At 37.7% G+C, this 210,515-nt stretch overlaps 3 protein-coding genes and 1 non-coding gene across 17 annotated transcripts; 3 read left to right on the plus strand and 1 right to left on the minus strand.

Annotated features, from left to right (window-relative positions):
- The first annotated feature begins 5,175 nt into the window (after positions 1-5,175).
- TBC1D12 (TBC1 domain family member 12) lies at positions 5,176-121,196 on the plus strand. 9 transcript variants are annotated; one of them, XM_086680419.1, is made up of 15 exons: positions 5,177-6,308; positions 40,938-41,061; positions 42,727-42,770; positions 62,228-62,243; positions 67,252-67,367; positions 78,442-78,524; positions 81,680-81,797; positions 82,990-83,096; positions 88,168-88,248; positions 91,373-91,461; positions 92,733-92,804; positions 99,901-100,029; positions 100,294-100,403; positions 102,827-103,085; positions 103,880-105,761. In XM_086680419.1, the coding sequence occupies exons 1-15, from the start codon at positions 5,383-5,385 to the stop codon at positions 103,946-103,948; spliced, it is 2,343 nt and encodes a 780-aa protein (XP_086536545.1). In that variant the 5' UTR covers positions 5,177-5,382; the 3' UTR covers positions 103,949-105,761. The 9 variants fall into 9 exon arrangements, 8 of the variants coding, with proteins under 8 accessions (XP_086536539.1, XP_086536545.1, XP_086536540.1 ...); XM_086680414.1 differs by lacking the exons at positions 42,727-42,770; positions 62,228-62,243; positions 102,827-103,085; positions 103,880-105,761 and adding exons at positions 107,867-107,948; positions 112,206-112,317; positions 120,285-121,196; XM_086680416.1 differs by lacking the exons at positions 42,727-42,770; positions 62,228-62,243 and adding an exon at positions 44,522-44,558 and having other exon boundaries at positions 6,290-6,308.
- A 1,489-nt stretch (positions 121,197-122,685) lies between these two features.
- On the plus strand, positions 122,686-160,667 carry HELLS (helicase, lymphoid specific). Its single transcript, XM_025918450.2, has 22 exons — positions 122,686-122,875; positions 123,304-123,425; positions 128,775-128,897; positions 131,686-131,742; positions 135,565-135,601; positions 135,688-135,752; positions 138,481-138,522; positions 142,130-142,354; positions 142,716-142,898; positions 143,706-143,849; positions 146,643-146,839; positions 147,032-147,128; positions 148,441-148,602; positions 149,577-149,716; positions 149,803-149,941; positions 151,268-151,351; positions 151,433-151,552; positions 153,256-153,372; positions 153,683-153,842; positions 156,313-156,409; positions 156,489-156,565; positions 160,099-160,667. The coding sequence occupies exons 1-22, from the start codon at positions 122,845-122,847 to the stop codon at positions 160,191-160,193; spliced, it is 2,514 nt and encodes an 837-aa protein (XP_025774235.1). The 5' UTR covers positions 122,686-122,844; the 3' UTR covers positions 160,194-160,667.
- Positions 160,668-167,977: 7,310 nt separating this feature from the next.
- On the plus strand, positions 167,978-208,067 carry LOC112854419 (cytochrome P450 2C41-like). 6 transcript variants are annotated; one of them, XM_086680423.1, is made up of 10 exons: positions 171,935-174,548; positions 174,798-175,902; positions 177,473-177,635; positions 177,793-177,942; positions 182,417-182,577; positions 186,037-186,213; positions 190,140-190,281; positions 196,328-196,515; positions 205,278-205,419; positions 207,704-208,067. In XM_086680423.1, the coding sequence occupies exons 2-10, from the start codon at positions 175,735-175,737 to the stop codon at positions 207,883-207,885; spliced, it is 1,473 nt and encodes a 490-aa protein (XP_086536549.1). In that variant the 5' UTR covers positions 171,935-174,548; positions 174,798-175,734; the 3' UTR covers positions 207,886-208,067. The 6 variants fall into 6 exon arrangements, with proteins under 6 accessions (XP_086536550.1, XP_086536552.1, XP_086536549.1 ...); XM_086680425.1 differs by lacking the exon at positions 171,935-174,548 and adding an exon at positions 176,293-176,327 and having other exon boundaries at positions 175,770-175,902; XM_086680424.1 differs by lacking the exons at positions 171,935-174,548; positions 174,798-175,902 and adding an exon at positions 167,978-168,434.
- LOC112854933 (U6 spliceosomal RNA) lies at positions 181,802-181,908 on the minus strand. Its single transcript, XR_003223005.2, has one exon. It is a non-coding gene; the product is annotated as a U6 spliceosomal RNA (small nuclear RNA).
- Positions 208,068-210,515: the final 2,448 nt, after the last annotated feature.

Raw genomic sequence — 210,515 nt, forward strand, 5'->3', positions numbered from 1 at the left:
ATAAGCCAGTATTTCTCAACCTTAGCTGTAAATTAGAAGTATTTGAATAGCAGTGTAAAGGCTCCTCCTCCAGAGATATTGCCTTAATTCATCTTGGGTGGTGCCCAGACATCAGCATTTTTAAAACTTCCTAAATGTTGCTAACATGCAGCTAAGTTTGAAAAACACTGCTCCAAGAGTATGTGGGTGGTGATGGTGGTAATTTAACATGATAGAAGTTAAAGCATGTTTGAAAACTTTTTGGAAATCCAGTACACAAGAAAAAGATTGAGGATTGAAGAACTGTATGAGGAGTTTTGAGACCTTTTGTTTGAGGCCTTCGTACTTGAGTACAATTGTAGCAAAATAATATTATGGGATAATAGGACCATATTAACTGTTCAATAATGAAGGGAGGATCATACAGGTAGAATATGACAAATTGTATTTTGAGAACTTCTGTGAAAGATTTTCTTAGAAAATATAAGAATCTATACTCATAGTTTTTCATATTTTAACGGTTAATTAGTATTTTATAGCAGAGTTTAAGAATATCCTTTTTCATGGTAATAGTTTCACCTGACTTATAGGAATGTACCAGGAATGTACCATAAATTTTATTTATGCCTACAGATGTAATAATATAGTATCAAAAGTTTTTATTTTTTATTTTTTTATTTTTTATTTATTTATTTATTTTTTTATTTATTTTTGGGACAGAGAGAGACAGAGCATGAACGGGGGAGGGGCAGAGAGAGAGGGAGACACAGAATCGGAAACAGGCTCCAGGCTCTGAGCCATCAGCCCAGAGCCTGACGCGGGGCTCAAACTCACGGACCGCGAGATCATGACCTGGCTGAAGTCGGACGCTTAACCGACTGCGCCACCCAGGCGCCCCAAAAGTTTTTAATGTCAGGGTGCTGACAGCCAGGCTGCTGGCTGGCTTAGTTGGAAGAGCATGTGACTGTTAATCTCTGGGTCGTGAGTTCAAGCCCCATGTAGGGTGTAGAGATTATTTAAATAAGTAAAACTTTAAAAATTTGTAAGATGGCATAAGATATTACTTATCAGATAAGACAGAAACTTTTACCATTCAAAGTGGAAAACATAATCACTAACCACTAACAAGAATGACTAATGTAATTTATTATGGAATACATATTATTATAGACAAAATTACAAAATATAAATGTGTTTAAATTTTGAGGTCTTTATTGGGAAAACAGTAGGGTTCTATGGGCTAGCTATTATGATTCATAAAACTTTTGCTGCTATTGACCAAGGGAGAGGAAGGAGATGTACTAAATAAACCATTTAGAAAAATTGGAGTTTAAAATACTATAATTTCATAATTTCATAGAGGGAGAAATAGAGAATAGCCAGAAAGGAGTAAGTTAACAAGTGAGTTAGGAAAGCTTTGAAAAGTTAGAAAGTTAGGAAAGTAAGAAAAAGAAAAAAGTTGAAACAAGATTGTGATTAGACTCTCTCTCAACTAACCTCACTTTATCATCATATATGTCCTTATGTCTAGGTATCTCCTATATTAACTTATATTTCTTTTATTGAGGTGAAAATTTACGTAAAATAAAGCTATTTAAAAATGTGCAGTTCGGGGCGCCTGGGTGGCGCAGTCGGTTAAGCGTCCGACTTCAGCCGGGTCACGATCTCGCGGTCCGTGAGTTCGAGCCCCGCGTCAGGCTCTGGGCTGATGGCTCAGAGCCTGGAGCCTGTTTCCGATTCTGTGTCTCCCTCTCTCTCTGCCCCTCCCCCGTTCATGCTCTGTCTCTCTCTGTCCCAAAAATAAATAAACGTTGAAAAAAAAATTAAAAAAAAATATGCAGTTCAGGGACGCCTGGGTGGCTCAGTCAGTTGAGTATCAGGTCATGATCTTCAGCTCAGGTCATGATCTCCTGGTTTGTGTGTTCAAGCCCTGCATGCATTGGGCTTTGTGCTGATAGCTCAGAGCCTGGAGCCTGCTTCAGATTCTGTGTCTCCCTCTCTCTCTGTTCCTCCTCTGCTCACACTCTCTCAAAAAATAAATAAACATTAAAAAAAAAAATGTTCAACTCAGTGCTATTTAGAACATTTGCAGTGTCATGCAACCACTACCTGTTTCTAGTTACAAAACATTTTCATCACCCTATATCCATTAGGTAGTCTGTCCCTATTCCTTTCCTCCCCCTCCACTCCCCAGTCATTGTCAATCACCAATCTGTTTTCTTTCTCTATGGATTTACCTATTCTGGATAGTTCATACAAATGAAATTATACAATATGGATCTTTTGTGTCTGGTTTCTTCAACTTAGCATAAAGTTTTTGAGATTTCATCTATTTTGTATCATGTATCCATACTTCATTTCTTCTTATGGCCAAATAATAGTCCCTCGTGTAAATATCACATTTTGTTTATTCATTCCTCTCTTGATGGACATTTGGGCTATTTCTGTCTTTTAGTTTTTATGAATCGTGCTGCTATGAATATCTATGTATAAGTGTTGCATGAAAATCTATTTTCACTTCTTTTGGGGTATATATCTAGGAATGGAATTACTGGGTCATAAGGTAATTCAGTGTTTAACTTTATGGGGGAACCACCAAACATTTTCCATACCAGCCATACCATTTACATTTCTACTAGCAAAGTTTGAGGATTCTACTTTTTCCACATCCTCTACAACAATTACATTCTACTTTTTTGAATATAGCCATTCTAGTCTGTTTGAGTGCTGTGCCATTGTGGGTTTTTTTTTTTTTTAAGAGTTTATTTATTTTGAGAGAGACATAGAGAGTAACCAGGGAGGGGCAGAGAGAGTTGGGGACAGAGGATCTGAAGCAGGTTCCTCCATGACAGCAGTGACCCCAATGCGGGTCTCAAACCCGTGAACTGTGAAATGATGACTCTCATTATCTGATGCTCAACCAACTGAGCCACCCAGGCACCCCTTAATAATTTTTAAAGTCATTGTGCTTTTGAATTTTTTTTTAATGTTTATTTATTTTTGAGAGAGACAGAGACAGAATGTGAGTGGGTTAGGGGCAGAGAGGGAGACACAGCATCCAAAGCAGGCTCCAGGCTATGAGCTGTCAGCACAGAGCCCAATGCGGGGTTCGAACCCATGAGCTGTGAGCTCATGACCTGAGCCGAAGTCGGATGCTCAACTGACTGAGCCACCCAGGTGCCCCAAGTCATTGTGGTTTTGATTTACATTTCCCTATTGACTAATGATATTGAGCATTACTTCATATGCATATTAATAGCTATTAGCATATCTTCTTTGGAGAAATGTCTGTTCAAGTCCTTTACCCAGTTTTATTTTTACTCAAAAAAAATATTTATTTTGAGAGAGAGAGAGTGCATAGGGAAGGGGCAGAGAGAGAGGGAGAGAGAGAATACCAAGCAGGCTCCATGCTGTCAGTGCAGAGCCTGAGTCGGGGCTTGATCCCAGTAACTGTGAGGTCATGACCTGAGCCAAAATCAAGAATCTGAGGCTTAACCAACTGAGCCACCAAGGTGCCCCCTTTTACCCTCTTTTAAATTGGGTTGTCTCATTGAATTGTAGGAGTTCTTTATATATTCTGGACACTAGATTTTTATCAGATATATGATTTACAAATATTTTCTCTTTCTGTATTAATTTTTCCAACTGTGTCCTAGAAGTAAGTTCTTCTGAAAGATCTTGACAATAAATACATTACTAACTATGCCTTTGCCACTTAGTCCTTCCTTAAGGCCTTCAAATATACTCATTATAAAAGACACCTGATGTTTCTTTTTTTTTAATTTTTTTTTTCAACTTTTTTCTTTTTATTTATTTTTGGGACAGAGAGAGACAGAGCATGAACGGGGGAGGGGCAGAGAGAGAGGGAGACACAGAATCGGAAACAGGCTCCAGGCTCCGAGCCATCAGCCCAGAGCCCGACGCAGGGCTCGACGCAGGGCTCGACGCAGGGCTCGACGCAGGGCTCGAACTCACGGACCGCGAGATCGTGACCTGGCTGAAGTCGGGCGCTTAACCGACTGCACCACCCAGGCGCCCCATAAGACACCTGATGTTTCTTAAACTGGTTGCTGGGTACAAGGGTGTCCATTTTATTTACGTATTTTACTACTACTCATATATAGGTTATACTCTCTCTCATATAAAGAAAAATATAAAGGCTTGACAATGCTGCTTCCTGTCATTACTACCCCATTCTCCTATTTCTGTCCTCTCTGTTCATTGACATACTTCTAGAATGAGTTGTCAATATTTTCCCCTTCATTTTATCTACAGCTAGTTCCTCTTTAATCCTTTGCAAAACAACTGTGTTGCCCATCTTGAAATAATGACACCTTTGAGCCTCTGCCCCACCTCCATCTTCATTCTTTCTTCCTAGGCCACGTCACTAATGACTCACCTTGTTGCAATATACAGATGACTCTTCAACCCGTGTCTCCAAACCCAAGCCCTTAACCCAAGTTTTATAATTCTATCCTGGATATTCCCGGCCTTTTACTTTACCAGATATATTTCCCCTATTAATCAAGTTTTGTTTTCCCCCCAATCCAAATCCCCATGTTTTCAAACCACATTAGTTTCAGTCTCAAGAGTTTTGTAGTAATTGCTGGTTCCTCCCTCTTCAATCCCTCCTTATAGCTGATCAGTTATCATGTCTTGTGACTTCTAAACGTCACCATTTCCACTCAGTGGCTGTCACTCCATTTTAATCCATTATCACAGGGTGCTGGAATTATTTCAATAGCCACTCTGTGCCCGACTCCATTTCCTCTCTCCTTGAGTGATACTGGAAGTCTTTAAGAAAAGCCATATGATGTAACATGGTGCTAGATAAGAAAGGTAACTTAATATTATGGAAGATGAAGTGGAGAAGGGAGAAGGGAGGGTGAAGCGCTGAAGCCCTAAATTATAGCAACGGCGATAGAGAAGATGCATGAAAAAGCGTAAAGTCGACTGAACAAGTGGAGCTGGGAGGGCTTACATCTAATATCCTGCATTCTACTCCCATAAATTAAGTACGTCAAGTGAATTTTTGTTAAGCGAGTCAAACCCGTGCCTCTGTAAGAGCTGTCACGCTCGGAGAGAGCCAACCAGCCTCCACCATCCAGATGGCGGATCCCAGATTGGCCGCCAGAGTGTCAGGGAGTGGGCCTCTCTAGCTACTGTCTCTATGGTTCGCAGAATATCCAGTTCGGGGGTTTGACCGGGCCGGCGTTAGTGCGTGCGCGAGCTCTGGCGCGTGCCCGCTCTCCCGCAACTGCCAGAAGCCCGGGGTGGGAGGGGTGGGTCTGGGAACGTTGCGGCGGCGGCCGCCGCGGCCCCAGCCCCCAGGGCTATTCCCGGTCCGAGTTTGCGCCGGGGACTCTTCCGTCGTCTCCTCAGGCGGCGCTCACCCGGCCCTAGATGGTGGGTCCGGAGGATGCAGGAGCCTGTTCGGGAAGAAACCCCAAGTTGCTCCCGCTGCCGGCGCCGGAGCCCGTGGGCCAGGACAGGAAGATGATCCGGGCCACGGGCGGCTTCGGCGGAGGCGTCGGCGCTGTGGAGCTGCCGGTGGAGGAGGAAGAGGAGAAGGAGACGCCGCCTCAGCAGCTCCTTAGGCGCTACCTCGCGGCGGCCGGGGGACAGCTGGAGCCGGGGCTGTGCTACTGTCCACTTCCCGCTGGCCAACCCCGCGCGCCGCCGACCCCGGCAGCCCCGCGCTCGGACGCCTGCCCGCGGGACTCAGGCTCCAAGCACCGAGGCGCGGAGGCGGCGGATGCCCGTGCGCCGCGGCACAGAGGCATGACCAACGGAGATTCGGGCTTTCTGCCGGGCCAGGACTGTCGCGACCTGGAGGAGCCTCGAGAGCTGGCCCGCGCGGGCGGCCGGGACCCGCGCCACCGCCGCCTTCCCCCGGAGGGGCCTGGCGACGAGGGCGCGGACGGTGAGGGCAGTCCGTCCGACTGGGCCGCGCCACTCGAGCACCCGCTGCGGAGCTGCTGCCTGGCGGCCGCGGACGCTGACAAGTCCCAAGGTGCGAGCAGCGGCTCGGGGGGCAGCCCGGCCAGCGACAGCAGCAGTAGCGAGGACTTGGAGCGGCCGGGAGCCGGCGCTGGGGGTCCACAGGAGGGCTCGTTGGCCGCCGCCTCCGCCGAAAGGACTAGCTCGGGCGCGGAGCCGCGCCCCGGCGTCTCGGACGTTCACGTGAACTCTCGGAACACGTTCGAGGTGAGCCGCGACCACCTGCCCCCAGCCGGGCCGCCGGTGCCCGCGCCCGCCGCGGAGCAGGGCGCCGCGGGGACCTCGGCCCGGGCTCGACGGAGCGGCGGTTTCGCCGACTTCTTCGCCAGGTACAGCGCAGGCTGCGCCGGGGCTCGGGGAGGGTTAGGGGTCGCGACGGGGACCGGGGCCAGGGCGGAGGTCGAGGCCAGGAACTGGCCGAGAGCGGCTTGGGGGCCGTCTCCGCGCGGGCTCTTGCTGGCGTCAGGACTTAGCTTTGATTTGTCACCGGCGAAGAGGAACTGGGTCTGCATTGTGTTGTGTGTAGGAGAAGTTGCCAACTTTGTGGGGAGCGAATCTCTCTCCCTGTGGGCTGGAGGCTATACCTGTTGTTGACACCTGGTTTCCGTGTATTCAGGCCTTGCCAGCGTGCTAAAGCCATAGCTGCAGTTTTGCTTCCTCCGGATAAGCAGACAACCTGCTCTGTTCTCGGTGTATTTTTACTGTACTACGAGGAGTAGGGTTGGGGAGTGGGGGTGAGCGCGGCGGTCTGTGTGTGCGGGTGTGGTTGTGAAAGAGAAAGGGAAGTCATTCTGCAGAGATGTCTAGTTGCGTGGAGTCTAAACCCATTCAACTAGCTTGGGAATTCCTGAAATTAGAAGTGGTTGTGTTTCATAGTGTTTATTCGTTTTAATGGCCTTTATTAAAATGCAGTCAGTTTGGAATTTAGAATTTGATTACAGCCCTTAAAAAGCCAAATGGCTATGGCGCTTTATCTAGAAAATCCCTCTTCTCTAGTGCCAGATAGGCCTACGCTTTTTTTCAGCAACCTTTTAGTTTTTGATGCTATTGTATTTGTGTTTTGACCTGCTATTCTTGAAATTGAGATATGGTGCTGGACATTGCAGATTTCAGAATAGGGCTTTGATAGGGATAAATAGTAAGAAATTACTCATCCTATTGCTCATTAACGAAATAGCAAATTTCCTGGAGTCAGATCTTGATATGCTTTTTTCCCCCCTTAATCTCTAGGCAAATAGGAAAGCATTCCCAACTTGTAAACTCTTCCAGAGTTCTCCTGTGTTTTGTTTCCTTTTCAGGGATCTTGATAGGAGTGAAAGAAACAAATTTTACAGCTCAAGTTTTAGAGGATTGTACAATTAGTGTGCATATTTGTAGACACAGGCACAATCTTCTCATTGTAATATTTTTTTCTACTTTATTATCCCTTATTTTTCCTGCTTATATAAATTCACAAATAATTTATAGTTTTTAAATCAAGATTGGGAAATCGTAATCTTGTGTTACTTATAGGATAAAATATATAGTAGTGAGATCTATGTGGGTATAGTTGCAAAAACATACTTAAAGCTTATAGTGGCAGTATTCTAAAAGCTCTCAAGGTGAACGAAGTTTATACATTTGTGAACTTGTGTGGCCTTTGGGTGGTTTAGTGGTCATGTTTTGATGTCAGGCAATTTTAGACTTGGGAGGGGCTTTGGAGATCACTAATTGAACCAGTATACCCAGAGTGCCTGCTTTGTGCCACCACTGGGAATAGAGATAATTTGGACACTGGTCCCTTATGTGGTGGTGGAGGGCAGTCTACTAGGGATTAAGTTTGAAGACAAATATGTATATATACATCACAATTTATGAATAATAGGGCAAATTTATTATAATAGGCTTTTTCATATTAACAGTAGGCAGGAATTTTGATATAATTAAAATTTTTCTTTAATCGGTTCATAGGACTTCACTAATAGTACTTCAGTTAATAAAGCTATTTGACATTCACGTAGCCACATTACTCATGTGCATCAGAGCACTGAATTTGAGTCAAAACAGGTACCATGAAGTTAATTTCTTTAAGCCCCAGGCTTTCTTCCTTCCTTCCTTCCTTCCTTTCTTTCTTTCTTTCTTTCTCTATCTATCTATCTATCTATCTATCTATCTATCTATCTATTTTGAGAGTGAGCTGAGGAGGGGCAGAGAGAGAAGGAGAGAGAATCCCAGGCAGGCTTTGTGCCATCACTGCAGAGCCAGACGAGGAGCTCCAACTCAAAAACAATAAGATCTTGACCCCAGCCGAAGTCAAGAGTCGGATGCTTAACAGACTGAGCCACCCAGGCGCCCCTAAGTCTCGGTTTTCTTAATTGAAATCTGAATGTCAAGATTCTAGATGTCATTACTTCTTTATATAACATTCTTGGAAAAGGGCACAGTCACGTTTAACCAAAACCTTAACTGAATTCTGAACACCCTAAAGGCAGAGACTATGATACTTTCTGAATCTACAATATCTAGCAGTGGTATGAAGAACTTTGCTCAAGTTGTGTTGAATTGGAAACTTTTATGGACTCTTTGTCTATTATTCTCTAGGTAATTTTGAAGAGATCTTCTATTCCTGGGCAGAATGATCAGAAATTTCCCTTGCCCTGACAACCTAAGAGGTTTTTTTCCCCCCCTTCGTGTGTATAATTGTCATTCTTAACTCGGAAGCTCTAGATAAGGGCTCCCTTTGGAGATATCTTGTTCTTGGATGTACTCTTGTTCTTGGGGGCAACCCCTACTGCAACTTCATTTTTTTGATGAGGAAGCGCACTATCTACATAAGGTGGTTTCGTTAGCTCATGGCAGAGATGGAATTAGAAGCCAAGATTCCTGATTTTCAGACCAGGTTTACATTTGATCATAATTTGTATTCACCTGTGGCTTTTTTTTTCCTCTCTCACCTGATTGTCCTCCATCTTTTCCTTCTTTCCACTTCCTCTCTTTTCTTGGCAAAAATCTGTCATAAATACTTTTAAGGAATAGTTTCACGTTTGCTTTAAGTAAAGAGGGGAGTATTTTACAGCAGCATATCTATTACTACAGAGTTATCTTAAAGTTTTCTAAATTGACAGAAGCTTCATTGAGTAGAGTAGAAATTATGTAGGAGCTAAAGGAATTTAGTCCAAGGTGAGACTGCTCTATCCTCATCTCCTGCTTTTTCTCCCCTCCCTTCCCTTCCAGGTGAGGTGAGTTGTATTTCAGTCCCTGTTGGGAACTTGCCTCAGCTTCACATGGGCATCTCTCTGTGAATTGTGACTTGACTATGGGAGCCCCACAAGTAATATTCCCTCAGATCCTTGGCCTTTTCCTGTCCGTAAATGTTTTAAAATGTTAGGTGACTACCACTATCTCTACTATCACCAACTTAACAGTGAGAAGGAGATGAAAACTTCAAAAAATCTCCTTTCCAGGTTAGCCTTCATTCTTCGAGGATCTCTTCATTACTCTTTTAAAAATAAATTTAAATTGTTTTATGGGTCCTTCAGGCAAATTCATGTCTTTTTTTTTTTTTCAAGCTAGAATGGTTTATTTTTCAGATAGATACAACCCTTTATAGATGTATTTTTTAAGCCATTTAATTCTCTTGCGTTTTCTTCAGATTGGCACAGTTATGGTTATTTAGAAACACACAGGTATCTGTGTCTCCAGGTAGTGCTGAGATATGTGTGTGTATATATATATATATATATTTTTTTTTTTTTCCACAAAGTCTTCATGTGAATTGTGAGAATTTGGTGGCCTTAAAGGGCATAGCTAATATTGAGAAGTATTGAAGACTCTTTCCTTCTTTTTAAAAAGAAAGTTGACTTTATAGATTATGAAACCTACAGATCCATGTAGCTTTTTCTAGAATTATTGACTTCTGAAACTTACTAAATGTTGTGGCAAAAAACTTTTCACAAAACTCTTTTTATTACACTTAGGCTGCACTTGATCTTAGCCAAAAGGCCAAGAAGCGATCACACTTAGGCTGAATAGTGAATACGAAAGGCTTTTTTAGTGATTTCTTTTTGTGTCTGTACAAACTCCATTCTCCACGATATGAAAATTATTCAGAATATATGTTTTTGTTAAATATGATATTGAGAATTTTAAATTCCTACAATTATAATTTTTCTTTACTTAACGTTCTCAGAAACAACAAGATGTACCACATTCATTTTTCACCTAGAATTTACACTCTTTGGCAAAATCATAATTCACCTAATTAACATAATTCACAAGCCATCATAGATTTCTGTCAGGTAGGACTCTCTTATTTGTTGCACGGTGTGTATTCCTCCCAGCCGACTAAAATAAAAACTACAGTGGGGCGCCTGGGTGGCTCAGTCGGTTAAGCGTCCGACTTCGGCTCAGGTCACCATCTTGCGGTCCCGTGAGTTCGAGCCCCGCGTCGGGCTCTGTGCTGACTGCTCAGAGCCTGGAGCCTGTTTCAGATTCTGTGCCTCCCTCTCTCTCTGACCCTCCCCTGTTCATGCTCTGTCTCTCTCTGTCTCGAAAATAAACGTTAAAAAAAATTTTTTTTAAATAAAATAAAATCTACAGTTTCAAAACCTATTTCTCAAAAAAACTAATTCAACATTTTAACAAAGAGGCAAAATACCAAACTTCTGATAAGTTTTAAAAGATTTTTATAGCTCCCTAAATCAAGCTTTTCTTTTCTTTTCCTTTTTCTTTTCTAATGTTTGTTTACTTATTTTGAGAAAGAAAGAGTGCCTGCAAGCCAGGAGCAGGGGAAGGGCAGAAAGAGAGAGGGAAAGAGAATCCCAAGCAGGCTCCACACCCAGTGCTGAGCTGGTTAACAGGGGCTCAATCTCACAACTGAGATCATGACCAGAACCAAAATCAAGGGTCAGGACTCTTAACTGACTGAGCTACCCAGGAGGTCCAGCATTTCTTTAATATAGGTGTGGTGTAATTCTGTGTAAGGAGAATGAAGGAATATCTGGATCTAAATATTACATTTTTGTTACTACACAGAGAGTATAAAAGTAAACATGAAAATAATCATTTCTGTGTCTGTAATGAAACTCCTTTGGACATTGCTTATATGTTAATATAAGTAAAATGTTTGAAATTTTTAGGAAAGCTGAAAAGAATATGTAATTAATTGCTCTAGAATAAAAATAAGAGTCTTTTAAGATTTTAGAGTGTCATGAAGCAACCAATTATATTAGACTTAGGAGCTAATGGCTCAGGAGTGTTTTTATTTGTTTCCTGTGTCTGATACCCAGCCCCTCAACTCTGTCAACTCCCCTCCCCCTCTCTAAACACAAAGCACTAAATCACTGGAAATCCAGCTCTGGTTTTCAAGGATTTTACCTTAGAAATTCATGGTTTTAAGGTGGATGCTTGAAAATGTGGTAATCTGAATATAAATCAGGTATAAAATAGTGGGAAACTACAATTTTTATGAGACTAAGATAATTTTAAGTACTCAAATATTATTTTGAAGTGTGAGATTAAATCAACATTTTTAACACAATATCCCAATAACAAAGCAGATTATTACTCTTTGGTAGAAATTTTATGAACTATTAAAAATGGGCATAGAGGGGCGCCTGGGTGGCGCAGTCGGTTAAGCGCCCGACTTCAGCCAGGTCACGATCTTGTGGTCCGTGGGTTCGAGCCCCGCGTCGGGCTCTGGGCTGATGGCTCAGAGCCTGGAGCCTGTTTCCGATTCTGTGTCTCCCTCTCTCTCTGCCCCTCCCCCGTTCATGCTCTGTCTCTCTCTGTCCCAAAAATAAATAAACGTTGAAAAAAAAAAATTAAAAAAAAAATGGGCATAGAGATTTACTTTATTTTTAAAATACTTTTTATTTTAGACTAGTGTTAGATTTACAAAAAAGTTGCAAAGATAGCACAGGGAGTTCTGGTATACTCCTCACCCAGTTCCCCTTTTGTTAACATCACATTGTGGTACATTTTTCACAACTAAGAAAGCAACATTTGTGTATTACTATTAATTAAACTTACATGTCATTCAGCATAGAGATACTGACTAAAAGATTTTTATTTGGTGCGTAGTTGTGTTTTACTGTATAATAAACCTTTAAATTCGAAGGGACTTCAGGGATCACTTCATTCATCACTTAATATCCTACATAAAATCAACAGTGCTGTTATCAGAGAAATCTTTTATTTGCTAGATATCACCTAGTAAGGTGGTATTAATTTAATATTGGAAATGAGTTAGGTATGGTAGTGAGTTGTTCTTTCAGGGGGGTCCTAGAGCATTGATTTTTTAAGCTTTCAGTTCAAACTATTTGGGGCATGGGGCACCTGGGTGGCTCAGTTGGTTAAGCGTCCAACTTCTGCTCAGGTCATGATCTTACAGCTCATGAGTTCAAGCCCCACATCGGGCTCTGTGCTGACAGCTCAGAACCTGGAGCCTGCTTCAGATTCTGTGTCTCCCTCTCTCTCTGCCCCTTCCCACTCATGCTCTGTCTCTCTGTCTTAAAAATAAATAAAACATCAAACTATTTGGGGCAGTATTTACAAGATTTAACAACCAGTACCTACCTATGTGCCTCTAGAAAAATATGAAATCATATTTTAATTCTACATAATTTCACATTTGTCCAAAATTATTTTTTTGTGTATTTTCTTTTCTAATTCTCTAAATATTCCTGTGACCTTTTAAGGAATTTTTTATTTTACAATTTTATTTTACAATTATTTGCCCACAGTGAATTAATAAAAGAATCAGAACTAGACCAAAGATCTGATTCCTAGGATTTGAAGCTAATGTACCAATTTCTGTGAATCATGAGAAGTTTATGAACAAAAACATAGCTTTTGGTGTAGTGAAAATACTATTTGAGAGATAAGAAACTTGGTTTTTGTCCTGGGTAGCTTTTGCCATTAAATAATTGTGTGACCTTGGGCAAAATAATTCTAGATTTTTTCCCTTATAATTTCTTTGGAGTAGGAGAGAGAATAGGGTAATGAAGTAAATTCTAGTTAATCAACATATTGGAATTTGAGACCTTAACTTCCTGACCATGAGTTATGTCTCAAAGGTTGCCAGTGTTCTACTTGGGCAAACTAATAGCTTAATGAATAATTCCTAACTTTTGTTATACTTCAAAATTACCTGAAAACACATTTAAAAAAATTGGATTCTCCAGAATCCACAACCCCTACCTTGTCAGATTCAGAGGACTTGCTTTTTGGCAGATGGCATATACAAACTACAGGATAGTGTAGTGATAAAAAATGCTGGTTCTGGAATTAGATCGCCTTGGTTTGAATTAGCTTACCTAGCTGTATAATTCTGAACAAGTTACTTGACCCCTCTGGACCTTCGCCAAGTCATCCATAAAGTAAAGATAATGGTGATACCTACCTCATGAGATTGTCCATGAGATAATGTTCTCAGTGCCTTGTACTTGTTGTGTGGTATAGGGGGAAGGTTCAGATGTTGTTACTTAAACTTCATCAAGACAGCCACAGTCCCTTCCCCAGCTTCATCACTGAAATCCATTGGTTGAAAGAAAGAAAGAGAGAGAGAGAGAGAGAGAGAAGGAAGGAAGGAAGGAAGGAAGGAAGGAAGGAAGGAAGGAAGGAAGGAAGAAATGAATGGATTTTTTTGTGTACTACCTGAAGAAACATTATACAATTTGTGTAGTAGATTTTTAAACATAATTTGTATTTGGTATTGGATGGGTGTTAAAATGGACTGTAATGTAATAATCTAAAATTTTCAGAAGTCTTGAAGCTTTGACTAAAAAGCAAATCTGAGAAGGAACTGAAAGGAAGGAATGTTGAGAAAGATTAAAATATTTGTATCTTTTATTGTTCTAAGGAACTTATAGACAGGCAAAGCCAGTTTTTAAGTTAAATTCATGAAATGTTTAGCTTGGCTCACTCATACATTTCATGCTTAGTATGTTGTGGTGGGAAAGCTTTGGGAAGAGTGGAAACATTTGGAGATTTTTGAGGTGACACATCTGTTACTCATCTCTATGTGTACTGAGAAGGGAAAGTCAGTCCTTTTTGAGGCTGCATATTTCTTCCTGGGAACTCCTTTTAGCTACGCTCAGTTGTCCCCAGGTAGTTTTCAGTGATAGTTGCTTGGACCCTACTACAGTAATTCTTAAACTTTCGTGTATTTTAAAATTACCTGGAGGGAGGAGGTTGTTAAGAATTCAGATTCCTTAAGTTCCCCCCCCCCCCCATCCTTTGATTCACTAGATCTTTTGTGGGGCCCAGCAGGAATCCAAATATTTAACTAGGACTCCCCAGAAGGATTCTGATGCAGGTGGTTCCCAGACATTATTACTGAAATAATTGTTGATAGGCAGGTCTCCTCAGATAATAATTGAAAGAAGGTGCAACATGCATTTATAGCTCACATTACCTTATTGTTTTAAACTTGGATCATATGTAGGTCCTCTGTAATTGGAGAGAGTAAGTACAGATACAGTAGAGAAGTATTTTGCTGACCTTCACTAGATTGAGAAGTTATCTCTGCCTGATTAAATCTTAGCTTCCTTTTTTTATTCCCCCCTTTAGTGGGAAGGGTCCTTTACTTTTATTTTATACTATGTGGAAAGCCTTGCTTGCCTGTTCTGTGAAAAGCTTTAACTTTCAAAACCTTACTCAGATCTTTTCAACATGGAGTCATAACTTTATCTCCCTTTATTTATAGCTCATCAAAAAAAAGTGTTAATTTTCCTCCTTCTGCTGCTAGTTGTAACTCTTTTCCATGCCTTTAAGAAAAACTACTGCAGATTGCACATGGCTTATTTCCCTCTAGAATTTGCTGTTTCAGCCTTTCTTGGACTTCTTATTTCTGTGGCCAAAAGAAGAAAGAGATGGAAACCCATGTGACTGTCTGGGTTTTCAGCAGGCTCTTTCCTGCAATTAAGAGAAGTTTACCTTAGGAAACCAAACTACAGGTTGTGCTCCTAGTTAGAGCTTGTTTGAGAGTGAGCTTGATAATGTGTTTAATTTACCTTTGAATTTGGCTTTTTGATTTCTTTTTAATTTGAATTTTATTTTGGGATACATTTCTTGGCTAAAAAATATTTCCATCTGTCTGTTTCTAACCCCACAGAGATTAAAACATCTTAAGTTTGGAACTGAACATGATAGTTTTGAAATCAAATTATGTGCTATTTTCTCATATTTTCCAAAATACTGTAATGTATACCTACCCATCATACATGGGGCATTATTTACAATTTCCAAATCTGGTTTTCATCAAGAATGTTTGTAGTTATCGTCTAGTCAAGGAGGGGAAATACTTTTGTTCCCCCAAGAGAAAGGTATTCACAAACTGTAAGTTTAATTGTTTTTTGTAAGAAAAACAGAAAATGCTCATTTTTTGGCTTAAAAAATAGAAATTTATTTTCTGCGAGTTCTGTAGGTTAGAAGTCCAACATCAGCCTCAATGGACTAAAATCATGATGTCAGCAGGGCCCCATTCTTCTCTAGAGGCTTAAGGGGGGAGGGTCCATTTCCTTCAGAAAATGCTCATATTATTTGCTTTTGAAAAACAGGATGGGTTATGAAATAAAACTGAGGATAAATACTTTGTTTCCATACTATTCCAGTTAAGGTGGTAAGAAAAAAGATAAAGAAGATTGGAAGTTGTGAAGGTGTAAGTTAGAGACAGAAGAAACTGTTAAGAGAATGAGTTTGAAGATGTATGTACAGAGAAAAATTGTCGAGGAACATACATGTTGTCGGTTGGAAGTTAGCTCTGCACTTTGGCCTCTAGGCTTAAGAGTATTACTACAGATTATGCTTATATTTATTTTTCTACTCTGCTTACCTCAATGCCTTTGTAGAAGTTTCTGGCAACTTCTTAAAGATATCTGCTATACCTCCCTCTTAACTTCCCTAGTGTTCCATCCTCTCATGGCCTCATAATAGGTCATATTGTGCAGCAGAAATATCTTTTAATGACAACTGATATATATAAAGTTTTAATTAAGGCTCTAAAAGTTTAGGTATTAATATGATAGATTCAGATATTAGTACAATTTGGGGCACCTGGGTGACTCAGTCAGTTGAGTGTCTGACTCTTGGTTTAGGCTCAGGTCATGATCCCAGAGTTGTGGGATCGAGCCCCACATCAGACTCTGCATGGATCCTGGAGCCTGCTTGAGATTCTCCCTCTCTCTCTCTCTCTCTCTCTCTCTCTCTTTTTCTATCCCTCTGCCACTCTTCCCCCACTCGCACGCTCTTTTTCTCTCCGTAAAAAGTTTAAAAAAAAAAAAAAAGAGAGAGCGAGAGGTGCCTGGATGGCTCAGTAGGTTACGGCTCTAACTTCGGCTCAGGTCATGATCTCACGGTTTCGTGACTTTGAGCCCCTCATTGGGCTGTGTGCTGATAGCATGGAGCGTGCTTGGGATTCTTTCTCTCTCCCTCTCTCACTGCCCCTCTCCTGCTCATGCTGTCTCTCTCTCAAAAATAAGTAAATAAAAAAACTTAGAAGAGACACTTACTTTGGTCACTAGAAGGTTACTATATTGCTGGAAGATAGGTTCTATGATGGGTACCATCAGTTCAAGAAGTACTTCTAGGTTGACCTGAGCAAAAGGTCAACAAAACAAACCAACAGTAACCACCACCTTAGAGCTAAGTGTGTTTGTCTCTTTATTCTTAGAGAGTTTAAGGCACCTGATGGATGTTGTTTAGCCTCTGCTTGATTTCTTTTACTAACAAGGTCAGTTTCCTCAAGGCAGCCTATTGAGGGTGGTATTAATTGTTAGAAGGTTCTTTATGTGGAATCACAGCGTATCTCTTTGTAATGTTTCTGGTCCTGATTTGCCCTTTAGAGCCACAAAGAATAAGTCAGGTTTTTTTGTTTTTGTTTTGTTGTTTTGTTTTGTTTTGTTTTTTTTACATAATCACCCTTCAGAAATTTAAAGATTATTTCTGAACCTCTTTTTTGTTTTTGGACCCTCTGGCCTAAGCATACATAGTTCTTACGAGTTAGTTTGCAGTTTTCTTACCATTTATTTATTTAACAAATGGTTTTCAGCCTTATTATGTGTATGAGGCACTAAGGAAATTAAGCAATATTAAACTTAAGGTGGGGGAGTCACATAAATCAGTAGTTACACAGTACTTGATTAGTGTTATAAAAGAAGGTACAGGATGAATCAGCAGCACTGAAGGAGTGATTAACTTTGGGGTAGGAAGTTAGGAAGCTTAGGGGTAGGTAGATGAAACAAGAATGCTTGGGAATGGCCGAGATTGGAATGAGGCCAACTGAAGACTGTACAGGCACACAACATGATGTGCGGAATTTATACATGAAATAGCACAGCACTTTTGGGACTGCAGATACTCAGTGTGACCGCCTTTAGTGCAGGTAAGGTAGAGTGTCAAAAACTGAGGCAAAAAGGTTGAAGCTACATTATGAGGAAGTTTATGACAGAAGTTAACAATTTGAACTTATTCCATGAAGGGTAGCAGTGCACAGGACCTTTGATGGACTTTTAAAATAAGGACAGCATGCTCAGAATTGCATTCTATTTTAAAAATTTTTTAACTTGATTTATTTTTGAGAGACAGTGCAAGTGGGGCAGGGTTGGGGGCAGAGAGAGAGGGAAAGAGAATCCTGAGCAAGCTCCCCATTGTCAGCGCAGAGCCCGAGGTGGGGCTTGAACTCACAAACCATGAGATCATGACCTGAGCTGAAACCAAGAGTCGGACATTTAACTGGCTGAGCCACCCAGGCACCTCCATTTTATTTTATTTTTTAAATGTTTATTTTTGAGTGAGTGAGAGAGAGGGCGAGAGAGCACACTTGAGCCTGAACTGGGGTGGGGCAGAGAGAGAGAGAGAAGGACTGATGGTCCGAATGGGCTCTCTTGCTGACAGCAGAGAGCCTGATGTGGGGCTCGAACTCACAGACTGTGAGATCATGACCTGACCCACAATCAAGAGTCAGAAGCTTAACTGACTGAGCCACCCAGGGGCCCCTCAGAATTGCATTTTAGAACACTGACTCTTGCAGCAGAGTGGCAGATGATTTGGGACTTGTGAAACCAGGGCTTGGATATACACTTGTGGTAGTTGATGTAAATAACAGTCAATCCTTGTCAGAAGGAATCACTAACAAATTGAATGACATATCTTACACACCAGTAGCCTTTTTGTGAAGCTTTAAGGGGGGAAAACTTTGAATCTGATTTTTGTTTTGAGGGAAGTGGGATGACATGAAAATGGAGAGTCATGTGAAAAATTATGTCTGTCATGTTTTATAAGGAATTTGATGAGGGGGAAAAGACCCCATAATAGCTCTTAGGCTTGTGGTTTTGCTGTCATGGATCAGAAAGGAAACAACTTCAGGGAAAACCCTGAGAGTGTAAAGTTGTAAAATGAAGACTACATCCAGTGTGCACACACGTTCTGTACATTGCTTCATAAAAGTGGATGCTGGCAGTATGCCTTTTGGCCATTTTTGAGGATTGAATGAGGTAGACGAAGTAGCGAGACTTCGTAATTACTTGTTGTGTATGTATCTCTTCTAGTAAGATACAGATTCCCTGGAGAAAGGGAACATGTCTTTCTTGCTCTTTTTTTTTTTTTTTTTTTTTTTTTTTTGTCTCTGCATGGAAACATGGAGCCTTGTATGTATAGGAACACAAGGATTTATTGGATTAAATACTGTTTAAAAGGTATAAGAATGTAATACAGTTAAACGTCTGGAACCTTTGAAGTGGTCACTCTGGGAGGCTCTCTACTTGTTACTTTAATAGGTATCATTTCTCAAAGTATTTTGGTGCCTGTCTTCGGGGAGATGTTTCTGTAGGAGAGAAACCAGTTGGGCAATGTAGGATGGGACTGAAGAACTGAATGTTGGAGGGGAGTCAAAGCTAAAATACATTAGGAAGCCAACCAAGCAAATTCAGTTGTACATTAACTGTACTGGAAGAAGTACTCTAACTAATATCCTAGTATAATAGATTTATCCCCAAGCAGATAGTTAGACATAATATGTGAATAGTTGAGGTTTGTACAAACAGGCATAAATGATTTCACTTTCATATTCTTTTCAAGGATTAAGTAAAGTCAGAGAGACTTGGGGTCTACCAACCCTTAAATTTGGTTATCTTGGGTAGATCTGGCTATATCAGTTTAATTTTGGTGGAGCCTAAAACTCTTGTTACTTACCACTGGGTTTGCAAAACAGTCCATATTTTAAAGGACTAACTTTTATATAGATTATGAAAAAATCTATACTACACCGGCTATAACTGACAGTGTTACAATGTAAAAGAAATGTGAAACTCTGATAAATGTTGCCTTTATGATGTTGCAAGTTTTGAAATATCCTTTATATTTTTTCCACTTGTGAGGTAAATCATTTTCTTTAGCTTTTCTTTTTTTTTTTTTTTTTTAACGTTTATTTATTATTGAGAGACAAAGACATAGAGTGTGAGCAGGGGAGGGGTGGAGAGAGGGAAGACACAGAATCTGAAGCTGGCTCCAGGCTCTGAGCTGTCAGCACAGAGCCCGACACGGGGCTCAAACTCACAAACCGCGAGATCATGACCTGAGCCGAAGTCGGTTGCCCAGCCAACTGAGCCACCCAGGCGCCCCTTCTTTAGCTTTTCTGACTAGCAAAACAAATTATTCTCAATTTCAGTAGAACTAGATGTATCACTCTTTTATATTTTTGATCTTTTATTGATAGCAAACACACTCATCTTTTATCATTTTATTCATTATTCATTCTTTATTCATTCTTAAGAAACCGTACCAAATAATATTTGTTTACTGTCACACATTTGTCTATTATTAGCCTGCATTTTAGATTTGCTAAAACTTAAAACCAGCTCATGTAAATAGCTTTCAATATAAACAGTTTTGTATTTTCTTTAAAAAGCTTTAAACAGTGAAATTTAGTTTTCTGTTTAATATTTTTAATTCCAGACACAGCCAGAAAAAAAATAAAAGTGAATCTCCTTGAAATAGTTCTTACTTTACAAAGTTGTGTGGTTTAGATACAGTTTTTGGTTTGGCATACTTATTAATACTGAAAGATGTGGGTTTAGTCTTAACAGACTGGTTAAACTGGTGACCATGTTTTAAGAACTGATAACTGGAAGTTTAGTTTTAGAAACCTGTTAAAATTTTATTATAGTGAAATACATATAAAATTTACCATCGGTAACATTTGATGTATTCATGCTGTTGTGCAGGCATCACAACTGTTTAGTTCCAAAACATTTCATTACTCAGAAAGGAAATTCCATGTCCATTAACAGTCACTCCACTCCCTTCTCCCCCCAAGTCCCTGGCAACCACTAATCTATGTCCTTAGTGGGTTTGTGTATTATGAATATTTTGTATAAATGAAATCATATATGGCCTTTTGTGTCTTCTTTCACTTAGCATAATGTTTTCAGGGCCCATCCATGTTGTAGTGTGTATCAGTACATAGTTTTGATGGCTGAATAGTATTCCACTATGTGGATATATCACATTTTGTTTATCCACTTATGCATTGACAGACATTTGGGTTGTTTTCACCTTTTGGTTTTTATGAATAGTGTGGACATTTGTGCGCAAGTTTTTTTGTTTTTGTTTGTTTTTAATACCTCTCAAGTTATTTTGGGTGTTACATCTAGGAGTGGAATTGTTGGGTCATATTCTAAATGTTTAACGTATTGAGGAACCGCCAGTTGTTTTCAACAGCAGCTGCACCATTTTACATTCCCACCAGCTGTGTACAAGGATTCCACTTAATCATCTCCTCTCCCAATGCCTATCATTTTCCTTTTTTTTTTTTTTCTTTTTCTAGTTGTAGCCATCCTAGTGAGTATGGAATAGTATCTTATGGTGGTTTTGCATTTCCCCAATGGCTAATGATGTTGAGCATATTTTCATGTGCTTGTTGAACATTTGTGTATCTTCTTTGGAGAAATGTTTATCAAATCTTTTGTCCATTAAAAAATTTTTTTTAATGGTTATTTATTTTTGAGAGGGAGGGGGAGGGGCAGAGAGAGAGGGAGACACAGAGTCTGAAGTAGACTCCAGGGTCTAAGCTGTCGGTACAGAGCCCGACATGGGGTCCCAACCCGTGAACCCGTGAGATCATGATCTGAGCCAAAGTCTGACACTTAACTGAATGAACCACCCAGGTGCCCCCCTTTTGCCCATTTTAATTGGGCTGTTTGTAGTTTTGTTGTTGAGCTATATGAGTTCTTTATATACTCTGGATACTAGCCCTTTATTACATATTGGTAATTTGGAAATGTGTCCTCCTGTGGCTTGTCTTTACACTTTCTTGATAGTATCATTTGATGTACAAAAGTAGAAACTTTTTAGATTGGCTATATTGCACTTCTAAGTATGTGTAACCAACTTAGTTTGTACTTAGGGGAAATAAAATATGTATATAAGCTATCTAGAGCATAGAGACAGGAAAGTACAGAATGTATGAAAAAGTATAGAGTTTGGCTCATATGTTAGGGTTATTTTCTGCAGTTTTAAGGAACAGAAGCCCACCTAAACTACCTTAAATGAAGGAAGGTTTATTATAGGCATGTAATAGGCATCTTGTGGATATTTTGGAAATACGAAATAAAATATATCTGGACTATATAGAGTGCCTGAAACAGTGGTTTCTCGGCTTTTCAACGGATGGTTTTTCTCATCTCTTTTCTGTCTCCTGGTTGTTCGATGCATGGTTTCCACCTGCAAAAACCCTATAAAGCTATCTCAGCTCTCTCTACCTGATTATCAGTTCATGCATCTTCCAGGCTTCGACTGACTCAATCTCTAAGTCTTCTATTTAAAAATCCTGGGAGGGGGCGCCTGGGTGGCTCAGTCAGTTAAGCTTCTGACTCTTGGTTTTGGCTCATGTCACTATCTCATAGTTTGTGGAATTGAGCCCTGCACTGGGCTCTGTGTTGGCAGCATGGAGCCTGCTTGGGATGCTCTGTCTTCCTGTCTCTCTGCCCCTCCACCACTCATGCTGTCTCTCTCTCTCTCTCTCTCCAAATAAATAAATAAATTAAAAAAAATTCCTGGGAATCTGATTGTCTCAGCCTATGAATGAATTTGTTCCTATTTTATCAGAGTGCAGTCTAATCAGCACTGAAGGGCAAGGCCATATGATACAAATGCAGTCACATTGGGCTACTGCTTCAGCAGGGATTGGTGCAAACGCACAAAGAAGTGGGAGCAGGTCGCAGGTATGCTGCAGCTACATATGTTTTTCTTAGTTGTGGAAATAATAGTGGGAACTAATGATGGAAAGATTATATGGGTACAAGTGGTGAATAGATTTTAATACTAGGGTGAAGAATTAAAATTTTTCCATAGATATTAGGGACTGTTGAGGATTTGGGGGCAAAGAAATAAAATGATCTGTTCTTTCCTATTCATACTTTGGAGTTTATCCTAGCCAGAATGAGTTGTCATTCTCCTCTCTAATTTCTGTTTGCCTGAATCCTCCCTTGTTCATTCAACAAGCATATTTGGACACCAACTCTATTCCAGGAAAGAAAGGAGCTAGAATAAGGCCTTTCTGGTAAAGTCAGTGATGATCATATTGTGGACATAAATTGAAAGGCTATGATGTGATACTAGCAGGGAGCATGAGATGGGGGAGACAAGATTTACTTCTCTTCACTGAGTCTGGCTTATAAGTCTATCTTGAGATTCATTCCAGTGCTTTACGTGACTGGAGCTGGAAAGTCAAAGATCAAGGCACTGGCAGAGAGAGGGTGACCACAAAGACATAACATGACAGAGTGTTTTGGGGTGATGGAACTGTTCTGTACCTCAATTGTGGTGGTAGTTGCACAAATCTGTATGTGTGGTGAAACTTACAGAACTGTACATCAAAAGAAAACCGGCCAATTTTCATTTTGTGTTAGTCTAAAAAATAAAGTATGTACTGACTATTTTAAATATCTTATATGCAGGGCATTGTCAGTGTTGCATAATCCTGTTCTCAGAACATTTATAGGTTCAAAAAGCACTCAGATCAGTATATAAGATAGATAGTGAAAAGTATCAAAAGGGAATGATGCAAGAAGAAAGGCTCATAGAGGAGAAAGGTTTATGGAAATAATAATGGCTCATTAGATTGCCATTAGACTAATGCTATAGACTGAATGTTTGTCCTCTACTCCCCCATCATATTTTGAAACCTAATCCCCAGTGTGATAGCATTTGGAGTTGGGGACTTTGGGAGGTGCTTAAGTCTTGAGAGTGGAGCCCCAATGATTAATGTCCTTATGAAAGAGCTCCCAGAGAGCTTTCTCACCCCTTTCACCCTGTGAGGACAGAGGCAAAAGACAGTAGTAGCCTATGAACTGGAGGGAGACCTTCACCAGATGCTGAATCTGCCAGTACCTTGATCTTTGACTTTCCAGCTCCAGAAATGTAGGAAATAAGCTTCTGTTGTTTGTAAGCCACCAAATTTGTAGTATTTTGTTATAGTACCCCAAGTGAACTAAGATAACTACAAACAGTTCTCTGTAGCCACTCAGATTTGCACACTTTCATGTGTGTAAACACAGCACTTGGGATACAGTGATGAACACAGAGCTCACAGTCTAATACAGTGATAACATCAGAGAGATTGTATTCTAATGAGATTGTATTCTAATAATGATTATTCTAATTTTCAAGTATTTTTTGGCTCTTTTACTTCCTTTACCTTTCCATATCAATTTTAGAATTGTCTGTATCTTACAGATAATCCTTACTAATTAACTTGGGGAGGAATTGGCATTTTTGCCAAATTGAATTTTCCATTCGTTGAATACAGCCGCTCTCTCCATTTATTTTGGTCTTTTTTGATTTCCCCCATCAGTGTTTTATAGTTTTCAGCATACACATCCTGCTCATGTTTTGTTAGATTTATACGTAACTACTTAATATTGGAGATATTATAGATGATATACTTCTTAAAATATTAGTTTCCAATTATTCATTGCTAATGTATACAAATATGATTGATGTTTGCCTTACATTCTATAACCAAGCTAAATGTATTTATTCTAGGAGCTTTTTTTATGGATTCCATGGGATTGTTTAGGTAGACAATAATGTTTTGTACAAATAGGGAAGCTTTTTTTTTCCTCCTTTCTAATCTATAAGACTTGTTTTTTCTTATGTTACTGCACTGGCTAGGACTTTCAGTGTAATTTTGAATGAGAGTGATGACAGCAGGCGTCTTTATATTATTCTAATATACAAAACATTTGATCTTTCACAGTTAAGTATGATGTTAGCTGTCGGGTTTATGTGTGTGTATTTAAAGGTACCCTTAACCAGGCTAAGGAACTTCCATTCTATTTCTGATTTCTGTGTATTTTTGTTTTTAATCAAGATTGGACTTCGGATATTGTCAAATGTATCATTTGATATGATCATAAGGTGTTTCTTCTTTAGATGGCTAATATGGTAGATTATTCTGATTGACTTTACAGTATTGAGTCTTTCATTCTTGGGATAAACTCTACTTTTCTTTTGCTCTTATTTCTGAATATTGTCACTTTTGATTTTTTTTTTTTTTTTTTTTTTTTTTTTACTTAACACTTTATTGAGGTATCATTGACATGCTATATAACCGATCCATTTAAAGTGTACAATTCAGGGGCGCCTGGGTGGCTCAGTCAGTTAAGCGTCCGACTCTTGGTTTCAGCTCAGGTCATGATCTCACAGTTTGTGGGTTTGAGCCCCACATCAGGCTCTGCACTGGACAGCTGCAGACTCTGCTTGGGATTCTCTGTCTCCCTCTCTCTCTACCCCTCCCCTGCTATCTCTCTATCTCAAAAATAAACATTAAAAAAATTGTACAATTCAGTGGTTTTTAGTATATTCACAGAATTGTGCAACCATCATCACAATTAGTTTTGAACATTTTTATCACCCCAAAAAGAAACCCTGTATCCATTATTGAAGGTTAAGTAACATAATTTCTTTTTTGTTTATGCAAGAGGTATAAATGGAAAAGTATCCACAAATGTGGATTTTTATTCATCATCATCAGTGGTTATCTTGCCTTTCTTTCCCAGCTGTCTTTTAGAAAAATAGCTTACCTCCTGGTGATTGCAGTACTTTGTTCATGTTTTGCTGATGTTGTTCCTTGTTACTCATGTTCTTGTTCTAAAACTTCTTTTCTGTACTCTTTCTCTTCTTCTGGTGGTTTCTATCTTCCCTCTGAATGTCTTAGGGTACTACATGGGGAATAGAGCGATGAAGATGTTCCTCATGAAGCATTTGATACATAGTGTAATTAGTATGTAACACAAAACAAAAATTATTTTTATAAGTTTTTCTTTCCCTTTAATTCTATTCTGTTTTGCTCTCTTCCTGCAGCAAAAGAATAAAAAGATTCCTATTAGTAAAATATTGCCCGAAACTTATATACTTTTTTTTTTTTTTTTTTTTTTTTAATTTTTTTTTTTTTTTTTTTCAACGTTTATTTATTTTTTGGGACAGAGAGAGACAGAGCATGAATGGGGGAGGGGCAGAGAGAGAGGGAGACACAGAATCGGAAACAGGCTCCAGGCTCTGAGCCATCAGCCCAGAGCCTGATGCGGGGCTCGAACTCACGGACTGTGAGATCGTGACCTGGCTGAAGTCGGACGCTTAACCGACTGCGCCACCCAGGTGCCCCCGAAACTTATATACTTTAAGATATAAGATAGGGACACCTGGCTGGCTCAGCTGATAGAGCATGTGACTTTTGATCTTGGGGTCATAAGTTCAGGCCCCACATTGGGTGTAGAGATTACTTACAAAGAAATAAATAAGATATTTAAAAAAAGAAAAGAAATAAGACCTACAATAAGGTGACTTGCTGACATGAACACAGAAGAAAGAATAAAAATAGTTTATGTTTTTGAACTTTAAATGAATAACAAGAAACATTTTTGCAAGGTCTAGAATGGAAGAGAATAGGGATGGTTGTGAAGCTCTTACAGGTCCCTAGTGATGTGACTTTGGCGAGTGATTTTGTAGGTTTTCCTGGGGTGTTAGGGTAGCACATTGAATCCTTGGGTAATTTGATGACAGCTGTAGACAGCTACCCAAGAAAAATTTACATAAGCACATCATTTACTTCAGGTTATACACAGAGGGGTGCCTGGGTGGCTCATTTGGTTAAGCACCCAACTCTTGATTTTGGCTCAGGTCTTGATGTCATGGTTTGTGAGATCACGCCCCATGTCGGGCTCTGCAATGACAGAGCTGCTTGGAATTCTCCCCCTATCTCTCTGCCCCTCCCCTGCGCGCGCGCGCTCTCTCTCTCTCTCTCTCTCTCTCTCTCAAAAGAAACTTAAAAAAAAAAAACAAACAATAAAAAACAAATTGTGCATACTAAGAAGACTTATGGACCTCCTCTAGCTCATTCATGTAGGGTCATTGTGATGAAGAACTTTTGACCTACTTAGTCTCTAAAGTCCCTAGCAGCTCTAAAATACTTAAAAAAAAAAAAAATTATAATCTTCACTTTCAGCCTTGAAATTCTGTGTGGGATTTTTTTTTTTTTTTGACAAAGAGTAAATAATACTGAATTCTTTTCTTTTTTTGATAGTTCTGATCTCTGAAAATATATAGGTTAGTCTAGCAGTGTATATTAAATAAAAATTCTGTATTTTTTGATTTATACAATTTGTAATAACAAAAACAATATCCAGAAACAGCCTGAAAAAGAAAATTCTTGAAATTAAAAAAAGCCTTAGTTATCTGGCAGAAACAGTACTTTTTTTTTTGCATATAGTCAGCTGAAAGTCTTTTTCAAGTGAAAAATGATTGAGGTTTGGAAAGAATGTAAGTAATCTTCATGCCAGATCTTTAATCCAAAATACTCAAGGGTAGCCAAAGTACTGAATTTTAAAGAGACAGTACTACTACTTCTTTGAATTAATTATGCAGTCAACTGTGGCATTCCATGATCACTAGATAATGTTTTCTTTTTGGCCTTTTATTATGCTTCAGGGAAAGTTAAGTACAAAGTCCAGGAAGTTGATGTGTTTTCAGCAGTCCAGCTTCTACTGAGACAGAGTTGGAATATAAGGTCAGGATTTCTAGTTGTTGTTGCTCTTGTTGTTGTTTTCTTTTTATTTTTTTAACATTTTATTCTTTTGATTAAAGTTGGATTCCTGTTTGGAAAAGCATTCTAACCCCTTTTTATGTACAATTCCATTTAAGTGATGATTAGAATTTAATCTAAAAAATTAAAATAGTCCTATAGATGTAAGTATTAGGCAAAACAGTCCCCCTTTTTTTTTTCCTGGAGCTGACATTGTGGGCAATAAGAAGATCGAGGACTTAGGTGTTCTCAGTTTTCTATAGTGTCAAATTCCATCGTCCCAGAAGCTATGGAATTTACATGGTTTTGTCTTGGGTATATAAGTGGGTTTGGCAGTTCTTGAAGACTGAAGCCCTGGAGATTTTGCTACTTTAGAAATCGTGGTGTAAGTTTTGCCCCTTAAAAAGGTTAGCTTTATCCTTTAATAAGGTGTAGCAGGCAAGGAGTCTGATTGTTTTATCATATGTTATTCTTTTTGTGTGATAAAAGAAATCTTGGAAACATGAAATACACAGGTATGTGAAGCAAATATTAATAAGTATTAATACACAAGAGTCATTCACCAACCTTTATTATGAAAGCGATGGAGAGACAAGAGCAGACCTTTTTTTCTCTTTCTCTTCTAAAACCCACATCAGTTTTTTTCTTGGTGTGTCTCTTTTTCTTTTTTATATTTTCAGCGATATGGAAACCCTGAACTGCTATTTCTCAACTGGTACTATTTCTTAACTGATGCAACAGATTTTCTCATTTTCTTTTTGCTAAAAAGAGCAGGCACAAATTTAGAGGAGAGAATGGAAAATAGTGTGTTTGTGTCTCTGTGTGTGTAGACAGTTGTGTGTGTGAACATAGTGTTGATTGGGGATAAGATGTCACAGACTGAAAAAAGAAAAAAAAAAAAAACCCACCCCAAACAGGAAACACATAGTTTTCTAGTGTATCTGAATAACACATGATATTTCTAGTATATCTGAAGCAATAAGATACTTTCAGGTTATAAAAACTTGACTGTCAGAATTTGCGGAGAACCAGTAAATAGCATCTCTTTATCATACTGTCTGAGTTTGGAATCAGTAGGAAAAAGAAAACACAGGACACAGACAAATGGGACCTAAAAACATCAGCTTCATGCTGATGTAATTTGTACTGAACGACGACGTGTCTTTGGCTGCAGTGTGCCTCCTAATACTTCACCTGATGGAATACTCCAGCTGGTCACTAGCACCGCAGGCCTTTCCTTTGAGGGTCAGAGGCAGGGAGCTACAGAGGAAACTTAACGTTGTGTTAGGAAAGCAGAACAAACTATCTTTGCTGTTAGCAATGTCTTTCACCAAAATTTAACCCTGCAGGTGGAAGAGTTACATAAGGGGGCAGAAAAAAGCCGGGAGTGTCCCTCCCCTTCCATCTCTCCCCTGAAACATGAAGAATACAAAATAGGAGTGACCTTTTCCTCCCAACACTGCCACATAAATATCACTCATACATTCAACCTCTATCTCTGGAATCCAGAGAGGAGAATTGTCCTCTTTTTTTTGCGTATGTGTGTGTACTTGAACACATTTGGTTTGTTTTGCTAAGAATCTTTAGTATTGATTTTAATTTAAGAAATTTGAATATGTTGGGGGATAGGAAAAAGGGAACTGTGCGCGCGCGTGCGTGCGTGCGTGCGTGTGTGTGTGTGTGTGTTTAGTTTGAAAAGGTGGTGAGGAGGAACGTAGTCCCACACATTTGTATGCATTGAGACCTCAACTTCACCAGTCCCCTAGTAGTGGATTGGGGGACTATGGATGGGGCATAAGAAGAATGACAGCATATGACATATTATTTGGACTATTAATGTACCTTTTCATTATGTTTTCCCTTAGGATTTAATAAAGTGGTATTCTTTTCCTAGACTAACCAGTAGAGCCCATTTGATCTGTAATGTGTTTTTTTTTTTTAAACGTTTATTTTATTTTTTTGAGACAGAGAGAGACAGAGCATGAACGGGGGAGGGTCAGAGAGAGGGAGACACAGAATCTGAAACAGGCTCCAGGCTCTGAGCTGTCAGCACAGAGCCCGACGCAGGGCTCGAACTCCTGGACCATGAGATCATGACCTGAGCTGAAGTCGGCCGCTTAACTGACTGAGCCACCCAGGCGCCCCTGATCTGTAATGTTTTAATACAATTTCATGTATTTGTAACAGTTTCTTAAAATTACTTTTCATTGCAAATGTATGCCTTTTATTTACAGTTTTTGTAGCAGGGGATAACCTGAAAACCTAATCCAAAATTTCTTAGTGGCATAAGATATTAATGTGGAACATTATCTGGTGGCCTTTCTTAGCAATTGGATACCTGTTGGCTCATCTTTCTTTTACAGAAATTTCTTACAGTAACCAGTGCTTATTGGATATGTAAACTTTGATTTGTTTTTATGATTTAATGAAAATTTAAACTTCATGCTGAACTTACTTTCATTGTAATATTATACCAGAATATATATTAAGCCAGGCTTTCTGTTGTGGAGGCTATAAATTTATTTTGCTTTTTTCCTTTTTTATCTTTTCCAGTCATATCAAGATTCTTCAGAAACTACATCCATAGAAAGGCCTACTGTTGTTTAAGAATTTAATATTCCTTGACTTTAATTTTGGAAGTCTAAAATATCCTTGTAAATTAATTTCACATGTAAACACACAACACATCTTAACAGATTTTTTTGTGATGCAGGATACTTTCTAATGGTCTTTACAGAAAGATTCATGTATATTTGGCATTTTGGTCGTGATTTATAAAGAGTTACAGAGTTCTAATGCATAATATTAGTATGTATAGACTAGTTTTTCATATGAGAATGTGTTTGGTAGCAATTACGATACATTAATTGTAGGTGCAAGTATAGAGACATGACCACCCCCAAGGGCTCTCTGTAAATCTCTGCGCTTGGAGAATTTTCTGGTCTGTGGTTATTACCCTCCTTTGGTAGAGCTACATCTTCATGTGAGGTTGTGGTCTCCTCATTCTGTTGCTCTGTCTGCATTCTCAGCCAGGTCACATTATTTGAAGCTATTTTTTACTGCATTTGAAAAAAATGCACAACCCCTCCTATTTTATGTTAGCCTGCTTTAATTATAAATGTAATTCTGCATTTCTAGTATAGAGAATGAAATGCTGTTTTTTTTTTTTCCCTTCATAAAGCTACCTTGTTTATGCATTGTGAGGAGAGAAGCGATTTATGGGTTTTTAGATTTGAAACAAGATTGTAGTGAAAGATCTGACACTTGACACTGGACAGTGATTAGAGTTGGTGGTAGTTGTAAAAGAACAAACAAAATTTGTTGTTCGTTGTATACTTCTTTCCCCCCACAAGAGCTAATTGTTAGCATGAAGTCTTCTGATCCAGTAACTATGTCAGTCTAATGACTGAGACAAAATTATATATATACGTGAATTGACCTTAAGACAAGTACTGGGGTACCTGGGTGGCTCAGTTGGTTAAGTGTCCGACTTTAGCTCAGGTCATGATCTCGCAGTTTGTGAGTTCAAGCCCCGTGTTGGGCTCTGTGCTGACAGCTCAGAGCCTGGAGCCTGCTTTGGATCCTGTGTCTCCCTGTCTCTCTGCTCCTCTCCTATTCACGCTCTCTCTCTCAAAAATAAATAAACATAAAAAGAAACTAAAAGAAAGAGGAGTACTTAAAATCTGAAATGTTTATCAGCTTCATCCCAAATAAGTGTACCTAAGTTTATGGAAAAAGTGGATGCCCAACACCATGCAGGAAAAGGCTAGTTTTATAGCTCCCCAAATGGTAGATTCAGAACATGCAGTCTTTTAACTGTTTTAGTTAGCACTCTCCAGTTACCAGGGAGTTCCAATCGAGATATTAGGTTTACATAACTTAATAAAAACTAGTATTTTTTTGACATATATGGAAGAAAATAGGTAACAGATGCATGAATTATGACGCCCAGTGTACATTGGTGAACCCTTTGCCCAGTCTCAGAAATAGAACATTATCAATACTGTTGAAAATATTCCTATGACTGTCTTACCATCCTGTTCACCTCTAAGAGGTAACAACTAACCTGAACTCATTTGGCAATATAAGCAACAGTTTTTGCCACAACATTTTTCTTATTATTTTATTATATAGATTTTTAGCTTCAGAAAAATGGTATACTGCCTATACTCTTCTGCATCTTGCTTTTTTGTTGCTTTTTTACTTTTAATTTTTGTTTATTTATTTTGAGAGACAGAGAAAGAAAGAGAGACTGAGAGAGCATGAGCAGGGGAGGGGCCGAGAGAGAGGTAGAGAATCTCAAGGAGGCTCTGTGCTGACAGAGCTGGATCTCCCAGAACTGCAAGATCATGACCTGAGCTGAAATCAAGAGTTGGACGATTGACTGACTGAGCCACCAGATGCCCCTTGTTTGTTTGTTTGTTTGTTTGTTTTAAACTTAGCATTGTTTTTAAATGTTTATTTATTGATGAAAGAGCGCGTGAGTGGGGAAAAGGCAGAGAGAAGGGGAGATAGAGAATCCCAAGCAGGCTCTGCACTGACAGGCTGGCAGGCCCTGCGGGTCTCGAACTCATTAACTGTGAGATCATGATCTGAGCCAAAATCACAAGCTAGACACACTCAACTGACTGAGCCAGTTGAGGCGCCCCTTAGTTTGCTAATATTTTGTTTAGGATTTTTCCTCTGTGTTCATGAGTTAGATTGGTCTGTTATTTTACTCTCTTAAGCTGTTCTTGCCTGGTTTTGTTACTGATTTCATATTGGCCTTACCTATATGATTAAGGATTTTTCTCTCTTTCAAGTCTCTAACGTAGTTTATACAATATTGGTATAATCTGTATCTTGAAAATTTGGTAGAACTCTCATGTAAAACTTCCATGTCTGATTTTGGGGGGGAGAAATTTTAACTTTTCAGTTTTTTGAGTGAATTTGAAACTATTGATATTTTCTCTTTCTCCCAAGTCTGTTTTGATAAGTTATATTTTTGCATAATTCTGTCCATTTTGAGAAATGTCCTCAATTATTGGCAAGGAGTTGTTTACAAATTTCCTTCCCTTTAAAAATTTTGCTGCATCTTCTCATTACTCCTAATTTATTTATTTCTATTCTTTTTCGCGTAAATCTGTTTTTTGCATAAATTTGTTTTACTAAACTTGACAAAAGACCAACTTTCGGCAGTATTAGTCCTCTATATTTGATTGTTAGTTAAATAGTCTTTTAATTAACAGCTTTGTTGAGGTATAGTTTACATACCATAAAATTCACTCATAAGAGTACAATTCAATGTTATTAAATTTATATAGTTGTACAGCCATCAGCAAAATCTAGTTGCAGAACATTTTTATCACACCAGAGATCCTTTGTACCCATTTACAGTCAATTCTTATTCCCACCCCCAGGCAACCACTAATCTACTTTGTCCCTATAGAGTAGCCTTTTTTGCAAAGTTCATATAAATAGAACTATACATGTGGTCTTATACATCTGACTTCTTTCATTGAGCATGTTTTTTAGTTCATCCATGTTGTAGCGTGTATCAATTGTCTCATTCCTTTTTATTGCTGAATAGTATTTCATTGCATGAAGGTACACATTTTGTTTTATACATTTAGTAGTTGCTGGATATTTAGCTTGTCTTCACATTTTGACTATTAGGAATAATACTGCTGTTAACATATCTGGGCAAGCCTTTGTTTGGACCTGTGTTTCATTTATCTTGGGTAGACATCTAGAAGTAGAATTGTTGGGTTGTATGGTAACTTTATGTTTTACTTATAAAAGAAACTGCCAAATTGGTTTCCAAAATGGCTGCACTGCTAAACATTCCTACCAGCAGTGTTTTCCAAGCTGTTGCACCATTTTACATGTCCATCCGTTCCAGTTTTTTCACATCCTTTTAAACTTGTTATTATTTCTTTTTTGTTGTTGTTTTTAAATAATAGCCATTCTTAGTGGGTGTGATTGGTAGCTAATTGTGGTTTATGATTTGCTCCTTCCTAATACTAGACTATGGACCATTGTTTGTGGTATTCCCATATACTCCTTTTTATTGGTAGTAATGTCCCACTTTTATTTCTGCTTTTAGTGATTTGAATCCTGCCTTTTTTTCCCCTTAGTCATCTAGCTAAAGGTTTGTCAATTTGTTGGTCTTTTCAACAAGAGCTTTTAAAATTTTTCTGTTTTCTATTCTCTTTCATTTATACCCACTTTAATCTTTATTATTTATTTCCTTATGCCAGCTTTGGGTTTAATTTGCTCTTCTTTTTGTGGTTTCTTCATGAGTGTAGTTAAGTAATTGATAAGAGATGGTTCTTTTTAAATTTTTTTTATTTATTTATTTTTTTATTTTTGGGTGGGGAGGAGCAGGAGGGCAAGAGAAGGAGAATCTTACGTAGGCTGCATGCTCAGCATGGAGCTGGACTTGGGGCTCTATCTCATGACCCTGGGATCATGACCTGAGCCGAAATCAAAAGTTGGACACTCAACTGACTGAGCCACTCAGGGACCCTGTGTGTTGTTTCTGTTTTTGTTTTTTTAATTTTTAAAAAAATGTTTATTTTTGAGAGAGACAGAATGAGAGTGGGTTAGGGGCAGAGAGAGAGGGAGACACCGAATCTGAAGCAGGCTCCAGGCTCTGAGCTGCCAGAACAGAGTCCCAACACTGAGCCTGAACTCACGAACTGTGAGACCATGACCTTAGCTGAAGTTGGATGCTCAACCAACTGAGCCACCCAGGCGCCCCCAGTTCTTTTTTAATGTACGTGTTTACTGTAAATTTCTCCCTTAGCCGTATCACATAAGCTTGGGTATGTTGTTTGTTTCAGTTCATCTCAAGGTGTTTTCTGATTAACCTTGTGATTTTATTTTCTTTGACCTACTAGTCATTTAAGACTGTTTTGTTTAATTCCCATGTATTTGGGAATTTTCCAGTTTGTTTTCTGTTATTGACTTCTGGTCTCATTGTGGTTGGAAAAGATACTTTGCACGATTTCAATCTTTTTAAGCTTATTAAGACTTGTGGTTAACATACATTTCATTCTAGAAGATGTCCTATGTGCCCTTGAGAATGTGTATTTGACTGTTTGGGTGGAGTGTGCTGTGTATGCCTTTTAGATTAATTGATTTATAATGTTTTAGTCTTTTCCTTTTTGATCTGTCTGGTTTGTTTTATGTATTATTGAAAGTAGGCTACTGATATATCCAGTACTCTAGAACTGTCTATTTCTCTGTTCAATGTTGTCAGTTTTTTGCTTCACATATTTTAGGGCTCTTGTTAGGTGAATATATAGTTATATATAGTTATAGTTACATCTTGGAGTGTCTGGATGGCTCAGTTGGTTAAGCGTCTGACTTTGGTTCAGGTCATGATCTCGTGGTTCATGAGTTCAAGCTCTGCCTCGGCTCTGTGCTGACAGCTCAGAGCCTGGAGCCTGCTTCAGATTCTGTGTCTCCCTCTCTCTCTGCCCCTCCCCCACTCATGCTCTGTCTGGTTGTCTCTTTCTCTGAAAAATAAACATTAAAAAAATAATAATATAGGGGCACCTGGGTGGCTCAGTCAGTTAAGCGTCTGACTTTAGCTCAGGCATGATCTCGAGGTTTGTAAGTTCGAGCCCCGCATTGGGCTCTTGTGCTGATGGCTGAAGCCTGAAGCTTACTTCTGATTCTGTGTCTCCCTGTCTCTGCCCCTCCCCTGTTCATACTCTGTGTCTCTCTCTCAAAAATTAATAAACATTAAAAATAATAATAGTAAAATAATGGTTATATCTTCTTACTGGATTAAGTATTTTTTCAACATATAATGTTCTCCTTTGTCTCTAGTAACCTTTTTTGACTTAATGACCATTTTGCCTGACAGTAATGTAGCCAGTCCAGCCCTTTCTTGGTTATTATGTGCTTTCAATATAATTTTCAGTTCTTTTATTTTCAACTTCTTTGTGTTTTTTTAAATGTAAAGTGAGTCTCTTGCTGTCAACTGTACTTCAGTTTTAAAAATAGTCTTTTAAAAATAAATAAAAAATAAAAATAAAAAGTAGTCTCTAAGACACATATGGATAGTTTTTAACTCAGTCTGCCAATATCTCTCTTTTGAAGGGTTTAATCGACTTAGCTTTAAAATAATTGTTGGTGAGGAAGGATTTACATCTGCCATTTAGCTATTTGTTTTCAGTACGTCTTTTATGGTTTTTGTTCATCAATTCCTCCGTTACCCCTTTTTGGCATTTAGTTGAATTTTTGTAGTGGACTATTTTGATTCCCTTTTTTCCTTTTCTGTATATTTTTAAGTTTAGTGGTAACTTTAGGGATTACACATAACATCTTAAAACAACTTATTTTCAATAATATCAAGTTAGTCTCATTAATATACATACCCACTGCTACTACATCTGTGTCCTTCTTTCTTTTTTTTTTTAATTTTTTTTTTCAACGTTTATTTATTTTTGGGACAGAGAGAGACAGAGCATGAACGGGGGAGGGGCAGAGAGAGAGGGAGACACAGAATCGGAAACAGGCTCCAGGCTCTGAGCCATCAGCCCAGAGCCCGACGCGGGGCTCGAACTCCCGGACCGCGAGATCGTGACCTGGCTGAAGTCGGACGCTCAACCGACTGCGCCACCCAGGCGCCCCTGTGTCCTTCTTTCTTTATATTGCTATTGTCAGAAAGTACATTTACATTGTGTGTCCGTTAACATAAATTTATAAATACTGTTTTATATATTTGCCTTTTGAATTACATAGGAAAAAAAGTAGTGTTATAAACCAAAAATACAATAATACTGGCTTTGACGTTTACCTACGTAGCTAATTTTACAAGTACTCTCTGTATTTCTTCTCATGGCTTCAGGTTGTTCTCTAGCTATTTTTCATTTCAGCCTGAAGAGTTTCCTTTTGCATATAATCTGTTGGTAATGAGCTCCTTCAACTTTTGTTCATCTAGAAATGTCTTCATTTCTCTTTCATTCTTGAATGATGGATTTGCCACATAGAATTTTTGGTTGCTAGTTTTGTTTTGTTTTGTTTTTTTTTCCTTTAGAATTTTAAATGTTATCCCATTACTTTTTGGCCCCCAGGTTTTCTGATGAGAAATCAGTTGTTAATCTTATTGAAGATCCCTTCTTTGTGTTATCTGCTTCTCTCTTGGTGCTTTTAAAATTTTCTCTTTGCCTTTGGGTTTTAGCAGTACGACTATAATTTGTCTCAGTGCATATCTCCGTGAGTTTATTCTGCTTGAAGTTTGTTGAGCTTCTTGGTTGTGTACATTCATGTCTTTCATCATATTTGAGACATTTTTAGCCTTTATTTCTTAAACAGTTTTTTCTGCCCCTCTGTTTTTCTCTTCTCCTTCTGGGACTCTTATGGTACGTGTGTATGTGTTTACATTTGATAATGTCCCATAGGTTACTCAGGGACTGCTCTTTGTTATTCTTTCTCTCTCTCTCTCTCTCTTTTTTTTTTTTTTTTTTTTTTTTGAGGGCACAAGTGAGGAAGGGACAGAGAGGGAGAATGAGAGAAAGGGAGAGAATCCCATGGAACCTGAAGCAGAGCTCAAGCTCCTCTGAAGTGGGGCTTGAGCTCACCCAAGGCAGGCCTCGAACTCAAGAACTATGAGATCATGGACTGAGGTACCCAGGGACTTGTCTTCTTTTCTTTTTTAAGTTCATTTATTTTTGAAAGAGAGAGAGCATGAGTGAGCACACATGGGCAGAGAGAAAGGGAGAGAAAGAATCCCAAGCAGGCTCCATGCTGTCAGTGTGGAGCTGGATGCGGGGCTCAATCCCATGAACCATGAGATCACAACCTGAACCAAAACCAAGAGTTGAATGCTCAACTGACTAAGCCACCCAAGCACCCCAACACTGGATAATTTCAGTTGTCTTATCTTCCCTTCCCATTTGTTCATTCTTTCTTCTGGTTGCCATAATCTGATGTTGAACTCCACTGTGAAACTTTTCATTTTAGTTATACAAATTTTCAGCTCCAGAATTTGTTTGGTTCTTTTTTATAATACTTTTTCCTTATTAATATTCTTATTTTGTTCATACATTCCCCACCCCACCCCCATTTCTTTGTGGTTTCCTTTAGCTTCTTGGGTATATTTAAGACAGTTAATTTAACATCTTTGAGTAGTAATTCCACTTTCTGGACTTTCTGTGGTATGTTTGTTACCAGATCCTCTCTTTTCTTAAATGGCTCTTTCTTTGTGTGTATTGTAATTTTTTGTTGAGAGCTGGACATTTTGATTATTGTAATGTAATTCTATAAATCTGTTACTCTTCAATGATTGCTGATTTTGCTTGTTGAGTGGTAGAGTCATCCAGTTATGATATTTCTAAACTATTTTGCTAAGTGTATAATCCTTTTTGTGTGTGGTCACAAATTTATGTTCTTATTATGTCTGCAGTCAGTTGGTAGCCTGACAAAGATGTATTCCTTAAATATCTAGCTCAAAAACAGGGACAAAGACAGTTTAATCTGTTTTAATGTTCCAGTGGACACCACCAGTAAAAGGTACTGCATACTGCAAGATGATTGAAACTGATACAGGTGTCTGTGCTGGTTCCTCAGGGTTCTGTCAGTCCAACCAAAATTCATGACCCCATATTTTAGAAGGCCATGATCCCAGCTATTCCTCCTGACACCAGTCAATCACTTCAGAATGATGGGCTCCTAATCCTCATTACTTTGGGAGGGAGGGGCTGAGAAATTGAGGGAAGGTGGTTGGTTTACCCATGCTGTTCACTTAGGAAAGATCAGCACCCTCTTCCTTCATGTACTTCCCTGTTTGTTACAAGTGTTTGATAAGGTTCTAAAGTAGTTGATTACAATTGCTCTTTCTAGCTCAGTTTTTACTTTGAGGAGGTACTGACCTCTGGGTCTTCCCCTTCCTCCATTTTGCAACAGTGATGCTTTTGAAGTGCAAATCTAATTTAAATTTGTTTTAAATTTGATTAAGGCCAATTTATTTTTTTAAATGTTTATTTATTTTGAGAGAGGGGGAGAGCATGAGCAGTGGAGACAGAGAGAGAGAGGAAGACAGAATTCCAAGCAGGCTCTGCGCCGACAGCACAGACATGGGACTTGATCTCATGAACCATGAACTCATGACCTGAATCAGAAATCAACAGTCAGACAACTAAGCCACCCAGGTTCCCCTGTTTTTATTTTATGTATAATGACTTTGTCATATTCAGTAATTTTTTGCATAAACCATGGTGACAAAGATTTTCTCCTGTTCTTTAGCATGGCTGTATGACAAACTTTTGGAGTGTAGGCAGGCCACATAAGGGCTGGTAGGGGGAGCATAGCATGGCTTGGTGAGAACTGGCCAGGGAGTACAGGTGAGTTGTGTGGGGCTTACCAAGGGAATTGGTATATCACTGCCCCCAGGAAGTCTTTGGGGTGCTAGTTTACACATTAAGAAAGCTGCGGGAAAGCCATTTTCAGGCTGAGTTTGTCAATGCCGTAGGTTTGCTGAGGGACTACATGTTCTGGGCACATGACTGAGCAGAGTTCTCCTGGATGTCCTCACACCCATAGCACTGACCTACTCTGCAGCAGCTGGAAACCATAAGAGAGCCTCTTTCTCATGCAGCATCTCTTCAGTGCCCTCTATCAAGAACACTTAACAGTTTCACGTTTATTTTGAAGGAGAAATGCTCATTCAAATTCAGTCTGTTACTACACATGAGATGTCAAATATTTAAATTTTTTTTTAACATTTATTCGTTTTTTGATAGAGACAGAGCGTGAGTGGGGGAGGGGTAGAGAGAGAGGGAGATACAGAATCTGAAGCAGGCTCCAGACTCTGAACTGACAGCACAGAGCCCGATGCAGGGCTCGAACTCATGGACCATGAGATCATGACCTGAGCTGAAGTCAGACACTTAACCGACTGAGCCAGCCGGGCGCCCCAAGATATCAAATATTTAAATTAATAGGCCATCCTTTGAGGCTTGAAATTGTATGTTATAAATATACCACTCCTCCAACCTAGATCTTATTTTTTTTTAACGTTTATTTTTGAGAGAAAAAAGCATGAGTGGGGGAGGAGCAGAAGGAGAGGCAGAGAGAATCCCAAGCAGGCTGCACACTGTCAGTGTGGAGCCTAATGCTGGGCTCGAACCCACAAACCATGAGATCATGACTTGAGCCAAAGTCAAATGTTTAACTGTCTGAGCCACCCAGACACCCCTCCAACCTAGATCTTATTAAGTGGAAAATTGAGTCACTCGATATTGTCCCTGAGATGAAACTTCCAGAGTACCCTAAGTAGAAATTACTCTACATATTTGTCAGTTCACCTCCATGGCACACCCAAGAAAATGAGAGTGTCTCTTTAACTTATTATGGATTAATTACCCTACATTCTTTTGTAGGAGCTCATTTTTACCTTTCTAAACTTGAAGAATAGCTTTAACATTATGCTTTAAAATCTAAACTTCTTCTTATTACAATATTGTTTTTTAAATAACATATATGATGGTTTGTACATAAACCAAGTTATTTAGGACTTCAGATAATCTGTAACTATTACTGTATGTAAATTAAAATTTTTCTTAATGACTATTTATATCACAGCTTATAAAAAGGGTTCCTATTCAGTTGGATTCATCAGTACCTTTCTGAGGGTGCCCTGGTCATGCTTTATTGATGGATACATATATTAAATATCAGTCCTGCTTACGTGTACAAAATATACTTAATTTGGTTGGTAAGTACCTGGAGATAGATAAAAATTTGATCCTTGTGCAGGTTTTCTTTAGACTTAAGTGAGAGATACACTTTCTTCCTTGGCTGTATATTGACTCTTTGGCAATAAGCTTTCTAGTACGTACCTGCCATAAGAAAACAATTTATATAAACCTGTATTATAGCAGTGGAGGATCATTAGATGACCTTTTATTGCAACAATAACAAATTGTTACTGAAAATAATTAGTATTTTCCCAACAATCTGTTTACAGGTTCTCTTTAACTTTTTTTTTTCTCAAATTCTTGACTTTTATTGTCAAGTACACATACAGTCAATTCTAGTATTCTTTGTAGTTGACTCAAAGCAGATGTTTCCATTTTATTTAAAGTTGTCATTTTCTACAGTTCCCAATTTGTTTATCTAGTATTTTTGTTGATGATTTTTCTAATATTTCTTTATAAGTCAGGTATTCTTAATTCAGCTTATTAGTCTAATAGTAGTGTAAGTAGTAGAGATACAGTAAAACCTTTGTTTACAAGCATAATTCATTCTGGAAACATGCTTGTAATGTAAAGCACTTGTATATCGATGTGAATTACAAGAACCATTGGCTCAGTGGTGATCATTTGACATTCGATGTCACATACCACTCCTGTTGCAAGCCATCGCTCATTTATCAAGTTAAAATTTATTAGAAATGTTTGCTTGTCTTGTGGAACACTTGTAGAACAAGTTACTTGCAATCCAAGGTTTTATGGTAATTTCATTTGGGGTGCCTGGCTGGCTCAGTCAACCGAGCACGCAATCAAGAGATCTCAGGGTTGTGAGTTTGAGCCCTGCATTGGATGTAGAGATTACTTAAAAATAGAAAATCTTAAAAAAATTTTTTTTTCATTTAAAAGTATTTTGTATTTGTCTTGGGAATAAATATACTTCAAAAAAATTATTAAAGGGTGCCTGGGTAACTCAGTTGGTTAAGCGTGACATCAGCTCAGGTCATGATCTCGCAGTTAGGGAGTTTGAGCCCTGCATTTGGCTGTGTGCTGACAGCTCAGAGCCTGGAGCCTGCTTTAGATTCTGTGTCTCCCTCTCTCTCTGCCCTTTCCCCCATCCCCTCAAAAATAAACATTAAAAAAAATAAAAAATAAAAAAACATTAAGTAGTACCCTGGTTACAAAAAACACAATTCATGTAACTTTTTCTGTTTCAGAAACCTTTTTCCAAAAAGGACAAAGGAACTCAAATCAGTTGTCCATAGTGCTCCTGGTTGGAAATTATTTGGTAAAGTCCCTCCCAGAGAGAATCTTCAGAAAACTTCCAAAATCATTCAACAGGTAAGTACTAATATTGCCATGTGGTTTGTCTTAGCCTTTCAAGTATTTTTTTCTTGATAATCATATTACATTTCATTCATATTTTCCTACATATAAAATTTGAGGATTATTGGCTATTTGTAGTAACCTTAAATCTTTTTACAAAACATGCACATATTTTCAGTTATGTTTTATGGTACAGTGATTTTTTTTTTTTCCTACTTATTCCTTGGATAGCTTTTTGGTTTTTTGTTTTGTTTTTCTTCTTAGCTAAGCACTCTTACCACATATTCTGACTTCTAATTGAACATTGTGGTGTTTGCCAGTGGCACAGATTTTATGGATATAGGGAGATGTCAATTGATAAAACCATAGAAAGCAAAAACTGAGTAGATTGTGAGGTTGAACTTTGTCTTTGGTCACTTTTCTGGTGTTCTACCTAAACCAAGGACTTTGTGAAATAAGTGGGTGTGTAATCTGTTTCTAGTAACTTAGGAGCCAGTTCTTCTAATAGCTGTACTAATATCCCTATTCTGAAGTTCTTAAGAATTTCAGATCTCAGGCTTCTGGGTGGCTCAGTCACTTAAGCATCCAACTCTTGATCTCAGCTCAGGTCTTGACCTCAGGGTGGTAAGTTCAAACCTGGTGTTGGGCTTCACGCTGGCCATGAAGCCTACTTAAAAAAAATTTTTTTTTTCAGATCTAATTTGTCTCCTGAACTAGTGTTTCATTAGTATTAGGAGATCAGTGAGGCTGGAAAGCAGTGAGACTGGATCAGTTGCAGACATTTTTAAGTTCCTAGAAGTTGTTGCTCAGAAGACAATATGTACGTAATACATTTCCTGTTTCCTCTTTCAGATTCAACACAACAAGTATGTATAAAAATTATTACATTAAGACAATAATCATCATTCAAATTGGAAAAAATATCTTCCATTAAGGATTTAATAGTATTCCTTTTATTGCTCAAAGAAAAACTGGTTTCCCAAGTAATATAAGAAAATAATTTTTAGATCTTTACAAACATTTGTTATAGTTAATTTTATTTACAGTTAAAATACTGACTAGTTTATATAGCTGCTGGGATTTGAAACCGTAGTTTGTGTTTTCCAAGCTGTGAGCCCAAGCACCCCATGTGCTGCAGCTTAGGCACAGCGAAACTGTGGCTGACTCCGTGATTACTCTACATCTGTTGGATACAGTGCAGACTGTTAGCTTGAGATTGTACACAGTTTCAACATTAAATGGCATCATATCTTTGTGAATCTGGTTTTTCTAAGACTGCTGTAATGAAAATCAGATACTGGGCAAAAATCAGTGTTTAACAGGAAATGAGCGTGATCATGTCCAATCTGATTTCAAAGTTTGTGAAATGATACAGTGCACAACAAGCATACATTTCCAATTAGTAATTAATTGTGGTTATTTAAGAATGAAAACCTTTTTTCCTTTAATTTATGTGTATTGTGTTTTCAAATGGCTACAAAGTGTTAGGACATAAATCCTTATTAAATTGTTAGACATACCTAGAATGATTTAAGTATTTCTGTTGGTTTAGGGGGAGCCATGAAAAAATTAATGGTACGCTAAGAGCACTGTTAACCAAGAAAGTTTGGAAATCTTTGCTATCTCGACATCTTAAATTTTAACTTTTTGTAAAGTCTGAAAGTAACTTCTCTTGTCTAGAGTTTTCCAGAAGACCAAGTTCGCCCTCTAGAGGCAAAACAGTGGTCTTGCTATTGAAGGTTTGTATTTTTGACTTTATGGTAGTTTACCTTAAATATGCATGTGCATACTACTTTTATCTTCATGTACGCAAACATTCTGCGATAGGTCTCTAAATAAATTACTGGTTGGATAATTATCTGTTTACTTATATGTTGTATACTTTTAGTCAGCTATTTTCATTTTGGAAAGCTAAGGTGTCATATTCTGTCTTTTTCATATATATTCTGTGAAAATTTGATGAGTGGTTAGGAAAAGAACAACTTTTCATATGGGAAGAGGGAGTCGAGTTGAAATGCAGTTGCTCTCCTCTCTAGTCCTTTGTCTGGCTTTTTACAGATGCTAGCTGCTCCTTTTAACTTTTGACCTTTCCAGCGATGAGTAGGTACTATTGTGTATTTTGGTACCTTTTTAATGATTGGTGGTTTTCTGGGAGGTATGGTGGGTCATGAAGTCTTTGTTCTTCATAATAAGAAAAATATGTGTCCACCCTCAAAATATGTGTCTCCCATGTGATTGAACCTGTTTCTGCCTCTCCCTTTTTGCTTTCTCTTTCTCTCTTTCTCTGTATGTCCTTTACTCCCCATCTGTCTGAGTTTGCTGTCCTCTTCCCTGCAGTTGTCGTTTTCAAGGTGGGCATGATTTTCTTTATTGGTAACAGCACATTTATAACTTTGTGTCTCTGTTCCTGCTTGAAAACGTGTTTCCTCAGCCGTGACTTTTAAACTCTGTAAAACATGAATATAAAAATATATTTGAGACCCTTTACCATGTACTCCTTTTGAATGGATATTATATGTTTGGAGCCAGAAATCAAAAATGAAGATATCAGTAAAGCCATGAAAAATGTTAGGACACATCTTTCATGTTTTAAGGTAGGGCCTTATGCTATTCAGGCTGTAGAAAATGAAGGTAGCTAGTAATTGCAGTGTAAAAGTGCCTGAAAAAGTGAGTCAATGCTAAAAATTCAAAGGAAAAATACATTCCTTTGGGCTTTTTAAGCATTCCTTACTTGCTTTTTGAATGTGGCAAAATAGTAAGATTTATTGGGAGATTAAAATAGTAGTATTTCATAGTATATATATTTTTTAAAGCAGATATTCAGAAGGGAGTTGCTGTATTCTTGAGTATGAATGTTATTGGGCCAGAATTTTCTTTCTGGTAGAAAGACATCTATAAGATTATAAAGAAACTATATAGAAAAAGTAAAGGTTTGATTTACAAAGTTTTTTTCTTCCTTAATAATTATACATGATTACATTCTTTATAAAACATAAATCATTATAGGAAGATATGTTTCATTTCCCTTCACATTTTTAGGCCTTTTAAAATTCTTTTTTTGTATGGAAGCACATATAATTATTTTTGTGTGTATATATTTATATATATATATGGTGTTATATATATTTTTATAACTCATTCCAAGAATAGAATGTCACTATATATATAATTTTTTTTGCCTTATTTAACTTCATATGTTTTGCACCTACAGCTTTTTAGAGATACATGAACTTCATAAGTGAAAGATATTTGTAGATTAAGTATTTTTTTTAAATTTTATTCTTCTAGTAAATTTATTAAAGGTCTAATCAATTTTAGTGCTTTTACTGTTAACATAAAGCAACATAAAAATCATTTTAGGATACTAGCAAAGTCAAACTGACCCAAGTTTGGCATTTAACTTGAATCAATTCCCAAATCACATGAATATTCATAATATTATTTTATGAGGATTATCACATGTGTTCTCTTGTAGGTGTGAAATTCCTGCTTGTGGCCTTTTGAACCTGTTGGTGAGCCATGTTAAAAATTGCATCTATTAATTATAAATAGTATTTCAGTTATATTGTAATTCAATTGACCTGTTTTTGGTTTTCCTAAATTAATAGGCCAAAGTTGGAATATAGCTACATAGCTTGTCTTATGACCTCCAAACTGCAAGTAAGAATGATTACAAATGAGCCATGTTATGTATAATTGTAACATGATTGCATAGTAAATTGAATATACCCCATTTATGTCAAACTGACAGTATTTTAGTAGAAAGTGACCTTTTGTTGCTAGACACTTTTATATTGGCATCTTTAAGGAGAAAATAAGATTGTAGTATTTAGATGATGATTCTAGTTTTTCATCACTCATGTCTTTTTCTGAGTGAAGTTTTAGTTGGATGGTTGAATCACTTTTATATAACTTTTGACAGGTCAGGGAAAAAGGTTTTAAGACACTAACGAATTTCTTAATCTGAGCATCTGAAAGTCTAAAAGAATAGGTTACTCTCCTCAGTTCAACCTTTGCCTTTGAAACGTTTTACTGCAGGAACAATAACATTATGGAAAGGACTAGAATATGTGAGCTTTGTGAGCAGTACTTAAATATATAACATTGTGAAAGTGTTAGAGCTTAATATTCTGGTTAATAATTTTATTGGTGTGTATAACATTAGAATATTTGAAAACAATTTGTTGGCTTTAATTATGCTTAAACATAGATACCTTTGGTGTATAATTTGAGTAGTTCATAAAGTACCTATCTCCTTTGTGGTTAAATTGTAGAGGAACTGGACTATATGCAGAATTTATTTTTGAAAAATCCTTGAAATTGTTACACCCTTGTGTTTTATTTTCACCTTTATTTACCTAATGTAATGTCACCTTGAGAAGGTAGTGAATAACTACCTTTCCAGCTGCATGTATTATTTTATAGTTAATGATAAATTATTAGGTCTTTTTTATGTATGAATAAATTGATTTTATAAAAGCTAATTTGTATGGTCTGAAAATTGAGAGAGGAATTCATAATAGCTCAGCCTCTGCTTCTTGGAGAGGAGAAAAGCATAAGCCCTAAGAGAGAAGCTTATGTTAGTTAAAGAAAATTAAAAGAATAAAAGCAGTAAGTTCTCACAAATTGAATAGGGTAGGATTTGGGGAAAATTTTTTTTCTATTATCAGAGAAATAGACTTGGGAAGAGGTTACAGTCTGTAAATACTGACTACCTGTTATTTGATTCCGTAAATACAGTTTGAATATCAAAGTTATATTAAAAGTTATACTCATTCTGTCTTTATGTCAGAATTGTATATTATGTTAGGCATCAAATTAGACTAAACAAAATTGTGCTAATAACTACCAAAATAAAGTTTACTGAGGCATTCCTGTATGCAAAAGGGCAATGAAATGTATTACCCCAAGGTTTCATTTAAGCTTGAATTATGGGGCAGATTTTATTTCTGCTAATTCACAGCTTCTGGAATAAAATTTAGAATCAGCCAAAACATCATAATTGGCTTTATCCTCTTTACTCCATGCATGATAGTTTCCCTAGCTCTTGGATCAAGTTGTTGTGTGAGAGAGCCTCTTTATCTTGGGTACACATGTAGAGATGTCCACATGGGGAGTTACTTCCATTTCTAAAGCATTATTTTGGCTGTCTATAAACTGTTCACAGCATACTGAAACATGAGGGTTTATTTGGCGATGCAGTTTTAACATTAACTCCTTTAGGAGAGGTGTTCTCACTGTCTACTGAAACTCAAAGTCAAGTCAGTTTATGTGTCAGGCTGTTTTGGTTTTCATGTTGTCTTTGGAAGAGAAGCTCCTATTTTATTCTTTCTTCTCCCCAGTTCCAGTATTTTTCTTCTTTAAGAAGCTATTCAGAGACTCCTGCCACCCTCCCTTTGAACCCATAGTCTGATCTTTTCTCACGTTTCCATCCTAGTACACCTTCCTTCTGGTAGAACCCTTTAGCTACAGAGCCCAAGGCATTAGAGTGTGGCAGAATACCATTCTGCTGCCAGCTCTCACCATGTGACCTCATGTTAGCAAACTCTAAGCATTTTCTCTAGCAGAAATTGAAGAACAAAATTCTTGAACTGATTCTAGATTCTTCTCTAAAATTGGCTTTTATTTCAATACATATATAATTTATTTGACTTACATTGACTGTGTATAATACAATAGGTTTGGTTCAGGCTCTTGGGATAGAAGTAAATATGAGTCCTAGCCTTTAAATTATTCCAGTATAACTGTGGGGGCGGGGGGAGGCAAAGCTTCCTCTGTAATTTTAATGATGTTGAGTGCTGTAGTAGAGTTGTGAACAAAGTATGAAGAGTATATATGAAAGAGTAATTAATTTTGCTCAGGGATGACCTAGGAATTGTGTTCTGAAGTGTAGTAGGTAGACAAGATGGGGAAAGCCATTCCAGAAAGAGGAAATTGGATGAGCAAGCAGGAATGCACAAGACTTGTTAATAGGCTAGTATATCCAGGATATAGGGTAGATTGTGAAAGGTCATTAGCCACCAGATTAGAGAGTTGGGTTTTATCCAAAATAATTTTAAATAAGGTACTGAGACATCAAACTCCTACATTAGGAAAGTAATTCTGGAGGCATTATAGAAGCTAAATTAGAAAAGAGTGAGTTGGCAAACAAGGGCTTTAAGATTTATTTTAATAGTCTATGATTCTGGTTCCTAAATACAGTGGATTACCTAGAGAATGTACCAAGAATATAGCCCCATACATTGAGTTCCTAATGTCAGATTTGTGTTTTTCATTTCTTGTGTTTCTGGTTGGTTCCTTTTCAAATCTGCTATATCACTTTTTACAGTTTACAGTTCCCTGCTGAAATTTCAAGCTTGGCCTTTATCTCCTTAAACATAGTAAGTATAGTTGTTTCATAGCCTGTGTCTGATAACTCCAGTGTCTGGAAATTCTATAGGTCTGTTTGTATTGAAAATCATTTCTGCTAGTTTTTGTTAGATGCTGTTTTATCTCTGTGTGTGCCTGGTTACCTTTGCTTGGGTCCTGGATATAATATTTGAAACACTGTATGTAAAAAACAATTTGAAGGCTAAGGTGGTATCATCCTTGAGAGATTTGAATTTATGTCTCTCAAGTACCTGATGGCACTAGCTATTTAGTTTTTTCATTCATCAAGACGAGGCAGAGTTCTGATCCAGTCTGTTTTGGACATTTTTCTTACTGAGTTGAAAAAGTTTTTTGATTGTTAAACCAACTTATTCCTGGGATTAACTCCCAATTAGCCACAGTTGTTACCCATTTGGTGTATTGCTGGATTTGGTTTACATATGTATTTCTTAAATTGATAAACTACTTTTTGAATAGTTTTGGATTCATAGCAAAATTGAGCAGAAAGTACAGAGAGTTCCTATATATGTCCTGTCCAGACACATGGCACAACCTCTCCCTCTGTTGACATCCTGTACCACAGTGTGGTACATTTGTTACATTCAGTGACTCTACACTGACCCATCATAATCACCCAAAGTTATAGTTTACATTAGGGTGTACTCTTGGTGTTGTATGTTCTATGGGTTTTGACAGATGTGTAATGACATTATAGTAGCATATGGAATATTTTCACTGCCCTAAATCCTCTCTGCTCTGCCTGTTCATCCTAACCAGCACCCCAACCCCTTGGCAACCAGTTATCTTTTTATTGTCTCCATAGTTTTTCCTTTTCCAGAATGTCTTATGATTGGCATCATTCAGTATGCAGCCTTTTCAGTTTGGCTTCTGTCACTTAGCAATATGCATTTTAGTTTCCTTCATGTCTTTTCATTGCTCAGTAGCTCATTTCTTTTTAGTGCTGAATAATACTCAGTTGTGTGCATGTGCCATAGTTCATTTATCTATTGTCTGGATGTACCATAGTTCGTTTACTTACTGAAGGACATTTGGGTTGCTCCCAAGTTTTGGCAATAATGAATAAAGCTGCTGTAAAACATCCATGAGCAGGTTTTTTTTTTTCTTTTTTTTTTTTTAATGGGTATAAGTTTTCATTTCATTTGGGTAAATGCCAAGGATTCTGATTGCTGGATCAATATGGTAAGAGTTATGTTTAGTTTTGTAATAAACAGCCAAACTGTCTTCCAAAGTGGTTATACCATTTTGCATTCCCATCAGCAGTGAGTAAGAGTTCCTTTTGCTGCACATCCTCACCAACATTTGGTGTTGTCGGTGTTTTGGATTTTGACCATTCTAGTAGGTGTGCGGTGGTATCTTACTGTTATTTTAACTTGTAATTCTCTAGTAGCATATGAGATGGAACATCTTTTCTTATGTTTACTTGTTATCTGTGTATCTTCTTTAGTGAGGTATCTCTTGAGATCTTTTGCCATTTTTTAATTTGGTTGTTCATTTTATAACAATAAGAACAACTCAATAGACAAATTTTAAGAGTTTTTTGTTTATTTTGGCTAAATTATGCTGTTCTTTATCAGAGGTATCTTTTGCAAGCATTTCCTGCCAGTTTGTGGCTTGTCTTCTCATTCTCTTACATCATCTTTTACAGAGCAAAAGTTTTCATTTTAATAAAGCTTGCTTCTCAATGATTTCTTTCATGGATTGTGCTTTTGGTGTTATAGCAAAATAAAATCATTACCATGACTAAAGTCATTTACATTTTCTTCTGCCTTCTAGGGAGTTTTATAACTTTTTGTTTTACATTTATGTCAAGTTACTTTTCGTGAATAGTGGAAGGTCTGTGTCGAGATTCATTTTTTTGCATGTGGATATCCGGTTATTCACTGTTTGTTAAGAAGACTTTGTTTGATTGTGTTGCCTTTGCTCCTTTATCAAAGATTAGTCGGGGCGCCTGGGTGGCGCAGTCGGTTAAGCGTCCGACTTCAGCCAGGTCACGATCTCGCGGTCCGGGAGTTCGAGCCCCGCGTCAGGCTCTGGGCTGATGGCTCAGAGCCTGGAGCCTGTTTCCGATTCTGTGTCTCCCTCTCTCTCTGCCCCTCCCCTGTTCATGCTCTGTCTCTCTCTGTCCCAAAAATAAATAAATGTTGAAAAAAAAAATTAAAAAAAAAAAAAAAAAAGATTAGTCAACTATTTTTGTGGCACAATTTCTAGACTGTTTCTTCTGTCTCCTTGATCTGTCTCTGTCAATACCACACTATCTTGATTATTGTCGCTTTCTTATAAGTCTTGAAGGCAGGTAGTATGAGTCTTCCAACTTTATTCTTCTTCAGTACTGAGTTTGCGATTCTGGGTCTTTTGCCTCTACATATAAACTTCAGAGTCACTTTGTTAATATCCACAAAATAACTTGCCAGGATTTTGAGTGAGATTGTGTTCAATCTGTAAATTTGGGAAGAATTGACATCTTGGCAATACTGACTCTTCCTAACTATAAACATGGCATATCTCCCCATTTACTTAGTTCTTCTTTGATATCTTTCATCAGAGTTTTGTAATTTTCCCCATGTACATCTTGTACATATTTTATTAGATTTATACCTAAGTATTTCATTTCCTTGGATACTAATGTGTTAATGTGTTTTAATTTTTAAATTCCATTTTTTTATTGCTAGAACATAGGGAAGCAATTGACTTTCATTGTATCCTACAACCTTGCTATAATCTCTTGTTCTAGGCATTGTCTATTCTTTCAGATTTTCTACAGTGATGATCTTTTAAAAATTTCATTAGTGGTTTCCCTAGAGTTTGCAATATGATTTTATTTTCTGCTAGTCCAAGTTCATTTTCAAGGAACACATACTGTTTCACAAATAGTGCCAAGTACTTTATCATATAATCAAATCCCTCCCTTCCATCCTTTGTATCCTTGCTGTAATTCATTTCATTTATATATGAGCATATATACTTAAAGATGTATGTGTATATACACACACAAATATACATATTTATAAATACAGATGTAATTGGATATGTCATTATTTTGAACAAGCTGTTATCTGTTAGATCAGTTAAGAATAATAAAAATAATAAATTTTTATAGTATTTTTTAATGTTTATTTTTAAGAGAGAGAGACACACAGAGCACAATCGGGGGAGTGGCAGTGAGAGAGGGAGACACAGAATCCGGAGCAGGCTCCAGGCTCTGAGCTGTCAGCACAGAGCCCAACGTGGGGCTCGAACCCGTCAACCATGAGATTACAACCTGAGCCAAAGTCAAACGCTTAACGGACTGAGCCATCCAGACACCCCTAAAAATAATAATTTTTATTTTACCATTATATATTCCTTCCTGATGCTCTTCCTTTCTTTGTATACAAACAAGTTTCTGACCTATATCATTTTCCTCCTCTCTAAAGAGCATCTTTTAACATTTCTTGCAAGACAGAGCTTATTGATAACAAATTCCTTTAATTTTTGTTTGAAAAAGTCTTTATTATGTCTCTATTTCTTTAATTTCCTTTTGAAAGATCATTTAGCAGAATACAAAATTTAGGTCGTTGCATTTTTTGTTCCAACACTTTAAATATTTCTTTCTTCTTGCATGATTTCTAAGAAGTTGAATATAATTCTTTCCTTCTTTATAGGGAAAGAGGCTCCCCCCCAACCCCCCCAGTGATTCTTTCAAGATTTTTTCTTTATGTTTGGTTTTCTGTTGTTTAAATATGATCTGCCTATGTATAGTTTCTTACGCATTTATTCTGCTTGGTGATCTGTAGTTTGGTGTTGACATTAATTTGGGGAAATTCCTAGTTATCATTGTTTCAAATATTGCTTCTCCTTTTTTCTCTTCTCTCTTCTTTTGATATTCCCATTATACATATATTATATACCTTTTGTAGTTCTGTAGTCCTTGGATATTCTGTTGAGTTTGTTTTTTCCAGTCTTTGTTTTTTTGTTTTTGTTTTTGTTTTTTGGTCAGTTTTGGAGGTTTCTATTAAGATATCCTCAGGCCCTGGGGCGTTTGGGTGGCTCAGTCGGTTGAGCATACGACTTTGGCTCGGGTCATGATTTCATGGTTTGTGAGTTCAAGCTCTGTATCGGGCTCTGTGCTGACAACTCAGAACCTGGAGCTTGCTTGCTTTAGATAATGTGTCTCCCTCTCTCTCTGTCCCTCCCCTGCTTGTGCTCTGTCTCTCTCTCTCTCAAAAATAAATAAACATAAAAAGCAAAATCCTCAAGCCCAGAGATTCTTTCCTCAGCTGAGTCCCATCTACTTATCAGCCTATTTAAAGCATTCTTCATTTCTGTTGTAGGGCTTTAAAAAATGTTTTTATCTCTAGCATTTCTTTTTCATTCTTTCTTAGAGTTTCCACTTCTCTTACATTGCCCATCTGTACTTGCATGTTGTCTACTTTTTTTCATTAATATCTTTACCATATTAATCATAGTATTTAAAAAGTCTTTGCCTACTGCCTCCAACATTCCTGCTATATCTGACTCTGGTTCTGATGCTGCTTCAGCTTCTTTAAATTTTTTTTTTGCCTTTTATTTTGCCTCATATTTTTTGTTGCACAGTGGACACAATGTTCTAAGTAAAAGGAACTGTAGTAAATAGATCTTTAGTAATGTAATAGTAATATGGTTTGGGGAGGGAAAGTTCTATACTCTTAAGATTAATTAGTAGTCTTTTGGTGATCTGGTGTGTTTTTGGATTGTGAACTTGACCAGTACGTCTTAGTATCTGTCCCTGCTTAGGTGAGAGAAGATGGCCAGAGTGGGCTGGAGTTGGGTGTTTCCTTTCCCTTAGGTAAGTTAGGCTGTGGTAAGATAGTTTCTCTTGAAAACAGGCCTTGTTAAGGAAAACAGATGCTCTAGAGTATTTCAGAATAGTTCCTTTTCCCTGCTACTGCTAGAAGCCTGAGGGCATTTTTCTCTGATATTGACAGTGAGGACTTGGTAGAGTTCCTTTAGAGGTAAAACTCACAAAAGTATGTGAGATTGGGTCCTCTTGGAGTTTTAGTTCTTGCCCTGTCCACATTGAGCTTCCAGGAATTTTTCAATGACAGAATTATAGTTTTCCAACTCTGGCATTTGTTCCCACAGAGGTTTTTGCTCATGGTTTTCTGTCACGTTTCTGTATATCCACCTATCTGTCTCCATATTTTGGTCACACTTTGCCCTGTGACCTGACTTCTCTGATGGCTCTAAGAAAAATCAATAATTTTTTTAGTTTGTTTGACTTTTTTATTTTTAGAATGGAGTGGCAGCTTCTAAGCCTCTTACATGCTGGACCAGAAACCACAAGTCAATTTGCTAATATGTTGTTATGGATTTTCATTTGAGATACTGGTCTATAATTTTTTTTTTATGTTTATTTTTGAGAGAGAGAGACAGAGCTGAAGTGGGGAAGGGGCAGAGAGAGAGAGACCTAGAATTCGAAGCGGGCTCCAGGCTCTGAGCTGTCAGTACAGAACTGACGTGGGGCTCCAACCCACGAGCTGCAAGATCATGACCTGAGCTGAAGTCAGATGCTTAACCAACTGAGCCCCCCCAGGTGCTCCTGTAATTTTCTTTTAACACTTTTGTTTGAATTTGGTTTTGGGATAATGTTGGCCATCATTGAATGCGTTGAGAATGATTTTCCCTCCTATTATGAAAGAATTTGTGCAGAACTGATGTTATTTCTTCCTTAAATGTTTGATAGAATTTGCCAGTGAAATTATCAAAGGCAAAGTTGCTCAACCTCAGTGCTATCGACATTTTAGGCCTTGTAATTGTTGTGGGGACTTCCCTCTGTAATGTAGGATATTTACCACCATTCCAGCCTCTACCCACTAGATGCCAATAGCCACACTCCACCCCCCCTCCCAAGTCGTGGCAACCAGAAGTGTCTAAATGTTGCCAGTGTTTGCTGGGGGCCAGAGTCGACTCTAGTTGAGAACCACTGACATAAACCAAACATGAAGGTTTGTTGTTGTTGAATAAATTTTTAGATACAAATTTTTATAGGGGCACCTGGGTGGCTCAGTCAGTTAAGTGGCCCATTCTTGATTTCGGCTCAGGTCATGATCTCATGGTTCATGAGAATGAGCCCCATTTTGGGCAGGCTTCACGCTGACAGAGCCTACTGGGATTCTCTCTCCCTCTCTCTCTGCCCCACTGCTGCTCATGCACGCATGTGCACTCTCTGTAAATAAATAAACTTAAAATATATATATGTATATATAAATTTTAATTGATATAGGGCTATGAAGTTTTTCTTTTTGAGTCAGTTTTGGTGCATGTCTTTCAAGAGATTTTTACATTTCATCTGTTGTTGAATTTGTTGGAATAAAATTGTTCATATTATTCTCTTATCCTTTTAATGTTTACTGGATATGTGATATGAATATGAATAGAGATTCTCTCTCTTACATTTCTGATTTTTGTAGTTTGTGTCTTCTCTTTTTTCTTGACTGGTTTTACCAGAAGTTTATCAATTGCGTGGATTTTTTTTTTTTTTTTTTTTTTTTAGTTTATTTATTTTGAGACAGAGACAGCACAAGCTGGGGAGAGGCAGAGAGAGAGGAAGAGAGAGAATCCCAAGCAGGCTTTGCACTGCCAGCACAGAGTTTAATGTGGGGCTCAAACTCATGAAACTGTGAGATCATGACCTAAGTTGAAACAAAGAGTTGGACGCTAAACTGACTGAGCCACCACCCAGGCTCTCCAATTGCACTGATTTTTTAAAAAAATGTATATTTATTTATTTTGAGAGAGAGAGGAAGAGAGAGAGAATGAGGGAGGACAGAGAGAGATACTTAAAATAAAGTTATTTACTTTAAAAAATCAGCGATGAGGCACCTGGGTGGCTAGGTTGAGTGTCTGACTCTTGATTTTGGCTCATATCATGATCTCAGGGTCGTGGGGTCCAGCCCCTCATTGGGCTGCACATGGGCTGCACGCTGAGCCTTAGAATCTGCTTCAGATTCCCTCTCTCTCCCTCTGCCCCCTCCCCGGCTCCCCGCTCATACATGCTCTAAAATAAAAGAAAATAAATACCTTTAGTTTCATAGATTTTTACCTCTTCTTTCTGTTTTTTATTTCATTTATTTCTGTTGTTCATTGTTTACTTCTTTGCTCTTGCTTTAGAGTTCTTTTTCTCTAGTTTTTTTAAGATGGATCATTGATTTTAGGGCTTTCATCCTTTTAATGTAAGTGTATGAAGCTATAAATTTTATTCTAGCCTTGCTTTAACTGTGTTCCACAGGTTTCATTATTTTCATTTTTCATTCCATTTAAAATGTTTTCTCTTTCTGTTATTTATTTTACTAATGATTATTTAGAAGTGTTTTTTTAATTTTCAGGTTTTTCAGAATTTGCCAGAAAAGTTTCTATAAATGATTTTTAATTTAATTCCATTATGGTCATAAAATATACATTATGCAATTACAGTCCTTTTCAATTAGAGACTTGTTTTGTTTTGTTTTTTACTTTTTTCCCCCAATGTTTATTTTTGAGAGACAGAGTATGAGTGGGGGAGGGGCAGAGAAGGAGACACAGAATCCAAAGCAGACTCCAGGCTCTGAGCTGTCAGCACAGAGCCCGATGCGGCGCTTGAAACTGCAAACCATGAGATCATGACCTGAGCCGAAGTCGGACACTCAACCCAACTGAGCCACCTAGGCACACTGAGACTTGTTTTATGCCCAGGACATAGCTTGTCTTAGTGAATATTCCTTGTGCACTTGAGAAGATTGTGTATTCTGAAGACACTGGGGGAGCATTCTATAAATGTCAGTTAGGTCATGTTGGAAGATAGTGTCGTTTGAGGGGCGCCTGGGTGGCTCAGTCGGTTAAGCACCCGACTTCAGCTCAGGATTTCGCCATCTGTGAGTTCGAGTCCCGCGTCGGGCTCTGTGCACACAGCTCAGAGCCTGGAGCCTGCTTCAGATTCTGTCTCCCTCTCTCTCTGACCCTCCCCCGTTCATGCTGTGTAGCTCTCTGTCTCAAAAATAAGTAAACGTTAAAAAAAAAAAAAAAGATAGTGTTGTTTGAGTCCTGTATAATTTTGCTGATTTTGTTTGTTCTATGAATTACTGAGACAGTAGTAATAAAATCTCCACCATAATCTACTTCTCTGTTTCTCCTTTTGCTCCATGTGGTTTGAAGCTTTGTTTTTGTCTTCTTGATGAATCAACCTATTAAATATTTGTCTGACTTTGGCCACTGCAGCTTGCTTTCAGTTAGTGTTTGCATGATATTTGTTTTTCTATCCTTTTTCTTTTTATTGATCTTTATATTTAAAGTGGGTTTCTTATATAACATATATTTAAATCTTTTGTATACTGTCTGGTAAGTTTTGTTTTTATAAATGAGTGTCATTTAATGTCATTATCGATGTGACTCTTTTTTGAATTTACCATTTTGCTATTTCTTTTCAAATTGTTCCATCTGGTCTTTGTTTCTTTTTTTCTTTTTTCCTGCCTTCTTTTGGATTAAGTGAGTATTTTTAGTACTCCAGTTTCTTTCCATTAGTTTATTACATATACTTTTGTTTTAGATTTTCAGTGGTTGACTTGACAGTTCTCAAATGTTTTAATTTCACAACTCCTTTGGATTTGTACTTATTAGTAAGACCTCAAAGACTTTTTGCTTCAGGTGATTATCAGTTCTTATACCCAAAATTAAAACTGAAATGAAGTATTTATTCATTTAAAATAATGATAATAAAGTCATTACATGGTAGTGTAAGTAACATGGTAACTCTGTTTTTCAAGTATGTTAAAACTAGTGGGAAGAGTGACATTATTTTACATTTTTTTCATATCTCTTCGAAGTCTGGTTTAATAAAGAAGGCTGGCTGCTTTCAATTTCTTGCTGTATGTTATTTTAGATTACATCTGTGAAGAAATCTGGCTTCAAACAGATAATGAGACAGTGTTAAAAAACAAAATTCAGGGGGCGCCTGGGTGGCGCAGTCGGTTAAGCGTCCGACTTCAGCCAGGTCACGATCTTGCCGTCCGCGAGTTCGAGCCCCGCGTCAGGCGCTGGGCTGATGGCTCAGAGCCTGGAGCCTGTTTCCGATTCTGTGTCTCCCTCTCTCTCTGCCCCTCCCCCGTTCATGCTCTGTCTCTCTCTGTCCCAAAAATAAATAAACGTTGAAAAAAAAAAATTAAAAAAAAAAAACAAAAAAAAACAAAATTCAGCCGATCTAATTGGCTTTATTTAAGTGATTTATGAATTGAATAGCATCCCATTCAGCAAGTAGAGGGGAACTCTGAGGAGTTGTATAAAAATGGAGGGTTTTTATAGGAAAGAGAGTAGTGGGTCAAGACGTTATTAGCAAAAGAAAAGAAAGGATTGTTTTAGGCCTGGTTGCCTTTCTATAGGGAAGACCCCTTGAGGGGTCTTATCATGCAGATTACTTCATCTTCCTTTAGGGGAATGGTGAGGGCCCATGTGACAGATTACCTCTCTGGTGCTGAGCAGAAAATTCCTGACCAATTATACTAAGTTTCTGGGGCAGGTGGAAACGGTAGTCAGGTTAGGTCAAGTCATTGAGTGGCCTGAGTGACTCCATTTTGGGCCTGTGGTTTTCTTTTTAACAACTGTAAAGGGAGGAGCATTTTAATAGCCTTTTCAGATAATTGTGGATATTCTTTGGTACATTCAGACGCATCAAGTGGTAGTTTCTTAAAGGTAAGTTATATTGTGGAACCTGAAACTTTATAACTCTGTTACATTAAAATCCATTGGTCTCTCTTGCACTTTGGATGTTTTTCTCTGTGTGTGGTTTCATAATATCACACATTGATCATTTGGAAGATACTGGTTTATTATATTGCAGATCATTTCAATGTTGTAACATTTTCTTATACAGTTTTTAACAATTACAGTAATATCACCACTGATTTCATCTGAAAATTTTATTGGAAACTGTCAAACAGATGGTAGCATTTACAGGTTTTGCAGAATTTTAGTTTGACTTGAAAGGTTGACTTATATTGTTGGCAATAATTACTTTCAGTTGCTTTCCTTGAAATCACTAGATCACTTTATCCTTTTTTGTTTGTTTTAATAAACTTTGTCGGAATTGCTTTAGATTTACAGAAGGTTGAAAAGAAAGTACAGAGAATTCCTATATAGTCATTAATTTTTCATTAATGCTAATATTACTTGCATTATTCTGGACTTTTGTCAAAACTAAGAAACTAACATTGGTATACTGCTGTTAACTAAACTCCAGACTTCATTTGGATTTCACCAGTTTTTCTACTTATGTCCTTTTACTGTTTCAGGATCCAATTCAGAATACTACATTGTATTTTGTTATAACGTTTCTATGTCTTTTTGCCCTTTGACAGTTTCTCAGTCTTTCCTTGTTTTTATGCCCCTGACGCTTTTGAGGAGGTCAGATATTTTCATGTATGTTGGCTAAAAGAAAAACTCCACTATTTTTTTTCTACCCTCAATATTTCTGACATCAGCTGTGTAGGATTTTTCCCCTATTCTGACCAATTTTTTGATGCCGGCTGGGTGTCTTACAATTCAGTTCAATTCTGACACTATTTACCTGGAGTGAGGGTCAGATTCCACAGGTTAAGAGCTCAGCCCTACAAGACAGCCTCTCACTTTTTTTTTAATTAAAAATTTTTTAATGTTTTCATTTATTTTAGAGAGAGAGAGAGACAGAGTGTGAGTGGGAGAGGGCAGAGAGAGACAGACACAGAATCTGAAGCAGGCTCCAGGCTCTGAGCTGTCAGCACAGAGCCCTACACAGGGCTTGAACTCACAGGTGGTGAGATCATAACCTGAGCTGAAGTTGGATGCTCAACTGACTGAGCCACCCAGGTGCCCCTTTTTAAAATTTTTTTTTAATGTTTATTTTTGAGAGAGAGACAGACAGCCGGAGTTGGGGGGGTGGGAGGGGGAACGGGACAGAGAGGGAAATACAGAATCCAAAGCAGGCTCCAGGCTCTGAGCTGACAGCACCAGAGCCTGACATGTTACAGAAACTGGTCTGGATCACCAAGCAGAAGAATCAAGAGACACTTGGAGATCTTGGAAGGCAGGAGATTTATTTTATACCGGTGGGCTCAGAGGAGATTACTCTCCAGAGGTCTGAGCCTCGAGCATAAGCAGAGGGGACAATTTACAGTCTGTTCTAGCCTGGCAAACAGGGTGGGAAGAAAAACCCAGTAGTAAGAAAAACCCGGAAGAGGAGTCTTCAGGCAGGGACTGGAATTCCCCTATCAGTCTTGTCGGCCATCTTATAACAGATTTTTCTCTATCAGTGTGGGGCTGAAACTCACGAACCTTGAGATCATGACCTGAGTCGAAGTCAGATGCTTAATTGACCGAGCCACCCAGGCATCCCGACCGCCTCCCAGTTCTGAAGCCAATTGCAAGTTCAGGCTTCTAGTACTTCTGACCAAACAACTATAAATTGCAGACTCCCAGGATTCCTTCCTTGGGTTTGATAATTTGCTAGAATGACTCACAGAACTCAGGAAAACAGATTACTTACTAAGATTGCCAGTTTATTATAAAAGGATACAACTCATGAATAATCATATGAAAGAGATACATAGAGCAAGGTATATAGAAGGGGCATGGAGCATCCATGACCTCTCCGGGTGCATCACTTCCCACATGCCCGTATGTTCACTAACACAGAAGTAGTCTGAGCCGTTTGTTAGAGTTTTGGGGGGAGTCTTCATTGTGTAGGCATAATGGATTGAATCATTGGTCATTAGTGATTGACTCAATCTCTAGCACCTCTCCCCTCTCCAGAGATGGGGGTTGGGGGGGGGGCGGTGGGGAGGGGGCTGAAAGTTCTAACCGAGTCAGTACTTGGTCTCCCTGACAACCAGCCCTGATCCTGAGGATATCCAGGAGACTTCAGCTATCACTCATTAGCATACTAAAAGCCACTTGTTTAGGAGATTTCAAGGGCTTTAGGAGCTGTGTGCCAGGAAACAGACCAAATATATGTGTTTATTATGTCACGTCTACAGTTTGGGTTTGTTTGATGATTTCCCCATGACTTGACTGGGGTTATGTTTTTTGTTTGTTTGTTTGTTTTGGAGGAATACCATGGAGATGAAGTGCCTACTTTATACAAATTTGAGGAAATGTCTACCAGATGCTCAATTCTGAATAACTATACTTGCTATCAGTTTTTCTTTTAATTAAAAATAGTGCCCATAATAAAAGAGGTTTGTCCAGTTTGTCACTCAAATAACTGGACAAATGCTTTTTCTCTAGACAACCATTGTACTTCGTGTGCAGCAGAAGTTCCTTATGTATATGTCTCCTTTTATCACATAGAATATTAAAGAGATGTTAATTATATTAAATCTTGACCTATAATAAGTGATATTTACTGTTTAATCATAGACATTCTTAAACTGGCCAGACCTACTCTATTCCCCTTTAGTTTTTTAACTTTGAGTGCATGCCACAAAGAATACAGTGATTAGTAGTACAGTTTCGTGCCATTGCCTTGATTTGTGCTAGTTATATTTAACATTGCTTTAGCACCATTAGAGCTCATGTTAATACATTGACAAACCACTAAGAATACAGATTTGATTTTACAGACTCTGTGGAAGCATCTCGGGGACATTGTTGAGAACTGATGAAGTTGGGTTTGTGATACTTTATCACAATCTACCCTCAATCTGAATACAATGTAATAACAGTATATTGCCATTCCTTCCCTTCTGATTTTTCTGCTGTAAACCCCTTAATAAATTGATAATATTTTTGCTCTAAGTAGTCATATATCCTTTAACATTTTTAAATTCTTCATGTCTTCCAAAATGTCTTATATTTTTCCATATTTACTATTTTGGTGCTTTTCATTTCTTTGTGTAAACTCATCTTTTCATATGATATATTCTTTCCCCCTTTTTAAAAAAAATGTTAGGGACGCCTGGGTGGTTCAGTCAGTAAAGCATCAGACTTCAGCTCAGGTCATGATCTCACGGTTCGTGAGTTCAAGCCCCACATCGGCCTCTGTGCTGACAGCTCAGAGCCTGGAGCCTGCTTTGGATTCTGTGTCTCCCTCTCTCTCTGCCCCTTCCGTGCTCAAGCTTTGTCTCTCTTTCCTTCAAAAATAAATAAACATTAAAAAATTTTTTTAAATGTTTGTTTATTTTGAGAGAGAGCAAGAGAGCATGAGCAGGGGAGGGGCAGAGAGAGAGGGAGAGCGAGAACCCCAAGCAGGCTCCTGCATTGTCAGCATGGAGCCCACCTTGGGGTTTGATTCCATAATCGTGAGATCATGACCTAAGGCAAAACCAAGAGTTGGATGTTTAACCCACTAAGTCACCACCCAGGCACCCCTGAAAAATGCCCTTTAAAATATCTTCTAGTTCAGGTCTACTGACCTCAGATTCTGGGGTTTTGTTTGTTTGAAAAAAATGTTAATATGCGCGTTCTCTCTCTCTCTCTCTCTCTCTCTCTTTTTTTTTTTTTTTTTTTAAAGTAAACTCTGCCCAGTGTGGGGCTTGAACTCAGGACACCAAGAATAAGAGTCACATGCTCTACCAGCTGAGCCTGCTGGGCACCCTATACTACACTTTCATTTTTGAAAGATCTTTTCTCTTGGTATAGAATTCTAAGTCAGCACGGTTCACCCCCCCCCCCCCCGTTGTTTTATTATTTTTTTTCTTTCAGCATTTAAAGATTTGTCTATTCTCTTCTGACTTGCATAGTTTCAGATGGGTGTGAATATTTAGGTCTCTCCTAAATGGCCTGTGTATTCAGTGATGACTTTACATTTTGGTTGGTGGGAATATGAATACTTCTCATCCCTGAATGAGCTCTGGGGGACTGTTTTGCTTACTGTTCCCAGGTAATTGTTCTTTCCCCAATAGTTGTTTTTTTCCCAGACTTGTGTTTGGCCTTACCATATGTACAGGTTAGTATTCAGGTGAAGACTCAACAGGACTCCTATACAGATTCCTAGAGTTCTTTCTCAGTGGAGTGTTTTCTTTTCTGCTACTCTGGCACACAGACTTTGGCCTCCTTCAGCTGTTCTAAACTAACAGCCAGTTTTTGTTTGAATTTTCCCTTTCTGTACTGATGTCCAGAATAGCCTTCATGCACAATGGGGTGATCATTAAGCTTGCCTTGTTTCCCCTTTGTCAGGGATTGTCACAAAGGTTGTTTTCACCAAGAAAGTTGGTATGAATTACCTAGTCCACCAAAGGGGAATCTACCTATGTTTCTGAAGAATTGGCCAACATGTGTGTTGGTATGTGTGTATAATTTTTAGGAATATAGATGTAAGTAAAATGCTTATTTAAATTTCTAATTACACATTCAAATCACATAGTATATAAAATAATGTATTAAGAAATAGTGCTTTGGGGTTACCTGGTGGCTCAGTTGGTTAAGCATGTGACTTTGGTTCCGGCTCAGGTCATGAGCTCCTGGTTTGTGAGACTGAGCCCGGCATTCTTTATTGTCACCACGGATTTGCTCTCTCCTCCTCCTGCACGCACATGCTCTCTTTCTCTCAAACTTAAAAGAAAGAAATAGTGCTTTTTTATTCCAAACTGTTGTATACATCTTTGACATCAATATGTTCAGCATCACTGTGACCAGTTTTGAAGTCTCTAACCCCAGAGCACATTACTTTCACTCTTGTTCAAGGTATAGAAGATACAGTGCTTTTTGATTCTATGTATTATCTTCTTATGAGAAATTTTGTCTCAAGTCTTAAATTTCCAAATGCATTACATTTTTTCTTTTATTTGTTCCATAGCTATAAAATTATCATCTCTGCAACAAAGTCTCTTAGTATGTTGCTTTTTAAGGTTATGTTTAAAGGCTCTTTACGGTAGTTTGCAGTTGGATGGTTATACCTCCAGAAATCCTTACTTTACATTCAGTTTCTTCTACTCCAGTTAACCAAACAACAAAACTCGCTAATCAACAAGTGACCTTCCAGATTAGCATCGATTGAGGTAACTTCAGGATAATGTGTCTTCTCCAAATTGTACTTTGCTGTTCAAAATTAATAGAAAGCGCCTATAATATGAGAGATGTTTATTAGCAAATATGCTACCTGTTTTCTGAGAGATTATTTTGTGGAAAAACATCTTTTCTCTTTATGTGTATAGAGTATCTCCATACCTTGGAATTGTAAGACAGTTTTTCTACTTTACATTCATGGAAATAACAACAATTAAGTACCATCTTTTGATCAGGCTTAGAATTTATTGCTTGTCTGATGCAACTTTTTGTAGTAGCAGAATAAATTATTCTACAGATATTTGCCTGCCTCCCCTAAGCATTAGTTCACCTACTATTCTAGTTACTGTAGTTAAACATATTGCATAGGACAGATTTTTTTGAGTGAAAAAGAACAAATTAAATGATAAAAATAATAAATAGGCTTCATTACAACATCCCATAGAAATACATTGCATATATTAAATATTTCTTTTCTTATATTTGGCAACTACTCATAAAATAGGTCAGTTAAAACTGATTTTTTTTTTTTGACAGAAAATGAGGCAGAGTCTTAACAGTATTTTCAGACAGTGGATGTACTGTAGATAGCATTATTTACTGATTTCCTTGGACTATGATATTTCCAGTTGCTCTTTAATATTGTAAAGTTCCTTTATAACCTATAAAATTACCAGTGCTTAGCTCATTATTAAACTTTTGTTGAAGAAACATATGGGGAATTTTTACGACATGATACACGTGGAATTAAAGTGAATTCCATCCATGATATATTGTTTCAACTATTTTTCCATCATGTGAGCACTGTGACTGCCTACTGCCCTGGACTCAAGAGTTACTTGAGAGTCATGTGATCTGCTTCAGCTACAGGCTCTGATGGACTCATTGATGAGGTTTATTTCTCAGGTCACTGATGCTTGTGGAGTGAGATATTTACTGAGAACTTCCAGGAAGTTCTCTTTTCTGAGAGTTACTAGAAGAGCAGCTGAGGGATCTTTGAAAGTTACATCATAAGGATGTGACAACTGGCATTGCTGCATTCATTTCTGTGAGCAGCAAGCCAGCCTCTCGATGAAGCCCACACTCAAGAGGACATGGCTGAGAGACTGGCAGAACCTCTTGGTCAAAGACCAAAGTTAGCTAAGTGTGTGGAGTATTCAGTCCTGTGATCTGATAAATTTGCCTACGTCTTTTTGAGTTGGGTTTTTGTTATATGTGATTGAAAAAAAAAAAACCTAACTAAAGGATATCATCATGTGATCAATTTTGAAAGTACTGATGCTTATTAATATTTTACTATTTCAAATATAATTTGTAACTTTAATCACATTAGAGTAGCATTTTTAGTTCAATTCAAATTAATATTTGAGTCATTCGGGTATATAAATCTATGCTGTTTTAATTTAGGGCTGGATTGATACTGTGTTTCTAAGGTTTTTTGGTTCATAACCCTCTAGAATCTTAAAGCATTTTTATGCTAAGGATGTCTGATGGGAAATGCAAGACCTACAACTTCTTTCTTGTGAAAAATTCTTGAATGACAATTGTGTATAAAGCTCATTTGTAAGGTAGAAACATAAATGATATTTAGGTACCTCTTTTTGTGTCACCTTTTATATTAAATGTGTACGTATTCGGTTAATTTTTAATGGCTTTAGGGGTACCTGACTGCCTCAGTCAGTGGAGCATGCAGCTCTTGGGCTTGGGGTTCTGAGTTCAGGCCCCACATTGGCCATAGAGCCTACTTTAAAAAAAAATAAGAAAGAAGGTAGGCTTTATCTAGACTTTCAGTGGCTCTCCATTTTGCTTATGAATTCCAAATATTTATATGAATGGAAAATTCCATAATTTAGCCTACATGTTTCCAGCCTTATTTCTCATCCTTTTCCATATTCAGTGAAATTAATGTGTTTCCCTGATCCATGCCTTTGCTTCCCCACCCCTTCCCTCTGACTTGTTCTTTCCAGTCCTTTCTGCCTGTGGAATTAATACCCATCATTTTTGCCCCAGTTCTGATCCTACCTCTTCAGTAAAATCTTTGTCCATTATCGACCATGACTGTAAATGATCTCTCTTACAAAATACTTTATTTCTTCTTGTAAGAAAATTCAGATAATACTGAATATGTTAAAGTAAAACAAATCTCCTTCATTCCTAGTCCCGTCCTCCATAGGAGAACCTCCTCATAGTTCAGATCCCTTGATGTTTTTTTAATGTATATTTAAGCATATGTGACATAGTTGGTTATCACTTCTTTTTTAAAAATTTTTTAAATTTATTTTTGAGAGAGAGAAAGAGAGAGCTGGGGAGGGGCATAGATGTGGAGGACAGGAGATTCAAAGCGGGCTCTTCACTGACAGCAGCGAGCCCAGTGTGGGACTGGAACCCACGAACCGTGAGATCATGACCTGAGCTGAAGTCGGATGTTCAACTGACTCAGCCACCCAAGCACCCCAATTATCACTTCTTTTGACTACCATATTGGAGAGCACAATTCTAGAGGCTTAATAATATTAAACTTTGATTTTTCTTTTGACAAGAATATTTCATATTGCATCATAACAGGAGCATCATATTGCATCATAACACCAACTGGTGTCTTCTTGTGATGTTTAGTTGAATCAGTGATACAGTGTCAGCTTGATCTATCCACTTTAAAAATCCCCATTATTCTCTCACTGAATGATTTTATCTAATTCTTTTAAATTGCTAGAGACAGCAACTTGACTGTTAATGTAGTAAGGTAATAGATTGTTAGAAAGCCAGGCTCTGGAGCTACGCAGTCTGCCATTTATGACCTTAAGCAAGTCTGTATGTCTTTGTGCCTTAGTTTCCTCTGTTGTGAGTTAAGTGCTTCACAGGTTTATTTCAAGGATCAAATGTGTTAAATGTTTAAAGCATTTATTTGGGAAATACTTCATTGGATGATATTCATTGTATTCTGTCTGGCAATGAGACCAGGTCACATTGTAGGAAAACAGAGTGCCATTTAAATGATTAAAGAAACCTCATGTATGTCTAGCATCTATGATTTTTAATAAGAAAAACATTAGCAGTAAGGGGGATTTGTTATATTTGAGTTTGTAATAAAGAAAAGAAACACTGATCATGGAGCGCCTGGGTGGCTCAGTCTGCTAAGCATCTGATTCTTGATTTCAGGTCATGTCATGATCTCACGGTTTGTGTGAGTTCCAGCCCCGAGTTGGACTCTGCACTGGTAGCACGGAGACCACTTTGGATTCTTTCTCTCTCTGCCCCTCCCCTGCTGGTGCGCGCACGCTCTCTCTCTCAAAAAAAAATCAACATTAAAAAAGATTTTTAAAGAAACATTTAAAATAAAAAAATATTGATCATAATTACATATATATATCCTAGATGTTAGGAAAGAAAATTTATGAAAAAGAAAAATGACGTTTTGACTCTGAAAGCTGTACAGTTCTTTGGGATGGGAGTTAATAAAAAGGGCATACAGAGTGTTAAATAACTTGAGAAAGAAGTCTCTAAAAATCCAGCATAATTATCCAAAGGAGCTCTCAGATTAACAGAGCATGGATTTATTAGATGGAAGGGGAGATGCAGAACTAAAGAATTATAAAATAATAATATAAACCTTTATAAACACTGGCAGTAACTGTAAACTGAAGTTTATAGAAAATGATTAAGACAACATAAATTTTTATAAATATCTCAAATTAGAAGATTAAGTTTCAATAAGACCATCACATTTTTAAGAAAGGTAGAACCATCAGTTTCTTATTTTACAACTGTTTGATTTGGTAGGGGAAAATAGAAGTTGGAAAAGATAATACAAAAAGAATTGTAGGCCATGGTAGGAAAACAGGCAGTAAGTGAAACACTTGATCACTTTAAGTGCATTTCATTTTCTTCATTTAAATTAATGTTTTCTGTAGCTGCCAGTAAAGACTTGCAGATCTACTCATGAAATTGTGTGTTATCTTTGAGAATTTCATTAAAATTGTATTTGTTATCTGGAGATGATCAAATCTAGATCGATTTGTTTTTATTTACTTATATTTTTAGAAAGGAGAAAGTGTGGGTTCTGGAAATTATAATCCTGTAAGCTTGTTATTGTTCTTAAATTTCTAGAAATAATTTCAGTATAAATCTGTGAACATTTATGAAAAAATGCTCAACTGTAGAAATATAAAGGTGTCCACCAAGAACATGTCAAATTAATTTCAGTTGTTTTTTGAATGATAGGATCATCAGTTCAGATGAATTAGAAAAATACCATAATAATAGTGTCTTAATTTTAATTATGTATTTGACAATCTTTTGCCATATTTTTAGATAATATATGATGGTAAATTGCTGTTTAAATTTAGAGTAGTAGGTAGATTTATAGTATTTAGATTCAAAGTAGGTCGAAATTGAAAACCAGTATTTGGTTACAGGTTCAGTGTTACTTTTGAGAGAGATCTTCAAAGCATTACAATAGGATTATCTATATCTTGTGTCAACATTTCCATTATTGATCTGGCTGAAGGTTTAGAAAGTAGGTTTATCTGATTGTAGATTATTCAAAGCTGGACTTGGGTAGCTGATACCATAGAAGGCACCCTAAAGCCTTCTCTCATTAACATAGTGCATTTGTATCTTCCCTCTCTCTTAACATACTTTGATACTTTATATGTAATATAAACTCATGATTTAGTTTGCTTCAGGGAAAAAAGTGACTTTTTTTTTTGTCTGCCTGATATTTTTACCAAATTAATGTATGAATTCAATATATTTTTTACGATAGTATAACATTCTTAATGATACAGATTTAATAATACAAACTGAAAATTGGAAAAGACTCTGCATAAAGTATATTTTAATCTCTTCTAGGAGTATGAAGCACGAACAGGGAGGACCTGTAAACCACCACCTCAGTCTTCAAGACGTAAGAATTTTGAATTTGAACCACTTTCTACCACCGCCCTGATTCTTGAGGATCGACCATCGTAAGTATTACGGTGGTCATCAGGCACACTGTTTATATTTTAAACTTCAATTTAATCTTGCTTACTATTTCACACAAAATGTAAGAATTGAATACAGAAATGGCTTTAAGAAAATTTTAAAAATCTCAGTCATGTATCCTAAAACTAATAAGGAAGAATATATTATTGATGTGCAAACTTTATACATATTTTCTAGAAGTATCTCTAAGCCAATGAATGAAACATAAATCTTAGATGGCTTTTTATATCTATTCTTACTTCAACCCTCCTGCCTTATCTTAACAAGATAAGGCATTTATTTTTCCTTTCTTGCCATTTAATAGGTACTTAAGATGTATTGGTCTTTGCCTTTTGGACAAATTTTGAAATTTGGGAGCTTGAAGTAATAACTACTGATTTGTCAACTAGTTAGTTTACTATTATTAAGAATATATTCTTGAAGCGCCTGGGTGGCTCACTTGGTTAAACGTCCGACTCTTGATTTCAGCTCAGGTCATGATCTTGCGGTTCATGGGATCGAGCCTCTCATCAAGCTTTGTGCTGACAGCGTGGAGCCTGCTTGGGATTCTCTCTGTCCCCCCTCAACCCCTCCTCTGTGCACGCGTGCACCTTCTCTCGCTCTCTCAAAATAAAGAAAAGCTTTAAAAAGAAGAATATGTTATTTTTTATTATTTTGTTTTTGAGAAAGAGACAGCTCAAGTGGGTAAGGGGCAGAGAGGGGGACAGAAGATCCAAAGTGGGCTCTGCACTGATAGGAGCAGGCTCCATGCGGGGCTCAAATGCACGAGCAATGAGATCATGACCTGAGCTGAACTCATATGCTCAACCGACTGAGCCACCCAGGCGCCCCAGAGAATAGAAATACCCAACAAAACCAATTTAAATTCTTCCCTTCCCTTTTTCTGCCCTTCCCATCTCAGCCTTCCACAAAGCTGCTGTTCTTTAAAACACTGTTTCTGATTTGTTATCATACAAAACACACCTTCCCTAAAGCAAGACCCCTTGGTTCTTCACTTCTTCCCCCTTCTTGGGCTCTCTGGATCTGCTCTTTTTCTTCTAGACTTCTCTCTCCTTCCAGTGTAAAAAATTCCTAACCTGTCTTGTCATTTTCCTGATCTGCACCTTTTTCCACCCATTATCATGGGGAGCATAATAAAAGAATCTGGGGCCAAACAGGCAGAGGTTGAATTGAATATTTTTTAGACATTCTGAGAGAAGAAAGGTTGGACGTAAGTACATTATTTTTTTTTTTTATTCTTGTTACATTCCTTCATACTAAAGAAAGTGTGATCATGACACTCCTTTTTAAGGATTTGCTGAATATGTTCATATTTCATTTTTCCATTGGTTTAAAAAAAAAAAAAGCTTTTTAGCGGCACCTGACTGGCTCAGTAAGAGGAGTATCCTACTCTTGATCTTAGGGTCATGAGTTCTAGCCCCATGTTGGGTGTGGAGCCTACTTTAAAAAAAATTAAGGGTTGCCTGGGTGGCTCAGTCAGTTAAGAGTCAAACTCTAGATTTCAGCTCAGGTCATGATCTCGTGATTCGTGAGTTTGAACCCCGCATCAGGCTCTGTGCTGACAGTGTGGAGCCTGCTTGGGATTTTCTCTCTCTCCCTCTCCCTGCCTCTCCCCGACGTGTGTTCACGCTCATATTCTCTCCCTCTCTCTTTTCTCTCTCTCAAATAAACTTTAAAAAAAATTTTAAAGAGTTTTTCAGAAATTCACTTATGAGAACATGTCAAAGTTTCATTTCAGTCTTGCTGCCAGGGAGGAGAATTAACCAGGCCAATTCAAAGAGTGGTCAGATAAGCAAGAAGAGAATACCTGGTTAAAGATCTTCAGACTCTTGACGCTGAGCAGGTAGATAACTGCATTCGGAAGAGTGTTCTTAAACTTGTTAAAATTCATCCAAAGTGGATTAAGCTCTTTACCAGGACTGTTCATTTCTTCCCAGAAGTTCATAAAAATACCATGCAAAAAGTTCCGTTCTAGTGTTCGGGCCATATTTTTCTTTACACCACACTTTATTTACAACCAAACCTATTTCTTTAAGTCCTGCCTTCATGCCTTTGCTCATTTATTGCCCTCACTTGGGATGCAAATATCTTATTTCCACTTCTCACCTACCTAATTCTTTAAGGACTAGGATTTATCTTTTTTTTTTTTTTTGTAAGTTTATTTATTTTGAGAGCTAGAGAGAGAATACAAGCAGAGGAGGGACAGAGAAAGGGAGACACTGAATCCCAAGCCAGCTCTGTGCTGTTAGCACAGAGCCTGATGCAGGGCTTGAACTCAAGAAGTATGAGATCATGACCTGAGCCAAGATCGAGTCAGACACTTAACCGACTGAGCCACCAGATGCCTCTAGGCTTTATCTTTTCCATTCAGTTAAGTCTTTGGCTTCAACCTTCAGTGATTTCAATATATAATAAATATATTTGAGCCAGTTCAACCTTGCCTTCACAAGCTGAGAATTTGGAGCAGAAACTTATGTAATCTGTAGTTTTGTTCTGTTTCGGAATGCAGCCAAGTTCTGTTAAGGTGGCATCTGCAAGGGGGTGGAGAGAGGGACAGAAGTTTTCCCTCAGCATGAAATTGATGTTGGAAACTTCCTCTTTCATAGATCACAGTGATAATGGGAGGAGAGGAGGAGTTTCCTCTTGCAAAGGGAATTTGTGAATTGGTGCCACTTTTTTTAGCTTCTGTAATTTTGCAGAAACATCCAGAATCATTGGCTGCATAGGTTTTTATAGTTGAAACTTCTTTATGTATGAAGCAGCTATAGTATTTAATCATCTGAAGTCCTCAGATTTCAAATACAGGAATTTTCTCTCTGCCTACTCCTCCCTTAACCCACCTCATAATAAAGCCAGCCTTGGACAGGAAGGTAAGAGTATCCATATGAGCTGTGTTGATAGGAACCTCTTTTATGTTACTATTTTTTTTATAAAATTTTGTTAATGTTTATTTTTGAGAGAGAGACAGAGCATGAGCAGGGGAGGGGCAGAGAGAGAGGGAGACACAGAATGTGAAGCAGGCTCCAGGCTCTGAGCTGTCAGCACAGAGCCTGACATGGGGCTCAAACTCGTGAGCCGTGAGATCATGACCTGAGCCTAAGTCAGATGCTTAACTGAGCCACGCAGGCGCCCCAATCTTCTATGTTTTAAATCACTGATGCTTATGGGACTTTTTTTAAAACCACCAATGGATAGAGCTACGTCTCTTTCTCTTCTGGCTTCTTGGCTGAGTTACTGTACACACAGTACCAAACAAAGTGGAGAAATTCTTAAAGGTGCAAGTAAAAGGTGACAAAAAAGTAAAGTATAAGGGCACCTGGGTGGCTCAGTCGTTAAGCATCTGACTTCAACTCAGGTCATGATCTTACAGTTCTTGAGTTTGAACCCCCCCCATGAGGCTGTCTGCTGTCTGTGTGGAGCCAGCTTCCCATCCTCTGTCTCCCTCTTTTTGCTCTTCCCTTGCTTTTTCACATTCTCTGTCTCAAAAATAAATAAACATCAAAAAAAAATTTTTTTTATATAGGTTTTTATGTGATAGCTTTGAAAAGCAGCAAATGTTCTTACCATGTTTTTTAGCATGATCCACTATCTTAGATATTCATTCTTCTCTTGACCACCTAACTAATTGACATTTTTCTAAGGGACAATAGTAAACCATATCTTTTTCTTAGAGTGCCTAAGAGTACTGAATGAGGTGCTTAGTTTTTCCTGGTTGATTTTATTCACTCAGCCTTTGATTTTCAAGACTGAAGAATCCTATTTTTTTAATTAGTTCCCTAGGCAAATGACTGCAAAATTAGTGATTTTTTTTGGAAGAAAAAAAACACGAAAAAACAAGTCCGTGTATGTATTTGTTTTATGTTTTACTCATTCACTGTCTAGCTTAGGGTACTAAAAATTCTGGTCTTCCTCAAAGTATCAAAGATTGGTTAGCGGGGCGCCTGGGTGGCGCAGTCGGTTAAGCATCCGACTTCAGCCAGGTCACGATCTCGCGGTCCGTGAGTTCAAGCCCCGCGTCGGGCTCTGGGCTGATGGCTCGGAGCCTGGAGCCTGTTTCCGATTCTGTGTCTCCCTCTCTCTCTGCCCCTCCCCCGTTCATGCTCTGTCTCTCTCTGTCCCAAAAATAAATAAACGTTGAAAAAAAAATTTTTAAATAAAAAAACAAAGATTGGTTAGGACGTTTACCATATGGACTCTTCATGTTTGGACCATTGAATTTGTACTCTGTACTATGTACCAAGGCTTTTGCATTTATGATGATTGGAAGAAGGGGATACCAAGACTTATAATAATTAATAAGCCAATTATTTATTTACTATTTTGTGTTGGAGTACATATATAAGTACTCATTTTCAAAAAACTGAAATCACAATAGAAAAACCTGACATAGGACTATCTGAAAAGTTCTGTTTCCTGAACAGTGTTTAACTCCTTCCTGCAAATTATTTCGTGCTAAGACTGACGTACTTACGACTGGCACAAATAAAGCTATCTGTTTGCCTCTTCTCGAAATCTTTCAAGACTAGGTCAACATAGTTTGGGGAGTTATCTGGAAAAACCAACGTGTGAGTGTCAGTGAAACAATAATGCATATAAAGGGACTGTACTCTTTTTATTAATTAATTAGGCCTTTATAATCATGGTTTTGAGGCATAGTTCTATGTTTACTTAAAATCTGTGATCTTTGTGCTTATTCAAATTTAGATCCGTTCCCTTACATAAATGACCTGGATGGCAAGTTACGGTTCCTTCTTTTTCTAGAGTCTAGACCTAGAGTCTCCATTATGGTAACAACTAGCCACAGGTGGCTATCTAAATTTAAATTTAATTAATTAAAGTTAAATAAAATAGAAAATTCATTCCCTCAGGCACACTAGTCACATTTCAGGTGCTTAGTAGCTACATGCGGCTAGTGGCTACTACATTTTAACAGCACAAAAGAACATTTTTATCATTGCAGCAAGGGTTAGTACTGGTCTAAGCCATGTGGAGGGACTGTAAAGTTGTGCAGAGGAGAGATCTGTTTAGATCTAATTCCACTTTCTCAGTAAATAGAAGACCAGATCCCCCAAGTTGTGCCCTTAAGTCTAGGCTAGTCTTTTATTGAGACTTATGGAAAAGAAATAAGAAAGAATGAAGTGCAAAAAGCATTAAGATTCATACCAGGAGCAGCAGGCAGCATTGTAACTGAAGGGAATGATCAAGCCTTTTCGGTGGAAAATAGTAGTAACTGGTGAGATATCTTAAGAGTAGATTTGTAGTTCAAAAACTGGAAATGAAATTTGAATTAAGCTGTTTCTCCCCTGGTAAAATAAAAAATTTCTAAAGGTAGATCAAACAATTTTCTGTTACCTTAAGAGTTCAGAGTGCAATCAGGAAAAACTGACAACCAGAACAGTAATTTCAAGAAGAAAGACTTTAATAGAGTAATTTATTACTCTTAATTTATTATTAAGGTTGTTAGAAGGGCTAGAAAAGGAAAAGAAGGGGATATGAGGTCAAAAGATTAACAGCTTCAGAAAAGCACTTACAGTCTGGGCTGGAGGAGCAAAAGAGAAAACAGTATTACTGAGTCCAGGATCACTGTTTACTTGAAAACTAGATTTATATTTGGCTTTTTTCTCTTTTTTTTCTGTGGTCTCATTTTCATCACAATAAATAAACTTTTTATTTTCTTTATATAGTAATAACATCTGAAATTTGGACACCATGAAATCCATTCTTTTGTGGTATCAAACTATATCCAGAGAGATAGGATAGTTTGTAAAAGGAAATGAGAGACTCTTATGGCTGGGTTTGGGCTTAACAGTTGGTTAGGACCTAGGTGAGAAGCAGCATTGGACAACTTCAGTTTGTAAGGTTTAAGGGTAGGCAATACTAGGAATCATAAGGTTTTTTGTTTTTAAAGTTTATTTATTTGTTTTGAGAGAGAGTGAACACAAGCAGGGGAGGGGCAGAGAGAGAGAAAATCCCAAGCATGCTCCCCACCGTCATTGTGGAGCCCACTGCGGGGCTTGAACCCACAAACTGCAAGATCATGACCTGAGCCAAAACCCAAGAGTTGCCCAGGCTCCCCAGAATCATAAGGTTAATTAATCTAGTGTAAGGGCTAAATTCAATGGATTTTGAAAGTGGTTGGAGTCAGGTGAAGTTTGTAATGGTCCCTGCCCTTTAGAGCATTATTATTGTGTAACTGGTGTATCACTCAGCAATTACATTCAACTACAAATAAGAGACTCCCCCATATAGTGGCCTAAACACATAGGGATTTATTCCCTCATATATACATGGCCCAGAGTTGGGCAGTTCAGAGCTAGTCTGGTGTCTCCATGCATCGAGTACCCAGGTTCATGTCTTTCTGTTGCACCACCTTCAGCAAGTGACTTCACTCTCATGCTGACTTCGGGCTTGCAATTGGAACAAAAGTGGTTGAATAAAAGGCCTCTTGCAGCTGAGTCAACTTTCCTTTTTGGAAGTTTTCCAAGAGATTCCACAGTCCCTTTTCTTTAAATCTTATTAGAAACAATTCTGTGTTTAAAGCTAGATGCTAAGGAAGTGGAGAAATTTGTCTTTTATTATAGGATGGCAATCAAGGTTCTATTTTTTTTTTTTTTGGCCTTTTTTGGATAAAATATTCTGTTGACTTTTAATTTCATCTGTTATTGATGAATTGCCTATATTTTTAATATTAGTAGTTCTCTATAGTTTATATATCTTAACTCTTCATGGACTACCTTCAAGTAACATTATACTATCTCACATATATAAGAACATTACAGTACTATTACTTCCACTGTACATGTTATAAACCCCATGTATTAGGGTTCTCCAGAGAAGTGGAAACCCCATGTATTAAGGTTCTTATTTTTATGTATCTTATTTGTATATAAGGAGATTTATTAGAAGGAAGTAGCTGTCATGAATTTAGAGACTGAGAAGTCTGAAGATCTGTAGTCAGCAAGCTCTGGACCCAGGAGAGCTGATGTTCCAGTTCCAGTTCAAGTCCTAAGGCTGAGAAATAGGAAAGCTGATAATGTAATTTCCAGTTCAAGTCCAAAGTCAGGAGAAGACTTATATCCCAGCTCAAAGACAGGCAAGCAGGCAGAGAGAGAGAGAGGGAGAGAAAGTTTGATACACAAAACTAACAATCACACCCTCCATACAATTTTATTATTTTTTTCTTTAAACCTTCTTTTATCTTCTAAGAAGTTGTGTAACTAGATTTCCATCTGGTATTATTTACTTCTGCGTGTTCTTTTAACACTTTTTGTGGTACTGGTCTGCTGTCTGAATTCTTTTATTTTCTGAAAGCTATTAAGATTTTTCTTTATCTCTGATTTTCATGAATTTGATGATATGCTTTGGTGTGGTTTTCCTCATATTCCTTCTCTTTGAGGTTCATTGAAACTAACGTGTCTGCATTTGTAACTTTGTATCAACTTTGGGAAAATTGTAGCCTTTATTTTTCAACTATTTCTTGTCTGCCTTCTCTCCCCTTTTTTCTGAGTCAATTAAACATGTATTATGTTGCTTGATATTCATATCCCACAACTCAGGCTATTTTGAGGGGATTGACAAGGAGTATTTTTTTCTCTTTGTATTTCATTTTGTATAGCTTTCTATTCTATTTTAAAGCTCACATTTTTCCCCCTGCAATTTGTAATCTCCTGTCAGTCCCACCTTTTGTGTTTTTCAGTTTAGAAATTGTACTTTTCGGGGCACCTGGGTGGCTTAGTTGGTTAAGCATCTGACTCTTGATTTTGGCACAGGTCATGACCTCATGGTTCATGGGGTCAAGCCCCACGTCAGCAGAAGCCTGCTTGGGATTCTTTCCCTCTCCCTCTCTCCCTGCCCCTCCCCTGCTTGTGCACATATGCATGTGCACGCTGTCTCTCTCTCAAAATAAATAAACATTAAAAAAAATTGTACTTTTCATCTGTAGAAGTTTGATTTGGATCTTGAGCTTTTCTTATTGTGTTCTCCTTCTACCTCCTTGAGTATATTTATTACAGCAGTTTTATCATCCTTGAGGTATAATCTTGTTATCTAACACTTCTGCACTATTTCTATTGATTATTTTCTTCAGTATAAATTGTATTTTCCTGCTTCTTTGCTTCCAGGTAATTTTTATTGGATACTAGATTTTGTGACTTTACATAGTTGGACACTGGACTTTTTGTATTCCTTTAAATATTTTTTGGCTTTAGTCTGGTACCAAGTTCCTTGGAGTTGGTTTGTCCCTTTTAATCTAATCATTATTAGAGTGGTTCCAGAACAGCCTTTAGTTTAGGGCTAGTATCCTTACTACTGAACCAATACCCTAATGATTCCACTTGATACCCTATCTGTTAGGACGGCTCTCCACTCTGGCTGGCTCAGTGTAATCTTTGAGGATGTTCTACCTATTCCTTTCTGGTATTTCTTAACTTGGATACCGTAGTTTAATCACACACCTGCATAAATAGTACTCAGCCAGAAATTTGAGAGGACTCCTCTGTAGCTCCCTTCCTGGAAAATTCATACTCCTTGCTTCCAAACTCTGTTTCCTCAACTAAGCAGGACTAATGGACTTTGGGTACTTCCTTCCAGCACTGAGACCTGAAAGTCCCAGGCCGTATGCTTAGGCATTTGCAGAGTTTTTCTCATAAGGATCACCGTCTTGTGCTGCTTATTGTCCAATGTCTAAAAACTATTGCTTAGCATATTCTCTTCATTGTTCTAATTAATCAAGGCAAGAGAGTAACCCTGGTCCCTCTTATTCCATTATGTCCTGAAGAAGTCTTAACCATTATTCCTCTCTGTTACAACTACTGGAGGAATCTATCTTGACAAGAGAGGAAGAGACAAAACGTTTAATTTGAAAGTTTGTGACATATCTTTCCCCACCCTAGCCTATTGAAAATAATTCAAAGGGTGCCTGGGTGGCTCAGTTGGTTAAGCATCTGACTTCAGCTCAGGTCATGATCTCACGGTTTATGAGTTTAAGCCCTGCATTGGGCTCTCTGCTGTCAGCATGGAGCCCACTTTGGATCCTCTGTCCCCTTCTCTTTCTGCAACCCCCAACTGTGCTGTCTCTGTCTCTCTGCAAATAAATAAACTTAAAAAAAAAATTAAAAAAATTGAGGGACATCTGACTAGCTTAGTCATAGAGCATGCAACTCTTCAACCTCAGGGTTGTGAGTTCAAACCCCACATTGGGCATGGAGCCTTCTTAAAAAACATTTTTAAATAAAATAAATGAATGAATAATTAAAAAAACATTTTAAAGGGGCGCCTGGGTGGCGCAGTCGGTTAAGCGTCCGACTTCAGCCAGGTCACGATCTTGCGGTCCGCGAGTTCGAGCCCCGCGTCAGGCGCTTGGGCTGATGGCTCAGAGCCTGGAGCCTGTTTCCGATTCTGTGTCTCCCTCTCTCTCTGCCCCTCCCCCGTTCATGCTCTGTCTCTCTCTGTCGCAAAAATAAATAAACGTTGAAAAAAAAAAAATTTAAAAAAAAAAAAAAAAAAAAAAAAACATTTTAAAAACCTGACTCCTCCCATGGGGCGCCTGGGTGGCGCAGTCGGTTAAGCGTCCGACTTCAGCCAGGTCACGATCTCGCCGTCCGTGAGTTCGAGCCCCGCGTCGGGCTCTGGGCTGATGGCTCGGAGCCTGGAGCCTGTTTCCGATTCTGTGTCTCCCTCTCTCTCTGCCCCTCCCCTGTTCATGCTCTGTCTCTCTCTGTCCCCAAAATAAATAAACGTTGGAAAAAAAAAATTTTTTTTTAAAATAAAAAAAAATAAAAACCTGACTCCTCAAATTGGACATTATTATGATATATTTGGATATTTGGTAATATTTAAATATTTCTTTTGCTTAGTCATGTATGTAAGTCACCTACTCTGTGAAGTAGGTGAAGCCATTAATTTTAAAGCCAAAATATAGTATATGCAAGTGATTAAGTGATTATCAAATTTGTAGTTACAATGTTATCTTAAAACTCTGAAGTAGAAACCAATTTGTTATAAAAGTATACCTGCACTTACCATATGACCCAAGAATTCCATTGCTAGGTATTTACCCAAGAGAAATGAAAGCAGATACCCACACAAAGACTTGAAGTGAATATTTATAGTAGCTTTATCCATAGGCCCTCAACTGGAAATAATCTAAATGCTTATCCACATGGATAAATAGAACACTACTGACCAGTTAAAAGGAATACATTACTAGTATGCAGAATAACATGGATGAGTTTCAAAAGTATGCTCAGTAAAAGAAGCCAGAACAAAATAATCTATATGAAATTCTTTAAAAGGCAACCAGCTAATGTACAGAGATAGGAATAGAGATATGATTGCCTAAGGTGGGTAAGTGTTGAGTGCAAAGGGGACATAAGGAAACTTTGTAGAATGATGGGACTGTTTTGTATCTTGATTGATATGTTGGTTGCACAGGTATATATACATTTGGGTTGTTTTTTTCTTTTAAGTTTTTATTTATTTTGAGAGAGAGAGAGAGAACATGAGCAGGGGAGCAGCACAGAGAGAGAGGGAGAGAGAGAATCCCAAGCAGGCTCTGCACTGTCAGCACAGAGCCTGATGCAGGGCTCAAACCCATGAACCGTAAGATCATGACTGGAGCTGAAACCAAGAGTAGGATGCTTGTTGACTGAGCCACCCAGGTGCTCCTATATACATTTGTTAAAACTCGCCAAACTCTGTTCTTGAAAATATGTTCAGTCATTTTATTGTATGAAAATTATACCTCAAAAAATTGACTAAAAAAACCCCTGGTAAGTGAGCTTAATCACTTAACTTAGAAATATTGTCTGAAATCTGACATATTTAAATAATTATAAACATGTATACATAGAACATAAAATAACATTTATATAATAAATATTAGCAACTTGGATTCTAATGCTTTTCTAAAATGCAGAGTTTTCAACCTTTTACTTCTTTAAGGTATGAAATGAAAAGGTTAGGTTAGAAATTCTTTGTATTTGGCTATAAAAAGGAAGAAGTTAATACATTTAAAAGTTAATCTTTTAAAATTGACTTAAAACCTTTTTTTTCCAGAAATCTTCCTGCCAAATCTGTGGAAGAAGCTTTACGTCACCGACAAGAATATGATGAAATGGTGGCTGAGGCTAAAAAACGAGGTATAAATTTAACTCCAATCGGTGTATTTAATTTACTGATGTCAGTAGGAAGCTAACCTGTTGGTTAATTTCAACAGGAAGGTGGATGATGAGATTGATCAAATTCATCTTTTTTTATTTTATTTTAAAATTTTTTTTTAACGTTTATTTATTTTTGAGACAGAGAGAGACAGAGCATGAACAGGGGAGGGGCAGAGAGAGAGGGAGACACAGAATCTGAAACAGGCTCCAGGCTCTGAGCAGTCAGCACAGAGCCCGACACAGAGCTCGAACTCACGGACCACGAGATCGTGACCTGAGCCGAAGTCGGACGCTTAACCGACTGAACCACCCAGGCGCCCCCAAATTCATCTTTAAGATAATGCTGTTTTCTTATTTTTCTAACTAAATCTGTTCTCAAAAATGTCTTACTTTTCTGCCAGTACTTTAACTGAGGAGAAAGGCAGCAGACTATCTATGAGGGTTCTTGGACAACTATTATTTTAACTTATGAATGGCAATGATATGAATTTATTTCATGAAATTCACTTCTTTTATAGTTTTTAAGCTTTTGGTATTTTATAATTTAATAATTGTAACACCTTCCTGTATGACTTTGAGAATATGATTTGAAATTAGAATTTGCTTTTGTGACTTAATGTAGTCTTTCTAGAATCCCAATTGTGTCATTTGGACAGGCACATGAATGTATACTGTGGTGTATAAATTCACACCTTTGGGGCATGCGGGTGGCTCATTCGGTTGCGCTTCCGACTTAAGCTCCGGGCATGATCTCACAGTTTGTGGGTTGGAGCCCTGCCTCAGGCTCTGTGCTGACAGCTCAGAGCTTGGAGCCTGCTTCGGATTCTGTGTCTCCCTCTCTCTCTGCCCTTCCCCGCTCGTGCTCTGTCTCTGTCTCTCAAAAATAAATAAAAATGTTTAAAAAAATTAAAAATAAATTCACACCTTTATTTATTCATTCTCTCCTCCAGCCAAAAAGTAGAACATAAGGATAATTTAACAGTATTTATTTGCTAAGCACTGTTAGTTCAGGGTACATTTTTAGAAAAGATATTATACAGCCATAAGTATTTTTAGAAATGTGCCTTTTAGCAGCTGATTTTTTTCTTTGACCTTAAGTTAATGGAATACTATAATATACTGTAATAGGATACAGTTCTATTTAATGGCACTATTTTGGAAATGAGGTTAATTTTTTAATGTTATAAGAAACCTATAAGGCAGTTATATCTTTGTAAAAGCCCTAATCATTTATACATTGGATAAATTTATTTTATTTGAAATATTCCTAACATACCCAACACATTTTAATTGACTCTGAACTTTGACCTTACTAGTTGATTAATATTTAAGAGAGTTATTGATAAATACACAATCCTACAATGTGATATGGTAGAAATAACATTAAATTGAGAAATCAGAGGGTAACAGCTTTAATCCTATTTGATACTACTTGGATATGATGGTAAATAAACCTAATGTTAGTTTCCTCAAATCTGTGAAGTGTGGGATTCAGGTTGACTGGATTTAGGCTTTCAAGTGTTCTGTCCACACTTTTGTTTTAAAAGCAGTGAAACTCTCTCCAAAGAAAAGTTATATAGAATATGAATGCATATGACAAGGTAAAGAAAGTAGAGCTGGTTACTTGGCCTCCCACTTGCCCCTTAAGATGATTTCTGAGGCGTTTGTGAAACAAAATTAGTAAACATTTTGGCTAGCTGATCTCTGAAGTCCCCACTGGTTCTAAAATTATATATAACTATAAACAAATAAATATACAAAACATTATATATAATTATTATATTAATATGCTCATATATTAATATAGTATATATAATATGCTAAAACATACATTATATATTAACATGACATGTTATATATAATTTTATAAAATTATAATTGTAATATATAACATAGTAAAGTATATACATAATTTATAATTTTTTAAAATGTTTTTTTTATTTTTGAGAGATAGTGTGTGAGCAGGGGAGGGGCAGAGTGAGAGGGAGACACAGAATCCCAAGCAGGGTCCAGGTTCCAAGCTGTCAGCACAGAGCCTCATGGGGGGCCTGAACCTACAAACTGCGAGATCATGACCTGAGCCAAAGTCAGATGCTCAACTGAGTCACCCAGGTTCCCCTACATAATTATCTTATATATTTTATGTACCACTTCTTTTTTTGAGCCATCTCTTGTTTCAGAATTATGACTTCTGACTTTCAGAGGGGTGTTGTATATGTGTATATATTAGGGTTTTTTAATTTCAATCTAATTAGTAAAGCAAGACATCATGCTAGACAGGGTTAAGTGTAATAATGTCACTGGCAGAATTATTTTTTAATGTCATGTGCTTTTATCTAAGGAAATTCATAAATCCCTTCCTTATATGAAAAAAAGGGTATTGGTTAATTGCTCACAGTTGTTTAGGCTTTACATAGTTAATTCATGACAAATTTCGGTTTGTTTATTAAGTATAAATAGAATATGTGATATAGTAATCTATTTTTCTGACCCTTTGTTCTGTTTACTTTAAAAAAATTTTTTTTGCATTTATTTATTTTTGAGAGACAGAGACAGAGCACGAGTAGGGGAGGGGGCAAAGAGAAGGAGACACAGAATCTGAGGCAGGCTCCAGGCTCCAGGCTCCAGGCTCCAGGCTCCGAGTTGATAGCACAGAGCCCGACGCGGGGCTCAAACTCACAAACAGTGAGATCATGACCTGAGCCGAAGTTGGATGCCCAACCAACTGAGCCACCCAGGCGCCCTGAGTTCCATTTACTTTTTTAGAAGAGGAGATGTAGGGGCACCTGGGTGGCTCAGTCAGAAGAGCATGTGACTTGATCTTGTGGTTATGAGTTTGAGGCCCACATTGGGTACAGAGATTACTAAAAATGAAAACAATAAGCTAAAAAAGAAACAAACTTAGAATAGGAGGTTTTACTTTAAAATTACATTAATCAAGTTTATTTTCTTTCTATTTTTCCCCTGCTTCGTTTCTTCCCTCTTTCCCCTTCTTCCTTCCCTCCTTTCTTCTTTCCTTCTTGTTATCAGAATATTCTTTATGAGAAAGCTTATATTTTAGACTTAGGTAGAAGGAAAAGGGCATCATGATCTAGCTTTTTTGTATTGAAATAATTTTTACTTGTTTAAAACAGAAATTAAAGAAGCCTATAAAAGGAAAAAAATAATGAAAGAACGATTTAAACAGGAAGAAAATATCGCAAGTGCAATGGTAATTTGGATCAATGAAATACTGCCCAATTGGGAAGTAATGTAAGTAAGCAGACTTTTCCTCAATTCAAGTCTGTCTCCAAAGATCTCATGTTTCTAGTTCTCTATTTTTAGTATTTCCAACATGTGTCTTATGCTTTGGCTAAATTATACCTTTAATTTTATACATCCCTCAGTCTCTTAATACCTACTTCCCTTACTGACCACCCTTTCTATACCTGTCAGAATCTTACCTTTCCTTTGAGGATATTCATCTGAAATGCTAGTTGATCCATGAAAATTTAATTTCCTCAGTTATCATATTTTCTTAATTTTAACATATCTGCTGCAAGGTGCATTATTGATGTAATAGCAGGTTTTGCAAAGAAAATACTAAATCTGTAATTCATTGTAAGATGCATTTGTTAAATGTTAAATATTAAAGTGATTTTTAATACACCTCTCTCATAATCATAAATACGCTATATATGATCTTTCCCTTTTCTAATGTCCCATTATACTTTGAGGCTAATATACTTCTTGCTTTACTTTGCCTTTTATTTTCCGATAATATTTTTGTACATGCCTTATATTCCCTCTAGACTGGAGGGTAGGAGATGTGTTCTGCAGTGTAGGATACGCATTGGGAATTTGTTGAATATTGATACATTGTGACAGGTATCAAATTAGGCTCTTTACAGAAGTAATCACATTTGATTCTTACAACCTTTACTCCCATTTATCTTATAGAGAAGCTCAAGGTTAGGTTAAGTGATTTGCCCAAGGTTATACAATTAATGAATAGTTAAACCAGATTTGAACTCCCGTCCATCTGACTCTAAAGCCCACACTCTTTCAGCAGACACACTGCCTCTCAAAGACAAGGGCCTTACCCATAATAAATACCTTGTGATTTTTTTTTTTTGGTACTGAGTTGACAGAAGATTTTTATGTTCCTTTTATCCTGTTTTTCATGACTGTCCACCTATTTCTGATTCTCTCATTGTACCCTATAAGTGGCAGCTGTAGAAGGCAGCTCCCTTTAAATTACTATTGTCCTTCTGTAGGGTACCATATATTTTCTAGACTTCTGTTGCCTACAAGCATGAACCTCACGGAAAGAATGCATCACATGCTTAACTATGTTCTTAAAAATCATTCAGTCACTTGGCCATAGACTAGCTAAACCATCATGCAACTAGTGTTTTTGGTATAAAAAGTAACTGTGTCCTTTTTTCTCCCCCTTTAATTCTAGGCGTAGTACAAGAAGAGTTCGAGAATTGTGGTGGCAGGGATTGCCCCCTAGTGTTCGTGGGAAAGTTTGGAGTCTAGCTGTAGGAAATGAACTAAATATCACTCCTGGTTTGTATTCTATATTCAGTTACTCCCACACATGAAAACAGCCATCTCCAGAATTATAAAACAGATTAATAGACTGGCCATTTAAAAAGGCATTATCATATATAATGTCATTTTAGAGCATGTTTCATTCCCACTCTCTCCAAAACCTGGTATGATTTAATGAGTAAGTTATTATATAAATAAGGTTTGTGGGTTTTCCTTTAGTTTACAACCATCAGTAATATTTTGGACATCCAGATATTTTCACTGCAGGTAACTTCTAGGATTCTAGGTAGCGGTGGATATAGAAGTATATACAAAGAAAAATAGTGTAATTGTGGAAAGGTTTCCCTTTATTAAAAAATATATATATATAGATAGAAGCCTAGAAATTTCTTTTCCTACATCTCTACCCAAACCAGTCCTTTTGGATTTTTTTATTTGAAAATTTCCAAATTAAAAAAACAAAATAAGACTCGCAAGGAAATGTTTTATTTTCTTATGTTTCTTAAAACCTTAAAGGATAGAAGTAAAAGGTAAAGTGGTTTCGATGCAGTAAAAAATATAAAATTAGGATAATATCAAATAGAGGAAAATGTTAAATAGTTAATAATAAAAGGTACTAAATAGGTCTGAGTGATAACATGGACAGTGGCACCATAGAAAGACTTGGGGGCTCTGGTATAATAACGGAAATAATATATTGTTACTGTTACTTTAAAATTTTTATATATCAATTTTTTTTAAGTCAAGTGATAGTAAGGTACAAACTGTATGCTTCTTCCCTCTCTTCTACCCAAACTCCTGCTTTTGATCCTATCAGATCTTTTTTCTGTGCTCGTAAAAAAAGTGTGCCTCAACATATAATTTTTTTTAAATTTTTTTTTCATTTATTTATTTTTTGAAAGACATAGAGCACAAGTTGGGGAGGGGCAGAGAGAGGAGTCACATAATCCGAAGCACGCTCCAGGCTCCGAGCTGTCAGCACAGAGCCCACCGCGGGACTCGAACTCACAAACCATGAGATCATGACCTGAGCCGAAGTCAGATGCTTAACCGACTGAGCCACCCAGGCACCCTGAAATATGATAATTTTTAAAGCTTCTCTTTTTCTTTTCTTTTTATTCCCACAAAAAGGAATTTATGCCATCAGTTTATTCTGTGGCTTATTTTTTTCACACTTTAATCTGTCTTGAGCACTATATATAAGTGTACCTTATACATACTGTAGCTGCACTGTAGTCCACAGTTTGGTTGTACTGTGACTTACTTAATCATTTTCTTAGTGATAGCCAAATCAATGACATGTATGTTAAAAGAGCAACCAAGGTACTGTTTCTTACCTCTCAAAAGTGATTAAAACGAATGAGAATAACCGACATAGGGGATGACTGATAATACTATAGAAACATGTATTAAAAGCCTCAAAAAATAACCTTTGACCTGTTTATTCTAGTTCTAAACAATAAGAACATTATCAGGATTGAGTGCAAAAGTTTTTCTACAATGATGCCCATTGTAGCAAATCAGTGTTGTATATATAATTGGACAGATTAATAACAAAAATCTAAATATTTATCTTTAGTCTTCAAAGTGATGCCAACTTTGAGTGGCATGATTGTGAATGATTTTTAGCATTGATTTTCACAAATATCCCATAATGAAGATGTTATTTTAACCAGACCTTTTTTTTTTTTTTTTAATTTAAAAATAGAATTTAAAGAAAGCATTAAGTGGGGTACCTGCTGGCTTAGTCAGTAGAGCATGCAACTCTTGATCTTGGGGTCATGAGTTCAAGCCCCACGTTGGGGATAGAGTTTACATTAACAATCAATCAATCAATCAATATTTTTTTAATTTAGCTTAGAAAAGGTTAGAGTCTACCTGACCTAACTGTTCCCCCCAAATAAAACAAAGGTTTGTTTTGCTCTCTGTGCTTGAAACAGATTAAAAGGAAATAATTTTACATTATTGTCAGAACTTTCAGTTAGATAATTAAAATACTTGATATTAAGGATTGTTGGACATATTATAATTGTTTAAAGTCTTAAGACTCGGTTTTGTATACAGTTGAGGTGATAAAGTATTGGTGGCTATTTGAAATTTGGTTTTCAGTTTTGTTGAGAACTTTGGCTTTAGAATGTTAAGTATCTGATAGCTTCTACATTAAAATATTGGCTAGGTGGTATTAAACTTTTGTGATACTGTAATCAAATTTGAAGTTCTTTTCTAAGCTCAAAATATAAAGTTAGTAACATAACTAGGTTATTTACTTTCAAAGTAATTTTAGATTTTCTCTACTAAATAATTATATATTCAGGAATAGAATAGGTAATCATTCTTTTTCTTTAGTGGTAGGAAGGAAGCTAAATTTCAATTGAAGTAAATTTACTTTTGATAACTTTGTTTACTTTAATGGCTCTAATAGTTTGAGTTTTTACCTGTTGCATTTGTTTTGATCATGAAATTTATAACCCCTGGAGAATAGTAAGTAAGAATAAAGGCTCTAAAGTCAGTCAGATGTGGTTCAAATCTTGGTTCCACTATATATTAGGTTTGTGACCTTGGGCAAATTATTTAACATCTAAGAGAATTAGTTTTCTTCATCTGTAAATGGAGGTAAGATTATTAACTATCTCAAAGGATTGTTCTAACAATTATTTGTGATAATGAAAAATATGAATATAAAATTACAGTGAAAGTGAATTTGCTGAGAGTATATGCAGACAGTATTATCATTGCCAGAAAATGAGAAAATTAAACATACACTGATCTCAAAGTATTCTCTATTCAAGTCCAATATACAACTGTAAGTCTGCTTCAGGTTCTACGTTTGTAGATTCAGAGTAACATAAATAAGACCTGTGGAGTCAGGCATGGAATTGAACTGACATACAGGTCTTCTTCTTATAGATAAGCACTCTAAGTCTTCCCTGTACAGATGTCCTTTGATGTTTTGAAATGCATTACCACATTTTTCTTATTGGATCAGTTTTGTGGCTTCCTTAGGTGATGATTTATTTGGTGAGCCTTTTTTCTTCCAAGATAGTTCTAAAGTTTAAGTAGAATAGTGAAACTGGACCTGGCTTGGAATCAGCTTGAAACCAGAAATTGTGGACTTCAGTTTGGTACCTGATAACTGCAAAAAAATTGTATATATAATTAAAAAATTATGTCTACCTCTTTAACCAAATTATTGATGGACTCAAATAATAGAAATTTAGACTTTTTATATTTAAAAAATTTTTTAAGTTTTATTATATTTTAGGTTTATTTAATTATTTTCGAGGTGGGGAGAAAGAGAAAGGGTGCATGAGGGGCAGAGACAAAGGGAGAGAAGGAGAATCCCAAGTAGGCTCTGCACCGTAAGTGGAGAGCCTGGTGTGGGGCTCGAACTCAAGAACTGTGAAATCATGTCCTGAACTGAAGTCGAGTCAGACGCTCAACTGATTGAGTCACCCAGGCACCTGACTTTTTTTTTTTTTTTTTTTTGCCACTTGACTTTTTTTTTTTTTTTTTTTTAATTTTTTTCTGAGCCATTAGTAGTAATGAAAAATAAACAGAAGGGGGAAGAGATCAAAATAGTAAGAGTCTATTTGAAATGTATGTAGTCAGTTTTTTATAATGATCTGATTCTTGGCAATGTAAGAATACTTTTTATGGTATATACATTGGAATACTATGCAGTTGTTTAAAAAAAAAAAAACTAAAGCAGATTTTATTCTACTAATAAAGAACAGCTTCGGATATAATAAAGCAAGATGCAGATCAGTGCTGTAATATGTTGCCACACTTTTTTTTTTAACAGGAAGATATATCTGTATATACATAATAACATTCATATTTTCATCTTTAGAGTTCTGGTAAGCACAGTCACATCTGAGGGAAGGAAATATATTTTTTTTCATTCTATACTATTTTGTACTACTTGAATTTTTAAAAAATTCTTAATTGAAGGGTGCCTCAGTCGGTTGAGTGTCCGACTTAGCTCTGGTCATGATCTCACAGTTCGTGAGTTCGAGCCCCATGTTGGGCTCTGTGCTGACGGCTCAGAGCCTGGAGCCTGCTTCAGATTCTGTGTCTCCCTTTCTCTCTGCCCCTCCCCTGCTCACGCTCTGTCTCTCCTTCAGAAATAAACATTAAAAAAAATTTTTTTAATTGTTCATTGTATTGCCTTTAAACAAACTTTTTATTTAAAAAGATCAATTGAAACAAAAAAGTGTTCTTGGTATTTTGGGCAATATATAAATGTTGGTGTTTGGTAAGAAATAGTTTTTGCTATTCGTTTGGCATTAAAATTTTCTGTTTTTGTGTAATTTAGAATATCAGCACAGAAAGTAAAGATAATTAAAATCTGAGAATTGAGAAAAAAAACTTGTTTCTTCTGTTCTTGAAGTTGGATAAGGTCCTGTGTAAGGAAGCATACAGTGGCAGTCTCAAAAAGTGATGGGTACTTAAAATGAAAAGATACGAGTGAGATTTTTGAATGCAAGCCCTCTGACCAAACTATGTGAAGTTTAGGTAGCTTTAGATAGTAATATCATAATGGAGAACCGGTTTCAAGAGAGAAGGAAAGCAAGAACTAACGTTTATTGACAGTCTACGAGGTGTCAGGAACTTTACAGAAATTATCTTGTTTAATCATCAGTATACCATGAGTAGGCATTCTCTTTCTCCAATTTACAGATGAAGAAAGCCAAGTTCCAGAGTGACAAAGTGACTTTCTTAAAGTCCCAAATACCACAGAGCTGGTATTTGAATCTAGGTCTGACTGACTCCAAAAATCATTTTTCTGCTATTCCATGATGATACTCCTTTAGCAAAAGTATTTCTTCCTGCCTCATACTTAAATTCTCTGTTGTAGCTATTTGGATGACCACTGTGCAGTATTGTTATTTTCTCTCTTTCCAGTTGTAGTAATAAATAGTTTTGGTAGCATCAGATAACATCAGTGTGCCACACTTTTGATGCCTGCTATGTAAGGGAGACCTAAGCTATAATAAGATTTTTCTCTTTATTTTTAAGAATATAAATTAAAATATATGAATGTATTTTCCTACTATTTATTAATTTTTGTTTTGTTTTCCTCCAGAACTTTATGAAATCTTTCTCTCGAGAGCAAAAGAACGATGGAAAAGCTTTAGTGAAACAAGTTCAGAAAATGATACAGAAGGTGTGATTTTTTTTTTTTTTAATACAAATTTCTGGGTGAAAATCCAGTCACTGAAGATACCAGTGTGATTTTTACCATGTGTCAGGAACTGTAGTAATTGCTTTACGTACATTATCTTCTTTAATGTTAATAGCCCTTTAAGTAGGTGGTTATCCTGAATGGTATAAAAGGAAACTGAGGCTCAAAGTAGTTAATTTGTAAGCAGTGAATCTGTGATGTAAACCCAGGTTTTTGGACCTTGGAGCTCAGGATTTATTCACAGCAGTAAGACTAATGGGGTGAAGTATTTTTAAGCTAACTCTTAACTTAAAGATAGATGGTCTTCGGGGTGCCTAGGTGACTCAGTGGGTTAGGTGTCCAACTTCAGCTCAGGTCATGCTCTCATTGTTCGTGGGTTTGAGCCCCGCATCAGGCACTGTGCTGACAGCTTGGAGCCTGGAGCTTGCTTCAGTTTCTCCCTCCCTCCATCTCTCAAAAATAAACATTAAAAAATTAAAAAGATAGATGATCTTCATTCCTCACTTGTGACTTCCTGTCTCCTCACTCACTTTCACTCACTACCTAATTAATACATTATTTATAATTATTGTGCCATAGCCTTTGTTCATTTAACTTACAGACTTCATCTTTCCTTCCACTCTCATCAGTTTTTTTTCCTAGTCATTTTGGAGAAAACAGGAGCACTTTTTTCCTGTTAACATTGTATATTAAATATAGGTAAGTTTAGTCAGCCATCTCTTCTCCTTGAATAATAGGGTGCTATTTGTCTGCCAGTCACTTTTCTTTCTATATTTGTTTTACTTCATAGAAAGCAAACACTTTTCTTTTGCCAGTAAAACTCTAAAAATGAGCATGGTTTAGAATAGAGAAATGGTATACATTACAGAGTGGTTTCCTGTGAGTATGTAAACAACTTTGTTAAATTCCTTGAGTACTATTTTAGAGGAATGAAAGAAGGGTGGGGAAAATTGACTAAAGAAGGTTAGAGAGAAGACTTGATTTTGAGAAAAGTTCACGTAAGTAATGTTCGAGACCTATTAGCTATGTCAGCTATTTGTGGGAAACTAGAAGTGCAAGGAAGGACAAGATGTTAGCGGCTTTATATTGGCATAGCCTTAGCTGTTTATAATTCTTTTTGAATTTATTTTTATGAAGTATTGAAAATATAAGAATTAAAATTATAGGGGCGCCTGGGTGGCGCAGTCGGTTAAGCGTCCGACTTCAGCCAGGTCGCGATCTCGCACTCCGTGAGTTCGAGCCCCGCGTCGGGCTCTGGGCTGATGGCTCAGAGCCTGGAGCCTGTTTCCGATTCTGTGTCTCCCTCTCTCTCTGCCCCTCCCCCGTTCATGCTCTGTCTCTCTCTGTCCCAAAAATGAATGGAAACGTTGAAAAAAAAAAAAAATTTAAAAAAAAGAATTAAAATTATAAGCATTTACTTTGAGACATTTTGTCATGATTAAGTGGTAAAAGTTGCACTTTCGTAGAAATTAATTGCATGTAAGTGAAGAATTGTTCCAGTAAGGAACAGTGTTCTGTTTAAATTACTGATTTCTCATCTCCTGTGTGTTTATAATTTACAGTTGCCATTTAGCTTTTTTGGCCATTGTTTTTCAAATATTACTTCTGCCACATTGTTTCTCTCCTTTTTGGACTCCAATTATGTGTATGTTAGACCACTTCACAGTGCCCTACAAGTCTCATACACTTAAAAGAAAATTTTTTTTTAACGTTCATTTATTTTTGAGAGACTGAGAGAGAGTGTGAGCCGGGGAGGGGCAGAGAGAGAGAGAAAGGGAGACACAAATTTGAAGCAGGCTCCAGGCTGTGAGCTGTCAGCACAGAGTCCAACACGGCACTCCAACCCACAACTGTGAGATCATGACCTGAGCTGAACTCCGATGCTCAACCGACTGAACCACCCAGGAGCCCCAAGTCTTGTACACTTAAAAAACATTGTTTTCCTTCTGTGCCTCAGTTTAGATGATTTTTATTCCTATAATCAGTTTCACCAATCCCCTCTTTTCCTATATCCAGTCTATTAGATATGTCCAATGAGTCTTTAATTTCAGATATTATATTCTGTAATTCTAGAATGTCTACCTGATTCTTTTCGTAGATTCTATTTCTCTGTGGCAATTCTTCATCTTTCCATCCCATACATTTCCCCCCATCTTTTCCTCTCTTTTCTTGAACATGTAACAGTCAATATTCTTGTTTATTCATTCCATTACTGGGTCATCTTCATGTCTGCTTTTATTGGCTGCTTTCCCCTTGATTACAAGTCATATTTTTCTGCTTATTTGCATATCTTAAAATTTCCAATTATATGTAAATCACTGAATAAAGAATAATATAGAAACTGAAGTGGATGTTTCCCCTGCAGAGGAAGCATGCTCTTTTCTGTCAGGGAGTTGGGTTATTACTTCAGTTCAGTCAGCAACTGAGCTAGGTTGGGACAAGGTTGAAGCTTTAGATATACTTAATTCATTGTGGGATTCAAATATCTGGGTAGGAAGAACTGTCCTCTGTTTTTATTAGAGGCTCCTCCCTCCCCTGAGACACTCCCTTGTGATTCTATGTATCACATCAGTGTTATTTGGTTATGAAGAGGTCTAAGGGTTTCTCTTTTCCCAAGGTTTCTCTTTTCCCAAGCAGAGTACCTTTGTGTGTGGCAAACTCAGTCCTGAGCTCATGCCCAGACTTGGCATATGCCTCTAGGAAGAAAAATGGCTATGTAGGAAAGCCTCTTTTCTTTCTGGAATTTAAATCCTCTCTGTGTCTACAGTTTTCATATGCCTTTTTAAAAAAACTTGGGATATTTGAAGCTTACTTGTTTTTTTCCCCAGTTGTTATCGTGGGAGTGATAGTCTGTGCTTACCTTGTATAAAAACTGGAAGTAGAAATCCTTCATATAGTTTTCTGATAAGTATATAAATATTTTCTTCATAAAAGAAACCCTTAAGTTCTAGTAAAAGCTATGTGGCATTTCTTTAAATTTCTTGATTATGAAGCTTTTAACTTTCCTTAAGTAACATCTGTGCTATATGATTATTCTGTGTGTACAAGATTGAACTGGGTATATAGTCAAGTAATCATTTTAATTTTATCTACCTTGCAAATGCAGGTGTATCTGTTGCTGATCGGGAGGCCAGTCTGGAATTAATTAAGTTGGACATATCCCGTACATTTCCATCCCTTTACATCTTCCAGAAGGTGAGTGTTTCTAACCAGTTATAACTAGTTTTTTTTTTGTTTTTTGTTTTTTGTTTTAAGTAGGCTTCATGCCCAGTGTGGAGCCCAGCATGAGGCTTGAACTCACAACCCTGAAATCAAGACCTGAGCCAAGACCAAGAGTCAGTCACTTAGCCAGCTGAGCCACCCAGACAGCCATGTAACTACTTAAAAAATTTTTTTTTAATCCAACAGAACAAATTCTCAAATTCATAGCTATTATTTTTTTAAAGGCAAACTATAAAAGTTGGAGACCTTTATATAGAAAGTGTGAAACTAGTGGGAAAATTCTAATTTTTTTTTTTTTTCCAACGTTTTTATTTATTTTTGGGACAGAGAGAGGGACAGAGCATGAACGGGGGAGGGGCAGAGAGAGAGGGAGACACAGAATCGGAAACAGGCTCCAGGCTCTGAGCCATCAGCCCAGAGCCCGACGCGGGGCTCGAACCCACGGACCACGAGATCGTGACCTGGCTGAAGTCGGGCGCTTAACCGACTGCGCCACCCAGGCGCCCCGAAACTAGTGGGAAAATTCTAAAGGAGTTTCTGTTATTTTATTCCACTAACTGAATGCATTGCCGTTAGCATAGCCCATGATACCTTTATTCATTAAGGTGCATTTCTTTGTTTTACTTTTTATTCTGTAAGGTATTTGAATTTTAACATTTTGCTTATTAGTCAGTTAACATGTAAAGAACTTTTGCCCAAACCTTAGTTTTCCAGAATTACTACTGAAATGGGAAAAAAATGGCTTATAAAAATCATTTTGTGCAGAGGCTTACGAGTTGCTTGTGAGAAACGTACTTTGTGAGAAATGATTACATTTTGTGTGGACTGTATATTTCACACATGGAATTCCTCTATCTATAGATTGATAAAATGAGATAAAAATTTTTACCATTAAGATTAAAATTATTGATAAACATAACTTGCTGTAGCTTGATGGGTTTCTTTTGCTGAAATTATATTGTATGAAATGGAACAATCTGTTTTCATCATAATCTTGTACCAAATCTAGCAATCTTTAAAATGATAACTTGTATCTGTCAAGTGAGTTTATTTGGTTTTTTCAGGATTAAATATTTTTTTATTTTTTAGAGAAAATATCTTGGCAGAGTGTATTTAGAATATTTCTGATAATGATACAATATACTAACTAAAACTAGTCATTTAGGAAGTCTTTAAAAATTAATTATTTGAGAATTAACTTAGAGACTATTGTACAGTTTGACATTTCATTTTTCTCTCTTAAGGGTGGTCCATATCATGATGTCTTACATAGTATCTTAGGGGCATATACGTGTTACAGACCTGATGTTGGTTATGTAAGTATTTGTTTCAGTCTGGTTTTTGAATATAAACATTTTATCTTCGCAAAGTATCTTATATTGCACTAGCTCCCAAATGTCTGTATTCTCTATGTCTTATTTTTCTTCGGCCTACCAACTTACCTAGAGAGGAATCTTCCCAGGGGTTTAGGAGACTGCCCACCAGATTTCTGGAAGAACTGCTGGGATTTCATTATTCAATTTGTAAACTTTTATTTATTGCCACTTCTGTTGGTATGGTGCTTTATCCCCTTCTTCCAGTGCCTGTGCCTCTAGAGATAAACCTCTTCTATTATGCCAGGTTGAGGGAAGGATAGGCATCTGTCCATACAGGATAGAGGAAGGAGACTTGGGCCTTTTATAAACTGGTTGAATCCTAGTTTTAGCCTTACCTCCCAATTTCAGAGGGACCTGATAACTTCAGTTTCTGAGCCTTCCAGATGTATGGCTGAATTGGCTTGCTGCTTATTCCTCCTCTGCTTCCTCCTCTGCAGATATTTTAGTTTCAGCATTCATCATTTCAGCATTTAACTAATTTAACATTTAGTTAAAATTTCTAAAATGCTGTTGACATTTTTATTTACTGTTTATATTGTTTTCCATTCTCTTTGTCCTTCTAGGCTAATTTTTTTTTCTTTACCGTCATTTTAGTTGGATTTGGGAGGGAACAAAGAAAAATGTGAGTGTTCAATTTGCCGTGTTTAACTAGAAGTCATAAAACCTCATCTGCTCACCTCTGTCTTAAAATAGGAGAGTTTCAGAGAATAGGATTGTTGTCTGGTACAACTTAACTTACTCTGTTTTGTTACATGTTCATTTGTACATTTGTTTATTCATTCACTCAACAAATATTTGTGTGGTCATTGCTATATGCCAGGCATTGTTCTAGGCACTTTAGATATCTCAGTGAACAAAATAAAGATTATTCCCCTTCTGACACTTAGGGTTTAGGAGGAGGAGACAAACAACAAACAAATAAATCATGTTATATTAAAAGGTAATAAAGGGGCGCCTGGGTGGCGCAGTCGGTTAAGCGTCCGACTTCAGCCAGGTCACGATCTCGTGGTCCGTGAGTTCGAGCCCCGCGTCAGGCTCTGGGCTGATGGCTCGGAGCCTGGAGCCTGTTTCCGATTCTGTGTCTCCCTCTCTCTCTGCCCCTCCCCCGTTCATGCTCTGTCTCTCTCTGTCCCAAAAATAAATAAACGTTGAAAAAAAAAAAATTAAAAAAAAAAAAAGGTAATAAGTGCTACAGGAAAAGTAAAAAGTATGGTGTATAAAGGGGGAAAGTGCTAGGTTTGAGAATGGGACAGGTTTTGTATTAAAGAAGATTGTCAAGTAGTCTTTATGGAGAAAGTAAATTTGGACGAGGAGTCTAAACTCTCTTGGGTGACTCAGTTGGTTAAGCATCTGATTTTTGATCCTCAGCTCAGGTCTTGATCTCAGGGTGGTGAGTTCAAGCCCTGCACTGGGCTCCGTGCTGTACATGAAGCCTATTTAAAAGTGAAATGAAATAAAGACTCTCTTGCTCATGTTTTATGTCATAGAATTATAAAAACATTATGTAATGTTCACATCTTTTAAAGATTTTATTTTTAAGTAACCTCTACACACCCAATGTGGGGCCTTGAACTCACAACCCTGAGATCAAGAGTCACATGTCTTCGAACTGAGCCAGCTAGGTGCCCTGGTTATAGCTTACTTCTGAGTAGAATAAAACTCTTGAGTCTTGATTATCACCTGTCTGTAGGTCCTCTGATATAAGCTTTGCATTTTGAAGCAAGGAAGTAGGGAGCTATTAATTTGTCTGGACTGTAACTACTGTGAACTTGGCTTGCACTATGGTGGGGCTCTAAGGTCAGTAGATCATAAAGGTGGAAGTGAGGAGACTACATTTTCCAATATCTCAGAAGGAGTCAGAAACTGTAGACCAGGACTCCGGTATTACTGTAAGAACTTTGCAAGGTGTGTATCTTCCCCGCATTTCATTATAGTTTTCTGTTTGTCTATAGTGATTGTCAGCAAAACAAAAACAAGAAAGATCTGTGTGCATGTGTGCAAAGGCAATAAAGAATAGGGAATATAAGTAGTTGACTTCCTCCCATGACCCAGCCAAGCTTAAGGGAAGGAAGAAAGATTTCAAGTAACAAAGTGGTTCAGTTACACAGGTATTTCAACTGGTAGTTTTACTTCTTTTTCTTTCTTGTTTTTTTTCTTTGTTGTTTTTTTTTTTTTTTTTTTTTTAAGTAAGCTCTATGCCCAATGTGGGGCTTGAACTCACAACCCCAAGATCAAGAGTTGCATGCTGTTTCAACTGAGCCAGCCAGGCACCCCTAAAGTTTTACTTCTTAAGCTGCGTGGTCTATCCATAAGGGTTGTTTGTTAAATTTTTGTTTTGAATAACTTCAAACAGAAAAGTTGCACTAGCTCCATCCCAGCGCCACTTCCAGGATCCAGTCAGAGTTGGATGTGGCATTTAGTTGTCCTGTTGCCTTAGTGTCCTTTCATCTGGAACAGTTTTTTAGCCTTTTCTGTCTGTCATGACTGTAACACTTTTGAAGAGTCAAGCCTGATTTTATAATGACCCTTTTTTGATTCTTTTGCAGTAGTTTCCTGATCATTTCCTCATGGTTAGATTTAGGTTATACATTTTTCATAGAAATACTATGTAAATGGTGTGCTTATTTTAGTGCATCACATCACAAGTTGATAAATCATACAGAATATTCAAAAATTGGACTTTGAAGATACTGTAGAAATAACTTTATTTTTATTTCCTTTTCATATATACAAAATAGTGATATATGATAAATCTGAGCTTTAAATAGCTCTGTGATACACATCAAATAAAAATTCTAAGAAAGTGTTGTCATTGTTTAAGTGGCATTTTTCTTTTTTGGTGTGATGTAAGATAATGTTTTTTAAACAGCATCTTAGATTCAATTAAATATATTTTTAATTCCTTCTATTGGCTACTCTTCTATTACAGATGGTTAACAATTTTAATATAAAAATATATTTTTATATTAGAAATATAATCATGGGGCGCCTGGGTGGCTCAGTTGGTTGAGCGTCCAACTCTTGGGTTTGGCTCAGGTCATGATCTCGAGGTTTCATGAGTTCAAGCCCCACATGACCCCCTGCTTGGGATTCTCTCTCTCTGTTCCTCCCCAACTCACGCTGTCTCTCTCTCTCTCAAAATAAATAAACTTAAAAAAATTTTTTTAGGTGCGCCTGGGTGGCTCAGTCGGTTAAGCAGCCGACTTCGGCTCAGGTCATGATCTTGCGGTCCGTGAGTTCGAGCCCCGTGTCGGGCTCTGTGCTGACAGCTCAGAGCCTGGAGCCTGTTTCAGATTCTGTGTCTCCCTCTCTCTGACCCTCCCCCCATTCATGCTCTGTCTCTCTCTGTCTCAAAAATAAATAAACGTAAAAAAAAATTTTTTTTTTAATTTTTTTTTAAAGAATATAATTGTAAACAAACAGACATGGTCTTGTCTCTGTACTGTAGTAGTTTCCTATTATTGCCATAACAAATTGCCACAAACTTAGTGGCTTTAAACAATATAGATTTATTATCTGGAAGCTCTGGAGACTAGAAATCTGAAAGTCAAGGTATTGGCAGGGCTGTTATCTTTCTGGAGGCTCTAGGGAAGAACTCACTTCCTTGCCTACTCTGGCTTCTGGAAACTGCCCGCATTCCTTGGCTCTTGACCCTGCACCTCCATCTTCAAAGCTAGTAGTATCGTATCCTCAAGTTTCTCTCTCTCTGATTCTCCTACTTCCCTTTTTTATCTATAAGGATCCTCCTGATGATTACATTGGGCACACCCACCAATACACTTACATTGTGATCTCACCATCACAAAATCCTTAATTTAATCACATCTGCAAAGTCCTTTTTGCCATGTAAGAAATCATTTTCATAGGTTCCAGCGATTAGGATATAGATCCCGTCCTAGGCACGTTATTCTGCCTACCACAGGCTCTGTCCTCATGGAATTAATACTCTAGAAAATCAAATAGGGAATTTCTGTAGATTTTGCCGAAAGTAATCAGAAGAAGCCAGGGAAGTAGGAGGAGAACAAAAAAATACTGGATCACAGAACCAAACGGAATTCTAGGAGCATAGAAAAGTGCCCATTGGGGTTTATAAGTACTGGTTATCCTGGCAAGAAGTTTCAAGATAGTATAGTAATGGAGTGGGAATCCAGACTGAGGTGTGCTAAAAACTTCAAAGAGAGCTGAGAAAGTAGAAATAGTGATTGTAGGCAAACCTTTCAAAACATTTGGTTGGGAAAAAGAGACCATGGTTTCATTGCAAATATCCTTAGTGGTCTTTTTATGTAAGTCTCTTATGCAAGTCTTTACCAGAAGTAAAGTGGATGATGAATTTTTTTTTTTTAGTAAAAGAATGAGGTTTGTTTTCGTTTTTGTTTTTTTTTTTAAATATTTATTTTTGAAGGAGAGAGAGAGAGAGTGAGAGAGCAGAGGAGGGGCAGAGAGAGAAGGAGACACGGAATCTGAAGCAGGCCCCAGGCTCTGAGCTGTCAGCACAGAGCCCAATGTGGGGCTCGAACCCATGAATCGTGAGATCATGACCTGAGCCAAAGTCAGATGCTTAACCAGCTGAGCCACCCATGTGCCCCAAAGAATGAGTATTTTTATAGCAGCAGTTCCATATCACTTATTTGCTAAAAAATTCATAATAGTTCTCCATAACTCACAAGCAATCATCTATATAGATGAGCTTTTTACTCAGTGCCTTTCACTGTTTGTAAATACATCATACTTAAGTTCTCTCACTATAATATCTGATGGAAAAAAGTCTCTTCAACAAATGGTGTTGGGAAAATTGGACAGCAACATGCAGAAGAATGAAACTGGACCACTTTCTTATACCATACACAAATAAATTAAAAATGGATGAAAGATCTAAATGTAAGATCAAAATCCCAGAGGAGAACACGGGCAGCAACCTCTTTGACCTCAGCCAGAGCATCTCCTTACTAGACATATCTCCAGAGGCAAGAGAAATAAAAGCAAACATATGAACTATTGGGACTTCAACATTAAAAGCTTCTGCACAGCTCAGGAAACAATCAACAAAACTAAAGTGCAACTTATGGAATGGGAGAAGATATTTACAAATGATATATCTGATAAAGGGTTAGATTCCAAAATCTATAAAGAGCTTAACAACTCAACACCCAAAAAACAAATAACCAGTTAAGAAATGGGCAGAAGACATGAACAGACACTTTTCCAAAGAAGACATCCAGATGGCCAACAGACACGTGAAAAGATGCTCAACATCACTCATCATCAGGGAAATACACATCAAAACCATGAGATACCACCTCACACGTGTCAGAATGGCTAAAATTAACAACGCAAGAAACAACAGGTGTTGGCAGGAATGTGGAGAAAGGGGAACCCTTTTGTACTGTTGGTGGGAATGCAAACTGGAGAACAGTATGGAGATCACTAAAGAAAACTAAAAATAGAACTACCCTACATTCTAGCAATTGCACTATTAGGTATTTACCCAAAGGATATAAAAATACAGATTTGAAGAGGTACATGCACTCTAATGTTTATAGCAACATTATCAACAATAGCTGAACTATGGAGAGAACCCAAATGTCCGTTGACTGATGAACAGGTAAGGAAGGTGGTATGTGTGTACCACACCACGCTATATACCACCTTCTTTATATATGTGTATACACACACATACACATACATACATACATACATATATACACAATGGAATATTACTCAGCCATCAAAAATAATGAAATCTTGCCATTTGCAATGACGTAATGGAGCTAGAATGTATTATGCTAGTAAAATAAGTCCAAGAAAGACAAATACCATATGGTTTCACTTCTGTGGAATTTAAGAAACAAAACAGATGAACATATGGGAAGGTGAGGGAAAAGAGGAGAGAGGAAAACAAACCACAAGAGACTCTTAAAGATGGAGAACAAACTATAAGTTGATAGATGGAGGTGGGTGGGAGATAGGCTAGATAGGTGATGGGTATTAAGGAGGGCACTGGTTCTGATGAGCACTGGGTGTTGTATTAAATGATTAATCACTGAATTCTCTGGAAACCATTATTGCACTGTATGTTAACTAAAATTTAAATATAAAGTTAAGAAAAAAAGTTCTCTTATTATAATAAATCTTGTGCTTCAGCTGGGCTGGTCCTACACCTCTTTACTCCTATTTCTTTTCTGCCACTGGAATGGTTTTTTCGTATTTCTTCATCCTACTTTCCAGGAACCCAGCCTCACTGTCCAACCTCCCACAACCTCTTCTGTCTTAGAATTTCAGCAGCAGTTCTCATACATTTCTTTTATTCTTTGTTCCTGATTTTCTACCTCAGACAGATGTGCTATAACAATGAAAGCAATCACCTGATTTTCACTATACTCTACTTCGAAAGACTCAGACTTAGAGAAAATGAAAGTGAGACAATACATGGAGATAGACTTTTGTAACAAGTAAAAGCCAATACTTTATTCTTTTTTTCCAAGAAATTTTCCTAATTCTTTTTATTTTATTTTTGTTGTTTTGAGAGAGAGGGTGGAAGTGAAAGAGGGGCATGGCAGAAAGAGACAATCCCATGAGGGAGAGAGAGACACACACACACAAGTAGGGCTCACCTAAAGTGGGGCTTGTGTTCACCCAAAGTGAGGCTTGTGCATACCTGAAGCAGAGCTGGAACTCACCCTATGTGGGACTCAAGTTCATGAACCTTGAGATTGAGCCCTGAGCTGAAGTCAGATGCTTAACCGACTGAGCTACCCAGGCATCCCATTCCCTAATTCTTTTTAAGCCATAACACATGAACAAGAAATGTAAAATTAGGGAGATTTCATAATTACTAGCAGGTTCTCTGTATTTACTTTCATTGGCAAATAATCCTCGTGGTCTAGTGGTTAGGATCCGGCGCTCTCATTGGCAAATAAAAAGAAATCTTGATTAATTCTACTTTAATCATTTTATAATTTTTTAAGAATACTGTAAGATAAAGTACATAGAATTATTATTGTAAGCATATTTTGATTAATTTCTTTTCTCTTTGAAGGTCCAAGGGATGTCCTTCATAGCAGCAGTTCTTATTCTCAATTTGGAAGAGGCAGATGCCTTCATTGCGTTTGCAAATCTCCTCAATAAGCCCTGCCAGTTGGCCTTTTTTCGTGTGGATCACAGCATGGTATGAACATTTGGAATGAATCGTATTTTCCTTTAATTGTTGGTTTCTATAGTCTGAATGCTCTTTTGGAGGGAAAAACAGTAATTGGAAGACTAAAATAAGTTTTTCATTGAATTACGGTTTTGCAAATGCTTGATGAAAAGACTCAGAAAGAGGTGCTAAGCAAGACTTTTTGTTAATTTGTTATTAGGGATTTAATTTCTTTACTTCTAGAGTATACTCTAGTATACTCTTTAATAACTTTATTGATATTTCTATCTTTAGATGTTGAAATATTTTGCAACGTTTGAAGTATTTTTTGAAGAAAATCTCTCCAAACTATTTCTTCATTTTAAATCTTACAGTCTTACACCAGACATATACTTGATAGACTGGTAAGTCATAACATACATAAAATATAATTAAAAATAAAAAACCAAGTAGGGGCACGTGGGTGGCCCAGTCAGTTAAATGTCCGACTTTGGCTCAGGTCATGATCTCATAGTTTGTGGGTTTAAGCCCCACATCAGGCTTTGTGCTGACAGCTCAGAGCCTGGAGCCTGCTTCAGATTCTATGTCTCCCTCTTTCTCTCTGCCCCTCCCTTGCTTGTGCGCGCGCTCTCTCAAAAATAAAATACTTAAAAAAAAAACTTTTTGTGTAATTCAGGAACTAAAGTAAATCTCATGTACAGGATTATACATCTGAAAACTTCTTCCCTTACAAATAGAGAAATTCACATTTTTGTGGGGAAGCATTTGATTAAGAACATGGGACTCTGGGCTGAAATGAGAATCCCTCAGTTTGTATTTTAGTCTCTTATATAGAAAATGAGAATAATAATATCTATATCTTAAGTTGGTATGAGGGTGTTTTACATGGATTATCTCATTCAATGCCTAGTACATACTACATATACTCTGAGAAAGAGAGCCATTTCTTTATTCTTCACACACAAGAGCTTGTGATAGTTACGATAGTGGGTGTTTTTTTTGAAGGCTTGGTTTTTTCAAGGCTTTATCCAGCTTTTTGACAGAAGAGTGTAGCCTTATTTAGGCGCTAATGCCTTTTTTTTCAACTTTCCCATTTCAACACTTCCTTGCCAAAGACTCTGGTGAGCCCGTTGATTACAGAACGGAGGGGTGGTGAATTTTGCCAAAGGGATGGTGCAGTTATCTTAAGATAGGTTGTTAAGAGTATGTATGAAACATTCAACCCTTAAATTCTAATCACCAAATTCAGTGGATTTCATGTAAATGATCCTAAGTTTTAATATAGAAAAATAAATAATTAATGGCTTTGATCAAATATGCTGTCTTACCAGTTTTTGGGGGCTTCTTTTATTTAAGATTTTTTTAAAGCTTATTTTTCAGTGTGTTCTCATCCATTCCCACTAGGAACATTAGAGTTCCTCTGGGAAGGATCCAAGATAATGGGGGAGAAGAAAGGTTTTATATCATGAGACCCAGAGGACCAAGATCAAATACTCAGAGGGGGAAGGGGGGAAAATACTCAATTTTCAGGCCTGAGGAGTGTCAACAGGAGACAAACCAGGATCACAATTAATAATAGGGAGCAGGATGGAACCAATAATGAGTGAGTACTGTGTACTAGAAACTTCCTAGACAGTGGTAGTGCCATTCTCTCTCTCATTTTGAGCAATGAATTACTATTCTCTGTACTACCAAGGGCATGCTTTTTGTTGTGCAATTAAATATGTGTTTATAATGTAAGAAATAGACATGGTTTTTGTTTCACTGCCTCTGTTGAACTTACTACATACAAATCCCACAATCGATTATGCAAGAGAAAAGAGGAATAAATAAGTGGCAGTGCTAAATAGGGTGGGAGCCTTTAGTTCTCTTCCTCAGGTTTCATCAGCACTACCTCAAATAAACACAATCTTTGTAAAAAAAAAAAAAAAAATGTGTATTTTGTGGGTGCCTGGCTGGCTCAGTATGTAGAGCATGCGACTCTTGATCTTGGGGTTGTAAGTTTGAGCCCCATGTTGGTTGTAGAGATTAGTTAAAAATAAAATCTTAAAAAAAAAAAAAAAAATGTGTGCTTTGCCAAGGCAGCTTCAAGAAGAGTTCTCTAGCACCTACTCTCCTATTTCCCCAACCAGAATGCCGCCCCGAAGCACCACTGGATAAAGAATTACATGATCAGACATTGTCAGAAAGGATGGGAAAAACCGTTTTGGTGATTCTGTTGGGAGCGTATACATGCTCCAAAAGAAGTAGTAAGTAAAGTTTGGTAAAGGGAAAAACGAAAACCCAGTAGATAGATGTCTGTGGTAGGAGAAGAGAGACAAGTCAGACATTATGATTTTTAGGTTAATAGATACTTGGGTTCCTCATACAATAATAAGTAACTTTTTTCAGCATTTCTTATGTGCCAGGCACTGTTCTAAATACTTTACATTTATTCCTTTAATTTTCAAAACAATCCTGAGAGGTAGGTAATATCATTCTTTGTTTACTAATGAGGAAACTGAGGCACAGCAAGGGTGGATATCTTGCTCAAGGTAACACTACTAATGTCAAACTCAGATATTATGGTTTCAAAGACCATATCCTTAACTACTAGGTGATTTTGTCACTCTAATATGTGTTAAGCCATATCTCTATGGAAGGTTGTAAATTCACATAATTTCGTTATTTGTTACTTTCCCACTGCTCAAGTTTTTGAAAGAAGGAGTTATATCTTATTTGCCTTTTTATCCCTAATTAAGCACTGTTGTTTTTATATAGAGATGTTTAATGAGTGAATGGATAAATGAATGAAAAATTTCAATGACTATTTCCCCCCTAATTTTAGGATCTTCACACTGTATAGCAAATCACTCCCACTTGATCTGGCCTGTAGAGTCTGGGATGTATTTTGCAGAGATGGGGAGGAATTTTTATTTAGGACTGGATTAGGAATCCTCCGATTATATGAAGATATTCTTCTACAAATGGACTTTATTCATATAGCACAGTTCCTAACTAAATTGCCAGAAGATATCACATCAGAAAAGCTGTTCAACTGTATTGCAGCCATTCAGATGCAGAATAGCACCAAAAAATGGACTCAGGTAGAGTGACCTCTTCCTACTTCTTCTAGTAGATATGTTAAAACAATCAGTTGACTTCTTGTAAAAAAAAGTTACTTATTTCTCAAATGTTAGTACTTAATTAAAAATCAATTAAAAACTGATTTTTGACTTTGAAAGAGCAAGAGTTTAAAACATATTACTCCTCTTTCACCTATCCAAACCTATATTATTTTTATGTAAGTCCAGTAATGTTTTGCATTTAGTGAACTACAATCTACAGTGGTCCCATTTGCCAGAGCAATTCTGTAATTACTTTGGTATCTCAAGTAGACAACAACTGTATTAAACACCTACTGCGTGCTAAGAGTTTGCAATAGAAAGTATATAATGTATGATTTGTAGCTTTTTAGATGCTTTTAGTCTTGTTAGGGAAGCAAACATTGGCAGTCTAAGTTAAGTGACATATAAGATAGCATTATCACTTGCTCCTTGAATGATAGACGGTAGGCATCATAAGCTCACAGTTTTATTACTTATGAAAATGAAATCTAAGAATACTGGTCCAAAAAAAAAAAAAAAAAGAATATCGGTCAAGAAAATGTTCTGTTACCAAATAGTAATTTCATAATATTTGGCAAGTGATAAAAAACTGGAATGTATATACCATAAAATTGGGTTGAAACAAACAAGAGGATTTGAGAATGGCAGTCTTCCAGTGGACAGAGTTAAATATACTAAAGCCTTTTCACATTAATAAGCTATAGTTATTTAAATATCTTAATCTGTGTGGTAGCTAATTTTGAGGATTAATCTTTCCTTTATATAATTTTCAGGTCTTTGCCTCTGTAATGAAGGATATTAAAGAAGGAGACAAGAATAATAGTCCTGCTTTGAAAAGCTAATCTTCAAAATTAAGACTAAATGTAATGTAAAAGATGTTTTTTTGATAAAAGTTTTTTGTTTCCTATGTAAAAAACATGGAAGAAAATGTTGGAGAAATCTAAACGAATCAAGACATGGGAAAGTGCTGATTTTGAATTCCATGACTGAAGTTAATGAAATGAGTAACTGATTGACAGTATTAATAAAAAAGTATTTTGTAGAGAGCCCTTTTACAAAGGAAAAAGTTTAAATGGCTAGTTCATACTCCATAATTTGGAGTGAACGGTTTAATGCAATAAACTTTTTTAACAGCTTTGGAGATTATTCAAATTTTTACATCTTTTCTTTCTTAACAGTTACATTAAAAGCACTTTGGAGGTCAGAGCAGATTGTTAAATACTACTTTAACTTCCAAAATACTATTTGAAATAAACACCTTAGTACAAACATTGTCTCCAGTTCTGACCTTTTGAAGATATTAGAGACCAAGAGTAAGCAACTTTGATTGTAAATTATTTAAGTCATTGAAGTCATTACCTTCACTCACAGGTTGGGGGAAGTTTGGGTTTTCTGGGAACTGGAAATACTGGTGGGAGCTTGTTTCACATTCAATTAGATGTTTTCCACAGTATCATGTCTGTCTGTTTCTGAAGGGAAATTGTTTCTTAGGGAATTCCTGTCACTCAGAGAATTTTAGCCTTTGTTTCTAGTGTAAGAAATTGTTCTATTACTAGAATTATTAAATTCATCTAGTAATTTAAGAAAGCTAACTGGTAGAAGGAAAGTTCTTTGCACTTTAGTGGACTGAAGACTTGATTTTGGAAGTAAGTCCATAAATATCAATGAGATTTTTCACTGGTAAGAGTAAAACATATGAATTCTGAGAGTTCTTAAATAGCATGCTACTTGGCAAGATGTTAAACTTCTTAGTTGAAATTCCTTCACTGTCTGTAGAAACAAAATTTAATTCCGTTTTAAATTTGAAATCTTAATATGTAGCCAAGTCTATGACTTGTAAAACACTGTGCATAATTTTCTAATCAATGGAAATAAGAGTAAAAGAAAAAGATAAAATTAACTTTTTTCTAACAAGTCTAACTTTGATGGTATAGTGGATAAAGAAATTATTAATTATTGGTAAATTCATATGAAATTTATTATATTATGTTTAATCCTTGAACCTAAATCACTTGAGTATTATAAGTGATAATCTGTATAACATGCTCTTTTGTTAATAATTAGATGTACAGTGTGCTTTTATGTTGCAGTTTGGTTTAAAACAAATCTTAAGCATACTATTTCTGGTAGCAGTATGTAGTCTTCAAACTAACAAGCCTGAGAACCTTGTTAGTTCAGTGACTGCCTCTTTAGGAGTATGGGACCAGATGGTGTCCATATATTTTTACCCCATGGGTCATTCTAGCCTAGGGACCACTAGTGGAACCCTCAGAAGTTAACTCCTATCTTTGGAGCTTACTTAGTGGAAACTAGTAGTGTAATAATATTGAGGGAGTATCCAGGGTCTTAATAGGTTTTAGAATGACATTTTAACTCTGGTAACTACTTCCTTGGTATTGGTGGTCCTGGTAACAGGGAATGTAACCGCTGGCAGTAATCTCATTGAAGTTATACTACCTACCTAAATTTAATCTTACTTTTGTGTATTTGTTTCCTGAGTTGACCTAAATTACTGTATTACTTTTTCTCATTTTTATTATTGTACAGTTTCTTTACCTTTCAAATATAAATGTGTATATAAAATGTAAATACAAGGAATTCACTAAAAACCACTATTAATAATTACTGTGTAAATAAAACTTGTAAGCAGAGTAATTACTTGAAATGAGTGTTCATTACTTTGGGGATAACTGGTTTATTTTACCACATTTGGAGGAAAAGAATAACCTTTTTTTTTTTTTGCCAAATTTCTTCTTCAGGGGATATTTTTAGTCCTTCAGCCTCTTGAGACTGACCATACTGGCAGTTCAAATATTGTACTGTATCTTCCTTTGAACCTACTCTACAGGCAATATAAGGTTGTTTTACATGGTCAGTGTATGATAGGTTGTTTGGTTTTCAGTTAAAAAATAAGTTTTCCTAAAAATCTCCAAGATTATGTAAAATTTAATATGTATAATGTTTCGTTTGTCTACTTAATATATATATTATATGTATATTATATATATATAATATATATATATTATTTCTCATTTTATGTCCTTTCAGCCAGGTATACCTTGTATTATTTAAGTGGTACTTAGAAGATCCCAGTAAGTAGCATAATTTTCTTTTTTTTTTTTTAAGTTTTTAATGTTTATTTTTGAGAGAGAGAGAGTGCAAGCAGGGGAGGGGTAGAGAGAGAGGGAGACACAGAATCCAAAGCAGGCTCCAGGCTCCAAGCTGTAAGCACAGCTGTGCTTACAGCTTGGAGCCCGATGCAGGGCTTGAATGAACTCATGAACCATGAGATCGTGACCTGAGCTGAAGTCGGATGCTTAACCAACTGAGCCAACTAGGTGCCCCAGGTAGCATAGTTTTCTGAAAGCCCTAGAACATATTTACGGTTTTTGCTAATTTCTTTTGCATTGATGCTCTTCATATAATGTTATTGGTTTGGGTATATTTGTTTGACTTTACAAAAGTTAGGTAGCATTTGCAAAAGGGCATTGGGATTGTGAAGCCTCCGACTTTAGGATAACAGCTTTCATTGTAGCTTGGGAATTGATGCTATTTTTATCTAGAGCAGTCAACATTTTATTTTTTTTAAATTTTTTTTTTCAACGTTTTTATTTATTTTTGGGACAGAGAGAGACAGAGCATGAACGGGGGAGGGGCAGAGAGAGAGGGAGACACAGAATCGGAAACAGGCTCCAGGCTCCGAACCATCAGCCCAGAGCCTGACGCGGGGCTCGAACTCACGGACCGCGAGATCATGACCTGGCTGAAGTCGGACGCTTAACCGACTGCGCCACCCAGGCGCCCCAACATTTTAAGAGTCTATACTGTTAGTGTAATTCTAAATTATATAATCATGGAATAATTTATATTACTTCATAATGCCATACATTTTATTTTTCTTTTTCTTATTTTTGATTGATAAAATTCTTTTGTATTCCATGAGCATATTCATACAGCAGAGATGGGTATAAAAGAGGTGAAAAAACATGTAAAATAGCCATGTTTAATTTTCTACGACTAGTTGGCATATACAGTGTCAGAAAACAAAGTCTTACCTCTGGGGGAAAAAGTGATTTTTGTATTGAATTCATGTTATTTTGATGTTACATGTGATGCTGACGTGAGCACTCATGTTATTTTGATGTTATCAAAGCAGTGTCCAAAATAGGAATTCCCAAAATTAGTAAGACTTCATTAATTATAACTTCACTGCTTCACCCATGTAAAAACAAAAATTAAAACAGAAGATTTCAGGGAAACTAGTGACTTCAGAGAGAAGAAATCCTGGCCCGTTGAAAATATTTTTTGTTTACTAACAGTGTAAGTGCAATAGAAGTGAAATACTTGGTACTTTCAATGAGAGTGGGAACATTTGCTAAGCCCTGCTAAGCATTGCCTCTTAATATTTTGATAGACTAAATAAAGTTGCAAGGCTTGGGAAGTTAGCAAAATTGCATTTCTTTCCAAACATTCTACCATTTAATGTGGTTTTATTATTTGCATATCATCCTGTGGGTTGAGCTTGTTTTCTAATAAATGCCAGAAGATTTGACTTTTAAAAAAATTGCAAAGTGTTTTCATTTGTTGAACATTTAAGTAAACAGTACTTTATGGTTTTATTTAAGGTAACTTGACTTTTGTACTATTGCAATATATTTGGAGAGTCACTTTTGTAATAAAAATGTAAATGATATACAGATTTGAAAAAGTATATAAAATTGACAGCGGTGCATGTATGTTCTCATTTTTTTCATCTTCAGGCAAAGTATCATACATAATGATACTATAAAACCAGAAAGTGAAGCTTCAGTTTTTCCTGATCTAGGCACTATTGATAATGTTGTAAGTAAATGATGTATTTTGATTATTACATAAATTGCAAAGCCTTTTAATTTTAGCATGTATATATATATATTTTTTAATTTTTTTAATGTTTATTTTTGAGAGAGACAGAGCGTGAGTGGGGGAGCGGCAGAGAGACAGAGGCATCAAATCCCAAGCAGGCTCCAGGCTCTATCAGCACAGAGCCTGACGTGGGGCTCAAACCCACGAGCCGTGAGATCATGGCCTGAGCCGAAGTTGGACACTTAGCTGACTGAGCCACCCAGGTGCCCCTAGCACCTTAAGAAATTTTGAAAGGAAAGTATTTACTTGATTAAAACCTTGTAGATTGTACGTAAGATTCCTGAGAAGATAAGTTGAAAAGTGTTTGAATGATAGAGTTCTATTCTTAATGTATACCAAGTGATTTTTAAATAAATTATAGTGCACTAAGGAAATATCCCATTACTTGTAGTATTTCTTCTGATTTGATTTTGAAGGCCACTTATGTGAGCCCTTGAAAAGTAAACAGTTCTCGGGCACCTGGGTGGCTCAGTCGGTTGAGCGTCCGACTTCGGCTCAGGTCATGATCTTGGGGTCTGTGAGTTCGAGCCCTGCATCAGGCTCTGTGCTGACGGCTCAGAGCCTGGAGCTTGTTTCAGATTCTGTGTCTCCCTCTCTCTCTCTGCCCCTTCCCCTCTCATGCTCTGTCTCTCTCTCTCTCTGTCAAAAATAAATAAACATAAAAAAGTAAACAGTTCTCATAAAACTTGTTAGACTACATGTTTTACACTCCTTTAAAAATGCAAATCAGGGGCACCTGGCTGGCTCAGTAGAGTGTGTGACACTTGAGGTTGTGGGCTGAAGCCCCACATTAGGTGTAGAGATTATTTAAAAAAAAATTTTTTTTTTAATGCAGATCAAGGGTACCTGGGGTGGCTCAGTCGGTTAAGTGTCTGACTCTTGATTTCTGCTCAGGTCATGATCTCCCCATCTGTGAGTTCGAGCCCTGAGTTGGGCTCTACACCGAGCGTGCAGACTGCTTGGGATTCTGTCTCTCCCCACCCCTTCCCCACTCGTGCACACACTCTCGCACAGGCTCTCTCACATGCTCCTGCTCTTTCTCTCAAAAGAGGTAAAATAACTGAAAAAAAAATGCAAATCAAATCCTATCATTTCTTGCTCATGACCCTCTAGTGACATTTCTCATTAATTAAAATCCAAACTTTTTTACTCTGCTCTACAAAGTCCTATCTGTTGTGGTCTCTGCCTGTCTCTGCAATTTCAACTACTACTCAACCTCATTAATTCTACTGCAGACCTAATGGTTTCTTGCCATTTCTCAATTTGCCAACCTCCTATCTACCTAAGGGCTTTCATTCTTGCTGTTCCCTCTGAAATGCTTTTTACCTAGGTCTTTGTATGGCTTATGTTCTCTTTTCATTCAGGTTCCTGCTTAATATCACCTCCTCAGAGTTGTACCTTTGTGTAAATATCCATCCTCTGTCATTCTCATGACCTTCCTCAGCTTCGTATTTCTTTATCCTATCACTTACCACTACCTGTCTTTTGTTTTGTTTTGTTTTGTTTTGTTTTTTAAAGTAGGCTCCATGCCCAGTGTGGAGCCCAACGCAGGGCTTGACTCATGACCCTGAGATCAAGAGTTTGATGCTTAAGCAACTGAGCCACCAGGGCTCCCCTGCCTGACATTGTTTTATTCCTTATTTGTTGTTTCCACTGCAGTGTCAACTCTGAGGTCAGAAACATTCTCTTTGTTTACCACTGAATTGCTAGTGCCCAAAATAGTGTTTGGCATTAGTCATGACAATTGGATGAAAAGATTTTTATTTTAGGCCATTCTTCAGTGAACTTACCTTTCATTTAAAATATTTCTGTTAGGGCACCTGGGTGGCTTAGTTGGTTACATGTCCAAATCTTGTTTTTGACTCAGGTCTTTTTTTTTTTTTTTAACTTTTTTTTTTCCTTTTAAAGTTTATTTATTTTGAAAGAGAGAAAGAGCACAGGAGGGGCAGAGAGAGGGAGAGAGAGAATCTCAAGCAGGCTCTGCACTGTCAGTGTGGAGCCTGATGTGGGGCTCAAACCCACCCACCCCGAGATCATGACCTGAGCTGAAATCAAGAGTCTGACGCTTAACCAACTGAGCTACTCAGGCACCTCTCTGCTCAGGTCTTGATCTCAGAGGCATGAGATCGAGCTCTGTGTTGGGCTCCACACTGGGCATGGAGCCTGCTTAGGATTCTCTCCATGTGCTTCTGCCTCTGCCTCTCCCTCTCCCCTCTCCCTCTATCCCTCTTCCTCTCCCCTCTTCGTCTTCTGCCTCTCTCCCTTGTTCACGCGCGCGCACACACACACACACACACACACACAAACTCTCTCTCTAAAATAAATATTCCCATTAGATTATGCACTTAGGTAGAAACCCAACTCAGATGATTTCTGGTTCATTCAGAAAGTTCACTTAAAGGTTGGGTGAAAGAGACTGAGCTAAAAGATGTCAGAAATAGGAATATCAGGAGAGTGCTGGGGTCAGAAAAAACAAGAGACAATCATAAAGGAGTTTCCAAAAAGGAGTGATTGATAGTGTCAGGTGGCATTGAGGTTGAGACAGGGATTGAGACATGTCCATTAAATTTAGCAGTGTGTAGATCATTCATTTCCCTAGTTAGTTTGGTATATATTGAGTGTAGCAGCCAGACAAAGGGTTGAAGAATCAGTGGGAGGCAAGGAAATAAGATTGCTAGTGTAGATAATTCTAAAGTTAGCTGTAAAGGGAAAGAGAGAGCAGATAGTAAATAACTGGTAGGGAAGAAAGGAGGTTGCCTCTTTCCTTTTTTAAAGATGAAAGTGAAGTATTTAATGTTAAGCATTTAAATATTTTTTTTTTAATTTTTTTTTCAACGTTTTTATTTATTCTTGGGACAGAGAGAGACAGAGCATGAACGGGGGAGGGGCAGAGAGAGAGGGAGACACAGAATCGGAAACAGGCTCCAGGCTCTGAGCCATCAGCCCAGAGCCTGACGCGGGGCTCGAACTCACGGACCGCGAGATCGTGACCTGGCTGAAGTCGGACGCCTAACCGACCGCGCCACCCAGGCGCCCCTAAGCATTTAAATATTAATGGGAGATATTCAGTAGAGGTTTAAGAAATAGTGGGATAATATGTAATCTAAGATTCGGGAATAGGCTGCAGGGAAATGGATGCAGAGTATGACATAAGGGAAAGTGGAAATGGTGTTCAGATCAGATGAAAGTAGGTTTGTAAATTTGGTGTTGGGAATCTGAAAGGGGAGTTCTGTCTGTAGCAATTGTTTACTTAGGTAGATAGGAAGTGGGGCCATCTAGTGTCAGCAAGGGGGCATGGTTTTGTTTTTTGATTTCTGAATTTTTTTCCACTTCTACAATTGGGTGGATGGGTGAATCCATTATTATGAAAAGGATTTCTAAAAGAGAAAGACATTTTATGGGGGTGGGGAAAAATAATGACTTGTAACATCTTAGAAAAAAATATTGATGCCTCATCTGGACAGTCTACCTCTGACTTTTGTGTCCTGCCCTCGTGCCAACTCTGCTTCAGTCATACTGGCCACTTCCTAATACTCAAACATGCCTGAGCTTGTTCCTGCCTTAGTCTTTTTGCACTAGCTGTAGCTTCTACGTGGACTATGAGGGATTCAGAACACATCTTCCCAGAATGTGCCAACTTTGCATGCTGATTATTTTGAGCTGAAGACAAGGCCCAAAAGAGTTCAGAAGAGGTTTTTGTTTTTTTGTTTTTTGTTTTTTGTTTTTATACCTTCTCCATCAACTGCCTAAAAGAATTTAGATACAGGGCCTGGTCCAGGAAGAACGTTATCACCAAAGATAGGTACAAAGAGTATGGACTAGAGATGGTAACCTGGTAAGCTGTGGGGAGCTTGGTGCAGGGCCTGTTTGTTCAAAGTTCTCTCTGTGTCTCTTTCCCTCTGCATGGCATGGCTTACATTTGTTTACCAAACATTTGCTGTTCCCATCTTCAAGTGAATTATCTTCCTTCCCTTTGAAGTCCCAGACCCCCTCCCCTTCTTCTTAGCTCAAAATGGTTTGTAAGCATCAATTGCCTGACTATTGGGGAGACTCTCGATTTCACTGTGGGGCTTCTGTACGTATATAAGTAATTAAATTTGTTTTCCTCTTGTTAATCTGTCATATGTCAATTTGATTAGTAGACCAGATAAAAGAACCTAGAAAGGTAGAGGAAAAATTATTCTTCCCCTATAGCTGGCTACCACGAAGGAAAAAACTTCACTGGCTGAACACTTCGCTCTGAGGCTGCTGCAGCTGAGAGATCTTGGGATCTCTGGAAAAACAAAAACAAAAAAACTGGCAGAAGGTAAGAATTCATACCACATCCATCTCCTGGATCTTTGCCTGCAGGGTTTGGTGGAAGCAAGAGTCCTTTCTTGTCCGTTTCTAAATTTAGATTTGCAGGAGGAAATATTTGTGAAACTAGTTCCTTTGGCATAGCAACTCTGGTAAAGATTTATTGTGAGTATTCTTGATTTTTATTGATCCTTTTCCTCCCAGAGATGGTCACTGTTTTTCTTTGTTTCCATCTATCTTTGGCATAGGCCCATAAGTTGGCTGTTCAAGCCAGCATTGTAGACTGGTGAGTTCACAATTGTCACCAGACCAGCATCTGTTTAGACAAACCGTTGTGAGCTAATGGGCACATGAGGTAAAGGCTCCTGATAAGGGACATCTTTGAAGCCAAAGCTACAAAATTGGTGGGCACAAGTCAAGCACTTTGGAGCTGTTAGGGTGCTCTCCAACTAACTCAAAGACACCTGTGTTAGGATAAGTTGGTTACTGAATGGGTTGCATTGACACCAGGTCACCTGCCAACCTCAAGGAAATCTGTGCAACAAGGTACACTGTGAAACACCACACAGTCCCCAACCCAGGGGAGTTTGGCTCCGAGAAACCCAAGGATTAGGGGTGCCTGGGTGGCGCAGTCAGTTAAGCATCCGACTCTTAATCTCGGCTTAGGTCATGATCTCAGTTCATGGGTTTGAGCCCCATATCGGGCTCTGTGGATAGCGTGGAGCCTGCTTGGGATTCTGTCTCTCCTCTCTGTCCCTCCCCACTTGTGTGCACGCATGCATGTGCTCTCTCTAAATAAATAAATAAACTGAAATAAAATTAAAACACCAGGGATTAGCTAAAGCTGTTAATATGCACAAGAGGAAAACCAGGTGAAGTTTTCCTTTTGTCTTGTACTGTGTCTTGAAAGCTTGGCTTTGTGACCAGTGAGAATATTGTCTCTGGTCTCTGGCAGCTGGGAGGTACGTGTACCAATGTGCATCTTGGTGGCCAGTTGAATAGACTGGGGTTCCCAGTTACAAAGTCATAAGCAGCATTCTCTTCATCTGACTTTGTCAGCTTCAGACAAGTGTATCATAAGGGGCTTTGTCATCTCAGCCTTCATTGTTTTGTTGGTGCTGGAAAAAATCTGATTCCAGAAGTGCCTGCTCCGTGTCACAGATTAGTGAGTCTATGATTGGAAGTACCTCTTGTGGGAAACCAAGACACTGTTTCCACTATGCAGTTCTTAATGCCTCTAACCCTGTGATGAGGAGCTTTACTTTCCTAGACTATCTTCGGAGTGAATGTTTTGGATCACGGGGGCTGCATCTTCTGCACCTGCTCCAGGGATGCCTATTGTGTTCGTGGTAACAATTTATTCTAATCTCAAAGAGTTACTTACCTCTGAGTTATTCCACAAAAAGGCTTATTGAATGGAGTTGCTATTATAACAAATATATCTTTGAAGGTCTTACTCATCAATGGCTAGATGATGGATTTCTTGAACTGCAAAAGCTTTTACATTTGAAAAATTTTTAGAGAGTTCTCATCCTAAACAGCTCTTGTATTGGTACCTATGGGAAGACCAAATTGAAAAGAGGACACAAGAAGTATAACGGCTAGCTTTAGGAATTCCCTTAATAAGAGGACAGAACAGAAATTGAACTTCGAACAAAAATTAAAGACCACATCTTATGTAAATCTTCCCTTCTCCTCCCTTTCATATGCCCTTTTATGTCTGACTTTCCCTGACCCTTCAGAAGATCTTTTGTATCTCTGAGCCCAGGGTCTAAGCCCACCTCTCAAAGCCCTACACCATCTCCTCAGCCAATTCTCTTAGATCCTAAAACTTCTCCAGTTTCTCCAGAAAATCCATTAAATACCCAGTTGCCTGCTTTAACTTCCTTTTGTTTACAAGATTTACAAACAGCACTCTGGCTTGATCTCCAGGCCCAGGGTGTACAGGTTACTTATGTTAATACTAAAAGAAGCCAGGAAGCAAATGTAGCACAAGCACCTAAGAAGGGCAGTAGGCACCTAAGAAGGGCTGTCTTTACTATTCTTATAACTCCTCCTAGTTTCCAGGTCTCTGTAACCAGTCTCTGCCAGCTTCAGGCATTCCTATGCAGTGTATTTTGCCGAAGTATCCTGACCTCCACTGCAAAGAATTCATGTTCCCTGGACAACAGCAGACCTTTTAAATTACAAAGACCTTTTACCTCTACTTTCAGAAGATCTCACCAAATTTAGAGTTGAGTTCGAAAGATTGGTGACCATTAACAGTTCCACTCACAGGAGCTGTATTGGCTACTACGGGGTGTTCTTCTTGTCCAGGATTATACTGTATAATCAAGACAAGCCACACAGCCCCCTGGGGAAAACCACACACACAGAGGAAACAGGGCCAGAATTTCTTCCAGGCCCTCCTACAAATGACCAGGAAATGGCTCAGCTGAAGACTCATATTCAAGGCTTGCTTGATAGGAACAATATTGGAGAATTTCCCCCCACTTAGCATTGGTCTAAGGTTGAATTTTTCACTCAGAAAGGAGAGCATCCAAAGACCTTTGTTGAACACTTTTAAAAGAATTGTTTATTTAGGGGCACCTGGGTGACTCGGTTAAGCGTCCGACTTCGGCTCAGGTCATGATCTCACAGTTCATGAGTTCGAGCCCTGTGTCAGGCTCTATGCTAACAGCTCAGAGCCTGGAGCCTGCTTCAGATTCTGTGTCTCCCTCTCTCTCTCTGCCTCTCCCCCATTCACACTCTCAAAAATAAATAAAAACATTAAAAAAATTTTTTTTTAATGTTTATTTGAGAAAGAAAGTATAAGCCAAGTCAGCAAAGAGCCTGACTTAGGCTTGATCCCACAAACCACAGATCATGACCTGAGCCAAAATCAAGAGTCAGTTACCTAACCAACTGAACCACCCAGGTGTAGTTGAATGCTTTATACAGACTTTTCAGTAACATACCACATTGAACACAGAAGCCCTAGTACATAGAAATCTTTTAATTTCTGCTGTAGTGGGAAAATTTCTCCCTATTATAAAAAAAAAGCATGGTGGGGGTGCCTCAGTGGTTCAGTTGGTTAAGCATCCAGCTTTGGCTCAGGTCATGATCTCAGAGTTCGTGAGTTCGAGCCCTGCACTGGGCTGTGCACTGGTAGTGCAGAGCCTGTTTGGGATTCTCTCTCCTTCTCTTTCTCTGCCCCTTCCCCATTTGTGCTCTCTCTCAAAATAAACTTTTTAAAAAGTTAAAAAAAAAAATACAAGAGGAAACAGTTAAAAGCAACAATGCTTGCTTTACAACTTGAATCTGTAGAAAAGCAAAAGCATGACTCTGAGAGTAACTCAGAATCTACTTATAGCCCTTCCCATTTGTCTCCAGGCAGTTGCAGGTACTGTAAAAAATCAGGAAGAAATTTTGGAGGAAAAACTGGCCTACACTTAAGAGAAAGGAAAGTTTACAGAACAACAAAACAATCTATCTAGACCCATCACCCCCAGAAGGTTTTTCTCCTCCTGTGGGACAGTTCCCCCATAAATCACAGGATCAGCTGATCCTCACCTGCACCCAGAGTCTACCATTAAACCTAAAATAGAGGATTAGGAACTGGATTTCTTTCTTTTCTTTTTTTTTTTTTTTAAAGTTTATTTATTTTGAGAGACAAAGAAAATGCTAGTGGGGAGGGGCAGAGAGAAGGGGAGAATCTCAAACAGGCTCCTCACTGTCAGCACAGAGCCTGAAACAGGGCTTGAACTCACTGACCTGTGAGATCATGACCTGAGCCAAAATCAAGAGTTGGACACTTAACTGACTGAGCCACTCAGGCGTCCCAGGAACTGGATTTCTTAATTGACGCTGGTGTGACTTTCTCTACCACCTGTTCAGAGGATTTCTCTCTGCCTGTCACCTCTGATTCTATTCAAGTTAGAGGAGTCTCTGGGCAACCTATTTCATTGCCCATATCCCAGCTCACCCCAATATCCTTAGGCCCTCTTTAACAGCCATAATGCTTTTCTAGTGTCCAGCTCCTCACCAGCACACCTTTCGGATGGAGGTTTGTTATGTAAATTTAATGCCACTATAAAATGTAATAAAGGCATTTTTATTTCCCTATCCTCAAACCAAACCCCAGATTTCCTACTTTGCTTACTAGAAATTTATCTCAATTTAAATTCTTCTGAAAAGGATGAGTGTTTAAAAGATGTCCCAATTGGGGTCCCTGGCTGGCTCAGTAGGTGGAGCATGCGACTCTTGACCTCAGGGTCGTGAGTTCAAGTGAGTGAGTGCCTGAGTAAATACATACATACATACAGTCCCAATTAATCTCTGGGCTACACATGCAGATGAACTTGAATTGTTACGGAGTACGGAGCCTGTGCACATCACTTGGAAAAAGAATAAACAGCTTCCATCAGTACTAGCCCAATATCCTTTTCCCAGAGATGCAGAGTTAGGAATTGGGCCTAGAATAGATTTTCTCTTGCAGCAGGGTATACTTGTCTTTACTTCCTCACCCTGTAACACTCCAATCTTGCCAGTAAAGAAAGAATGTAAATTTGACTCAGGCAGGAACCAAATTTATTAATTTGTACAAGACTTAAGAGTCATAAAATCTTCCATAATTCTTCACAACCCTGTAGTCCCTAGTTCAGCTACTATTCTCACCTCAGTGCCTGCTGATGCAGCCTGGTTTACAGTAATTGGCCTCTGCTCAGCTTTCCTTTCAATCCCATTGAATTCTGACTCACAATTACTCTTTGCATTTGCTTTTAGAGGGAGACATTAATGTAGACTTCCAGACTTCAGGGATATTGTGAATCTCCTCTGTGGTTTCCCAAGTCCTTAAAGCTGACTTGGATTCTGTATTCTTTACTCAAGGTTCCACTCTTGCTATATGTTGGTAACTTTTCACTTTGTAATCAAATTAGGGAGCTCTTACACTCTCCCTCATTCTCCTAAAGGCGCTAGCTGAATGAGGCTGTAGAGACCCCAGATCTAAACTTCAGTGGGTGCAAACAACTATTACCTACTTAGGACATGAGGTACCTCAGGGGAGGGCACTCAAAAGCTCACCCCAAAATGCTTTGAGTCAATTTTGTCCATTCTTTTTCCCAAAATGAAAAAAGTGATGTATATTTCTAGAGCCAGCTGACTACTGCTGCCAATGGATTCCTAATGTTACTGCTTTACTAAACCTCTGTATGCCCTCTTCCCACATACCACTCCAGAGACCCATTTCCTGGCCTTCAGAGGCACTAACCTCCTTTAAGACCTTAACGTTGTCCACGCCCCTAGCTCTTGGCTTACCTAATTTTGACCAACCTTTTTCTCTATACTGCCATGAAAATAATGGGAGTGCTGCAGGTATTGTAGGACAACCTTTCGCCTCCCAGATACATCCTACAGCGTATTTCTCATGCCAGTTAGACCTTGTGGCATCAGGGATGCCCTCATGTTTGTGTGCAATAGCTGCAGCTGCCACCTGGATTGACAGCTTTCATTAGGCTCCCTCGTTCACCTCTAATTTTGTCATGTTGTGTCTGCCCTCTTAAAAGTTCATAAGGCATAGCACTTCTCTATATGGTGACAACCACTTATGAACAGGCTCCTTTGACCAACGCTTGTATCATCTTACGTCATTGTAACACTTTTTTTTTTAAGATTTTAAAACAGGTTTTAATGTAATTTCTAACTCCAGTGTGGGGCTTGAACTCACAATCCTGAGATCAGGAATTGCATGCTCTACGGACTAAGCCAGCCAGGCACCCCAACAATTTCTTTTTAAGTAGGCTTGAATTAATGACCCCAAGATCAAGAGTCTCTTGCTCTACTGACTGAGTTAGCCAGGAGCCCTGGTTGTAACAGTTTAAGTATTTTACTGCCCCTCCCTGATGATGGAGAGCCCCACTCCATTTCACATGATTGCACTGCAACTGTAGAAATGATTTCAAAGCCACGAGAGGACCTCTAAGATACCCCTTTGGACAACCTAGATGTACTTCTATTTTTTTTACCTAATTTTGGAAAAGAAATTTCCAGGGAAACATAATAGTTTCCTCACATGAAAGAGTTGAAGCATATTCTTTACCAATGTAAAATCAGCCCAAGCTGCCAAACACAGCTGTTACTAGAGCTGGCATATTGGCACAAGGGAAAACTATACTTATTTACACAGACTTTTGGAGTCTGCCATGCTGTTGGCACAATTTGGAAATCCCATGGATTCTTAACTTCTACATTATTCCTATTGCTAATGGACATATAGTTGTTACCCAATTAAGCTATTCACCTCTCTTCTAAAAACTGTCTTTGTTCACTGTTCAGCCCGTACCAAGCAGGCTGATACCATATCATTAGGAACTGATAGGGCTGTTAAATATCCCGCTGCAAATGAACCCCCTATCCTTTTTCCACCTAATTTTTAACCCTGCTTTTTCTTGGCTGACATGATTAACGCTAAGGCAAATGCCCCACAATCTGAAAAAGACAAATAGATACAAAAGCGTGCCCGTTATCAGAGAGGTTATACATTGGGACAAACATGACCTTTTGGCTTGTACTTACCTCCCACCAAATGAGACACACATGCAGATGGGAGATAGTTAAGGAACTAAAAACAATTGGTTTTGTCTTGGCTTCCACAAACCTTCTGATTAAAGTATTTCCCAGTGTACCACTTGTAAATCTCACCAAATTTCTGGAATAAATCAGTACAACCATACTTTGTTTTACTGTACTTTGCTTTATTGCACTTTGTATATATTGCATTATTTTTACAAATTAAAGATCTTTATCTGGCAACCCTGTGTTGAACAAGTATATGGGTGCCATATTTCCAAAGGTATTTACTCACTTCATGTCTCTGTGTCATATTCTGGTAGTTCTCACAGTGTTTCAAACTTTTTCATTATTTGTTGTGGTGATCTGTAATCAGTGATTACAACTTGCTGAAAGCTCAGATGATGGTTAGCATCTTTTAACAACAAAGTATTTTTTTTAATTTTTCTAAGTTTTTTTAAAATTTATTTTGAGAGCAAGCAAGAGCAAGCAGGGGAGGGGCAGAGAGAGAGAGAGGGAGAGAGAATCCCAAGCAGGCTCCATGCTTTCAGCACAGAGCCAAATGCAGGGCTCAATCCCACGAACTCTGAGATCATGACCTGAACCAAAATCAAGAGTCAGATGCTTAACTGACTAAGCCACCCAGATGCCCCAGCAACAAAGTATTTTTTAGTTAAGGTATGTACATTGCTTTTTTATTTTATTCACTTATTTTTAGAGATTTAAAAAAAAATTTTTTTTTTTTTTTTTTTAATTTTTTTTAACGTTTATTTATTTTTGAGACAGAGAGAGACAGAGCATGAACGGGGGAGGGTCCGAGAGAGAGGGAGACACAGAATCTGAAGCAGGCTCCAGACTCTGAGCTGTCAGCACAGAGCCCGATGCAGGGCTCGAACTCATGGACGGTGAGATCATGACCTGAGCCGAAGTCAGATGCTTAACTGACTGAGCCACCCAGGCGCCCCAGAGATTTTCATTTTTAAGTAATCTCTACACCTGATGCAGGGCTTGAACTCAGAACTCTGAGATCAAGGGTCACACCCTCCATCAACTGAGCCAGCAAGGCGCACTGTACATTGCTTTTTTAGACATAATGCTATTGCATACTTAATAGAACTACAGTATAGTGTAAATATAACTTTTATATGTACTGGAAAACCAAAAACATTAATTTGACTTGCTTTATTACGATATTGGCTTTATTATGGTGGTCTGGAATTGAAACCACAGAGTGTCTGAGGTATGCCTGTACACCTCAGGAAGTTCTCCTAGGCCCACACTGTCCTTTGTGACACTCCAAATCGATTTTATAAACTTGCCTCTAGGATTGAGAGACTGGTTTAATGGGTTGTGGGGTAATGCGCTTCGATTTGTTCTTTTCTGTTTTTCATCCTCATTATAATCTATGTTTTTTTTCTCTCTTTGCAGATGTCTTAGCACCCAGCCACTAGCCTGATTCTTCTCTCCATAGCCATCAGCTCAGCTTTTAATGTGTGCAACTTCCAGGGAAGTGGTTCTGAACAAGTCTCCCCAGAAGGCACCACTTTGGCCTGCTGATTATTTTGAGCTAAAGACAATTAAGGCCCAAAAGACTCAACAAGAGTTTTTTAACTTCCTCCCCCAACTGCTTAAAAGAATTTACATAGAGGGCCTGGTCCAGGAAGAAAGCTATCACCAGAAATAGAGTAAGGACTAGGTGTAGTAAACTGGGGGGAGCTTGGCAGGGCCTGTTTGTTAAAAGTTCTCCCTGTCTCCCTTTGTGTCTGCACTACACTGTAAACATTTGTTTACAAAACATTTGCTCTTGCCATCTTCCTGTGAATTGTTTTCCTTCCCTTCTTAGCTTAGAATGGCATATAAGCCTCAATTACCTCACCATTAGGGAGCCTCTCATTAACTTTGTGGGACTCCTATATGCACTAAGTAATTTGTGTTTCTCCTGTTAATCTGTAACATGTCAATTTAATTAATAGACCAGACAAAAGAACCTAGTAGGGTAGAGGAAAGATTTTCCTCCCATACAACTATCTTCCCCTGGGCTAGCTGGCTGCTTGACATTCAATTCTCAGTCTAAATGTGTTACTTCCTCGGATACCTGACTACCTATTCTAAAGTACCCAGTCACTCTTATACCACCCTATGCTAACATTTTACAGAGTACTTCTCACACGCCCACCCCCTACACATGCTTACCTGCTTTAACGCCTGAAATGTAAGATCCGTATCAACAGGGATCTTGTCTGTCTTGTTCATTGCTGTACAGCTCCTAGAAATGTTTCTGGTACCCAGGAGACATTTAAATGTAGGCCCTTAAATAAAAGTGAATGAACAGACTTTGAACAGCCACTCTAAGGGAAGGTCTGCACGATGGCAAACGTGTCAGGAAATGTACCCGTGCACTTGCATTAACAAGTGTGGGGCCAGATGTTAGATGAGATGTCTTTACTTTGAGAATCAGATGAAATTGCCTTGAACTGCATCTCATGTGCATTTGGACAAACCTTCCCTACTCTCTTAGGAATCAGAAGGGAAGTCGTCAGCCTTGAGCTGATCATTGAAGCCTGAACAGCAGATGCTACCCGTACAGAATATATACAGAAAAGCAACAGATGGAGGAAAGATTTTGGGAGCTGGGCCACAATTGAATTCAAAAGAAGGAACAAGAAGAGATTTTTAATACATTAGAGGAAAACCCCGTGAAAAGCTGGGTTTCAACAGTAAGGGAGAAAGAAATTTTAGGGGATAGGTTGGGGAAGGCAAAAATCTTAAGTGAGACTGATAGCCATTGTCTTAGGTTAGAGGTAGGATTTAAGAATAAGTATTAATCGAGAGATTAAGAGATTAATCAAGATAAAACTATATTTTATCTTAATACTGAAGTAGGAGTCAAAAGGCCTGGGTTTGGCCCGTTTTATCACAAAGTATCCATAGGCCTCTGGGCAAGTCAGTCTTTTCTGAGCATCAGATTTCTCACCTACAATGTAGGAATAAAAATAATCTCATCTCAGAGTGTTACCAAGGTTGCTGAAGATGGTTTGATGGATTGTGTTGCAAGCCCTTAATTTTGTAGTAATACAATCATTAAAGTTGTCTGGAGTAAGAAATGAAGGAAACAGGTGGTAACGCAGGTATACCACAAATTCCCAGAAGGGAAGGGGAGCCAAGTAATTTATTGAAAGGAACTGCAGACAAAGTGGAATTACAGGCTGAAGAAAAAACCAGCAACAAAATTCTTTCAAGCACCCATTCTAATGATTGGCTTATTGAATTCTTGAATCTTCTGTCTTTTCTACTGGCCACTCCTCTCACCTTATCACTACATTCAGTTCTTCTTTATCCAGAAACACCCTTCTTGAACTCTGCCATAATCTTACTTTCCTATCTGTCTCTCCCATCTCACCCACAAAGGAGCTCTCTTCTGGGTCACTCTGGGCAGTTTTCACCCACAAGGTACATTGTGCACGAAGGATGGAGGGCGAGATTGGCAATATTTGCTTCTGACATCCTTACCTGAATACTCATACAGATTTCCTACCTAAAGGATCATGAGTTGGCGCGATTTAATCACATCAGCCAGTATGTGAAGGTGCCTTGCAAATAAGAGCGCTACTAAAGTATTGTGTAATTCAAAGCCATCATCCAATACGTGAGGAAACTGGGCCCTCCGCTGTGGGCAGACGCGTCCAGTGTCACAACGAAAACTTATTTTCCCGAGATAAGACTTCTACGTAAACACTCACCGTCGCCCAGGTGGGTTCTGCTGAAAACTAAATTGCGCCAAATCTCGTGCCGCCGCGGTTCGGGGGCGGGGCGGGGCGGGGAGCACGAAGTATCGCGAGATGATGGCGTTTTCCCGCGAAGGAGAAGCGCGCGTTTTTCCCTGGCCGGGGATTTGGCGAGGAGGCTGGGCAGGCGGCAGCCGAGAGAGTTTAGGGCGCTCCGTTGCGGACGCTGAGGAGAGGACCCAGTTTTGGAGTGTGTGTCAGCCATGCCGGCGCAGCGGCCCGCGAGCAGCGATGGTGAGTAAGCAGACCCTTTCTCCCGGCGCGGGCGGCGGCGTCCGGGTCGCGGGGAGGGAGACAGCATGGAGGCGGCAGCCGAGATTGGGGAGTAGAGCGGACTCCGGGCAGAGACTGGAAAGGAAAGGAGGTGCAGAGGCTGTGGAGGGCGCCCGGAATTGCACATATGTGCACGATATAGGAGATTTTACACAGGGGAGCTGCATTTCCCCGAGCATCCCGATTGGTAAACTGGGTCCTGGCCACTTGTTGACATTGTGGAGACCCTGGGATGTCTTGAGAGAGCTGATGCTGGCGTCCCCGTGGGTCTTCAGCTTTTGCCTCGAATGCATCCAGGAAGGTTGTTCAACGTGGGAGTGAACTGGTAATGACCCAGTGAACTGGCAGTGTTTAAAGACTGCAGTTAAAAAAGCTTTCTCCCCTCATAGAGTCCCCGGCTCCAGATCCGGTTGAAGAGCCCGAGACCGCCGTGATTACCCAAGCCATGCTGGAGGAGGAAGAACAGCTCGAGGCTGCTGGACTCGAGAGGGAGCGGAAGATGATAGAAAAGGTACTTTAGGACTCAAGTTCATCGTCGTTAAAGCCGGTAGTCCGCTTCCTCGGAGGTTTGTCTGGTTCTTCGGTCGGCTTCTTCCAGACCCTTTCAAACAGGCTTTGTTGGTTATCTCTATGTTTACGCACGCTATCTGTGAGACACCTTTGCTCGCGCTCTGAAAGATGCTTCTGTGAGACGTAGTCTTGGCCGTGGAGCGTTTCAAGGTGCTCCTTTAGCCGTAGCCGTTCTTCCAAAACCGGTAGTGAGTTTTTGAGTGAGGTATTTCAGTGCCGTTTTCCACGCGAGGGATAAACTTGCTTTCGTTTTCCTTTTGCTTTCTTGGACCTATGCGAAGGAAGATTCTTTAGGTAAAAATGGGGGTGTACTTTTTCAGTGATTAAGTTATTATGCCAGTGGTTTCCTTGTACGGGGTGTGTGTTTTGTAGATTACTGGAAGCAGTTTTCAACCTCCTGAAAATTCAATCCTCGAGTATATTTCACTCAGTAAGAAAGTGCCATCTTGCTTATTAATTCTTGCCTGTGCAAGAAAAGAAATGATAGCCACTAGCTGGTAGGTACTGCCTACCAAGTGAAGTGATTTTCTTGTAATAATTTATTTTGCACTCCAAATATTGTGATGCTGCAGGTACTTTTGGTATCTCTCCATTTACATATGAGGAAACTGGGGCAGTTGGGGTCACACAACAGTGAACTCAAATTTGAACTCTGGCTGTCTTCAGAGTTGTTGTTTTTGACCCTATACCTAAGGAAATATACGTTAATGTTTAATTAACTCTATGTAATTGCAAAATTACTTAAATTGGGAAATGCACCCCAAAGACAACTAATGAATCAGTTGGTTCTCTGCCATTTTATATCAACAGTAATGATTTCTTTTGCTGACACTGTGAACACTTGTGAATGTTGTACACGTATTTCCCCATTGAATCTTCAACTAGACTGTAAAGTAGATACGGTTATTAAATACATTATTATATTATTAAACCTAATGGCTTAATTACTAGTATAAACTATTTTTATTAAAGCATTCTATGAAGTAGATCTGTTTTCACCTCATTTTACAGATGAGACAACTGAGGCGTGGAAGGGGTGGGGAAAGGGGGAAGTCCCACAGTTTGTAAGTGGTAGAGCCAAGATTGTTTGTAGGCCATGTGATTCCAGAATTCACACTTTTTAACCACCATGCTATACTTTCACTCCAGTAATACTAGTTTTGTTATTACTCACCCATAGTTGACCATAATCAGTTACGGTAATGTTAAGAAATTTTAATAGAATTGGGAAGTTAACTGTGAACCACCTTTCCTCATGGTATGAATTTCCATAGTACTTTGTTTCACAGTATTATCATTACTCACTTGATTCTCATTTTGTTTATTGAAAGCATGTCACTTACTGTTTTGTTTTCATAGGCTGTGCACCTAGCAAATAGGCAATCAGTGAATGTTCTTGAATTTCAAACTGTGGTAAAGAATATTTTATATTACACAGCATATATAAGATTATATAAATAAAATATATGTACTTACTAGCCATGTAATAGGATGATAATTATAAAGGGTGAATCCTGGGGCAAGTGTCCAGAATTGAATCAACTTCAGAGATTATGAGAATGATAAAGCCTTCATTCTTTTTTTCAAATAGAGCATGAGGGGCAGATGGGCAGAGAGATAGAGAGAGAGAGAACCCCAAGCAGGCTCCACACTGCCAGTGCAGAGCCCTACACAGGGCTTGAATCCATGAACCCTGAGATCATGACCTGAGCTGAAACCAAGAGGCAGATGCCTAACTGACTGAGCCACCCAGGCACCCGATGAAGCCTTCATTTTGAGTAGTATATCTTCAGTTTTGTGACTCATGAAGATTTTGGGGTAAAGAAGTACTATTTGAAGAAAGATCATGAGGTGCAGTAAGAATGAATACATTTCTAGCATGCATTAATTCAGGAGATGAAAACTCACATTTTTCTTTTGAAAGATTTTTATTTAAGTATCTCTGCACTTGGGACTTGAACTTAAAACCCAAGATCAAGAGTCCCCTGCTCCACCTACTGAGCCAGGCAGGTACCCCATTTTCACATTTTATAGAAAGATCTCTCAAAATTTATAGTACCATAAGTATTTGCTGATTAAACTAGAATCAAATGACATATACTTTCAGTAAAATTTTTAAGTTTCTGAGCAAGCATTTTATAATCAAAATTTTTGGAGTTGTTATTGTTGAGGGATAGGTACAGTAAATGTAGCATTTCTTCAGTATTTCATCATAGAACTTAAAACAGCAGTTTTTAATCCACTTTTAGTCCTTCCGTGAATAAAGTATATAGCTCTTTTCAGTTTTTATGCTAATATAATATACTAATATAGCCAAAAAGCTAGCAGTATTATGGTCTATTGTTATTATATTTTCTTTTTATGTATAAATATTGAAAGAATTTGATTAATTTTTATAGTTTTCATTTCTAAGTTATTCCCTACTTGACCATGGGGAAAATTCTAAGAATTAGTTTCTCTCTACATGTCTTTGGAGGACAAAAAATTCACTATACAAGAATAAAGATTCTTTTTCTTTTAGAAGAATATATGCCCACAATATTTATGGGCATATATTTAGAAGTACCTAAGAGAGGAAGAGCTTGCTTAAATTCCTTAATGAGAAGCATTTACCTTGCTTTAGGAGATTTTAAGATTTGTGAAGAGTGGAGAATGGCTTTGACATTGATTTGCTGCAGTTATTTTCGTTGGCTTTTCACCTTCATTTCCTTTTGAAAGAAGTCATTGTTAGTCTAAGACTTAAGAGTAGCCTTAAAGTATATGTCGTGGGGGAGGGGAAAGGTAAGAGTTGGGGTAAGTCTTAGGCAAAAGGAAAACAGTTCCTATGGTGAGAATGAAATATAACTCAACCCCCATGCCCCCAAATCTGGTGTTGGTGTTGGGAGAGATAATGAAGTGTAGGCCCTGGGGAATTTATGCCCTTGGTGTCCATTGGCATACTCTTTCACTCTAGTCATCAAGAGATTCTCCGTGCGAGGCACTCATTGCTTTCCACAGCTGGAACTACAATTTACTTTAATATAACAAATAAAATTACTAAAGAACAGTAATGGTAGATAAGGTTTACTACAAAATTATTTTGAAATATGGAGTTATTTTAAAGGTTAGTCATTGATTTCGTTTCCTTAATTATGTACAAATTAGTGTAACATGATATTATCTTAAATCTTTAATTACTTAAAAAAAATGTGTGCTAATTTATTCTGGACAGGATTGAGGTAGCAGATATATCTAAATTAAGTCCAGAATATTTAATTAAAATTTAAAACAAATTTTAAAAATTAAGATTTTTTTGTCAAAATCTAAGTAATTTCATCTCCCAATTTATATCTGTTTCACTCATTGACTTCCTGTTGTAATCACAGTAATATATTGGTAATAGTAAAAGAAAGGCTGTCCTGAAAGAACTGAAAATAGAGTTTTGTAAGATGTCAACAGATTATCTTCATGGATAGAATAACGGGTGTTTGTTTTATGGGTCTGTTTTTAATATTTTTCTATAATGTGTATTTATTATTTTCATTGGATTTCTTTTTAGGTATCTTATTCTCATTGCTTTTGTAATAGAAAAATGTATTTTGAAAGAAAAGCTAGAGAGATAATAGAACATCTAGGAAAAACAAGCCAATACACAATGATGTCTGAATTACAAGGTCAGGCCTTAACCATTAAATTAAAGTTAGTTAGGTTATGCTAACTCAGCTTCTGCATCTGCTCTCTCTCACTCAGTCACTCTGCTCACACATTTTGTCCCAGAAGTAGAACTGCTGGTTTGTAAGGTTTGCATGTATTTGGCTTTGGTAGATGAATTCAACTCTTGGCTCACTTCAGCCCACTTAGTGCTTTTTTTTTTTTAATTGAGATCATACTGGGTTGACAAATTATGAACTGGATTGTGCTTGTTTAGGTAAATAAAGTTTTATTGGAACATCACCCTTCCCATTTGTTTACATATTGTCTGTTCTTGTGCAAAGGCAGAATTGAGTATTTATAAGCCATATGCTTCAATATTTAAATATTTACCCTTTGGCTGTTTACAGAAGAAAATTTGTGGACCACCGAACTATAGTATTTATTTGTTGCTTTTATGTTTTATCAGTGTGATAAAGGATGATCAGTGACTAATGTGAGAGGATTCCTTCTCAGCCACTAGACTATTGTAGACTTAGAAATCACTTAATAAATAAATGGTGAGTAAAAGTAGTATGAAAAGCAGGTTTGTGAGTTGAAGATATACAGAAGTAAAAGATAAAGCTAACCGTAGGGGAGAGTAAAGTCTAAAAGAATGGCAAAGCTCTGGGGAACAAAACGCTGAAGAGGAAGGAGGAGAAACTTGTGATAAATCATAAGTAGATTTAGCAGGTTGAAATATTTTGACAATGCAATTTTTTTAAAATTTTTATTTTAGGATTTTCTTTTCTTTTTGTTGTTGTTCTTTTTTTTTAAGGTAATCTCTAGACCCAGTGTGGGGCTCAAACTCACAACCCTGAGATCAGGAGTCACATGCTATATACTGACTGAGCCAGTCAGACACCCACCCACCCCAGTAATATATTTTTTTGTTTGTTTTTTTGTTTTTAAAGTTTATTTAAATATAAAGTTTATTTGTTTTGAGAGAGAGAGAGAGAGAGAGAGAGAGAGAATCCTTAGCATGTTCTGCAAGTGCAGGGCTCAGCTCACCAACTATGAGATCATGACCTGAGCTGAAATCAAGAGTTCAATGCTTAACTGACTGAGCCACCCCAGCCATACAATTTTAAAATTCTAAGAATAGATGTTCTAGTTCCTAGCCAATGAAATGAGTTTTTAATTCAAATGCTCTTTCAAATAAACCTGGTATCTAAAAATGTTCTTTCCTGAAGTCATTTGATTGTTTAAAAACTTAAATCTACTTGAATTAAATATTTACTTTCTAGTGTTATGAATTAAATATTTACTTTCTAGTGTTAATTTTATATATTTAAAAAATGGACCCTCAATTCAGTGGATGCCAGTAAACATGTCCAGTGTCTAAAATTTCAATATTTTGGTATCCAGGCTGCATCATACCAAATGGCATGTTGAACCCAGGAATCAAATTTTTTCAGCTTTGTTCTAGTTTTTGGTTTGGAAAATAAACCATTTTTACTAAAGTAAAAATTATAAAAATCTTTTCCCCCCATTAATAACAGAAAAACTATTAAACCCGAAGAGCATTTATTTATACTTTTTTTTTTTTTTTTTACGTCTTATGAAAAACATCACATATGTCAGAAAACTTAATAATTATGGAAATTTTCTTTTTGGATAGGCTCGCATGTCTTGGGATAGAGAGTCCGTGGACATTCGGTACCGTAGACTTCAACATTTGCTTGAAAAAAGCAATATCTACTCCAAATTTTTATTAACTAAAATGGAACAGCAACAACTAGAGGTATGTGTACGTGATTGATTATAACTGGTACCTTAAATTAAAAAAAAAAAATGCTTTATTGAGAAAGAAATTACGTACAATAAACTGCACACATTTTAAGTTTACTGTTTGATGAGTTTTGACCACTGTATACACCTGTGTAACCACCAATACAGTCAAGATAAAGAACATTTCCATCACCCCAAGAAGTTCTCTTGTCTCAGCGATGGCCATGCCTGGCCCCCAGACCAGTGATTTCTGTTTTCTGTCACTATAGGTTAGTATTGCTTTTTCTAGAATATTATATAAATAGAACCATGTGGTAAGCACTTTTTTTGTGTCTTCTTTAGCTCAGCATATTGAGATTTTGTTTATTCATACAGGCTGTTTCTTTATTCCTGAGCATTCCATTATATGAATATACCACCATTTATTTTTCTGTTACCTATTGACTGATTTTTATCTTGTCTAGTCATATTTTTTGGATGATGGAAATTGTGAACTCTGTTTCCCAGTCCATTTTTTTGGAAAATTGCTTTATTGAGATATAACTGATATGCACAAAACTGCACCTTTATAGTGTATAATTTTATAAGTTTTAACATGAATACACCCATAAAGTGACCATAAGGTGATGACATAACCATCAACTCAGAAACCCCTCCCCTTTTTCTATTGACGTATAATTGACATATAACATTAGTTTCAGGTTATGATTCAATATTTGTATATGTTGTGAAATGATCACCACAGTACATCTAGTTAACATCTGTCACCATACATAGTTAAAAAAGTTTTTTTCTTATGAGAAATATATATATATATATATATATATATATATATATATTTAGTGTTTGTTCATTTTTGAGAGAGAGGGAGACACAGAATCTGAAGCAGGTTCCAGGCTCTGAGCTGTCAGCACAGAGACTGACACAGGGCTCGAACTCTTGAACCATGAGATCATGACCTGAGCCGAAGTTGGACGCTTAACCAACTGAGCCACCCAAGTGCCCCTCTTAGCAACTTTTAAATATGCAGTAGAATATTACTAACTATAGTCACCATGCTGTATAGTACATACCGCTGACTTATTTTATAACTGGATGCTTGTACCTTTTGACCTGTCAAAAGGTCCTCCCACCACCACCTATCAGTCTGTTCTTTGTATCTATGAGTTTGGAGGGTTTTTGTTTTTGTTTTTAAGATTCCACACGTTAGATTATGTGGTATTAGTCGTTCTCTGAATCCTTTCACTTAGCATAGTGCCCACAAGGTTCATCCATGTTGTTGTAAATAGCAAAATTCTATTTTTTTATGGCTGAATTCCTGCCCCTTTTAGAATTTTTTCCCATCCTTTACTTCCTGTCTTCATCACCAAATAGCCACTGATCCACTTCCCATCATTATAAATTCATTTGCACTTTCTGTTGGTAATTTATTATTTTAGCTTTTATATTTCTGAAAATTTCTTCGTCTTTGTTTTTGAAAGATTATTTTTTTTGGTAATCTTTATTTTTGAGAGAGATAGAGTGTGAGCAGGGGAGGGGCAGAGAGAGGGAGACACAGAATCTGAAGCAGGTTTCAAGGTCTGAATTATCAGCACAGGGCCCAATGTAGGGCTCAAACCCACAAACTGTGAGATCATGACCTGAGCAGAAGTCGGATGCTTAATCGACTGAGCCACCCTGCGCCTGAAGATATTTTATTGAGCAAAGAATTTATTTTTGTTTAGTGCTTTCTTACTCCTGTCCTGGTGTCCCTACCCTCATGATATTTCACTGCTTTCTAGTTTACATTGATCATGACAAAACCAAAAAATTTTTTTCTTTAAACCAAAGTTTTAATAATGGCCCACAAGACCATAAGTCTGGTTGCCTCACTCAACCCCATTACCTTTCAGACCTCATTTCAGGTGTGTTTCCTGCCTTGGGGGCCTTGCACTGGCTGTTTTGTGCTTGGAACCATCTTCTCATAGATACCTGCATAGCTAAGTTCATCATCACCTTCAAGCCTTGGCTTAAATGTTTTCCCAATGAAGCCTACCCTAACAACCTTAAATGAAATCGCTATCTGACACCTTTTCCATCAGCACACTCCTAGTACCCTTGACCTTGTTCTTGTCTTCCCATTGCACTTAGTAAGATATATTATTTTTGCCCACTAGAATGTATGAAGATTTATAAATTATAAATTTGCAAATATCAAGACTACAATAATTTCCTGTTCCCATCATTCCCATCTCATAATTATCAGTCAAGATTTTGCTGTATTTGCTAAATCTTCTTTTTCCTTTGTTGAATTCCTTTTTAAACCTTTGTATGGTAAAATGAAACACAGGTATAGGAGAATAAAACAATCATGCTTAATGAGTTATCGGAAAAATATCTTCTAACCACTTCTTGGGAATGGTTTGAATCCTTTTTTGTCTGTGTTTTAAAGCTTTGTTAGGGTGTATATGGAATAGCTTTTAGTCTAGGAATAACTTGGCCCCTCTTCTGAGCACTCTGCTTGTTGCCTTCTATGTTGGCAGGCCCTTTTACTTTGCCTGACAGGGGTGTGAACTGTTCCTGTTTCCTTGTGAGCACAAAGATTGTTCTACCAGCTTCTTTCTGGTGGCTCTTTCCTGGCCTTTCTGTTCCTTCAGGCAGGAGAGGAAATCTGTTCCCTATTGCTCTGTAAAGGCTTGAAGTGCAAATTCTCCCTTGTTTTTAAATCTTTATATAGTTTCTTCATTGTGAACATGTTATTTGAGGTGTGTGTTCTAGATTTTGCACTTTCTGCTTGTGACACTAAAAACATTATCTCGCAGGAACAGAAGAAGAAAGAGAAATTGGAAAGAAAAAAGGAATCTTTAAAAGTTACTAAGGTAATATATAGTAAGATGGAAAATCCTGTATGCATTCTTAAATATTGAAGAAATACTTTTGTAATCCTTTTTTTTTTTTTCTTTTCAGTTTACTTATTTATTTTGAGTAAGGGAGAGCACACAAGTCAGGTAGGGGCAGAGAGAGAGGGGGGAGAGAGAATCCGAAGCATGGGGACTCGAACCTATGAACCATGAGATCATGACCTGAGCCAAAATCAAGAGTCAGACGCTCAACCTTCTGAACCACCCAGGCACCGCTCTTTTATAGTCTGACTTTATTGATCATCTACTTTATTTTAACCTTCTGAAAACCTATCTTTGTTACGAGCTGCATAGAAACATGTAAATATGTTTCTCAGTATATTTAGATATGGAAAGACAGCTAAATATAACCCTTTTGTTTCTCATTCTGTTTTTCATAACGGCAAAATTTCACTTTTATAAGTGGCCAGCTCTTTTGGTGCTCATAATGATTACTAATCTTTTCTCCTTAGTGTCAGCCTCCTCATGTCAACTTGCATCCATAATGATAATCTAAATTTGTATCTTATGCGTGACTACAGCAGTGGAGCCAAAATTGGAGAGATAAACATTTCAGATAAGAGAGCATTTGTTTAGGGATAGCCTGAATTTTATTTTATCTTATTTTTTTAATTATTTTTTTAATGTTTGTTTATTTTTGAAAGAGAGGGAGAGACAGAGCGTGAGTGGGGGAGGGGCAGAGAGAGAAGGAGACCCAGAATGTGAAGCAGGCTCCAGGCTCCACGCTGTCAGCATAGAACCCAACGTGGGGCCTGAACTCACAAACCGCGAGATCTTGATCTGAGCCAAAGTCAGATGCTAACCGACAGAGCCACCCAGGTGGCCCAGGGATGGCCTGAATTTTAGATGTGGTCTTTTGAGGGGAATATGTTTTAATATGAGGCTGTTTAATGCTGTCCTGATGGGAATTGTATGAAGAACAGCTGTACTCCTGAAAAGAGAAATAATGAAGGCAACATTTATTGAGTTCTTACTATGTGTCATGTATTTTTTTTTTTTTCCAACGTTTATTTATTTTTGGGACAGAGAGAGACAGAGCATGAACGGGCGAGGGGCAGAGAGAGAGGGAGACACAGAATCGGAAACAGGCTCCAGGCTCTGAGCCATCAGCCCAGAGCCCGATGCGGGGCTCGAACTCACGGAACGCGAGATCGTGACCTGGCTGAAGCCGGACGCTTAACCGACTGCGCCACCCAGGCGCCCCTGTGTCATGTATTTCTAAACTTTGCATTTATTTTTTTAAGTAAGCTCTATGCTCATTGTGGAGTTGCATGCTCCATTGACTGAGCCATCCAGGTGCCCCTACGTTTGTTTTAATTCTCAAAAGGCTCTGTTAGATAGAGGTACTGTACTTCTCCCCATTTTCCATATAAAGAAGCTGAATGCATAAAGTACAGTCCATCCTCATTATGCACAGATTCCATATTTGCCAGTTAGCCTACTTGCTAAAATTTGTTAACTCCAAAATCAGTACTTGGGATTTCATGGTCATGGTCATTTGTAGACCTGTTCCTGTGCAGAATAGCAAAAAATTTGTCTTCCAACACGCAAATTTCTAACTGAAGTTAAACACAGTGGTGCTCTGCCTTACTTAAGCTTACTATAAACAAATGCCCTTTTCATGGTTTATTTAATGTCATGATTTTTTCATTTTTATGGGTTTTGTTGATTTTGCTGTTAAAATGGCCCTCAGCCATATTGTGCTGAAGTGCTGTCTAGTGTTTCTAATGCAAGAAGACTATGATGTGCCTTATGGAGAAAATAAATGTATTCAACAAACTTCCTTCAGGCATGAATTATAGTGCTGTTGGCTCTGAGTTCGCTGTTAATCAACATCTATATTAAATAAGATGTCCTTAAATAGCAACACACATAAAACAGGGTTATGTGTTGATCGGTTGATGAAATTGTGACCAGAGGCTTGCAGGAGCCTGAGCTTGTATTTCTTCCAGAAGTAGTGATTCGTTGTTCACTAATCTAGTATTTGTAGTTACTATATAGAACAGAATGAGAACTCACTAACCTGCTGATAGTTACATATTCAATAAATAGTAATGTTGGAGTTTGTTTCATACCCCACACTTCTTTACTAATCTGGCTTGATCAGGTAATATCAAAATGCCAATAAGGGTACCTTTAAGTCCACTTTATTCTTAGTGTGGTTATTGGTGATGTTAAAGTATATCATAGATAATTTTGCAACAAAAGCAATTTTTGAAAACTGATACAAGATAATTTTTAATATTTATTTATTTATTTATTTAATTTTGTTATTTTTTTAGAGAGATCGTGAGCACGGAAGGGCGGAGAGAGAGGGAGACAGAATCCCAAGCAGGCTCCAGACTGTCAGCACAGAGCCCATTGTGGGGTTTGAACCCCAAACTGTGAGATCATGACCTGAGCCAATAAGAGTCAGATGCTTAACCTGTTGAGCCACCCAGGCGCCCCTAAGATAATTTTATTTGCTTAATCATTTACTCCCTACTCTTCAACTTGTTGTTTTAATCCATTGTTCACTTTTGCCTAGCTAACTTTTTATACCAGGGTTTTCTAAAGGTGTCAACCATTAAGTTCTGCCTCTTCCATCTCACAGATCCCTTTTGGTACTTTCTTGTTTTAATCTTCTTTTTACTTTATTTTAAAATTTACCTTCTTGGGGTGCCTGGGTGGCTCAGTCGGTTAAGCATCTGATTTCAGCTCAGGTCATGATTTCGTGGTTCGTGAGTTCAAGCCCCGCGTCGGGCTCTGTGCTGACAGCTCGGAGCCTGGAGCCTGTTTCAGAATCTGTGTCTCCCTCTGTCTCTCTCTGACCCTCCCCCATTCATGCTCTGTCTCTCTGTGTCTCAAAAGTAAATAAAAAAAACATTTATTTTTTTAAATTTTTTTTTTTCAACGTTTATTTATTTTTGGGACAGAGAGAGACAGAGCATGAATGGGGAGGGGCAGAGAGAGAGGGAGACACAGAATCGGAAACAGGCTCCAGGCTCTGAGCCATCAGCCCAGAGCCCGACGCGGGGCTCGAACTCACGGACCGCGAGATCGTGACCTGGCTGAAGTCGGACGCCCAATCGACTGCGCCACCCAGGCGCCCCAAAAAAACATTTATTAAATAAATAAATATAAGTAAATAAAATTTACCTTCTTGGGGCGCCTGATTGGCTTGGTTGATAGAGCTTGATCTTGGGCTGTGAGTTTGAGTCCCATGTGTGGTGTGGAGTTAACATTAAATAAATAAATAAAATTTACCTTGTTAATTTTGATTTCTTATACATATTTTCTCCCTACATTTGGTTGTCTTTTCCAACTTTCATTTTGAAACTTTATTTTTGAATATCTCTTTCTTTCCTCTGTTTTCCCCTCATTAATATTTTTTCAACTAGTATTCTCTTCTATTTCTGCTTTCAGTTGTATTTAGCTTAAAATTGTTACTGAAAATGAGTAGTTCTTCCATACCATACCTACTGAATATCTTTAGCATAGACCTACAGTTACAGAAGATGTGTGTAGTAATATAAAAATAAAAATGTCTTCTATGTTTAATGTAGAAATTTCTCAAATGGAAAAAAAATTAAGGAAAGTAGAGTTGGCAGGAAAAAGAATATGGTTACAAACAACTTTTAATAGGGAAATGTAGAAAAAAGGTTACATGCTGGTAAGTATAATAGTAAAGAGTTGTGAATGTGGTTCAACTGCAAGAAACATTTACTTAATCAGTGCCTTTTAATATTTAATACCATAGAAGTCCCTAGAAAAATAATATTTTAAATTCTTGTTTTATAGGGTAAAAATTCCACTGATGCAAGTGAAGAGAATCCAGGTGAACTTCCTTTTTCTGCTTTTGAAGCATGTGTTTTTATTTTTGCTTTCATTGCTATCAAAAATAAAATGATTTTTTTTTAATAGTTATGAGAAAGAAGAGAGGAAGAGAAGATGAATCATACAATATTTCAGAGGTCATGTCAAAAGAGGTAAAAAAGTGGGGAGGGCACATAAGATTCAGTGTTCAGTAAAACCTATTGTGGATTTTGAACCACATTAAAGCTATATGGATTGCTGTTACTTATTTGGCTTTTCAGACTCTTACGGGAAGTTTTTCAGACTGTTGAGGGACTGTTTCAGGCAAGAAGATGGTACCATCTTGTTTGTTACAGGAGCATGAGCTTGGCCTAATCAAAAGTTATTATAATTTCTTATAACTTCAAGACCTTATCTTCAGAACTTTGTTCTTGTTCCCTGTTAAGGAATTTAGGGGAACTAAAATATACTGACTTTTTTTTTTTTTTTTTTTTTTTAAGATTTTATTTTTAAATTATCTCTACACCCAGTGTAGGGCTTGAATTCACAACCCTGAAATCAAGAGTCACATGTTCCATTGACTGAGCCAGCCAGCTTCCCCATCATATACTCATTTTTAAAACTAGATCCTTTTTTACCTTCCTACTTGTGACCTCATAAAATAGGAATTAAAAAACATGTTCATTTATGACAAACCTTAATATTCCTTAGGCATATTTTAATGTGTTACATTCTTAACATTAAAAAAAATTCTAACAGTATTATCTACTACATTTTTCTTTAACCTAAAATTCAAACTCTTGGGATCTTCCTAAAATATAAAATTTCACATAGTATTTGTCTTTACTTTAGGGATGCACTCTGGTATTTTCCTTTTATTTTTTTCCTTTCATTTAAAAATAATGGTCAGGACCCATTTTATTGATTATGGAACATGGCCTGCAGTTTGAAAAACACCATTATTTAGATGTATCATAGTTTAGCCAGTCACAACTGTTACTTTAATGTAGCAAATGTTGGTGGCATATTGCCTGTTGGCAGATGTTGTCCTACATGGATAAGATCAATTAGTAAAGGAAAGTAGACTGTCTTTGCCTTAGCCTATGTCCAGTAAGAAATATATAGAAAGTAATCAATTATAATTGAGTGCTGTTGAGCCTATAGAAGGACTCTCTAAACTCAGGCGTTAGGTTCTTAAAATCTTCTAGAAGGTGACATCTGAGTTGAGACTTGAAGGATAAAAGTTAAATCATCCGGAGGTTGAGGGTAGTTAATAGGGAAAAGTAAGATACAGGGAAGATAGTAGAGAAGTGTTCTAGGAAGAGAGAATAACCTTTGACCAACATCCAGAGGCAGGAGAGATCCTGGCACATTTTAAGAACTTGAAAATACATATTTGTTTCCAGTTTGTATGTAAAGGAAAAGGTGGTAAAAGATGAAGCTAGAGGTAAGCAGAGTCAGGAGGTTAGTTATGGGGTTTAGTTTTTAACAATAGTTCATAGCTGGTATTATGTTTATGTTTTGATTCATTCACAGATTGTTCAAAAAGATTCAGCTTAGCTAGTCATTTTAAAAGACCACTCTCCTGCCTGTTCACTATATCCCTTCAGCCTTAGGGTATGAATTCCTATACTTGCATAATACTTTACATACACACATGACACACATAAATCAACATGTATATATGTATGTATGTGTCAGCCACTTACTGATATGTCCTGTCATTCTCTTATGCATCTTAAATTTAAGATATGTTCAGAGTTTCGTGAATGTATCTACTATTTCATCCCCTTTGTACTCTGCACATGGTATTCTCTTCTTGAAATGAAACCCTAACTTTTATCTTCAGTGATTATGCCCTGATGACAACTTTTTCAGATAATTTGATGTAATACTCACCTAAGTCACCAAGTGGCACTCAGGTATTGCTTGTCTTCATATCCTTAGCATCTAGTAAATACTTAAAAATCAGAACACTTTAATTCTGCTTTTTTATATTTTATTTTATTTTAGAGATTTTTTTAAAAGGAGAGTGGGGGAGGGGCAGCAAGGGGGAAAGGGAGAGGGGAAAGAGTGAAAATAACTCAAGCAGGCTCCATGCCGCACAGAGCCCAACTCAGGGCTTGATCCCACAACCATGAGATGGTGACCTCAGCCAAAATGAAGAGTTAGATGTTTGACCAATAGAACCATTCAGGTGCCCCTATTCTGTAATTTTAACTTATTTGCCTTACCTCTTGCTCAGGATTGCAGACTCAGGTGTCTATCCACAGAGGCCTAAAGCGGGCAAGAGGTGGAACTATAAAACATTTGGAAGAGAATCTTTAAATACCAAGAATACCTCAACACAGACTCTAGAGCAGAGTTTAGAAAACCTTTTCTGTAAGGGTATAGATAATGTTTTTGGCTTTGAATAATTTAGTGGGTAACTACTCAATGCCGAACTTTGCCATTATAGCCTGGAGGGCAGTCCTACACAAATTTAACAAATGAGCTTGACTTTGTTCTAATTAAACTTTATTTACAAAATCAGGTTGCCAGCTGGAGTTTGTCCACAGGCTGTAGTTTGCCAACCCCTGTACTAGAGGATTATTGACATGTATGCATTTGGACCAAAGTCTCTTCAGATAAACTTGTATTTAAAACACAAACCAAAAAACCTTGAAAATTTAAGAGGAAATACCCCAATTTTTAAGAGTTGCTAACTAAGGCGAAGAGTTTTATGAGACACTATAGGCTTAATTTTGCCTGAGGTCCACCAGTTTGAGTCCTCTGCACTTTAATTAGCTTGAGAGCCTTATCCCCATTTCCTGGCATGAAGTCAGAACAGAATAAATGTTGAATAAATAAATGAATGAACCACATGCATTGTTATTTTATTTTTGTTTTCTAATGTTCTAGGAAATTTTGTCTGTGGCTAAAAAAAATAAAAAGGAGAATGAGGTAAGAGATTTATGAGATATACTAAATTTAGGAGCCATGTAAGTAATAGTTTATGGGTCCTTGGGAGTTCAATAATGATGCAAGTGCCTATAACCATATGGATATGTGCATTCCATGTGTATATATTTCACAGCTTGTAGAAGCTGTGAGAGATGTCTTAATCTTGTTTCTGACCTTAAAGATTGTCTTTGGTTCTTTGGGGGAAGGTTTGATTCTTACCCCACCCCCTGTTTTATGTAGAGAGGTTCCTTGTTACCTGAGTATTCACTGTCCAGGTACCTTCCATTACAAGATTTCTTAGGGAAGCAAAAACAATTCTAACATGAAAAAATGTTCACCGAGGGATATAAAAATTAACTTACCTATCAAAGATTAATAGGTTCTTGGGAAAATTGATGACATGATTATAAGTGAGAGCTATTCTGTTTGGCCACCATAATTTTGACCAAATTTACATCTTTTAGGTGCATTTTTTTATGCTTTGTTCAGCATAAGGATTAGTTTATGATACAATTACAACTTAATGTTAAATGTAAATAAGATTTAGCATATTTTTTATACTAGTTGTACTTTTTTATGTTTTAATTTTACTTAAATCCAAGTTAGTTAACCTAGTGTAATAATGGTTTCAGGAATGTATTATTTTTTTGGGAAAAAGAGAAAATGTGAGTGGAGGAGGGGTGTGGCAGGGCGGGGAGCAAGGGTTGCTGAGAATGCCAAGCAGGCTCTGTGCTGAGAGCAGACAGCCCTATGCAGGACCCAGACTTCGAACCATGAGATCATCAACTCAGCCAAAGTCGGACACTTAACTGAGCCACCCACACACCCCTTAGTTGCATTTTTAAAGATAAGGGTTCAATCAAATCTTGTCTGATGTACTATGGAGTTTTCACCTCATTTTATGATATATGATAAATAAGGATACTGCTGTCATGTTCAATCTGATGAATTTTGACAAATACTTAACATCTGGGTAACCACCATTCAAATCAAGCTCTAGAATCTTTCCACGTGAAAGAAGGATCCTTGTATCCCTTGCCAGTCATTTCTCCACCCCCAGACTTAGAGGCAACTGCTTTTTGACTTCTGTCAAAAATCTGCCTGAATTTTGGAGTGCCTGTGTGGCTCAGTTGGTAAGCTTCCAACTCTATATTTCAGCTCAGGTCATGATCTCCATGTTGTGGGATTGAGCCCCACATCGGCCTCCATGCTAATAACTCAGAGCCTGGTTGGGATTCTGTCTCTCCTCTCTGCCCCTCCCTCACTGGTGTTCTCTCTTTCTCAAAATAAATAAATGAACATTTTTTTTAAATCTGCCTGATTTTTTTTTTTTAACCTTTATCATGGGTTAGTTTCCATACAAATAAAATCTAAATACATAGCCTTTTATTTCCTGCTTTTACTCAGCTAGTTGATATTCACTTGTATTGTTGAGTTTATTACTAGTTGAAGTTTTTTTTTTAGTGCTGAGTAGCATTCCATTGAATGAATATTAAAATTTCTTTATCCGTTCTCTTAGTGGGCATTTGAACTATTTCCATTTTGTGACTTATGAGTAAGGCTGCCATGATAATTTATGTACAAGTCTTTGTTTGGACATGTTTTCATATTCTAGGGTAAATACCTGGAATGGAATTGCTGGGTCATATCATAAATGTGTGTTGAACTTTATAAGAAAATACAGATCCTTTCCTGGAATGAGCATCATTTTACTCTCACCAGCAATGTATAAAAGTATCTGTTCATGCTATTGCCAGCAATTCATATCTTTTAATTTTAGCTATTTTCTTGAATGTGAAATGAATATTCTGGTTTTATTTTGCATTTTCTTAATTACTTGATGGGTATTTCCATGTTCTTAATGGCTGTATGTTTTATAAAGTTTCTGCCCATAGCTTTTGCCCATTTGTTGGGTTATTTGCTTTTTTTCTTGATACATGAGTTGTTTATATAATAAGGTATAAATTCTTTGTCAGATTTATACACTGTGTCTTTCAGTCTATGGCTTGTTTACTCATTTTCTTAATGATATCTTTTAGTAAACAGAACTTTTAAGTTTTGGAGTAGCTCCAAAACTTTTTCACTTTTCACTTTTTCAACTTTTTCACTTTTCAACTTTTTCACTTTTTTCTCACTTTTTCCCTTTTGGTGGTTAGAGATTTATTTGTCTTATATAAGAAATTTTTGCCTGTCACAAGATAATTCTGTTTACTTCTAAAAGCTTGATGGTTCTGGTTTTGATGTTTTGATATTTGATTGTGATGTTTATCGCAAATCAGTTTTACATATGGAATAGTGAAACTCAGTTTGTAATTTTCTAGCTGAATATCCAGTTGTGGCATTATTTATGAGTTCTCATTTATAAGACTTTTTTCATTTGAATTGACTCAGTGATCCTTTTCACATTCTTTTTTATTAAATATTTTTATTGAGAGAGAGAAGGGGGAGGAACAGAGGAGAGAGAGAATCCCAAGCAGGCTCTGCATTGTCAGCACAGGGCCCTATGTGGGGCTCAATCCCACGTAAACACTGTGATCATGACCTGAGCTAAAATCAAGAGCCAGCCACTTAACCAGCTGAGCCACTGAGGTGCCCCTCGTTTTCCTATTCTTAAAATTTTTTTTTTTCAACGTTTATTTATTTTTGCGACAGAGAGAGACAGAGCATGAACGGGGGAGGGGCAGAGAGAGAGGGAGACACAGAATCGGAAACAGGCTCCAGGCTCTGAGTCATCAGCCCAGAGCCTGACGCGGGGCTCGAACTCGCGGACGGCAAGATCGTGACCTGGCTGAAGTCGGACGCTTAACCGACTGCGCCACCCAGGCGCCCCTCCTATTCTTAAAATAGAGTTGTGGACATTGGTAACCAGTAAAGTCTGTCATTAGTCATAAGTTGGTTATGAGTGTCATTACAGATGAATTGATACTCTTAGGCGTGATGTAGTGAGTTCTTAAACTTTGCCCCTTTTTCTGCAGTGAAAGTATTTGGATGGAAGTAAATGTTTCCTTGATAAGAAATTTTTTTTTCTTTCCTATTTTTTACAGACATTATCCATTATCTTTGCTTTAGAAAGTGAAAGAAATTATGAAGAAAATAGTTTAATAAATTTTTGAGTAGTTCATTTTAGAGGTTTGGGAGGTGTAATTTGTAAAGGTCATTTCAGTAGTGTGTGCCTATAATCTGTAAGAGTTATTTTCAGAAGTTGTTTTTTCTCCAGTGGCTTTGCATTTATGGGAGAATGGAAGTAGCATCTCTAGGGTTTTATTAACAAATGGTTTTAATTCTCCATACTTAATGATTATGGGACTGGGTAAATTTTGATTAGTTTTTTTAATGTTTATTTAGAGAGAACAAGCGAGAGAGCAGGAGCGGGGGAAGGGCAGAGAGAAAAGGAGGGAGAGAATCCCGAGCAGGCTCTGTGGTACCAACATGGAACCCAACAGGGGTCTCAAACTCAATACAAACCGCAAGATCATGATCTGAGCCAAAATCAAGAGGCAGATACTCAACTGACTGAGCCACCTAGGCCCTCCAAATTTATTCAGTTTTCTGATAGAGGGTAGTAGCATTATATACCAAACTCCTAATTAAAGTTTTTTCTTTACAGAATGAAACCTCCTCTTCTAATCTCTGTGTAGAAGACCTTCAGAAAAACAAAGATTCAAATAGTATGATTAAAAATAGATTGTCTGAAACGGTTAGGCAGAATACTAAATTCTTTTTTGACCCAGTTCGGAAATGTAATGGACAACCTGTACCCTTTCAACAACCAAAACACTTCACGGGAGGAGTGATGCGGTGGTACCAAGTGGAAGGCATGGAATGGCTTAGGGTAATGAATTCTCTGTTTTAATACAAGATACTGGTTCATTTCTATATAATAACCTGTTAATGTGCTGTAACACAACTTGAGTTGTTCCTTCCAAGTTTCATTATTAAATATGAAATGAACATTTGTGTGTAAATACTTATTTTCAAATTTATTTATCCATCCATCCATCAAGACTAAATTTTTGGTGTCTTATTCAAGACTGCCAACACTTTTATGGCTTTGATAACTGACTTCTCACAAGTGTTATTAACCGTGAACGTGTCAGTCTCATCAGAATTATTTTTGGGTAAAAAGAATAAACTATTGCTAATTCAATAGGTGTTTATATCAACTTAAATACAGTGTGTGTTATTTTGTCCAGATGCTTTGGGAAAATGGAATAAATGGCATTTTAGCAGATGAAATGGGATTGGGAAAGACAGTTCAGTGTATTGCTACAATTGCACTGATGATTCAGAGAGGAGTACCTGGACCTTTTCTTGTCTGTGGACCTTTGTCTACACTTCCTAACTGGATGGCTGAATTCCAAAGATTTACACCAGACGTAAGATATGTTTCCTTTTGTTGAATACATTTCATTGCAAATATTTTTATTGTTTTGTTGCCTGAATTAAATTGTAGAACTGTTACTATAATTATGTTGATTTCTGCACTACAGAAACGCTACATCTTATTTGAGGTTTTGTGTGGATTTTTTTGTTTGTTTCGTTTTTAAGTTTATTTAATCTATACACCCAACTTGGGGCTCAAACTCATGACCCTGAGATCAAGAGTTGCACACTCCTCGGGCTGAGCCAGCCACACACTCTTATTTAAGTTATTTTTCAAATGTCTGCAAAATCTACTTTTAGTGTATATGGAAAAGAGTAGGTATTAATAATTTTGGATATTTGCCAAAAATAATTCTAAATGTTTATTTAGAGAGAGAACAAGCAAGAGAGCGCGAGCAGGGGAAGGGCAGAGAGAGAAGGAGGGAGAGAATCCCAAGCAGGCTCTGTGCTACCAACATGGAACCCAACAGGGGGTTGGCTTGGATGATTTTGAGTGTACTGGGAAATTTGATTCACCTAAGTCTGACCTAGGTAGAATTTATTTCTCTTACTGTGATTACCTTCCATATATGTGTGTCATCTTAGCTATATCCTTGCTTTAAACTTAATTTGTTTTTATGACTTTTCCTTATTCCCTTATAGTAGTAATAAAATAATTTAGTAGAGGTGATTGACTCATTTGGTATAGAAAAATAGAGCTAAGATTAAATTAAATTGTCTTTTTTTCTCTCCTAAATGATTAATATTATGTTTTCCAAATTGTTGATACTTATATTTTGTTCCAATGTAAAATCTTCTAGATTCCTACTATGTTATATCATGGAACCCAGCAGGAACGTCGAAAATTAGTAAAGAATATTCACAAGCGTAAAGGGACACTGCAGATTCATCCTGTGGTAATTACTTCATTTGAAATAGCCATGAGAGACCGAAATGCATTACAGGTATGATTTGTTTACATTGAATTCTTTGTAACTTATAAACCATATTTTTCTTAGTTCATAGCACTTTCTTATCATCCAGTAGCATTTAATTTTATTTTCCTAATGGAAGTCAGATTGTGTTTTACAGTTTCTAGTTTTAGAAACTAGAGGTTTATATTAACAGAAAGATTGAGCTGAAGGTTGTAGTCTTCTAACAAGAAAATTAAGGCCTATAGTACCTTGCCTTTAGCCATAATATCATCTTAGTGTGTTAGAATCAAGTAGACATACCTAATCTGTGAATGTATTACAGACATGTCTGACATGTGGTTTAAGTATATAGTACTTATCCATTTAATTTTAATTAAATAAGAATATAATATATGAAGACAAGTTAATTTTAGACTGTCTTCTGGATATATGGCATAACATTACCAATTAGTGCCCAAGTTTTAATACAATTGGAATATTAACTTTTGCTCATTGCCTCTATCATCAGTTCCTTGTTTGGTATTTGAAATACTTTATCACTGTTTCACCTATTTCACATAGTTCTTTACTACTTTGTTTTTTCTTTCTCTGTTTGATGGATCAGATTTTACGTGGGACGCCTGGGTGGCTCAGCCGGTTGAGCTTTTGACTTCGGCTTAGGTCATGATCTCATGATTTGTGGGTTCAAGCCCCGCTTTGGGCTCTGGGCTGACAGCTTAAAGCCTGGAGCCTGCTTCGGATTCTGTGTCTCCCTCTCTCTCTCTGCCTCTCTCCCACTCATGCTCGCTCGCTCTCTCTCTCTCTCTCTCTCTCTCAAAAATAAACATTAAAAAAAAATTGACTTGTGTGCTAGTGGAAATTTGGAATATGAATTGCAGTTATGTTACTTCTTCACAGTAAAATAATACTGCTTGTAGAAAAAAGCATGCAGACTTAAAAGCAATTTTAATTATTATTTTTTTAAGCTTATTTATTTATTTTGAGAGCACAAGCAGGGAGGAACAGAGAGAGAATCCTAAGCAGACTTTGCACTGTCTGCACAGAGCGTGACATAGGGCTTGAACCCATGAATTGTGAGATCATTACCTGAACCAAAATCAATAATTGGATGCTTAGCCAATTGAGCCATGTGGGCACCCCAAAAACAATTTTAATTCTGAGAATGCTACTGCTATATAAATATTTTTCTTAGCATATAAATATAATTTATATATAGGGTTGTACTATACATTGTTTCTTGAAACTTTAGTTTCCTACTAAATAATATAACGTGAAGACCTTTCTAATTATTTTGATCTCCCTATCCCACCCATATTGAAACAGATAAGCTTTCTTGTCAAGTCCATTCATTAGTGGCTAGAATTTTGTAATTTTCTTTCACTGAACTTAAAATTATTTTAAGGATCTTAGCTTTGGGGGTGCAGGGCTCCTATTGCTGAGTGGCAACAGAAGTATCTGTTCACTTAATTCATTTTTCAGAACCCTCATTTCTGTTGCATTGGGTTTTCTGATTGTTGTGCATATTCATTTATTTATGTTTGGGTTTTTTAAGACAGATGTCTGACAGAGATTATTCAGGTTATCTGGTTTGTCATGTTACCAGCAAAAGAAGTCCCAATTTGTTTTTCTTAAAGTCGTAATATTATTTGAAAAAAATTTTTATTCTGCTTTGAATGTATTGAAGTGAAATGCAAAAATGCCCCATTTCATCCTCTTCCCCCAATCTGCCAATCCTGTTATCCAAGGATACTTAAACTTGACAAGTTGGTATTTATATTTCCCAGAAATATTCCAGGTTTCTGTATTTTTAAGCAATAAAATAGATGAGCTTTAAGTTTGCCAATCAACATAAAAGAGAAAGATAATAAAAATGAGAGTAAGATTTTTTGGTTTTGTTGGTTTTGCTTTTTTTACAAGGGTTTTTTTTCTCCTTTGAGATCATAATGCTTGAAATAAAAAATTTGGGGGTTGTTTTGGCTTTTTTTTTTTTTTTTTTAATGGTCAAATTTTGTTATTTGACAGAGGGAGCCAAGGAGAGGGGCAGAGGGGGGAGAGAGAGAGAGAATTAAGAAGCAGGCTCCATGCCCAGTGCAGAGTCTTGATGAGGGGCCCAGTCTCACTACCCTGAGATCATGACCTGAGCTGAAATCAAAGAGTCCAATGCTTAACCTGACTGAGCCACCCAGATGCCCCTACAAGGTTTTTTAAAATGAGAAATTAAAACAATTTTTATGACAACTTAATGAAAGTAGATGGATGGCTTTCTATGAAGATACAAATTACTAAAACTGACTCCAGAAGAAAGAGAAACCTAAATAAACCAATAATTATGTAAAAAATCGAGAACACCATAACATTAAATAAGTGTCAGTTTCAGATGTATGCCTCAAGAATGAAAATTATAATGATATTTAATGTTTCAGAGCATATGGAACTAATAAGAGCTTTTAGTTCTTTTTTAGGAATCTAGTTTAATACTAATCAAAACCTGACAAAGTATTACACAGGGAAACCACAGATTGCTTTGCCTAAAGAATGTGAACAGAGAAATTTTAAATACATAATAGCAGGTGGACTTTAATTATTAGTTCATAGCCAAGTGAGGTCTATTTTAGGAACACAAGTATATACCCGTTTTAGAAATTTACTTACCCTACCCTTTCAGTAGCTCGAAGGAAAACATGGTCACCTCAGTAGATACAGAAATGCTATTGGTTAAGATTGAACATCCGTCCCTAATAAGGAGGTTTTATTTTTAGAATTGTTTGTAGGAAAAATTGTGAGATCATAATTCTAAAGTTTTTCCCTAAATTCCTTTTCTAGCACTGCTATTGGAAATACTTAATAGTAGATGAAGGACACAGGATTAAAAACATGAAATGCCGTCTGATCAGGGAGTTAAAACGATTTAATGCAGATAACAAACTTCTTTTGACTGGTACTCCCTTGCAAAACAATTTATCAGAACTTTGGTCATTACTGAACTTTTTGTTGCCAGATGTATTCGATGACTTGAAAAGGTAGGTAAGCTAGTTATTGAACTACTTTCTTTATTTTTCTAGTCTTTTCAAATATGTGCTCTTAGTTAAAATTCCTTTCTTCTAAGTAGTTGGAATAAAATGATAGCTTTTTGGCAAGTTCTTTGTGATAATTATGTTAATACAATTGATTTATGTAATAGGTTAACTTGTAATCACTTTTTTCTCTTACAGCTTTGAATCTTGGTTTGATATCACTAGTCTTTCAGAAACTGCTGAAGATATTATTGCTAAAGAACGAGAACAGAATGTATTGCATATGCTGCACCAGGTGTGACTTTGTCTTATTATGCTTACTATGGACTACTAGGAATAAAAAAGGAACCCCACAGATTACCTGTTCAACCCTTTGTAGTAGGTTTGGAAAAATGAAGACCCCTCAAATTTAACAACTCCCTTTCTCTTCCCTCACCCCCAGATGTCACATGGCTTTACAGCAGGACTCAAGTGAAAAGTTTGCCCTACTCATGTATATTCCTTTTTTCCCCTATGGTTGCTGATATATTTGTCAGCCAAAAAATGAAAGTGGGTGATTTTTATGAATGTTTTTTATGAATGTTTTTTTGCTGTTTTCTGTGGTTTCCACCAATCCTACCTATGTTTCCTTTAGACACATTAATCTGTCAAAGGCCTCCTGGTCATTTCCATATGAGAGCCCAAAAAAGCTTTTCAATTGTGCATTGACAATTTTATTCAAAATCCATGGTAATTTTTTTGTTTTAAAGTTTATACATATTCATGATAAAAATGTGAAACAGTACAAAAATTGAAAGTAACAATAAAATCCCAAATCATACTTTCCCTACCAGATCATTTGTATTTTTTTTTCTTGGCAATGGGTATATGTGTTTCTGAGCAGCTTATTTACAGATACTTTTTTCTTAAACTGGTAGTAATATTCTCTCTTTTAAAGCCTTTCTTGTATTTGACTCTGTACCTATGGAATATTCAACTATAGAGCCCTAAAATGAACTTTCTTTATGTAAATGAGCTATCAATGTGTATTTCAAGATAAGGCTATAAAGGATACAAAATTATTTAAACAAGTTTATGTATTCTTCTGAAGACTTCTCAACAATTTAATAATGATATAATTACCTGTTACTTCTGTGTTGTTTTATAAATGTGAAAATCACATGACATCACACAGTAGGAAGATGAATGAGAATAATTTCAAGCCTGAAATTTTAGAACTTATAGAAGGAAACTCTTATGTTTACATCTCTGGGTTGGTTGGTGTGTTGGTTTTATGCTAGTCCAAAATCTCACTGTAAATGTTGTGGGTTATCACTTTAATTCTAAAAGGCACAAATGTCATCTTTCTACTTTTTAAAATATTTAAGATAATATTAAGAGTTTTTGAAAAGTTAAATTTTGGAATGTTGTGGATAAATACCATGAGTTTGGGATGTGTTCTGGTTTGGGGAAATTTCAAGGAGATATTTTATCTCCCCTTTCCAGATTTGATAGTATATATATAGGAAGAAAAGAGAAAGAAGGGTTAAAGAGGTTTGTGGAGAGAGTATTCCTTGAAAACTTGGAAATGCTTAATATTCACATGTTTATTCATGTTTAAATTTTAGATTCTAACACCTTTTTTACTGAGAAGACTAAAATCTGATGTTGCTCTTGAAGTTCCTCCCAAGCGAGAAGTAGTTGTTTATGCACCGCTTTCAAAGAAACAAGAGATCTTTTACACAGCCATTGTGAACCGTACAATTGCAAACATGTTTGGATGCAGTGAGGTAGAGTGTGGATTTGAACTAAACTGTCAATGACAGTTGGCATTGAAATTTTTGTGGTTAATTTCAACCTTGGAGCTTATCACCTGTTTTTAGGACATGTAGAGGGTGAATTTCTAACTGGAGTGTAAGGCATAAGGTCAGTAGCAAAAGTTGTCTCCTAGTAATTCTGTGATCCTACTGAAGTTCAGGTGATGATTCACGTATCAGTTGCTTTATCGTTACCTGGAATGCTTGTTAAAATTTTTTATTCCTGTCCCAGATTAACCCTAGTCATGCTGTGGAGCGATGGACTTGGAAATACATTTGATCAAGCACACAATATACTAAAAGAATTTCCCAACTAGACACAGCACATAGTCCCTTTATAGGAGGTTAAAGACCCTTAGATTTTGTTTAAATGTCCAGATTTTTTTACTATACGCTATGGACCTATGTATTTCTTTTCAAAATATTTATGGGTCTATACATTTCTGTTTTGTACGACCATTAGACTGTTCCCCAATTTTTATTATATAATTAAAGGGAAGATCTGGCTTTTTAGCTATTCAGAATTTAATATTGTTCCTTATTGTGAAGAATTTCATTGCAGTGTTAATACTAATCCAAAGAAATACTCTCTATTGCAGATATGTGGAGCCCCTAAGTTATTAAATTCCTTCATATGAGTTCAAAACAGCTCTACCTATCCTTAATTTTTTCCATGGAGATATGAAGGCATTTACTCTAATTCTCAGATATTGTCATAAACGTTAAAATAATTAGGCTTCATATGACCACATTTGCACTTGGCGAAAGTTTATGGATCCTTGATTTTATGCCTTTGGAAATCACTAAAGTTGATGATGAAAGACAAAATTATTATTTCTATGTCTTAAAACATTTGTACATAAAAGTATTCTATCACACTTTGTATATATTTAGAATTCAAGGGTATAGCTTTTTAAACATATTCCTTTTTAATTGTTCACTTTTAGAAAGAAACAGTTGAGCTAAGTCCCACTGGACGACCAAGACGGCGTTCCAGAAAATCAATAAATTACAGCAAAATAGATGATTTCCCTAATGAATTGGAAAAATTGATCAGTCAAATACAGCCAGAAGTAGACCGAGAAAGGTGTGAGTTTAAAATAAATTTAAGTATCCTTTAAACTGTGATACTTTTTGTATTTCTCACATTCGTGGATTATGTGTTTTTGGTAGAGCTGTTGTGGAAACGAATATCCCTCTAGAGTCTGAAGTTAATCTGAAGCTGCAGAATATAATGATGCTCCTTCGTAAATGCTGTAATCATCCGTATTTGATTGAATACCCAATAGACCCGGTCACACAAGAGTTTAAGGTCAGTACCATTTAATGTACTGTTTTGATTTCTGTAACTTTTTTGTATTGAAGGAAAGTGTCATTTTGTTTTTTTGATTATTACTTAAGTATTATAATCCTTAAAATATAAAGATTGTAATCCTTCCAGTAAGTGAAGATCATCTCCCCCAAAATTGAAAGAACTTTTTGAGTGTTAGAATGATAGTCACTTTCTACATGTAAGCGAAATATTTCTATTTACATATTTTATCTGAACACTAAGAATCACCCTAAATTTAGAGTGATAGTGAAAATAGTTTTTGTTTTATTGATGTATTTTTGTTTTGTTTTGTTTTGCTATTAATACCATTTATTTCCACTTTGTGTTTTACTTGCTATCTATTAGAGATAGTTGTCACCTTTTCAGTATTAGTTAGTATTTAGCTTGTCAAAATCATTCTGGCTGCTCATTACCTACATCTCAACAGATAGTCACAGAACCAAAAAGTTTACTAAGTCACAGGCATTCAGATTAGGTGAATGAAATTACTTTCTTGGGCACTTGATGGAAAAATGGCATAGTATTAAAATAAATCTGTTTTTAGTAATCCTCAATAACCCTATTTCACACTAGCTTACACAGTAGAGTTTCTTATCCCTGACAATATTGACATTTGGGGCCAGATCTTTTTTACAAGGTGCTGGCCTGTGAACTATATGCCATTTAACATTATCCCTAGTCTCTGGTCACTGGGTACCAAATATGTTTTCCCCAGTTGTGATAACCTAAAATGTCTCTAGATATTGCCAAATATACCCTGGGATGGAGGGCAAAATTGCCCCCATTTGCAAACCACTTCTTTACAGTTTTTCATTCAAGTAAGGAAGAAGATAATCTCTGATGAGGAAATTAATAGTCACCAGGTGAAAATTTTCTTCAATATTTAGGTTGCTTATAAGCTCTTATGTTTATACTGAGAATTCTAGCAGTAATATTCATATTTTATTGAAAGTACATTTATAAAGGAAAAACTTCAACATGTGTAGTAGGTTTAAACTTAACAGTTCTCTTATTACAAACAAAGCCTTTGGGAGAGGGGTGGGGAGGATAGATCAAGGTTGGACTTAGACTGATTTTTGTTTTTGTGAAATCATTGGTTTTAAATTCTAGAGTGTGTCTTTCCCTGAGAAAGAACTATCTTCTTATTTAAAAAGATCAAATAACAAGGTCAATTTTTAAAAATTTTAGTTTTATAGGGACTTATTCGTCATTAAAATGAACTGTTCATCTGGATTTTATTTGACAAAAGTTATTGATAATTATTGTGACTATTTTTTCTGTTGTTCCTCTTTGTCTGCTTTTAAGATTGATGAAGAGTTGGTAACAAATTCTGGGAAATTCTTAATTTTGGATCGAATGCTGCCAGAACTAAAATCCAGAGGTCACAAGGTGGTACTTTTGATTGGATTTTTGGTTATTTAATTACTTCCTATTAATCAGAATAGATACTAAGATATATTTAAATTTCAGGTGCTGCTATTTTCACAAATGACAAGAATGTTAGATATTTTGATGGATTACTGCCACTTTAGAAATTTCAACTTCAGCAGGCTTGATGGATCCATGTCTTATTCAGAGAGAGAAAAAAATGTAAGACTATTTATGTCATACGTATCAAATTCCTTTTTGTAATTCATATCTTGATTTCTAAAGTAATGTTCAGAGTAGACCCACAAGTTGATAGACTGAAAACCTTGTAACAGGATCAAAAATCTAAGCATTTTTTAGTTATAATAAGTCTTAGTGATTTTTTTTTTTTTTTTTAATGTTTGCTTTTGAGAGAGACAGAGCACAAGCGTGGGAGGGACACAGAGAGAGGGAGACACAGAATCTGAAGCAGACTCCATGCTCTGGGCTGCCAACACAGAGTCCGATGTCGGGCTCGACCCACGAACCATGAGATTACGACCTGAGCCGAAGTCGGATGCTTAACTGACTTAGCCACCCAGGCACCGCTAAGTCTTAATGATTCTTAAATTATATGTGTCTTTTGGTCCACCTTTACTTCATAATATCCTACTTCACCACCACTGTAAGAATATTGAGGTAACAGGGGCACCTGGGTGTTTTAATTTTTGTTTTTTAATTTTTTAATGTTTATTTTTGAGAGAGAACATGAGTGAGGGTGGGGCAGAGAGAAAGGGAGACAGAATCTGCAGCAGCCTCCAGGCTCAGAATTGTCAGCACAGAGCCTGACGCAGGCCTCAAACTCATGAACCACAAGATTATGACCGGAGCCGAAGTCAGACGCTTAACCGACTGGAGATACCCAGGTGCTCTCTCAGGAACAATTTGTAACCTCACATGTGAAGTAAGCCAGGGAAGCTCATCTGAGCCTTGCTGTCCATGGTTTCCACTGAAGGTTAGTTACATAGGTATGACCTACCTGTGTGACTGGCCTGACTGAACTACTCAGTGTCAAGCCCCTCTAAAGATCAAATTGATAGAGTGCTTCTTAAAGTCCCTGGTTTATTGTCTTAATTTGGGCAGTGGATATGCTTACAATTATTTATTTTGTGGGAAGGAAGTCTTTGATAATTTTACCTCTTTCCAGCAAATTAGTCTTTTTCAGCTTTTTAAAAAAAAATTTTTTTTAATGTTTATTTATTTTTTTTTTTTTAATTTTTTTTTTCAACGTTTTTTATTTATTTTTGGGACAGAGAGAAACAGAGCATGAACGGGGGAGGGGCAGAGAGAGAGGGAGACACAGCATCGGAAACAGGCTCCAGGCTCCGAGCCATCAGCCCAGAGCCTGACGCGGGGCTCGAACTCACGGACCGCGAGATCGTGACCTGGCTGAAGTCGGACGCTTAACCGACTGCGCCACCCAGGCGCCCCAAATGTTTATTTTTGCAAGAGTGACAGAGCATGAGCAGGGGAGGGGCAGAGAGAGAGGGAGACACAGAATCCGTAGCAGACTCCATCCAGGCTCTGAGCTGTCAGTGCACAGCCTGACATGGGGCTCGAACCCACAAGTCATGAGATCATGACCCAAGCCAAAGTCAGACACTTAACGAACTGAGCCACCCAGGTGCCCTGTCTTTTTCAACTGTAATGACTTCTGGGGTTTTCATTATTTTTTTACTCCACATCAAAAATCCTGTAGGTAATGAAGAATTCATACCTAGTTTAGAGAATGCTGGCTTATTATATCCCTTGACATTGCCTTCCCCCCCTGCCTTTGCTATAAACACATGGTTATAAGATGGTTGCTCCACATGCAACACCATATCCATATTCCAGGCAATAATAATTTCTTAATTCCTTGGGTCTGTACCCTTTTTTGCTTTTAGATGCACAGCTTCAACACAGATCCAGAGGTGTTTATCTTCTTAGTCAGTACACGAGCTGGTGGCCTGGGCATTAATTTGACTGCAGCAGATACAGTTATCATTTATGATAGTGATTGGGTAAGTCAAAAGTATAGCAATATGCTGATTATATTTCCATTCTGAATTTTTTTTTATCTTTCATTGTATGCTTTGCAATTTTATTTTGAAAAGGTATCCCATTTTAAAACAAATCATTATCAAGTACCCTATGTGTAAAGACTTGAACATGTTTTATCGTTGAAGTCATTCTAGAGATCTAAAATGAGTTTAAGACACTATTTAAAAGATTCTGATTGGATCATGCATGCATGTGACTTTACCCACATATTATGAGTTTAAGTAACTTTAATATTCAACTGTTAAATGTTATTTTTCTTTTTACTCTAAGAATCCCCAATCTGATCTTCAGGCCCAGGATAGATGTCATAGAATTGGTCAGACAAAGCCTGTTGTTGTATATCGTCTTGTCACAGCAAATACTATTGATCAGAAAATTGTGGAAAGAGCAGCTGCTAAAAGAAAACTGGAAAAGTTGATCATCCACAAAAGTAAATAATACTTTGTAGTACTTTTTTGTTTCAGTTGCCTGTTGTATGTTGTGGGATTTTGTTACTGATATTTTCCTTATTATATTTTTGAAGATTTTTTTTTAAGTGTATTTATTTATTTTGAGAGCGAGAAAGAGCATGAGCAGGTGAAGGGCAGAGAGAGAATCCCAAGTAGCACTGTCAGCGTAAAGCCCAATGCGAGGCTCAGTCCCATAAACTGTGAGATCATGACATGAGCCAAAACCAGGAGTTGGACGCTTAACTGACTGAGCATCTCAGGCGCCCTTGAAAGATGTTATTTTTAAGTAATCTCACACCCAGTGTGGGACTTGAACTCACAACCCCAAGATCAAGAGTTGCATGCTCCATTGACTGAGCCAGCCAGGTGCCCCACTGATTTCTTTATAAAAGAAATTAGTACGGGGGCGATTACGTGGCTCAGTCATTGGAGCCTCCAACTCTTGATTTCGGCTCAGGTCATAATCCCAGGGCCATGGGAGTAAGCCCCATGTCAGGGTGGAGCCTGTTTAGGCTGTCTCTCCTACTGCCCCTCTCCCCCACCCACCTGTGCGCATGCTCTTTCTGTAAAATAAAAAAATATATGAATAAGTACAGCTTGATTAGGATTTTAGTAAGCAGTGGGGAATTTGCAGCTGTAAAGACCTAAACTAGATTGGTGTAACCATAAACACAAAGGAAAAACATTAGTGTCTAGATGAGGAGCAGAGGGGCAAGGAAACCCCTATCCAGGACACTTTTAAAATGCCATATCCTAATCTCTGACATGATGTTAATGCTTATTCTTGATAAGAGATTTGCCTGTCGGAAGGCTTTAAGAAAGTTTCAAGCCTCTTCTTGGAAGTTCAGTATATTAAGTATTAGAATATTGGGGTGCCTGGGTGGCTCAGTTAGTTGAGCATCTGACTTCAGCTCAGGTCATGATCTCATGGTTCATGAGTTTGAGCCCTGTGTTCAACTCTGTGCTGACAGCTCAGAGCCTGGAGCCTGCTTCAGATTCTGTACCCCTCCCCTGCTCATGCTCTGTCTCTGTCTCTGATTCTCTCTCTCTCTCAAAAATAAACATTGAAAAAAATTTATTTTAGAATATTAAGGATACATTGAAGTAGTGCTATAAAAACTATTTACTTGATTTAAGTTGCTATTTCAAAAAATATGTGGCTCTAGAATGTCCTTTTCATTGTTTCAAATATCTTCTTTAAAATACAGTGTTTTAGATTGTGAGAAGTAGGGGAAGTGAAGTAGGTGAGGCATTGGCATTGTATATTCTGTTCCCTAAGATTCCTTGGAGAAGTTTCTGCTTTTATTCATTCAGTATGAAAATCTATTTGGAGAAATTGGCTTCATGGCTACATCACAAAAGTTGAAAACATCTGTTAAGTTGTGAAGCCTAGAGTAATGGGAACATGATGTCAAAAATCACTATTAGTTTATTTTATGCTACTTTTCTTCTTGCTCTCTACTTGCAAATACTTCCTCCAGTGTATCTGACATTGAGGTTAGGTTTTAGAATCTTTAATTTGACTTCATGGAACATTCAGATTGTAGTTGGAATTTACATTGGAGGAAAAAAGAACTTTTCTAAGAAGATTTTGTGCAAATTAAAAATTTTTCACCTGTGCTGCTTTAGGAATTTGAATGATGAAATATATTTTCTTTATTGAATATAGTTTAAATTCAGTAAAATTTGTCTAGTTTTATTTTCCCAAGTCTGTTTTCAGTATTTTGAGAAATTAATTTCAAAGAACAATTTGAAAAGAATTTTTAAAATACTGTCAGTGTTTTATTGAGGTATAATATGGATACAGTAAAATAACCAGATCTTAAATGTACAGGTTGATGAATTTTGATAAATGAATACACACAGTGTAACTATCCTCTAGGTCAAGGTAAACAGTTCCATCATCCAAAACCATTTTCCCCTACACCAGTCATTTTCCATGCTCTCTTGTTCCTCACCAGAAGGCAGCCATTGTTCTGATTTTTGTGACACAAATTAGTTTTTCCTTTAACTTCATATGTGGATTCATTTGTATGTATGTAGCTACTACTTTTTTCAGCAGAACATTTTGAGATTCATTTATGTTATATTAGAAGTTAATAGTTTGTCCATTCTTTTGTTGGTTGACATTTAAGTTGTTTTTCAGATCTTGGTTTTTTCTGAATAAGCTGTTCTTGTACAAGTGTTTATGGACACATGCATTTGTTTGTTCTTGGTCTTTGGATGGGTGCATGTTTACTTACAGGAACCTGCTGAATTTTTTCTCCAAGCAGACATACCATTTTACATTTCTACTAGCAAAGTATGAGAGCTGTGATTACTTTTCTCCTTATCACCACTTGACTTTGCCTATACTTTTTAACATACACCATTCTGATTGGTTTATAATGTAGTATATTTTGGTTTTAAAGGCAATTTTCAATGTTTTGATTTTCTTAAATTTTTTTCTAGATCATTTCAAAGGTGGTCAGTCTGGATTAAATCAATCTAAGAACTTCTTAGACCCTAAGGAATTAATGGAATTATTAAAATCTAGAGATTATGAAAGGTAAGATATTTTAATTTAAAAAAATGTAATTCATAGTTTTGATTTATCATATGGACTTGAATATTTTGTTTTCTTATAGAGAAGTAAAAGGATCAAGAGAGAAGGTCATTAGTGATAAAGATTTGGAGTTGTTGCTAGATCGAAGTGATCTCATTGGCAAGTAACCTTTTATTTTTCTTTTACTGGAAACTGAAACAGACATGTAAGAAGAGAGAATAGTAATACTTAACGTACCCCTATATGTAATTGATTCAGCCACAATAGTCCACAACATTTAACTAGTCTTTTTTCATTTTGATTCTCTTTTGACAGAATCTTAAAATCATGACATTTTACCCAGGCATTTTACTCAGGCATCTTTTACTGGGAAGAGCAGGTCTTTAAATGTAGCCACTATGTCATTACATTTAAGAGAATTGGCACTAAAACCTTGATATCATCTACTACCCAGGCCATAGTCAGATTTCCCCAGTTGTCTCAAATCCTTTTTTACAGTTTGAATCAGGATCCAAATTTCATTGTTTGTTATGACTCTTCTGTAACATCCTTCTCACTTTCATTGTTGCATGTCATAGAGGAAAAGTGGGTTGTCCTATAAAATGACCTATATTTTGAAATTGGCTGATTTTTTTAACCCGTTTTGTGTTCGTTGATTTGTTCCTCAATCTACTTATTTTCAGAAAAGTGATAAATAGCTATGTAAATAGCTCTATAGGCTTAATTAGATCTAGGTTCTATTTCTTTTTCTTTTTTTTTTTTTAATTTTTTTTTAATGTTTATTTATTTTTGAGACAGAGAGAGCATGAATGGGGGAGGGTCAGAGAGAGGGAGACACAGAATCAGAAACAGGCTCCAGGCTCCGAGCTGTCAGCACAGAGCCCGACGCGGGACTCGAACTCACGGACCGCGAGATCGTGACCTGAGCCGAAGTCGGCTGCTCAACCGACTGAGCCACCCAGGCGCCCCTAGGTTCTGTTTCTTATGAATACTTTGTAATACTTTGTTCTTTCTCTCTTTGAGAAAAGCACCTGTTAGCATTTAATGAGCTCCCTCCACCTGGTTTTAAGCTACCAGGCTCCCCCACATAGACACCCGTAACCTTCTCCACTCTTCCGCTGAAGAGTTTAGCCTTCATGATGACAGATTGTTTTGGGAACTTTCTCTTTCCCGGATGTTTGCAGCCCAATTTCATTTCATCAATGGTAGAATCAGCTCCAGTCTTGTTTTGGGGAGCATTTATCAGGGTTGATAGGTGGGCAGAGGCTCTGGTTCCTCTGTAAGTGGTAATGCCTCATTCCAACTTTCCCAAAGTAACTTCAGTGATATTTGTTGAAGTGGATCCTGTGGTCATGCCACCAGCATCACCCTGGCCTCCTGGGTACTTCTGGTGTTTGCTGACGCAGTTCACCTGGTCCTGAAGTTTCCAGGTCTTCCTTAGTCTAGATGGTATGTCACCAGCTGAGACCAAATAGCTATTGTCATATTTTAAATCCTACAAGGAAGTACTTTTCTGGGTTTCTTATTTTTAGTGAGCTAAGATTGGTCAGGTCATTCAGGCTGATCTTACCAAGTTTTCTGTCTTTTATTAAGCCTGATGATTTTAGTATCCACTGATGATTGTTTTGAACAATTATTACCTTAAGGATTGCAAAATGGTGATTTTCTTGTTTTGTTTTTCCTTTATTAGCCAGAATGAGTCTATTAAGAACTTTGCCCTACCAACTCTGGTTATTCTGAGATATAGTTTATACAGGTGAAGCAGGATAAATTGCTTCTTCTGTTTTTCAGTTTTTAGAATAATGAGTTGATGCCTACATTGGTGACCATAAATTATTTTGAAAACAAATATATTTAAAACTCATCATTCCCTAATTATTTCATAACCTACTGGTAATCTATGCCCAATTATGTGTATTGTAACTGCGTAGGGGAAATACTGTATAAAGCTATACTACTGCACATCTTTTCCCACCCCTACCTTCAGCACTGTTATGTTGGTAGTGTGGTATTGGTGAAGGCAGGAATATGTTAATACCGTGGAAATAGGGAAAAACTACAAATCCAGGGCCTTTTGATGGGGCAGGGTATCCGGGAAGCCAATTGTTGAACATTTACAAGCACATCACTGCATATAGTCTCGTGATATCTTCAGCTTCATTTCAAATAGCTCTTCTTAAAATTGTGTTATTGAGTTGGAAGAATTCTTTATATATTCTAGATACAAGTCCTTTATCAGATATTTGTTTTGCAAATATTTTCTCCCGGTTTATAGCTTATCTTGGATGCTTTTTTTTTCCCCCCCAACTAAACTCTACACCCAAAATAGGGCTCGAACTCATGACCTGAAATCAAGAGTTAGTTGCATGTTCTACCAACTGAGCTGGCCAGGCATCCCTTATCTTGCACTTTCTTAATTAGTGTGTTTTGAAGGGCAAAACTTTTTAATTTTCATAAAGTCCAGTTTATCTTTTTTTGTTACCACTTACTGTTTTGGTGTCATGTGTAAATAATCTTTGCCTAGCCAAGGTCATGGTGTTTTCTTTTGAGAGTTTTATAGTTTTGGGGCATCTGGGTGGCTCAGTCTGTTAAGCATGCCCCAGGACATTTCTAATCAACAGCTAGGACACCATACCACACTCAAGAACAAATTGTAAATAAATTAACAGGTCAGAACCTAAATGTTAAAAGCAAAACTTTAAAAATACAGGAAAATACATGTATGACTTTAGGACAGGAAAATATTTTTTTTAATGTTTGTTTATTTATAGATTGATAGATTTAATTACATTAAAGACTTGTATAAAAACAGATGATACTGGGGTGCCTGGGTGGTTCAATCAATTAAGCTTCGGACTTCAGCTCAGGTCACAATCTCATGGCTAGTGGATTTGGGCCCTGCATCGGGCTCTGTTCTGACAACCCCGAGCCTGGATCCTACTTTGGATTCTGGGTCTCCATCTCTCTCTTTCTGTCTCTCTCAAAAATAAACATTAAAAAATTTTTTTAAAGCAGATGATACTGTAGACAGATTAGAGACAAACCACAGAAATATATTTGCAACACCTAACAGATAAGGAAGTGTTTATCACATATAGATAACTAAAAGTCAACAAGAGAAAAGGACAACGTGAGTAGGCAGGAAAGTGGCCAGGGAACATATTAAAGATGCTTTAGCTTCCTAAGAAATCAGAGTAATGCCACTCAACACCAGTAGAGATTTCATTCCATAGCTATCATTGACAAAAATGTAAAAGACCACATGTTATCAGCTGGGGTGTATATTAAGATAAATTTTCATGGTATCATGCTTTCCAGCCTTTAACAAATATTAGGCTTTTGGTATTTTTTAGACATCTTCTGAAAATGTAATTCACACTGTTTCCCTATACTTAATATATCTTAAATTCAACAGAAGTGATTTTGATTAGCAAACTGATAATTTGTTCCTTGGAGGCCAGTTCTCATTATATTAAGAGCACATTTTACTTTCTGGCTTTTGTTACATTGACTATTAATGATTGAGGAATAAAGTGGCTCACATTTTTGTGGTTTTTTAGGTTTTGGACAGATGACTCTTCATAACAACATATTGGACATTTCTTTTAATATTCTTTTTTAGGTTCTTATACTTTTTAAAAAATAAATACTTGTTTAAAAAAATAAAAAACATTTATGTATTTTTCTCTTAGATCAAATGAATGCCTCAGGACCGATTAAAGAGAAGATGGGGATTTTCAAGATACTAGAAAATTCTGAGGATTCCAGTCCTGAATGTTTGTTTTAAATTGGAACTAAAGACTGCCCTTAAAGTTCTTGTTTACATCTAGTGATTTACCTGTATTGGTTTTAAAATCCAGATTATCCGCTTTACTTTTTTGGTTGTATCAGTTTACATAATGAAACTTGTACCATTGCATAATTAATAGATGGTAATTTTCTGAGCCTTATTAAGAACAAAGAAGTACTCATAGTAAGTTTAGATTTTTCCGTTAATTTTTTGGGCTCGGTAATATTCTTGGGTACAGGCTGATGTGTACTTAACCATTGCCAGATTTATACAGTCTTCCTGTGGAAGTTTAAAGTCTTTCCCCCCTTTTAGGAGTATAGTTCATGGGTTTGGGGTACTTCATTTATGGAGTAGGCTTTTGATGGGGGAATGATTGGGATTATGCTTTCTGGTGTTTAAATAAGAAATTGTTTGGTTTTAGAGTCTATTTCTATAAAATAAATCGCCAAATAAATGTTTGTTATATGATGATCTCAGATTCCAACCCCCCACCCCCCCCCAGGAAAATAAGTTCAGGTGAAGTAATAGCAGAAGTCTGGACTGGCATTGTGACTCAGTATTATTATGTTGACTTGATTTTTATTCATTAGTAGTACTATACACATACGTCATATGAAGATTACAACTGGACATTGGTTAATGCAGAGAAGGCTCTCAGAGAAACTGTAGGGTCTTGACCAAAAAAGCCAGAAGTTGAAAGTGGTAATATATTGTGCAAAACAAGAATATAACGAGAGCAAAGACCTTGAAAATGTATATATTAGTAGGAGGAGTAAATCGTACCAGAGAGAAGAAAACAAGATGTAGGAATGAAATTCCTATGAAATTCATAGTATATAGTAGAGGAATATAAAGGCCAAAATGGGAACAATTTAGGGCTTGTATGTCAGATTGTAAGGAAGAGAGGTCCTGAATGCTCCCTGAACCATACATTTCTGTGTAGGTTGTTTGTCTCTCGCGAAAATGTTATTGTATTCAATATAGATTAGATTATCTCTGCCTTAGGGTAATCGAACTAGGACTTAGAAGGAAAATTGTTCTGAGAGAATATTCAAATGAACAGACTACAGAGCAGGTGTGTTTTTTAAGTGGGAATGTTTACCAGTCGGTCATGCTGGCTAATCATACCTGTAACTTGGTTGTTTAGTAGTTCTACTAAGTTTCCCTAGTCTGTTCTAAATTGTGCAAGAATAAGACAGGAATTTGACAACAGTGCTGCGCAAATGGCAACCAGACAATAAATGGTGTCTCAAGGTGTTACTTGAGCATTTAACTTGGATATAGGCTCAGGTTACAGGATTACATTTTCCAGTGACTGTTTCATGGGTTTACTTCTGTTCTTACATCTGTAAGATGTAACCCCCCCTCCCTCTTATCTTGTTCCCTGTTGGCCCTTAGAAAATAGAAATAATCAGAAAAGAACTTGCAAAAGTTGCTACCACTGCACCTGTGAATCTACCAGCATCTGTGCTCATGAGGCCTCCTTTCCTGTTACTATGGATATATCCTCCTGTCTGGAGCCAACAGAAATGCCTCATTTCTCTTTTATAAAAAGCTCCTTGAAAAATTGTCTGTATTTACAATTGATGATATAGGGCTGTGTTTCTCATAATGAAATCTGTGGACATAGCTCAAGAATTTTAGCTTTTATGTGCATATTCATTTTAATCAAATCTAAACAAAATTCATACAACACAGACAATTATTTTTGTTTCTCCTCTTCCATTTTTTTTTCCTAGATCTGTTCCAGTCAGATTTTCATCCCTTTCTGTCCATTGGAACAGTTCTTACTGAGGTCTGTCACCTCAGTTTGCTTGGTCTTTAAGCTACAGTGTAACCTCCTAAACAATGTCCTTAGTTTGCTAATTTCTAGCGAACACATTGGCCTGGTTTTCCTTCCTACTTCTCTGATTCTTCCTTGTCCCCTTTGCTATTTCTTTTTTATGTCTTTGACCCCTAGACATTAGAACGTCCCAAGCAGAGCTTAGGGCTCATGATCTTAGCTGCTTTAAGATACTGCTTTAAGTTACTGCTTTAAGTAGATGGCTCAGATTTCTTTATATCTCTAGCCAGAATTCTTTCCCCTGAACTCATATCCAGCTGACTACTTGACATGTTTAATTGGTTGCCTGATAACTCAGACTATCCCAAATCTGAGCTTCTGAGCTTGTACTCCACCTGTTGAGACTGTTAGAAACCATGCATTTATTTTCCAGCTTCCATAATCTTGTGTTGCCATCTCTTCTCTTCTGGGAGTTTAATACCTCTTTCATCCTATTATGTTATCTTATTTCTAGATTTTAGTAAGGAAGGGGCAGAAGGGAACAGATGTTCTCACTCTGTGATGGCTGAAACATACTCTCTGCTTTGTCTCACATACTCTTTGTCTCAAAGAATATTCTCAAACAGGGCTTGTCTTCCTTCGGTTGATCATTGTCATGAAAAATACTAGCTTTTTTATTGTTCAGTCTTCCATATCCTTAGGCAGGCAGTTCCTTATGTGTTCAGAGGTGTAGTGAAAGTGATACTTGAACATTTCTAATCTAAGCAAACATGTTTGATAGTGTCTTTCACTAATATCTTAGTAATTATATTATTCTTTTAAATCTTAGCGGTTTGAAGTAATACTTTATGGGAAGACTGAAAAGTAATAACATTTATGAAAAGTAATAACGTTTATAATCAAAACATTAGGTACTTCTATTAGTTTTAAGGTCTATACTCAAATTATTTTGGTTTTGAGCTTCTTTTTAAATTAATGCTAGTTAAGTTTTTATGATCCTGTTTGCTGTATTAGCCAGTACATTTCTGCAAATAACATGTTTTTTATTACTTCACTATCAATTATGGTTACTAAATTAAGCCCAAGGAATCATACTTAGGAGAAAAATTTAAAAAGACTTTTTTAATGTTTGTTTATTTTTGAGAGAGAGACAAGGTGCGAGCGGGGAGGGACGTAGAGGGGTGGGGAGACACAGAATCTAAAGTAGGCTCCAAGCTCTGAGCTGTCAGCACAGAGCCTGATGCAAGGCTCAAACCCTCGAACCATGAGATCATGACCTGAGCTAAAGTCAGATGCTTAACCAACTGAGCCATCCAGACACTCCAGGAGTAAAATTTTTAACAAATCTCTTTTGCTGTTCAGTTCTTTGGAGTCATTTATGGTCCTGACTTGATTTAACTACCATTACTGTTACATTCGGAGATGTCATTTCTTATCAAAATCTAGTGAAGCTTGTGTTTTCATTATACACATTTACATCCCTAATGTAGCTAATAATGCTAATTCTAAATAGGTTTTGATTAGAAATTAAAATAATTTATAAAAATATCTTTATATTTTTTCAAAATCTTATATACTTTTGGCAAACTAAGCTTAAACTACCACATAATGTAGTCCAATTGTGCATGAATAGGACAGGAGTTTGACAACAATGCCAAGTAAATGGCAACCAGACAATAAATGGTGTCTCAAGGTGTTACTTGAGCATTTAACTCCAGGATATAGGCGGCTATACTTGATGGTAAAGTTGTTTGGTCATTCGTGTGATCTAGAATGAGCTTGTGTAAATTTTTAGATTTGATTGAAATGAATACACAGGGGTGCATGAGTGGTTCAGTCGGTTAAGCATCTCCCTTTGGCTCGCATCATGATCTTGCTGTCCGTGAGTTTGAGCCCCATGTTGGGCTTTGTGCTGACAGCTCAGAGCCTAGATTCTGTCTCCCTCTCTTTCTGCCCCTCCCCCATTCATGCTCTTTCTCTGTCTCTTAAAAATAAAAATTAATGTTAAAAAAATAACATCTATAAAATAAAGTATGCCTGTCTTCATGCTTAGTACTCTAACAACATCTACCCAATTAAGGTGGTCAAATGAAGGCTTCATTCCTCTGAGCTTTAAAAAGCTATTTAATGAAATATGAAAATAGCATAATCATTAGAGAAATATGACAAATATCTTTTACTTCTTATGAAGGTGTTACTTTTTTCAGGAGAGTACGGAAATCTTAAGTGTTTAGTTGTATACACAGGTTTCCACTGTGTGACTGCCAATCCGTATTACCATCTAGTGTTCCTAGCATCTCAGAAGGCTCTCTCTTCCTCCTAATTAAACCCTACCCCATGGTAACCACTCTTGTAATATTTGTCATCATGAACTAGTTCTATCTATGCCAGGTACATGCATTAGTGAAGTTTGGTAACATTAAGTTAGTAAAAAGCATTTCCTGCAGGACAGATGAAAAAAAAAAAAAATAAGAGAACCTCTGGTGAGAACAGATCTGTTACATTTATATTGCCTGTCTTCCTCTTCTGTGTACCATTTATTACTGGATTTTGAATAAGGATTGTGTGTTTTGCCACCCCAAACACTTATTTATTTTAAGAGCAAGAGAGGGACAGAATCCCAAGCAGGCTATGCGCTGTCAGCACAGATCCTGATGTGGGGTCAATCTCTTGAACCATGAGATCATGGCCTGAGCCAAAATCAAGAGTTGGATACTTAACCACCTGAGCCACCCAGGTGCCCCACTTAAGTTTATTTCTCTGGTTACTTGAAAGATACAAGATGAATCCTATCTTACTGTTTTATCAAAATGAGCTCTGTGACCTGACTACTTTGTGCTGCAGAACCAGGCACAGACTCACGTGGGAGCACTGGGTGCATGCGGCTTTCCTTCACCCTATTTCTCTCAGTTTCAAGGTTGTTCCTATTTGTTCCTCCATCTTCCGTTGAACCCTTTTTGTACCAGTAGTAGTAGGGTGCAAGAGAGAAGTGATATTAGAATATTAGATAACTTGGCACAAGACAAATTTAATCCTTCCATGAAAGAGAATGGGAAGTTTAAGATCTGAGTGGACTCTAACAGGCACCAGCAATGCCAGAGATCACCAGAAATTTACAATTCATCAATTCATAATTCATCGATGCATTATCATTTGGATTTGATGTTTGGTCATGTTCCTCACTCAGATATTTGCACGGTTGGCTCCTTGGCATTCAAGTCTCAGCTCACAGTTCACTTTAGAATGAATGTCCCTCATCTATCCCTTCCTCCTGCCAAAGAATCTTGCTCTTTCCCATCTGTCAGCCTCTCGTCTCATCATTGGGTACTTTGTCTTGTTCACTGCATAAAAGAGCATGTTGGAAACATGAAGCAGGAATAAAGTTACAAAGAAGAACCAGATGGACACACCAGATTAAAAACTATTATTGACTGTTTCCTGGAATTAAAGAAATATGAAGGACCTCCTGTTGAATTAGTTTAGTTTACCAGGTGCTAGACAGAAAGGATAAGGAAAACTACACCTGGATGCATCGTAGATAAAATAACCTCAAAGAGAATCATTTAAAACTAGATAGGTCATTCACAAAGGAACAAAGATCAGTAGACAGGCACATGTTTTAACAAAAATAAGACCATAAAATTTTCAATGTGTTGAAATTCCAACCTAAAGTTTTAAATCCATCCTTTGCCAGCCAATCATAATAGGCGGTTAAAACTGAAAGAAGAGAGGAGTGATGTAATTTGAGTTTATTTTGAGAGACCGTGCAAGTCAGGGACGGGCCACCAAACCCTCCCTGGGGTAAGGATGTTCTTAATCTGCCATGTTTGGCTAACCCTCCATAAGGATGCCCTCTTTATTCTCTTCGAATCTTGGTCCCGTTGCAAGGTAGCCGTATCTTCTGCATTAATAATCTCACTCAAAACTTTCCTATTTCATGAATAAACAAAGTAAATCTCCGTAATAAAAATGCAAAGAAATTAAAATGGACATAAGGCTTGAAAGGACAGTTAACAATGTAAAGCACATGGAGTGTGTGAAAAAGTAATCATTTAATCATATACCAAAGAAACACTAATGAAAAGCACGATGAGATACTAGTCACCACAAAAAAACATTAAAGACTGAAAACAATCCGTGAAGGTGTAGAGAAATTAGGACTCTGGGGGCGTCTAGGTGGCTCAATCAGTTAAGCATCTGACTTCAGTTCAAGTTATGATCTGCTTCATGGTTTCTCTCCCTCCTGCCCCTCCCCCACTCAAGCTTTTTTTCTCTAAATAACCTAAAAAAAAAAAAACTAGAACTCTCATACTCTGCTGGGGAGAATGTCACAAGCTACACCCACTTAGGAAAGGACAGGCAAACATTCATGTGATCTCTGCCAGCTAAGGGTTGAAATGCCAGCACCTTCCTCCCAGGCTACTGTTATCAGGAGGTCTGACGCATCTGGGCACCACAGGAAGGTAAGTTCAGAGGTTCAGGGAACATGGGGTCACTCCTCTGCGCTTGTTTCTACATCTGTACACAGAGCTCCCAGTTTCCCAAAACTGGAGAGCTGTTCCAGACCATGAGTTTGGCTCCCGCTACACGGGCAAACCTCCCAGGAGTATGTGCTTTTCCACCAGGGTGTTTTAAGTTAACTTATTTTGAGAGAGAGTGAGCGTGCACAAGCAGAAGGAGAGAGAGAGAATCCCAAGCACTGTCAGCACAAAGCCTGATATGAGGGTTGAACCCACTGAGATCATGACCTAAGCTGAAATGAAGTCAGCTGCTTAATGACTGAGCCCAGGCACCCTTCCACCAGGATTTTAAACTACTTGGGGGAACTTTCTGCAGAGTCCACATAATTCACTGGGCATCCAGAAAAGGAAAAGTGCATACATTTTTGTATGAAAAATTCTGATTTTTAGAGCCTTAAATATTTTGTCAAAATTTCTTTTAACTTTTTTGCCTTTTTAATTTGTTTCAAGCTGCATTATTGTTCCTTTTTACATGTCATAAATGCTCTCAAGTATTAAGTGGCACAAAGTGTCTTCATTGAATGCTATCTCTGTTCTAGCACAGTGAATACATCCATTGTTAGTGTTTTAAAATTATTGTGCAATATTGCTTTTGGTGCCTTTGATCCAAATATTTATTTAGGAATTACAAAATTTGTTGGGCGCCTAGGTAGCTCAATCAGTTAAGCCTCAGACTGTTGATTTTGGATCAGGTCACCATATTGCAGTTTGTGGGTTTGAGCTCCACATTGGGTTCTGTTGTTGATGGTGTGGAGCCTACTTGAGATTCTCCCTCTTTCTCTGCCCCACCCCTGCTCTTGCTCTCTCAAAATAATCTTTTTAATTTATTTTTTAATTTACATCCAAATTAGCATATAGTGAAATAACGATTTCAGGAATAGAATCCAGTGATTCATCCCCTATGTATAACAACCCAACAAGTGTCCTCAATGCCCCTTACCCATTTAGTCCATCACCCCAACAACCCCTCCAGCAACCCTCAGTTTGTTCTCTGTATTTAAGAGTCTCTTATGTTTTGTCCCCCTCCTTGTTTTTATATTATTTTTGCATATTTGTCTTTCTCTAATTTTGCTTAGCATAGTACCCTCAAGTTCCATCTACATAGTCGCAAATGGCAAAATTTTATTCCTTTTGATTGCTGAGTAATACTCCATTGTGTGTGTACACCGCATCTTTATTCATTCATCAGTCAATGGACATTTGGGCTCTTTCCATACTTTGACTATTGTTGATAGTGCTGCTGTAAACATTGGGGTGCATGTGCCCCTTGGAAACAGCACACCTATATCCTTTGGATAAATACCTAGTAGTGCTATTGCTGGGTTGTAGGGTAGTTCTATATTAAATTTTTTGAGGAAACTCCATACTGTTTTCCAGAGTGGCTGCACCAGTTTGCATTCCTAATCCTTTCTCCACATCCTCGCCAACATTGTTGTTGCCTAAATTGTTAATGTTAGCCATTCTGACTGGTATGAGGTGGTATCTCATTGTAGTTTTAATTTGTATTTCCCTGATGATGAGTGATGTTGAACATTTTTTCATGTGTCTTAGCCATCTGGATGTCTTCTGTGGAGAAATGTCTATTCGTGTCTTTTGCCCATTTCTTCACTGGATTATTTGGGGTTTTTTTGGGTGTTGAGTTTGATGAGTTCTTTATAGATTTTGGATACTAACCCACTGTTTTTTTAATGTTTAGCTTTGAGAGAGAGACAGAGTGCAAGTGGGGGTAGGAGCAGCGAGAGAGGGAGGCACAGAATCTGAAACAGGCTCCAGACTCTGAGCTGTCAGCACAGAGCCTGACACAGGACTCAAACTCGGGAAAGGTGAAATCATAACTGGGGCCGAAGTTGGATGCTTAACTGACTGAGCCACCCAGGTGCTCCTGGACACTAACCCTTTATTTCATATGTCAAATGAAATATCTTCTCCTATTCCGTATGTTGTCTTTTAAGTTTTGCTGGTTGTTTCTTTTGCAGTGCAGAAGTCTTTTTATCTTGATGAGATCCCAATAGTTCATTTTTGCTTTTGTTTCCCTTGCCTCCGGAGACTTGTTGAGTAAGAAGTTGCTGTGGCCAAGGTCAAAGAGGTTTTTGCATGCTTTCTCCTCTAGGTTTTTGATGGCTTCCTGTCTTATGTTTAGGTCTTTCATCCATTTTGAGTTTATTTTTGTGTATGGGGAAGAAAGTGGTCCAGGTTCATTTTTCTGCATGTCACAGTCCAGTTTTCCCAGCACCATTTGCTGAAGAGACTGTCTTTATTCCATTGGATATTCTTCCCTGTTTTGTCAAAGATTAGTTGGTCATACGTTTGTGGGTCCATTTCTGGGTTCTCTATTCTATTTCATTGGTTTGAGTGTCTGTTTTTGTGCCAGTACCTTACTGTCTTAATGATTACAGCTTTGTAATACAGCTTGAAGTTCAGATTGTGATGCCTCCAGCTTTGGTTTTCTTTTTCAGGATTGCTTTGGCTTTTGAGGGTCTTTTCTGGTTCTATACAAATTTTAGAATTGTTTGTTCTAGTTCTGTGAAGAATGCTGGTTTTGTTTTGATAGGGGTTGCATTGAATATGTAGATTGCTTTGGGTAGTATCGACATTTTAACATTATTCTTTCAATCCATGATCATGGAATATGTTTTGCATTTTTTGTGTCTCCTTCAATTTCTTTCATAAGCTTTCTATACTTTTCAGTATAGATTTTTCACCCCTTTGGTTAGGTTTATTCCTAGGTATTTTATGGTTTTTGGTGAAATAAACTTTTTTTTTTTAATGTTTATTTTTGAGAGAGACAGAGCATGAGCAGGGGCTTGGCAGCGAGAGAGAGAGAGGGAGACACAGAATCTGGAGCAGGCTCCAGGCTCTGAGCTGTCAGCACAGAGCCTGACACGGGGCTTGAACCCATGAACCATGAGACCATGATCTGAGCCGAAGTTAGATGCTTAACTCAGACACTCCAATAAATTAAAAAAAAAAAGGGGGGGGGAATTGCAAAATTTGCAAGCAATTGCTCTGTTTACTTCATACTTTGTTTTTAGTTATTCTGAAATGGGATTATAGGAAATAATCTATATTACACTATTTAATTCTTTTAAAGGTTGAGGATCTTTTGTTGTCCAAAGTGGTGAATTTTTAGTGTTACACAGTCATCTGCTATTAACACTAAAATTACATCACTCCTTGGGGTGCCTGGGTGGCTCAGTCGGATGCATGATTCCATAATGATATATAAATACCATTGAAAATTTGATGACTAGTTCTATAGTTTCAAAGGGTCTACCCTCAAAATATTTCTTAGTTACAAATGCTATTAAAATAATTTTAATGGAAGAGACTGCCAAAACACTCCTAAGTAATCAAAGTGAACACCCGTAATGGGCAGATGGAAATTGTTTGTCACCTAATAGGATGCAATAAGAAGAAAAAACATTCTGTGGTATTCATATCAAAGATGCATAACCTGCAGACACCTGGCTGGCTCTGTCGGTGGGGTGTGCAACTCTCGATCTTGAGGTAGTAAGTTCGAGCCCCATGTTGGGTGTAGAGATTACTTAAAATATTTTTTTAAAAAGATGCATAACCTGAATCTAATCATGAGGAAATCCCAGACAAGCTGACACTGAGGGACATTTTACAAATATATTCTTCAAGAGTGGCAGGGTCATGGAAGTCAAGAAAAGGCTGAGGAACTATTCCAGACTGAAATAGATTAAGGAAACTTGACAACTATTTGCAACATGTGATTATGGTTTCTGAACGGAACATAAAGAACATTATGGGGACTTTTTGATGAAACATTAGTAGAAATAGGGATTGAGTGGTTCTAATGCATCATTTAGTTTCCTGATTTTGAAATTTGTATTATGGTTATGGGAGAATTGCATTGCTTTTAGGAAACACATACCAAAATATTTCAGTTTTGGAACTTTAGGTCAGCAATTTTACTCAAATGTTCAAAATAAATAAAATTCTTTGTACATAGTTCAAACTTTTCTATACCCTTAGGGTTATTAAGAGTAAGTATATAAAAATATACATATGAAACCAGCAATGGGCTCATATCTAAGCTAAACAAACCCTTCACAAAAGAAGAATTGGCATTGCCAATGGACATCTGAGAAAGTGCTCAGCAACATGAAGCTTCATGGAAATGTGAATTAAAACTACAATGAGTTATTAACATACATGTCAGAATGGCTAAAATGAAAATTTAAGCTGAATATATTTAGTATTGCCAAGAAAGTAGAGCTACTGGCAATCTTATTGTAACATTTTTCAACCATTTGAATAATTCTTTGGCAGCATTTACTAAAAAAGAACACCTGCATTGCCAGCAATTATACTTGTAGATTATACTGAACAGAAATCCAATACATTGGGATACAAAAAAGCCACCTATAGGAGTGTTAGTAACAGCACTATTCATAATAGCCTCAGACTAGAATCAACCCATGTGTCCATTGCAATGCAATGGAAAAAAAACTGGAATAGTTATAAGACACTGTATTAAAGCCTACCAAGTGCTATCTACAAATCAAGTGAAGAAGCTCGATACTAAAAAATAATGTATGATTTCATTCATATGAAGCTCACAAACTAACATTTTGCCTTATATAAAGGCAAAAACTAACCTTTGATGTGATATTGGACACATTTAGAGAAAGGGAAGGTACTGAATAGGAGGAGGCATAAAGGGGCTTCTGGGGTCCTGGCAAAATTAATTTTCTTGGCCTGTGTGTTGGTTTCACTGTGTATGTTCAGATGATAATTCACTGAGCTGAACTTTTAGAACTTTATATTCTGCTTCAATGAAAGGTTTATTTAAAAAGAAATAATTTTTTCCTTTTTTTAATTTAATGTATATTTTAGAGAGAGTGCATGAGCGTGAGTAGGGGACGGGCAGAGAGAGAGAGGGAAAATAGAGGATCCAAAGCCGGTTCTGCACTGTGATGTGGGGCTCGAACTCAGGGACTGTAAGATTATGACCTGAGCCAAAGTCAGAGGCTTAACTGGCTGAGCCACCCAGGCGCCCTTAAAAAGAAAAACTTTTTTTTAAAGTTTTGTTTTTAATGTTTTGTTTTATTTTTGAGAGAGAGACAGAGACAGAGTGTGAGCAGGGGAGGGGCGGAGAGAGAGACACAGAACTTGAAGCAGGCTCCAGGCTCTGCGCTGTCAGCACAGTGCACAACATGGGGCTCGAACCCACCAATTGTGAGACCATGACCTGAACTAAAGTTGGACGTTCAACCAACTGAGCCACCCAGGCATCCCAAGAAGAAACTATTTTAATTAACACTTCTGTCCTGAGGTCTATAGTACTCTGACTGTGGAGGGCTTTATGCTGATGCCTCCCTGACCATCTATTTGGGCGGTGATGGGAAATCACTTCAGTGTGTGGTGTCCCTGAACTGGGACCTTTTTTTTTTTTTTTTTAGGTTTATTTTGAGAGAGAGTGAGCAGGGGAGAGGCAGAGAGAGAGGGAAAGAGAATCCCAAGGAGGTTCTGCATTGTCAGTGTAGAGCCCGACATGGGGCTTGAATTCATGACCATGAGATCCTGACCTGAGCTGAAATCAAGAGTGGGACGCTTAACCAACTGAGCGACCCACGCACCCTAAGGTGGATTCTAAGTAGAGGTCTTGTACTTGATGGGCTGGTGATACTTCACCTCACCAAGTCACCAATCCCTTACTCCAAAAACTAACGTAGGTATTACACTAGGGATTTCTGATCCCTTCTATCTTGAATCATCTGTCACTCATTTTGTAAAAAGAGAAAGGGCGAGGCAGGAGCCTCAGCAAGAGGGAGGAGGAGCAAAGAAGTAATCTCCCAAGTAATAAAGAAGTCACATCTCCCAAGTAATAAAATGATTGCTTTAAAGAGAGCCAGGGGGAGGTGGTGCCTGGCTGGCTCATTTGGTAGAGTGTGTGACTCTTGATCTCAAAGGGTCATGGGTTCAAGTGCCACCTAGGGTGTTGGAGCCTATTTAAAAAAAGGAAGAAAGAAAAGAAAAAAAAAAAAAAGCTATGGAGTTCATTAGGTAGTGTGCTCTTTTAAATCTAGAGGTATGTGAGTCAGGAAATTTGCCTCTGCCCTTGATAAATTATGAAGGTTCACCAAGACCTGGACTCAAATGGTAAAGGTTACAAATCTTTTCTGACTCCTGTTTTAACCAACATGTGCTGCCATAATTGACTCAAATGTTTATTTAAAAGTCACTGGGTGGGGTAAGTGCTGGCATAGTGAATCACACTCAGTATATATACATTCAATAAACATGGGAAACTTGCTTGAACTGAGTGTTTTTCTTATATGGAAGCACGCACCTCTCAGGGCGTGTGGGGCCTGAGCTCTGCCACCTGCAGTCTGTGTGTCCTTGGCAAAGGAGCTAAAACCCTGAGGCCCAGCTCCCTCAGCCCTAAAATGGAAATAATTTTATCTTAGGCAAAGGTAACTGAATGTATCAAAAAAGAGATGATAGGGGCTTCTGGGTGGCTCAGTCGGTTAAGCGTCTGACTTCAGGCCCAGGTCATGATCTCACAGTTTGTGGGTTCGAGCCCTGCATTGGGTTCTGTGCTGACTGCTCAGAGCCTGGAGCCTGCTCCAGATTCTGTGTCTCCTCTCTCTGCCCCTCTGCCCGTTGCACTCTGTCTCTCTCTGTCTCTCTCTCTCTCTCTCAAACATTAAAAAAATTAAAAAGATGACAGATGTCAAAATTCCATAAATTTTCAATATTCCTGTAAATATGAGGGATAAAACATTGTGTGAGTGGGGTCTTGGTAAAACTTTAGTAAAAGAGCTTGGAAATATCTGCACTAGTCAGTTTAGAACAGATATGATATTTGCAGAACATCCCTTTGTACAAGCATTACTGTTAGTGATCTGATAACGTACATCTCTTATTCCAGTGATATCTAGATCCTCATGACCACTGAATGTCATCTGTTCAGGTCTGCATGTTGTGTTGGTTCTGTAGGGTTTTGTTTGTTTTGTTTGTTTTTAAGATTTGATTTTTAAGTAATCTCTACACCCAATGTGGGGCTGAAACTTCCAGCCCTAAGATCAGAGTCACATGCTTTACCAATTGAGCGAGCCAGGTGCCCCAATTCTGTGCGTCTGTATAGTGAATCCCCTGGTTCCCATTCCCATTCACTGAATCCATGCCTTTTGTTTTAAAGTCTTCCATTTCTTGCCATGCATACTTCATTCCGTTATTTCTGACAATGCCAGGCCACAAAAAGCAACAGAAACAGCTATGTCTGGAGGTGACTGTGAGGTGGGAGAAACCATAGCTTCCCAAGTCTTGCTCCCTAAGTTCTGAGATTGGCTCTTTTTTCAGTTACCTGAGCAAGTTTTACCTCTGCGGTTATGAGGAAGGGAGAATCCCTATCTTTTATTTTTTTCTCTTGAGAACTTACAGCCCTGTTGTCCTTGGAATCAAATAAATAAAGGCTTCTATTTAGTGAAGTCTATTATTTTGTGAACAGTCAATGAGGTGTACATACAGAGGAACTAATGCTTTGGGGCTTGATTTTGTTTTCCTATCATTGTTGAGGCAACCGGTGGATCGTATATATCACATATAGGCACAGTGGGCATCAAAAGATCTCAGTTCAAATCCCCTTTTTGTCACTTATGAGCTGTGCAACACTGAATGGGTCTCCTGTTGTCTTCAAATTTCCCTTTCTCCATTTGTAAAATTAAAATTCCTTTTTCCAGTATTTGGGGGAGCAAGAGTTTGATGGTAAATATGGTATTTATGGTAATATGGTAAATGTAAAAAAACAAAAACCCTTTGGATTGCAAGTAACTTGTTCTGTGAGTGTTCTACAAGATGCACAAACATTTTTAATAAATTTTAACTTGATAAATGAGTGATGTCTTGCAATACAAGTAGTGACACTGAATGTCACATGATCACAACTGAGAAAATGGTTCTCTCTCCCTCTCTCTCTCTCTCTCTCTCTCTCACTGTGGGGTTGTGGATGATCACCAATGCAATGTCACATTTCTGTGAAATCCTCAAAAGGAGGCAAAAGCAAGTGTCATTGGATAGGTTTCTTTTTTTTTTTTTTTTTTTTTTTTTAATTTTTTTTTTCAACGTTTTATTTATTTTGGGGACAGAGAGAGACAGAGCATGAACGGGGGAGGGGCAGAGAGAGAGGGAGACACAGAATCGGAAACAGGCTCCAGGCTCTGAGCCATCAGCCCAGAGCCCGACGCGGGGCTCGAACTCACGGAGCGCGAGATCGTGACCTGGCTGAAGTCGGACGCTTAACCGACTGCGCCACCCAGGCGCCCCTAGGTTTCTTGTTAAAGTTGCATGAAAAGAGAAAGATTCCATTGAGCCAACAGATATCACTGATTCTGTTAGTGATGGTGAAAGTTGTCCTACACAATAACCCTCCTCTCTCGTCTCCCTCCTACCAGCCACAAAGGTTTTCAAAGGTAAGTGCAAGTTAATTTGTTTATTTTCTTTATATTTTGTATTTTCTTTATTATTTTGTATTATATTACAGTACTGTAATCATTTTTGTGTGAATATTTTTGGATTGTGGAACAAATTATCTGAGTTTCCATTATTTCTTATGGGGAAATTTAGTTTGATATACAAGTGCTTTAGATTACTTCCAGAACGAAAAATGCTCCCAAACCAAGGTTTTACTGTATAAATTTACTTAATTACTTGTTACATGTTTGGACATTTAAGAGTTACATTACCTAGTTTATGTTTAAATAGTTGTAATGTTAGTACAGTACACTAAAATATTTCAAAAGGCTTTCATTTTCTAGGACAAAATATACTATAGTGTTTGATAAAGCATTAAAGGATAAACTTTTTTATATGCAAGGATTTCCCCCCCCAAATCATAAATTCACAAACTGGTCATTGCTCAAAATCCAGAATATTTTTCAGTTTTTGTGATCAAATAATTTACTTCGCTGGCTCTCAATCAGAACCATCTAGAGTGTTTAAAAGAAAAAAAGAAAAAGAAAAACATTCCCTGGGCTCCAACCCAGACCTTTTAGAACAGAATCTCCAGGGCATGGCATTAGAAGCAAAAGAAGAGTAAAGTACCCCATACTTTTATCTTTATCAGTGGGCCAAAGTCCCTTTAAGAGAGAGATGAAAGTAAATCTAGCTGATTGGTTACCTTATAAACATCACAGGTAGAATTAGCAGTGAGTGTACAGAAGCTTTAGACTTTAAGCTCACAGTTGTCTAGGAAGAGAACACTTCCATGGATCCACTTGTGATTCTGGTGCTCTGTCTCTCCTGTTGGCTTCTCCTTTCTCTGTGGAAACAGAACACTGGGAAGGGGAAGCTCCCGTCTGGCCCTCATCCTCTCCCTTTTATTGGAAATATCCTACAGGTAGATGTGAAGAACATCGGCAAATCCTTATGCAATGTAAGTATGCTTTATGCTCCTCCAGCAGTTTGCAAAGGGTATGTACATTAACCTCTGCTTTTAAATAAAATATCTTTATGAAAATATATTAAATTATAGTATATTAAAATAAAAACATCAAGATATATCTATAAAGCAAATACTCCTTGCGGAGTATTGTCAAGAATAGTGGAATAAGGGGTGCCTGGCTGGGTCAGTCAGTAGAGCGTGCGACTCTTGATCTCAGGGTCATGAGTTTGAGCCCCACAATGGGTGTAGAGATCACTTTTAAAAAATAGTGTAATAAAATAATGTTTTCTATGAATAGAGAAATATTTAGGTCATTCTTTGGTATCATCAAAATAATCAAATGGCAAAAGTGAGGAATGTTGCTGCCCTTCTTTGTTTCAGAGACATTTGGTATGACTTCTGGCTGGAGGTAAACGGTAAGGGAGGTAGTTTGTGATTGGAGATTTCATTCGAGAAGTCATCTACTATATAAACTGTGTGTTTTATTCAGAATAGTCATGAAAATTGAACTCTGAAGAAGCAAATTGTGCCTGATGTCAAGGAAGTAGTTTTGAATAGTAGTTCATTTGCATGAGTGAATGAAAGAAAAAAATCCTTGGGGCCAGCTGGATGGTAACAGAATCCCTTTGGATTCTGTACAGAACTGCTGTCTGTACCCCAAGAATGCTGCAAGAAAGAAGCAATTCTCCTTCTATGAGATGCTGGCCTCTGTGATGCTTGCTCTCTTTTTATGTTAGTAATAGCAGCAGATCTCAAAGTGGAGTGGGCCTTAGCATCATCTGTGGTGATTTTTTTTTTAATTTTTTTTTTCAACGTTTATTTATTTTTGGGACAGAGAGAGACAGAGCATGAACGGGGGAGGGGCAGAGAGAGAGGGAGACACAGAATCTGAAACAGGCTCCAGGCTCTGAGCCATCAGCCCAGAGCCCAACGCGGGGCTCGAACTCACGGAGTGCGAGATCGTGACCTGGCTGAAGTCGGACGCTTAACCGACTGCGCCACCCAGGCGCCCCTGTGGTGATTTTTTTAAAAAAACACATAATTCTAGTGTACATCGTAAGGCTACAGAGATAGAATCTCCAGGGGATGAGCTTTACAGATGATCCTGAAACCATCAGCTGGGTATTGGTCCCCAGGTAGGCACTGGGGACTGGTAAATTGCTCAGGCATCAGAGGTCTGCCAAGCAGGGTTGAAACTGGGGTGTTCTGTTATTAGACACTGGAAATATATAGGAAATTCTTTGAACTTCAGTCTCTCTATACAACAGGGTAAATAAACCTCGCTCAAGGTGTTGCTGTGATGGCTAGTTGTAATAATCTGAGTAATAATAGTCTGGGCCATTGCCTGTCACATCAGTGGCCCTCTCTATGTGTCGGCTGTAACAATCTTATTTATACATAACATCCAGAAATAGGTGAAGCTACGTTCGGCAGAATAAAAACATCAACAATATGATGATGATATCAGGTTTAATCATGCACACACACACAAATGCACAAAATATAGCCAAATTGTGACTTCTTTGGATAATAATATATACATTTTCTTTGCGCTTCTCAGCTCTCAAAAACCTATGGCCCGGTTTTCACTCTGTATTTTGGCATGAAGCCTGCTGTTGTGCTGCATGGATATAAGGCAGTGAAGGAAGCCCTGATTGATCTAGGAGAAGAGTTTTCTGCAAGGGGAAGTTTCCCATTAGCTGAAAGAATTAGTAAAGGACATGGTAGGTATGCTGGTATGCAGGTTCAGCACTGGTTATGGGAGTAGGAAGGATGGAAAACAGGAATTTGAAGGGTAACTCAGCAGAACTTGGCCCATCTACAAGGCTTCCTCCTCCTTGCCCCGGACTTCTGTCCCAGTTTCTGTCTTCCCTCTGGTAGGAATCCTTTTCACCAATGGAAAGAGATGGAAGGAGATGCGGCGCTTCTGCCTCATGACCCTGCGGAATTTGGGGATGGGGAAGAGTGACCTTGAGAGCCGAGTTCAAGAGGAAGCCTACTACCTCATGGAAGAGTTGAGAAAAACCAATGGTGGGTTATTCTATAACTCTGACCTTGACAGGCTGTTTGTTCTCTTGTCTACTGATATCCTTGGAAACATTTCAGCCCTTTTGTGGAGGAGAAAGGGTGTGCAGCAGAGAACCAAGGGAGGTTTTGTGTATCTATGCTTGTTATGTATGTCCTTCCATGACCGTGCATAGGCTGTGTATACAAAAGGTCATTTAATCCTATTCTGTCCCAAATTTGTTAATTTCCAAATCATTACATCATGAAGGTAGAACATTTGGGGAGTCATTTTTTCAAAGAGTTAGAGAACAATGTTTTTCCCATAATGTATATGTGCATTACCTGTTTCAGAACATGTCACCAGGGAATACTTGTCAAGTGGACACAGTGGAAGTGACCTCATCACCCCCTGATGGAGCACATGTAACAAGTGACATGTGCTTTTACTTCATTGGTCTATATGTGTTTGGTCAGCTTCATTGATCTGTCCGAAGGTTTCTTCCCAGGCCCATGTCTACGTTTCTGGCAGTAATGATACTTTTTTTATGGTTGTAATTCCCCAGGCATCTTTAGTGCAGCCCTTATCAGTTGTGATTTCCCTATAAACAGCTATTTAAAAATTTTTTTAATTTAAAATTTAAATTAGTTTCAAATGTACAAGTTAGTGATTGAACACTTTCATACATTACCCAGTGCTCATCACAAATGCCCTCCTTAATCCCCATCATCTGTTTAACCCATCTCCCACCTCCATCTGGTAACCATCAGTTTGTTCTGTATAGTTAAGAGTCGTTTCTTGGTTTGCCTTTCTCTTTCTTTTTTTTCCCCCTTGCTCATTTGTTTCTGAAATTCCACATATGAGTGAAATCATATGGTATTTGTCTTTCTCTGACTTATTTCGCTTAGCATAATACACTCCAGCTCTATCCATGTCATTGCAAATGGCAAGATGTCATTCTTTTTGATGGCTAAGTAATATTCCATTGGTTATGTATATACCACTTCTTTATCCATTCATCAGTCATGAGCAGTTAAGCTATTTCCATAATTTGGCTATTGCACATAATGCTGCTATAAACATCGGGGTACATGTATCCCTTTGAATTCGTAGTTTTGTATCCTTTGGGTAAATATCTAATAGTGCAATTGCTGGATCATAGAGCAGTTCTACTTTTTGAGGAACCTCCATCCTGTTTTCCAGGGTGACTGTGAACGATTATTTTTAAATTACCAGTTTGAGTTATTTAATGTTGCTCGCTAATCTGTAGTATTATTTAATATATGTTAAGAAATATATGCTATAGCATAATCCTGAAAATTACACAAATACCAAATTATAAAATGATTTATTTAAGTTTCAGCTATTAATAACTCTTTACCCTGCCTCCCTTATTAGTTGACTTTCCTTATATTACTCTCCTTTATAGTCTATTAATCATGTTTCTAATTTTCTCTATTTTGTAATGTTTTGACATCTTAGAGGCCTTGCAGAACCAGGGAACAACCTCCCCTCCCAGGGGTAATGAATTACTAGATATAGCAAACATCTTGTCTTAGAGCATGTCTTTGATTTGCAAATCAGCCTATCCACAGCCCATACCCCCAGCTGCCTCCTTTACCAAGTTCTCACACACCAAGCCAATACTCTCCCTGCTCTAAAGCAACGCAGGGCCAATTACTGAAGAACTGGGGAACACCCCTGTAACCCAGAGCCCTCTGCAACTGTTCAAACTATCTGATCCTAAATGTACTCAGCATACCTACCCTGCCTTGCTCACTCCTTCCCATGAAAGCCCCAATGAAGGCTCTGGCCCATGCTTTCCCTCTGTTCCTTCTGCCTCCTCATCTACCTTGGTGCTTCCCTCTTGGTAACTCTGAGTAACAAACTATCTTTTCAATTGCTATCTTCTCCTGATCTACTGGCCTCACGATCTAAATAAAAATTCCAGGTGCATTTTAAAATCATTGGATTTGGGTTAGAACTTGTATGGTAATTATTTTACCCCCCTCTGTCAGCTCTAGTGACTTATGAAGTGCTTGTCACAATGAATCTGATTTTCAGTGTGGATTTCAAATTACCCTGCTTTTTAATTCTCTCTCTAAAATGAAGCGAAAGATTAAAAACCAAATTTTAGCTGTGAATCTCTCTCTCTCTCTCTCTCTCTCTCTCTCTCTCACACACACACACACACACACAGATCTCTCTCTCTCTCTCTCTCTCTCTCTCTCTCTCACACACACACAGAAATCTGAAGGCCTTCTTAAATTTATCCCCTACCTTCTAGAATAAGTTTTTCCAAAAGCTTACTGTCCTTGAGTGTTTCAACTGAAAAGGAGTCTGGAATAGGAGCAGTTAACTAAACATGTTTCCTATTTTTTAATTCTGTCTCATTTCTTCCTCATTTTTGATTCTGGTCACCTTAATTACATTGATGATGTGAATTTGGGGCCTTTTGCATATAAAGTTTATTGATCATTTGATTATAGCAATTTCATTTAAATATTTCCCACTAAAAATATAAAACTTTTCCTCTGCTTTCATTTATCTGTAAAATGACAGAATTGACTTAAATGATAGTCCAAGTAAAAAATTTATAGCAACGATATGGGCTTCTGCTAATGGCTATATATAGTAATATTCCAGAATTCCACAAGAGGGCAGGCTGTCCAAATAAATGTGGGGCCTGATGGACACTATTTCCTAGAGAAGAAAATTATTTTTTTCTATATTGCAATAAAGAAATAAAAGGACTCGGGGCGCCTGGGTGGCGCAGTCGGTTAAGCGTCCGACTTCAGCCAGGTCACGATCTCGCGGTCCGTGAGTTCGAGCCCCGCGTCGGGCTCTGGGCTGATGGCTCAGAGCCTGGAGCCTGTTTCCGATTCTGTGTCTCCCTCTCTCTCTGCCCCTCGCCCGTTCATGCTCTGTCTCTCTCTGTCCCAAAAATAAATAAACGTTGGAAAAAAAAAAAATTAAAAAAAAAAAAAAAGAAATAAAAGGACTCTATTTATTGCCTTTTCTGTTTAAAAAAAATTTTTTTTAAGTAGGTTCCATGCTGAACATGGGGCTTGATCTCATGAGCCAGCCAGGCGTCCCAGGACTCTTTATCAAGTTCATCTTTTTTGTTTGCTTATCTGTGACTTAAGTTTGAAATAAAGATTTCTTATTTTACTTTTATTTTAGGCAAATTGTATTATAATTTGTATTCATTTGTGTTAGTTTTTCTTCTCATATAATATGGATAGCTTTTGCTTTTTTACATTCATTCCATCCAGTATCTGCATTTTTCCATAATCTTCCTTTCTCTAATCTTTTCCTCTGCTGATTTTACACATGGGTCACTTCAACTATTCATTGTACATAAAAGGTTTCCAGGTCCTTAGTCATTTTTTCCCTTCCTTATATGAGTGCTAATTGCAAGCTTACCAAACAGGTGTGATTCTTCTTTCATAACCTGAATCATTACGTAGTTTTTAAAAATTTATTTTTATTATTATTATTTTTAAGTAATCTCCACACCCAATGTGGAGCTTGAACACACGACTCCAAGACCAACAATTGCATGCTCCATGTACTGCCACACACCCCTATTAGGTATTTTTAAAAGTGGCTTCTTGGGGCATCTGGTGGGCTCAGTCAGTAAAGTCGGTCTTGATCTCAGGGTCATGAGTTCAAGCCCTGCGTTGGCTAAAAAGTAAAAGAAGGGAAGAGAGGGAGGGAGGGAGGGAGGGAGGGAGGGAGGGAGGAAGGAAGGAAGGAAGGAAGGAAGGAAGGAAGGAAGGAAGGAAGGGAGGGAGGGAGGGAGGGAGGAAGGGAGGGAGGGATTTCTTTAAATTTGTTTCTTTTGTTCTTCAAAGTAATAGTCCCCTTGGGTAAAAATCAGGTAAACAAATGTAGTGATATACGAATTTGCGTGTCATCCTTGTGCAGGCGCCATGCTAATCTTCTCTGTATCGTTCCAATTTTAGTATATGTGCTACTGAAGCGAGCACCAAATGTAGTGATATAAATGGAGTATTTGGAAAACTATTATTAAACAAACGAGGATGGAATGGGCTTCACATTAAAAAAAAAATTTTTTTACATGTATTTATTTTTGGGAGACAGAGACAGAGTGCAAGCAGGGGAGGGGCAGAGAGAGAAGGAGATACAGAATCTGAAGCAGGCTCCAGGCTCCGAGCAAGCTGTCAGCACAGAGCCGGACTCGGGGCGTGAACCCACGAACCGAACTGTGAGATCATGACCTGAGCTGAAGTCCGATGCTCAACTGACTGAGCCACCCAGGCAGGAATGGACTTCACTTTTAAGGGAAAAGTGACAAGTTGATTTTAAGCATACTAAAATTTTCACCGATAAAGGGATTGCTAGGTAGATATTGCTTTAGAGGTTCTAAAATTACCTTTATCTGTTATCAACAACAAAGATTTTTATATGTATATTTTAATGCTATTTAATAAATCTTTCCTATTCTTTTTTTTTTTAATCTCTCCTATTCTTTAGCCTTACCCTGTGACCCCACTTTTGTCCTGGGCTGTGCTACCTGTAATATGATCTGCTCCATTATTTTCCAAAATCGTTTTGATTATACAGATCAGACTTTACTTGGCTTCCTGGAAAAATTTAATGAAAACGTCAAGATTTTGAGCTCCTCATGGGTCCAGGTGAGGTCAAGATCCTCTCTTCCTGAGAAGCTACTTATACTGTTTTGTCCAAGTCCAAAATTCTGTATGAACCATGCTGTGAAGTGAATGAACACTAGACATTTTGGATGTTATAATGTGGTAACTGTGGAAATCAGATTCTTCTCCCTTCTTGAGATTTGTTTTGTTTTGCTTGCTATAGGTTTGTGCTGTTGGTTTTTTTTGTGTTGTTTTTTTTACTTTTTTAAATGTTTTATTTTATTTTTGAGAGAGAGAGAGAGAGAGAGAGAGAGAGAGAGAGGGACAGAGTACAAATGGGGGAGGGGCAGAGAGAAAGGGAGACACAGAAGCTAAAGCAGGCTCCAGACTCCAAGCTGTTAGCACTGAGCCGATGTGGGGCTTAAACTCACGAACCATGAGATCATGAGGCTCGAACTCATGAACCATGAAATCATGACCTGAACCAAAGTCAGATGCTTAACGGACTGAGCCACCCAGGCACCCCCGTGTGTGCTGGGTTTTTTGCTTTCTATAGGCTGTAGATGTTTATTTAGTGACTTTTCTGAACTGTTTTTGCTAAGTCTCTTCTTTGTCATGTGCGGTCTCTGAAATCTCTGTTCCTTTAGCTTGTATTAAGCTAATGTTTTGATGGAAGTTTCCTTGAATGTGAGGAGCCGAAATGAAGGGAGAAAGAGGGGGTGGGGAGAGAAAGGGAGGGGGAGAAGGGGGAGAAAGAGAGAGAACTGGAAGGAAGAAGGGAGGGACAGAGGAAGGGAGGGAAAGAGAGGGAGGGAGGGAGGAAGGAACTAATGAATTCTTCCAGATTGGCTCTGTGCTGGGACACTCCTTCAGTGCTTTCATCAGACTGTTTTCAATTCTTTCTCAGCTTGTGCTGAGCCAAGATCATCCAGAGGTGAAAGCTTAGGGTCTTCTGAGGTCTTTTCTTAGCCTATGTCCTGCTTTCTAAACTTTTTTTTTTTTTTTAATTTTTGTTTAATGTTAATTTATTCTTGACAGAGAGAGAGAGAGAGAGAGTGAGTGGGGGAGGAGCAGAGGGAGAGGGAGACACAGAATCCGAAGCAGGCTCCAGGCTCTGAGCTGTCAGCACAGAGCCTGACGCGGGCCTCGAACTCACAAACTGCGGGATCATGACCTGAGCCAAAGTCGGATGCTTAACCGACTGAGCCACCCAGGCGCCCCCTAAACTTTAAATTTCTAAATTCCTCAGTATACATGGGTGCTTTTGAATGCCCTAATTTCCAGAAGTTACTCTCTCCTCAGCTTTTCTTCCTAGGATTTTGATGTTGTATCCTATGCCTTAACTAATCTTTGCCCGAGGAGGCTGTGGGTTATTCATTTGCCTTACAGAGTTTTGGAGACATACCTACTACTTTTCCACTCTGAGTTCTAAGTTAGATGAGACAAAGACCAGAGCCCTTCAGATTGCCCCAGAGAAGTGGCAACAGAGAAAACAATTTTTTGTGAGGATGGTCAGCTCTACTCTTTCTTGAACTAGAAACCAGAGTCCCATGTAAGAAGCTGCCCTTGTTAAGACCCCTGCCAAACTGAGGAAAGAGGTGGGACAAGGACAAATTAAAAACTTCACAAAGCTTTCCCGCCATTTTCAAGTTACCTTTTTCTTAATTCAGCATTCTCTTGATTGCTTTGTTTTCTAGAATTCAGACAAGTTGATTCTCATGGTTTGTGCTAAAATTCTCAGCCTTTTTTGAGAGGGACCTACCTTTGGAGCTGTCTACTGTGACATTTTCACCAGTTATACTCAGTGAAGTGAATTTTTGAATACCGAACTCCTGCCCAGGGCAAGCGTCCTGGAGTGCGCATCTGAGAAAGATAGTTGAAGCCTTTATTTCACAGACAGGAAGACAAATGTCCAAATATGGAGCTGGTGGAATTCAAGCCCATTTGTTCCCTGGTCTGTGATTTTTCCACTAAACCTCAAATCTCAGTTTCCATAAGCTACTTTGGTGACTGCCTGGAAACATGACCACATCACTCCATGGGCATGCAGGCCCCTGCTGGAAGGTTCCCATTGCCCACAAGGTTTGTCCTCCACTCACTTAGTGACCTCTTCATCACATTACTTAACAGAAGTATGCTAATTTAGGAAGGAAAAGAATGTCTCCTTTAAGAAGAGAAAACGTTTGGGATCACAGATGCTACCAGGGAACACTGACTAGGGAGTAGCTTTGTGCTAAATATCAAGTTGCCCAAACTCCCTTAACTTTGGTCTTCATCTATAAAATGTGAATCATAGTAATTCATGTCATTCTATATTTCAAGGTTGTAGGGAGGAATTAATATTTAAAAAATGAGAGAATTGGGCACCTGGGTGGCTCAGTCACTTCAGTCAGTTGAGCATCCAACTCTTGATTTTGGCTCAGGTCATGATCCCAGGGACATGGGATCGAGCCCCACATTGGGCTCTGTGCTGACAGCACACAGGGCCTGCTTGGACTTCTCTCCCTCCTCTCTCTCTCTCTCTGCCCCTCCCCCCACTTGCACATGTACCTTCTCTCAAAATAAATAAACTTAAAAAAAAAGTTTCTCTCTCTCTCTCCCTTTGCCCCTCTACCCTGCTTGTATTCTCTCTCATTCTTTCTAAAAATTAAAAAATAGGCATGCCTGGGTAGCTCAGTCAGTGGAGCATCCAAACTCTTAATTTCAGTGCAGATGTGATCTCATGGTTCATGAGATTGAGCCCCACATCGGGCTCTGTGCTGATGGCACAGAGCCTCCTTGGTATTCTCTCTCTCCCTCTCTCTGCCCCTCCCCACTCTTTCACTCTCCCAAAATAAATAAATAAACTTGAAAAAATAAACTCATTTAATGTCGTAGACTCTGGGTCTAGAGTTCTTTCTTGCCCAGCAAGAAAGCAGGACACAGGATTAAAGTGCGAGAGATGACTAATGTCCTGGAGAAGACAAGAGCCCCGATTAAGGGTCCTTGCTCCATTTTTATTAGGATCAGAAGGCTTACAAACATGGTAATGGACGTGCACAAAGGGACAATGAAACTGTGAACATTAACTCATGGACATGAAGGAAAGAGGGGTTTGAAGATATGTGGAGTTAGGGGTTTGGGTCAATACAAAACAAAACCCTGGTGCCAGGCAGCCAGGCAGAAGGTTGTTTACAGCAGACGTGAGGCACCACTTATCTAGCAAGAAAGAACACTAGACCCAGAGTCTACGACAATTTAAAAAATTAAAAAATTTAAGTTAAAAAAAGAGAGAATTGACATAAAGATGCCTTAATACTATGAGGTTGATGTATGTGTATAGGAAATTATTATTATCTTCCATCATCTGGTCAGAGTTTGTTCCCTTAAGTATCCCTATGAGCATTAGACAGTTACTTTTATATGCACATCAAATGCTTCCCCAGAAGAGAGAGACCATTTTTTTCTTTATCTCATTTCTTTCATGTTTTTAATTTAATAATTTTTTTTTTTATCCTTAAGATCTACAATAGTTTCCCTGCTCTCATTGATTACCTCCCAGGAAGTCATCGCAAAATATTTAAAAATTTTACTTGTACACACAATTATATTTTAGAGAAAATCAAAGAACACCAAGAATCCTTGGACATTAACAATCCTCGGGATTTCATTGATTACTTCTTGATCAAAATAAAACAGGTAAAATGTTGGTGACAGATAATTTATTTGTTTGCCTGCATTTTTGGGGTTCACTGATTAGTTCTGTACTTATCAGGGATGTTTCAATAGGCAAGAAATGCTGGGCCAAACACTTTAGGTTCTTATGTATGCATGGATCTGGATTGAGCATCATAGAAGATCTAAGATTGAATTGCTAAATACCTGGAATACATGGAACCTGTTTGTCAAGTTTCTACCTGAGAAGAAAGAGAATGTACACTTTAGGGGAAATGAAAATTCAAACAGATTAGAAATGACAAAATATTGAGGCGTAAAATTAAGGTGGATGTGATCATGTCACACACAGCATGTGGGAGAGGTAGAAGGAAAGATTTAACCTTGCTAGGCTCCTGCTTGTTTTGAGGGTTGATGTAGATCCTCAAATATTTGCAATAAGGAATAGGGGAGGGAATTTCAGATTGGTAGAGTGGTATGATGAGAGGTTCAGGGGTGTGTATTGTCAAAGAGATTGGATGGATAGAAGAGAGAAGTCTTCGCTGAGTGTAGCCAAACATGAATTTGGACAGATACAGAGTTGAACATTGGTGTCTGTCAAGTAACTGTAAACCTGAGTGTTGGCATGACAAGTTTTGATTTTATCAGGTAGGTATATGAGCCACAAGAGTGGAATGCAAGTAATTATTGGAGGAAATTATCCTGGGAGCCCTGGAGAATGATCTGTATGATAAGAATGGACTCCAGGACCAACCGTGAGATTTTTCATTTCTTCGGACTTTGGCTTGATAAGAGTCTGGACCATGGAGATACAGAGGATCCTGAAATCAAATCAAATTGTTCATCTTGTCACATCTCAGGGATCTATAGAGACTGGTTTTAGTTGGAGGAGAGGATAAGTAGGAACTGTAGGGGAAATTTTAGTAATAAGAACAGATACAGCATTTGAGAAGTTTAACCAAGGAGTGAAAGATTTAGATAATAAATCTGAATGAGTGATAGGATCAAGTTGGAAATCATGTGACAACAGTAATGTAGATGACATGATGACACTTGTGGAGGTACAAAGTCCTCTTTGAACTGGGGAGAGACCAAATCCAGAATGTATCCTAAGGAGCTAATTCTAGAGAAGGAAATTCCTTCATCTGAGGCCATCTTTATTTTATCTAATCACCTTGTAACTCTGGGCAGAAATGAGAAACCAGTTAGTAAGCTAAAATGGCAAGGAGTCAAAGATGCCCATGAGGGTGACTGTCAAAGAATTGTCCATGCATGTCAATTGGACTGCTCAAATCATGTATTCTGGGTGGAATGAAGTGAAGAAGACAGAATGGTTTGAAGAAACTGGAAGAGGGACAAAGCAAATTACTTCCACCCTCTTCTTTCTCTACTAATAGGGCAATTATTTTTATCTCTCTGGTGATCATCTGATTTGAGAATCTGATTAAAAAGTATGGACATTTGGGGTGCCTGGGTAGCTCAGTCGGTTAAGCATCCGACTTCAGCTCAGGTCATGATATCACGGCTCGTGATTTCAAGCCCTGAATCAGGCTCTGTGCTGACAGCTCAGAGCCTGGAGCCTGCTTCAGATTCTGTGACTCCCTCTCTCTCTCTGCCCCTCCCCTGCTCATGCTCTGTCTCTCTCTGTCTCTCAAAAAATAAATAAATGTTAAAAAAAAAAATTTTTTTTTAAGTATGGACATCTTCCCAGAAGAATGCACCTACATTAATTTTTTTTTCCACATATTTTGAGGAATTTTCTTAATGCTGGGAAGCCTCTCCACTGATCCTGGGCTAATTAAGGCTCTGACATCTCTCTTTCAATTAACAGTATTTCTTTATACTATATTTTAAAATTGCATTGTTCCTCTGGTCTTCATCATAGTATTTAAATTCTATCTTATTCCTTTTTGTTGTTGTTAACATCTTCATAGAGTATAATTTACATACCAAACCCTTCACACATTTCAAGTACAATTCAGGAGTTGTGTATTTTCAGAGTTCTGCAACACCACAGCAATCAATTACCAAATATTTTCATCACCCTGAAAAGAAGCCCCATACGCGCCATCAGAAATCTCCATTGCCCCTGAATCCTCCCTTCAGGCATCACTCCTCTACTTTCTGTCTTTATAGATTTGCTATTCTGGATGTTTCATATTAATGGACTTCTACAGTATGTGGTCTTTTGTTCTAGCTTCTTTCACTTAACATAATGTTTTCAAGGTTCATTGATGTAACTTATATCAGTACTTCATTCCTTTGGTTGAATATTGTTCTGGAGTGGCTATGCCATATTTTATATATCCACTCATTGGTTGATGGACATTTTGGTTGTTTCTGGTTTTCTGGTTATTATGAATAAACTTCTGTGGACATTTGTGTACAGGTTTTGGTATATACAAATGCTTTAATTTCTCTTGGGTATATACCTGGTGATAGAATTGCTGGGCCATATGATAACTTTGTATTTAACCTTGGGAGGAAGTGTGGTGGGTCAAAAACCTGAATGTAAGAGCTAAAAATGTAAAACTCGTAATTACAAGAAAACTTAGGCATAAAATTGGCTAAAATTGATAATCCATTTGTATGTAAGCACTGGTTCTTTAAATTTGCTTCAACAGTAGGAAATGCTAAAAATGGTTTATTAGTGCCCTATTCTTTTTCCTCGCTTTAGAGTGATTTTGGGTTGGCAATGTTAGAAAACTGTGTGAAGTTGATGTTACTGGTGGGTCTAGTAAGTACAGCTATTGAGTGGGTTAAGCCTATCTTAATGGAGTTGATTACATGTTAGGCATGCTACTGGTCACTTGGGGATTATAAAAACCTTATTAAATTAATGCTGGTCTATAGGAAGGGATAGGAAGAAATTATTATTATTATTATTATTTGTATTTTAGTGACCTCAATAGTAAGTATTTCAAATGGCCCTATGGTTATTATCGACTTTGTGTCATCCTTACCTTAAACCAACTTCGGTTGTCCTTGTGAAGTGCTTTTGCTTCCCAATGTACAGTTTATGAGACCTCTATTCAGTCAGTCTCTTATCCTCAACATCTGCATTTCCCCTACACTCTCCTTCATCCCTTATGAGCAGTTAATGCTTAAATTTTCTGTCTTCATGTCTGTAGTATTTCTTCTATCTCTATATCCCCATTAATTCCTGTACTTGTTTCCTACTCCAAGTTGCCTCCTGCCTCACATCTAGAATAATCTGTTCTAGGATGTGCTGTCATGTTAGCTTTTGCACATTTTCAACCTCATAATGAGATTTTAGGCAATATTGAATCCACATAAATTCTATAACAGAAGAAGAGAATTGCAAATTCTCGATCTTGGTTTATACCATTTTGTGAGATATTGCTCTAATTTACTCATTTCTCTCTATTCAGATTGTGTTTGCCTACCAACAAGAGAAAACCCAATTAACAATATTTTAAGAATGTGTAGTGGGTTTATTTATCTCATGTACAGCGAATTTCATGTAGAGCAGTCCAGGACATGTACAGTAGCTCTGAAGTATCATGGACTCAGGTGCCTTCTATTTTTCTTTAGCACACTTAGTGTGTAGGCTTTATGTTCATGCTCAAATACTCGTGTTTCAAGATGATGTCTACACCGCCACCACCACCTACATATCTGTGTTTTGAGTAAGAAGAAGGAAAGAGAAAGTGGCATCCATAGGCCATTGGTAAGAAATAGATTGCTTGGCCAATGTAGCTGCAAAGGAGGCTGGGAAGTAGAATTTGTAGGCAAGCAAGGGATAAGGAATAGGAAATGAAGATTGGGTCAGCTAATGCATACAGTTTTCCATACCATACAGTTATTATTTTAACACTGCCCTCTCCAGTTTCTAAGTTTGCTTCCCTTGATAACAATGTGCTATTTGGGATTTATTGTAATGACATGTGCTGGCAAACCATCAAATAATGGCATTGAATAATTCCTAGGAAAACCACAGTCAGCAGTTGGAGTTCACTATTGAAAACTTGATAGCCACTGCAAGTGATTTGTTTGCAGCTGGGACAGAGACCACAAGCACCACCCTAAGATATGCTCTCCTGCTCCTGCTGAAGCACCCGGAAGTCACAGGTACCGCCAGCATGGTAGGAAGGGTGAATTTCAGAAATGATGTTGAGAAGACACTCGTATGGGCTTCCATCTTGTTTCTCTTAGAGAAGCTTCCTTACTGAAATTCCTGTGCCACCAGCTCTGATTTGTCCAAATATGAAAAAGGGAGATAAGTGAGGCAAATTCACACACTAGCAGAAGGATGACTGAGAAGTGAAGACACTGTGAGCAATAATAGCAAAAGCAGAAAGCTATGGATTTTATCAACAAAAAGAACTTTGGATAAATGTCTAGATTTTATGGGAAAGCATTTATAGCAGGCACGGCCAGCATAAGTTGAATATCAGTTTTCTTAAAAGAGGCCACTTTGAATGGTAGGTGTGTTCTTGGAGAAATCTTTCCTGGGGTTGCTGGGTCAGTTGAGCATCTGACTCTTGGTTTCAGCTCAGGTCATGGTTCCAGGGTCATAGGATTGGGCTTTGCATTGGGCTCCATGCTGAGTGTGGAGCCTGCTTAAGGTTCTCTCTCTTTCTCTCCCTCTCTCTGTTTCTCTCCTCTGCTTGTGCTCTAAGAAATAAAAGAAAGAAAGAAAGAAAGAAAGAAAGAAAGAAAGAAAGAAAGAAAGAAAGAAAGAAAGAAAGAAAAGAAAGAAAAGAAAGAAAAGAAAGAAAAGAAAGAAAAAAAAGAAAAAAAAGAAAAAAAAGAAAGAAAAAAAGAAGAAAAGAAAGAAGGGAAGGGAAGGGAAATATTCTGAATATGCAGTTTTCTAATGGTAAGGTAGGGAAGATGGGAACTGTTTGTTGAAGTATAGCAGAAACTTAGTAAGATGGCCTGAGAAAATTTCCAGTCTTGGAAGTATTTTAGAAGGTTAGATTTATAAAAGATACATGCTATTTAGACACAATGTGGTTTAAAGGATTTTTTTTCCCTTTTAATTTTTTTTTAACTTTGTTTATTTTTAAGTAGGCTCCATGCCCAAAGCAGAGCCCAATGCGGGGCTTGAACTCACAACCCTGAGATCAAGACCTGAGCTGAGATCAAGAGTTAGACACTTAACCGACTGAGACACCCAGGCACCCCATTTTTTTCCTTTTTAAACAACTATATTTTTCCACCTTATTGAGGTATAATTAACAAGTAAAAATTGTATATACTTATAGTATATAATGTGATGATTTCATATACATGTACATTGTGAAATGATTACCACAATCAAGCTGATTAACATATTTACCACCTCACATAGTTACCTTTTGGAGGAGGAGGGTATGGTGACAACTCTTAATATCTACTCTCTTAGCAAACTTCAAGTGTACAATACAGTATTAATCACAGTCACCATGTTGTACATTAGACACCCAAATTTATTCATTTTAAAAGTTTGAACCCTTTGACCAATATCTCTCCATTTCCCCCACCCCCAGCCTCTGGCAGCCACCATTCTACTTGCTGCGTCTATGAATTTGACTTTTTTAGATTCCACATATATGTGAGATCATGCAGTATTTGTCTTTTTGTGTCTGGCATATTTACTTAGTGTAGTATCCTTTAGTTTCATCCATGTTGTTGCAAATGTCAGATTTTATTCTTTATTGGCTAAATAATATTCTGTTGTTATCCTTTTCTTTATTCATCTATCAGTGAACACTTAGGTTTTTCCATATCTTGGCTATTGTGAATAATGCTGCAATGAACATGAGAGTGCAGAGATCTCTTTGAGATACTGATTTCCTTTTCTGTGGATATATGCCCAGAAGTAGAATTGTTGGATCAATGTTAGTTCAGGTTTTAATTTTTTCAGCAACCTCTCTACTGTTTTCTATAATTGCCGTACCAATTTACATTCCTATCATCAGTTTACAGGGTTCTCTTTTTTTCTGCATTCTTACTAATATTTTTTATCTCCTGTCTTTTTGTTAATAGCCATACTAACAGATGTAAAGTGATATCTCACTGTGGTTTTGATCAACACGTCCCTGATATTCAGTACCTTTTCATATATCCACAGGCCATTTGTATGTCTTCTTTGGAAAAATGTGTATTCAGGTCTTGTGCCCATTTTATTTTAGGTTGTTAATTTTTTGCTATTGAGCAGTATGAGTTCCTTATGTATTTTGAATATTAATCCCTCATCAGATACATGCTTTGCAAATGTTTTCTTCTATTCCGTAGGTTACCTTTTCATTTTATTGATTGTTTCCTTTGTTGTTGTTGTTGTTGTTTTTGAGTAAACTTTAAGCCCTATGTGGGGCCCAAACTCACAATCCCGAGATCAAGAGTCTCATGCTCTACTGACTGAGCCAGCCAGGTGCCCCTGTATTCTACCGTTTTGATTACTGTAGCTTTGTAATAGGGCTTGAAATCAGAAAGCACGGTACCTCCAGCTCTGTTCTTTTTTCTCAAGACTGCTGTGTCTATTCAGGGTCTTCTGTGGTTTAGTATGAACTTTCGGATTTCTTTTTCTGTTTTTGTGAAAAATGTCATTGGAATTTTGGTAAGGATTACATTGGAGTAGATTACTTTAGTTAATATAGGCACTTTAACAATATTAATTCTTCTAATCCATGACCACAGGATATCTTTCCATTTAATTGTGTCCTCTTCAATTTTTTAATCAATGTTCTATAGTTTTCAGTGTACATATCTTTCACCTCTTTGGTTAAATTTGTTACTAAGCATTTTATTCTTTTTGATGCCATTGTAAATGGAATTGTCTAATTTCTCTTTCAGATAGATCATTGTTAGTGTATAGAAACACAACTGATTTTTATATATTGAGTTATATCTTTCTACTTTACTGAATTTGTTTATTCCAACAATTTTTGGTGAAGTCTGTAGGATTTTCTATATATAAGATCATGTCATCTGCAAACAGACACCATTTAACTTCTTTCTGTTCAGTATGGATGCCTTTTATTTATTTTTCTTGTTTAATTGCTCAGGCTAATCCAGTACTATGTTGAATAAAAGTGGCAAGTGTAGGCATCCTTGTCTTGTTCCTAATCTTAAAGGAGAAAACTTTCAGCATCTCACCACTGAGTATGATGTTGTCCTTGGCTTGTCATGTATGGCCTTTATTATATTGAGGTTCATTCCTTTTATATGTAATTTGTTGAGAATTTTTTTAATCATGAAAGGATGTTAAACTTTGTCAAATGCTTTTTCTGCATCTACTGAGATGATTATATCATTTTTATCTTTCATTCTGTTAATACAGTGTATCATATTTATCTTTTTGAGTATTTTGAACCACCCAGGCATCCCAGTGATAAATCAAGCTTGATCATGGTGTATGATCCTTCCAGGGTGCTGTTGAAGTCAGTTTGTTAGGGTTTTTTGTTGTTTTGTTTTTGTTTTTGTTTTTGTTTTTTTGAGAATTTGATCTGTGTTCATCAGGAATATTAGCCTTTTCTTATCACACTTCTAAAAGAATTTTATTATTTTAGAAGTCTGAGTCCAGAAAAATGGTGTTTGCGAAAACAATTTCTTTTTGGGTCAATAGTTTTTATCTTTTGCGAACTAAGAACAACTTAAAAAATGTTTTTAAAACTTCAAGAATATTCTGGTTGTGCACAGCAGATCAGTTATACACATGGTTTTCTGAATCAGAATCCCATTGAAATGATGATAAATTAATTATAAATGAGCACTACTGTTTCAGTTGGAGAAGAGAAGCACAGCAAAACAGTTATCAAATCTTCAACAAATTTCTAAAGCATAGAGAGTAAATGGAGGGCTGATAACCGTCTCAGGAGGGAGATTGAAGTTGTAAGCTAAATGTCAAAGAAGGAAGATTTAGTCTGGGAAAACAAGCCCCTACAACTACATAAGGCTCAGTATTGAAAGAACCAAATCTCAAGAAAGGTAGAGGGAGACTGGAGTAGAAAACAGGAGGCTCTCCCTGCCTAGCTACCTGCTACAACTTCTCTTAGCAGGTAACTGTTTTCCCTCCACAGAAAAGGGAGCTCACTCTCTAGAGAAACTGAACCTAAGAGACCTTGCCCTCAGGGACACTTGGCAGAGACAGAGAAAGAGTGAAGTGTAGGGCTGAAAAAGAAAGACTAATAGTCTACTTGAATTCTGAGACCCTTAGCTCCTTTCTCTATCCTCTTCCTAAAATTCAGCAGCCAGATATAGACCTCAGAGAATGAACAACTCCAGAGAAGAGACCTCCCTCTTCTGCCATCTAGACAGAAAATTCTCACCAAATTCCCAGCAAAGTGAATGAAATAATAATATCCTTCCTAAGACAGAGGGTCATGGAATTGCAGAACACCACGATTAAAGAAAAATTCATAAAAACTTTCAGAGATAAATTAAGTACTGTATGGCATTAGAATTCTCAAGAGCAACTATATCCTGAGTATTAAAGGATATTTTCAGATCTACAAGTTGGCAAAAAACTTACCCTCTGATTTTATTTTCTTAGAAATACACTGGCTCAGTCAGTAGAACATGTGTCTCTTGATATCAGGGTTATAAGTTTGAGCCCCACTTTGGGTATAGAGATTGCTTTAAAAATTTTTTTTTAATTAGGGGCGCCTGGGTGGCTCAGTCAGTTAAGCCTCTGACTTCAGCTCAGGTCATGATCTTGCAGTTTGTGGGTTTGAGCCCTGCGTCAGGCTCTGTGCAGATAGCTCAGAGCCCGGAGCCTGCTTCAGATTCTGTGTCTCCCTCTCTCTATGACCCTCCTTTGCTCACACTCTATCTCTGTCTCTCTCTGGAAAGTAAATAAACATAAAATAAAATAAAATAAGTTTTTTAATTAAAAAAAATATACTAGAGTGTATGCTCTATGCAGACGTCTGAAATCAAGTCAGAGGAAGTCGTGGGCTCCAGGAATCAGGAGGTCCCATGTAGGAGAATGGAAGTGAGAATGTACTGGGCACCAGGCTTAGAAAATATCCATTTCAAATTGGACTAGGTGGACAAAGCAGATGTGAGAGGACATACCCAAGAAGAAAAGAGAAAGGATCAGTTATTTGAGGTTTACCAGTAATTAGAAAAATTATTACTAGGAGTTTGAAACATCTACCTGAGCAGTTGCCATAATTCTAAATTAGCATCTAAAAAGTAGGAATTGAAATAAGCAAAGAATGTACAAATAAAACCAAGAATGTACAAAAAATGAAACATAATCATAGTTGTCACACTTATGTAATATTTATTATAGTCATAATATAAACAATGAATATTGAGATAATCAGAAATTATATGAATATATTGGGGAAAATGGAACAAGGGGAAGCATGTGTGTGTATGTATCTGTCTGTGGATGTGTGCATTTTGTATGGGGTGGGGGTTGAAACATAAGTCCTGCTCTCTTACCGGAACATCATTAGACATTGTCTAAAAATGAGTAAGTTGTGGGGGCACTTGGGTGGCTCAATCAGTTAAGCGTCCTGCTCTTGATCTCAGCTCAGGTCTTGATCCTCATGGTCATGAGTTCAAGCCCTGCGTTGGGCTCTGTGCTGGGCATGAAACCTACTTAAAAATAAAGAAATAAAAATAGAATAAAGAAAAAAATAAAAAATTAGTAAGTTGAGAAATAGGAATAGTCAACATTTAGAAACGTGAAGCATAAATTTCAGAAGAAACTGCTAGAATCTTTCAAATCTTTCAAAATCTCAAACCTTTGGGAAATGTGAGGATGAGAGAAGATATCATTGTAAGGTGCAAATAACTATACACATACAACATACATACAGTCACACAAACCATACATACATATACATCAGTTATAGAATTTGATTTTTAAAACATTATTTTGATATGAAAAAAATACTTAATCCCTGTTTTCCTTTCTTTGAGGACAGTGATTTCTTGAGTTAAAATGTACTATTAACCTATGCTTATCATAGATGTGCACAGATTGATCTCAAAGCCTAGCTTGTCTGGAGTCATATGTGTCAATATTACGGCAACTCTCTCAGATGTACTTCTGGGCACATAGCCGATGTTTGTGATGATGTTGGAATACCTTCAAAGTGTTCAGATAACCTGAGTTGGCATGCAAATGTCTATGCATTTTTCACTTTTTTCATCAGTCTTATTTGTGTTTTATCAGCTAAAATCCAGGAAGAGATTGGCCATGTAATTGGCAGACACCGGAGCCCCTGCATGCAGGACAGGAGCCGCATGCCCTACATGAATGCAGTGTTGCATGAGATCCAGAGGTTCATTGACCTTATCCCAGTCAACCTGCCACATGCAGTGACCCGTGACATTAAATTCAGAAACTATGTCATCCCCAAGGTAAGAGATATTTCTCCTACACTGACTTTAGTGCTCTTGAAGTTCCCCTGTTCTCACTATTGGCTCAGTCCTCTACCAATACAAGATGAGAAAGGTGCAAAACTCATATATGTGGCAGCTTGATGGATTTTGTGTTGTTTCCAGTTTTAAAGTTTATTTATTTTATTTTTTTTAAATTTTGTAATGTTTATTTGTTATTGAGAGACAGAGAAAGACAGAGCATGAGCATGGGAGGGACAGAGAGAGAGGGAGACACAGAATAAGAAGCAGAATCCAGGCTCTGAGCTGTCAGCACAGAACCCGATAGGGGGCTCGAACTCACAAACCATGAGATCATGACCTGATCCTAAGTCGGACATTTAACTGACTGAGCCACCCAGGCGCCCCTATTTATTTATTTTAAGAGAGAGAGAGAGAGACAGCGTGAGTGGGGGAGGGGCAGAGAGGAGAGAGAATCCCAAGCAGGCTCCACGCTGCCAGTGCAGAACCCTATGCAGGGCTTAAACTCATGAACCATGAGATTGTGACCTCACGAACCATGAAATCATGACCTGAACGAAATCAAGAGTCGGACGCTTAACCGACCGAGACACCCAGGCGCCCTACTGAGGCTACATACTTTTATGGCAGGTTTTGGTATTTGGCTGTGTAAGTCTTCCAAATTTGTTCTGCTTCTTTAATATTGTTTTGGCTACTCTTAGCTGTTTACATTTCCAAACAAATTTGAGTATCAGTTTGTCAATAATCCAAAGCATTTGGCTGTGATTTTTATCAGGGTGATAATAAAATAATTTAGAAAGAATTGACATGTTGGTATCTTGAATCTTTCAATTCATGGATATGGCATATTCTCCCAATTTATTTGGACTTTCTTTAATTTTTTCAATATTTTCAGTGCAGTGGCTTGTATATCTATTAGGTTTTTCCTAGATGAGTGGTATTTTTGATGTTACTATAGATTGTATAATTTTTAAAATGCCTTTTCTACTTTTTTTGTTATATGGAAATATACTTGATTTTATTATCTTGATGACCTTACATCTAGCAACCTTTCCAAATTGACTTATTGCTAATAATTTGTGGATTTATTTGTAATTTCTATACACAGAATTCTTCAACCTGGTTTAATGTATATTTTTTAATGTTTATTTATTTTTGAGAGAGAGAAAGAGAGAGAGAGAGAGACAGAGACAGAGACAGAGAGCAAACAGAGGAGGGACAGAGAGAGATGGAGACACAGAATCTGAAGCGGGGCTTGAACTCACAAGTAGTGAGATCATGACCTGTGCCGAAGTCAGATACTTAACCAACTGAGCCACCCAGGTGCCCCAATATTTGTTTTAATAATTAATACTTGAACTTTAAATTTTATATACTTGCAATGAGCTTTAATTTAAATATAAATAATCATGGATCACTCAAGGCTACTGTGTTGGACAGAACCGATCTAAGTTGTTGTTGTTGTTTTTAATACTTGAAACTTTATGTTAAAACCTTTATTCTGCAATATTAAAAACTCAGAAAATTAAAAATAAATCGAAGTGCAATTTCTTTCAGTGGCCAGAATCTTGAACTGAAGTGAATCAATCTATATATTCCTTATTGATGCACTTTGTGTGAATATTCATGTTTTGCTGAAGAGGTATCAATGTGTTTGATTATATGATACCACATTATTGGGAGTATTTTAAAATTTATGGCATATACATCATAATACCTTTCTAAAATCATCAAACAGTACTTAATTTGAAAACACATTAGGCCTCAGGAGGTTCAGATGAAGGATTGTGTATTTATACTTTCATGAAAACAAATGTTTATATTTGTTGAGCTGATGTAGAAAAATAAGCTAAAATAGTCATGCTGTATATAACTTTGAAATGGTTAATAAAAACAACTTTGGAGGGCTGGCGTGTGGCTGGCTCAGTCGGTAGAGCATGCGACTCTTGATCTTGGGATTGTGAGTTCAAGCCCCACATTGGGTGTAGAGACTACTAAAAAAAATACATAAACTTAAAAAAAACACTTTGGGGTGCCTGGGTGGCTCAGTCGGTTGAGCGTCCGACTCTTGATTTCAGCTCAGGTCATGATCCTAGGGTCTTGGGATTGAGCCCCGCATCCCCCTCCACGCTGAGGTCAAGCCTGCTTAGGAATCTGTCTCCCTTTGCCCCTCTCATCCACTAGCATGTGCACACCCATGCTTTCTCTCTCTCTCTAAAATAATTTTTAAGAGACATGGATTTACATATTAAACAAACAAAAAACCTTTGGGAGAGGGATGACTTCCTCTGAGTTGCAGAAAACCATTTGGGCTTCATCTGGCTTTCAGGTTATTTCCCAGCCAGGAAAATGCCTCGTCAGAATCACAGTTGTATGCTTAGGGCAGAAGGGTGAAAGAAGTGACACTTGTGCAGAGAGGGCTATTTCTCTTCTGGGTTTTCTAAATGAACCAGGCACTTTCTTCTGCCAACCGTATCCTAAAAATGGAAAACTCAAGTAGATATTTGAAATGCAAGGCAGTAGGAGATAAATTCAGGAGGATAACCTCTGTATAAACTCTGGCTCGGTTACCCTTTACTATAATCTTGAATAAATTTCTTAATCCTATGTGCCTTGGTTTTCTCATTTGTAAGCTGTTGATAGCACTGACCTTTACGTCACTAGAATGTTGCAAGAATTCAACCAGGTAACATATACAAAATACAAGCTAAAACTATGACCATTTTTACTTATTAGACTGATGAAGTCAAAGGCTGAGAAAATGTTGTATTGGTGAGGGAGTGTGTAAATGAGCACTTTCAATCACCAGTGGCAGGATTGTAGATAACTACATCTTTTTTGGAGGACATTTTGGCAATATCTATCAGAAATAAAATATAGAATCTTATAACGCAAGAATTATAATTCTTGGTATATACTACAAGTGCTAACAGAGGAATGTTCAAAAAATGTGTCCTTGCATCACTGTTTATAATAAGAGCATTCTGTTTTTGTTTCTGAGAGGGAGAGAGAGAGAGAGAGAGAGAGAGAGAGAGAGAATATCTTAAGCAGGCTCCATGCTCAGCACTGAGCCCAACATGGGGCTTGATCCTACAACCCTGGGTCATGACCTGAGCCAAAATCAAGAGTCAGATGCTTAGCCAACTGAGCCACACAGGTGCCCCTAAAAAAATATTCTTAACTATCTAAATGTTCATCAGTAGTGTAATGATACATTCATATTCTATAGCATGAATAAGGCAGATGTACATGTGTTGATATGGGCCAGTACCAAATTATTTTATTAAATAAAAAATAAGATTTTTATTTCTTTTTATGAAACAAGTACTAAAGCATGACAATGACATCGTTGCCTCTAAGTAAGGCTAAATGCACTTTCAAATCATATCTTGTTTAGAAGGCTAAGCAATGCATCTATGGAAGCACTGCATCTTGAGATGATTTTCATCAATGATTCTAGAATTTCTAATAAAATTCCTGCTGTGCCTCTCAAATTCAAGTAAAATTAAAAAAAATCAAGATGTAGTAGTGGATGCTTGTCATTTGATAAAAAAAAAAAAAAAAAGAAGAAGAAGAAGAAGAAGGTGATAGGCCGAATAAACATGTAGATTTATTTGCCTGATATATATATTCTCTCTGGAAGGGCATATTCCCTGGAAGGACATATCACTCGTTGTGAATAGTTGTTTTTGGAAAGTATTTAGATGGGAGGGAGACCTACTTTTCACCATATGTGCTTTTTGTGACTTAGTGCATTCCTCTATTTTTAACTTGAGGTATAAGTTATACAAAAGAAAATTCACATTTTTAAGGGTAAAGTCTAATGAGTTCTGACCAATATGTGAAGTCAAGTAACTACCACCACAACCAAGATGTAAAACATTTCTGTCATCTCAAAAAAGTTCCCTCATTCTCCTTTTAAAATCAATCCACTTCCCCCAGTTCCAACTCTTGGTAACCACTGATCTGTTTTTGGTTCTACGGTTTTGCCTTTTCAAGAATGCAATGTAATAGAATGTGACATAAATAGAATAACTTGTAATCAATATAAATAAGCCTTTATCTTTTTTATGTGACAGAATGTATTTGAGATTTATTGCACTTTGTTATTGCACTTATCATTAATTTGTTCTTTTTTTTGATGAATGATTTTCTATCCTACAGAGTACCACAAATTGTTTATCCATTCACTACTTGATGGGTATTTGGGTTGTTTCCAGTTTGAGACTATTTGAATAAAAGTGCTGTGAACATTTGCATACAGGTTTTTGTGTGGATATAAATTTTCATTTCTTTTGGGTGAATGCTTAGGAGTGGGACTTTTGCTTAACTGTTTAACTTTATAAAAAACCATCAAATATTTTCTAAATGTGGCTGTGATATTTTACATTCCTGCTAGCAATGTGTGAGAGTTCCAATTGCTTCAGGTACCTTCCATCACTTGCCATTGATGGTCCTTTTTTTTTTTTTAATGTTTATTTATTTATTTTTAGAGAGAGGGAGGGAGGGAGAACATGAGCGAGGGAGGGGCAGAGAGAGAGAGAGAGAGAATCCCAAGCACACTCCATGCTGTCAGTGCGGAGCCTGATGCAGTGTTTGAACTCACGACTGTGAGATCATGACCTGAGCCAAACTCAAGAATTGGGTGCTTAACTTACTGAGCCACCCAGGTGCCACATTGTTGGTGTTTTTAAATTTTAGGTACTATAAGTGGTTATTTAGTGACGTCACATTTTGTTTTATTTCTATTTTCTGGATGGATAATGATGTTGGGCTTCTCTTCATGTATTGATTGACTATTGATTTATATTCTTTGGTCGAGTTCTCAAATTATATTCCTATTTTGTATTGGGTCGTTTGTCTTATTTAATTATTGCAATCCTTTATATATTGTATACACAAGTCTTTTATTACATGTAAGTGTTGCTAATATTCACTCTCAATCTGTAAAGTGCTTGCTTGCTTGCTTTTTTCTTCTTTCCTTTTCTTCCTTCCTACCTTCCTCCCTCCCTCTTTCTTTCTTTCTTTCTTTCCTCCAAAGAATGTCTTTCAAAGAGCAGAAGTTTTGAATTTTGATGAATCCAATTTATCAGTTATTTCTCTTTTGACTTGTGCTTCTGTGTCCTATCTGGAAAATTTTTTTGCCAACACAGGTTCCCAAACATTTGCTCTTATCTTTTCTTCTACAAGTTTTATGCTCTTAGCTTTTGTATTTAGGTCTGCGATCCATTTAAAATTCATTTTCACTTATAGCGTGAAGTAGTTTATACTTCATTCCTTTTGTTAGGGACACCCACTTGTTCCAGCACCATTTATTGAAAATACACTTGCTTTTTAAATCTTAAAGTAACACTTCCACATATTACTTGTCTTAAAATGCACAAGGCAATAATATTGAAAACAAAATTATAGACCTTAAATATGATAGAGGATGGAACTTCCTTCCAATTTTGAATTTAAAAAATAAAAAAGATAGGGGCGCCTGGGTGGCGCAGTCGGTTAAGCGTCCGACTTCAGCCAGGTCACGATCTCGCGGTCCGTGAGTTCGAGCCCCGCGTCGGGCTCTGGGCTGATGGCTCAGAGCCTGGAGCCTGTTTCCGATTCTGTGTCTCCCTCTCTCTCTGCCCCTCCCCCGTTCATGCTCTGTCTCTCTCTGTCCCAAAAATAAATAAACGTTGAAAAAAAAAAAAAATTAAAAAAAAAAATAAAAAAGATCTCAGTAGCATTTAAACACACACAATGGTATATAATGTTTTATGTTTATATAAATAATACATATGAAAATGTGTATACATCTATATTTTAAGTACATATCTATCTGTATCCATTGATCTGTCTATCACACTTAACACCTAAATATTTCATATGTGTCTTTTAAGAACAAGGGCTTCTGCGTAGCAGTAATAGCATTCACACTCAAAGAATTATCATATATACAATAACTTTATCTAAAATATAGCTATAGATTTTTTCAGTTATCCTAAAATATCTTTTTTTTTTTTTTAATGTTTGTTTATTTTTGAGAGATGGTTAGAATGCCAGTGTGGGAGGGGCAGAAGGAGATAGAGAATCTCAAGCAGGCTTCATGCTGATGGCAGAGAGCCCAATGCGGGGCTTGAACTCAAACTGTGAGATCAAGACCTGGGTTGAAGTCAGATGCTTAACCAACTGAGCCACCCAGGTGCCCCCCCAAAGTATCTTTTATAGCTTTTTTCGAGGGGGCATCTAGTATCTAATAAAGGAATAAATATACAATTTTATTATCGGTCCCTTTACGTCCCTTTTATAAAGAACAGTTCCTTTTCTTTTATTTATTTCATTTCAATACACTATTGAAGAGTCCAGGATAGTTGTCATGTAAAATATTCCTCAGTCTGGTTTTGTATGATTTTTTTGTTTTTGTTTTTGGTGTTTTTTTTTTTTTTTTTTTTTTTGAGAAAAAGAGAGAGCATGTGAGCAGGGGAAAGGGGCAGAGGGAGAGAATCTTCAGCAGGCTCCATGCTCAGCACGGAGCCTGACATAGGGCTCTATCCCATGACCCTGCGATCATGACCTGAGCTGAAACCAAGAGTCAGATGCTCAATCGACTGAAGCACCCAGAAGCCCTGTGTGATTTTTTTTTTTTGTTTTTGTTTTTGTTTTTTTAGATTAGATTCAAGTTCTGTGTTTTGGTGAAGAACATTACATACGTGATGTTGTGTACGTCCCAGTGAATTACGTTTTGGCTAGAGACATGTAATATCAATTTATATCATTATTGGTGATGCTAAGGTAGTCATTTATTAAGGAGGTATCTTCCATGGGGCACCTGGGTGGCTCAGTTGGTTAAGTGTTGTACTTCAACTCAGGTCATGGTCTCACGGTTTGTGGGTTCAAGCCCTACATTGGGCTCTGTGCTGACAACTCAGAGCCTTGAGCCTGCTTCAGATTCTGTTTCCCTCTCTCTCTCTACCCCTCCCCCACTCAAAAATAAACAAAAATATAAATAAACATTTAAACAAATAAACTTTTTGAGGAAACTCCCTACTGTTTTCCAGAGTGGCAGCACCAGTTTGCATTCCCACCAACAATGCAAGAGGGTTCCCCTTTCTCCACATCCTCACCAACATCTGTTGTTTCCTGAGTTGTTCATTTTAGCCACTCTGACAGGTGTGAGTTGGTATCTCAGTGTGGTTTTGATTTGTATTTCCCTGATGATGAGTGATGTTGAACATCTTTTCATGTGTCTGTTAGCCATCTGGATGTCTTCTTTGGAAAAGTATCTATTCATGTCTTCTGCCTGTTTCTTACAGATTTTGAATACTAACCCTTTATCTGAAACGTAATTTGCAAATATCTTCTCCCATTCCATCAGTTGCCTTTTAGTTTTATTGATTGTTTCCTTCACTGTGCAGAAGCCTTTTATCTTGATGAGGTTCCAGTAGTTCATTTTTGCTTTTGTTTCCCTTGCCTCCAGAGACGTGTCTAGTAGGAAGTTGCTGTGACTGAGGTTAGAGAGGTTGCTGCCTGTTTTCTTCTCTAGGATTTTGATGATTTCCTGTCTTACATCTAGGTTTTTCATCTTTGGAATTTATTTTTGTGTATGTTATAAGAAAGTGGTCCAGGTTCACTCTTTTGCATGTCGCCCTCCACTTTTCCCAGCACCATTTGTTGAAGAGACTGTCTTTTTTTCCATTGGATATTCTTTCCTGCTTTGTTGAAAATAAGTTGGCCATATACATTTGTGGGTCCATTTCTGGGCTTTCTATTCTGTTCCATTGATCTATGTGTCTGTTTTTCTGTCTGTACCATACTGTCTTGATAATTACATCTTTGTAACATAGCTTGAAGTCCAGAATTGGGATGCCTCCAGCTTTGGTTTTCTTTTTCAATATTGCTTTGGCTATTTGGGGTCTTTTCTGGTTTTATACAAATTTTAGAATTGTTTGTTCTAGCTCTGTGAAAAATGATGGTGTTATTTAGATAGAGATTACACTGAACATGTAGAATGCCTTGGGCAGTATAGACATTTTCATAATATGTGTTTTTCCAATCCATGAGCATGGGATGTTTTTCCATTTCTTTGTGTCTTCTTCAGTTTCATAAGCATCTTACAGTTTTCAGCATAGAAATATTTTAGCTCTTTGATTAGGTTTATTCCTAGGTATCTTATGGTTTTTGATCCAATTGTAAATGGGATCAATTCCTTGATTTCTCTTCTGTTGCTTCATTATTGGTATATAGAAATGCCACAGATTTCTGTACATTGATTTTATATCCTAAAACTTTGCTGAATTTATGTATCAGTTCTAGCAGTTTTTTGGTAGAGTCTTTTAGGTTTTCCATATAGAGTATCATGTCATCTTCAAAGAGTGAAAGTTTGACTTCTTCCTTGCCAATTTGGATGCCAGAAGCTTCCATTTTAAACCATAGTCCACGTGAGATGTTTGAAAACCAAAGTGACGAAATAGAGCAGAGGGTGGGAGCTACACCATCGTCCAAAGATAGTGATCAGTAGAGGGGATTCAGAGGTCTGCTACCCAAGTAACTAAGCACTCAGCATTTCAAATCCTATTGGGAGGCTACTTTAGCAACCTTACTAGCACTGGTCTTAATCTCATCCCTGTTTATTACTTGGTGTGTCTGACTAGAAATGCCATTGCTTTTTTTGGACCTGGGATTCCTCACGTATAGATCAAAAGAGTGAACTAAGTGATATGCAAAATTTCTTCCAGCTCCACGACTTCTTTATAATAAAGTTTGTCTTCATCTGTTCATTCCAGGGCACAAGTGTACTAATATCACTGACTTCTGTGCTACGTGATGACAAAGAATTTCCCAACCCAGAGACATTTGACCCTGCCCATTTCCTGGATGATAGTGGCAACTTTAAGAAGAGTGACTACTTCATGGTTTTCTCAGCAGGTAATAAAAATTAATTTCCATAGGTACTGAAGGGGGCAAGATATTTTTGGGTGATCCGTAGAAACTTACATGGTGCCTAGTCTGGGACGAATAGAATTGTTCTTTGTCCATGACCGGAAGCATAACTCCCAATGCCCGTGCACTTTCCCCCACTCACTATACAGTCCCATTATTAGAATTTTGGCTTGGTGACCCAGTTCTTCCAAAGTGAATATAGGTTCATTGAATTCTGCCTCTAGATAGATCACACAGCTACCAAGAGCTCCTCTTAGCAGGTGAAACTCATTTAGACTTTACTCACTGCCATGAAAAAGGAATATAACTCCTCAACTTTGAGTTAAGTATTTTCTATGTGATATCCCCCACTCCCCAGAGTGGGCTCCAGGGTTACAAGTATCCACAAGCACAGAATGGGCACCAAAAGGGCTCACATCCTAATTAGGGAAACAGATTAGAAAATAGGTCGTTGTAATCCAGTGAGACTGGTGTTGTGGAAGAGGAAAGCACAGGCTGCTCAGGAGACCAGAGGAGGAAGCCGCCTGCTTCCTGATCACTTTATGAGGCATAAAGTGGAATAAGCAACGTTCTGATAGCAGAAAGGCAATTTGTGCTGCCTCTCAGGGGACAGGCAGCAAGGGAAAGAAGAGAAGGAAGGGCACTTTTAGAGAGTGGACTTTAGGAGCAGGGCATTTCAATAGATCAGGGCAGTCGGAACGTGCCAACTAGCTGTGGCATTAAGGAAACCTTGAACAAGTGGCAGAATACCCTGCAGTGGTTCCAAAGCACCTGATATTCCTCTGCTCAAGATCAGAGATTTCGGATCTTGGGTGTCTACATCTACAGTGTGTGTTCTGAATCTCTGGCCACAGAGTCACCTTTATTTATCTGACAGCTTTTGATGCCTACTTTGGGTCTTACGCCATACATACCAAGATGTCAAAGACTGAGCTTTCCCTACAAGGAAACACACATTTTAGCATGGCAGAAAAAGAAATAAACAGAGAATCGAGATTCAAGGTGATGATCCATGCTTTAACTGAAGAATGAATAAGATTCTGAGGAAACCCAGAGAGGGCAAGACTGTACTTCCCAAGGGGATCACAAAGATTATAAAGAGGAAATGACATGAGACATAGGTCCTGGAAGAAGTATAAGAGAAGTGCGCCTTAACCAAAGGGAACAGCAGGAGATACAGCTCGAAACTTCACAGTATATTGGAGATCGATGAAGAGTTGGTATGGCTAGAACCAAGAGTAGAGATATGAAGGATGGAAGGAGGGTTATGGCTCATCAGACTGGGAACAGAATGTGGAGGGCCAGTTCAACCCATTTGACATCATCTCATAGGACAGATCAGGGAGGCATTTAATAATTTAAAGTGAGGGGCACCTGGGTGGCTCAGTCGGTTAAGCGTCTGACTTCGGCTCAGGTCGTGATCTCACGGTTCATGGGTTCGAGCCCCTCATCGGGCTCTGTGCTGACAGCTCAGAACCTGGAGCTTGTTTCAGATTCTGTGTCTCCCTCTCTCTCTGCCCCTCCCCTACTCGCGCTCTATCTCTGTCTCAAAAATAAATAAACATTTTAAAAAATTAATATTTTAAAGTGAGAAAGTGACACATTTTTTTATTTTTATTTTTTAAAAATGTTTATCTTGAGAGAGAGAGCACACATGTGTGTGAATTAGGAAGGGGCAGAGAGAGAGAATCTCAAGCAGTCTCCATGCTGTCAGGTCGGATCCTATGCAGAGCTCGATCCCACAAACTCTGAGATTGTGACCTGAGCTGAAATCAAGAGTCGTTCGCTTAACCAACTGAGCTTCCCCAGGCGTTCCAAGAGAGGACGCATTTAGACATGTGCCTCTGAAATCACATGAAGGAGAAAAAACTTTGTCTAAATTTTGTGCCAGAGGTAGAAAGGGAGACACAGGTTTATGAGTTCCCTTCTCTCAGTCCTCCTCCCTCCAATGCACTTGGACAAGTGGGTGTGTTTCTACAAAGATTTATGGAAACTGGAAATGTGAAAAGTGCAGTTATAATATGGGAATACATAATGAAGTGTTTGATGTAGACCTAATGCTCAATAGATATTTGTTGAATGAAGGGTTCCCATTAAGACACTACGTGAATAGCAGGTGTTCCCATCCTTCTATCCATATGTCCCTCGACCCTTCCTGCCAGCTCTCCATCGGTTCAGCCATTCAGCAAATACTCCTTGTGACATACTTCTTGTGACAGTTCAAAACATAATATTTAAGGAACAAATCCCTTGTGTTTGTTATTTTCAGGAAAACGGATTTGTGTGGGAGAAAGCCTGGCCCGTATGGAGCTGTTTTTATTCCTGACCTCCATTTTACAAAATTTTACCCTGAAACCTGTGGTCGACATAAAGGACCTTGACACCACCCCAGTTGCCAGTGGGTTTGGACATATCCCACCCCCCTACAAGATTTGCTTTGTTCCTTTGTGAGGAAGGGCAGGCCATCTAGCCACTACTGTGCTGTTGTCTATAACTCCTCCTCCTCTTGGGTGTCACCCGCCTTCTTCTCACGACTGGGGATGCTTTCTCTGACCTCTTGCCTCATATTTCCCCATTGCCTCCACACCCACTGAACATTCAACCTCAATTAAAGGAGAGTTTCCAGAATTTCATTTCACAAATGCCGTGCCGTGCTGTTCTTTATACTCAATAACTCTTATATTTGCCACCACGTATGCTAATAATTATCAAATATTGGGCTATTACTATGTTATCACTGTGAAACAAAGCAAAATGGCTAACACATAGCCATCTATCCTCTCCATGTTCTAAATAGAAAGCACTATTATTTGCTGACCCAGTTCTTAGACTTTTCCTTGCATGATACAGGTAACAATTGGAAAAAAATAAAGTTCAAAGAGACCACACTGGTCCTCATACTGATAAGTACAAAGAGGAGCAAAGGGGGAGAGTGCAGAAAAGCTCTTTGGGCTACATGTCACCTAGGGTTACTTGAGGCTTGGATTTGAAAGTGAGCAGAGTTGTGTCCAGGAGCCGGGTAATGGAAGATCAGCAATAGGGAGGAAGGAATAATTACCATTAAAATTCATTCCTCTGCTTTGGTGCCACTATGAACACCAAAGATTTGACATGCTCTTACTACTTTGTGTTTCAAACTTAGAGTCAACTATTAACATATGCTTTCATATTGCTAGTCAATTTTTCTTTTCTTTTTTTTAAATTTTTTAACATTTATTCACTTTTTGAGAGACAGAGAGAGACAGTATGATGAGGGAAGGGGCAGAGAGAGAGAGGGAGTCACAGGCTCCAGGCTCTGAGCTGTCAGCACAGAGCCTGATGTGGGGCTCGAACTCACCAACTGTAGGATCATGACCTGAGCTGAAGTCAGACACTTAACTGACTGAGCCACCCAGGTGCCCCTAATCACTTTTTCTATGTGTCATTTTTTTTCTCACCAACCTCGAACAAAATCCCTGGAAGGCGTCTCTAGATAATCTTTTTCTGCTCTCCACCACATTGTTTTATACCTAACATAAGGGTGATGGCAGTGTGATGCCATGATCCTAAAATCTTTATCTGAACACTTTATTGGGCCTCCTCTGTGGCTCAGTCAGTTGAGTATCTGACTCAGTCTCAGCTCAGGTCATGATCTCATGGTTTGTGGGATTGAGTCTCGCATCGGGCTCTGCACTGACAGTGCAGAGCCTGCTTGGGATTCTCTCTCTCACTCTCTCTATGCCCCTCCCCCACTCACGTGGGCCCTCTCTCTCTCTAAATAAACACTTAAAAGAAAAAAAATAAAGGCTTTATCTAAAACATAGACAATGGAACATCATATACAAGTCCAATAATTTTCATCTTTTCTTATGGCTTTAAATGTAGGAAATGAAATCTATTTAACCTTTTGCCTGCTCATCTCCTAGAGGAAACCTTTTATATTTCGGCATGCATTTTTTTTAATTTATTTTTTTATTTTTATTTATTTATTTTTTATTATATGAAATTTATTGTCAAATTAGTTTCCATACAACACCCAGTGCTCATCCCAAAGGATGCCCTCTTCAATGCCCATCACCTACCCTACCCTCCCTCCCACCCCCCATCAACCCTCAGTTCTCAGTTTTTAAGAGTCTGTTATGCTTTGGCTCTCTCTCCCACTCTAACCTCTTTGTTTTCTTTTTTTTTTTCCTTCCCTTCCCCGATGGGTTTCTGTTAAGTTTCTCAGGATCCACATAAGAGTGAAAACATATGGTATCTGTCTTTCTCTGTATGGCTTATTTCACTTAGTATAACACTCTCCAGTTCCATCCACGTTGCTACAAAGGGCCATATTTCATTCTTTCTCATTGCCACGTAGTACTCCATTGTGTATATAAACCACAATTTCTTTATCCATTCATCAGTTGATGGACATTTAGGCTTTTTCCACAATTTGGCTATTGTTGAGAGTGCTGCTATAAACACTGGGGTACAAGTTCCCCTATGCATCAGTACTCCTGTATCCCTTGGGTAAATTCCTAGCAGTGCTACTGCTGGGTCATAGGGTAGGTCTATTTTTAATTTTTTGAGGAACCTTCACACTGTTTTCCAGAGTGGCTGCACCAGTTTGCATTCCCACCAACAGTGCAAGAGGGTTCCCGTTTCTCCACATCCTCGCCAGCATCTATAGTCTCCTGATTTGTTCATTTTGGCCACTCTGACTGGCGTGAGGTGATATCTGAGTGTGGTTTTGATTTGTATTTCCCTGATAAGGAGCGATGTTGAGCATCTTTTCACGTGCCTGTTGGCCATCTGGATGTCTTCTTTAGAGAAGTGTCTATTCATGTTTTCTGCCCATTTCTTCACTGGATTATTTGTTTTTTGAGTGTGGAGTTTGGTGAGCTCTTTATAGATTTTGGATACTAGACCTTTGTCCGATATGTCATTTGCAAATATCTTTTCCCATTCCGTTGGTTGCCTTTTAGTTTTGTTGATGGTTTCCTTTGCTGTGCAGAAGCTTTTTATCTTCATGAGGTCCCAATAGTTCATTTTTGCTTTTAATTCCCTTGCCTTTGGGGATGTGTCAAGTAAGAAATTGCTGCGGCTGAGGTCAGAGAGGT

The sequence above is a fragment of the Puma concolor genome, chromosome D2 (assembly GCF_028749965.1).
Source record: "Puma concolor isolate L17-30 chromosome D2, mPumCon1.1.hap2, whole genome shotgun sequence".
NCBI lineage: Eukaryota > Metazoa > Chordata > Mammalia > Carnivora > Felidae > Puma > Puma concolor.

What these genes read in the sequence shown, in the direction of transcription:
- TBC1D12 (XM_086680419.1), top strand. Translation starts at nt 5,383, where the DNA reads ATGGTGGGTCCGGAGGATGCAGGAGCCTGTTCGGGAAGAAACCCCAAG. An exon ending in TTCGCCGACTTCTTCGCCAG is followed by an intron (nt 6,309 to 40,937) that starts GTACAGCGCAGG and finishes TTTCTGTTTCAG; the next exon opens with AAACCTTTTTCCAAAAAGGA. An exon ending in TTCGTGTGGATCACAGCATG is followed by an intron (nt 100,030 to 100,293) that starts GTATGAACATTT and finishes TTCTATCTTTAG; the next exon opens with ATGTTGAAATATTTTGCAAC.
- HELLS (XM_025918450.2), top strand. Translation starts at nt 122,845, where the DNA reads ATGCCGGCGCAGCGGCCCGCGAGCAGCGATG. An exon ending in AAAATAAAAAGGAGAATGAG is followed by an intron (nt 138,523 to 142,129) that starts GTAAGAGATTTA and finishes TTTTCTTTACAG; the next exon opens with AATGAAACCTCCTCTTCTAA. An exon ending in ACATGTTTGGATGCAGTGAG is followed by an intron (nt 148,603 to 149,576) that starts GTAGAGTGTGGA and finishes GTTCACTTTTAG; the next exon opens with AAAGAAACAGTTGAGCTAAG.
- LOC112854419 (XM_086680423.1), top strand. Translation starts at nt 175,735, where the DNA reads ATGGATCCACTTGTGATTCTGGTGCTCTGTCTCTCCTGTTGGCTTCTC. An exon ending in AGAGTTGAGAAAAACCAATG is followed by an intron (nt 177,943 to 182,416) that starts GTGGGTTATTCT and finishes CCTATTCTTTAG; the next exon opens with CCTTACCCTGTGACCCCACT. An exon ending in CTTCATGGTTTTCTCAGCAG is followed by an intron (nt 205,420 to 207,703) that starts GTAATAAAAATT and finishes TGTTATTTTCAG; the next exon opens with GAAAACGGATTTGTGTGGGA.